Source organism: Lates calcarifer, linkage group LG2 (genome assembly GCF_001640805.2).
Source record: "Lates calcarifer isolate ASB-BC8 linkage group LG2, TLL_Latcal_v3, whole genome shotgun sequence".
In the NCBI taxonomy this organism is placed as follows: domain Eukaryota; kingdom Metazoa; phylum Chordata; class Actinopteri; family Centropomidae; genus Lates; species Lates calcarifer.
In genome coordinates this window covers 19,899,970-20,103,240 of record NC_066834.1, presented here as the reverse complement: position 1 = coordinate 20,103,240, position 203,271 = coordinate 19,899,970, and the positions used below count along the sequence as shown (strand labels likewise).

Below are 203,271 nucleotides of genomic sequence, written 5' to 3'. Positions count from 1 at the left end.
TAATCTAAGGCTTGCCCAAGAGATACTCAATGCAGGTGTTTTCAGTCTCACAGCCATTGAAATAGCAGAGAATTTACTGCATGTTGCTGTCTCATGATCTGTTATGTTTCATGCACACTTAAACACAAATAAGTAGACCTTTTCTCTCTAATAAGACTGAGTCTCTCATTTCATAATGTAAATAAGTCTTGAAATAAACAAGATAAACCTCATCCTAAAACACTTATTGAGTAAGTTGTAACTGGTTTGGAAGCAGAGGAGAAGGGCTTAGAAGAAGGAAGAAGAAATGGATTTAAAAAAAACAGCCCCTACAAAAAGGTTAGTTTTCTACAAATAATAATTATCCACTCATTAGTATGTTTTTTTAATCACACTTGCAATTACAGCCTGATTGTTCAAGCTGTTAGTTTGCCAAAGGCTTGGACTTCCACATATGGCTATCTGATTAACCCAGCGCACTGTGTACAGAATTTGCATTTTCACATTATTATGATGAACTGAAATATCCACATTAACATCTAATGAACTCATGTGAGTCCTGTACATTTTAGTTTCTTTTTTTAACTCTTGAAAAGAATACTCCTAATCTCTTTCACATTTCTTTCATATTACTGTAAAGTGCAAGCTGAGTAGATGCTGTATCTTTATTCCTCTGCTTGACATATAGTTAATATAAGTAACATTAATACAAATTAGGACCTCCCCTAGGTGAGTAATCAAATGAAATCAGAGCCACATTGTTCCATATTGCTCAATATGTCATGCTTACTGAAGCTGATTTTTTTTAAATCCTGTAAATAAATCTTAGTGGCATATTATACATACTTCACTATAAAACTGTAAATGTATTAAGTAAAGTACAGTGCACTAATAATAATGTCATGTCATATATGAGATAAAAAAATAACATTAAAAAATAGCAGTAGGAGAGGTCATCATAATTTCACACTGAGTATCACATACAACATACAGCTATCTGAATAAAAACACATCAGGGGATTTTGTTGTCCCTGAATATGATATATATGTCATTGTGAGTCTTTAATCAGGTTAACTTGATTGCCAGTTGCCTTACTTGAGTTTCTGTGGGTGGTTTCTGATGATTCTCTGGAGGAAATAAAGGGTTGTTCGATTGTTGTGACAGCAGATCTGACCAATAGTCACCTCAGTGGAAAGCTCGGCACAGTGGTCAGTAGATGGTCAGGCGATGTTAGGTAACTCTGCGCTCAGTGGTCTCTTACACCGTTTATTCCCCCCGGTGCATGGAGTTCTTGGCCACTGTTCAATAGAAACAGCTGGTTTTATTCACCACAAATGAATCATGCTAGAAATACACATGCACTCACTTATACACATACTGTATACATGCATGCACACAGTAACTTGGTCTAGCACATCAAATTAAACTCTACAGTCTCCTTTGGCTCCGTTCCCTCCAGAATCAAATAAATTCATAAAATATATAAAGCAACATTATTAAAGAACCACAGGAAAGAGCAGCTGTTGAAATGGCGGTCTCTGCTTCATTATTACGACCACACAGGCCATGGTTTCTCATGTTCCCATGAGGGGTAGTCTCCTTTCTTGGTTTACTCTGGTTGTGGTTTTTATTTGGTGTTTGTCTATCTGTATATAAGGAGGCTGGAGGAAATGTGTTTTTCATTGAGGGCTGGGTCCACATTCTGCATCGTTACCAACTTCTTGTCATTCACAGATCAAAGAGTCCAGTTGTGAAACACATAAAAGCAAACACATTATGCTTAACTTCCCACAGGAGTTAGTGGGGATTTTAAACATGTGGCACAAAATGGACATGGTTGTGTTGATCATCACCTTTTAGCCACTGTGAATATATTTCTTACATTTACCACTAACTCCTCAGTGTTACTTGAAATGAATCAACAAATGATTATAATCACATGCACACCAATAAACTAATTATGGGTACTAATTAGCTAAAGATAACATCTCAATGACATGGTTTAAATAGTGAAATTTCTCTAATCATCTAGTCTTGAGGGTCTAAAGAAATATGATTTGCTGAAACTCTGAGGAGAAAAGTATGTAGGTGTCTAATTTGAGGAACCCAGTGGAGGTTTTTGATCACTAGTGCAGTAGAGCAATGTTTTTATGAGTGAGTCCCTGTTTTGCCTGTATTTCGTTCAGGTAAGAAGACGACCACAAATTCAAAACTTGGATTTTTTTTTCCAAATTTCTCACAGTAATCTGCTTTGCAAATTGAAACAGGGAATGTATCCAACGTGTTTGTTAGTTCTAAAGGATACATGCAAGGCATTTCGGTGACTAACACTGAAAGTAAATATAACTTTCTTTTCAAAACCTTACGAGACAAACAAGTGTCGTGTCCATGAAGTTACAGAAGCAAAGATCAGTTCAGACCAGTTTCTTTTACCTACAGTATATCACAGCAATGCTCTTGTGGAAGTGTGCACTTTAATGTAATCCAGTTCTTTCAGCTGTTTAACATCAGTTTTATCTACAATTGCCATTGCTGAGAGACTGCAAAGTTATTACAGCAGTGCTGGCTCACACCATCGAGGCAATCGAAAGAGCCGACCACACAGCACTGTTGTTGCGTTTTTGTGATACAATGTCAGACTTTTGAGTACCACCATGGCAAGACCCATTAAGTTCTCATCAACAAGACACCATGCCTGGACTCAAATGACACCAGGAAAAACCTCAAGGATGCTTCTATACATTAGCCTCAGGAGCACAGTTCTTCATGGTACTATCTCTGTTTTGAATGTGGGGTCATTAGCTTTCCTGATGTCTTGTCTTTAAGGCTCTCCGTTCAGGCTCAGCATGTGAGCATGGAAGATTAAGGAGTTAATCATATTCCTCACACGAGAAACACGCTGTTGATATTGTTTCATCTGGGTGGAGAACCTGATGTTATTGTTCTGGTTCCTTCTTATCCCAGATAATTATCCGTCTGCTTAGACTCCACTTTTACTTGCAAGTCCAGTACATGGTGGAGAAGGCATCAAAGGTCTTTCATTGTCTAAGAGTATTGACCCACACAAGTAAATCGGTGGATGACCTACTGCTGGTGCTGGTGGAAGTTTAGATCATTTCTGAACATTACTCAAGGAGAACAGAGCTGCAACCTGATGAATCCATCCCACCCGCTGCTTCACCTTCACCAATATGAAACTGACAAAGTATTCTCCTAACCTGAACAAATCATGTTGAGAAATCCTTTCAGTCTTTAACCTTTGATCCTGATAAACTTTAAGTATGACACTTTTCTTTCTTTTTTTTCTTTACTTATGTACCTATGTAAAGACGACCGTATATTAGACCTGCATTTGCAGAACCCTGTCTTGAGTAAATTCTCAAACACCCTCTTCAGTTTTGTGTCATTTTAAAAACCAATGTCCCCTTTCATGAAGTAAGAACAAAAGTCTCATACTCTGAAGGCATCACACAGTATGAAGAGATATGATACTGCATATACTTTTGCTTTTTTTTTTTTTTCTTTTAACTGATATTTAATCCAGTGGAACACCTGCATATCAGACCTGAAATAAAATAAACACTCATTTGTGATCTTTTGTAAGCACAAACATTTTCAAAGTTAGAAAATTACTGTGACTAATTCCATTTCCTCATAATGCTTGTTGTCTGTACAGTCCATCATGATATCCACACCGAATAAGTAACAGTTTCCAGTCTCTGTGTTGGCAAAGAACTGAAATCTCCCTTGTCTGATAAACGTAGCACAAGTATCATGACCTCATGTCAGAGAGCTGCACAGAGATAACTTATTTTTACAAGTGCACTCAGAAGACAAATAGATCTTCATAACCTCTCTGCGTGTAGTACATGGGGCTCTTCATTTGTCCATTGGAATTATTCATAATTGCAGTCCTCCACTGCTATTAGCAATAGTCCCACTGAAGGCCGCTTGTCAAAAAATGTTGACAAGGAGATGTATGAAGTAAACCTGGCCTCAGTTTTAATGTCTTACAATTGGATGCGTTGCTGCAATTCTGTTTTTATTGTAGTTCTGTTGCTTGGAAACTGAGGGAGTTTCAGAAATATGAGTGTTGCATGCCTCTCTTATCGTAGTAAACACCTGAACTGCTCCAGCCAAGTAACACAGACACGATCCATCAGTGTCAGAACAGGTCATGTGGACAGAAAATCTCTTTTGTCATTTGACTTATGTTGCACAATGTTTTGGTGTTGGTTTGTGTTTAACAGACACAAAAGTTAATAAACTGACATTCTGGCTGACCTTCGGACAAATACTTTGGCTTGCTTTTTTTTGTTTCTTTCCTTCATCATTTTTGGCAGTTTGCTGGTTTTATGACAGCAATGGATTTAGCAGGATCTGTTCTTTAACAGTTACAGAGTACAGAGTTTTTTTCTTTTTAGCCTTCATTGATAGGACAGTGAGAGAGAAACAGGAAACAGGGGAGTGACATGCAGCAAGGGTCTGAGCGGATCAGGAGTTGAGCCGGGGTCCCGCTGCTCTGAATGCTGAGGCCCATGTGGTACGCGCCCTAACCATTTGGCTATGGGAGTGCACCAGACTACTCCTTTTAAGTGGCTCTTTACCAGGTCTCATTGTTACATTTCAACAGGAGTTGAAGTCAGGGTGTCACAGAGTGGAGTATATGCTTTATTCTGCTGGTCTCATGCTAACATGGACATGGGGCCTGAACTCCACCGGGACAAAGTATGAACTTGTAAAAACACAGTGGTATCACCTCTTATTGTTTCATGAAATTCAAACTGGAAAAAGTAGGTTACTTTCTTGCTTATAAAAGGCTCTCGAGATGTGGCATAGCCAATGGAAAATGATTTCTTGGTTTACTTTACAAGAGTTTGTCCTCCCACCTTAAAACTGCTGCTCAGCATCTGACTTTTAGCTTGAGAACCAGGGCTCTTTTGGAAAATTTTATTTTTAGTACTTCATCACTGCAGGTTTGCTGTGTCAAATAAAGGTGAAATTCATGCGTGAAGCATTTACACAAATTTCCTAGAACTGTCAAATTACTCAGATGTCTCAGTTTTCCCAGTCGTCTGCAATTTGAACATAAAAAATACTGTCGTCTTTCGTCCACATCACCCTCATGGATAAAAGTTGGGGCTTTCAAAATAAGGGTTTCCCCAGCAACAATATTGTGTGATTTACATACAGTTTCACTTGTTTTTGTGCCTTAAAAGTGCATAAATCACAAAACTGAAAATGCTCAGTAGTAAGACAGATCACCATGTTTTCATTTGGTCAGAGGCCTGGATTCTAATAAGGTGGTGGATAGCTAAAAAAATGATAAAGAAGTAATGTCTGTTTAATTTTAAGACAGTTCATACTGTTGCATGTTTATGGCTGTTCCATGATTGGTGCACGTATTTGTCAGGTGTTGTGATCAATGTTTGTTGATCAGTTTCAGTGTGCTCTCAGTGACAGCTGATAGAGGTTTCGGCTGGATGGAAAATGCATCATGTAAGGCATATGAGGTTAAAAAATAATATATATCACATTATATTAACAGTTTCTTATGAGTGAATTTTTACCTGTATAATCTGCAAGCATCTATTTACTGCATATATTCCTTGTCTGGTACATTGTGATGGAAAACACCATGGAGTTAATGCATGCTAATGTTACTGTTTTGTCATGTTAGCCACCTAGCAGCTAACAAATGTTCATCAACATGTGGTAGTTGGTGAAAATGTTTTGGAAATGTGAGGATTGTTGCATACAGCTTCATCTCTAAAAAGTAATTTTTATTGATTCTGAGAGAGTTGCTTCATTTCTAAATGCTGAAAATGCTGATATGTAAGCTATAATGACATTTGTTGTACCCCTGTATTTAGCTCACTTCCTCTGATTGTGTATTCAATGTGTAATACAATTCCAGCCAAAACAATGAAATGGAGAAATGGTACAAACCCATACTGTTATTGTCCTAACCTCTACGCAATCATCTTGTCTTTCAGAACAAATTGCAATAATCACAAGCTGGTTTCCGGCTAAACGTTTTGTTCACAGTTTAGTTTAAACTGCCATTTTGCCCCCTTTGATTTCTGCCACCCCTGCTGTACCTGCACAAGCTGTTATGATTTATATTTTTTAAAAAGCTTTGAAAGGAAGACTTTCTTTGCTCTCACAGGTGCACCCAGCAGTCAGCAGCTGAAAACACAGAGTCCCTTAAGCAAGCCTGGCTTTGTCGTGACTCAGACCTCAACACATGTCAGCCTGTGCAGCTCAGCGGCCATGTGCTGGAGCTATGTCAACTGTGATAGGTTTGGCTCAGCTTGCCGGATGATGACGTGACAAAGTAGCCTACATGAGGAGAGCAAAAACAACAAAAGAAAGGATGTAACAAAGAAGAAAATAAATAGGGATATAAGTAGAAGAGGAACATTTGGGTAAATATGCTTTTCTGCTATCTTGGCGAGCATTAGCTGAGCAAAGCAACGCCACTCTAATATCCGTCCGTTAAATATGAAGTTACAATCAGTAGCTGCTTAGTTTATCATAGCATAAAGAGAGACAGGGAAAAAGCCAAGCCAGTGGAAACAAAATACATCCATCCATCCATCCATCCATTATCTATACCGCTTATCCGTTAAGGGTCGCAGAGGTGCTGGAGCCTATCCCAGCTGTTACTGGGCGAGACAAAATACACCTGTCAGCAACTCTAAAGCTTACCAATTAACCCATTATATCATTTGTTTAATCAGTACTAAATCCAAAAAATAAAAATGTCAAGTTGTTGTTTTACAGGCTGTTCTGACTATTTCTTGGAGCATGAAACTTCCTTATCAGGGTTATCAGGGATATGATATTACTGAATTTTTGAAATACTGGAAGGCAGATTTAGTTAATTTTCAGATAGAGGGAGCGTATCAGTATTCCCCAGGTCCTATTTTTCCCAGTTCAATATTCTGTTAACACACACATTAACCCTCTGATTGTGTTCAAGTCAAATGAAAATATTTTCATTACAACTATCCAATTTTTTTTTATTAGAGCAAATCAGCTGCATAACCCCTTACCCTATGCTTTTTTGGTAAGTTCCCCTAAGTGTTTATTATACTGAGAGCCATATGGCAGTGCTGGGGAACAGAAAACCCTTTTGACAAGATCCCACATTAGCCCTGGTCCTGTTAAGTGAATACAGAGAAACATTGTCCCCAGGCTCCCATTATGTACTATATAGCTGGGGAACATAGGACAGTGGGAACATAGGAATGACTCCACAACAGACTCCCCTATGTTAAGCTAGGCTAACTAGCTGCTGGCCATAGCATCATATAGTACATAGCATACAGACATGAGAGGTATCAGTCCTCTCATTTAACTCTGGCAAGAAAATGAATAAACAGAGTTCCCTAAATGTCAAAACTGTTCTTTTAAGCATAAGCAATAGGAGCTCCTTTGCCCAAATAATCAAGTGAAAAGAGCAGTAGTTGTACAACAGGGAAACATGTTACACTGCTCTTCATGAGGTACAGTGCAGAGTCACTACAGCAATGAGATATCAGTCCAAAAAACAAGGAACTTAAAGATTACAGCTTTAATTTACTGAGAGGACATGACAGAAGGTTACCAAAGAACCTTTAAGTTGTAGATAAGACTATGAGTTATCGAGGTGAACCACCTGCAGTAAATGTTGTAATAGCACAAATACTCCCTGATTTCGAAATTCTGAGGAAATTTTTCTTTCGCTTTCTAAAAAAATCCCTGTCCCATGTGTGACCTCCATCAGTCATGACAGTGGTACTTACTGCAAGTGTCAGGGTGGATACTGGTTCAGTGGGAAGGTGTATTTAAATGAAAAACTGTGTAAACTGGTGGGTTAAGATTCAACTACACCCAAATCAGTCAGACTGGAGAGGGATCCCAGTGCAGTAGCACCGTGGCCCAGCCAGGCGGAGAGAGCTCACACTTTGTGTGTGTTCACTGATCAGTTTAATGGGGTAGAAATGGTGGCTATATCTGGAATGCCTCCAAACACGGCCACGACCTCCTCGGACGGGCGGGATTAAAAGTTGTGTGAGAAGACGGACCTCCTTTCCTCACACACTGGGCAGATCCTGTGGTCAGACCTGCTGATTAGCAACATCACAAAGCCACACAGGAAAGACGTCTGTGACTTGTGGGTGCTGCCCTCGACAACTTTTCTGCACATCCAGGCATTAGAAGGTTTACAAGGTTTACAAGACCCCCCCCCGAGTGACTCTAGTCTGACTGCCTCACTGTACAAATACTGTGGCTTATAGGAGGGAAGAAAAACACTAGCTTTTAGCTCCTTGCATCAGGATCTCCATAATGGAGTCCGTCTTCATAGGAAAGGGTAAACACTTGACCCTTAAGCACCGCAGGACTTAAAAAAAATCCATATCCTGCTGTAACAGACTGTATTGCTTTGAATTTCCAGCATGCATAATCACAGTGGGAATCAGAGCCCCATAAGCCTGGCAGTGATCTACCCCTTTAGCTAAATGGGACCACATGCAGACAATATCAGATATATGACAGTAAAAAAGTGTGCATAGTTGGAACTCAACTCCCCTGGCTGACTTTTAATTTACGCCCTGCCAGCATGAAGTGGGGAACAGAATGGGGTAAATGTGTAAATCTCCCCAGTGAAACTGCGAATTAAATAGCTCTGAAAAGATAATGTGAAACCCTCGTCGTGAATCAGGCTCAGCAGTTAGGCTGCACCATACCTAGTACAGCTGTGTGGCCTGGGACAAACATTCCTGCATGCCGTAAGTCACACACAGAGGTGGTGGTAGAACACACACAATGGAAAAGACAGGACTATACATCATTCCATTCACACACAAGGGAAATATTTTATGTCTTAACTGACTTTTGGAGGTGGCGCTGCCCCGAAAGGAACAGAGACAGGACGACAAATGGGGCATGGGGCCAATTTTTCTCTCAGTAATGGCACACCGAACCAAAGCCAAGGTCTGCTCACTGTCCAACCAGCACCAGGCTTCCCAAGCTAATCACAACGCTTTAATTAAATGGACAATGTGCTTCCTAGAAACCCAGAGCTAATCAGATCGACTGGATGAATAATGGATGACAGGCAATTCTAATTAGGGCTGTACACTAAATCTTATTCCTCGTATGTGAGGTCTTGCTACCACACAGTGTTAGCACATGTTCTCTATGTGTGTGTGTGGGTTTATTAGACAATCAAGGTGAAATACTGCAAGGGCCCTAAAACTGCAAAAAGACAAATAACTGGCACTCACAGTTATCAATTATAGACAGCTGCACATTGTACAGTGTGTATTGCCTGCAACAGTTACAGCAACAAATTCCTTTTGAAGTATTAGGTCAAGTCGCAGGCATTTGTATTACTCAGAATAACTGAGAAAAAAAGAAAGTGAAAAAAGAAGACACAAAACATTTTCAAATGCACCTAACATGATGGGAAAGGAGTACACACACAGATGAAAAAGAGGTACAACAAGAGCAAAGACAAAACACAATAAGAAAGCTGGGGGGTTATTCAGAATGAGTGATGAGACATTAACTCTGTCTCAGCTGCCACCAGATACCAGGGTGATTGAGTAAGTAAGAGAGTACATTTACAGTACTGTATGTAGCTACATTGCAGTGATACTTGTACTTTATCTGAGCATTTCCATTTAAACTTCTTTAAACTTCTATTCTGCCATATTTAAAAGGAAATATATGTACTTTTCACTCCACAGCATTAATCTGACATATATAGATTTGACATAAAAACACATTAGTCAACAATTGAACCAGTGGCTCATGTGTTTCATATGTCTGAGTTATTAGCATTTCCACCAAAGATACAGTTCCTGTCTAAACCTCTCAGGCTCTAAAGAAGCACTGTTCTGAAATATTTATGCAGAACCAGTACTTTACTTTTGATACTTTTTGACTTTTGTACACTTTGCTCCTGTCTTTCCAAAATAGCCGGTCTTGTCATGGCGACACACTTGGGATTGTCATTCTGCATTTTCCTGCCCAAATCCATGCCTACCAGTTCCAACATCTGTCAAAGGCCATTTTCACAGCTGACACATGGTAGGAAAAGTACAGGTGTGACTAATGGCAAAAACAATGGATGTTTATATTCAAATGTCCCAGTAAATCATCACAGTGTGACAGTGAAACAGCATTTCATGGTTCTGTGCAGTGAAATGGAATTGATTTCAATCATTCATTTCATTATTTACCTAAATTTACCTATTTACCTAATTACCTGCCTCTCATACTTTTTGTTTTGTTTTTGTTTTCCTGCCTGTTCCTTACTGATTGCCAGTTGTCCTGTTGTATTAATAAACATCATTTTAATCCCACCTGCCCACTTTCTCAGTCCCGCTTTTGAATCCCAAACACCCATTTCCAGAAACGTCAGACACATATTTTCCGATTTGCTACGTCAGTGGCTAAGGTTTGTTTAAGTTTTGGCAGGTTTAGACTGCTTGGTTATGGTTAGGGGAAAGATTGTACTCATGGTTTAAAAAAAAAAAACTAACCTTGACTGTTTGTAGGAAACAGGACACAAACTGCACCATGTTGATGTCAAAGTCAGACACTTTGTATTCCTAACCATATGCCCTCTTACAAGATACTACAGCGTTGTAATGATGTCACCCTTGCTTCTGAGAAAGGATAGTCATTTTTCGCACTAACTCAAGGGTTCACTTGGAACATGGACAGTCTCCACAGACCAGGAAACAGGACACACAAACTGAAATCCCAGCACAAACCTGAAGTCCTGACTAACTGCGGTAGTTTAAGTATAGTCAGGAGACGACAGTAGGAGTTAACTTTTTTTTTTTTTTATCCTTACACGTAACATTAGTTGAAACTGCCTCTTTAATCACAACAGGATGGCTGATCTAAATAGGGATTTACAATCCACATTAGAATCATAACAGTTTTCCTTGTTACTACAAGACTTTGCAAGACAGCCACTTTCTTGTTTATAAAGCAACACCAGCTCTGTTTATGAGGGATTATCAATATGACTGGAACACGTCTTTGGCCAATCAGACTGTTTGGTTGAAACTACCTGTTGTTTAACAGTTTCCTTTTACTCGCCTTGCTAACAGAATACATGTTGAAAATATAAGACAGACCTGTAGTGTTCCCATGGTCACTGACCCAAATAAAAAGCTCCCCCCCATAATTTCCTTTATGAGGACAACTAGGCACTTGTCCCTGCAGATTTACAGGTCAAAGCTTTGAGACCCGACGCAGATATGTGAGATGCAATATAAACAAATACCGGACAAATTGGACTTTGGGCAACAAATAAATTCTGCAGTCTTTAACAAGGTGGTCTTTATTCTACAGAACAGGCAGCTTGAACATGTTTAGGAAGTTCAAACTGTAAAGGTACCAGTAAGCAGGAGCAGATGGAGACAGTGGGCAAACCTCTTGTGGTAAAGCCCTCAAATTGTTCTGTAAATGTTTGGTTTTATTATTTTGTGCTCTTTACTGTTCCCTGTTAAGTTGGAGTTTATGAAAGTCGTCATCATGGTAAAATGCAGAATGCAAGTACCAATGAAGTTGTGTCATTAACAAACAGTGATTTGAACAAGCGGGAATGAATTAGAAGCATTCGATCTTAGTAATCTGAAACATCTGGAGATGCGCGACAGTCGGTCTACTGCAGACTGCTGAAGAGGTAACTATCAGCTGTTGAAAGCCAACAGTTGAGGTCTCTAACACAACATAATTGTCTTTCTAACTCATACCTTTGAAGTGAGAAAGGCAAGAAAAGCATGAATACTCCCCTGAATACACTTACACTGTAAGACATCATTTTCAATAAATCCCTGGAATAATTTTGCATTTGGAAATTCACTTTTTTCTTGTTATATGCCTCTAACGTAACCCACTTCCTCTCATATTCCACAGAACAACTGTTAACAGTTCAGATATGGGAGCAAACTTGTGTGACTTGTCTGTAAATGGGTGTTTCCATTCAAGAAAACTGAGACAAAACATCCTTGCAGATGGGATGCATTATAGCTTATTAAGGTCAAGGCCAGTGGTGAAATAATAATACAGTCCTGCAGATCCGAAGGTTAACAGTTTCATTCTTAATTGATTCCCATGAATATGTTAATTGATGAATAGAATGCATAACACAATATTTGTGTTTGGTTACATGATCATTGACTTGTAACTAACTTGAAAGAGACTTGAAAATTTGTAGGACTGAGGGAAATTTTACTTTCTACAACCTGCATAATATATAAAATAATTTTCTATTTTGAAACATATACTGTACATTTTCTTTTGTCACACAAGTGCCATTTATGTTTGTATGTTAGCATATATTATATGATGTACAGTACTGTGCCAACACCAAGGGAGAGACAGTACAATGAGACCCTTCCCATTACAATATACAAATAGTAATAGTAATTGCATATTCTTTTCTTAGTGATGCTTTCCTATGTGAAATGCAGCTAATTTGTTAATAAAGACTTTTACTCGTTCTTATTTACCAAATTCATTAAAGGATACGTGCCAATTTATGACAATTATACTGTAAGCACAGTGTCTCACCAGAGATTTAGAGAATCAATGCTCAGGGAAGACTCAGGAGCAGTTGTTGACAAAGTAGAGAAATATGTTAATTTCTGTTACCTTTAGTTAAATATCACCAGCTGTTTCACTCGTCAGGCTGTTGCTGGTTTCTTGTGTTAGTGGCTGCACACTGTCTTTGCCTTACAAGACGGCTCTCCATGCCAAATAGCAGAGAGAGAGAATAAGAGATTTTCCAGCTCTGTCAAACTAAGATAGCAATTCACACGTGTAGATTGATGTTGTGTGAAGTTAATTCTATAAACATCACAGAAAGTGGTGTTTTTGAGAGTTTTCTTATGAGAAACAGGCAGCCATGTGTATGCGTGTGAGTGGTAGAGGACTGTGAATGAATAGGCACATCTGTGTGGTCTGTACCCCTGAGGAGCCTGACGTTCACCTCCCACCATGATACACTGCAAAGGCAGAGAAGAGGAAGGGGTTAATAAGGAACAAAGGGGTTAAAAGGATCTGGGACAGGGTCTTTCAGGTCCATAAGAACAATAGTCATGACAACAGACACAAAGTCTGTCACGCTGTGTGCCTGATTTAACCAGGACAATTAAAAGCAGCTTTTAATCTTTGGTTAGCCTCTCTGTGTTATACATTATCGTGGGAGACAGAAACATTTGACACATAATCTCTGGTCTGGGTGCCATGACTTTGATGTGAGACTCAACTGAGAAGTTACTGTGATCAAAATGACTGAGACATGATGAGCTGTGATCTTCATTTAATTCAAAACAAGATCCTGTGTGTAGGCAGTGAATAATAAAGCCCTTACAGACTGGGTACTGTTTGATTTGAAGATATCAAGTAAAATACAATGTTCTTTTTCCTTTCTTTTTTCAAATCAATGTATACTGCTTTGGGAACTCTTGGAGCTGACTTTCTGTGCATCACATGTTGAGCTTGAGATGTTTCCCGTAACATCATTGTCACATAATCATCTGACTCCCATTATTGGTTTACTCCTATTTATTTATTTCCCCTGGCAGGCGAACAGAGCCGAGGTGACGCAGAGTCGACATAGTCTGCTGCCTGGGAGTGGTGTGTAAGTTCATGGAGCAGGCCTGAGGACAACAGAGGAAAACACATGGCTCATACTGAGAATACTGTATATGTGTATCAACATGTGGCACTGTCAAACCCACTGATCAGTTCTTTGTTCCATGCTATCCTTCTCCTCTGGCTTTTTTCCCCACAGTTAACTGTCTAACAGAGCTGACATCTGATGTAAGAATAAGTATAGATTTTTATGTTTTACGTTTCTCAGGAGTTTAATTTGCTGGAAAACTGCATTTCTGACTCTGAAGTTACTTTAAGAGTGGCATGTAGGTCCTGTAGCACCCCTTTGTATTTTGTATTTAGGAACTTCAGTTTTCTCTTTCCTCCACAAAGACGATTATCACAATATGAATGGGCTTGCAACCCAAAGGCCACTGGATAACATCCCTGACACCAGACAGCTGTTAATCTGAACAGATAAAGTAAGCGAGTAAAATGAACATATTCATTAAATGCTGCCATGGTACCACAGAGCAAGGCATTTAATCCCTATTTGCTGCTATGGAATTGCTCTGTGGATATTTTAAAACAGCATCTGTGTAATTTTGAGACTGTAAATTAAAGTAATACACAATATCATGTTCCATTAAAAGTTATTTACTTGCAAAACTAGAAAAATGGTAAAATAATGTGAAAGGTTGTGCAATAATGTATCTTTTCTTCACTCAGAATATATTGTATAAGAAAAGATAATCTCTGTTTTATGAACATCAAAGGAAAACCATTCATTCAGATTTTGGACTTAAACAGATTTTATAATATTCAGGTAATAATTCTAATCTGGCCTGGATGTGGGCACAGTCTCAGTTTTCATCTAGAGAACGAGGCCCCAGCCTGAGAAATATAGTCCTTGAATGCCCGGACATTCTCCAGGGTTGAAACACCACTAATAGTACCCTTTCACAGCATCCTCAAACCTTCCCAACATTTTGTGGAGTTTTTGTGGAGTGTTTCGTGCAGAAGGGGCTGTCAGCAAACACAACAATGGAGATAGTTTGAATAGAAACGAGTGTCATGTGTTTTTGCTTAACGTTGCCTGGTCCATTGTTTACACGGAGAAGAGAGAGGCACACTGAGTCCAGCTGCTCTGGAATATTTGGCTCTCGTGGTCTTTAACACATCTTCATTGTAGCTCTCACCAGCCCTCCCTGCAGCTGCAGTCATACGCCATGCTGTCCCACTAAATTCACAGCAGGGACAGTTTGGTGCAGTTTAGATCTGTGTATCCAGATATACTGTGTACAGTTACACACATGTTGTGTCTGCAGTACATTCTGAGTCTTTCTAAAGGGAGAGCAGGGAAGGATGTTTGAGCTTTTTCCAATCTCAGATTGATATTCTATTCTCACATAGGCTACAACATAGTCTGATCTCTTATTAATTATTATTTTGAGATACAAGTGGGGAGGGTGTTGCAGTTTTCCTTTAAATCAGGAGGAGTGTGAATATGATGTGATGTGTCTCGTAGCTCAGGGGCAGACTGTTCCAGGGTGCGTCATAGAGTTTTCACAGATTTTTTGGGGGTCTGGTGGACAGAGCCAAAAATACTTTCTTAAATTCTGTAATTTGCCAACTCAAAAAAAGTGGATTTAGTGTTGAGTTACTCTTAAAAAAGTGAAACATAAGTTTCAGCCCCCTCAAAAATGATTGGTGGGAACCAGTCATTTTTGTAAAGCCCCTCATTCCTTTCTGAAATTTATTTAGTTCACATTATATGGTTGACTCAGTCTTCAAAAACCCATGGCTGTAATAGTGTTGATATGTTAACATGTTTTTTTTTCCCCGCCTGTCCCCACTTACACACTCCCAGCAGTCTGAACGGCATCCCTGTCCACTTTTATCCAGCAAGCGTTTGATCCAGTGCTGATGGACTTTAGACCTCTGACCAGGCTGTGATTTCAGGGCCCAGAGCAACTTGAGATGTACGGGTTAAAGTGCTGGCACAAGGAGGCGTGAAAGCTGGTCTGACTGAGACGGGGCGTTCATTAATCATGGTCACAGAGAGTTCTAATAAAGAAAAAGAGGCAGATCTGATCTCAGCTCTGGTTCTCTGATCCTCCACCAGGTTTGTAGTGGGCTCCAGATGTGAGGGCTGACAGTCACACACACACAGCTCCATGCACACACATTGCCTTGCATGTAACATCCACCTATATGCACAATCGTGTAGAATTTTGCCCTCAATGAGCAGAGAGGCAGGGTGTGTTTGTTTTGACATAATGTAGCTCAAATGTGGCATTATTGTATTACTGTGGTGGAGACAGCAGCTTTCACCTGGAGACTCAGAGCGGCAGCCAGGCCTTTGATGCTATTTACTTCAAAGCCATCTACTCATTGTGTGAGTGTGTGTAGTTATTGGAAACCAGAAACCACTTTTCCTCTGTCTGGTGAATCATTTCATTTCATTCATTTTGTGCATAGAAGGACACAAACACACACAGACACACACCTCTACAGCTGACTTTGACTCATGCTGATGTGACCTGGTTCTGGCTGCTCCAGAAAGCATCTCGACAGTAAAATCATGCTTTATAGGTTTACTGTTAATCTTTCAGGCAGGTGCATTACCCCACAGATCCACTAGAGGGCAACAGTCAAGCAGTTTTATCATCAATCATGGTCAAAGATAGTTCTCACATTCTGGCCTAGAAATCATACGTCAGTCAGTTGCTTTGTTTTGCTTGGTGTGTGCTGTTTTATCATTAAAAACAGTGCTGTTATAAATTTTGACTGTTTGACAGTAAAACATATTTTTCTCATGGAAAGCCTTGCTCAGATGCCTTGTAACAGTTTCTATAAATATAATAATTTAGAGAAGAACAAAATTATCATTATTGCTGAAACACTGAGTTCATTGTGGTTTATGTGGTCATTTGTCTCTATATAATGTCCACTCTTCAAAACACTTAACACATTCATCATATCAGAAGACTATGTGAAATAAACTGTGTATACTTTTGCATTGCTTTGATACAAAAGGGATTTTTTCTCAGAGTGCTGAGGACACAGCCATTGCTCTGTTGGAGCAATGCAAAACACACAGTGATAGAATATTCTGTTTCAGAGACACAGAAACTATTCACACAAATCTGTCTCTAATGAAGAGGAGTAACAGTAAAGACGAAGCTTCTGTTTTCTGTATGTCTGAGGGTTTTGGGAACTTGAGGTGGAAAAATGGCCATAAATTATTTTTAAAATGACAATACTCAGTGACATTTTCTGGATTAGAAGTTTAGGGAAAACAACAGAAAACGCCTGGGGTACACCTCTGCTACTAATCTGGCTGCTGAGTGGAGGCAGAGCACCATCGATACATGTGAAGTGAATCAGCCTCCAGGTGGACAATAGCACTGAGGTCATATCCACAGCTCTGCAATTTATTTATCTATGTAAGCTCATACCTGAGACTGTGTTTTGGCACAGCTGTGCTCAAACACAATGACAATGCTAAAATGTTAAGCAGGGATCATTTTTACCATGGTCTCTGTGTTTAATATGTTAGCATGCTAACATTTTGCTAAAAAAGCACTGATGGTGATGGGAATATCATTTGTTTTGCAGTTATTTGGTGTTACGCTGAAATATTATACAAATGAAATTTGACCTGATGATGACACTGGATGAAAAGCCAAGGGCCCAACAAAGTTATTACAGTTCATCCTGATGGGAACATGAATATCTGTACTAAATGTCACAGCAAAACATCCAGTATCTGACAATATGCTTCAGTCTGGTGCAAAGCTGTGGATTGACTGACATTAAAGTTAAGTCGCTTGATTTTCACTGTAAGATTTGCTTATTTTCAAAAAAGAAGGAGGCTTTCCTCTTTCCCCTTGCTTTGTGAAACTGCTGTGGTCATTTTATCATTAAACCTCCATGACAGTCTGGAGGAACTCAGTAGTGAATGAGACAGTGTGTGGGAAGTTGTTTTCAGTCTTTTTTTTCTGTGTTCCTACAGAAAACAGAGAAAGTTTTTAATCTTTTTGTCATGGCAGTGCTGAAAAACAGTTGGTTTGAACGTGTAGGTGGCACGCCTCAGCATCCAATTTAGCTTAGTATCGTGGAGAAGGAGGACACGTCCCCTCCACCCCAGAACAGAAAGGCCCTGCTGTCTCCTCAGATGAAAGCAGGTGCCCAGTGACAGGCAGTAAATGTCAGACCGTGGGTCTAGTGAAGGCAACTGATGCAGCATCAGACTAAAGGAGTGAGTCACGGATACATCCTGCAGTGCAGTGTGGAAGATGTTAGGACTCTGTAAGGCTGGAGGTCATTATTTCCTGAATCATTAGCCACATTCAGTGGTTAACAATGATAGTTGTCTATGCTAATGTTCCACATTATATAAACTACACAAGACATTTCCCCACACAAGCCATTAGTGATGCCTGCGCCATCACACGAATGAATAAAACTGTCAATATCTTATGTGCACTATTACTGTGGGGAATTACTACTGACTGCTTCCCTGACGGCTGTCAAGACAGGTGAACACACGGGTAGACCAGCTGGCAAATGTGGATCAATAGTGCCAAAACACAGTCGACAGCCAGACAAACAGAGGGTTGTTTAGGGACTGTGAGTTGGGGACTGCTGCCTACTGGACCGGATAGAGTTAGCATTTGTTTTATTTTTCTGTCTTTGTATGGGAAAGAACATAGTGTTCTGTGCAGTCAGCATCCAGGTAGTTTTATTTTGCATAACTGATTTCTCACAAGAGTGAATCTGAAACATTTTATTATGGTTCATGGACAAGTGCACCATTTTGCAGCACAACAAAACTGAACCTGTTACACCAGTTCTCTCTGTTACCCATTCTATCGTGTTGACGCACAGTATGTGAGGAAATAATGAGCAGTTTGATGAATGTTGTAGCATAATTAATAGGATAATTATTCATTCATTTCATCATTTATTAATGCTTTAACATTAGATTGAAAACTAAGTCATTTATAAACAGTAATAAACCACCAATTCAGCTGTTGCATATGTTAATCAAGTCATTCATACAATGCTCATTAGTATTTCACATTAGAAGAAGCCACTGACTGTGGTTCAAATGCTCTGCAGTACTTTTCCAGAGTGTCAAAGGTCAAATAGTCAAAAGTCCTCCAACCTGGGCGACCTAATAGTCGAATGGTTAGGGTGCGTACCTAAGTACCTAAGTGACCATATAGGTCATTCATGGTTACAATAATAAAGACATAAGGTTGTGGACTGGTCATGGATGGACGAAACAACAGACAGCTGATTTCAAAAGCTGTCGAACAGCAATCTCTTGTGTTAAAGTCCTGTGTTTTGTTGATCCATCCATCCACTCCAACCCTCCCCCAACACGGACCTTCTCGCTCTTTACACTATGTCAGCTGACTCTCTCCTTTGCTCCTGTTATCATCACTCTGGCCACAGGAGACTATGTAACAATAAAACCTAACTATGTGTTGTAAAAAGCTGCTGCACAGACGACTTATGGGGTCGCTTTTTAGAGTACAGTCTCTCGGAGGGGTTTACCAGATGAAGTTGACTGCAGCCTGCTGGAGCACACTTTTCAAAACCAGATAATTCAAAAACTGTTCTCACTTATGGCTTAAACTGGTTGATAAATCACCACTTGTTGAATTATTAACTCCTAATAGAGTCATTAGTTAAAATTTAGAAACCCTTGATAATGAGTGGCTTGTTTTAGTTAAAGTCTCCTCTTTTTTCTCATCTTTTTCACCTTCAAACTTTGACATTTTAAGAAACAGTGTTAAATGTTCTGTTTCTCAGCAACTGATGCGGGAAACCTGTTTGTAAAAGCGGCAGAATCGCTGCAGGCCCACACAGAGAAGAGACTACACAGTGGATAGATCAGCAAAGTCTCATTTAGTTAGCCTCCCCCAGGAGTGTGGGCAGATCAGAGGAATGAAGAAAGGGAGGCGTGTCTGCATCAAATGCTTCACAGCCTCATGCCAGGATTTTTATTTCACATCCTTTACACTAAACAGGATGTGCAGTATTTTGTGCTTTCATGTTTAAAGGATTTAACACCCAAGCACGACAGAAGCGTCTTTGGAAAATATTTGCTCCCATTCAATTCAGTATTTTGAAGTCACAGGAGATTTTTTAATGTAAATGTTACTGTATTATAGATTCATTTTATTATACTGCCTTATCTTATTAAGTCTACACTTAAGTGGAAGATACAGATGGGTGAGGGAAACAAAAAACACACTTGACCACCTGCCCCTCTATAGTAAGATCAAGCACATCTAGAGCTTCTCTGGATCTCACTTTATGGACAGAGGTGATGGTTCAAGCCTGTAAACGGTACAAATTACAGAGTGAGGAAAGGAGCCATGAATTTGTACTGAAAGGAAAGAGAAAAAAGGCTGAAGAGGAAGCATGACTTGATATGATGGGTGTAATTAAGTGCAAGAATGTGTCTTCCATCCAGCTGGGCCCATGAGATACAAATTTCCACATTTTACACATTGTGATGGCTTTTTGACTCACAAGGACCAGAGGCATCACTTTTTGTGTGGGTGTGTGCATTAGTGTGTGTACTGTTAGTATGTGTGTGTGTGTGTGGTGGGAGTTACATTTATTTGGTGATCTGATATGACGTAAGATCACCCCAGGGGTTAGATTACATGGCCTTTGGATTGCACATCCTATGGATATTTATAACTATCGGGACAGGATGTCACCCACTGTGAACAGGAAATAATGCCTGAAAGATATAGTCACAAAGCATACATTTATCACATCTCTGTCAGGACCAGATGATGTGAATACAGGCAGGGTGAAAAATCCACCAGGAAGGGCAAAGGCAAAGGTTTGCCTCTGTCATGGGAATACTAATAGGAATTAAACAGAATTTCTATTGTGCTGTTCCACAAGTCCAATATCTATAGGCATGACTGTCCGTCAGAGCAGCAAGACAGTATCTTTGGATGACAGTTTTTGGAGTTGTTCCACTATCACTCAGTTTTAATGACCATCTCTGTGGGAGTTTTAATTTGAAAAATTACATCCTATTAAGTTTTATTGACTTGCCACTCCTCCAGCTGTGGAGCAGAAAATGTCACCACAAGTCCATGAAATCACCACAATGGCTGTCATATTGTCCAAGGAGACCAGTTATTCACTCTCTCTGGAGCAGCTCCAGCACCTGCCTCTCAGTGGCATCACCATCATTTCTAACATTAACATTTCTTTGTGTTTAAAGCTAATTAGCAAATGTTAGCTGGTAACACACTAAAGTAAGATGGTGAACATAGTAAACATTATACCCTAGCAGCATGTTAGCAGGTTTATTCATACTTTGAGGCCAATGTTGCTCCAAGACCATTTCTCTTTTGAAGACTGAGGAAACACAAATACGTGTAAAATTGGCTACTGTATCATTGCCCTCACCGCGTTAATTGTCTTCTAGGTTAGATGTTCCAAGTCTTCCTCAAAAAAATTACAGTATAAGCAAGTATGATGCATTGCAATTCAAAGCCAATCTGAAACAACAGACATTTTGAAAGTAGTGTGACGACACTCCGTCACTGCCTGCGGGTAACGCTCGCTCACAAACTCGTTCATCTAAACCTCTTATGTTTGCTTCGTTCCCTCTTGTTTTAGCACTTAACAAACTGTGCAGGTATCTCGTTTCCATTTCTGTTTCAGCAGAGCCACCCGGGGGGCACAATTAGTAGTTTAACGTCCATTTACGCAAATATTCAAACACATCGCTTACCTGGAGTATGTCTGTCTTGTCTGTCGGTGGGCGTGGTCGGCAAAACACGGGCACAGCGGGTATCCGCTTTTAAATATGATGTTCTCGTGGCCTTTCCGGCTCAACCACTATATATATATATATATATTTATATTTTCTCAGCAAATACATTGTTTGGGTGAAGGAACATATTTATAAAAACAGTTAATTTCTGTTTAATAGGGCTTAAAAAATGTTTTGTTGTTCTTGTTTTTTGTTTGTTTGTTTGTTTTACTTTCTTAAGCCTGGTGGGAGGGGCAATGGGTTTAAAATGGGCTGCCTTGGCCCTGGGCAGTCACTCTTGTCTTGGTTACAGAGAAGCTATGAAATCCTCAGACTGTTTTGTATTCCCATGAAATTGTTACTGTGAGTTATTGATGAACTCAGTTGATGAATTTTAATTGTTTGTCTCTTCCAAAACACTTAAATTCGTTTTTTCTCTGTAAGTATTTTTCCATTATCTGCTATTACTAAAGTAATCACGCCATATTATTTTCTGACTATGCCTTCATAATTTTTTTTCTTTTTGGAGGGATTGGAGTTGAAAACTATGACACTGTGACATAAAATATCTGAAAAAAGCCAGTATAGCTCATGAATGTGATGGGTTTGAACCTTTAATTTTCATATTTGGGCTAGCTAATGGTCCTTAAAAGTGCTGTCAAGACAGGTTTCACTGTTGTTGCAACTTTTCTGACTTCATCACAGCCAGAGTCTCTGAAGTATTACCCACATTTCTTTATATAATATATTGATTTATTTTGAATTCTCTCAAACTATTCCCTTTTAAAAGCAAAGACATTCATATACAGTTGAGACAATACATGCCACCAGCAGGCATCAACATGATCAATATACTTCACATATAAACACAACAATCCCTTTTTAGAAACAAAAAAAGTTAAGTGTGTACTGTGTAATGTGTAACACATTACATTTTCTACAACATCATTCTTACAGAAAAAGATTTTTTTAAATATTGAAAGGATTGTAAAGAATTATATTATAAAGAAGGTATTTCCTGCATCTTTAGTCTGGGCACTGTGGTACTGACCTTGCAGCTTTTAATCCTGACAATAGGAGACCAGACAAATGTCAATATAATAATCTAAATGAAAAAGTAATATAAATGTGTCTTTTGGCTAAAAAGGGGGAAAAGACATATTTCTCTTCCCTATAGTGTATCTATATACGTTTCTGGCTTTGGCATCAATTGACTTACTGAATAATGGATGGTTTAATTCATTACGTAGTTTTGACCACCTCATATTAATTATATGCAAGTATGTCTAAAATAGACCACATCTATTTCAGCTATTATCAGTTTGCATCATGCGGCCAACTGCAGAGAAATGAGCATCAGACAATATAAATAAAACTAAGCTGTAATGACTTTAAAATCACAAAGCCACTGCATATTCAGCATAAATTCCAGTGGCTAATAAGGGGGCAGAACTTCTTTTTCCTTTTCGGCAACCACACAAAACAAAACAATAATTCAGCAGGCATACCACACAAAGTGAGGCTATTCTATCGGTCTCATACTAAATGTAAGGTTTTAGTCAAGAGAGGTATTTACAGTTGGTGAACAAATACTGGCACAGTAATACACCACAGCAAACCACAGGCAGAGTGGTAACATACAGTATATGCACCACAACTTTGTTAAGTTCTATTGAACATTATGTTTGTAGCCTGTGGGCACAATACAAACAGTACTACAACATCAGCACAAATTGCATACAGTACATCCAGAATGATACAGTTTTACAGACTACAGTTTTCAGAAGTCACAGTGGAAATAATAACAAAGGCGATGCAGGGATGCAGAATACCGTTGATATGGAGAAAACTGCTGCACATCCCTTCTCCGTACAGTGGTCAGTGCTTCTTCCGCTACAGCCCTGTAGATACACATGGACCATCTGGATATTGTCTTTCCTCAAAACAGCATTACCAGTTATTTAATTCACAAACATGTTGATGAATAACAACTATCAAACTTAGCATAGTTACCAAATATTCACTACTGAACAAAAAATAAAGAGACTAAAATAAATACTTCACCTCTTGGACATTCGCTAGGCAGCAAAGGGACAGTGGGTGCAGTCTGTCCCAATCTGTCCATCAGTTCTACAGAACATCTGACTGGATGGAGTGCCAGCGAGCAGTTTCTATTTGCCCCCGACTGCACATTTCCTTCCAGTGTCCCTGCCCCGCCTCCGAAACACCGCTGCCAATCAACACACGGCCCAAAATACTGCTCTTTGTGTAGAGGCGGCCCTGTAGATCCAGATAACCAGATTAAAAATAAGAGAAATAATGAGATATTTATTTGTCAGTATCATATAAATTTGTCACATAAAACTACATGTCTCTGTTTAATATGTACTGAATATGAGGAATGTAGAACTTACCTGCATGACGATGAATTCAAGGACCAATGGCAGCTGAGTGATGTCACCAGGGGGCAGGTCAAACAGAAATGGAGCATTCCAGACAGGGTTTGGACCACTAGCTCCTTTGGTCTCCTTGGTACCAATTATTTTCCCATCCTGACGCAGGTTGATGACAACATAGTGGTCTGTGGGGAAAAAAATTACATCCACAGTCATGATTGTATTCCAATTATATAAAATTTATGTCATAATTAGATTAAATGGCCTCTTTTTGCAAGGGTTAACAAATAACAAGAAGTAGCAAAATCATTCACATGAACATTTGTGGTTGGTGTTGGTGTGTGTGCACCCATAGAAAGACTGCTGTGTATTGTGTTGTTAACTTGATATGAAATGGTCTACACATGTTGATTTACAGCCTCATAATCCTCTCTAAACTCCTCTCCGCTGTCTCTGTTCTAAATCGGCATCGTCTCTTGGGAAATATGATTTCCCTTGTAAATCCATTCTTGCATGCTAATTGGATTTACTAAAATTAAAAAGCAATGTGTCACTGTCAGATAAGAATCATGCATCTGTAAAGAATATTCATTCTCACAGACTTAGGACCCATCTGATCTTGAAACTCATAAGGAACACATAACTGACCACGTGTAGGAAACCAAAACATTAAGTTGTTTTTTTCTTTTTACACAAGCCTCTGCTTCTTCCTCTCATCACTGGCATCATCAAAGCAGAGCTTTAAATCAGATGCAGTGAGATATGATACAGACGGGAGGGGAAATGACACCAGGCTGATCGGTTCCTAATCTGATTATACTTCAAACCAGTCAGGGAACCAGTTTGTCTGACTATGACTGGAGCAATAGAGGAGAATACAGACAGAGGCAAGATGAGAAGTTAACATGTCAGCTAGTGTGTTCATGTGCATTGCAGTTAAAAACTATGCCGCACTAATGGCAATATTAAGCTTGCTGGTGGAGTTAATATTGGCAACTACAGCCATGAAAACAACCAAGGTGAGATTGAGTTTGACTGTTTGGGAAATACACATATTTACTTTTTTGGTTAAAAAAAGATGCTATGATCAAAGTGTTGTAATGTCTGTCTGTTTAACATGGAGCTGGAGTCAAGAGACAGTTAGCTTAGCCTAGCATAAAGATTGGAAACAAGGGGAGAAGCTAGCCAGGCTCTTTGTAAAGGCAACAAAATGCTGCTGTTAGTTGCACCACACCAGAAAACACTCATATGGGACATTATGTGAGGCAACAACAAACAGCTTATTTTACTGTTGTAGTAACTGCTGGTCTTCACCTGGAGCTCCTGGGATACGCGTGAGCTTGGCCAGATTCTCAGCCTTTCGGACCATCACCTTGATGCGCTGGGCCACTGTCTGGTACTGCAGCAGGATGAACAGTTGGCCCAAAGCCCTCGGCACACACACAGAGCTCTTCCTGTGACCCAGTGTTTCCTGAGAACTCACACTCTGAGAGTGGGATTGAGAAGGAAACCAATAGAGAAAGAAAAAATGTGAGAAATTCAGCAAGAGGAGGGAAAGTCCTCTTTCACCCAGCAGATGTTCCCTTCATCCTTTGGGAGGCTGGGAATGAAGTGAAACCAAGAAAAAGAAAACAAGAGAATAGAGCAGATTCAAGCTGTGAAGCACTTAAATCCCATGTTCTAATGGTTAGAATCTAACCCATGCTCGTGAATATGCTTCTATAGTTTTGTCAGTGAAAGAGTTAATCAAGGCACTGATACTGTCAGAATCAATGTTTCAATTCCCATCAGTGGGATTTTCAGTGAATCACTGCCTGTCAAAGAAAAAGAAACAAGTGAAGAGTTTCGATCTGAATCAGATTTTCTTTATCTGAGGGATATTTCCATAATATAATCAGTTTTTATTCATGAGGCATCTTGGAATTACCTGCGTAAGGAGCTCAGCTGGGTTTAATCTGTATCACATTTTCAGTCACTTAAAGTTAATCTGTAATATTCGTGATCATTCTTTGTAGCTATCAGGATGGAGGATTTTGTTGACTATCTGTCCTAAAATAATGGACGTTCATGCACTGAGGCGTTTTGGTTAAAGGTAATAGCTAATGTTTAAGTATGATGGTAATTTCCATCTGATTTCATATCAGATCTCATTAGCTTGCAGCATTGTTTGGGGTCTGGTGAGTCACAGTCTGCTCTCAACTGGCTGAGTGTTAGCCCGCCAGCGACTTGCTGAAGCCGGGCAGCAGAGTGTGAAGGCGATTTCATCCAACAAGTGAGTTTCGGTTGACTGCCTCTGTCTGTCACTAGCACTTTGCCTCAGAGACCATCACTCACACTTCAACCGCCTTTTTAAAGATGTTATTCTGCAAACACACATTGCCAAACAAACCTTTAAGCTATTGCCAGAGATTCGTTTTTCAGGAAAGTGAGGTCTTTCAACCTTCCAGCAAACAGTTTCCAGCTGGTACTGGTCACTTACAGGCTGCTTAGAGGCAGTTCCCTGATGGCAGAATCAGAGAAATTTGGGGAGGAGGTATACTACACTGACAGAAAAGAAAAAAAATGTGTTGCATCCCACTTTATCTTTGACACAGAAGGGACTATAAGATTAGAGGTTAGATCCTAAAAAAATACCTACATGAACAAATGTAAAACAAAGGGCACAGTATAGTTGGAAATAAAACTTACTAGCAATGGGACTGCATAAGTCCATTCTTCTGATAATATCTGGTAAATCTGTTCACTCCAGATATATTGGGTTATGTAACAGGACCCAACAGACTGATTATATGAGTCATCCAGTGATCTCCAAACCTTCTCCCTCTGGTTTTACTTCATTTAACCTTTATTTATGTAACAATGATCGACTGAACATTCACACTCTATGAGAAACAACTTCACATACACACTCAATTATACTAGCTGCTCAGTACAACAGCCCAGTCTCCATCTATCAGGCACTCAGCAGCTTAGCATATTGTAGTATAATGCATCTAAATTTAGCTTTTCCCTCCAGATTTTCTCAGGTGGTATTAACCTCCAGGTTACTTACAAAAGAGTGAATCAAAAGATTGTGGTGGAATCGGTGACTGACAACTATGATAAGGCTACACTTTTCATCAGTATTGTTGCAATATAACTTCTGGCCACAAGAGGTAACAGCGGGTGTAATGTTGCTGAACAGCACTCTACAGTATGTATGCAAGGAAGAAATACTGCACCAATCTTTTTCCAATCCAATTTTTTCATATCATTAATATTCAGTAAGATGACTGTTTCCCATCAGGTGTGTTTGTATTCTTAACATTCTTTCAACTTTCTTTCAACTATTATTATAAGTAAAGCATTATTAATTTCTTAGCGCTTGTCCACATTGTCTCCAGTAGCCATCAAGGATCAGGGAAACTGTTCACCCAACCTTGTCAACTGGAAATTAATACTAAATTGTTTTCGCAATTACACTGTGGTGACAAAAATCATTTATGTTCATTTATGTTTACTGCACAGTCACACAGGGATTCCTGTGGAGGATGGTAAACATACAAAGTGCAGCATTTTGACAGCTGAGACCAGGGTTTGCATCCAGTCTCCTGTCTGTTAGGTTAGGTTTAGGCAACAAAAACACTGTGGTTTCCATCGTTCCCAAACCTTAAAAAAGTGCTGTGAGTGCCTTAACATAACCATAAAAATGTATAATAATGCTGTATTCACTACAAGTGGAAAATGACTTTATATACAAGTAGACTGTGTTGCTGCAAGAAATAAGAGCATGAGTGAGCTAGAGATTGGTGAATAAAATCAAACCTTGAGCAAGCTAAGGACCCAGATATTTTTCTGAGTTGCTAAAGAAAAAAAACAAAGCTATAGTGTGAATCAGTGGGTTGTTAATATCGCTCTCTGCCTACAGGATAAGTTAGCAGGCAACACTTTGCAAACAGGCTGGTCATAACAATTTGATACTGCAATGGTTTATCAGGGTTGAGTTTGTTTTGCAGACTCTGCACTCTGGAGGGGGCTGCTTTCTGTAAAGTGAAATGATTGTTAGTAATGTTGATTAGCAAACTCCAACTCAACAGTCTTCTGTGACTTTCAGTTCATTTCATTTTGCCAATCAAACAAAGTAAAACAGAACTGTTTTTTTTTAAACTATCAGCCCACAAGCTGAAATAAGCCAATTTAATGCTAGGACCCTGCACAAAATTGTGTGAGGCTGACAGAAAGGAGCGACCCAGGATAAAAGGTGAGCATTTAGCTACCCAAAGAATTATCTCAGTTATAGATCAGGGACCCAAAATCGATGGGATTCTCATGATGCTCTGCTTTTAAAGCTTGATGCAGCAACAGATCATAAAAAAATATTTGTTTTGGACAAAATATGGTGCCATGTATGTATCACTATTGTCACTGTACCATTTTACCATTATTACTGTCATTCTCAGTTCTGCAGTTTGCTTAAAACTGATCATTCTAACCAAAAAAAAAAAAAAAAAAAAATGCAACCAAAAAGCAATGTTGTGATCAACTCCTCTTGAGCTAAAATCTGCAGTCCTGAAATTGCTGTCATGCCCAGTTCCCATAAAAACATCAAAACAAGTAATGTAATGCAGATAAATAATCATCAATACCCTGGCTGGTCCCATTATACTGATTACAGAGCCTGGTGTTTTACTATAAATCCCAGAAGTGGCTACATTAAAAGATGGAGTCACTACTGCACAGCCTCCGTATATTCACCCACTCTTTAAACAATTATCCAGATTGCTAAGCAGCCCTGCTCTCTCTCAGCAACCTCCTGCTCCACATCTACATAGTTACTCGCATTCATGCCCAGCAGCCGAGGAGGAGGAAGGTGATGCTGTAAAGCACACTGGACTCTGATTTTCACTTATCTGTAAAATGGGAGAAATGGTTCTGGCCTACCCACCAAGCACACAGCATGTGTATTTTGCCCAAAAAAAAAAAAAAAAAAAAAATCAGCGTGACTAACTGAGTAATGTCCACTGAAACATCAGGACCCCCCTCTTTCAAAAGTCTGTTATTCATGCCCTCTGGCAGTGTTTCAACAGAGCCGCAGAGGGCACGGCGTGGGCGCACTGCCAGTTTGCCGCACTCTGCTTGTTTGCTCTGCAGTCACTAACAACAATGTCACGATGACTAACAACAGTGGAAAACTGGCTAATGGGTGAGCTGATTAGATGCTACATTCCTTCATGGATAAAACATGATATGTGCTATTTATAAGCCTGCGTGTGTAGTTTCTCTAACTGTTACGTCAACTGGCAATGCAGGATTTTTGAAAGAAATTACATGGAACATACATTAAGAACAGGGAGAGCCCAAAAAGGAGTTATAATCCACCCCTCTACTAAAAACCACCCACCCTCAGACACACATGCAACACATAGTCCAACCTGCTTTAGTTTGTACTTAAGGTCATCGGGTGGGCATGGCTGCCTGAAAAACTCAAGGACCTGACCCAACACATACTAGGTCCCTGGTCCACACACCCTCACCCACTTTGTTTCCTGTTTGGGTCAGGCTTAAATAGCCATGGGTCTAAGGCCCGTGCAAAATTTTGATTGGATCTGACAGCACCCATAACGACCAGAAAAAGAGCCTCATTGCCTGAGCACCCCAGGCTGCATATTAAGCCAGCGAATCAAAATGAAAGAATGTGTCTTATTGTGTGAGAGACCACTTCTTTTAATTTAAAGCAACTGTGGTCAACTGTTCCACATTTTGGGAAATTCTCATTCCTGCCAAGAATTAGATGGGCAGATCAATGCCATTGATTAGCAGCCTGTTTTGTTTAGCATAAAGACTGGAGACAGGGGAAAACAGCTAGCCTCAAAACCTCACAACCACTTCTAAAATGTACTAATTAACATGTTACATCTCATCTATTTAATCCATAGGCTTAAGTCCATTAGCGAGTTCTAGGGATGCTGGTCATCAGTTTTTGTGTGAGTCAGGATAGCTGTTTCCTCCTGTGTGCTAAACTGAGCTAACCAGCTACTGCCTGTAGGTGCAGGTGGTGCAGTGGTTACTGCTGTTGCCTCATAGCAATGAGTTTCTGGGTTAAAACATGAGTTTACACATTCACTGCCACCTGAAAAACTCCAGCCAGAGTTTGTATGTTCACCCTATGCCTGCGTGTGTTTCCTCCAGGTACTCTGTCTTCCTCCCACAGTCCACAGACATGAGGTTAGTTGGCAACTTTAAACTGCCCGTAGTTACCACTGCGAGTGTGAATGGTTGTCTGAGTGTCAGCCCTGCGATAGACTGGCAGCCTGTCCAGGGTGTACCCCACCTCTCACCCAATGTCAGCTGGGATTGGCTCCGGCCATCCTGTGACCGTCAGACGATAAGTGTTATGTCTAATGGATGTCTGGATATCAGATTATTCCCTTGAAGCATGTTGCATGTTGATCAGGAGAGACCGCTGGCAGGAGTTTTACCCCAACTTTGCCAACTCTTTGTGTGTATTACAGTTCTGAATTCAAGTAGTGACTACGAACTTCCAGTTAAATTCAGTCAGATTACATTAAATCAATTAGGTTTTGGTGTGGTGATGGTTAAAACAACAATTGACTCTAATCTGCTGTCTACAGTGTTTTTCACTACACTTTTGTTGGTCTTCTTATTCTACACACTCTTGAAAGTTTAACTGTAATTCACACATCAATACAATAAATGAAATCACCATATACCTTTTTCAACTTGCTTTTAGTTGGACTGAGCTGCCTGGTGTAGGTGGTGGTGATGTCGGGCTCCCACTCCATCTGCTCACAGGGGAGCTCCACCACCCCCAGCCCGGCCTCTCTTAGGCCTGAGAAGTCCCTGCTGTAGACAGCCAGTCTCAAGGTGCAGGTGCGCAGCTCTTCCACAGAGCCCACCTGCAGCACAAAGCTCTGATTGTGGAGGTCTGGGCTGAGGCTACGGCGGCGAGAGGCGACCTGCTGAGGGGAGGGGCAGAGTGGAGGGAGGCTGGCTCGGACAAACACCCCACTGCGCTTTCGACTGGCCCCCGACAGCCCCAGGATGTTGACCATCAGGGTGCCACAAGCAGAGGAGAAGAGCAGGGAGAAGTGCAGGAGAGGGGCAGGCTTTGAGGGGATGGAGAGAGAGTTTGAGCCATACTGTGATAGACAGGGCTCCCCCTGCTGGACGGGAGCTTTAGCAGCACCAGCAGTCAGGCGACTGCTCTCACTGTAAAGAAAACTTTCACCGCTCACGGTGCTTCGCCGACCCATCGCCCGACGAGATTTGGACACCAGATTCAGCTTGGTGAGGGAGGGCAAAGAGGCTCTGCTTTGACTTTGAGGTTTACTGGGTGAGCAAGGAACGACCGGGGTGCTGAGGCGTCGCATTGGGAAAGAAGACCCGGGAGACTGCACCAGTTCAGCTGATCTGGTAGGGCTGGGGTCAAAGGGCAGAGCAGTGAGGTCATCCTCAGAGGGAGAAGAGCTGCTTTTAGAGGAGGGAAACTCCAACACATCTCCATCCAGCTCCTCATACTGCTGCTTAACAGGCTGCGTACACGGAGACTGAGTCAATGTCACAGTCACACTCTCAGCAGGATGAGGAGTCAAGAAAACTGCTTCCTTGTCCTCAGATGAAACACTCTTCCTTCTGCGACAGCAAAGGATGCAGCCGAGGACCAAGCAGTAGCAGAACACTGCCAGACCCACAGCCAGCAGAATCTGCAGGTGAACTAGACAGACAGAGGAAAGCAAAGAGGTCAGGGTTTAATATTGTGTTAGTGGGATTAGTAAGGAGCATGATAAAGTGAGATGGGGTGAATCTGTGAGTGATCAGGGAATAGAAAGCAACTGGGAAAGAGAAATAGAGAGAAAATAGAGGAAAGAGAGAGATTAAGACAGTATAATTATCACAAACTGACAAATCAGTTCTGTACCTCTCAGACCTGTCAGTCAAAAGAAAAAAAAATCTGAAAGCTTTTCAATGAAGCCAATTTCATTACAAGACAGCTTACAACATCTGACTCTAAATATCATCTTGTTGTGTCTGCTCTCTGCATCCTTGATGAGATTAAAGAGGAAATGTCTCGGGGTTATAATCATAACCCTATAAATGATATTGTTGCAGTTGCTGCTTTGATCCAAAGCAGGAGCAGAGCACATGCAATGCGTTGGTGTCAATTTTCCTGGCAATTCAATTTTATGTGTGTGCGTGTGTGTTTGTATTCGTCAGTTGAGCTGATTACACATTCATGGTGCGTATTAGGATTTTAATCACTTAAATTATAATGTTGTCTGTATTCCCACAAAACATTACAATCAAAAGTAAGATAAGTCATTTCATCTCACACTACCAACATCAGATACTTATTAAAAATATCCTTCATGCATTTTGGATCATTTTCCTGTATTTAAAAAAATGAAATCATGAATAGAATTTCAAAATAAAGCTCTGGTTTGATAATCTGTCTGCATAAATCATCATGGAGCTGCCACAGTTACTGAGATTGAAGCTGTTAAAGCTGGACCCTGATGCTCATTTAACGTCAGATAATGAGGGTGTATTGGGATGACTCATGCATCAGACACACTGGAGGACAGTGGTGAAAAAAAAAAGGAAAAAGATTGGAGACCTGTGAGCTTCAGCCAGTGACCATAACGAGGTAAACAACCAGTGATGAGAATGAAAATAAATGACAGTGAAAACCTTTACGTTTTAATTACTATCTAAAATCAATCACTTATTAGGGAGGAATGCTGGTTGTGATTATAAATCAGCCTAAAATAGTTAAGGATCTTTTCAGTTCAGGTGCATCATATCTTTGATAAAAACTGATTTGTTTAATCAGGGGCCAGAAAGTGAAAAAACACAAATCTCATCTGACAATCTGAGGGTGTGTCTTAACAAAGTAATATACATGAATCCTCACATCATCACAAAAGACAGTAAAAGCACTGTTCAGGAGGTGCATTCTCTAAAGATTAGATCACTATCAAGCAGTGTTTGCTAAATGTCAGCGTAGATCCATCTCAGCCTGTTAAAGAATCCAGCTCCATCACCTCCAATAAGATATGAAAGTAGAGTCGGCTGAATGCTGCAGTGATGTGAGAATATAAAGGCTGAGGGCATCACTTTATGTTATGACTCAGACTGACCAGGCAGTGGACACTACACCAAATGAGGTAATGGTGAAACATGAGCCGAGCCAAATCAGCATTTAGTGCTGAATTCTTAGTCCTGAATGATGTGTCTGCAGTTTGCTGCAGTTTGTGATGTGACAGGCTGCTGGTAAACTTTATTTAACCATGAATGCAGTAATAACAACACGTGGCATGTCGTGTAATTATTGACAGAAAGGGTATGAAGCTTATTCTAACCTTTGGCTGGAATAATCTGATTTGTTTGTCGACAACATTGTTGGTCCTTATTCACACAAAGTTATCTAGAACAAACAGCAACAGGGACACCTTGCCAGTGACTTGCAACCTCTCTCCACAGTTTAAACTGAGGCTGAATGCATAACCTTCCTTTAACAGTGTTAGTTCTTTTAAATAAAATCTGTGCAAGATCCTGATATTTGCATTTTTCCCCGTCTTTAAAAAAACTGGACGTGCACAAGGAAGCTACAGTTACAACAACAACCAAAGCAACGACCGAGACTGCAGATCAAACAAAAGGAGTAAAAGTAGAGAAAAGGAGTCAAACCTACACAATGACAAGAACATTTAAGGTGTCCTACCTCCCAGAGTGTACTGCGACATGGTCCCATGCGGTTTGATGAGTGTGTTGAGTCAGTGTGAGCGCTGTGTATGAGAGCGGTCCATCGGCAGTGCGCAGGGATCTGGAACCCTCCAGCCAATAGCTTCATCGGGTGACTGAGCTTACATTTCAGACGCGGTGATTGTGCGTTGGAGGCAGAGAGGGTCCGCTGCCTTCTTCAGAACAGTTCAGCCTACCAGTGCTGCCGCTCACAGTCACTTTATGACGGTAATTAGGCCTATAGGTCCCATATGTGTCCAAAGCCCAAACGATAGATAAACAGCTGCCACAGGCTGATTGTAGCACACACATATGCACACATGTACATAATCGTTTTTCTTAACAGATTTACTGCCAAAAAGATTTATATTTATTAAAATATGATAAGATAATCCAGCATCACAGATTGAAAAAAGTTAGAAAAAAGGCATAAATACGAGTAAATGATAAGGTATAAGCAAGATAATATTGTAAAAAATATACAACATAAGAAGAGTACAAACAGGACAATGTAATAAAAATAGGAACAAAGAAGCAATATACACAGGACTATATACATAGAGACAGAGTGAACTAAATACAGATATTGCACATTTTGAAAATGGTATTGCACACAGTGAATGACTAATAGCAGCTGTTTTATTGGGATGGATTAAAGTGCAGAACCTAGTGAAATGGTCCAGGTGACTATGTGGTCTACTGGGAGCAGTGCTGGTTGTCGAGTCTGACAGCAGCAGGAAGGATTATAGTAATGTTGAAAAAATGCCTCCTACTGAATGTATGTCAACAATATGTGGACTGTAAAGGTGCATCTGCCATATGCAGAGGACAAGTGGATGAGGATCTTTAGAGATTTCATCATTATCCAGTGCATTGTTTTTCACTCCTCATCAGACACCTTTGCTTTATTCTGCATCATTACAGAACTGTGGCAAAATTGAATTTATTAAAAAGTTGACCTATAATCATGAAAAAATAGTCATTATGGTGAAAATGTGTGTATCTCCTGTAAGAGTGCAGGTCACATACAGGTCACTGTGTTGGATCTCCCACCTACACATCCACCACAAGGTCATGCAAACAAAACAGTGTGTGAGTCACTCCTCACCACATACAAAGAACTATACATTGTGAGGATGCACTGGCTCTTTTCCCCCTCCTCCAGTTTTCTTTTCATTTGGACTGAAATAACCTTTTATTTTTAAGAGCCAATCTGAGCGAGTGATTCATCAGAGGAGGGTTCAGAGCAACGACAATTCACTACTTTTTAAGTTTGTTCATTCTGCAGCAGCATACTGAAAACACCTCATATGATCACTAACATTTGTGCGTTTCTCTCATACTGCTACCATTGTATGTTTTGCAGTTGAATTCAGTATATCAAATCGTAGTGTGTGTGCAGGACCTTATCTGATCATCTAAACAGTTGTCATGGGACTCACAATCATGGGTCTAGTTTTATAGAGGCTTGTAGTCTCTGTAGGTCCTAACCATAACCCAATTGAACAATATCTTCAACGACCTTAAATAATAATATTATTATGGGGAAAATGCTTATTTGCTTTACAAAGACTTGCAGTTTCTGTAAAACATGCATATTCTCTGTAAGTTTAGTTGTGCCTTTAAACAATGAATAATGTACATGATTGTATTTCCCCTGCAACACACTGTATCAGATAAACTAGGAGTAGTACAGACTTTGTCCTGGGTGCAGACAAGCTTTTGGCATTTGCAAATCTGGTATGACCAATGACTCACAAGATATTCTTTAATGAATGTATTTGTAAAATGTTTCAAATGTACACCCTGAATGTGTTTGCACTGACAACACACTGTATGTCTAGGTGCTCACATGTCACTCTTGGTTTAATTTTGAAAAGGTCAACAGTGATTTGAAGCATTACACACTGTGTGTTTATTTATTAACTTTAAACCAGAACCACAGTATTTCCCTAACCTTAATCAAAGTGCAGTTGTTGCTTGATGTCAGCCACACACAGGGAAAACACATCGCCAGTGAAGCTAATCCAGGCAGCAATTACGCTACTCATAAAAACATAACCAGTGGAAACAAGTAAGCTGTATATTGACATCATTTCTAGGAGAGAAAGTTGTTTGTAAGACAGAGTAAAAAGTAAGTAAGTCAGCATTTAGGTCTGAAGTTCACCCTCTGTGTATTTTTGCAGCACTATTCTTCTCTTAGACATGATAGGTTTTGAGCTTCATGTTTGCTTTATAGAGAAAGAGATATGTAAATGACCACCAGACACCTTCCATGGGTTAGCGTGTGTGTGTGCTGATGTTGTTGGCCTGTGTAAAAGAGAGATTTGATTGATGAGGAAGTCTTGTTAAGATCAACAGTGTTTTCCTAGTCTGTAAACTATGGTGCCCCAACCTGCGGGGAATCCAAACAGGAAACTTGATGCTGGAATCGACATCAAGAAGAACAGAAAGACAGATGAGGTGACCACTTTTCTTTGTATGGCTAATAGGTGAGGCCTTATACCTCTCTCACTAGATTAATGTGTGCACTTGTGTATATCTGGTGAATAGTTGAGAAAAAAACTCAGTGTATTTGCAGGACAAAACCAGATTCAACAGAGGATCAAGCTGCAAACCTCCTCCATTCATCACTTACATATATGTTTAACAAATATATGAGTGATACTGCATGAAAAGGAGCCCCTGTACTTATAAAATAAGAAAATGCTCTGATGGTCTTCCTTCTAGAGATCATCATTTCTCATACTGGAAGTATATTATCCTGGGTACTATATGCCACACGGCCATGTACCTGCAAACCAGCTGCGCCTAGAAACACTCGCTCCAGGAGCATTTCTTTCATCGGCTCAATTAGCTTGACTTCTTTCGAAAAGCTCTATCACTCAGTGGCAGATTAAAATGACTCCCTACACTGATTCTGTTGTGGAGGTGTTGAGCAGAGCCAGAGCTGATCACCTTTCTCACATCCCCAACCTGTGTCTATGCACAGGTTGGGGATGTGATTTGTCTGCATGTGAATGGTAAGAAAATGAGCTACTTGTGTTGTTGACATACGAGCACAAAATGGCCTTTTCATCATGTTTTTGTGACTACTTAAAAAAAGAATGAAAGAAAGGTGGAATGAATTGCAGCATGTCTGTAATCTATTCAGAAATGCTAGTTACTTCAAGTGTCAGAGCTTTTACCTCCTCTCCAGGTGCTGATCACTTCAAGACTTTGGGCACTGGTTGATTTTTACTTTGATTCCACCAAATTATGGGCTTTCTGTGATCCTCTCCAGCTGTTATGACACCAGCGATATATTTAGCTCAATATTCAGGTAATATTTTAGATTCTAGGAAAAATTCCAATTACTCTGGAATACATAATTTTATTATTAAGCAATCAATATACTTAATTTGATTGATCTGATCAATCAATTGATCGTGAATCCACATACCTAACTCTGAACTGTGTGTGGAAGTGTGTTTCTTGTGAGTTGACAGGCAACAGATTAGAGCTTGATGAAGTCTGTTGATGCCTCTCAAAATGAACTCACAGCAGATTATTTTACTTGTCAGTTGAGACAGAATCAGCTGAGCTGAAAGAGAATAAGCAATGGCTCCTTTATTTTTCGCTCACTTAAACTTTCGAGCTGATGAAGTCTTAATGCAACAAAAATAAAACAGAATTGCATCAATTTTTTTTATGTCTACCATGTGTTGAGTCACTTGTCCAGTTTGAGGTCAGTGGGCCTAAGTGCAGCAGGAAAAACAGCGCGGAACATGGAGTGCAGTTTGAGGGAATGTGTTGGGCCTCGTACTTTTTAAATGACACACTAAAGAAACTGAGATGCTGCATTACTGTAAGGACAGTTTTGAATTTAAAAAAATATCTTTTTCACAGCACAATATAAGAGAACTTTTTATTTGCTAAAAATCATTAAAAAGTTAAAAGATGAACTTGTACTTGCGTTGCCTTCACTGAACTCCCGTATAGTTGTTTTCCTCTCCTCCTCCCTGCTTCTCCTGCCTGCAGTCATGCTGTGTCCACTACACAGTAACTGTAACATGGGCCAGATATTCAACATGAATACAACAATTCTTCTGTTTTTTACACACACACATACATGAAAAAACCACACTACTTGTGGTTACAGTAGTGCCACTCAGGACAGCAGATTTTCTTTTCTATTTGTGTGACATTAAACCACTCGGTATTGCTGCTGCCTGGCCTCTGAACAATACAGTGGTCTCTTTACACACAGATATTATTGTTTCAAAAATACATTTTGCAGTATCATTTAAATATGTGTGACATTAACAACAGTGACATTTAAGTACACAGCTAGACTATGTTTATAAACATGAATAAAACTGATATGATTTAATGTCTGATTTCTAACTTCTGACTACTTATTTATGTATTTATTTGTAATTATGTATTGTTTATTGAGATGCAGTATATGTAGAAAATTTTCTAATGCAATTCATTGCATTATAGCATTTATAGCTACTGCTAATCTCCCTAGAAGGGCCTTTAAAATAAGACCTAACCTTGTTTACACAGTTAAACTATGAGGCTGACCATACTGGCACATACATATGCATATATGTGCATATATACACACCTAATATTATACAATCTCTCACAACTTTCAGTTTAGGATCCAGAATAGACAGAGAATATATTTGACGACAACAAAGTGTAAAATGAACAGGGACACGGCAGGGTGGTGGAAGGAAACCCCTTTCTCGAAGCTACACATTCATTACTCTTGTTTGGATGGATTATATAGGCAAGAATTTGATTAGGGGGCAACAACCACCAAGCCAAACAGCATGGCCTATTATGGTACAATTTGAGGATGGTGCCATCTTCTGGCAAAATAGCAGTATAGCATCATTATAACTGCCAGTTCAATAAATGCACACAATAGAAAGGGTTTTGGATAAAAATCTTCCACCAACTGACATGTATTATGCGAGGTGGATTATTTCGATGCATTATCTACACCCTTTTTCTTAAAGTTCATTGCATCTATTTCAGCTGCTGTTTGTCTCTGTAGTATATGAATGTTTTATATAAGCTCTTGTGTAATGCTTAATCTACTGTATCTTGTTTTGAAGTCTCAGTGTGTTTGCTTCAGTTGTAACTGTAGATTTCTTAATTTCTCATTTAGGTGGACCTTTTTTAAAGTAATTTCTTTGAGCATTTTCCACCTTTAATTGGACAGCTATAGTGGAAAGAGAAAGGGGGTGACATGCAGGATATAGAAACGTATTTAAGAATTAACAAATTTTAGATTAAGATAAGCATAAACATCACCAGCTTCAGGTAAAGGACAGGAGAAGATACATTAACTAGTAAAATACAATCAACTCCAGAGCATAGGGATGATTTTTAAAAAAATCTAATTGTTCTTGAGCTGCCATATTGTGGCAAATTCAAAAGAAGTTTATTTTTTCTGTATTCTACTTTATCATGACTCAGCAGACTGAACCAAGTTAACAGATAATAAACAGCAGTGAAGACAAGAAAGGTTAGCGAGAATGAGTAGTGTAAGAAAAATCTGTACGGTGGAAACTCCTACACAAGACAAAAGTACTTGAACAATAATAAGTTGAAACATCTGTGTGATAAATATTTTTGTGTCTGTCTGTTCCTCCCAGGACCAATTAGTCAGTTTGGTCATGACAGGTTTAAGCAAGACTGTTGTCTTCTAGGGAGAACAGCCTGGTATGAGGAGAAAAACAGCTCACATCTCTCTTGAGGGCAGATGAGAATGTACAGTGGCATTGTGGCTGGATTCCCCTGGGTCAGCCTGACAGACATGTTTGTCATGGAAGAAAGTAAAGTTACAGCAACACTATAATCCACAATGATCATTTTAGGCCCTCTTTACTTTTGAAAGTATTCATGCAACCTAGGTCTGGAGATGGCGTTTGAATTTCCAGGAAATGTAATGTGCAAACAACATCTAATACCACTACTACTTCTACTCTTATGTCTACTGTTAATACTATGATATATTATATTATATTATATTATATTATATTATATTATAACCATGACTGCTGCTATTACTGCTACTAATGTTAACACTGCTTTGACAACTGACAACTATTAGTACTGCAACTGCAGCTACTACTACTGATGACAACAGATATTATTGCAAGTATAAAAATAATACTGCTGCAACTTCAGTTACTATTGATAACATGTATACTGCATCTCATACTACTACACTTACACTGTGACAATGAATATGAGTAATGCTAATGTATATTTGACATGAATCCATAATGATTTGTTGATTAACTGGTTGAAGAAACAGAAGATCAGAAAATTAATCAACAGCAATTTTAATGACTTAATAATTGTTTAAATAGTTAATAATTTAAAAAAAAAAATTCTCTCCGAATTGTACTTTCCTTTATGTGATTATGAAATTAATCACCTTTCTGACATTGTGTAAAAGAAACAATCACTTGATTCATTGAACTTATTAACTGCAGCCCTGCTGTGTATGTTAGAAACACAGTGTTGTTCACCTTTAACATTATAGAAAACATCATAATGTTGACAAATTAAAGGTGGTTGATTCCCTCAAGAGGCTCATTTGTAAGCTTTTTTTTTTCTTTTTCAGAATACAGAGTAATTGTAATGAACTGTTCCCTCCAGGCCTGAGGCAGTTCATTCAGTTCATTCCTGTCATTTTGTCCTCTTTGTTATTTATTTTTAGAGAGGATATTGCTCTGTGGGAGACACTTAATACCTGTAATATACCCAGGGAGCTAATTTCATTAATTTGGTCACAATACCTTAATAGTAAATCCCTACAGACAATATTGTGTGTAATAGTTTCAAAGTATTGTGGCCCTTGGTGCTTTAATAGTCTCTTGAGTAGGTTCTGACATTGTTCAGTCACAGCAAACGAAATTAATAAATATGGATGTGAACACAGAGTGCAGTTTTATAGCATCTAAAAATATTATGTAGGCATACACAGTGGCACTTAGAAACAACAGTGCTTCTTCTTTTGGAGTTGAAATAAAATACAACTAAGAAATCTATTTATTTTTGCCACTTAATTTATTGATTTACTTATCCACTGAAATAAATATACAGGTTCAAATATATATATTTGAAGAATACCAAAGTTAATGTAGAATTCAGTAAAAATAAATAAAGACAATAAAAACACCAGTTAAAACAAATAAGTCTACCCACTCATTTGAAATGCTCTGCCAGTTAATTAGGTCTCTAATGAGACCTGTTGAAGGTGGAAACAAAGTCCAAGAAATGATGCAGTCCTGAAGTTGTATGACAACTAAGTAAGGCCACACAGTAAGACAAAAAATCTGTCCATCCGTCCCATTCTCTTCTTAAACGCCTTGAAACGATTTCATTTGGTACAAACATTCACATAAACTCAAGAATAAAGGGATTAGATTTTGATGGTCAAACACGTGAACATGCTAATTAACAGCAACTGGACTGGATGCTGTCCTCTTATGATTCTGATTATTTTCACAAACAAGTAGTACATTATCTCAATTAACATGAGAAGTGAATTATTGTATGCTTGCTGTTCCTATAAAACAAAAATCCAGTTTATGGAAAGTTTCTAACTTCATGAGGTAACATAATTCTTGCTGTCTACCAAGTTACCTAACAACACCCCTGCTCTCTCCTGACTATTCTCTGCAGTTTGGGTCAAAGTGTTTGCCTAACTGTTTTGGATGTGTCATCATCCTGTAAGAGCAGTGTCAACAAACATCTCATTAACAGCCTCATTAAGCAGAGTTGTTCCAGCTTTCAGCAAGGGAGTAAAGTACAATTCAGCTGTGAGCTTCTTTCTCATGAGGACTAACCCTGACCTTAACAATCAGAGAGAAGCAGGCAGAAGAAGTTTAGAAGTCTGAGGTAAAAAACAAAAAACAAAAACAAAAAAAGTTTGAGTTTATGGACATGCCGTATTTTTTATGTCAAAAGTACAATTGGAGTCATTAATAGTCCATGCTACTTTTACAAGTAATATTATTTACCTGGACGTCAACATTGTCAACAAACCCCATGAAAATACTAAAAGCAACAATGAATTTATCAAATGTCAAGTATTGCTTGTATATGGCATGGCCACTGAAATTTATGTAATTTAGGGTGCATTGTAAATGCATGCCTTGGCCTTGCATGACATAATGCTGCTAATTCATGAAAGTTATTGCTGGCATCAGCTGCACGCACATAACTGTGTTGCACTCCATCTGTTCGTAACAGGAACAGTCTCAGAACCCTTTGAACCTTTTGATTGAATTGAGTACGTATGTTATCAAATCGATGAAGCTGTTTTCTTAATTTGACTATTTACATGTGTTTTCTTAAGTCGACAAGGTGGTACCACAAGATGGTGATCCTAGTTGAGATTGTTCTAACTTTACAACTAACTTTATTTCAGCAGTGGTTGAGGTATAGGATATTTAGAGAATGAGAATTGTGCCACTGTAAACTGTCCACAATGTTAAGACAAGACTGAGGAATAAAGACTTGATTTGACCAGGCTAGTCTAATAGTTTTTTTCAGACTGACTGTCTTACATCCAATAGACACAGGGGATCAGACATTGACCTTACTAACATTAACTCAGAGGAGGACTCATCTTATTGGCCACTCCTGTTAAAACACTTAAAGTCTGGCAGAGCTTCATCATCACAACACAGGAGGGTGTCTACATTAATCCCTGAACTGATGACAGGAAAGTTTGACAATGGAGTTTTTCAACTCTGCGCTCGGGAGAAACATCACCTTTGTGCGTCCTGCATATTTCATAATAAGTGGATTTACTGGCATACCTAACATCAAGTTTTACTATGTCTTTCTCTTTTTTGTTTACATTGTTTCAGTGGTGGGAAACATAGCAGTGATGACTGTAATATGCTTGGATCATAATCTGAGAACTCCTAAATATATTGCAATTTTTAACCTTGCCTTTACAGACCTGTTTGGTAGCTCTGCTCTGGTGCCAAAGGTTATTGACACCTTTCTGTTTAACCATCACTACATCCCCTACAACGACTGCTTGACATACATGTTTTTCTGCTACAGCTGTCTTTCAATGCAGGCTCTTAATCTGGTTGCACTCTCCTATGACAGACTAATAGCTATCATCTTTCCACTGCACTATCAAGTGAAAGTGACTCACAGGTTCATGTTTTCTTTGATTGCTTCTTTCTGGGTCTTTGTCATTATTGCTACACTGATAGCAGCCGGCCTTCTCACAAGACTCTCCTACTGTCAGTCTGTGGTTATTAACAGCTATTTCTGTGACCATGGACAGATAAAAGAACTTGCCTGTAATGACAACACTCCCAACAATGTTATTACTCGTTTGTCACCACTTGTTATTCTTTGGATTCCACTGGCATTTATCCTGTGTACTTACCTTTATATTGGCTATGCACTGTCTAAAGTAGCTACAGTTCAGGAAAGAGTGAAGGCCTTCAAAACCTGCACAGCTCATCTTTCCTTAGTGACAATCTATTTCATTCCAATATTAGTCACATTTACTCTGAGTGCAAAAATACATCCAAATGCCAGGATCATAAACCTGTCTCTGACCTCTGTCATTCCTCCCATGTTGAACCCAGTCATCTATGTTCTGCAGACACAAGAAATCAAAGTATCAGTGAAAAAATTATTAAGAATCAGAAAGCAATCCAAAATTACAGTGAAGAGAGTAAAAATGACCATTTCTGTTTAGGACATTGTGTACATTACAGGAAAATCATTGAAGTACCAGCTATGGTAATTACTAGATACTTTCATAACATCCCACAAATGTTTTAACATGAATTTGTTGAGCAAAAATGAGACTGTAAATATTTATTAGAATGAATTTTGAAATCAAGTCATATTTTTAAAAGATAACTAAAGGTAACAGTCTACGCTATGATGATACATCTACAGTGAGACTAGTATTCTGCGTATTGTATTAATTTGTTATTATGTGTGATAACTGCAAGTATAATATCTACTTCAAACAATTTCTTGTAATCAAACAGTTTGTGCCTCTGCATATGTTGTCTTGATGGAGTCTACTATTGAATTTTTTATATTATTTTCATCTTTTGGTGTGAAATTCTAGCTCACAGGGCACGTGGAGACTGCAGGTATAATATAACTGCTACTTTTTAATTTTATTCACAAATATTCCTGTCTGCTACCTAGCACTTAATTGTGCATTATTGTTCTGACTATTGTTTCATTTGCTTCACTGTATGCCTCGACATCAACATCAAAATTGCCTTTTTATCTCTTGCCCAACCAAGTTCTCAGGAAACCTGAGTGTGGTGTTTCATGAGCAGCTTTCCTCCTCTGACCATATTGCATCTGCCTCCCAGTCATGCTGCTTTGTATTATACAACATAATAAAAGCTTTACCCAACTCAGTACACCACTCAGCTTTTGGAATAGGCCATGGTTTTCCCTGACCTTGACGACTGCGATGTCATTCTAGTGTGTCTCCCTTCATGCACAGTGGAATCCTTACAAATGGTCAAGAATGCAGTAGTGCGTCCGGTCACTAATGCTTGCCTACAGAGTGATCAGGTTGTTCTTGTTTGTGGTTTCCCGATGGTGGAAGAAGTAACCAAATACTATCAGAGCAGGTGCATCTCTTTCTATCTTCAAGAGTATGTTGAAGACTCATCTCTTACAAGAGCACTTCCTCTCCTGACCTAGAACACCCTAACATGCTTAACTCACTCTTACTGTGCACTTCTTTACCTGATCTCTTTACAGTTTTAGTACTTAGTGTTTACTCCAAGATCTCCTACTATACTGAAGCTTGAGTGTTATCCGTTAAGTCTAGGTGGTTTTGGATAAAAGTGCCAAATGAGTAAATGTAAATGTAAATGTATGTAAATGTTCCTTAGCTGAGATCAACTAATGTCAGCATTTCCAGATTCACAAAAATTAGTCAGGTGATTGTTGTCTATAGAAATAAACAAGTGTGCAACATCATATTTTGAGAAAACAATTTCTGAGCTGTTTTGCCAACATGTGCTTTCAGGAGAAATATTCAGTGTTGACCTGAACTGTGCTTTGTGGATAATTAGATTGTAAACGCAACAAAGATGCATATAGCAATGTCTTTGCAATTGGTCAGATAATCTAAAAAATTAAATTGATACCTCTTATTTTGTTTCTTCTTAACTATATTTTTGAACCCTGTTACACTTCTGCTCTTTAATTTACATGCTGTGATTCAAAGTTTTACTAAAATCACTCCAGGAATAAAGCTCACGATTTGACCAGGCAACTCAGTTGTATTTCATTTCTTGTCATGGTCTGAGAATCTTTACACTTTATCTCCTTTTAGAATAACTATAGTATAGAGAAAGTAGTCAACGCACTGAAATCAGATTAAACCTATACAAAACTATGTTATACCCTAGATACTCCATACACTGTCAGTGGAAATCTGTAGAAGTTGATAAGTAGTTTGGATGAGTACAGTGAGTTTATTCACCTGAAAAAGGGTTAATTTGATGTTGAGAGGGTTACATGCAATAGACACAGGGGATCAGACATTGACCTTACTAACATTAACTCAGAGTAGGACTCATCTTATTGGCCACTCCTGTCAAAACATTTCAAGCTTGGCAGAACACAAAAGAACAATGGTACACAGTACTGCCACGAGGAAGGGGGACGTCTGTCTATATTAATCACTGCATTGTGGAGAAGAAAAGCTTGAGGAGCTTTACAATGGAGTTTTTCAACTCTGCGCTCGGGAGAAACATCACCTTTGTGCGTCCTGCATATTTCATAATAAGTGGCTTTACTGGCATACCTAATGTCAAGTTTTACTATGTCTTTGTCTTTTTTGTTTACATTGTTTCAGTGGTGGGAAACATAGCAGTGATGACTGTAATATCCTTGGATCATGATCTGAGAACTCCTAAATATATTGCAGTTTTTAACCTTGCCTTTACAGACCTGTTTGGTAGCTCTGCTCTGGTGCCAAAGGTTCTTGACACCTTTCTGTTTAACCATCACTACATCCCCTACAACGACTGCTTGACATACATGTTTTTCTGCTACAGCTGTCTTTCAATGCAGGCTCTTAATCTGGTTGCACTCTCCTATGACAGACTAATAGCTATTATCTTTCCACTGCACTATCAAGTGAAAGTGACTCACAGGTTTATGTTTTCTTTGATTGCTTCTTTCTGGGTCTTTGTCATTATTGCTACACTGATAGCAGCCGGCCTTCTCACAAGACTCTCCTACTGTCAGTCTGTGGTTATTAACAGCTATTTCTGTGACCATGGACAGATAAAAGAACTTGCCTGCAATGACAAAACTCCCAACATTGTTATTGCTCATTTGTTGCCACTTGTTATTCTTTGGATTCCACTGGCATTTATCCTGTGTACTTACCTTTATATTGGCTATGCACTGTCTAAAGTAGCTACAGTTCAGGAAAGAGTGAAGGCCTTCAAAACCTGCACAGCTCATCTTTCCTTAGTGACAATCTATTTCATTCCAATATTAGTCACATTTACTCTGAGTGCAAAAATACATCCAAATGCCAGGATCATAAACCTGTCTCTGACCTCTGTCATTCCTCCCATGTTGAACCCAGTCATCTATGTTCTGCAGACACAAGAAATCAAAGTATCAGTGAAAAAATTATTAAGAATCAGAAAGCAATCCAAAATTACAGTGAAGAGAGTAAAAATGACCATTTCTGTTTAGGACATTGTGTACATTACAGGAAAATCATTGAAGTACCAGCTATGGTAATTACTAGATACTTTCATAACATCCCACAAATGTTTTAACATGAATTTGTTGAGCAAAAATGAGACTGTAAATATTTATTAGAATGAATTTTGAAATCAAGTCATATTTTTAAAAGATAACTAAAGGTAACAGTCTACGCTATGATGATACATCTACAGTGAGACTAGTATTCTGCGTATTGTATTAATTTGTTATTATGTGTGATAACTGCAAGTATAATATCTACTTCAAACAATTTCTTGTAATCAAACAGTTTGTGCCTCTGCATATGTTGTCTTGATGGAGTCTACTATTGAATTTTTTATATTATTTTCTTCTTTTGGTGTGAAATTCTAGCTCACAGGGCACGTGGAGACTGCAGGTATAATATAACTGCTACTTTTTAATTTAATTCACAAATATTCCTGTCTGCTACCTAGCACTTAATTGTGCATTATTGTTCTGACCATTGTTTCATTTGCTTCACTGTATGCCTCGACATCAACATCAAAATTGCCTTTTTATCTCTTGCCCAACCAAGTTCTCAGGAAACCTGAGTGTGGTGTTTCATGAGCAGCTTTCCTCCTCTGACCATATTGCATCTGCCTCCCAGTCATGCTGCTTTGTATTATACAACATAATAAAAGCTTTACCCAACTCAGTACACCACTCAGCTTTTGGAATAGGCCATGGTTTTCCCTGACCTTGACGACTGCGATGTCATTCTAGTGTGTCTCCCTTCATGCACAGTGGAATCCTTACAAATGGTCAAGAATGCAGTAGTGCGTCCGGTCACTAATGCTTGCCTACAGAGTGATCAGGTTGTTCTTGTTTGTGGTTTCCCGATGGTGGAAGAAGTAACCAAATACTATCAGAGCAGGTGCATCTCTTTCTATCTTCAAGAGTATGTTGAAGACTCATCTCTTACAAGAGCACTTCCTCTCCTGACCTAGAACACCCTAACATGCTTAACTCACTCTTACTGTGCACTTCTTTACCTGATCTCTTTACAGTTTTAGTACTTAGTGTTTACTCCAAGATCTCCTACTATACTGAAGCTTGAGTGTTATCCGTTAAGTCTAGGTGGTTTTGGATAAAAGTGCCAAATGAGTAAATGTAAATGTAAATGTATGTAAATGTTCCTTAGCTGAGATCAACTAATGTCAGCATTTCCAGATTCACAAAAATTAGTCAGGTGATTGTTGTCTATAGAAATAAACAAGTGTGCAACATCATATTTTGAGAAAACAATTTCTGAGCTGTTTTGCCAACATGTGCTTTCAGGAGAAATATTCAGTGTTGACCTGAACTGTGCTTTGTGGATAATTAGATTGTAAACGCAACAAAGATGCATATAGCAATGTCTTTGCAATTGGTCAGATAATCTAAAAAATTAAATTGATACCTCTTATTTTGTTTCTTCTTAACTATATTTTTGAACCCTGTTACACTTCTGCTCTTTAATTTACATGCTGTGATTCAAAGTTTTACTAAAATCACTCCAGGAATAAAGCTCACGATTTGACCAGGCAACTCAGTTGTATTTCATTTCTTGTCATGGTCTGAGAATCTTTACACTTTATCTCCTTTTAGAATAACTATAGTATAGAGAAAGTAGTCAACGCACTGAAATCAGATTAAACCTATACAAAACTATGTTATACCCTAGATACTCCATACACTGTCAGTGGAAATCTGTAGAAGTTGATAAGTAGTTTGGATGAGTACAGTGAGTTTATTCACCTGAAAAAGGGTTAATTTGATGTTGAGAGGGTTACATGCAATAGACACAGGGGATCAGACATTGACCTTACTAACATTAACTCAGAGTAGGACTCATCTTATTGGCCACTCCTGTCAAAACATTTCAAGCTTGGCAGAACACAAAAGAACAATGGTACACAGTACTGCCACGAGGAAGGGGGACGTCTGTCTATATTAATCACTGCATTGTGGAGAAGAAAAGCTTGAGGAGCTTTACAATGGAGTTTTTCAACTCTGCGCTCGGGAGAAACATCACCTTTGTGCGTCCTGCATATTTCATAATAAGTGGCTTTACTGGCATACCTAATGTCAAGTTTTACTATGTCTTTCTCTTTTTTGTTTACATTGTTTCAGTGGTGGGAAACATAGCAGTGATGACTGTAATATCCTTGGATCATGATCTGAGAACTCCTAAATATATTGCAGTTTTTAACCTTGCCTTTACAGACCTGTTTGGTAGCTCTGCTCTGGTGCCAAAGGTTCTTGACACCTTTCTGTTTAACCATCACTACATCCCCTACAACGACTGCTTGACATACATGTTTTTCTGCTACAGCTGTCTTTCAATGCAGGCTCTTAATCTGGTTGCACTCTCCTATGACAGACTAATAGCTATTATCTTTCCACTGCACTATCAAGTGAAAGTGACTCACAGGTTTATGTTTTCTTTGATTGCTTCTTTCTGGGTCTTTGTCATTATTGCTACACTGATAGCAGCCGGCCTTCTCACAAGACTCTCCTACTGTCAGTCTGTGGTTATTAACAGCTATTTCTGTGACCATGGACAGATAAAAGAACTTGCCTGCAATGACAAAACTCCCAACATTGTTATTGCTCATTTGTTGCCACTTGTTATTCTTTGGATTCCACTGGCATTTATCCTGTGTACTTACCTTTATATTGGCTATGCACTGTCTAAAGTAGCTACAGTTCAGGAAAGAGTGAAGGCCTTCAAAACCTGCACAGCTCATCTTTCCTTAGTGACAATCTATTTCATTCCAATATTAGTCACATTTACTCTGAGTGCAAAAATACATCCAAATGCCAGGATCATAAACCTGTCTCTGACCTCTGTCATTCCTCCCATGTTGAACCCAGTCATCTATGTTCTGCAGACACAAGAAATCAAAGTATCAGTGAAAAAATTATTAAGAATCAGAAAGCAATCCAAAATTACAGTGAAGAGAGTAAAAATGACCATTTCTGTTTAGGACATTGTGTACATTACAGGAAAAATCATTGAAGTACCAGCTATGGTAATTACTAGATACTTTCATAACATCCCACAAATGTTTTAACATGAATTTGTTGAGCAAAAATGAGACTGTAAATATTTATTAGAATGAATTTTGAAATCAAGTCATATTTTTAAAAGATAACTAAAGGTAACAGTCTACGCTATGATGATACATCTACAGTGAGACTAGTATTCTGCGTATTGTATTAATTTGTTATTATGTGTGATAACTGCAAGTATAATATCTACTTCAAACAATTTCTTGTAATCAAACAGTTTGTGCCTCTGCATATGTTGTCTTGATGGAGTCTACTATTGAATTTTTTATATTATTTTCATCTTTTGGTGTGAAATTCTAGCTCACAGGGCACGTGGAGACTGCAGGTATAATATAACTGCTACTTTTTAATTTAATTCACAAATATTCCTGTCTGCTACCTAGCACTTAATTGTGCATTATTGTTCTGACCATTGTTTCATTTGCTTCACTGTATGCCTCGACATCAACATCAAAATTGCCTTTTTATCTCTTGCCCAACCAAGTTCTCAGGAAACCTGAGTGTGGTGTTTCATGAGCAGCTTTCCTCCTCTGACCATATTGCATCTGCCTCCCAGTCATGCTGCTTTGTATTATACAACATAATAAAAGCTTTACCCAACTCAGTACACCACTCAGCTTTTGGAATAGGCCATGGTTTTCCCTGACCTTGACGACTGCGATGTCATTCTAGTGTGTCTCCCTTCATGCACAGTGGAATCCTTACAAATGGTCAAGAATGCAGTAGTGCGTCCGGTCACTAATGCTTGCCTACAGAGTGATCAGGTTGTTCTTGTTTGTGGTTTCCCGATGGTGGAAGAAGTAACCAAATACTATCAGAGCAGGTGCATCTCTTTCTATCTTCAAGAGTATGTTGAAGACTCATCTCTTACAAGAGCACTTCCTCTCCTGACCTAGGACACCCTAACATGCTTAACTCACTCTTACTGTGCACTTCTTTACCTGATCTCTTTACAGTTTTAGTACTTAGTGTTTACTCCAAGATCTCCTACTATACTGAAGCTTGAGTGTTATCCATTAAGTCTAGGTGGTTTTGGATAAAAGTGCCAAATGAGTAAATGTAAATGTAAATGTTCCTTAGCTGAGATCAACTAATGTCAGCATTTCCAGATTCACAAAAATTAGTCAGGTGATTGTTGTCTATAGAAATAAAAAAGTGTGCAACATCACATTTTGAGAAAACAACTTCTGAGTTGTTTTGCCAACATGTGCTTTCAGGAGAAATATTCAGTGTTGACCTGAACTGTGCTTTGCGGATAATTAGATTGTAAACGCAACAAAGATGCATATAGCAATGTCTTTGCAATTGGTCAGATAATCTAAAAAATTAAATTGATACCTCTTATTTTGTTTCTTCATAACTATATTTTTGAACCCTGTTACACTTCTGCTCTTTAATTTACATGCTGTGATTCAAAGTTTTACTAAAATCACTCCAGGAATAAAGCTCACGATTTGACCAGGCAACTCAGTTGTATTTCATTTCTTGTCATGGTCTGAGAATCTTTACACTTTATCTCCTTTTAGAATAACTATAGTATAGAGAAAGTAGTCAACGCACTGAAATCAGATTAAACCTATACAAAACTATGTTATACCCTAGATACTCCATACACTGTCAGTGGAAATCTGTAGAAGTTGATAAGTAGTTTGGATGAGTACAGTGAGTTTATTCACCTGAAAAAGGGTTAATTTGATGTTGAGAGGGTTACATGCAATAGACACAGGGGATCAGACATTGACCTTACTAACACTAATTCAGAGTATGACTCATCTTATTGGCCACTCCTGTCAAAACATTTCAAGCTTGGCAGAACACAAAAGAACAATGGTACACAGTACTGCCACGAGGAAGGGGGACGTCTGTCTATATTAATCACTGCATTGTGGAGAAGAAAAGCTTGAGGAGCTTTACAATGGAGTTTTTCAACTCTGCGCTCGGGAGAAACATCACCTTTGTGCGTCCTGCATATTTCATAATAAGTGGATTTACTGGCATACCTAACATCAAGTTTTACTATGTCTTTCTCTTTTTTGTTTACATTGTTTCAGTGGTGGGAAACATAGCAGTGATGACTGTAATATCCTTGGATCATGATCTGAGAACTCCTAAATATATTGCAGTTTTTAACCTTGCCTTTACAGACCTGTTTGGTAGCTCTGCTCTGGTGCCAAAGGTTCTTGACACCTTTCTGTTTAACCATCACTACATCCCCTACAACGACTGCTTGACATACATGTTTTTCTGCTACAGCTGTCTTTCAATGCAGGCTCTTAATCTGGTTGCACTCTCTTATGACAGACTAATAGCTATCATCTTTCCACTGCACTATCAAGTGAAAGTGACTCACAGGTTCATGTTTTCTTTGATTGCTTCTTTCTGGGTCTTTGTCATTACTGTTACACTGATAGCAGCCGGCCTTCTCACAAGACTCTCCTACTGTCAGTCTGTGATTATTAACAGCTATTTCTGTGACCATGGACAGATATACAAACTTGCCTGCAATGACAAAACTCCCAACATTGTTATAGGTCGTTTGTTGCCACTTGTTATTCTTTGGATTCCACTGGCATTTATCCTGTGTACTTACCTTTACATTGGCTATGCACTGTCTAAAGTAGCTACAGTTCAGGAAAGAGTGAAGGCCTTCAAAACCTGCACAGCTCATCTTTCCTTAGTGACAATCTATTTCATTCCAATATTAGTCACATTTACTCTGAGTGCAAAAATACATCCAAATGCCAGGATCATAAACCTGTCTCTGACCTCTGTCATTCCTCCCATGTTGAACCCAGTCATCTATGTTCTGCAGACACAAGAAATCAAAGTATCAGTGAAAAAATTATTAAGAATCAGAAAGCAATCCAAAATTACAGTGAAGAGAGTAAAAATGACCATTTCTGTTTAGGACATTGTGTACATTACAGGAAAATCATTGAAGTACCAGCTATGGTAATTACTAGATACTTTCATAACATCCCACAAATGTTTTGACATGAATTTGTTGCAATAATAATAATAATTAATGTAAATATTAGATATTACACTTACTTATACTTGAAATCAATTTTTAAATGAACTATTATAAATATGGCAAAACATGGTAACCACCCTCTAGACTATGACATGTATGACATCTAGTCATGTTAGCACAAGAGTCGTATTGTGCTAATTGCATTCATTTGGACTAATTTTCTTGTGTGCTAACTGCAACTATACTGTGTATACTGCTGATGTTGTCTTGATGGGGTCTACTGCATATCAGAATAGTTATATTATTTTCATGTTTTGGTGCAAAATTCTAGCTCAGAGGGTGTGTGAAGACTACAGTAGTAACTTAACTGCTATCTATTTTTTTCCATTCACAGATATTCCAGTCTCCTACTTAGCACCTCAAGCACAGTAATTGTGCATTATTGCTGTGAGGTTTGACTAGTTTTTACTCCACAAATTCACATTCCAAAAACAAAGCTTTTTCTGTTACTAATCCAACAGTACTACTTTGGGTGAGAACAGTGAGTTTGTTGACCTGAAAAAGAGTTTGTCTGATGATGAGTCACTTACATACAATAGACAGAAGGAATTCTGTTGTTTCAAATCAACAGTGATGCAAACAAGTTATTGTGATTGAACAATTTGTCTCTCTGCATGTTACCTACATGGAGTATCCAGTCTATTGTGTATCTGTTTTTTTTAATTGTCATTAAATGGTTTGTGCCTCTCAATATAAAGTCTATTCACTGGAGTTTGTATGCCTGAAGTCAATGATGAAACAAATCTTTCATTGCGATAACATTTTCAAGACGGAGCATCCTCTCTATATCTATGTAGAGAGGATGCTGATGCTGTTAACCCTCTAACCTGCTGCTGATATGTGGGTTAACGTTCAGGTCAGAGGAGTTAGGGTAAGTTTACTAGAAAATAGGACAGGTTCGGGCGGGTCGTGTAAAAAAAAGTGACAAATCAGCATTCCTACTAAGTAATAAATAGCTTAGAGACACGCTGCGTGCAGTGGGCTTTGTGTTATGGGCTCTCCATATTGTGTGCAATAGGCTAGGCTGTGATTAGTAGTCCACCTTCCATCTTCTCTTCCCTTCTCTCTCTCTCTCTCTCTCTCTCTCTCTCTATATATATATATATATATATATATATATATATATATATATATAGTTTGTCAGTCAATATAAGATTAAAAATCATAACTGATTCATCAATGCTAATTTTGCAGATACTTTACTATAGTAGTAAAGTATTATCAGTAGCAACCGTTGGCCCCATGTGGGGGACTGACCCAAGAGAAAATGTACAAAAGACATCAAAAAACAGACAGTGTGCTATAACTGACAGAAACACCAAAGAGCACCGCTTGTCTTACCAGCCACTCGTCACTAGACCACTGAAGCTTGACACAGCTCTGTCAGAGAGTGAGAGAGAGAGAGTGAGAGAGAGGGTGAGGAGCTTGAGAAGCCTCTGTCTACTTTACAGAGTGGAACAAATCTCTACATGAATCACTGTGCTGAAAACAGCAGATTGAGAGAAAGTCTTCAAATGGAGTTTTTCAACTCTGGGCTCGGAAGAAACATCACCTTTGTGCGTCCTGCATATTTCATAATAAGTGGATTTACTGGCATACCTAACATCAAGTTTTACTATGTCTTTCTCTTTTTTATTTACATTGTTTCAGTGGTGGGAAACACAGCAGTGATGACTCTTATAATTTTGGATCATAATCTGAGAACTCCTAAATATATTGCAATTTTTAACCTTGCCTTTACAGACCTGTTTGGTAGCTCTGCTCTGGTGCCAAAGGTTATTGACACCTTTCTGTTTAACCATCACTACATCCCCTACAACGACTGCTTGACATACATGTTTTTCTGCTACAGCTGTCTTTCAATGCAGGCTCTTAATCTGGTTGCACTCTCCTATGACAGACTAATAGCTATTATCTTTCCACTGCACTATCAAGTGAAAGTGACTCACAGGTTCATGTTTTCTTTGATTGCTTCTTTCTGGGTCTTTGTCATTACTGTTACACTTATTTCAGTCGGCCTACTGACAAGACTTTCTTTCTGTAATTCTGTGGTTATTAACAGCTATTTCTGCGACCATGGCCCAATATACCGACTTGGCTGCAATGATGTCACCCCCAGCCGTGCAATGGGTGGTTTGTCACCAATTCTTATTCTTTGGCTTCCTCTAGCATTTATCTTGGCAACTTACTGCTGTATTGCCTATGCTTTGTCGAAAAGTTTCCACAATTCAGGAAAGAGTTAGGGCCTTTAAAACCTGTACAGGTCACCTGTCATTAGTGGCAATCTATTTCATTCCAATATTAGTCACATATACTCTGAGTGCAAAAATACATCCAAATGCCAGGATCATAAACCTGTCTCTGACCTCTGTCATTCCTCCCATGTTGAACCCAGTCATCTATGTTCTGCAGACACAAGAAATCAAAGAATCTTTGAAAAAGTTGTTTAAAGTCAAAAGCCAATCCAAAATCGCAACAAAACATATTTAGCTTTCACCTTTTGTTCTGTACAGCAGATTTAGTTATTGACAGTAATTTCAAATTTTGCATCACCACCATTCAAACAAAAAGAATGAATGTTTTTCTTGTTTTTGTCATTTGTTAATATGTTCAAAGTGTATTAATTGCATTGTTTTTGCTCTTACAGAATGAATACAGTTGAAACTAATCAGATAAAATATAAACAACAAACCATGGGTAGATACATGATTTTCATATAATGTATGTGCACAGTAATTTATTGTGATCAAGGTGTAATTTGTTATGATGATGAGACTATCTCCAATAGTATGTTTCTTTCTTTTCCATAGTAGTTTGTTTGCTCATACATATCACTGTGATGGTACTACAATGGAATATTAAATAATCTATGAAGATATTACATGTGTTTTTATTGTTTGATAACTGGTTAAAGTTGTTAACAGGTTAAGACTGGATAAAAATATGTTGTCTAGAGTTTATCAAATCTGATTTAAAAATGTTTTTTGTTCCAAAATCTGTACAAAAGACCTTTTATCTGTAATCTATCTACCTACCAACAATTTCAAATTATAAATCAAAATGTTCTTTATCAGAAGAAAGTAAGACAGAACAACTTGAACATGATAAGGTCACTAAGGCAGGGAGATCAAAACATAGTGACCTGAAAATATTTCTCTCTATCAAAATAGGCCAAACCTTTCATTTAACAGCATTTAATTCTCTAAAATCTTAGGTAAACTTACTGTTATTTCTGTATGTAGTTACCCTCTCAAGTAGGGGTAACTAAATGCAGAGCTTTTTTGTAGAAGGTAGTGTAAATCCTTATCACAACTTAATTTAACACTGGTAAGCACACACAGCATACATACACTTAGATGGGGCAGCATGTTGAAACCTGAACTGAATTATACTTGGAAGCCTCTTCCTGCTCCTATAACCCCGCTCAGTGTCTGCTGTTATTATAATTGTAATTATTAATACTGCTTCTAGTATTACTGCTACTATTGTAACTACTACTTTACTCGTCATTACCATTATTACTTATTGTATTATTGATATCATTTTTCATATTTACATGGAATCTGCATTATGCTATGTACAGTCTAGACCTGGACTATATGAAGAGTGCCTTGAGATAACTTCTGTTGTGACTTGGCGCTATATAAATAAAACTGAATTGAATTGAATTGAAATATTAAATTTACATTCAGTCTTTCAGTGCTCATGTGAGAACTTGGGTTTTTAACACTAGTGGTACTAGGAGCCTCTCTATAGATGTCTGCATGTGGCTAATGAAGGAATGAGGAGCTTGCTAACCTGTGAGTCAGCCATAGCAATGTCTTCCTGCAGTTTACATTTTCGTAGGCTAGCAGCTTCTCATTTTTAGCCGGCACTAGCCCTGGCTTTCACCAATTAAAATGACGAAAAGGTAATATAATCTGCCACTAATCAATATTAATTCCATAAGCAACTTTGGAGTGTCAATTTAAGTGTGAAATTGGACCACTGGTAGGTCAAAGTGGCAGATTGGCGCACTCTCTTTAGGGAACTAACTATATAGGGATCCCTTATTATGAGTTTTTTTCTCTTTTAATTTTGCCTTTTTAATTTTAGGGAAACAGATAGATAGATTGATAGTGGGCCCAGGGGAGACTATATTACACATATTACTTTTTTCACACTTCAAATTTCTATCTCAGTGGGTCTTCCAATGTCCCTCAAAGAGACTTCAGAGATTTTAATGGTGTAATTTTTTTATAATCCTATTTTAAAAGTAACCAGTTCTGGTTGATAATTTCTGGTGGGTATTGTGATTTTGTCCTGTTTGTCTACACTGTGCCCTTAACAGGTTATTCAGTGTCCTGAAGTCAGTATCAATTGCACCAGCATATTGATGACATAAACTATGAGACGGTTACACACTGGAATAAATCAATATTTAATTCATGAGAATGTGACACAGTCACCTGCACTTCTACAGGGATAGAATATAAATGACTGCTCTGTCACAGACAGCTCACTTTGGTGCACTGCATGCTTGATGTTGTCTGAGGTGAGTTTGGTTTTGAGAGTTCCTATTAAGTAACTGTGTCATCCCTTATTATATATTCTGTTATTTTCTCTTATAGGGAAACAGATATTTATAATGGGACCAGAAAAGAAAGCTGCCGCCGTATTTAATGTCACATTTGTTCGTCCAGCAAAATTCTATCTCAGCGGGTTTTCCAACATCCCTCATGTTAAGTATTACTATGTCTTTCTGTGTTTTGTCTATATTGTGACTGTTGTTGGGAATGGCCTCCTTCTCTCAGTTATCTACCTGGTCAAGACTCTTCATACGCCCAAATACATGATTGTGTTCAACCTGGCTGTGATAGATTTGTGTGGGAGCACCGCTCTCATCCCAAAACTCTTGGACACATTTTTGTTTGACAGGAGATACATTGTCTATGAGGTTTGCTTAAGTTATATGTTCTTTGTTTTGTTCTTTGCAAGTATGCAGTCATGGACACTTGTCACTATGGCATATGACAGATTCATAGCAATTTGCTTTCCTTTACGGTACCATAGTATTGTGACTAAACCAGCTATTGCTGCAATGCTGTTGTTTTCGTGGGTTTTTTTATCGAGTCTAGTAGGATTTAGTGTTGGACTCATTACTCGCCTCTCCTTCTGTGGATCTGTGGTGATAAAAAGCTTTTACTGTGATCATTCACCTGTATATCTTCTTGCCTGTAATGACACATCTTTAAATAACATAATGGCATGGATTGCTTTCATTACACTACTCTGTATTCCTCTTATATTGATAGCTTTGACGTACGTTTGCATTTCCATAGCACTGAGCAGGATTGCTTCAGCAGAGGAACGACTCAGAGCAATGAAAACTTGTACTTCTCACCTGATCCTCGTGGCTATTTTCTTTCTACCACTTGTGGGCACCAACATTGCTGCAGTGGTCTCCTACATCCATCCTAATGCCAGAATCATAAACTCCTCTTTGACACACACCATACCAGCTTTGCTCAATCCTATTATATATTCTTTAAAGACAGAGGAAGTGTTGAACTCTATCAAGAAACTTTGCAAAAGAAAGAAGCTCACCAACACAACCTTGTCCAAAAAGGTGAACTCTTTATCACAGCTGCATTGAAACATTAAGGAGTGTTATTTCATGTGTTTTTCTAAATCTGAATACCAAGGCAAATGAGATGATTATAATCAAAACTGTGAGCTCCTGGTGATATGAAATTGGGTATTATCATATATTGCTTATGTACACTGCATAAGATTGCAAGAGTTTAGGAAGAATCAAACCAATCATAGCTCTTTTCTGAAAAGACTTTTTCATCATCGCTTTCAGTGAGTGTCTTCAACAGCAGTGACTATTTGGTTTTTTTATTTTACATTACTTCACTATATCTATGGCTATTTATATGTGTGTGTGTGTGTGTGTGTTTTAGTTTTAATGTAAAAAATACCAACAATCCAAAACATCATCTTCCCTCCATCAGTTTTCAGATCCTGGAAATCGTATCATAATTCATACGGTGTCATGAGATTATACACACATATATTGTATCTGATTTTAAGCATGTAAAAGTCAGAGACACAAATGCTGTCCTCACCAAACATTCTCTTCATTCATCCAATAAAATAAACGCCATCTTAGAATGTAAAACACCTGGATCAAACTACATCATTTTAATCACTGTTCTGTATCATCTCAGTGTGACATATTTAATCATCTGAGGTGGCATGAATTATATTTATTTCACCAAAACGAGATGCTTGGAAGGCAGGCAGTACATTAACAGTTTGAAATGAAAATACTGTACATATTTTTGTTTACATCTGTTTGGCTGAATCAACTTAAATGAGAATAAATGGATTAATGAACCATCCAGTTTTCTTTACAATATGTAACAATGTGAACTCACTGCTAGCTACTGCTGCCGATCACTGCTTGTAGCTGCAAGCTGTTACTAATGATTTAAAGTGCAAGCAATCAAGTTTCACATTTGTCAAAGGTAAAGTGTGTGTTATTGTCTGCAGGCCAGAACAGATGAATGGTAAATACACTGCACTTAGAGTCACAAGCTTATAGTTATAGGACAAGAACAAGAAGTGCCATGGCAGCAATCATTCAATAATAAAGATTTGAAGAACAATAGTGCTCAGTAATCACACCAACCAACAGTGCTTGTTTGAACGCTTAGCAGCTAGTGTATTTTCAGCTTGTTACACTGCCCCCAAGTGTAAAAAAATAAGTAATGCAGCTTCAAACGAGAGGCTAGATTTTTGTTTAAAAGAACTGATTCAGTTGCTTATCTCAATACCCTGTCACTTTTTTTAACCTCTAAGCAGCAAATACACCATGTCCTCAAAGCCCCTGAGCCTGTAGTGAAACTACATGCTTGTTGGCAAACAGAGTGACTATACATAAAGCATGGGCTTTGTGGTGCTATAAATATGACTGCCCTCAGGGCTCTTAACAGAAGTCTTAAGTCGCTCTAGATTAAAATCTAATACCATCCAGAGTCACTTCTTTTTTGCTTTTTTCCCATTCAAACATCCACTCATTTGAATAAAGATTTAAATAAAGGTTACACTAGACTTCTTGCTGAAATTATGGTGAGAGCCAGTTTTGCAGTAATCACATTAAAAGTATTAATATCTCAGAACACCCACAGTACTGACACAATAACCGGTCACACATGCAATAATTTTTTGGCTTGTCTTAATTATATGTTCACTTGATATCAAAACCACTTAGAATACAGAACATAAATTGATAACCCCATTCGCTCTAATGTAAGGCCTATGTCAACCTTGTCAACCTGTCTGTTCTATATGATTTAGTTCTCTCTTTGTTTTATGTTACCTTGTTTGTCCTTCATTGTTGAAAAAAAGAACTGAAAAATTAATAAAAAGAAAGTTAAAAAAAAAAAAAGAATACAGAACATAAATGCTGACGTGGCTGATTTTGAGCAGATTACATTGACTTCTTGCTCTTGCAATGATTACATTATCCTACATTCCCTGTATAATGTCTTCCTTCCCAGGAGGAAGCATTCTCTCTGCAGTTTGATCAATGTTAGTGTTCATTCTCATTTACACTGTTAGCACAACCACAGTTTGTTTGCTAATTGACTACTTTATTTGTTTGAAACTAAATGAACTAGACTTTCAGTTCCAATGTGCTGATTATTTTTATAAAGCAATTTTAGTTTGGTCAGCTTTACAAGTTGGTCTGAAGAATCTGGAACTTGTAGACTGGAAACTATGTTTATACTTTTTTACATCTTTTTTAGATTATTTGTTAATTTTGCACAGTAGCTGTGTAAATAGTAGAACTAGTAGTTGTTAATAGCACTTTTACAGTAAAAATTTGTGTATTTATCCAGTAGATTTATAGTTATATAATATCAGCTCACCTTTCCCCTTAGGAATCACACTTTCCTCACCTCCCCTCCCTCCAACACACTGACACAGTACCTTACAAATTCTTGACGAAAGGAACATGATTGAGGATTCAGGGAAAGAGCGGCAAGATGATGCCTTCGATCATTCCCTTACAGCAGAAAGAGGAAACAAGTTGCCACACAGAGGCTGGTTGGGGTCGTCCTCCTCGGCTGGATGAGGCATCATCTATTTTAGGGAAGAGTAGTGAAACATAGGCTAAAAAACAACAGTATAATTGTGTAATGATAATAAAATTCCATATTAATATCAAGTTTGGCAATATTGTTGGAAAACATTTATTATTAGAAAATTGTCATTGTAAAGATCCCTTTCAATGAATGTCTGGAACCATGATTTAAGCCCCTGGACTTTGTAACATGTGATGAGCCCAGTCTAAAGCCTGTCCAGTCTTGAATAAGCAGACTGTTTCTTGAGTGATTATCAGTGAAACACTTCACACCACAGCAGAGTAGACGAAAAAACATTTTCCAGAGCAGCTGATCTGCAGGAATACATCAGAGGAAATCTAATACTGGCAGACCCATGTGTTGACTATATGCACTCCTCATCAGAGCCAGTATCCATCTATTGGGGAACTGAATTCTTTCAGTATGAATAATACTAACACTCTCTAATACACTCCTTTTGTTCTTTTCCATAGTGTCATCCTTCACTGAGTGCCATTAGAGCCTGTAGACTCAGATCAGCCTTGTTTTGTGTGTATCTGGCCAACTTCTGGTCTAGTTTTAGCTGTTGACTAACTCAATCCAGTACTGCACAAACACAATACAACTACAGTGCCAATATGGCAGTGGAACCTCTCCAGGATGGAGAAAACAGAAAAATCCATTTACAGATTCAACAAAAAGTCTCTATACAGCTAAGCTAATCAGAAAAATAAAAACACAACATGGCAAATCATCAGTTTCCTAAACTGATAACGAGGCCAACGTGTTAAGTTTTCACTCCATGAGCAATCCCAAACCCAACAATTATTTTTAATTAGCCATTCATACAGCAAGGAAGCAACATGTAGCTGTGTTGTGGTAAATAATTCGACAAAACATAGAGTTATTAATATATATTCTCACCGTCAATAGCAGCAGCAAGCATTCCCAGCCAAACAGCGCGCAGTGTTTTCTTCCTGTATTGTCCCAGCGCCCCCTGACCTCTCAGCTGGTACCTCAACAAACGATGAAATTATGCCCCCTGCTGTCCACATGTCAGCAGTACTGCTGCAGGCGAAAACGGTGCATACAGATTTTTTTTTTTTTTTTTTTTTTACGACCTGGATATATATGTATGATTTCATCTATATGTTAAAGCGGCGACATCCATGAAATTGTAGGTAAATCGGTCTAACAGAATGAAGTCGGAATACTCTCAGGAGAGCCACGCTCACACACAGAGAACTAAACCCCCTCACATACCTAAAGTTAAAGTGCAGAGCAGAGAGATACATCAGTTCAGTGACACCTCAGCGGAAGATGGTGCTCTTACTTTCAGCGGTGTGTTTCGTATTATCATGCCTCGGTAGTTTAACTGAGGCGAACTCGACGCATTTACCGAGGATGACGTTAACAGCCAAAGGTATGAAATATTATTATTATTATTTTTTTAAACATTGAGAGAGGTTTTACGCCGAGATGAATGTAGGAAAGATGAAGAAAAAGTTTAACAGTGTTTTACTATGTCTGAAGGATGAGGTTTATGTTATATAACAACGTTGACTTTTTACTTTAAAATATTGAAGTTTAAAATCCTGGATTGTAATAATGTCACTGAACTGGGGCAGGAAGCAGAAGTAAATGGTAGGAGGTAGAAACGGATACAATGATCACAGTAGCACAGTAAAAATGTTACAGTAAAAAAGAATAAAGTTGTTAGACGAGACTGTAATAGTCTGTGATGTATCCCACCGTGTCACTGTATTGACTCCTTGAGACAGCAGATTAACACAACACTCTGGTTAATGGAATAGTGGGCTAAGCATTTATCTGTTCACTGCACCATGTTAAGAGGGAAATAACTAAAAATACAACAGTGACTTTTCATAATATTCAGACTTTTTAATACTGTGCTATGGTAAAACCATAGCAAATTACCACAAATAGCAGTGACTCTGTTATTCTCTACTTGTCAGTCTACCATGTTCAGAGGATGATAAGAAAAAATATAAATACACTCTAAAGTAAAGTCAAAGTTGCGGTTCATTTAATATATTTCCTCTTGTCAGACTGCATCTGGACATACAGAACAGTCCTCTGCACTGCATCTCAGTTTAATCTTTGGCAGACTAAAGCCCATGGACGAACAGAACTTGGGAGGAAATTTAATAGTGATAGAAAACTGTAGGACATATATAACAGAAGAAGAACATGAATACCTACTGACTAACTATGTAGTTTCTCTCTGTGTGTGTGTCTCTCACAAACACACGCACATTGACTAAAGTCATGAATATCAATAGAATATAGCTTTATCCTCTTGATGTAATCAGAAGACAAGACATACCATTGCACAGCAACCATGAATTAAGACAATCTAGTGCATCATGCCATGATGCTTTACATCTGCTGGCCTCTTTGTTTAGTATAATTATAAATAAATATATATATAAATATATTTTGGTTTGTGTCTGTTGGTTAGAAAAACATGCAATTTAAAGACACAAACACAGTTGACTGGGAAATTCCACCCATCCATTGGCAATACTGCTTATCCTTTAAAGGTCCTGGGGGGTGCTGACATCACAGCTGACATTAGGCAATGGATGGGTTACAATCAACCTGGACAGGTTGACTGGGAAATTCTGATGATCAAAATAATCAGAAATAAACTACAGATGAATAAAAATTGAAAGTAACTGCCGGCGCAGCAGATGCGTGAGGCTGTACTGTATGCGCAGCAGTGCTTTGAGCTAAATGCTAACATCAGCGTATTAACATACAAAACCAAACGCTATCACGACTGTCTCTACAAATCCAGTCCCCAGAGCGGACTCCTGGTGCACATGCACAGCCTTGTTTATCATTTGCTATATTTTGTTCAATTGTAGAAATTGGGGCTAAAAGGTCACCTTTACCTGGACAACATGTACCTGTATGGATTCTCCTGAAAGAACAGCCGGACACTGTCACAGTTGCTGGACCAACACACCTGTATTCATACAACTTTCAATACCCTCAGGAAGTAGTGAGTAGCTGTATTATTACAGGAAGATGATTCAATGAATTAGTGCACTGAACGTATTGAAGTGAGCCTCACCAAACAGTAACATGAAGCAAAGTAAGTAATAGCTCTATATTGTTTCTCTTCACAGACTCTTGTAAAAAGGAAGTTGTTGTGGCAGGGATGCACTGACAGTGCTCCACATAAGGTGAGCAGCGCAACATGATTGTATATAGCAAACAGAGCGGAGCAGACAGACTGTAGGTTAGATCTGATAGTGAATGATCATTGACTACCTCTGATAAACTAGAATTCTTCCTGTTGTCATTCAGGACTGTAACTACAGAATCACTGTGGCCCACGAGAGGGAGGAGGCAGACAAGGTGTTTGTGTGTGGAACCAATAGTTGGAAAACGTCATGCTGTGATATGGTGAGACGCTGTAAAGATGTCCTGGGTGTGTTACCCAGAATGGTAATCTGTTCTGCTCATGGTGACAAACCACTTTTTTTTTTTTTTTTTTGGGGGGGGGGGTTATTTGACACATCCCACTAATGCTGTTACAAGAAAAGTAAATACAGCTCCTACTTTTCAAGATGTTTTTTCTTTAAGAACTGAAACTGAATCCTTAAATCACATTTGAGCCATCAGTGATGGAGAATAGGAGACATATTTTTAAAGACTTACTGTGTTTTGTAGAATTTATCAGAGATGTCAGCCACATGCAATTCCTCTAAGAAAGTGGAGAACATACATGGAAGCGTAAAGGAATTTAACATAAAGGAGGGTGAATCATCTGCTTTTGTGGGTGAGTTTTTTTTTTTTACACATAGGAGCTTTTTAAATCTGCTGATGAGTCTCTGCTTTTTTCCATAGTGGCGCTAGACTTTTTTTTTTTTTTTTCAATCCTCAGGAGCTGATCTGTCTTCCCTATCCATCCAGACAAGGTGTCTGCTTTTTTCATTCTACTAACCTGCTTTACTAAACTCAACACTCTCTAATGGTGTCTTCTTCTATTCCGCTGCCATTGCCCGTAATGAGATTGCTGCCTGCTCGCACTTACTAGACAGTTCCTGTGACTGGCGTCAAAGCCAGTCTAGACACTTTACATCTCCCTCAACACGTTTTGCTTATCAGTGAGCAGTTATTTACACAGACGTTAGATACTGGTGTCTGGCTTACGAAATGTGAACGGTGCTTCCTGCTTTCCCACCAGAATCAGCAGAAAGTGCCCAGCTCTACATTACAAACTCTGGATCTCGAGAGAATGTTGGCATCCACAAGTTTGGAAAAGACAGAGTTGGACCAGCAAACCATAATAAAGGTACTTTTATGGAGATGTTTTTTTTTTATTATTTAAATGATACTACCATAAATGTTCATTCTGCCCCAAAGCTATAAAGACAAATAATGACATTGTAATAATGACTCTGTCTTTAGAGCAGTACTATGTAGGTTTGATGCTCAGCAGACAGAGAGACAATCCCTCACAGGACAAAGTTTATGCTTTCTATAAGGAGAAAAACAGAGACACGGGCTTCCACAGCGACATGTGGCTCCCATTTGTGACCCGGGTTTGTATGGTAAGGCCTGACATTACGTTTAAATAACACTCACAGACATCTTACTGTAACCATAACCGATGAATTGACTAATATTTACATGTGCATTACAAAGGAGTGGTTGATCCTCTGTGTGTCATTTTTAGTCAGATACTGGTGGTCCCAAGAACAACCTGCAGTTTAGCTGGACGTCCCAGATGAATGCAAGGCTCTTCTGCGGAGACTCTAGCAGCAGACAGCATTTCTCTGAACTGGTAGATGTAGCCACTGTGCATGCAGACCGGTGGCAGGATACCAGGGTTTATGCACTCTTCAGAAATGAATGGTAGGTCTCCATCATTTGTGTATTTGAAGTATTTGAAGGGTTGAAGTAGAGACAGTACTACTCTTAATCAAATTTCAGAGTTTGGGTCAAAGTGGCAGGAGAAGAATGACCTCAAATGTTACATGAAGTTCAGTAGAAGCATTAAGAAGAGGTAGAAGTATTAAGTGTAGTCATAACTTCAGAATTTGCAGAATCAAATGTTCCTTTTTCCAGTTTTTTGATGTGGACACTTTATAGCATCAAAACATCACAGTCAGGTCAAAACCAGAATGACTTGCTGTGTTGTTTAGGTCATAGACACTAACCACCATGATATGGGAAAAAAAAAAATACTGCTCATTTGCGTGATCAGATGACAGTTTGAGGTTGAGTTTGTTTTCTAACTAAGCATGTCTGCTCAGCAGTTTTTTTGTTTTGTTTTGTTTTGTTTTGTTGGCTTTAGCTTCACCATTCTTGACCAGCGTGGGTAAAATATGCACTGACCCTCACAGCAGTATTTTGTTGCTGCAGATGTTTCTGTGTAGACCCCCCTGATTTCTCTGTCTCTCTGCAGGGGTATGAGTGCTGTGTGTGTCTATACTATAGAGGATATAGACAACATCTTCAGGAACTCTCTATTTAAAGACTTCAGCTCAACCAACCAAAAGTCCAGGCCCAGGGAGGTATGTGTCATTCAAAATGATCAGAGGTGAAAAATGTAACTACTGGTCTTGTCCTGGCATTATGGCTGCTGTGTTTAAAATAATGAGCTTAAATACACTTATATGGCACTGGTGATTATTCCAGACTGCTCCAATGAAGTCAGTTTATTAGATACATTTATAGATAAATGCCAATTTCATCATATTTTGAAACTTAACTTTTTCATTTTGCCAAATTTGACTTGGCCTTTTGTATGTTTTCCACTGACCTTACGGTCAACACTCGCGTCATTAAAATACAGAGTAACTGCATAATGTTCTTTTTGTGCGTTTTTTTAAAGTGACTATGTTTAAAAATTCCCCACCTTTGCATCCCCTGTGGTAGCATCAAAAATGAGTCAATTGTTAGAGTTTTAAAGTCAACATTTTATGTCAAAAGACCACTTTTTGAGCGTTCTTGTTTTAAAGAAAGTCAGTTGGAAACTTTAAAAAGTAAGCCAGAGACATGTCTTTCCACCAACTGACAAAGCTAATGTTAGCGTCATTAGCCAGTTAGCTACAGCTGGGAAAATCTCCTAACAAGTGTTTGTCAGTTCTGCTGAGAAAACAAACTGACAAACTGAACGGCCATCTGGTGTGCAGCCAAAACCAATACACATGCTTTTTTTTTTTTGTTGTTTGTGGTTGTTCAGTGTGTTTCAGACAGCACAAAGATTCCCGTAGACGTCATGAGGGTGATCGAGAAGACTTCAGAGATGGAGGATTGTGTCCAACCTGTGAACAAGTCGGCCCCAATTCTTTTTAATCACCACAATTACACTCACATCTACGCCGACAGTTCCCGGCAGAAGAGGAGCGATCATGACACAGTTCTGTTTCTGTCACTAAGTAAGTAATATAATGATGCGAATAAGGGAAGTTGATACTAAGAATAGCTTGTGTCTATTTGAGAATAATCACATCCGTAGGTTCCCTTAAATGGTTTGCTGTAATTGGAAAAAAAAAAAACATTTAACCAACACTAAAAGTTCAAGTTAATGTACAGTAGTTGCTGAGACAGAACCCAGTACAGGTTCAGCACAACCTTTTAACCTTTTACACTGAATGCCAAGCAGAAATGCAGTACAATTGTGAGGGACAAGTTGGCTTGAATTTAGCACCAAACCTGCCAGATTTGAATCCCTTCCTGGAAAAGTTGCCTTTGTCCTGTGTTCTAGATTCAGCTTGCCCTGGCCACTTCAAGAATATTTGTATAGAGATAGGGAAAGCCCTGAAACCAGGACCTTGGTTTTTCAGATTTCAGATTCTTTGTCCTTTCCCAAAAACAGAACAGTTTCTTATTTTGCTTGTTAGGTGCTACATAATGTGTCACTGTGTTTTTTTTTTTTTTTTTTATTTGGCCTTGATGGCCGTGCTTAAAATTTGAGGATTAAAGATTTGTCATGGCTAAGATGTGGTACGGATGTGGTGATGACAAATGACCAGACTGTCTTAAGTCAAAGCAAAAAATAGTCCCGTAACCTCTGTATTTTACTCATATTGGGTCATGGAGCAGTGAAGATGGTGACCCATTGGTTTCTGTGACCTTAGCAAAATGTGTCAAAGCCAAAAATGCCTTTTTTTTTAGCCTTCTGTGGGCTTCAGCATTTTATAGATAGAGCATGTGCTTGAGAGTCCCTCTCTGGCCAAGCTGACTTTGAGCCTGTGTTTTTGAGATTTCCACTGGCTGAGCTGGCTGACATTTTGTTGTTGGTCTACACACATGAATAACATAAAATAATCCAATGACTCTTCTAAACTTTTAATTTATTGGACCAAATAAGTCAAATTCTGAAGATTCAGTTTGGGTGTTTGTTATGTTCAGAAAAATGACTGTGTCACTGCCATTCCCTTGGTAATGACTGTGTATGCGAAAAATGCTTATTGGATCAGTGTGTGTGCCATGTGATACAGCAATGCCAACTGTGGACACCATGCCCAAAGTCGCCTCACAACTAAACACACAAACACACCAGTGCTATCCCCACTGGCTCCCTGTTGTTGGAAAAAATATATAGTGCCAGTCAAGTCAGTTACCTAGGCAGTAACATTTGGGAAGCTGAAACTGATATACATATACATATATACATAGGCTGTAAAACAGGATGTGAAGGTTCGAGCTAAATCGACACTTCTCTTTAATTAAAAGGTGTGAACCAAATATGGTGAACCAACCCATCATCACTTTCCTGTGAGGTCCTATCTTTCACTTGCAGAAGACTGAAGAGTGTTTAGCCAACCAGACAGTTTCCTATGTCAAAGAGGAAGACACATGACACATGATTTGTGTATAAAGGTGATAAATGTTGTAGTTAGCATTAAAAGCACATCATGAATGCAAATTCACCCCACCTGCACTTAAGGCCAGTGTATGGTGACACATTAAGAGCTAAAGTCTATGCAGGTTTTGGCCAAAGAAGGACACGAAAGTTCCAACACAGTCCAACATGAGCAAGGCAGCTTTGCAGACTGTTGGCTTTATGTTTGTTCAGCTGTGTTAGTATTTACTGGACATAAAAGGAATGGTTTCTGCAAAAATTATCTCCCAACAGACTTTTTTTTAAAATCAAAACATTTGATAAGTTTTTCTGAAAGAGTCATACAAGGTAATTAAACATGAAACGTGTGTGGGATTGCTTAGGGCGGGTTGGTGTGTTTAGACAGGTTTAAGCATTTAGTAATCCCACTTCCTCTCTCCTGCGTATTTTAACAGATAATGGAGGAATTCATAAAGTGATGCAGACTAAAAGTCAGGCCTTTGTCATCGCTGAGTATCGCCCTTTTGACAGCCCAACACACATCCAGAACATCATCCTTCATGCCTCATCTGTGAGTAACACAGCTCTGCCTACACAACTACCCCCCCCCAACTGAAACACAAATGTATTTATTTAGTTTTTTTTTTTTTTTTTTTTTTTTGGATGAAAAATATTTTATACTAAATTGATTATTGGTCAGTAATGGTCAAGTACAATTAGAAAGCCTGTGTACTATCTGTGTATCGTTGCAGAGTAAGCTGTATGTGCGCTCCAGAAGTGAACTGGTCCAAGTGGACGTGGCAAACTGTGCAAACTATGGAGACAGCTGTCAGGACTGTGTCTTAGCCAGAGACCCTTACTGCGGCTGGAACGGCACCCACTGTACCCCTGAGACACAGTAAGACTCTGTTTTGTTACAGCTGCACTGGGAAGTATTGCGTCACCTATCTGTACTCTGCCTTTAAATCATACACAACCTTGATACCACAGTACTGGTTTATTCAGACCCACCTCAGTGTGAGTCTCATCAGCAGTCAGTTGTGGAATGTTATTAGTGTTGTGTCATATTAGTTATGGTGTAATGTGGCATTGCTCATTACAGCTGAGTCACTACAGTGCACCTGCTATAGAGGAGCCATTCCCAAAATGGAGCAACTTTCATGATGATGGTGTAAATCATGTTACCAAAATATTTCAACACTCACCCGATACTGACCTGATACTAGTTACCTAGTCAATAGGCCTTCTTTAGTACAGCTCGAACACAAACAACAACACCATTGTTTCCACAGCTGTCAGTTGTTCAGGGTATCATCCAACCATAAAAAAACAAAGGCTACATTTTGCACACATATTTGGCCTGAGTAAGTGACCACATTGTGATTATCTTGTAGGAGTAGTATGAGTTTCGTGGGAATATAACTTAGTTATAGGTGGGTCTTTTCAAACCTCATTGTAATGACATGCAGTTGAAATACAAAAACATTTCAATTTCATTTCAGTTTCATCATAACTGCTGCTTAATAACAGCCCCCCCCCCCCCCAAAAAAAAAAAAAAAAAAAAAAAACCCACAAAAAAAACAAGGGCTCTAGAGAATAAAGAAAAAACAACCAAACACAAGTATAACAGTACAAGTAGGAAACTAAAGCAATAAACCAGTTGCTGATTAAATATCACCTCATATGACACCAGGCAGTTGAGAGTCATGAGTTTTGGCAGCCACACTGCAGTCACTTGACCAAACTGGTAAACTGGTTTGTGTGAATGTGACATTGTTACTGTAAATTAGACACTGGTGGACACAAGATTTACTAGAGTAAAGTATCTTATTATGACCAGAGATGATTTACAGTGAGAAAGGTTTGTCTTTCTAATGACAAAACAATGTGCAACATAACATTTGTTACCATTGTAACAACTTTTCTTTTTCAAACATGAGTAAAAATGTACTCTGTTTTTGTCTCTTGGGGAAATTGAGATACTTGCAGTTGCGAACAAAAGTCTCATCATGTCAGATGACAATAGGGTGTTTTCACAGAAAACTTTCTGACTCCAATGAGAACTTTGTTATGATGAATTTATACTTAAAACACAACAACTTTCCCTAATGTAATGATACTGCAACAGTTTGGTTTTCACATGACAGCTCTGTGTTTCGCGGTAAAGCACTTTGCCTGTGACGCCTTGAAAGAAGAACTGCACTGATAACGCAACTTCTCTGTAAACAGGAAGAAACATCTTACTGATTTATTATTTATTTATTCATTTACTTCTAAAAGAGGACACAGAAACTAGACTTCCGTTTTTCAACATGTGACAGTGGTGTGCACGTGGCTGAACTTTGTTGCTACCAACACCACCTACATACAGAAACACAACCGCCGCCCCCATCCTGCCACCCCTCTCGCAGTCATGCACATACTCATACGCTTGTAATGCAGAGCTGCACCTCTGCAGACATGCTCTCTGTGATGTGGTTGGTGACTGTGAAGGGGAGGCTTATAATGCAACATCACACCTATCAAAGGCTGATTCAAAGTTTGCCTGCTACCTTGGCAAGGGAGAGAATGATGGTGATATGAGTCACCGCTCAGCTTCATCCACACATGGAAAGGAAACTTAAAATGGTAACTAGAGATGGGGAAGTCTATTCTCGCCTATGGGCAGTGGTGTGAAAAGCAGGGCCTCGGAAATGACGCTCAATGACTGTCACAGCCCCCATGAGCATAGGCTGTGAACCACAAAGTGATGAAAGTGAAGAGTGGTAGTTGTGGATTTATGTGGAATCTGTTGAATCCCCCACCCCACCCCCTCCAACTCAAAATTTCCCAAATGTGGGGCTTTACCTTAAAACTACTGAGAAATGTACTGTATACCTGACAGCGATTACTGAATGATTTCATTGGAATAGCTTCAGTTTATTTGTTTGGATTGCCCTTTGCCTCATAAAATAACCAGGCACAGTCATATATAAGGAATTTAATAACGGTATAATATTTGTAATGATGTTACATGTGTATTAATCACAATACCTATAACAATACAGTGTTATTTAAGATACTTGAAGTTATTTCTACAAATCATTTTCTTTATTAGATTCTGTGGGTTCCAATAGAGTAATAGTTAAATGAATCCATTGTAAGAGAGTACTGTGATTGTTGTGTAAAGCATAAAGCCAAATACTCAGATGAACTAACGTACTGATGTGTGATTCTGTCTGGTGTGTGTGTGTGCACGTGAATTTCTGTGGTACTTGTTATGTGGCCTCCAGGTTTGCTAACACTCACTATATCGTCAATGTAACTGGCAGATTTTTCTAACTGAGACATCCTTTCCTTTGGACAGGGACACACTGCAGGATTTGGCCGCAGGGAACTACACCATCTGCAATGTTCAACCTGAAAAAGGTATGATATGATATGTATTTATACAAAGCTAAGCCAACTGGCTGCTGGATTTATGTTTAACAGACACACATGAGAATGATATTGAGCTGCCTATCTAACTGAGCAGAGAAGTGTGTAATTGTCAAATCTCGTATCTTTCATATCTTTACAGTCCACTTAACATCAGCTAATGGTTTGTGCAATATTTGTAAAAAATATTACTTGAAACTGAACTGCCTTAGTCTATACAGTCTGAGATCCTAGCATGTTTCAGCCTTCTGCATAACATTGATACAATGCAGTGTGCTTGGAGAGCAATATTTCCTTTGTTGTTAAGGTGTTAATTTCTGCCCATGATGTAAGAAAAAGTGATCTGTTTGTGGCCTCTATGACCTGAGACGGTCTCACATCCTCATCGACATGACAAAATGGTGTTACATCTGCTGTGCTCTACAGTCAGCGTTGCTTCCTTCCTTAAACTGGTGTTGGTGCTGCGCTCTCCTTATCAGCAGCCACAACATTTTAACAAAAGCACGGTTGATTGAATCTACACACCAGTGTGAGACCAGCTTGTGTTCATTCACGCTTCCTCCAAAGAAGTTTTGTGAACTGTTGTTTTACCTCAGACAGCTTTAAACAGCCATCTTACAACCACTGGTATAGCGCTGATCCAGATAAATAAAGACATACCATGTCATAATAGGCAAACACTATGTGAGATAGACTGAACTTTACATATTATACTGCTTGAATGGCTCAGTAGGCACCAAAAGGCAGAATAAGTCAGGTCTGGGAGAAGTGTGTGTGTATACTCACATAGTATCATAAGACTTTCCGAATATAAGTGTACATTTGAATTTAGGACACCATAAGGTAGGCCCCAGCCCCCCACGACCCGAACGGATAAGTGGTATAGCACACCCACTTTTATGGGTAGATAAGCTCTTAAAACACAACCGTGCTAACTGCGGTTCATCTACACATCTCAGTAGCATATGTGTCTCATGCTCTCAGAATCTTGCAAAGTTGTGGCCACTTCTCACAAGTGTGCGGTATCTTTAGTGCAATGACTTTTTGCCTTCACTGTGTTACTTCCACAGTGACTATCACCCTTGACATCTGATGCAAGGGGTTTTGCTGCAGTTTGCATTTACTTCACAATAGTTTCGACCCGTCTCTCAACCTCTAGCACTGCCGCCTTCTTTCCTCCACCATTTTCCAACTCTATTATTAAACTCTTAGGGGTGTACCACGATGCTCAGTTTTAGGTAAACTAAATAACATCAGAGAACAGTCAGCCTGTGTTCTCTGACGAGACAGTTCTTTATTTGTACCTCACCACATGCAAAAGACCATGTAAAGAACAACTCCAAATACATAGCCACATCCACTCAGTTCTCTTTACCATTATCACTCATCTGTCATTATTTTACTTGCCTGTTGGCCATTGTACAAATGACCACCCTACCTCTGTCTCTTCAACCCTGGCTTTAGATTTGGTCCTAAAACATCTTAGAAAAACTTGCCTTCATTACACATTGTCCACTGTTTCATTATTAGGTGCACAGGCCTGTCTTGACTTAGTTCCACTGTGACTTAGTAATTGCATCCTGGAGGAGGATCCCTGCACTTTGCCAAGAGGCTTGTCATGTTGTCATGCAACTGCACTATGATACCAAACAAAACCAACATCCGTGTTGAAGCTAAATAGACTTGTGACCTGTCTGTTTTCTCAGCTTTCAGATATTCGGGTGTAGCACGTAGAGCCGAGAACAGCATCACTCTTCCCTCTCAGTCCAAGTATTTCCTCCAGTGTCCGGTGTCGTCCCATCATGCCCAGTACACCTGGCATCACAACAAACACTCCACATCCTGCAGGTCGAAGGATCAGGAATGCCTGTTTCTGATCGACAGCATGAGTCCCAAAGATGTGGGGACTTACCGCTGTGTGTCAGAGGAGTTGGGATACAGTAAGGAGCTGGTTAAGTTGAATCTAGAGTTGGAGAGCAGGGCGATGGGCCGATTATCAAGCCCACTGGTCTGGGTTTGTCTCATGGCTGCTCTCATTAAGAATTTGTCCTGATATGATTCCAATGAAAAATGATGAATAATAACATGAATTAAAGTCAAACCCTTTTTATGATAGGTATATTATAACTAGGGCTGCAACGTTGTGACCAAAAATGAAAAGCTTTTATTTTGTAGTAATTTAACTTAAAAAAAAAAATTGCTGTACTTTTATGTAAACAATCAGTATCAGTGTCGTTTTAAATTAAAAATTTATACGTTTTAATGCTTATAGATTGCTGGCAAGACTGAATCATCTGTTGCCTCTGTACTTGAAAGAATAGGCTTTATATCAGCCTGTTCAATAAAAAAAATTAGAAAATGTTTGTAAAAGCTCAAATGTCCCTCTTTTTGGCATAACTGAGTCCTGAAAATGCCACTGCACTTGGTGTCTCAGTATTTATGTGTACATAAACGGCAGAATGTACATGCGCAATAATTCCTAAAATTTCAAGACACATCCACCCTTCCATTAGCTATGCCACTTATTTCTGCCTTTGAGGGTCAAAGATGGCTGGAGCCAGTCCCAGCTGACATTGGGCGAGAGAGGCAGGGTACACCCTGGACAGGTTGTCAGTCTGTCACAGGGCTGACATAGAGACAACCAACCATTCACACTCACATTCACACCCACCTGGGCTAATTTATAGTCACCAATTAACTTGCATGAGTTCAGACTGTGGGAGGAAACCCACACAGGCACAGGGAGAATATGCAAAAGCCCCCAGCGACAGTGCTAATCACTGTACCACTATGTCGCCCCAGTATTATTACATTATTTATTATTATTACATTCATTATTACGAAAAGGACCTACAGTATCTGTTTGTTTGTTTGCTATGACACCAGAAAAAAATGTAGTTAAAAAAATTAAATGTTGTCATAGAGATTGAGCAAGAAGACATATAGAGTTACAACTTTGAAATTGGGTTAAACTGAACTGTGTGTAAACAGCTGTTAAATGACCTTCAGTAGTTTTAGAAAAGTTTCCAGAGATTCTCTTTCAGAAAACCAGATGCTTTGCCACAAAGTAATGATACTCTACATGAGTCCAGGTACAAAGGGGGCAAAGGTGCAGCATGCAGGAAACCTGTGTTGGGTAACCTGAAATATACTGAAACTAGATTCATACATGTAGAACAACAACTCAAGAAATGAAATATGATAGCAGCATGATATTCAATGATTTCATTTTAGCTTTTGGTAAACCTGTAAGTGTTTTGCACCCGGTTCCTTTAAATGTGAAATTCTGTCGCACTTTTCTATTCGCAGATTCTCTATCTATCTACCTCAGACTTGCTTCGCAGGTTTTGTGTTACAAGAGTTTCTGTTTGTCAAGACTTCTGCTAATGGAGTAGAAGGTAACATGCTCACATTCTGAAATACTGCTGTGATGTTGAAAGCGTAAAGTTGATACATCCTCTTTGTAGCTGTGCTTATTTTTAGTGAAAGAAAAGTTAAGATGCAGATGGATGCAAATGTGAACCTGAGGGTGTCTGCGACGTGTTATATTGTGAATTCTCTGAGTTTATGAAGCCTTTGCTCTTTTCAGTGGTTGTCCAAGCAGGAAGTGAGCACTTTACATGTTTTTGGTGTTGTGGTGTGTTGATATAATATATGATGGTGACTGTTAACATGTTCCTTCTTTAATGTCATTTTTTTGTGTAAATCTGTGAATAAATTGGTACTTACTGATCATTTTAGGTAGTTTATAGATTATACAACATAAGTCCTTGTGCTTGAGCTTTGTGATGCTGAATATATTGTTGTAAACTAAGAAAACGGAAATTGAAAATATCTTTGCAGAATTTTGCTTTTCATATAAAAGCAAATCAGTTTTCATCCTGCAGCGTAGTAACAGTTTGTAATATTGTAGGAGTTCAGTCCTTATAGCTGACTAGATCTGCAGCTGTAATATTATATGTGACTTCTGCATGCATCACTTTTAACAGAAACTGCACCTCTTACAGTAATTAAAAAGAAAAAGAAAAAAAAGACGCCTGTGGTTTCAAAGTTAATTTGACTGACACTATCAAAAATACCTTCAGACTATCTCCTGTGCTCTGATGCAAATCCATCACGAGTAAAAATACAGAGGGCTGATTGGGTGACAAATTTTCACAACAACTTGTGTGGTGAAATTTCCTCTGCATGGGACAAGTGTGTGATGAGAAAGGTTATTTATCATAATTAACTACTGACACTTCCTAAAGTGACTCATAAAAAGCCCAGGGTGGCGAGCTTTGTGGGATAAACCCATAACCGAGCCTTGTGGCTGTATTTCTTGTTAGGGAACTTACTGAACCTGTTGCACAGATGTGTACCTACCGGCTGCGTGAAAAAGTGGAAATAACGTTTTCGCTTTATACTGGAAGTACACTTTTAAAAGATGTGAAAATGCTTGTGGGCAATTCAACACAATTCTAAACTTTGTGCTGCAGCAAAGCAGGGAAGCAGGGTGATCTCAGGAGGCACAATGACATTTTAAAGATGAAATAAAACCATCACACAGACATAAGATATAAAGTAAAACTTTATCATGACATACAAGTTTAAAGCCCTGAGAACCATATCTTTATATTACTAATATGAACAAAACTGAATGTGTGAAAACCACTTTGGAAAAGTGCTCCTCTTAAATACAATCAGCACAAACCAGTTTTTACAAGCATTCATGTGTTTTGTCCTATTTTTGTTTACTTTAATCAAAGAGAAAACTATAATATCAGTAATATCATTATTATCATGTCCATAATAATAATAACAGTACAAAAATATGCACAAACCCCACAGTTGAATTAATATACGGAGCATTGTACAAGCCAAAAACAACAACATAAAATTGATAAATGAGGTATTCGATAACCACTTGCATATGCGCCTGTTTTTACACAGATCAGGTTAGTTTTTCAACAATTTAAAACTGAATTAACTCCAAAAATCATCTGAGAGACAAAAGGTTCTGCAGACGTCCAACTTCACAGCTTCCTGAGTGACGAGACTTTGCCTGCAGTTACTGACGAAGAAAAAAAAAAAAATCCTAAAATGCAACACCAAAAACCAAAGTAGCATTCAGCGAAGTGACTGCAGCTTGCATCAGTACTCGTCCCCAATGCAGCTTCAACATAGAACGCAACAGTGAATACAGCCCACTGCCCTGAGGTAATGTGGTATGACAAGGTTGGGGGGAAAGGGATCTCTGATACACACACACACGCAAGTTTACATGCTTGCTGCATTACTACTCCACACAACAAGTCAGGTGGCAGGAGCCTGGGGGTTGGTGAAGTGACCGGAGGGGTTTCTAGTTTGAATCCAAGAGATTAGAGAAGGGAAGTGAATGACCAACCCTCAACGCTTCCCACTCTCTAAACAGCAAAACACAAAGTGCCCTTCAACAGCTGAAAATGACTGTGACTGTACTGGGCAGTTCCCAATGAACAAACTAGGAACTGCACAGATGTAAATGGAGAAAACTTCCCCCATTGAAGCAAAGACTGTAGAAAACAAAAACAAAATCATGTTTGAGAAAGCGCCTCCTCCCCACCGATACCATAATGATCATGGCAGTGGCGCCACCTTCAGTATAACTGTAGGCATATGTGTACTGAACAACCTGCTTGCATGCACATGAAACACACACAACCACGCACACACATACAAACATACAAAGGCAGTGAAGCTAGATTATCAAACAGCCATTGCTTAGACCAAGCAGATGAAACAGAAAGTTTGGACTTAGAAATAAGAAGGTGTTTTAGTAACTCAGCCTAAAATCATTAAGCTTGACCATTACTAAAAACAAGGTCCACCAGGAAAAAAAAAACAAAATAAAAACAAATAAATAGCAAAACTCTCCTTTGACAACTGGTGTCTAACGTTTGATTGAATGGTTTCCCCCCAAAAAAGTGATTACTCTCCAAAGGATTAAGCTCGAAGAGAAAGACATTTACCCCCAGCCAGCAGAGTAGTGAACCCTCCGCTGGCCGGATCTCACCAGCAACTACTTTTTAAGGCAGCATCTACAATTCTCACCTTTATAAAATACAGTTATGTGTCATACAAGGTTGTGAAGGGGTACACCAAAAGGATTAATAGCACCATCCTCAAACCCCCTCAAACCCTCAACTGTGATCTGCACTGCAAAACGTCTGCAAAACCTGACACGTAATGGCTAAAATACAGTCTAATAAAAGCAACAAGGCTGCCCGCCTCAGATCACACTGGGCTTAAAGAGGTTTCTAAACAGTTAAAATGCCTCACATTCAACACAGATAAAGCTAGAAAGTTCTTTTTCATCCTTTATGGTATTTCAAAATGCTAAGAATTTATTTTAAAGGGAGAAAAATACCTTACAATTGAAGAGATAATCCAGCTGCCTCTGGATTATCAGGAAGTGGGTCTTAATCATTAGACTCATGGGCCTCTGACCAGCCATTGGCTGAGAAGGCCTGCGTCCACAGTGGGTGGGGTTAAGTTAGGGAGACAGCTTGGAGCATCTGGGCTACTCTTTTGGGTAATGACACTTAAATAGCTGTTAATAGCTGACAAAATGTCTATCTGTGCATGTCACAAAATCTGATTTTGAGATTTTCAATCCAATTTTAAATGTACTTATTCTCACTATAGCGTTCCAACAATCAAGCCATGCCATAAAATGTGAAACAAAGAAATTTACATAATGTCACCTTTAAGATATTTTTACTTGCTTTAGGAAAAAAAAAACTCAAAATCAGTTAAAGTGAGATTAGATTCAACATTTTTGCCCGACTAAAACAGACCTTGACCTGCCTTGCTGTGCACCACAGCAGGCCTGAGCAGGCTTGTATGAGGGATCATTCTAGAGGAGTGACTGGGCTAGTCTTTGGTATCTAGCTGTGCAATAACCAGAGGATTAGGGTGTTAAAACACTGGTCACATGATTGTACACATGCATATAATTTCGCCGCTGTCATGAAAGAAGAAGTTAAACCGTGATTTCAAAGTTCGCAGTCACATTAGAGGTTAACACGTTCATTTTTATGTTTCTTGACCCCATGTGACCTGGAAACCTGTTAGCAATCCTACAAAGTGTCAGTGAGGAATTAACTTTTTCTTTTCCTCTTCCCTGAAAAAGATGCAGATATATCACTCTTCTCAGACAACAACTTGAAAAACCCCCTCCAAAAAAAAAAGAAAAAAAAAGTAAAAAGAAAAAAAAGAAAGAAAACAGAAGCAAACATAAAACAAGTTTTACAAGTAAATACAGGAGGAGAGAGATAGCAAGCCCATCCCAGTTCTGTTTGTCCCCAAAACCACCAGCAGTGTGTCAGTATGTTTACATCAGTTTCAGTTCAGGTACAATTTCCATCATAGGTTGGTGCGTCAAGTCTCGATGGCTTTGCAGCCGTTTGAGGTATGTAGTGTAACTCTCCTTTGGGGAGAGTCTGATGAGGTATTCTTAAAACAGTCATGTAGACTTGTGCATTCTTCAGGTATGAATCCTTTTTTTTTTCTCTTTAAATTATCGGAGACTTCCTTGCAGTTGTCACATTGCTTCCTGAGAGAGGTGCCCTCCAGAGCAGAGAGGCCAGTAAGAGGTCTGAAAACTATGCGTTGATGATGCCGCCGTCAGACTGACGTGCAGCTCTGTGGCTGCAGCTGGAGGAAGGATGCACAAACAAAATGAGGGTCAACAAACTCAAACCTGTTTCTGTAGCAGGGCTAAGAATGCCGCAGTCCTACCACAGTCCTATTGCTCTGCAACACAGATAGGAGCCGGGGGGAAGAACTGAGCTCAGGGTCTGCTAGGGCTTGTTGTAGGTTTCCCCAACTTTGTGCGCTATTTGTTTAAAGACAGCTTGTGCAGACCTGTGCGAGGTTTAGGTTTGTACTTCCAGCCTTTTTATAGTGGACTTCATGTGATCTGACCTGGGGGGCGGAGTTATGTAATGAGGTATTTATATATTATGTGCTGATCTACAGCATCCGGTCATTCACCAGTTTGAGTTCAGCAAGGGGCTACAGCATGTTAAAGAAACCTGAGCGGCCCGGGTTGGAGGCCTATCACTGTGAGGTGGGTGCTCTGTACATGAGGTTCCACTGCTGAGAGTTACCCAACTTCCCCTGATTGCAACTAGGTCAAAAGGAATACAAAAATAAAGTTGATTCAGGTTAAATATACTACACCTCCTGAGGTAAAGACACCACTGCAGGTTACTTGATTTGAGGTATGTAAAAAGAGAAAAACTAAAAACAAAATCATTCTAAAACACAAAATCAAAAAGACGACAAAATGGCAACAAACAAACAAAATGTCCTAAGATAAATCTTTTCAAGTTCAGTTGTGACTACACCTGTCAGTGGGTTTTGGCTGAGCTGATTGTGTTTAGCATGTACATTACAATTAACAAATGTGTGTAGATTGTGTGTCTGTGTGAGTATGATTGTGTGTTTGTAGTGTAGTAAAGCGTGTATGTGTGTGTGTGTTGAATAAAATGCATAGCTGTGCGTTTGGGCACGTGTTGTCATATAATATTCTCGGGCTCTGTGTTCATGATTGGACAGCCAAGAGGTTGACAGGGTTGATGAGGTATTTGTTGTGCAACAGTTTGTTAATCTTATCGGTTTCTCATTGTACTGTATATTCATGCGGGGTCTCCCGGTGGAAGAGAGGCCTGGGGGAGAGCAGGTGCAAAATGGCAACCTGAGTTAGGGTGACCCGCTGGGGGCTGGCTCGGCCGAGCCAGGGCCCTTGGTGGAGGAGGAGGAGGACGTGGGGCTGAGGGTCTGAGCCAGGGGTGCAGAGAAGCCAAAGCTAGTGCTGGTTCCAGCGGGGGAGGCTGAAGCAGTGGCAGCCGACACAGCAGGCCCCGGGGCCCCACCAGACTTGTGGGCGAACAGGGTTCCTGTGAGAAAGTAAGAAACATCATTACATAAAGGCCAACATGGTGCTTTTATCACAACAAGGATAAAAGTTAAATTCTTAGGTACTGAAATTACCTAAAACCCTGAAAAAAGAAATTACAGATGGTGCAGGTCAGAAATGTTAATGACAAACTTCGGAACTTGGGAAAAGGTGGAAGAAAAGGATTTAGCACGTTATTACTATTTATCAGTGATATGTAACAGCACACATACCTGAGTAGATTGTGCCATTAACCTCCACTGAGACAGTGATGCTGGCATTTCCATTAGTCGAGATGCTCAGAGACATGTCCTGCTGCTTCTCATCTGGAGAAACAGAAATCTCAACATTAACACATTGAATGTTCTTATCTGGGTTCAGAAACACTCTGCTGCCAAGTTGCTACCAACCTGAGCTGAACTATATACTGATTTCAAAGAGCTGAACACTTATGTGATCAATGATTTAGTATGTATATAATTTAGACAGATTTGTGAAGGTCTGTTTTACTTTGACCCTGAAGTCACTATCACAGTATAAGGATTGTTTAATATCCATGGGATGTTACTTAGACAGTTGCAATGTTCATTCAGTCTTCTGGTAAAATGTTGCTAAACATCAGAAGTGCCTGTTGTTAGTACATAAACAAAGCAATTCAGATGTTGTTTCAACAGAATATTGTAAGGTTACTTGTTTTTGCTGACATGAAATGTAGCAATCCTTGTAAAGTACAACTTGCCTAATTCTAAGTTCTTCTTTGACTCAATTTTCATTATTGCTTGGTTCTTTAAAGAGTATCTCGACAAACTTGGCAACACTGACCTCTGGTGGTGATGGCGGGGGTTCCCAGGCGCAGGTTCATGGGCATTTGGGAAGCCATGGCCAGCAGGTTGTGTTGGAAAGCCTGCTGCATCAGGCGCTGCTGCTCTTCTGCCAGACGGGCCATCTTCCTCTCTGGCCCCTCTCCTCCGGTCTCCAGCTTTTCTCTCAACTGCTCCAGCGTGGCGGCTCTTGCCAAACCAGCAACCTGCTGCTGACCCAGGGCCAGTGCCATAGAGGGCCTTGCTGCCATAATGGAGGGGGTCAGGTCATCTAGAGGAGAGAGAAATGGAGGGTTCATTTTAAGTATTCCATTGGGTCCTCTAGTCCATCTGCACAGCCTGGAAATGTAAATTAGGGATCTGATTGTGTCAGCTCTGCCTCTTGCTCATTATGAGCCAAGAAAGTCTGTATAATGCTGGATAAGATTAGTGGGTATAAAAAAAATAAAAGGATTTATTATCCAACACATATTACTGTCACAAAATCTGTAGGTTTCTATTTTTTCCATCACAATTCTTTCCTATCACAATTTCCACTCAAAACAAATGAAGCTCTTAAAAAAATCTATCTGGATTACAGATAGAAAAGTCATGTAAGAATCCTTAAACACTGAGTTAAGACTCCATATGTTTAGAAAGTTAAATACAACATTAAAGTGATTTTAGTGGTAATAGACTATAAACACCACCAGCAAAGATTCAACATCCTAAATAGTGATGTCATGTACTTTCAAGCACTCTCTGTATCTATCAGAATTACTCTATTCTTTACTCAGCTGATGGACACTCTCCTGCAAGTATGATTCAAGACAAACAGTGCTGATTTTGAGCATCTGAAGCAGTTACACAGCTACAATGACCGGGGACAGAAAAACCATGTGCCGCCCTACATGACTACATAAAGTAAATGAGAGCTAAAGTTGAACCGTGGATATTGTCAGGGTCCACGGCAGAGTCACATTCCAGCCAAGTCAAAGTGACATCAGATAAGACAGCAGTGTAATGACAGTTATCAACAGCATCCTACTGATGTGGACAGAAGGCTTCAAAGTTCATAAAGCGTCCCCCCGGCGTGGGAACCATGTTATTAATCAGTAGTAAAGGTAAGGGCTCTCAGCAGCCTGAGGCAAAACTGGTTAACACATGGTCTCTTAAAACACCTGGATGGACTGCATACACATGCAGGCATGCACACACTCACAGTCATATAAACACACACACACTGACAGCGGGATGTAGTGGAGGAAAGGAGGCTGAGTCATTGCGAGAACGTAATATGCAAATGTAACAGCGTTCCTGCACATTCCTGCATGCACACACAAACACATGCTCTCATACCAAAAACCCTGCATGTATGCACATTTACACACACAGCAAGATACTCTTATTGGTTAACTGTCTGGCCCTATATGTGTCTTTCAAATGTTTAGTAGTCACGTTGACAGTAAAACAAAACAAATTCCTTCAATCATTTAAACCATAACCTTGTCTATAAGTACTTTGATTCTTTCATGTGTTTATCTGCCGCTATAATATAGTGGAAACTATATTGTAACTACAAGATGTAGTTTTTCTGAATTGCGACAGAGGGCAGTATTTCTCTATAAATACTCAGTGTCAGCACATCTGTTACTGGAAAAGTCAGATATATACCTACCACTATAAGGAGGTTACTGTGTTTAAAGTAAACACTAGTCCAGTTTAATACAACCTTCATCAAACCTGCACAACTTTAAGATGCCTACCTTTCTTCAGAGAGGGTCCTGGCGAGGCCTGCAGGCCGTTGAGGGCCGCTGAGGTCCCAGCCCCCAGAGCTGAAAGGTGCATTTTGGGAGGTGAGAGGATGTGGGGGGCTGTGCTGGGAGAGGGAGAGAAGCGGAAGAGGCTGCTGCTGTAGCTCGGGCGGCGACCCTCACGGCGGTTACTGTCGATGGCAGCCTGGAGCTCACCTGGTGAGCTGAGGCCCTTCCTCTCGCACTCATACGGGTACAGGTATTTCATGTACCTGGAAAGCAAAGCACACACAGGGCAACACATCAGGACTCGTCACATCAGGACTTCTTTTGAGGTACAAAATTTTTTTTTAGATAGTCTACCGTTCACAAGTAGAAACTGGTTTGAGTAGTCTGGATTACTACTATATCTTATTTTATGTCAGTTTCAGTAGTGTCAGTGGTGTTTGGATTTAATTAGCACTCTCAAGCATGTACACCTAGCCAGAGGGGGGAAAAAAAGAAAGAAATCTAGCTGCATTAACTGTGTTTCTCTAATCCCCAACCCTAATTATTGAAACTGGGTCTCTTGTTTACATGACATCTACAAATCTGGTTATTCTAGAAACCAGCTTACTAACCTTTTTACTTAATTGCATGTATTTCTGTGGATTTAATGAGGTACCTGGTATGAAAACTGTGCAAACATGTTTTGTATGCTGAGTATACTTGTATGATTCACAGCGGCTCTGCAAGTATGCACAGTCACAGCTCTGGTATGTTTTCCATCCCATAAGAACATACGGTAAAATGAACATCCAGTATTATGCATGCTGACTGCATAATGGTGGAACAGTAACAGAGAGGATCAATAGGTAGCTAAGAGCAGCAGCGTCCATTAGATAGAGCTGGCAAAACAATGCTGCTCAACAGCCCACCAACATTAAAAATACATAAAGGTTCATTAGGGCACCCCGCTAGTGGACAGGATAGAGAGGTGTTACATCTACTGTAGGGTTTCCATCAAGGGAGCGAGTGAGTTTTAGTCGAGGATCGGTGCACAAGCTGTCAATCAAACCCCACCTTAGTCATTGTGAACTCTGACCCAAATCACATCAATAAATCTATGGGAATCAATGGGCTCTATGTGTGATGTAATGGACAGAGGGATTGAATGGGAAGAGGGAAGGCGGCCTGGTGGAGGAAACAAACTAGCATGTGTATAAACACACAGGCACTCTTATTATTGACATCCGTAGTCATACCAACACACGCAAATCCACATACTTTAATAGCACACACACACACACACACTCACACACACACTCATGGCATAAGGGAGGTGCTTGTTTCCAGATGAGAAGTCACACACTTGAGATTAATTATTTAGTTCCATTAAATCAAATTAGAGTTTATATAAGATTAACATTAGACAGACTGGCTATCTGAGTGTAAACAGTCAATTTATAGTTGCTACAGGCAATGAAATGAATTTTGCTGGTTGTTTTGTGACACAGACACAAAGACTTACTGTGTGCGCAGGGTGAAAGCTGCACTGGTGATAGAGGTAGGCAGGTTGAGTCCCTTTGTGATTTCTCTCCAGATCTTCTTGTTGATGACCTCCACCAAGCCTCCTTTTTCTGTCACCAGCTTGTACAGCATGTACAGATCCAGAACCTGCTTGGCCATGATGGGGATACGATTGACAGGGGTTCCTGTGGAGGAGAGGAAAACCAGAGAATAAATCAACACCGTACAAATCATACATCTGATCTGTAACATCTCAGTGGCACACAGGAAACTCTTTATGGTGGATGATTTCATTTCAAAATGCCTTTTTTGTATAATTACGTGCAAGCATTTTTAATATGGTCAGTCTCAATGGGTATGGAACCCATAATGCTAACCCTTTCTCTCATGTGTATCCCTGCTCAGACATATTGGCCCCTGACACAGAAAATACATTTAAAGCTGCTATGAAAATGAAAAATAGGATGAATTCTACATTAATTCATCCACCAATCAATGTTGAAGTGTCGTCAGGATGCTGGTAATACGAGGGTGGCAGGCCTGTGGCCTGCATGCCTGTTAAATTTGGCTTGAAAACATATTAGCCCAGTTAAGGCAATCTGGCTTGACCTGGAAAAGGGGATTCGCAAACAACACAAAGCAAAGCGGCTCTAGACTTTTGATACAGATGCATTAATCTTGTCAACAGCTTATCTGCAGTGAAGCTTGCAGGGAGCGTGCGGGGTGGGGGGGTGGTTGGGGGGTGCGAGGACGAGGAGGGGGTGGTTAGCCGTATGCAACAGAATCAAAAAGTGCAATGTGCAACAGTGTAAGCATGGAGCGGGAGGAGGGGACTGGGGATTGTGACGGCCTGCTAATCCATAGGCAGCGATGGGTGGGGGGCTCCTGGATAGGCCAGTATAATGAAGCTCATTTAGAGGATTGTACTGAGTAAATCCACACCCCTCTGCTGTTAGTGCTGCTAGGCCCAGCACAGGGGAGTCGTACAGATTTGCCCTCACAGTTAATGCCAGCCAATCCTTCAGCCCCTCACAGGCTGCTCTTAACCTGGAAATGGACTCATTAATGACTGTAAAATAGCAGTGTGATCAGGCCATGAAGATTAGCCCTGATTCATTTTCTTAAGTTAGCAACATGTCTTTCAGCCATGTGCAAGGGGTGAACACATGGACCTGCTATAAGAGGGAAGATCAGGAGGGTGTGGCATCACTGTCCAGGACTATGGATCTGACCTGTTTAGTGCAGCACTTCATATCTAATGTGATGTTGGTGATTAAGGAATTAAGTATTTCTCAACTGTTCTGTTCACTAAAAAAACTCATACAAATACAGACACAGTACAATTCTAGAGGACAAAAGCTGGCTCTGTGTTTGGGTAAGGTGGGTGAAGGCAAATAAACTGGGAATAAAGGTTTATAATCTTTTACCATGTGGACTTTTAACTAAGGACCAGTGGATCTGAGGCTTTCCCATACATAGACTCTACGTGTGTGGCCCACACAGGTAAATTAAGACCCACCCAGGTAGATAAAATCACTTGGTTTCAGCTTGGGTAAATCTTACGCTAGAATGCCTTATTTCAAACAAACTAATTTTTGACCAAGTTTTGATAGTCTGCATATGAGGTATTTAGGGAACATCTGTAAATTGCAGCTATAGAAAATTAGCTCCCCCCCTCTAAACTGCATGAAACCCTAGCTTTGCCAAGTTCATAATGTTCACTTCCACTCACATAAATAAATATCACAAGATTGTAGTAGATTGAAGTAGATGGTACTGGTGTACCTAATGAGATAGTAAACGTAGAAAACTGATGTCATTTGAAAATTCAAAATGCTCATTTTGAGCAAAAATTCAACCCTCTCAACAGACCAACAAAGCCTCCTCTCACCCTGTAAAACAAATGTAACCACAGCACCACAGTACACAGTTAATGTTGTCCAGCTTGTTAAAGCTGCAGAAAATGCTGTTCTGGGAAATCAGCCATCTTATCTCCAGAGCCAATTAACAATTAGCAAAACAAGAGGCCCTTTGCCAAGATGCCAGCTTCTTTTACAGATCATTTGGATTGGCTATGTACACAGCGAGAGGAGAGGAACAGTGATATATAATCTAAACTCTGTTACAGGTCAGGAATATATTCCCAGTTTGTTATCCAAATTAAATTAGCCACAATCCTTCCAAATGCATAATAATTGTTTTTACTTTTAGCAGTAGGGGGTGCCTATATACAAACTGGAGTTATCAAATTTTATCAAATCCAAACCATGTATTGATACACCTTTTCAAAATCAGTTGCAACCAGGAGAACAGCATATAGTAATATATACTGTGATTTTTAATAAAACTGGCAATGTAATGGTATAATTGAATTTAATTGTAATTAATACATTCATACAGTTTTAAAAAGGTCCTGTCCCATAGGTTTTTGGTTTACACATTACTGTCAGACTGAGAAGAGGACTGCATTTTTAGGTGGGTAAACTGTATGTAGATGGCAGACCTTCCACCACATCTCTGGACAGCAGCACCATTTCCAGAACACGCAGTGCAGCAGAGCAGTAGGAATGCTTTGCTGCCAGCGTCTCGTCTGTTATTTAATGCAGCATTGGACATCAATCCTGCATCAAACAATTAGTACAACTAGAGGGGTCAGAGATCAGCCAGGGGTTATTGATGTGTGAATTAAACTGCAGGTCAGCAGGAAGCCATGTTTTCATACTGGCCTAGCCATGAACAATGAGAGTACAACAAATGAGACACAACAGCACTGGCCCCATAGTGACAGGCCAGCAGTTAGTTCGGCTTTAATTCATGCCTATGCTTTTATTCACCTCTTCATCAGCATCTGCTGTCAAATCAACATCAGATTTAACACAATTACAATGAGCTATATTTTCAGAGCACACAGCCACACAGAGAAAGCCAAAAATCACAGATTTCAGAGGAGGGCAGCGAGTGTGTTGTGTATGTTTGTGTTTGAGGGGGAAACCAAATAGCTATCTTTATATCTTATGTGGACCAGAGGTGGTTTTGAAACCTAAAACAGCATTAATTAGTCAACATGTGACATCAGCCAGGTTTCAAATTTCAACACCGCCTGACCACATATGAAAGCACTGGGAAAACACCTTTGATAATGCCGTAATTGACCAAAAATCACATTAGCAACACTTGTGCAGTTACCCAGAGAGTTCCCTAATTTGAGAGAATCAACGTGCTGCCTGCCTTTGGTGTTCAACATCTGCTCCATTTCCAGCCCTGGAGACGTTTAGCTCTAACAGGCTTAATTAGACCAGTCCAAAACATCTCTTTTGATCACAGCAGCATAACTTCTCTGTCTCACAGTACCATTTTATGAACTCTGAATTCTGCCGTTATTGCAGTTTCCATCTCAGCCCTATTGCTTACTTTTCTTTGGGGAAGACTAGAGACAACATGATTGCCAGTGACATGAGACCGCGTCGTGGCATTGGGGCACGCAGGCCTCTAGTAGGCAACTATTGGTTATTTCATCTCTCTGTAAAGCCGTGATTTGTCCCCTCGGCTGCTCTGAGCCAATCTGTAATTGGCTGCAGGCTTCACCTCCCATCATCCTTTGCCCCGGACTGATTTTCCCCCAGGGACAGGGCCATCAGGAGCCTAGTGATTAATGGCACCAAGGGTCAGAGGTCGCTCTGGTGGGAAGTGCCGCGGCTGAGGGCCCCTGAACCACTCCCTAAGTCTTTCCTTCAACTTCCACTGTGAACACAAGGGGCACACGGCTAGACTTCAAATGATAAGGGATACAGATACAGAATCTGACAGAGGAGAAAAAGGGCAATGAGTACGACTGAAAAATATGCAGCTCAAAAAAACTAAAACACAGACTTCCAGTCTAGTGTTTGACAAATACAGACTTTCTGGGGTTAATACTTTTGGAGAGAGTTTGAAGCTGATATTTTCTGCAGATAAATCAATTAATTATCTTTATATTTCACAAATTTTATGTCTGTGCCGATTTCCCAAGGGGTTAGAAATCATTTACAGCATTTACACTATGGGGAAATAATCTCTTAACTGACACGCAGCAAACTGATAATAAAACACATTCATGCAAACTCAATTATAAGGTAAAATATGCAATCAAGTAAAAAACCTTTTATTAATCATCTGAGAGGCTGGAAACATAATTAGACTTACACAATTTGCAATAATCACTAAAACTGTCCCCATACATTGCAAACCAAACTGTGACAGACTGGATCAAAAAATAACATTTCCCACCTAACATTACAGTCCTGTCTTTCGATCTCAATGTAAGGACAAAAGGGGGAAAAAAAACGGGGGAACAAGGTCATTTTATCTGACCTCTGACCTATTTTTAGCAGGAAACAGCTGTTCACATTAAAGGGTCCCTATAATAAATCAATTGGGTGCCCCTGACGCCAGTAGTGGTAAATTAAATATCGCTGACTTCACATGATGGGCATTTTTTAAATAATTAAGTGACAGAGTGACAGAGCGACAGCCTTCCAGCGGACAACACACAGGAAATGAATTTTTTACTGAATGAGCTTTGGCTGGTGTGAGGTTTCACTACCATCTACAGTGAAGAAAGACGGAAAAGAGAGAGAGAGAGGCAGAGAAGGAAACGCCACATCATCTCATTGTCTTTGGTTGTTTTAATTGTGGTGATCAATTTGAGGATTATTCGGTTGGACTATTCTGCTTTTTTGGACTCTTTAGTGAGGGAGAGAAAAACGGAGAGGGAGAAGAACAGGGAGGAGAGAAGAAAAGGGAGATGAGCAGAGAATAAAAAAAGGAAATGATAAGGAAAAAAGAAGGCATGAAGAGAGAGGTACTTTTGGCTGCCTCTAGGAGGGAGGAAAGGAAGGATAGAAAAAAAGGAAGGGGGAGGTGTAGTAGTAGCTAGCCAGCTGGAGAAAGACTGGATTACTGCTGTAAGGAAGGTGTCAGCCAACACAAACAGCCCCTGGCCTCATGGCAGTGTCTGAGTCCTTTCAGAGCACCCACAGCCCAGCCACCCATACCTTCCTCTTCCTCCTCCTCCTCCTCCTCCTCCTCCTCCTCCTCCTCCTCCCTACCCACCCCAACAACCACATCTACACACCAGATCAGACCAAACCAGGAAAAGACTGCACTTCAGACCATTTCCTCAGTTCAATTTCATTACTTTTGGTAAGAAAACATTAATCCCAAAGTAGTATAGAAATTATCCACTGTCAACACTTTCTGTATTAAAATATGTCACAAAGATTAATTATTTGGTGGCATAAACAGCACCAGTGAGTATTGCTGCTGGTATTACAAACTGCCTGAAGGGCTGAAAGTCCGAATTTCTAAATTCCTACTATTGCTAAATTCCTCAATAATATCATATTTGTTAGAACAGTCTCCTCATAGAAAAACAGATACATATAGCAGGTGACACATCTAAATATTTTGTTCATATCCACTCTTAAGTATCTTTAGCTTCCCATTGTCTCAAATCCATAGTTTGAACAAAATAAGCTGAATCTTAAGAGAATATTGCTACAGAACAGACCAAACCCTTCATTAACACGGGACAGAGAGACACTGACAGGAGAGACGAGAGTCTGGGCTCCACATGCTGGAAGTTTACTTTATGTCGGGCAGCCCCTGGCTGTTTAGTTTATATGTTCGTACGTTGGGGTAGCATATTGTCAGGACCCTGCTATATGCTAGGCCATGTTTGTTTTATTTTTAATGCACAGCCAGGGACATAAAAGGTAAAAAAGCCTTGAGTGTATGGAATTTGCTATCTTTAGTCCAGGCAGAGCCACCACTTGCCTGACAGACCAATTCATATCAAGTGTTAAGATATGTACCCTCCTCAAACGGGAAGTTAAATGTAACGTTACACTATAGATACATCGCTATTCCAAGCATGAAGTTAAAGCCACAGCTGGTAGAGGCAGAGACAGAGATAGGAAGACAGGAACAGTCGTCTAATAAAGTCTATAATATGTCGGTCGATGTTGGCCGTGGTGTTGGCTGCATAGGTTTCATTCCTGTCATGTCAATAAAGTGCAATTAATGTGAACTGACAGAAGGAGAGGCAGAAATACAAAGGGAGACAGGCAAGACAGGGCAGAGAAAGAAATAATGACTTTGCTTCTGTCAACTATACTTAACTATTGTGCTATAAGCTAAGAAAACAAGAGTCTTTCCCTTGATCTTTGAGTTTCAACTCAAAAATAAAAGACATCCAAGAACATAACAATGGTCCAGTAAAGCTTCATTCCATCTACAGAGACATAACACAATGTGCTACAACATTACCGAGTCACACCAGAGCACGGTGCGACTATACCATCAACAGTTCAATAAAGGGATTAACTACAAAAAAAGGAAACAAAGAAATGACAAAGCAATTAACACTGAAGGCTTTTTCATCCCATTATTGATTAAGTAAGAACAAAATTTATGATTTTCAAGTAATTATCTTGATGAGAAAAAACAGCTCCTAGTTTAGAGCAACACCTTCACTAGAATTTTAATGTGGTCTGACAAATTTCATTGACACATTTCAGATTCAGGTTGTTATTTTAGGAGGATCGATTATCTGTGGATCCTTCTCTCTTGTTTCTTCCTTCCAGTTTTCCTTCCATCGCAATAAAAGAACAAATACTACAGGGAGAAAAAGCAAACATTCAATGATGGATAAGTCACTTGAAGTGATATTTACTCAGGAAACAGTGAGAGTAGATTCTTAGTAAGAATTATTACAGCGAGCAGACAGCCAGTATATGTAGGGAGCTGTCTTCTGTGCACTGTCAACTGCTTCAGCCTGTGGTGTAAAACATTGCAAAACTGGCAAGGCTCCAAACAACAGCCAAGAGCTGTAAATCTCATCGGGTGCTGCTCACACACTGGGGACGTTGTCAAACTACAAATAATGACACTATTATAACTTCAGTCACACGATTAGAAGTTTGTCAAGTGCAATAAATCTCTGCACCGACAAGTCCGATACAGTTTAATATGATGTTTAAAGGACTGTTAACTGTTTGCTCCTGCCTTAATTTTTTGACAGTCACACCCATGGAGCACCGTGGAAATGAAGAAGAGAGACGAATGGAAAGAAAGAGAGAAAGAAAAAGAGAGAGAAACATGACTCCTTTTCCATGGGTCATGAAGATGGGTCACCTGGTAAAATAGAGGGGGAGGGGGATTGAAAAGGTTGGATGGCGCGAAAAGTGAGATGGCCACTGCAACTGTAACCCAAGTCCCCTCCATCCCCAGAGACCCGGCAGATCAACTGACCAGACCCCAATCAACACGGGCTGATATAGAGCCGACAGAGAGATGGATGAATGAATGGATGGATGGATGGAAAGATGGTTGATGTCTCTTATGCTACGTGGTTATTCAGGGCCACTGAGCTTTCAATTCCTGAAAGATTTCAGAAAGACAGAGACAATGTGTGACGTCTAAATGATGTATACCAGACAGGGACTTTGCTGGTGTTTGACATGTTTTCCAAGCATACCTGTTCACTTCACTTTACATTAATATTCCACAATATAATTTAAATATAATCTACAATTTCATTAGACAGTGGTTCACAGCAGTTTTTCTTCCACAGCAAGCCCAGACTAGTGGAGGAAAGACTCTTCAGCCAATTAGAATACTACATGCAATACAAGCAATGAAATGCTGCAATTTAGTGATGGAAATTCATAGAAAAATGACACATATAATCAAAGTAATGCGTGAACATCTGATGGTTGAATGGGAGTGGATGTGTGCAAACCAGGTGAAATTTACTCCCCTTTGTTCTGTTTTGTGCTGAGAAAGAAAGGGAAACAATATTGACTCAGTTTGGGTGTTAGATACAGTGTGTATCTGTTTATGTATCCATCCATTAGTTTCAGGATATTTCTCCTCGTCATAGATATGATAAGTTACTCCACCCAGTAACCATATTTGAAGGTAACCAACCAGTATCTGGGAATGTTTGTCTTTCACAAACATCTAGTTGATGAACGATTATTGTGAGGCCAGCATTCTGCAAACTAACTTTATTACAAATGAATCACATAATAAAATCTCTATTGCACTGCATTGACCTTCTGTGAGGCGTTGATTTGAATGCTCAGTCTTAGGGTGCGTGTTCCTCTAATAATTTCACGTTGCCAGCACCACAGGGTATACACCTTTGCTTTAACTACAGCAGCTAAAGCCTGTTTGCATTGCTCAGGTATTAGCCATGCATTCAGTATGTGAACATTTCCCCACCCTCACAATATCTGAGTTGCCCTTACTTATCCTGCTGAGTACAAACATGTTCTTGTAGAGAGCTTTTTTTTTAAAGATCGAAGCTGTAAATGTAACTAGACTGAAAATACATTTTGAAAAGATGAAATTTCTACAAGATACAAGGACAAACAGCAGATGACAGCTAGAGTAGGTTTACAGAGTGTAGTTGTTGAAGAGGGTGAGGTAAAATCTTTGCTGACATATGGCGCATTTATAAACACTGATGATAGAAGCCTGTATTGTGAGTTAGTCACTTAGGAAAAGGTCAATGACAACTGTTTTCTATTCACAAAAAATTCAACATGCAACCTCTGTGGTTTTTAGGTTTGTTGCATCAGATAGTAAACACTGAATATTAAAACCTCAGGAAGAAAACACGCTCTGACTCAACTGAAAACTTAACAGCATGGTCAAATATAGTGGATGACCTATGCTCTATATTTACATCTGACTGGAAGATCAAGTGAGAGAAAAGTAATCCAGCAGTTTGCCCTTGTAAACAGCCATCTCTGATCTTTGCAGAAATGTCAAGAATGTATATGTCACAGCAACATGACAATGGTATGTTGTGTGCATAATAGAGGGAGGGGCTTTGGCATCAACTGCAGATTCCTGTTATTAAGTTGCAGCTGTGGCTTAATGTTTTCCACTAGAGTAGTTTGAAATTCAGGGAAAACAAATTAAAAACAGTCACGGGAAAGAGTAATACTTAGAACAAATAAAAAGAACAACAAAGAGTTAGAAGACCATGCACACAAAAAAAACCAATGCAAGTAAGAGGGAGATTATGGGAGGTATGTAAGTAAAAAGAAAAAAATTAAAATGAGAAACTACACTATCTCCTCTGTGAGAATCAGCTCATCTGTAGCCAACACTGGTGTCAGTTCACTGACCAGCCTGCTGGTTTAAAGTGTAAATAGGTGACAGTGATGTCTTCAGTGGCAGGTGCAGCATTGCGGGGGGCTCCCTATCACTTCTAGCAAGCCTTATAACACAGCTAACTGCTTCAATCAATGGACACCCAGACTGACAGATAAAGCCATCAGCTGACGAGCCCCATTTGGGGCTCAGCACCACTGATCAATATGGAAGACATCAGCTGCTATAAGCCGCGGAGAAAGAGGGATATGTCGAAACAAGGGAAGAGATTGTTTGGAGCGGGCGGGGGTGCACTCATCTTGGAAATTTTAACTCCCATCAATGCTAATTACTTTTAGCATTTGGAATCCATGACAGTGGGTCATACATTTACCTTTCAGGGATTTAGCTGATGCTCTTAATGCAAAGTGACTTAAATTGAGGTCAACAGCAGAATGTGCTTTAATTCCTAAGTTACAAATGATAGATTGCATTTAAAAAAAGCACGCTATTAGTGATAAAAGAGGACTGCAAATTACTATATTTGCAACATCTGAGGTTTTAATCACTTACTAATTTATGCCACAGAGAGAAATGTCAAGGATGGGAGCATGACATACTGTATATTACAGCATGGAAAGTCAGGTTTTAGGCCTAGTTGCAGAAGATCATCTTTACACATTCAGTCATCACTTGTTTACTGTCCATTATCTTTATCTAATCATGTATCCCAAACAACAAATCATGTCAACTAAAATGCCACTGGCAAAGTGGCTGTAGCATCTGTGTGTTTCATGTCCATTTCTTCCCTCAAATCAAGTGTCTTGTTTTCCATTAGGCCCCTTTGCACTCAGATCTCTGTTACTGTGTGGCTTATGCAATGCTCTTGCAGTGCGGCACTGGAAGTGAGCTCAGGGCTATTGTACTGGTGTAGGGCTCCTCTGGGGGCTGTAATGTATTTCATACCATCCATCACAGGGATGTGGGGGCCAGGAAGCATTGCTTTAAGAGCACACACAGGACACAGATGGAGAAGCAAGGCACGCAGATATGCAGAGATAGCAGAAGTTTGGGAAATTTGTTAATCACAGGAGAGCTTCATGTGGGAACAGCTTAACAAAAAATATGTTACATGACAGGTTAAAAATGGATCTGTATGTGGCTTTTCTTGATTTCTAAAAATGTTTAGAACTAGCTTAACTTGTATGTCTCACCTAAATCTAGGTTGAGTATGTACATCACAACTTTATACTATTTCTATAGTTAATTATTTGAATTATTTGCTATTATTTTTCCTCAAAGCTAAATATCTTTCTGCTTCATTAGGTCATTTTCACATTCTGCCTTCTAATAAAAGTTCCCTCATCATTATGGCATTGTTTGTTTGCTGCTTGAATTTCAGCCATATTTTACATTTCTGATGTTATGTGCAAAGCCCTCTTTTTAAAACAGCTTGCGTTTTAACCGTTCAGTCCCTTCACACTGTTTTTGATAGATCTTTTTCCCTATTCCTCTCTTCATATGTCAGTCTTGTCTTGTACTGTGTACATTTCCCAATAACTAGATTGCCCCATTTGTTTTGCACAGTATTTGCAAATGTATTCCACTGAAGACTAAATAAGATGCGTGGATGAACTGAGCAGCCAGTGTTATTTTTACCCTGACCGATGACCTCGCTGGGAAGCATGAATCTGCTCAGTTACTTATGAGCATGGTGATTAAGAATCTCCCAGCTCTGCAGCTTAGAGACTCAAATCCCTGTACAGTATGGTCGTAATTAAAGATGGACAGCACAGTGGCAATCCAGGGCTGAGGAACAGGCTAAATGACAGAGGAAGTAACAGGGAAGCGATGAAAACTGGGGGTTGGGATGGAAAGACAGAGAGAGGAAGACACACAAAGAGTAGTCTTGGTTGGTAAGAAACAAACAAAAACAGAAAAAGTCTCACAAGATTTTAATCTGAAGTTCCATAACACACCCAAACACATACAAAACATCAGGAAAACTACTATTTCCTTTTGTTTTGAAGGAAGAGAAGAGCATTGTAGATGTGCTCGCTCTCCAGAGGCTGGGCTGTAATTTGCCAGCCTACGGGTGGAGTTTACCAAAGGCAAAGATAATCTCAGCCCTCAAACATATCAACGGTGACCATAAAATCTTTGATCATGAATGCAGGGGAGGATGTGTCCAATAAGACTAGATGGAGTCTGCCTTGTGGCCATGATTAAAAAGCAGTGGTAAGAATCTCTGTATCATTTGGGTTCCCACCCTTTCCTGAGAGTAGGGGCCCTTTGCTACTAGTTCTAGCCGTCTTATATGTTTGCCTGATTATCAGTCAGTCTGGTTGGTGAGCTTGGTCAGCTTCAGGCCACTGACAAAGTGCTTTCAAAGGGAAATGAAAGAGCATGGTCTTGTCTGTACGCAAGCTGGCAGCCGCCTCCCTTAACCTCCCCTCAGTCACCCTGGCACCCTGTCTGCCCTTGTCTCCTACTGTGGTTTCCATGTCTGCCCTCTTCATCCTTCATCCTCTCTTTTCTCCCTCTTCACACATACAGACACGCGACTGTCACTCCCTTGTCTGCTGTCCGTCAGTGCTGCCCTATCAAAAAAGGTTGGCCCCCACTTATTTGGAGATCATTAATCATCCCGTGTAGGACAGGAGGCCCCTTAATCCAGCCCCTCCCCCTGGCCTCACCAAGCAGGCCACGGCATGGTCCTCCGCCCCTATCCCCCATGGTGTTATCAAGTTTCAGTGGTTGTAACTGTAGCACAATAAACAGAGGGGGAAGGAGAATGGGTTGGGGGCAAAGGAGGAGGAAAGGGATGAAGACAGAAATAAAGAAAGACATGGGAGGACAAAATGCAATTTCCAAACTACACTTTATTGGTGTATCTATGTAAAACATGCTCCTACCTCCAGAGGAATTTGAGTCTTGAATCTGATTACATAAACTAGTTGAAATAAGTTTATCATCTAATCGCAGATAAACCTATTACATTAATTGTGTAATAGTTGTCAAGCAAAGCAGAAGGTCAAAAGGTTGATCTAAAATGAAAATCATTTCACCCGCAATCCAACACTATTTGAGAATGAACAAATGTTGCTCACAATACCCAGTGTTTTTGTTGTTAAACCAACCAGGTGCTGCCACTTTCCAGAAGTTGTGGGGTGTTAACTAAAGGAAAATGAGGCCATATCAAAGAGCCAGAGAATGTTCCTATTGTAGTGTGGTGTTTGTACAGAGGGCCCGCCTGTTACGAGGACCAGTGTGAGGCTGACCGAGGGAGTAATATAATGCATACATGGATCCCCCAGAGCCCATTCATGGTGTAATTGGTGTGGACAGAGCTCTTGGTCTCAGGGTTACAGTTAGGGAACTTCCTCTAATGTCCTGCTGGGAGGCCACTCTTCCCACACCACATATACAGCAAAAAATATCCAGTTTAACCTGGACGAAAAATATTTTCTTTGAATGTGAGGAAGAAAATGGCAGAGGCATCAGCTTTCTTAATTTGCCTTTACTGGAAATCCTGTTGTCTGCCCCTCTCATCTCATCTGCAGTGTTGATTTCTTTAATTCAATAAAGGAAAATATGCTTTTAAAGGCCAATATCACTGTTAATTATTGACTGTAAACTAAACCAACACCACAAATGCCCATTTGCGACAGCACCCCTGAAAACATTACTAGCAGCCTCAGTGAACCTTCACTGGAACAAACAGAGCAGAGCCACTAACAGTAAGTTTGACTGTGAAGATAGAGAGAAATAATCCAACTTCATTACAGTCATTACCAGCTCCCCATCCTCTCCCCCCACTTCTCCCACTAATTCTACACATCAACTTCTAGCCCCATCAAGACCACTACAACTTAATGATACAGACAAGTCCGGCTTACCACATATTGTATTAACAGACCTAAATCTAGTACGCAAGGATTTTCCCCTAAAATAACTCTAGAGCACCAATAGCACACCATGTGGTCTCTCTTAAGCTGAATTTACACTTCCCATTAAGGGTGTCACACTGAGATGGATCCAGCCTCTGCTGACCACGACGTGTGAGGTTTCCTGGCTGGAGCACGAGGAGCTAAAACACTTGTCTTTACCCCCCTGTTACTCCCTCCTTTCTCGACTGGTGATTTCGTTGAACAGGAGTCTGTCTCTTTCTCTCTCTCTCTCTGCCTCTGTCCGTCACAGCCTGTGGCCATTAATCATCTCAAGTGGACAGCGCTGACAGGCAGTTGGCTGCATCACTCTTTTATTTTCTTCCTCTTTTTTGTCTTTTATTGCACACCCGTAGATCCCGCAGTCTCACTTGCCACTCCCCCCCTCGATTACCTCTTCACAACCCCACCTCCCACCCTCAACCCCCCCCCCCCCTCACAATCCCAACTGAGAAAGTGGCCTAGGTGGCAAACCAAAACAAACAATCACCCATCTGCTTAATCGAAATCTTTGAGGTGGTTAATGGTGTCAAGCCAGCAGCAAAGCTTTTTTCTGTGCTCCCAGCGGGGGTGAAACAGCAAAACCTGTAATGGATATGATGAGCAGTAATGTTGGCGTAACTCATGAAGGCTAATATTCTCTACCCACAGTCTTTCAACATAAGCAGCCCAAGAGCATTTACATAATATTTACATGTCAGGTCATTAGTTGATGTTTTTATCTGCAGCAAATGACAGGACGTTCTTTGGTTGAATAAGTATGAGCTCCTCCTCTAAACTTACAAGCAACAAATAGTATGGAGGTCAGCGGTGAAAGCTTACGGGGCCCAGCAATTGATCTAGTAAAAATTACTGTGACCCTCTGATGATCTTATATGACAGAGGAGTAGCCAGCGAAGAAATAAGAGCCAAGGAGGTAAAGACAGAGAGGATTTCTATGTGAGTCTTCTGCCATTTCTGTGATGCAGAGCCCATCAATGGGCCCCTTTACGCACAGAAAGGATTTAGGACAGCTGCTAAAATTCCTCAACCATTAACGCGCGCACACACACACACATACATGTGCCTGTTTTGAAGAGCAGGGGCAGGAAATGGGAATCCCTCGTAAGTTTTCCTTCCGCTGTTGCTTTCCTCTCAAGGCCTGGAGGCCCCACGACGAGGTGGGAAAAGCACTTCACCATTTGTCTCTCTCTGTCCAGAGATTCCACTGGATTTCACTTAACCTTACAATCCTGTTTGTAAGGTCGGTCAAATCAAGAGGGTGTTATCTCCCACATCAACACCCCCACCCTCCCACCCCACACACACACACACACACACACACACACACACACACACACACACACAAATCCCGCATAATAATGACATAAAATTTAAAAGGCTTTGTAGATGCTACTTCATTAGAAAAGACTGCAATAATCTTGTCCTCACATCCATAAAGTGAAACGGAAGGAGGAGTAAACGCACAGTAATTAGGGGGTGCCACCGAGAAGAGCTTAGCAAGGCTCGCTCTTCGTCTCATATAGCCTACTCTGGGCACTAAAAGCAAAAAGGGAATCCAGCCAAGCAATTTGTTCCCTGTGATTAAGACTACGGCTTGAGATGAGAGCAGAGGTCAGCCAAGTGCCTCTCGTCTTAAAGGAAGGGTGAAGAACTCACTCTAGAGTAGCTGAAATTATATCCTACCCACCTGTATAATGGTTGCATCAGCTCTCTGATGTCAATAGCAACATCGCTGTCATATCCTGCATCCATATTTGAAGCACCGTGGGTGTTTATTTTTCACCTTTCCAGTTATACCGGTGAGAATGTGTTTTTTTTCTGGTGCCCTTTCTTTTTCCCCAAATGAAAAAAAAACTCAAATAAAACCTACTAGTATTACTACTTCAGTTTCTCACCATATTCTTTTCCTTTGCCTCAAACATTTCTATTATAGATGAGCACGCTGGAGACGCAGTTCTTTTTGTTACAACTGTTGTCAGGCACTGACCCTTGCACTCCTTCCCTACTGGTCACTTGTACAGATGATGATGATACAGGAACTTGATCCATGCAAGTCGATTCCTGTTGCACTCCCTGTAACTCACTCTGAAATGTAATTCAGCTAAACAAGCACAATATAAATGACAGTTCTTCTCAAATTCAAACTGATACCAGTGAATCAGTGTTTTGTTTTCTTGGCTTTAAGCTGGGACACTTTTACCAACTACTTTTTCTTTTTTGATTTTTGAATTTTAAAAAGCAATGTTAATTCAATTTCAAAAAGCAACAATGACACAAGAAAGGCAGAGACAGGCTAGTTTGTAATATTCACTGAAAATAATATTCACTTAAAAGTCACCATTTTTTCCTGTTTTAGGTCCATGCAAATTTTGAAAAAAATCATATGACGTCGTGCAGACTAATCAACTAGTTATCTCCTGTCAGGTGGCATTTTAGTCAGCTTGATGGATTTCTCTATCTGACCAGCGTGAGTAAGGGGTCAGCCAACCACTCCCAGCGTCTGCCACTGGACAGAGATGCTAACAGGGCCCTGACAGATCCCGTCCCTCCCTCTCTCTCTCTCTCTCTCTGTCTGGGCTTAATTCATCACCAGCCAAACAAGACCTCCAGGCGATGCGATCAGACCAGACGCTCTGAAGCTGCTGCTCTCATAAGCATACAAGCACACACACACACACACGTCTATGCACATAGACCCATGGACACAAATGTATGCACCACACCATCATCATCCGTCACAATCTGACAAAACAAACTATGCATCACATACACTTTTACATACATACTATATCACCTATCATAGCCTGTGACAAAACATAATGAAGTATGAACCACACGCACACTCACAGACCATCATCACCCATCATAGCCTGCCAAAACATAATGTAAAGTATGCGCCACTGTAATAACACTGTGATTCACCTTGGGAGGTATTGCTCAAGTCATGTAACTTGCTTGGCAACGGATTGTCTGATAAAAGCCTAAGTGCATTAGCTGCCCTGGTCAGAGAGCGCCTTGTAGGCAGTGTCAAAGTAGCACACGGTCAGATGAGCCTCCCCAGCTGTTAGCCAACTAAATAAGTTAGGTCACTGCCAGATCCTCTTGGCTCTGATACTGCAGAACCACAGGATCAACCGAGGCAGATCTCACCTGCTGACCCCTTAAGGCCTTTACTCTGGGGAGGGGAATTAGTAAAGGATTTCTTAGCCAGTGAGAGTTACAACATGTTTTTGGAGTTGATCAGTGACATGACAAGCATTGAATAGACAGAGACTTTTGGAAAACCAGAGCCTCAAATGAATTTATACTTTCATCCTTGCTTAGTTTGCGTGGCTTTTAACAATCACAGGACCAAATAAACCATTTGTGCGGTAGGCCTTACACCAATCAATCAATCTATAGTGAAATTCCAGATGCCTTGTAAAAAACAGCAACCCCTCCTCACACTGAGACAGGAAATGACTCTGAAGAAATGGAAGTCATGTGGTATTTGCTTTTTCCACATAGGCAGAGGGTGAGAAATTAACTCTAACTAATGTCACATCTGTGGCAACTGTTATAGACTCACAGTGCAATTCATACTGCAAACGTTTTCCTATAGGATGTAAAACACCCTACATGCTCAATCTCAAACCATAGAGCAAAACCAGAAAATTCAGAAACCCACTGACAAACTATTGCCACTAAATTCTAACATGTAGGAGTTATTCAGGAAAATCCTTATTGAACCTATAATTATATGTGAATAATTATATGTGAATGCCAACCCACTGGATGTGACATAAGTAAAAGAAAGTCTCTACAGAGAGCACTAGTGAAGGTGGCATGAAAATAGTAAGGAAGCAACTGCTGCTTAATATGATGTGATTTCTTTAGAGCACTCTTACCTCTTTTCTGCATGAAGGTGAAGAGGTCATCCAAAAACTCCTTCCTTTTGGGGTCACTGTCCAGCTCATACAACTGAAGGAGAAAACAGAAGTTTATTACTGCCATGATGCACCATTCAGCCCATTCCACATGGTAAACTGTCCCTGGAAGTGGAGCCATCTGGCTGTTCAGCCTAGAGAATTGTGCTGTTTCTCTTTATTTTTCACTTTCCCCACTTCCTAGCATGGTACAGGCTGACAATTCCAGTGCAAAGCAAAGAAAAATATTTCAACTGCAAAATTTATATCATATTCTCTATTTTTACAATTCAATCAGATTCACATATTTTTACTATTCAATCAGATTCACAGTTTGCTTGTTTGTTTTGTTTTCTTTGCTATAGAAATACTGACTAGTTCTTCACTCTCACACAGGCACAGAACATACGTGCATGTCAATGTCCAGCAGACCGTTGGCTGTTACCACGCTGATGTGCTCAAGTGCAACTTCTAACAGGAGAGCTGGGGCAACATGAGGCAATGCATTCGTCAGTCTTTGTCAGTGCTAGTTCTTTGAAGTTGGCTTGGAGTTTCAGGGCCACAGAGATATATTTAGACCTCTGCGTGTTGAGAATGTTTGAAGGTGCTATCCTATTTACAACTTCCACCCATTTGACTTTCATAAAAATGAGTGTTATTATGTAATTGGTGCAAAGGTGTCTTTATTGGATTGTTTCATCACTGAAGCCATTCTGGGATCAAATTTTCCAAGTGCTCACCTTTGCAAAATCTCTGGAGGCCTCTCCTCTCCCTCTGCTACTGTCGGCCTCATCCGCCCAGCTTGCACTTCCATTCTACAAAACACAAGAGACACAAAAGAGATAAAGTCGGTTAACAATCAAGAAGTGGTTACAAACACATTCAGAGAGGATCCATATATATATATATACTTTATTTTTTTTGGGGGGGGGGTTATTTTACTTTATTTGATTGTGACAGTAGAGATAAAAACAGAAAGCATGGAGAGAGAGAGAGAGAGAGAGAGAGAGAGAGAGAAGAGCATTACATGCAACAAGTAGTAATGTAGTTGCACATTTATTTTTCTTAAGACTGAATTCTGAATTTTGACCCCCTGCATTTTTTTCTAAATGTGTTACTCTGATTTTCATCTGTAAAGATCACATCAGGTTGACACTGACTGTAGGTCAAAAAGTTCATGTTGGGTTAAAAAATGACTAAACTCTGAACTCCATGCTTGTTACCACAACTGCAACACAAACACATGAAAACTAATATATACTCAAACTGCAAGAATGCATTTTTCCAGGGCTTGGAGGAGTAACCTCTGGAGTTATTGTGCCCCTGAGCTCCTGTGTCCCCATCCCCCTTCATCCTCAAACATCTCCATTTGACCTAAACCATCTGCATCTGGGCCTGCCCTGCCCCCACCCATGTCTTCCGACCCAGCTGGATGCAAGGGCCCCCCATCCTTCAATCTTAACGCAGCTGTGATGGGTGGCCAAGTTCATGGAGTGTAGCTGGCTGTCAGGAGGGGCCAGGGGAGGGTGGGCTGGTCAGTAGCCCGAGTGCACACACACATAAGCCAAAGCTGATCGTGGCTGTGTGTATGTTTGTGAGTGCGGGGGGGGGGGCACAATGGCCCCACAAGACGGGAAGGAAGGAAAATAGGGGCAGAAAGGGGTGCACGGTATGTGCCGACCAGGAATGTCTCCTAAAGACAAAACCTATAAAAGCATCAGGAATCAAAACAAGATCCGTTTGGCGGGGGACGTTAATGGCTGCAGCCCGGGGTCTAGTTTCAACCAGGAGCCCATTGGTCAGTGGCAATTACATGGCCTGAAACGAGAGCCTGGAGGGCAAAGGTTGTCAAGGCCCTTGAGAGCAAGTCATTTTGACCCTCTCACTCTCTGTACGTGTAACACTTGTCAACATTCATACTCCCTAAACAAATACTCATCAGCTATCAACTTGCCAAACCACTGCAAATAGTGTGTTTCTAGGTAAAGATTTACATGCATGAAAACTACTGTTACAGAATGAGATATCTGCTATTTAGAACAGCCAAGACACACTTTCATGAATAAAAACTGAAACGTACAGGAGTGGAAATTTATTTGCATTTTCTTGCACTTGCAGTATTAAAAGTGTGGTTACAAAATGCTACATTTCCACTATGGAACAAGTAATATTTGAAGTCCAATGTTCACATTTTTACATACCAGCAGACTGCTATCCTTTAGAAAAGCGAGAGTTATATCTTTCGCAATTAAATTATTACTTAATCACATTAGCATCACAGCTGATATCTTGTGTTGACAACTGATCTGCAAGCACAGCTCATTCCTTATCAAAAATACAAATCCCTGTCGACTTCCATTACCTATAGTATGTCACAGAGATTACAACAGGATCACCAAGTGAATGTAAATATACAGTATGGTACATTTGGAGGCCTTACAGACCTTTGCACACAATTTGACCAACTCTGTTAACCTTTAACCATTATAAATGATTATAGCAGAAGATAATTCAGATTGCAGCTATGTATAATCTCACATGCTTGCTCTTGCATGAAGAAAACTTTGCATTCTGTGTTATTTATAAGTGCTGGCTGTTCCCTATTCAATGGCCCAGAGGTCAACACTGTGTAATCTTACTAACAGTAACCAAACAAGAAGCCATAGAACTAAATGGGAAATACCATCATTCTGTTTGTTAGCAAGTTAATGTGCTTTATTAATCTTCCACCGAAGTGTGATTCCACTGCCGTGCACAAAATGTCAATACCAGTTTTTAAAAGTTTGCTAAACCTTTGTGTGAATGTCTCAACTGATAAAACCCCCAAATCAAACCCTCATATCCATTTCATGGAAATATTATTCATAGAGAATATTTTCAACAAGAGGATGACCTGTGTGTGTCCACACACCCAATTATCTGTGAACTCTGTTTAGGGATTTATAATGTTGAATACATTCTCTTCTCCAAAGTTAGTGACTATGAATCTTCTAACACTAGTGTCAACTCCCGGCTCACTAGAATCAGATGTTATTTCAAAAGACCAGGCAGTAGGTGCTGGGTTTCTGGCCTTGGATTTGTTAGGGGAATACAAATATGTTTATACACAAACCACACGCACACCTACACACACACACACACACACACACGCGCCTCCCAGAGGGACACTCTGGATTATGGGAGCGCAGGGGTCAAGGTGTTCCTGACATCAACAGAGAACAAAGGTCTAAAGTGACAGAACACTGTCCAGTCAGTGCCAGACTTTGGCTTCCTGCTCCATCCCCTGCTCTGCTTTAAATACATTTTCTCAGGCGCCTGTAATAGATAAGATTTGTATCTCATTGTTAATTGAATGAAATAACCACAGATTTTACACAGATTTAGAGAGACTGAATCCAGAATTTTTTATTCTCACTGATCATATGGAGCATGTGTAGAGTTCAGAGTTCATGCTTTTCTTCATGGTGCGGTCAATGTCATGAGAGGAGCCAAATCTTTGATGGTTGTTCAGTGTAAAAAGTACTCCTTTAAAATTCAGTGGTTGAAGACAGAAGTGGGAGATGAAGACAAACTGAATTTAAGTGCTCTGTGTTTTTTTAATTTTATTCTATTTTTTGCTTCATGTATTTTTTATGTTAAACTTTTGATCTCTAAACCAACAGGGCTGTTGGGGCAACTGCCAACGATTCCCTGTCATTGGACCTGGGAGTGTAAATTTTGCTGTCACTAGTCATAAGGCAAATAAGTTCAAATGCCTCTATAAGAAACCTGTTTGTTTCTCTGGCTGGTTCAAAAAAAGCACAGTAATTGGAACATGGAAGCCGTTAACCATGAATAGACATGTTGGCTCTTGAACTAGGACCTTGGTCAGCTGAGGAATGTTAACACTATGTTGCTTTTTGTCAAGTTAAGAGTGGATACTGATGTTTTGGGACCACTCCTTATGATCAGTCACCTCAGCCCCTTCATCACATCCAGCACTCCACCCAGAAATGACTTCTTTAAAAAAAGAAATTCCCACACCCTACTTACATTCATGACAGAGACATACAAGGCTTGACTTACCAGATGAAAGACATAATTGAATTACATAAAACGACTAACATATGTATGTTTGTGTACTAAGTGCCTTAGTTACAAGAGTTTAGATTTTAGATTTTTTTTTACATTATAAGCAGTCTTAAAGCTGGACATCCAAGAGTATACAAACTATAATTTTATTTAGGAAAAATAAAATTTGAATATTCAAATAAAGCATTGCCCGCACATGCTAATGTGTATGCACGCATCTGAGATGGAGGATGAACAGAAGTCTTCATATATCTAAGCAGCCCGTGTTTCCTCTCCGTCTCTCTCTCATGCTGTTAGCAGGTTTACTGGCCAGGCGGTGGGTGGCCTAATCACATTATGGCCATACGTGACTGACTGGCTCAGTGCCAAATCAGGGATAAGAATAAGGTTGATGACCAGGAGTGAGCTGAATCTGGTCAATGCCCGGGGTGGGGTGGGATGGGGTTCCACAAACTGACATACATACCCTCTAAGGAAATGGTTGTTTGAGATGGGCTCCAAAGGTGCCCTGAGGTTCATGTGAGTTGCCCAGCTTGCCACCACCTAACTGATGCACATGTGGTATCATTCTGTAGAGTTTGTAAAAATGGCCAACATTCTAATTCTAGGGCTGACATTATATGGTTTTGTGCAATTCCTTGATAGATGGGCAGCACCTGGCAACATCATCTCTCTCTGTTGGTCCTTGCACTGACACACAAAATTCTGCGTGTACCAGTTTTGAAAATAACAACCTTTCATCTGCAACAAGTCGACATTCTTTGCATAACCCTGTATTCGGACAAACCTCGCAACACACTCCCACTTAAATGTTGATACACACCCTGGGGGTAATTCTACGCAGCCATTATAGAAAGATGTCTGGAGTAGAGCCACCATTTTAGTGAGGCCAGGCATGCCGGAACAAGAAGGGTTAATGGCTGCTGCTTGGGGAGTGGGGGATGGATGGCATTGATTGTTCAGGATGTTGACAGCACTTCTCCAATTTGATAGTGGAGCTGTTATTAGATGAAGAGGCTTGTTCTTAATAAAAGCATCATGTGATTTGCCTTCAGTCTTCCAAGTAGGAGGTTGGATGGGCTCAGATAGCAGCCAGGGGGCTAAGGAAATATTCATTGTGTTAGACTCCCTTTGGCAATCATCTCAAGATAATAAAAGGAAGAGGAAAAACTGGATCAACATGTGCTTTGAAACCGGTCAGAAGCCAGTTGCATACTTTGTAGGTAGAGCTGAACTCATGTGAAGTAGGTCATTTTCATACTATATGTAGTAGGCTGATGACTGGCTAATGGGATGGGAGAAAAATAACTGACCCCCCCATAGGTCATCTGAAACATGCAGTTGCTTTGCAGCCTTTCAGTGTAATCCTGCAGACTAAACAAGGCCTCAAGAGAAGATCGGCACATGTCTCTGCCATAATAGAGCCCTGTTAGCCCTCAGCCTTACCCCTAACCCCTGTGTTCCCAGTTTGAGCTACTGTCACGGCTCTCTGTGTCCCACCCTACACAGCTCCACACTGCAGACCAAGTCCCCTGGGCCACAGCCATTGAACAGGAGGCCCAAATCAATAGCCCTTCATGTGCAAACACAGGGAAGTCCCCAGCCCCCTCCGGACGCAATCTCACAGCACACGTCAATACTCATCATCCTCAGTCATCTACAGCAACACCAGGGAAACTGAGATGAGGGCAGGATCACAGCTCCCAGGGTGACCTAACCCCTTCACCTCCGACAAGACATCCTAACTTTGACTAACACAGTGAAGGTTTCCATGGGAAACCCTCATCAAACTGCACTCTACAAAAAAAAAAAACAGTGTAAACAGCCACACCTATCCTTAATAAAAACAAAATACACGCACATACCATACGCACCTATAGCAACCACAGGCAGTAAATTACTGACAAAATGTCACAGCGCTCTCAATGCGAGCTCTGCCAGTACAGACGCAGGAGGGAGGGTGACTTTAGTGAAATTCACCAACATTCCAGTACACCAGTAACAGGACCTCACAATAACAGGAGAGCCCCTCTCATCCCACAGGTACTCTTAACATCTCATTCCCGCACTAATCTTTTTTAGCCAAATTGCTACCTGTCAAAACAGTTCAGCGAGGGAAATCTTTTAAACAGACACAGCGGCAGTAATTTAATCACAATCAAGGCCTCCGGCGGAAATCTGGATTGTAGCCAACAACAGTGATAAATGGTGAATAGTCAGAAAAGAGGCTACATTAGTAGTTAAACTGGTGCTTATTTTGTACATTTGACTAAAAAGGCCACACAAACTACTCAGGTTCAGGCTCCTCTTTTTCTATAATATAATTAAAATGTACTGTGGCACCCTTTGATAGATGTAAATAACTGATTTATAGGCATTTGCTTTGCACACCTGTTTGCTAAGAGAAATGGATCTGTGTTTTAGGCAGACTACATATACAGTAGTAAAGCCTGTTTTTTCATCTACTAGAGAACAAGAGCCCTGATGCCTTTAGTTTAAGTCCATCTGCAATGTTGGCTTCGTGCTCTCAAAGAAAGCGAATCTGCTTCCTCTCAGCATGCCTGTAAAAACGAGCATTGTGGGGGGCAGCAATCTCTAATCCAAATCAAATAATTGGGGCCTTGATCCCTCTGCGGGACTCCGGGGAATCATTTATAGTGCCTCTCTCAACGGGGAGGGGTGATGGGGGAGGGGAGGGGTGAGGGGTCGGTGTGCTGGGATCTGGGGCTGAGCGGATGGCGTTCTTTATCTGCTAACTACTGTAAAGGATCTCATGGTGAGCTGGCCATACGCTACCGCCAACAAAGGCTCTGGCTAATCGTGATTCCATGTGCGACGAGAGGGAAATAAATCTCACTGCCTCTCGGGAACATACGGTAGAGTTCGTACTTGCGAACAGATCCACTGGTGATTCTTTGGTCTCATTTAGCATAAAGCATTTAGCATAAAAAAGGTTGCATATCGCAAGAGAGCAGGCCGGCAGCAGAAAACAGGACCCAGGGGCATGCCTGCCTCTTAGTGTCCGGTCATGTTAGTAGCTGGAAGAGATTTCTGGCTTTTGGGGGAACAGACAAAGTGGCGAGGACAAGGGGCTAAACGTCCAGGGGCAGAACATGTTGCTACCTGCCCTAGCCTCAGCAGTGCTGCACTTCTAAACAGGCCACTGAAAACAGGCCTCCAGGCATGACCACCCCTCCCTCCATTAATCACTCCAATTACAAAGCTGAAAAAGAAAAACCAAGGAAAAAGGGGGGTGGGGGGCGGTCACAGGTAAAAAGACAGAATGAAAATGGGCAGGCAGACAAACAGTCAGAGGACCAACTAACTTGTACAATGATCAACACACTTTTTCTTTTTTTCTCATTCAATTCCACATCCAGAGGGAGAAAGAGGGGGACAGAGACACCACACTGTAACCAACGAGAAAGGCTTATGTCTGAAAGACAGGGATGGATTTGCATATTTAGTTCCTGAGTAAACACGTCTGCTGGTGACCAGCAAGTCTGGTTTGCCAAATAAACTGACTGCATTTGTTCAGCTCCAGCCCTTTCACCAAGACACCACATTCCACAGGCAGAGGCCCCATCCCCCATTACACTAGCTGGCCCCTTTCGCTCACACAAATGCAACGTTTATAGGCTGGTGTGGCCAGAAGTTCACACTCATTGGTTCAAAGACCCTTTCACAGGCAGAGCAAACATTTTAGTGAATCACATCTGTGCCACCACATACAGTACTCCATACGTTAACCCTTTCCCGTAGTGGTTCAGGCCCATAAGTTTTCAACTAAACTACGCACAGACTTGCAGGGGGGGCCCTTGGTCCCCCCTCACAGATAATTTGATTTGAAGCTATTAGTTTTGCTCTATGAAGTGTATAGTGACAGATATCAAGTTGTCTCTAATATGCAAAGCACTACAAAGACACTATATCAGATTCTCACAGCGTATTAAGGCTATAAGAATTGCAGTGACCAAAAAAGAAATTCAATACATTTTGGGGTCCCTTGTAATAAATGCCACTTTGAGCAAGAAGCTATACTGCTGCATTCAGGTCAAAGCAGCTATTAGCTTTTTCTTCTAGGTTAAAAGCTTTGGCTAAAAATACCTTGCATATCTCACATCTTTCAAAGAGCAAGCATCCACTTCACCCCCATGCTAATGGCAGCTGAAGACATCACACAGACCTGATAGGCCTTTATATACATTCTCATTATACTGACAGCGCCAGGAACCTGATACATTCACAATCAACAAAAAACCTTCACTACTATTAGGCCACATCACATCTAATTACATATGAAATGATAGAGGTCACAACGCCTGCAGTCAGATGAGTAAAGAACCTCTTTGTCTGGCAAATGGCAGAGGGGCAGAGAGGCACAGGGAGGGCTAGAAACCAGTCCCGTTATTCTGGGGGTTTCCTCCATCAGAGAAGTTAGTGTTATGGCTATCCCTCTGAATCTGCAGTATCAAATGTTCAAACCATAAGCGCAATTCACAGCTTTCTGCAGAGTCTAATCGATAAGGAGCGATTTCTCCGTTCAGCACCAGAGGTATCTGTTTCCTCTCAGCTAGCGTTAAGTGTACAGGGGCATTCCACCTCTGACAGGCCAGTACCCCTCAGGGACCCAAGCTAGGATGGTGCAGCCCGTCACGCATCTGGAGCTCATCTCCAGGGGCCGACAAGCTACTACATCTCTACTGGACAATCGAAAAACAGCAGAGATCCCCCAAAAACTTGAAGAGAACAACCTAACCAAACCAAAGTCATGATTAATGTGGAAATCAAAGAACCAAAATATAAGAGCTTTCAGAGTCATTTCACTGTCAAAGTGCAATCATCATACAACCATTATTAACCAGCAACCATCAAGTTCAAAATGTTAGCCATGGTGTGCAATAGCTTTGTTCAGTTGCGACAGACTAACTCCGCAAAATGTAGGCATTCAGTATTTGCAAACCAGCCTTGAATAGTGTGTTAAGCATTCATATGCTCTGGTACTAGGTGTCACCATTAGTGATTGTCTTCTACCCATATTAACTTAGCCTAGCAAGCAGGTTAAAACAAACATTAAATAAAGAGATGAAAAAAGAAGCTAGCTTTGTAATTATTTATATCATTTATCAACCCCCTTTCATGAATTTTGTGTTTGTCTGTAACCACGCGCAGCAAAAGTTACACAGTGTTGCTTTAAATTGCTGATAGCGTCAAGAGACAGAACACTATTATATGTTTGCTTTTTACTACTCTATGTTGCAGTTGACGATGATCAGATTAGATAAAACTGTGGTGATTCTCATGGGGAAATTAGGTTGTCGTAGCAGTAGAGAATATGGTATAGATAACTGAGCAAACAGGCTGTACTGTATGTAATACAAAAAGTACATACTGAGAGTAGTTAAACCAAAGATACACAACGTTTGCAATGACAGATTTACAGGTAAGCAGATGTTTGCAGAGCGAATGGTTCACATTCACCCATGCTAATATAATTTAATTCCGCTCCTATGGTGTGTAGTGAACCTATGTTCCACTATGTATTTCAACCATGGTATACAATAAACTCTATTTGATGATCTAATTTTCCTTAAAGAATTTAAGGGATGTGTTAGATTCTGATCCAATTTTTGTGTTTGTCAATCATTTAATAATTGTTGCTACCAGTTTTGAACCAAATGATCTGATCCTACATCCTCCCTGTGCTAAAAGCGTGGAGCTTCCTCAGGTTTTCTAATCACATTTATTTGGGGCAGGAAAACCTGAGAAGTCTTTGTTTGACCAGATGGCTGGCTAATCAAGGCTGGCTCCGCTGGGGGTTGGGGCATCCCAAATCTGCCACAAACATTATTGAACCGTGTTCCACATTAATATGCTGATGTTTGTCCAAACAGAGTGACGCTGTGATCTGATACACATTATGTGAATTTCAGGTAAGGATCACACTCAGTGCCTGTTTACAACTGACACTTGAAAATAGACAATGGCTTATTCTGCAAGATTATATTTCTGTTGTTAAATAATTAAGTGTATAGGAAAAATTATAAACCCTCATCAAACTGAAGAACACCAAACAACAGAGTAACAGCTGTGATAACCATAAGAAGCTACAATGTATAGTTTGTATAATAACCTACATTCAGTGTAGTCCCTGCTGTTAATAATTCAATTTTCTGTGCCACTCTTTAATCATTTACTAACATGGCTTTTGAAATTATCGACTGCAGTTGACATGGTCCATAGTACTATTCACAGTGTGATTGTCTATTAACCAGATCAGCTACAAGTCAGAGCGTGATGCGTTTTCTTTCTTTTTTTTTTTTGCCCTCTGAGAAAATTCAATGATTCAATACAAGGCTTTCACACCAATAGATTTGGTGAATCCAGCAATATGCCTGCTGCTGACACCCATGCAAATTTAAATCAAAGAAGGGTTGGACGTCATTCTTTACTTCTATAAAGCTCAATTCATGTACTGATAATGAAAATGACGCACAGATTCTGATGTATTTCTTCGTAAGAACATGACACAGCATGCTGGAAAAAAATCAAGGCCCGATTCTTAATTTTTTAAACCTATGCAAATAAATCATCATGAATGATTTTATTCAGGTTAATGAGAATTAGTGCTTTTTTCCCTATATGAGCTATGTGAGCAAACTACCAAAACATTTAAGATTATGAGCCCCTGGCTGTAACAGACACACAACTTACTGTTGGGTTCTTGTGACGATTGTGATTCAGGAAGTGAGCAGCTTTGGGGGATGTACAGCCCTGAACACAGAATGTAAATGTTGGAAGCTGAGCTTTGAACACATTGCTTTTAGTGTAATGTGACGTTTCCTGGGCAGCAGCCAGGTTTTTTTTCTTTTCTTCCTCCTCTGCTGGGAGCTCCCTCTTACGAGCACATGATTACGCTCAGCTTCTGTTTGAAGACTTGGCAGACAAACAACCTGGCCACATGCTACTATAAACTACATGAGATTTTTGGCAGGCAGCGCAATGAGTGTGCAGACTGAAAAGCAGGCAGGCCATAATGAAAGGAAAGCCTCCCACACCTCTTTCACCTCCTTCTACTCTGCAGGGCTTTGTGCCAGGTCCCAGTCAGCTGCTGTGTTTACCCGAGGGTCCTGACACAGTGGCCCAGTTAGCACCTACGGACTCCTGACACCAGCCTGGAGCTCAGCCAAAGCAGTTGCAGCAGACAGCCAAGAAAGTGACTAACAATAGGCAACTCTCACTCTTCACCTTCACACCTCCTCACTGCCTGGCCCTTTCTAAAAGGAGTAAAGCAGACCCAAAAGACAATATCTTTTCTCTACAACTGCATTGTGCTAGCTGGATATGGTTGTGGCTGAAACAAAGATACTCTCACAGTTCTGACTTTGTTTTAGGCCCCTGATATAGACACAGACGCAGTCTACGTGTTAACTGTGAACTATTTTTGAAACACCTGCTTTCGAATAGGTCTTTAGATTGGGCAGATGAGGGCATTTTCAATTTAGCTCTATAAAGGACCATAAAGCCCTAGAGCCTCTGCTTAAAATATGTCCACAAAATGTTATGATATCCATCTATAATGAACTTCTAAAAACCAGCTAAATCTCCTCTGTCTTCCTCATAAAAGTATGCATTACAGGCATTATTAGGTAATGAAGGTCAGACACCTCCCTGCTAAGTGTCAGCAGGTCAACCTCCTACTCCACTATACCATGCAGCTAAAACTTTATAACGTCTTCCAAAGGCATCATTAAAGTTATTTTAACAAAAATATGTACAGGTTAAAGCAATTTACCTCTAATTTAACCAATGCCTTTTTCTCCTGGGTGCTGAAAAAATATACTATTTAGAAAAAGAACTGTAGTATGACTCAATCTACACTGAGCAAAGTGACTTTACATGGAATCAGTGTTTTGAAACTCAATACTTATTTTCAGATGATTTTCAAATTATCACTTTTTTAAAATTTTTTAAATATTAAACAATTTTATTTGGAAAAGTTCTTGCACAGCTGCTTAGTTTTAGACAATGTTTTACATTTGGGAAGTCTGGCTTCTTTTGCAAAATAAAAAAATGGTTTTGTTTAAAGTCCTAAAAGTAAAATATTGAAAAGAGTAGAGTATACTTTAGTTTCATTGTTAAAATGAAGGCATTGTACTGGCACTAGGAGCAAAAGACATAAAATAATACCAGACTCAAATCAGCTGTGACAGCATCAGGCCTTTAATGATTATACTGTAAAATATATGTGTGATAAATAATGTAAGAGGGTGGTTACACATCACTTTATACATGTGCTGTGATAATGAGCATAAGTGTGTTTTTTCCATTCGAAATGGATCATCAAAAACCCTTTTAAATACCGAGTACAATATGTGTAGAGAATTAATCATGTGAGCAGTGGTTCAAAGATGGACCAACAAGTTAAATACACAGTATATAAGAGACCATATAAGGTACAAGGACAACAAGACCTCACATACCGTACCAAGGGTCAGTGCAACACACAATGTGAACAGTAGTCACAGTACAGTAGTACATACATGTGTAAGGTATATATGACTGTATGCAGTCAGCCTATATAAAACCCAAGGAGACTTTGCTCAACAGTGTCATATGACCTTGGCTCTATTTCCCTGCAGCTGCCAAAGGCGTTGGTGGATGTCTTTGTTTCATTTGGCTATTGCCCTTTCTCTGTTTGCCTTCATTAAAGAGCAGGTGTTGAAATATGCTGAGTGGAAGTGGTTGTAAAGGAGGAATGGAACCAGCAATGGGGGGGGGGGGCTTGTGGTTTCACTACCAACTGATCAAATTACAGCAGGCATCAGTAGCTCAGTTTCCATTAGAAGCAAGGAAGTCAATCCTCCGGGGTCGATTTGGTAAAAAAAAGTGTGACAACTCTAATGGACGTGCACCATTTGCATTTAAATGTGAGAACTTTTGCCTTTCAATTCAATTAAATGGCGAGGAGCACCGTGGCCCTCGCTGACAATGCGCATGAGGGGTCATCCAACAAGTCATTTGCATGTTGTTGCATGAGCGACTACTTCAGCTGTAAGGCAGACACCTCTCCCACAAAGGCAAGAAGACCTTGGGCTTGTGCTTTTGTGACTTGGCAAAGCAAAATGAAATGGGTTTGTCTAAAGGAGCACAACAAACTTTTTGCTTTCGTGAGGATATTTATATTGATCTGAGGACTGGTGCTTGTAAAGTGGCATGTGCACAGGAGTACGGAACAGTCAGACTTAAAGAGATGCAACGTTGCACAAATACGTCCTACGTCCACAATGCAAATTACTAGGGCATAGATAATAAAACCAAATGGGAAATTAGCATTTCAACTTCTCTACAGCAGTACTTCTAGGTCTTCCTCTCTGAAGGAGGTGCAGACATGTTGAATGGTGAAAGCCTCAGACATCTTGGATAAGTAACATCCGCTTTAACAGACATGATCCCTTTAACTGTGTTTAATTGAAAATACATAGCTCTTATGAAATATGGTACAAAATACTTAGAAAAACAAGTTGCTAAATGTTTTCAAACCACAGAACCACAGAGCTCCATTTGAAAAAGTCTGGTCTGAGTGCTCTCCATCTAGGATGTCTTTGCGGTTTATATTTCATCCACATTACCAGTGTGGAGTGAAAATGTAACTATTAGTGTAAACCATTCCTCAATTTGATGGAGGACGCAAGACCATGAATCCATGCATGAATAACGTGGCAATCTAAAACCAGAGGTCTCATGTGTGTGGATGGCAGAATCATCACAACAGACTAGACACCGCCAATTAGCACACCAGGCCATGATGTGGCAGAGGTGAAGGGACTGGGGCCACCACGAGAAGCCTCCTCCCGTCTGCCAGCAGCAGATGTGCCCTTTGGGACTCAGACAAATAAAAAAAAAAAAAAAGAAAAAGAGTGTCTCTGCCTGCACCAATGGGCCCTCCCATCCAGCTCCTCCCATTCAGGCCCTTTGGCTTTTTTCTTTTACAGCCCCTGCGACACTGAGTGAAATGAATTGAAAGATCACCAATCAGGGTCCCGACTACAACATGGACAAGCACCCACCCACCCCCATCAAACCCCCTGTCTCTTGCTGGGAGCCCCCGGTGGGAATGTTCACTGTTTGAAGAGTTAACTCTTTAATTCCGTCTGGAATGTTTCCTCTGGGTGGGGCAGTGTAGTGTGTGGAGCCAGACCACTAACCCCTCTTCCACAGCATCTCCTCCTCCCTCTCTCTCTCCCCCTTCATCTCCCTACTAAATTCAATACCTCTATTTCTGGGCTGGGGAAATCTTCCACACTTGGCTGTTAAGAGCCAGTCAGCACAAAATGAAGTTTGTTCAATACCAGGATCATTACACCTTAGATAAACCTAAAACTTCCATTTGCATGTGAAAATTTTCTCACACATACTGATATTTTAGGGTTGCTTGACAGATGTTAATATACCAAAAAACATAGAAAACTGAGCAAATGCAGGTCACTTGATCCAGAAAAACACATGACAAAGCAGCATTAAAAATAATGAGCACTGCCACACAACAATGTGACAAGATCTGAAAAGATTAATATTTGGTGGCTGCCACAATTGTACTGTAATATGGTAATCATCATCAATAGCCCACAGCTGAGGCTATTTGCATAAATACCATAATAATGAATATTATGGTTTGAAAAACAAAATTGTATTACTTCACTTCAGACTCACTATTTTTAAATGTAATGGACAATTTTAATTGAGTTAAATGTTCCCATATTGCCTATACACCAACTCTACTGGAAACTGGAAGTGCAAAATAGAATTACAGAGCACTAATTGTACCGTTGTAAGCCCTTATTTGTTTCCATCCTGACACAAATTCAACCCTAGCCATAACAGCCAGGCTACATTAAGCACAGAGAGACATCAATCAGAAAAATGCCATTAAAAAAGGGCAATCCAGAGCTAAAAGCCCTGTCGCCTCCATCCAACCAAACCAGTGGAGGTCTGCTCTTAATGAGGCAAAGCGAAGTTCACACAGTGCTGAACTACAAACATAAACTGAGAAATCCCAAAGGCTTGCACCATATAAATGAATGGGTAAACACTATACCTCATGTTAAAAACCGGACTACCAAAACACATCTTGGAAAAGATAGTTTTGAGATTTTAAGTCTGAATTTACCAGGGGGAATGACTTAAAAACACTTTAAATCTTTACTTTACAGTAACATGAAGAACTATAGGCACAAACCTGAATGTATTATATAAAACAGTGCAAGAACATGTCACATTCATTCACAAGATGACATGAAACCAAGAACAGAGAAAGAGATGGCAGGTCAGTCAAAATGTTTAAGGGAATTACAGCTAAGTGAGCTAAGAACACAACTGGAATCAGACACCTTAACCAGCCTAATCTGAACTAAGATCAGTGTGGTAGCTAAGGGAGCAAATTTAGAAATAAGGTTAACCAGTTAGTATCCTGGCCATTCATCACAAACGCCATTAGTAATATAATTTTGTAGTCACTAAGTCAACCAGATGACAAAGAACCTGGTGAGGAATTAAAGAGATCCAGGAGAAAAAAATTAAAAGAGCTTTAATAAATGTAAGCCAGTGTACACCAGGGCTATGTGACAAGAAAATCAAGTTATTTATTTGTGCTTCATTTCAATTAAAATTGTACATTTCTTTACACGAGATAAAGAAACACTATTTTTTAATGATGTCTAATTCGTCTACTTTTTTTTAAATCACTTGATCTGTTAAATCGTTCTCTGAACCTCTGAACTGCTACACAAAAATAGCTTGAATAAAGGAATCAAACAACTCATCAGCACTTACTCTATGCTAAACAATGACTGATGTACTGATTTACTGCACAGATATTTGTGTGGGGCCTTTACTGTAACACTGTTCAGTTCTTGGACAGTTTAACAGGTGAAACATTGTATTCATTGTCATGTGAATGCATTGTTGTCTGTGTTGACAGAAGTGAACAGTCAGGGTTGAGGTTTTCAATTCCCTGTTTAGCTCAACAGTTTAAGCATGGCAGTAACAATACAGGTCTCACACATTATCGTCACACGTCTTTGTTCTGAGCAAGCACTGCAGCATGTTTTAATGCACTTTAGCCTTCCTCATTACTCCTCATCTGAATGACCTCCATTTGCGAGTGGTTTGTACAAACAGGGGTCAGATGGTAATTCCAGCCTTATTACATCAGCATAACAGGAAGTCCAGTAATCATAATAAGACTAAGTACACCATTTAAAACCCACTGACAGTTACAGGCATGTGAGACACCAACATAACACTCAGAAAGCAGAAACCAGGTCAGGTTGGCGTATACAGGATGCACACCAGGCAAACAGGCCCCCTGACTCCCACCGTGATTCTACCAAGAGACATGGTGATACTGTTGTATGTTTCTCACACATCCAGCAGCTTTTCCAACAACACTGTAGTAGTGGGGCTGACGCGCCAAGCTAGATTTGTTTCACATTCCACTGTCAAAATGATAACTTGAATCTGCTAAATACAATGTCTTCCTCATTTATCATAAATGAACCATAAATGAGGCCAAACATTCCTGCCTCTAAAAGCTCACACACAATCCTTATCGATCTCTGCACTGCAGCCGTGCAGCTCCCCACTTCCTGGCTGGTGTGTTGCTGGGGCGACAGCTAAATTATGCAACAGCGCTGGCTCAACAGACAGGCTTCAGTTCCTGAGCGGTAGAACTGGGTTCAAGGATGGCAAGTGATGGTGGAGCTCAAAAGTAGCAGTCACCCAGCTACCCCAAGAAACCAGATTTGGACCACTATGGTCTGGACGGCCACCTCTTTTCCTGCATTGCATGTGTCCTCACTGAAGACCAGTCCTGCCACTTTCCGTCTTGCCTTGGCAAGTAAGCTCTCCTGTGGCACTGATTTACTTCTTCTGAAGTGATCAAACAATAAAGTTTCCCAGCTTTTCCTGGTTTGCGGAATCTCCACATCAAAAACGTCTCTGATCTGACCCAAATGACAAACTACAAATTTAATCAGCCTGCACACGGTACTTATTCAGCCTCTTGTAATTGAGCCTGCTAAATGCATTACCTTGCAATTGTATATCTACATTTACTAGGCTAACATTTTTGGCTCTTAGTCAATGACACACAATGAAAGAGAGAACCATACTGTGTATTGTTGCGTATTCTTAATATAATTTCTTCCTTGAATCATGCAATATCATTACACAATGACATCAGTGCCCCGGTTAGAAGCAATTCAAAAGTGGCCACCAATCTGTCAAACCGACACCTGGCTGTATGCTTGGCAAGTATTCCTACTATTCAGTCTTGTGATGTGATAAGAGAAGTACTCATATTAGTTTCCATGTCTTGTACCTTTGTCATCACTCTCCCTTTGTGATCACAGCAATGCAAATGTAGACATGCTCTGCTCACTGCCTCCATTTTGTCTCATTTGTCTAAAGGCAGAGCTGCACAGCTTGTGAACATAAAACTTGTCAACAAGAGCCACTGTGTTCACACACCACCTGTAGCATACCGCAGAACGTCCCTCAGTAACAACATCCAGCCCAATCCAACTGAAGCGATGGGCTGCAGTATATTAAGACATAAGACACAATCTGTGTTCTGTGGGCATGATTAAAACTCTATTAATCACAGAGGGATTATCACAAGTAGTGTGGGGGTCTTTGGACATGTGTGTGTATGTAAGCATGAGGGGTGGGGTGGATTACAGGGGTCATACAGCCTCTGTCCCACTGCGGCAGAGGCCAGAGTGCTGAGGCCGGCCAGTTGCCCGCCCCAGCTCTCTCTCCACGCGACGGCTTTGTCCGTCCCCTTGTTTGACAATTATTTACTCTGCTGTTTAGGACAGGGCTGAGGTCACCACACATACATCACTGACACAAAAACACTGGCTACCCGTGTCTGACCACCCCCATCTGACCCGTATAGGCCCTCACCACTCATATACACTCAAAACACTAAGGAGTATGGGACGACAAGACGGACTAATCAAACGGTTGTCAGTCAAGCGCTGGCACTCGCTGAGGCAAATTGCATACAACTATGTGTTACATTGTTAATACAGAGGCATACTGCTCATTGTCATATGGGCAACACGTTACACGTGTTCCACACATTGTCTAAAAACTATGAATCATCACAGTCATCACTTTTTTTGTTGGTGAACCAGTCAAATGCATCAGCTGCTCTTGATGAAACCAGGAGCCAAAGTCTTTAAATATGGTCAGCTATGACTCAACAACAGGGCAGTATGTAAGTCAGAGTGGTCACAACTTACACACACACACACACACGCACACACACACAAGGTGCTCTGGATAAAAGCCTCCTCCCAATGTGACTGGCTACATGAAATGTAAATGCTAATGTAAATGTTCTTCCGTATATTTGTTTCTTTAGCTAGTCTAGCTTTAGCATCTTCCCTTTGTTGCTGCTTTTAGAACGCAATAAATGTGCTTCCCCCATTATTATAGGGGGTCAGTATTTGCGGCATCTGCTAGGCTTGTCTCTGGCCCCTCGAAGACAATGACATCAAAAAAGGAAAAAAAAAAAAAAAAACAGTACTTCTACCTCCACTGTCCCCCTCCCCCTACAGCGGTGCAACCTGAAACTGCCTGAAGAGATGAGCAGTCATTAAATACTGCAGAGCTGACATAATGACAGGAAAGATAAAAGAGAGGAAACAAAAAAAAGGCCAGACCAATTCTCATCCCATAATGCCTCCCCCAACCCCCCAGGCTCATCCCTCCTCTCCTAATAAAAGACGCCAGGCCACAGATAGGGCACTGGCCAGCTACAACTTTGCTGCTGTGATCTTCTGTTCTGACAACATTTACACAAAGCCTGACTGTCTTGCAGAATAATACCACTCCACTCTTTCTGACACCCCGGGAAACAATAAGCACTCCATACAATGCAGTGAAACTCCATTTCATACAATGTTCATAACCAACAGAATGGGGCTGGGCGACCAAAAATGGTCAAAATTTTCAGATCAGTCAATATTAATAGTTATCACAATAAATGTTAAATCATTGTTTCTTTCAAATTCAAAGGTAGACTTTTTGCTCCTGAATGAAAGCTAAAGAAACCAGACAGTTAACTTGGTTTATAACTGTTGTTCATGGTCAGAGTACGCTTTTCAAACAGTGAAAACTTTCACAAGTCTGACAATTACAATGAAAAAAAAAAATATATATATAACCTAACTAATCCACCTCTATCGTACTGTAAGGTGACTGGCCATTTTTGATTTATTTCTGTGCATGCTATCTAAGCACTGAAATAAATTGTACTGAACGCCTGACAATCATTTTTTATATCTCTATCGAGAAAAATTATATAATCACTGCATACTGTGATTATTTTATGTTGCGATATAAAATGATATTGCTATAACTGTAGTTATTGTTTTAATGCCCAGCCCTACTACACTGATGTTTCTAATAACCTCCAACAGGCCCACATGAGGGCAGTGGCTCTAGTTGATTTAGAATAATAAAAATAAAACTACAACTGCTCCTTCTCCCACCACCCTCATACTACTGCCTTCCCTCGGTATCTCTGTCCAGCATGTCACTACCAAATGTCCATGCTCCAAAACTAAATTTGGAAATGTGGTCTAGAGAAGCACCATTCAAAGACATTTGCCTTTAAATAGACAGTAATAAAATCCAGACACATGATAGTCCTGCACCCTCAGCCCACTGATCAAGCGCAGATATGTCCTCTGACACTGCCCACTCTTGTGCAACTAAGGCTTTTTATATCATCCACAGGCTGCTGAGCTCCCTTTAACATGTTATGTTCCAAGCTATGATGCTAAACCACACGTAGCTCGGCTTGGCTCCCAGTTGGCATTCCAGTGTTCTGTAATACTGTGCTGAGGCAATATTTACCTTCGAGAGAAAGTGCACTTGGCACACAGCCGAAACTCTTAGGGTGGGGCGGGGGTGTGTGTGTGCGTATTTGTGTGTGTGTGACGGGTTGCTACTGTGTACTACATCCTACCTTCCCACCCACCCAAAATCCGCGTGCTGACCCGGCCAACCACCCACAGCCTCTCAGCGGCAGCCCTGCCCTGCCTGACTCCACTACCTGGATCAGAGCCAAACCAGAGCTTGAGCAAAGCGCCAGAGAGGGACAGAGAATGAGAGAGAGACACACACACACACACAGAACGTGAGCGCAGAGGGAGAGAGCTAGTGAGCGTGAACACATCGCGCCTCAGCCTGGCCCTCTGCCAGGACTCACTTAGGAGGATTTTTAGCCACAAAAGCCAATCAGCGGTCAACCCTCCGTTGAGATTTGAAGTGTACAGATACTGCTGGAGAGGTTTGTCCCACAGTCAAGATTAAGCAGTTGCTCACAGCAGGAGGCTCATCTGACAAATCTAACTAAACACTCAAAGGGAGAGTGGTGAACAGTGAAAGGTCTTTCTCCTTTGGGTCAATTAACAATACCATTTTGATATAGCTAATATATATTTTTGATATAGTCAATTTTTTAGATAGGGTCGGAGTCATCCTGGTTTAATACACATGAAAAGAAGCCAGCTTTGGTTTGAAAGGCAGTGGAGCTGAAGTGTAAGGTAGAAATGGTGTGACAAGGAGCCATGGCTGGGTACTAACCTGTCTGAAGTGATCTTCAAAGCCCCAGTCTGCCTGTCCATTAGGAGAGGTAGCAGAGTGAGGCCCCGCAGGAGACAGGCCCTCGTCGGGTTCCTGCTTTACTCTGACAGGTGGCGATGCAGACCTCTGGGGGGCTGAAGCAGAGTAACTGCCAAATGGACGGACTGGGATGCGGGAGGCGCTCTGCTGCAAAGCAAGGGTCTGCTTGCGGAGGAACTCCAGACCACTGGCACTTCCCTCATCCTCATCACTGCCCTCATCTCCCTCCATCATCTCATTGTCGTCATCCTCATCCCCAGAATCCCGGCCTCTATCCTCGTCATCCTCTCTTTCCGAGTCCACACTGCTCTGATTGGAAACCCGGGGGGGCAGCCCACCACCAGGGACGCCGGCCAGGGTTTTGCCCATGAAGCTGGCCCCGGAAGCACGGGCAGCCGCCAAGATGGCCTGCTGGGCAGCAACCTGCTGAGCATACATGATGTGGGCCTCTCGCAGCTTCCTCTCCTTGCGCTCCATTTCCAGTCGGGCCTGCTGTTGGCGCTGGAGCTGCTCCATCACTGCCTCCAGCTTCATCCCCCCTGTAGAGGTGCTCTGAGGAAAGGCCACACCAGGCTCCTGAGACATGCTGGGCTGTGGGAGGAAGAGAAGGGGTCACTGATAACCTACCATATCCTGAAATCTAATTACATGTTTATTTCATTATACAGGATGAAATGAGACATGTGTAAGGCACATGCACCAACCCCACCATCAACAAAACAAATCAAAGCAACTACATAAACAAATGAGCCCAATTTAAACATAAATCCACACACACACAAATATGGATAATTCAAGTTCAGGTAGTAAAAAATTGCTATATTGTGACTTTTTACAGTCTTTCACTTGAGTCCACATTTGAACCAGGGGTTTTTAGCTGAATGCTAATGACTGATACTTTGAAAAATCTGCAGCTTTACAGAAATAAATCTAAACTGTATTTGCTAAGATAAACACGGAACATACTGTGCATAGCTCGGGCTTTCAACATGGCATCTAAAATCAAAGGCCTGAGCATGTGTAAAAGCAGAGACAATGTCACATTAAAATGAATTAACACTGTTTGTAATTATTATAAACAGGCTCATTACAAAGCAGCCATGCCAAACCTTTAAAAAGGTACAATCCCAAAGAACACCTTTAAGGTTTGATAAAGAGAGAGATGAAGAGCTAGACCTTAAAACAGACACGGACAACTGTAATAGGAGCCCACCATAAAAAATGTTTGATAAGAGAGAAAAATAAAAATCTCTGTGATTCACTTTAAGTATTATTGTAAGTTCTCATATCAGGAGTACAGTGATTTCTCATAACGAAATCCTGTTACACCTTTAAACGCCTTAGTCAAAGCACGGGTTGAGTAACTGGCTCCAACTGTTGTAACTATTATAAAACAGTCATTTATATTTCTTGTGTCCAGCTACTTAACCCGACAGGGAGATAAACTGCTTCTAAATAGCTTCCAGCAGAAACTGCAGTGTTAGCTTAATGTAAAAGAGAGTAAACTGACCTCTAGACAATTTAATAAAAGCAAACAGCCACACGAGTGCAAAAACTAAGCAACAACTGCAAATATATATATATATATATATATATATACACCTTTTCCGCATTTGGCTGCCTGCCACATCCTCAAATTACGTGGATAACGTATGCCTAATAGTATTCAGCTAGGTTTCCTTACAAACAAGCAAAACTAGCTTGTTGATGTTATGCATTTTTAGAAATTTCCATAACAGTGTTGTTGTTAGAATGTAAAATAAGCTTAAAAGTAACCTACCATAAGGTCAAATTAGCTCTGAAAGTTTTTTTCTCCTTTTTTCTTTTAGAAAATGTAGCGATAAAATGGCTAACTCTTTTCCGTGAATTAAAGTCGGTCGGAGGGTTTTTAGGTCGTTAAAGGTCAGAGAAATGTAAAAAAAAAAAAAAAAAAAGGAAAAAAAAAGACGCCAAGCAGGAACGCGACTCACCATTTGTGCCTTACTACTGCTTGAATTGTCCACCATCCCTCCTTCCTTGGCTTTATCCTCCTTCTTCCCTCGTTTCTGGCACTCGTTCAAACACTTGTAAACACACACACGCGCGCGCGCACGGGGGGAGAAATACTGTGCATGCACCGCAGATTCCGACTGATCCGCGAGCAGAAAGGCGCTATAAGCTGTCTTCCGAGCGACCTCTCCAAATGTTGCTGTTTTCTTTCCTCCTTCTCCCCTGTGACTTTCGTGATTTTCTTGTTTAATAGAAAATGGGACCGACAGGAAAATGGCCCGATCTCATATCTCGGAAAGCGCTGAGGTAACTCCCTTCAGTCGTTTTTTTTCCTCCCCTTCAATTGACACCCCCCGCATGGCGCACAACAGCGTTAGGCCCGCCCAGCGACAGCAACAAGTCCCTTTTCAGTTTCATGATATTCATATTACATAGTTTTGCCCTTTATTTATCGTTTTCTTCATCCATATATTTGACTTCATTTGTACAATATGGCATTTAGTAAAGGTATCCATGTGGAGTCTTCTGAGCCACATAATCTCAATAAAAAGCTAAAAGCAAAAGTCTATACAACTTTAAAAGCGTTCTAATTGCGAACTGTATATCGCCAAATAAGGTTACCAGTGCAATCTATTGAGCCATATAAATATACATTAATATTTCATATGGATTCTATCAAAGTGTTTATATTTTTAAGGGCAAAATGCATGGTTGGATAGTTATCTACCATCTGAGACTGGTTCCTCACTAAGTATTCCAGACACTCTCAGTGTCTTCCTCTGATGTGACAATGATTATGATGCTATGTTTAAATGAAATACTACAAAACCCTCATGGGAAGGTGCCTAACAGTGAAGTGCAATAGGTATCAGTGGCACCATAGCTCCAGGCTGCCCCCTTGAGGCACCAAAAACTACAATGTTCCAATTTGTTACTGTGGCTTTTTATCAACCATGTGTACACAACTCATTTACAATGATGGAAAAGCCTCATTCACATCCAAACCGCTGTACACAGGCATTGTAGAAAATGATTCTTAATAATTATAACAATCATGCACATGAAAGTATACATAACTGAGCTTTATTTAATAATGTAAACCAATACACAATACAATCAAATAAAAAAGATTAGTGTTTACCATCATAAAATAACATTTTATGTTATTGCATTTAGCACTCAATAACACTATATCGTCACAATGTTGTATAACAAGCAGATTGTCCCAATAGTTGCATAGTACAGGTGAGTCAAGTGTACTTGCTACTGACCACTGGTGTTAAGTGCAATATTTCTGTACATAAAAACATCGTGCAGATCCAGGGCCGGGGGTCGATACACTTTAAATTCAGCTGTTACATTTAAAGCATTTAACTCACACTTGTATCAAGTGACTCACACTTACTGTAAGAGTAGAATCAGCTTTTATTCCTAAATCTCCCACATTACAACTATGGAGTTGCTGGGGGGAGATAGTGTACACTGCTCATGTCGATAATGTGACATGTTCAACACCTGGTGTTTGAATTTGTGAACTGATCAAAAGTCAAAGTTCCTTCTCTTTCTAGCACAAAATGTCTTTCCAGTCTTCAACTTCTTTATGGTGGTCAAGTGGTTTGCTGCACCATTTACTTAACCAACATCACAGCATGAGAAATAACAGTGTGGTCTACAGGTTAAGTAAAACAGAGGCCACACGTTTATCCTGACTTAAAGCCTCTATGCACTTTAAGAGTTGTGCAATTTTAAAACTTTTATTATCTTACAAATCGATGTGAAAGGCAAATTACTTTCTAGTTGTACACAAACAAAAAAAATCTCCTGATATTGAACATTTTTTGTTAATGCACTGTTTCAAATAAACACCAATAATTAACAGTAAAATATAATGCGGACTAGAACATGAGCAAAGAGATTTTTTTTTTAAGTGGAGAAACAAATAATAAAAAAAACATTTTTCCTACATTAAAGATAGCCATTTCAGCACATATGTGTGTCTGTTGTGTAAGAAACAAGAACAGACACACAATAACACAAACAGAAAAGAATATGAACTGATGTGTGTAAATTGTAATTTTACATGTCATAAGCCTAACAGGTAAGAGGGGTGGCCATTCACCTCAGTTCTAATGTAAATCTGGTTTATTGTTTTTAACCTGTAACAACTATATTTAATGTCCCCAATAAATACATTACAAAAATAAATAAACAAAACAATGTAACTCTGGCCTGCCGTCCACGCACAGATGTGTTAAAGCATCCTTTTGAAGAGTTACATCTGATCCTGAATAGCATTTTAAACTGAAATGCTACATATAATTTTTGGCAAGAAAAAAAGGAATCTTTAAAAAAAATCTTTCTAATTGTTCCAAATTGTTTTATAAATCATATAAAACAAAACTGAAATAATTTAAACATGGAGGATACATATCTAACCACATAAACAAATGCCTTAAGGTGGCAAGATGACTATACAGGAATCTGTAATGTATTTTGTTTTGATGCTTACAATTCTCTAAGAGTGGCAGATACTGGTTTCTGGAAACCTATTTCTACAGTTGACTGTGAAGTCCAATCTAATCAAATATCAGTGGTTCTATCAAAGCTCTTCAGTAACTCATCTGCTTACATTTTGTGCCATATCGCACAGTTGTGTAACATTTTGATAAGAGTAGGTATTACTCTTTCTAACAGTGCTAACTTGGCAAGACAACTTCTCTGTAGGCATGGGTGAATCCTTCTTTGTATGTAGTGGTTTGCTTGTAAAATATAATGAGTTCTTTGCATTCTTAGACACAAAGCACATGTGGAACCAGTAGAAAATAATCCTGGATTATCTTCTATACTTCTTTTAAGGTTTTTGAGATAGCAGCACTTGCTGAAAAAACGATTATCATTGTACATGAGCCACACAGAAATGAAGCGCTTTCACGCAGAACACTACTTATTTTTGTTCTAATAATAATATTAATAAAGTCATACTTTTCCTAAGTGATGACCATCTCATTTTGGACAGCTACACTAAAAAAACAAAAACAAAAGACAGCCAGCTGATGCAACAGTAGTCAGGGAATGTAAAATGGTCAAGTGAGGTGCGTTCATAAAACAGTTAGTTGTTAAGTAAAGAAAAAAAAAACTTTGGCAAATTTGCCAAAGGACTGGAACATTGAAACACAATACACCATATTTGTATGCGTGTCATGCTTACAGGCCTGCAGACCTGTTCACCAGAGAGCAAAAGACAGGAACCAGCTCTCCACTATGACAAGGACATATCCCAAATGATGAATGACTCTCCCACTCAATTTGAAGCAGTGGCATGGTTAGTATTTCCTGTAGTTTTATAAAAAGAAAAATAAAAAAAATAGGTCAAGCTTTGGGGTCACAGTGGATAAGGCTTGTTCTCACGTCCATCCGCGTTTTCTTGCGGGTTGAGTGATCTCGGTGCACACAGTCCTGCATTAACAGGAGTTTGGCTTCGGGGCTGGAAGTCCTCAGGCAGCGCAGCGATGGAGCTGAGTTAGAAAGAAGACTTCAGGCACCAGTGGCTAAAGTCAGCGACTGGAACTGGAGTCAAGCCTTTTTTTTTTCTTCTTTTCTTTTTTTTAAAGGTTTGAGTCACTACACCAGCATCACTGCATGGAGCAAGACGGGCCCTCGGAGCAGCAGCACACAGAGGAGCCCATGGCTTTGGGTGGAATCAGGTCCAGGTCCTCATCATCTGGGATCTCGTCCAGACGGTAGCCGTCCTGAAGCAGCTGCCTGCTTAAATCAGGATGGACCTGGAGAGCAAAGAGAAGGACCTCAGTAACACACATTCATCACAGAGTAATGTGGCTAAATCTGAGGTTCATCACAGTGATCTTTTCAAACTCCATGATTAAGTATCTCTGTTGTTATAAACCAAACTCAGTTAGAAAGCAACTTAAGTAGCCAGACAAAGAGTTTCTTTGTGAATGGAAATGAATTAATCCAGCTCTCTTTTGGGTTTGAGTCTGAGGTTGCCGTGCCACCAGTCCTCTGTTAGTTACTGTTTGCATGCTCCTATCATTTTTAAATTTACTTTATTATATGCCAAAACTCTATCTCCTGCAGATTTATAAATACATGGGGATGTGGGATCTATAACTCTGTGTCTCCCCATGAGCTATGTGGCTATATTTTGTGTATGTCTCTCAGGTATTACGAAATTTCTGCAGTTAGTCAGAAGCAATGTGAGAAAACAGGTAAGACTGAATTTAAAGCTCTGCTAAAAGTTGGTGTAAACAACTCAGGCTACATATCTGAGATCAAGAAATAGCCAGAGGCTGAGTTTGTGTGACTGAAAAAGAGTAATGTCGAGGTAAAAAATAAAACACATCCTTTGCTCTCACATTTATTAGTAGACAGGCACAGAGTATATACTGTTGCTACAATATATAAAAATGAATGCAAGCACAAACGAGATCTGGCCCTGGTCCTAACTTAAAACAGATGCACTCATGATCATTTCTGTCATCTGAGTTGTTTTTTATTACAGAGGTTGAGACAAACTGGTTCCTTTTGACCTCTTACCTATTTACTGTTTGGCAAATATATATTTTAGTGGTACGACTATCCTACAAAAAGCCCTCAAATAACGTGCCTGTTTTTTTAAGGTTTTCTCCTTGTTTACTAAATATTTGTACTGAGGGTTTTGCTGGATGAAGGGCAAGGGTTTCAAGGTTACGCGTCCAACTGTGTGTGCTGACCTGACCAAAGCGATGTGAAAGACTGCACAGAGGTCATAAAGATGAAAGGACGAAATAGACAAACAAAGCCCGGGTTGATAATAACACAAATGATCTTTCAACATCTATGGATGGCAAAAAAAAAACCAAACATTTGCACACCCACACAGCTTTAGACTTACAGCCAGTTTCAATGTGTGATAAGTGAGATTGTGAGAGCACCTGAAAAATGTCCCACGGGGCTAACTCACCTCAGCTGAAGAGTATCCCGAGGAATACTGCTCAAAATCAATCTCCTCATCACTGTAAAGACAAGTAGGACAGGTTCTGTCATGACGTAAACAATTCAAATGTATCAAGGGGAAATGTGTTAAAGAAAAACTGGAACTACTAAATGCCAAGATAACATGATTTTAAATGGTGTGTTAAACTTAGAAATTACATGTGACTCGGTTCTGACCATAAAGAGCAGTTTAAAACCATAATTAACCATATGGTTAACTTGTGGTCTTCAACTTTCACTCAGGAGCGAAAATCAGCCTTTACACTTAAAAGAAATAATGATTTGGCATTTATTTTTATAATTTTCAATATTGACTGATCAAAGTTTTAACCATGATGACATTTTGGTCATATCACCCAGCCCTACTATTCATACAGACCAAATGATTATTTTAGAAGATGATTTTATGGTAAAATACAATAACTCTTGAGGCCTTAAGGGCTTATATAAGGGTTTATGAACACTAACAAGACCACTGGTTCTAAAAACAGAGCAAAGAAAAAAGTGCTGATACCACTACCCAATGGTAAAAACAGATGATGAGTAAGTGTTCAATTTAATGAGTATACTCCCTGTATATATGCTGTAACCTTACCTGTCTGAGTCCAAAGCAACCAAAGTGTCCTCAGCATGCTGACTCAAAGCAGCGTAGCCCTTGTTATACTTCACCATCCTGAAAGGAGAACCAGAAACTGTCATAATTAGCTCAAAACAAACCTCTGCACTCCCGCATTATGCTGACGCCACAAAAAGCAGCTTCCTCTCTCCTCACCATGCCTCCTTTCCTCACCTCTTGGCTCCTTGTCTTGGCTGATGCATCACTGGAGGTCCTGGTGAGAGGGCTTTCTTCTTCAGCGCTTTCCTTGCCATTTCTCTGTGTTTCTCTATGAATAATCAGAGTAAGAGACATTTTTTTGGTGTTGACTAGAGCTGACTGTGTAATGGTTAAAGCAAAGGTCACATAAGAAGTTTACTGTACTGTTCTAATGGCCCAACATACCTGAGCATCATGTAATCACATTATGGGTGATTCCATCTCAGACAAAAGTTAGTTACTAGTTTTAATCCAGTCAATACTTTGGAAGAAGCTTGCTGGTATTTTAAAACAAGACTTTAGCATTGTATATTTAAAGTATACTGTCCAATCATTTTCCACTGGGTAGAGACTTTAAAGGGTTACAGCAGCTATAACACATTTCATAAACACAGGAGGAGGTGGGATTATTGCCCCCCTATAGAGAGTTGATCAAAATATGCCATTCATCTGCCTCCATAAGACAAAATATACATCATTCAAGGATTTTCTGTAACCTTTAAAAAAAAAATAAAATAAATAAAAAATAGAGATGATGATGATAAATACGGCCAGGATAAATACAGTGTTGTGATGTGTGTGGATCACAGATTCAACCAACCGGTGACCACCACAGTCTCAGCTGAGCTTTGCTGTCATTTACAGTTGCATTTCTGTCCTCCTGTTTCATGTGCGTGTGTGTGTGTGTGTGTGTGTGTGTGTGTGTGTGTGTGTGTAGCCCTTCTGCACACACACACACACACACACACACACACACACAGAAACACACACACACACAGAGCTGGGAAGCAGGGGAGACAGGTTGACAACTAGTTGTTAACACAATAAAAGCTCCTACAAGCGTTATAAATCTGAAAAAATGACAACCCCAAATGTCTGAAAGTCAGGCCAGAATATCAGCATAATGCCTACATTTTTCTAAAAGAGATCTTGACAGCTTCCAGTTATGGCACAGCACATGCTGATCCAAATAACACAAAAATATCAGGGGCCTTGGATACAATGGAAGGAGGGAGCAGGGAAGTTGACAACCGAGACTGCTTTTCTGCAGACACGGGATAAGCGAAACTAAAGGCGTCTGAGCCCTTCAGTGTCATATGACTCAGGCTCTGCTGTCCTGATAGCTGCACATTCAATACTCTTGAGCTGTCCCTTTCTGTGCTGCCGACAGCACACAGCTGAACTCATAAAAAACCAGCAATAACGAAAGGACTTTTGACCAACAGAGCAGCATTATAACAACCTGTTCACATCACTGGTTATGATGAGTCAAGAAAATGCTCACGTAGTTTGAGGTGGATGGCTGGAGCTCTGGACATGATGTAAGGTCCTCTTTTCTCCACAGGCCTGATGCCTCCATCAGCAGTCTTAGGTCTTGTGCCGCTGCTGGGCCCCTACGGTTGCAGAAATGAAAGAGAAATCTGTAGCTCACATTCATGTGTGGCAGCCAAAGTAATGACAAGACAATTATGAGACAACTAAATGAAATCACGTGATACATAAGTTACAAGAGGATAAAGTTTATACGGGGTGTTTTAAACTCAACTCCAATGTGTTTTAACCACGAGCTTCATGAAAGAAATTATTTTTTCTTATATATTATATATATATATTGTTTTTGTGTCTATTTTACCGTTGCGGTTTTTCCTTTATTTTTAAATCAGCTTAATCTAGCGGTAAACTAACAGGCTGTATACCTATTGACTGTATATACAGTCTATAGACAAACTTGAAATTTCACGTAAAATTTTGAAAACCGAAAACTCACTTTTCCCAACAATCCATTCGGTTTAGAGGAAGAGAAAATCGCTTGTGCTTTTAAGCTTACTAAGCATGTCACTCGATATCATTTACACCCAAACTTAGCAATGACTGAAAGTTTACTGTGAAAAAATCATTTTGTGAGCATGTCTCATCTAAACAATTGTCAAAAACACAGGCTAGGCTAGTTAGCTAGCTAGCCTCCCGGTTTCTATTTACAAGCTAGCATTAGCCGGACTAGCTTTAACGTTAACTGGCATTACCGACGAAACTTGTGACTCCGGCTGCGTCTCCAGCAGTGTGTCCTTCTCCGGCTCCTCTATAATGTCGTTCATCATCTTGGCGTTAGTTGTCACAATTTACACCACAACACAGCCATGACGACAGGTGTCCCACCGGCGAGGGACTTTATTGTTTTCCTCGGGAGCAGGTAGGCTTTCACTTCTTCCGTCGTCCTCCTTCTTCTTCTTTAGGGTTTTACGGCACTAAGCATCCACTAAGTTGCGTTGCTGCCTCCACCTGGCTGTACTTAAATCGTCCAATCCTATTACAGTTCAGTAATGAAGGAAGTATTTTATTTGGAAACACATCCTCCGCCCACTAATGCTAACACAACTGCAATAAATCGACTGCATGATATACACCATAGATACTCTTACTGACCAGTCTGATTAATATTTCACAAATTCTTAAAGTTTGAACTGTATAATAAATCAGTCATTACACATATTTTGAACTCTGTAAGCATTGTTGATCTGCTAGAAAATCTTATTTCTTTTTTCAAAGTAATTTAAACAAACACAGTCACCAGAAACATCCAAGGAACATACACACGCGTCTCTGTATATACTACTAATATACTATTAATATTACTAATATTTTATCTCTCAGATGTATTACAGTAATATGATATGGTAATGATAATTAAAACTATTCTGTTATGGCGCAACTCTCTGAATTTCATTGGCCAGGCTCGTATACCACCACTTAGTCGTTAAACCTTACGAGTCACCGCTAATATCCAAAAAAATATATTTTTTAAGCATATAAAGTCCATGGCTTTTATTTAGATGGCGCCGATGTGGCGGAACTACAGGTTAGGATCGAGTTTCGACTCGGACGTATATTCCTACTTCACCTCCAGTACTGTGGTTTGTTTTATAGAGGTGTGTTGTGTGAAGTTTGTTCAGCGGTGGATTGATTGAGTCTTTTCATTCACAACAGCATTAACCTGTGCTGCGGCTCGCTTATCTGACGTGGTAAAGCAAATACCACACTCTTCACTCTTCTTCATAATACCAGAATATAATCGTATCGTTTCTGTTTGTTACTCATTGTGTAACTTGCACGATCCGTTTTCTAGTATTATCATTTGCAGATTTGTTACTTAATACACCTTAGATAAGCTATTTGTTTTCGCTGCTGTGTGTTTTTATGCTTATTGGTATTTATTTATTTATTCGTATTTGTGCACTTTTGTCGATTTTGTGACTCATGTTTTTCGACTGAGAACTCTGTATGCATACTCACGTTTATATGAATAGCTTATGCATCTTCTCTGATTTAATCATGTGTGCATTTTCAGTCAGAGACACTCAAACACACGTTTTCTGTCACTCCATTAGAGGTCTTCAAAATTAAATCTGTCTCCACTAGGTTATAAACAGTAATTGTCACCGTCTGATTACTAAAATAAATTGATCTCTCACTTAAAACTGTCTTTCCTCCAAGTTTTATCAACGTGCATGTTTAATATAACTTAATATACATTTTCAGCTATATGAAAATGTTCTTAGCCTTTCAAATGCTTAGATATATTTATTCTCTAAATGCAGGCCTGTGTAGCATCACTAACCAGTGGCTTTACCACAGGCTCACTCATGCTGTTGATCAGCTGATGATTGAACTCTCTGTGTTTCTGGTCAGGCATGTCTCAGGACAGTCAACACGGCAAGTGGACCATCTCCAGCAGCGATGACGATGATGAGGGTCTTCCTCCCTCCGGGACTGCAACATCTAAGCCCCACAGACCTGCCGTATCCAGTCACAGCCCACGCCAGTCTGTCTCTCCCCCTGGCCCCAAACTGGAACCAGCGTCAGCCGCTGTGGAGGTGAAACCTGAACCAGCTAAGACCCCTGTATCCTCACTTGTCATTGGCTCTGAAGCCAGACAGTCAGCTGCAATGAACCAGCTGAATCCAGTAAAGTATGAAACTAGTCCTTCGTTAGCTGGAAAGCGGAAGAAAGAGGCATCGGATGGTTCAGGCTGGGCTCTCTCGGATAGTGATGATGATGATGGAGATGTGAAGGGGAAGAGTGGCAGTAACGTGCCAAAAAGGGCACTAAGCCCCAAAACAAAGAAACCCAAGGTGGAGAATGAGCGCCCCCCCAGTCCCCACGGCAGACTCTACTATATCGAGGAGCCAGAGGACTTCTTTGAGTCCAGTGTTCCTTGTCTGAATGACACCTACAGGTTTTACCTCAACAAGGTCACAGGCCTGGACAGAAAATACAACAATGGGGCGCTGCACATCAGAGGTGAGAAAGGTTTCACTTGATTAAGTCTGGTGTGATTTGGTTTGACTTTTCAAGATAAAAACAAAACATGACCATTTTGAGGCAGCGGTAAAGAGGACTGTTACCAGTTTGAGTGTCAGATCTTTGATTTTATCAAAGGGACACAGTTGATGTAAAATCAACCCTCTGGGCAAAATGAAGGTCCTAGTTTTAATCCCCTGTGACCACAGCACCTGGTTGTGCCTCCTGATTCCTGTGCGGATCTCCCCTCCGTAGATTTCCCACATTTGAAATCAGTGGAACACAACTTACCCCCATTTGTCATCATCAGTCTTCTCTAAAGTTGTTCTATCAAGTAATCTTAACTGTTTTCTGTTATCTAGACATTCTGTCCCCATTATTTGGAACTTTGAAAGAATCTGTTCAGGTGAGTAACTACCATAAAAACTGTTTCATGTCCTGTGTATTCAGCCGTGCTATGGCTCTAGGGCTGTCAGTGGGTCAGTCATCCCCACTACTTTGTTACAGACATTCATGGTCCCCTGGCTTTTCCTCTAGTGCCACCATGCCACTAAATTATGAGCAAAACTAATGACATTCACATCAGCCTCAGCTGTACTTTGTGTTCAGTGCTAATTAGTAAATGTTAGCATGCTAACACACTAGTTTAAGATGGAAAACATGGTTTAACACTAAAGCTGCTAAACATCATTGCCAGGTCTCGAGTGGATTTAGTCCATTAATAATCTTTCTTTCTTCATAGTTTAACTACTGCTTTGATATTGCCTGGATGGTTAAGCAGTACCCATCAGAGTTTAGGTAAGGTCTGCCTCTTTTCTACCATCGTATTATCACAAACACATCCCTGTTTTTCAGATTAGTGGGAATCTGGTGTAGTCTCAAGTGTAGCAGGGTTTGCATAATATGGTTGCAAATGCATTAATCTCTATGAGATGCATTCTCATGATATTGAATTGAATACATAGAAAACATATGTTAATGTGATGTGCACTTTGGGCGCTGGCCATTAGTTAGTTTATACCTTTTATTTAACAGTGACTCAAGAAGAGAGAGCACAATAAATGTGTGAAACTATCTGGGAAGCCATTAGGAGATGTTTGTATGGCTAGGTTTAGAGTCATGACTTCATCATGACTCAAATTTGGATGACAGTCCTTTTTTTTTTTCTTTGCATTGAATGGAGGTGATTTACTACAATAAGCTGTGTTGTGTCTTCAGGGATCGTCCAGTTCTGATCGTCCATGGAGATAAGAGGGAGGCCAAAGCCCGGCTGATCCAGCAGGCCCAGCCCTTTCCTCATGTTCGGTTCTGCCAGGTACAGTCTCACTGCCACAGAGAACAGTTAGTGAACAGTTTTGTTTATGAAGTGCAGTTGATAATATATACACTTTTATCTGTAATGTACAGTAGACATACAAGAAAATTCCTGATGATGACATTGTTCTTTAAATGGGACTGATGTGTGTCATTTTCCACAACAGGCCAAGCTGGATATTGCTTTTGGAACTCACCACACGTAAGCCAAAACATCTGCTTTGAAATAGAAAGACTGTTATCACCCTGTTATCAATTTTTTAAATTTTAAAACTCCCTGTACATTTTGCACATTTTGTACAATTATTGATATTTTATGTGTGTTTGTGTAGCAAGATGATGTTGCTGTGGTATGAGGAAGGCTTCAGAGTCATTATACTGACTTCTAACCTCATCAGAGCTGACTGGTACCAGAAAACACAAGGGTGAGTGTGTGCTGTGGTGGTTGTTTCTTTTTTGTAACCATTATTTAACCAAGGGCAGCCTCATGAAAAGAAAACACAGTCCAGTTTGTGAAAGGCAGTTGTTTCATTTTTGTTGTTTTGGTTACTGCCAAACCAGGATGTGGATGAGCCCTCTGTTTCCACGGTTACCAAAGGGCAGCAGTGTGAGCGAAGGCGAGTCGCCCACCTTCTTTAAGAGAGACCTGCTGGAATACCTGGCGTCGTACCGCGCACCGGAACTCGAGGAGTGGATCCAGCGAATCAAAGAGCACGACCTGTCCGAGACCAGGTAAACACGAGGCACCTGAAGATACACGTGTGCATGCATACAGGTGTGATGCAGACTCTGTGTTATGTTAAAATTTCTTGAGATTTAATGAAATATAACAACAGCTCTCCCAACCCAACAAGGGAATATTTATATTAGTTTGTTAATACATGATAATCTCGCAGTTGTGATTGAGTTCAGTGCAGTTATTCGTGAATGAAACATCTGGATTACAGCTTACACTAATATTATTCTTCTCTCATTAGGGTGTATTTGGTTGGCTCAACTCCAGGCAGGTATGTTGGTTCAGACATGGAGCGCTGGGGCCACCTGAGGCTGAGGAGGGTAAACATTTCCTTTTTTTCCCTCTAATTCTCTCAAATCCCACGATTCTCTCGCTAACTTGTACACTAATACAGTTCTACAAGACAGAAAAGTCAGTAGCTGCCAGGAGTTTCATTTATCCTTAGCTTTTATATAGATTATGTATAGTTACTGTACTGTGTTACTTAAATGACACTGAGAGCAAAAAAGTGCTGCTGAATGCTGAATGTTTGCATGGAAGATGAAACTTGTATGGTATACTTGGGAAAAGGTCAGAAGTTCTTTCATACTGACTGCTGCCTGGCGTACAGTTTGCACTGGGAACAGTTTTAAGACTGTCAGCTTTTAAAGATGTTGTGAAATGTAACATATATGTTCTCTCTGTGTTTTTTTTTCTTACATTCCCTCTCTTCTTACTCTTGTAGCTGTTGTATGAGCACACAGAGCCAATTCCCGGTGAGGAACGGTGGCCTGTGATTGGCCAGTTCTCCAGCATCGGCTCCATGGGACTGGATAAAACCAAATGGTTGGCGGGGGAATTTCAGCGCACCTTGACCACGCTGGGGAAATCCTCTCTTCGCTCGGACCCCCCCGTGCACCTGGTACGTTCCTCTAGCACAAACAGCAGCATTCAAAAGCTATGACAGAAAATAATAAAAAACTTCAGGTACCACGTTTGTTTAGCATTTACCTCAGCATTCAACTGGTAAATAACAATTTTGTGTGATCTCAGTAATGTTCTGACTTTTTAGTCTCATAAATTTTTACCTCAACTTGTCATGTTGGCACTGCTGATTAATCTCTTAGGGTTTTTGGTCAAATGTAGAAATTTAACCATGAACTGATATCAGATACTTAGATTATTGATTACTGAATTTCTAGTAGCTAATTTATTGACATTTTGCAGCTGTATCCATCAGTAGAAGATGTGAGGACTAGTTTAGAGGGCTATCCAGGTGAGTAATGTTTTTTTACATTTGAAATAGTAATTTACTAACACATACCATGTGTCCTGGAGGTCATGTACACATAGAAATGACCTTTACCAAATGCAGGTTCATTTTGGCCACAGAGACCATGATCATATTGGAGAAGAACTTAGTAAATGTGCTTGGCTGTTCATTCATCTGATTGTTTTTTGATTAATCTGTCTTTATTATTTGGTGACTGTTGTGTATTTGGCTGTGATACACATCTTTTTTTCCTCCTCCAGCGGGAGGTTCTCTTCCCTACAGCATCCAGACGGCTCAGAAACAGCTCTGGCTTCACTCCTACTTTCAGTAAGTTCATAACGACTACTCATCAAAATTGAGTCCTAGTGTAAGAGTTTACTGGCTACTATAATTGCATCGCTTTTTTCTTATCTTGTCACCCTGAAATTAGCGGTCACTTTTTTCTCCACTGCAACACCAAGGAGTTTATTGAGGCTGTGCTTTACTACTCACTAAATGCATTACGTGTTTGAGAAATACATGAGCAATATCTGAACATTGCTGTAATGTGGATTTAGGTCCACTGGTAGGGAAGCGAGATGTCAACCTGATTCTGAATAAAAACCTTTGTGTATTTGCAGAGAGTCAGATACACTGATTTTAATGAGCACTGTGTTTGGCTTGGGTAAATACCTAATTTAGTTGATGAGCAAATTTGGTATGGCAACTAATATTAGTGTAGACATGTCTATTTAACACTACAGAGATAACAAAGCCACCATATATCAGAGAGCTGCTTTCAGCCAGTGTCCCACTACGATTTTCAGACTGTGTTACTACTGTTACTAAATACTGGAGCTGGTTACTGATTTGTTTATGTGGCTCTATTCATAGAACTGCAGTCTCCAGGTTTAGTGAGTGAATGTTATGTTTGTATGTGTGTGTAGCCGCTGGAAGGCAAATACAACAGGAAGAAGTCATGCCATGCCACACATCAAGACGTATATGAGGACGTCACCAGATTTCACTCAGCTTGCCTGGTTCCTTGTCACAAGGTGAGTGTGTTAGCTTCATATTTGTTCACTTTCATTATGTGAAATTACTTATGTGCCTTTATTTGACGTGATTTTTAGTGCTCTCCTACTTCAGAGACACACAAACACTGTTCTGTTCATTTTGGAATGACCCTCTCCTTATCACACAGATGTACAGAAACATTAAACTTTTTTTAAATGTGTGTTTCAGTGCCAACCTGTCCAAAGCAGCATGGGGTGCTCTGGAGAAGAACAACACTCAGGTGATGGTTCGTTCGTACGAGCTGGGAGTCCTCTTCGTGCCCTCTGCCTTTGTAAGAACAAGCAACACACATGAAGAAACAGTAGCTCTATGCTGATATGTCTGACTGCTGGAGAGACAGGACCAGCAGTGAATGTGATTTTAATCCTGTGTTATTCAAGTTAATCAAGTGTATTATTATGTTTATTTGGTGTGACTCTTTCCTTGCAGGACTTGAAGACCTTCCCTGTTCACAGAAATCCATTTCCTGTCTCCTCATCCTCCTCGGGTTTCCCTGTGCCCTTTGACCTCCCCCCTACATGCTACTCTCCTAAAGGTACAGGAAGATGTGTGTATGTACTTATATACAGACCAGATTGTTCAGTGAGTCTGTCGCTCTTTCACTCTGCAGTCCAGAACAAGTTCTTTCAGAGGTGTAACCCTGGTTAAAACACCACTTGATCTGTAATAATGCCATTCATATGAATGTGTCTTTGTAATACAATGGAAGTTTTTCAACTTCAGAGTTAGACTGAGGAGCCTGGTCAGTTAAAGTGTGCAGTAGCTTGAGCTTAAATTGCAGTTACAGTGTCATCTAGTGGCACTGAGGTGAACTCAACAACATAGACCAGCTCAGTCAATACTAAAACCATAACTTTGCTTTAATCTGCAGCTTCCAAAGACACAGGGAAGAAGTTTAAGAGATCACATCATTTATTCTATGCAACACAGACTGAAATTCATTTTAAACACAAATCTGTTAGCCAACAGAGACAATTCCTCAGTGTTGTGTGTCTTGCCATGTTTAATGAAACAGTTTCTTGGGAGTCAGCGGGGTCACCCTAAATCTTTTGAATATCAAAAGGTTTTCTAATTGATGATGGATGTCCATGGTGTGAGGTGTCATTATCACTTAGTGTTATTTAAGATTCACAGGTTTGACTTGTGTATGGAAACAAAAGGTTTGATTGTCATTCAGCCTTATTTTAGTTAAATATTAGTAAAGTGATAGTAAAATAGTCCTAACTTCTGATCTCATATGATATTCTGACCATTCAATTCAGTTTCTTTTAGCAAACCAATGCATCTGAATGGGCATAATTTAAAATCATGCGGAGGTACAAATACTGCCATTTTGTTCAATGTAAAGTCCCTTTTATCTCTTAAAAGTGGTATCCTTCTAATTTTACTGACCTCTTTTCTTTGTCTGTTTTCAGATCAGCCTTGGATCTGGAACATTCCATACAACCAGGCTCCCGACACACACGGCAACATCTGGGTTCCCTCCTGACCACACACACACACACACACACATACACACACACTCACCACACATACCTCTCTTACTTTAAAACTGCTGTGTTTGTAACTGTTAGTACTATGTCTAGATGTTAGTTGTGAGTAACATTTATTTTTATATTTTATACTGTACTGTAGACTCACATGTTTTGTATCAACAAATAAAATAACATTAGTGTTACCTGCTTGTGTGGTTATCTGTTTTATAAATGCTGCAACAGGATTTAAATTTGAAAGGACATACCTCATTAGTTTGGGTTATACACATCTGACAAGCAAAGCATCATAAAATAGTCAAACATAGAATAACACATGAACAACCAGAACATCCAAGTGAGAGAACAAATGTCTCCTTAAACACATCCTGAGGTCAGGTGGGATCACATTTCAGAGTAATGCAGCAGATTAAGCATCTTGTTGTTCACCTGAGATCCAGCAAGAGTTAATTTAAAGTGACAGCTCAGCGTAGACCACCTATTCAAGATTATCACACAACAAGTTACGAGGATGACGTGCTTGCTAGCTGATTATCCCGAAATTAGTTTTCATCATGGATTAAAAACTGATTTTAACAGCTGGAGGACACAGCTTTGTAAATGGTATGCAGAACTTGGAACAATGTTTTTTTTAACAATACTTTCACCTGCACACAGCAATGATTCTCAGTCAATGGTTGTCAGGACCTACTACATTGCTGGTTTAAAAAATTAGTCACTGATTAGGCAGCGAGAATGCAAATCAGCAGGACTTTGTGTAATGAGAAGAGTACCGCTGACCACAGTTTTGTTTCTTCTGCTCAGCAGTAAAAGAGTTGAATGGCCCACTTTTTGTTCTGAGTGCTAAAGTTCCTTCCTACGTCTTTTGAAACCAGCAGTTTACCTGGATAAAATGTGGCCTAATGAGACATTTTTAGCCTAATGTCACACTGAAGCAGCTCTTCAGCAGTCCAAGTGAACCAATGGTTAGGCCAAATACCCTCAAATGATCTGCTAGCAGCTCACCCATACTTAGCTCAGGTTAACCCCAAACTGCTGTTACATTAGATTAAACAGAACCCTAAACCTAAACATGGTTCAGGCCCATGCACAGCCCATTGACTGTATATAAAGAGGTACAGCCAGGTTATGCCCAGGTGATGTAGGTTTAACCTCTTAACCTTGATTTTGTGTGTTGTTTCATATCAGTATAGAACAAGAAAAATATTTTGCTGTGTAGTTTTTTGCTTTTCCTTTTGCTTTTTTTTGCATGTGTGTAAGAAGAATCAACTGAATGTTTACACTGTGACTAAAATGTAACACTTAAAAAATGAAAGGGAATTAGTTTAATGATTATGAAAAATGTAGGAACAAAATAGTTGGAAAATGGTCCCATAGCTGCACTGTTTTAGATGTAAACAAAATATTACAAACATGTCCACATGGTTGAATCTATGCCTTCCTGGCACTGTTAACACAAGCTGAACACTATAACCTTCACAAAGGTAGGCAGCCTAATACTGCAGGGATTTTGTACTAAATTCCTTGAGCTGTATCCAGGTGTTCCCAATAAAGTGGCACCTCTGTGTGTACATTAAGTTCTGTAAACTGCGACTCCCGTCGTTCCTTGCGTCATTATGTCAACATGGCGCCTGTCTGCCGGACAAAAGGCGAATCTGTCTGACGGTGGATTGAAACCCAATTAGAAACAGAGGAGACATTTTGGGAAAACTGTCAGTGTCCGTGTGTCCCGGCGCCCCGAGGCAATAGATATATGGTGGAATAAACGTCCGTGGAGGCTCTTAGACTGGAATATTAAGGTAACTTAAGTCCTGCAGCTCCAAACGGTCTTCAAACGGTTCTGCTAGCCAGATACATTTCCTTTTCTCTGTATGGTGATAACTGAAAACTCCTTAAAAATTTCGCCAGTGCTGCGGCATTTTACTTGGCGGTGAAGGTTCACACCACCTAAACTGATATAAACGATGTTATCCGAAAAATAAAAAGTCAGTCTCTAATTCGGCATGCACGTAGTTCACCAAATACAATCTGATCAAACACAATGTCAACTTTTCCAGTGGGTCGCCAATGCGCGCTGCCGCGATACATACTGTATTCTTTTATCGCGTGTGACAATTACGGCGAACAACAGACGAACCAGTAATAAAACGAACTATTGCTTTGTGCTTGGAGTGGGTTAGTTTATAAAACATATGCCGAATTGAGGAGTTGTTCTTCATTATCAAAAAACCGTCTTAAGACACCCTCTATCGGGAATGCCAATTTTCCTAGAAGAAGGGGGAAATTAAAATCCATTTGATCTCAATGTCATTCGACGTGAAAGTCGATAATCTCAGGAGAACGATCTGCATCGGGGCTACCTTGACGTTGTGGGGGCTACAACAGCGTATTCTCCGACCACATGATCCAGATGTTCTTTTCTTGGTTGAATTTCGACTTCCAAGGGCAGTTTAAAAAGTTGCCTACTATAATTAAATGACTTTTGTCTGTGTGGTCAGCTGGCATGTCTGCAGCCAGGATACAGTTTGTGCCACGTCTGGTTAGGATCTTAGGCAGGTCACTGGGTTCATTAATAGTAATAATACTGCTTATGTTTAACATGCATGAGTCACAAGTAAGCTTTCAAGGACAGCCAACATGAAATCGAGGAAGTCTGAAGAGTAAACCGAGTGGTGGTACAAAGTCTCAGCCTGGACACAGTCAGACAGTTTCTTGATATATTACAGAATAATCCTGTGGGGATTCTGTTGGGAAGCTCTCTGCTCCATAGGGAGGTCAGAGGTCAAGTTCAGCTACAGAATAGCACCACCAGGGCTGGTGGGGCTTTACTGTCCTGCACAGTTCAGGATTGTGTGAGTTGGAAGGACACATTACTGTTTGAGTCAACCTGTCAAGTATTACACTGGTTGTGACTTAAGTGTTTGGTGCATGCGTGTGTCTGTGTATTTTCACGTGTGCCCATACTCCTGTACTTTGTCTTTGTGCTGTTGTTGCTTGGCACAGATCTCTGAAGGAGTTCAGCAGTGCCAGTCAGCACTATTTGATTACTAGTCCCTCTATCCACACGACACGTACTCTGTTCCAGCCTCACATAATTACACATACTCCTAGTTTGCTGTCAGTCCACTAAATCCTAAAGTCTCTTCAGCTCATGTCATTACCACTTTCAATGCTGCTGACATCCATTTAAAAACTAGACCACATCATATATTTTTGTTAGTTTTTTTTGATGCTGTCTCTCCTTTATAATGACAATAACTATAGGAGAAAATTGTAACTGTTTTAATAATGTACACTAGGCTATGATAAAACATTTGCCTGATACTTTTTTCAGGACAGGAAGGAAAAAGTTTTGTTTGTCTCCTGGTCACATGGTGTCATTGTGCATCCAAAAGCTGCTGTCTTTTCTCACAATAGTTACACCTTTTAAAAGGAAGGTTGGTTTCCTGCTGGTGTGACTAGTAGAGACTAACTTTGCAGATAAATGAGGCCAAATATCATTGTTTCTGCCTTGTGGCTGGTTGTACTGAAACTACCCACCGCGCCCTTGTTGCAGTGGGATGTGTGCTGATGCTGCTGCGTACTACAGCACGCATGAAAAAAAAAAAAAATCAGATCAGAAAGATTATTAGCAAGTTAGCCTGTGTTAACCCCACCTTGTGACAGTGAAGACTCTTTAAGTCAGGCAGTACTGTACGTAGCTGTCAGAGTCAGATAATCTTTCCTAGTCTTCTGACAACTGTAAAGGCTGAAATTGAACCATACTTTTTTTTATTAAAAAAAACAAAAACATTTTTCACGCAGAATGGACAGTGTTAATGAAAAGTTATTTTGGTGGGGTTCAAAAGTCATGAATTTCAGAATGTCTTAGTATATGATATGTCCTACTTTTGCTGTGATGGTAGCGCAGCACGTAGCACAAGCTGCATCAAGCTGGCATGGACTCCACAAGTTTAAAACCTGATGATCCACATTGTCCCAGCGTGATTTGACAATGCTCCAAAGAGCCTGGTTTAGAAACTGCCGCTCGTTGTCTTAGAACCACACAAGACAGCCTTCTTTTGACAGTACTGTTGCTGTTTGGAGTCTGTGATGAAATTGCTTTTCTATCTCTCAGAGATTTAAGTTTGATGTATTGATCTATTGATGGCATGGACACTTTTGGTCTGTGTTTTAGAGTTCCATGCACTGCCCCTTTAGTCTAGCTGTGATTTGAGGCTAAGAAAGCCTGTCTTTACTTACAGTAACAACCTCTGACTTCTGACACTGTCACATAGTCATTGTTGTCACTACCACAATGCTACTTAATGAACAATCATCTGCTGGAAACTTGAGGAACAGTCTTAATATCAGGTGAACAATGGCTGCAAGTTGAGTTACTTGAATGAACCTCACATGAGTAAATCAAAACTGAGTGTGATCTGAGAGCATGCTTCAGCAGAAGGAATACAACTCAAGGAAACTGATCTGAGGAGTTAAGTCGGCCAATGCCCCAAAAATTTGCTAAAATTTGAATGCTGTCCTAGAGTCTTAAATATTTCTTCATTTCACATAACACAACTTCTTGAGTATTTGCCAACTCACCCAGAATTCGTGTCTTATTGGACTGATATCTGATAGCAGTACCAGAACCGGTGCATCACTATTTCTGATCAGTTCTTTTGCAGTGAAAGCAGAATAGCTAAGCTAATCATTTTGCCATAATTTTGCTGTGCTATATCAATTCTGTGTATCAGTCTAACTCAGTCTACAGTATGACTCATCCTCTGCAGCAGAGAGAGAAAGTATGGAGCTTGGCTGCCTGAGATGTAAATTTTTCTTGGCATTTTTCCCAAGACGCTTGCACATACACACACACACTCGACCTCACCCTCCCTCTCTATATAAGTGTTGACATGTCTGCTGACTTTGATTCTCTGCTGTGGCCTGTTTTTCTTCTCTGCATCAGAAAGAAAAGCACCAAGACAGATGTGCTATCTCATTTGTCGGTTTATCTTCCTCCTTCCTTTTCTTCAGTCCTTCCTTTTGCTCTTGTCCTTTCTCACTTCAGTTCAGTGACTATTGTTATGACAGTTTTTTAGAGGTGAAAAATTAGTGCACATTTAAAGAACACACGACAAATCAAAACACAAATATAGGTAAAATGTCACATTACTTGAGCCATATTGCAGTGAGCATGTACTTGGTTTGAAAACATACTATACAATAATAGAACAGGGGCCAGGTCCATAACATTATTTGGGTAACATTATGTGATTATTTGGGTTGAAAACATATCGCCTGTAATGAAAGTGATATTTAATCTGTAGGAATGCACTTCAGATCTGGATAGCAGCTGCTGAGCTCTGATGTCTTCTCTGGGTGTGTACGTGTGTGTGTGTGTGTGTGTGTGTGTGTGTATGTATGTGACTGTGTGTGTGCGTGTGTGTGTGTTGGGTGGGGTGGGTGGGTTGTAAATCTGCAGGCAGGAAGCTAACAGACGTGACTGTACTTCTATTTTGCTCTGTGATTGTCCCCATTGTGGTGTTTTTTGGGGATGTAAAGCCCTTAACGGATAAAGGAAGGTCATAAATCAGAAGTGCAAATGTTACTAAATCCTTCAAGTGTAATCCTTAACATTTTCATGACATCAGACCATATCTTTGATACTGTTCGTGGCCAGCAATAATCATTCAATGTATTTTTATTCTTTAATTTCCTCTACCATGTATTGTAGCTTTCATGTTTACTGGTAGCTGGTTGTTTTGTGCACCCACCCATCAACACATAAGGAATTCACAGAAAACATGCACGTACTGGATGTGATGTGGAAGATGACAGCCAGTGCATACCTGAATTTCACACTTTGCAGAAGACAACTTTTATGCTGTACAAACATTGTTGACTGTCCCCAGTGGTCGATTAGCTGTTATTTCAAACAGAACTCAACATTTTAACCAGTAACCAACCACAGGCGTCACAAAATCAGCTAGGACTGAATCTCTCCTAAAGGTGCTACATACAAGTTTTCGCTGTCACAACATAGCCAACGTTAGCATTAACAGGTGTTTACTCACTAAGAGCTGCAACCATTGTTGTGTCTTCAAGCCAGGAGAATAGAGTACACCATATGGGCAGCGCTACTACTTCTTCCTTTCATGTTGGACTGAGGGCAGACTGGACACTGCAGTAATTCACTTTTGTAAAGTGATATTAAGAGATGGGATAGGATGGGGCTAGCTGTTTGGCATGCTAACTTCAGTAGAAGATAAGGAGTGATAAAAATAAAAGCAGACAGCTCTTGGCAAGTAAAGGAATGAAGTTTGATGCTAAACAGGTAATGTTACTTCTAGACTGATAAGTAAACAGCTGATAATGCTAATGTTGGCTATGTAGCGTTAGCAAAAACGTACATATAGTACCTTTTTAAAAGGGCCCTGTGGAATTTTGTTGCAAACAAACAAATGTTATATTAACATTTACTGTTTCTTATTACAATATATCATCCATATCCTTAAGAGCTAAGAAACATGCTAAATGCTGATTACAAAAATATTTTAAACTGTACATTTTCTTACTAGCAGTGTTCTTCTTCACTGTCATGGTTTGAGTATGCATTTCTTTTTTTTGCGTTAGCGCTACCAATGAACAGCGGGATGTAATTTGTGCCACCTGTTTGCACACTGTAAACAAAAGAGGGACCCACTCTGAAAACATTGCTCCATAATGCTACTAGTGGTGAAAAACTTCATGGGGTACCTTAAGAACTGTGTATCAGTGCTACTTTGCAACAGTGCTCCATTAAATTTACCCTTGTGTTTATTTACTTTTAAGACATTTTCCTTTAAAACGTGGGGGTCTAATAGCGAAGTGTGGCGTACTTAAGTGAACACCTGTCCTTAATTACAGCACTTGAGTAAATTTGCTGAGTTCTGTTTTGGTGTTAATGTTGTTGTTATGATATCCTCCAGGATGTTCCAGCAGTGTGAGGAGCCTCGTTTCACCATCGAGCAGATTGACCTGCTCCAGAGGCTAAGGAGGACGGGGATCACCCAGGCGGAGGTCCTCCACGCCTTGGACACTCTGGACCACTTGGACCGCCAACATGGACACAAGTTGACCCATAAACCGTCGTACATGCCTCCCTCATCTTCCTTATCATCTTCCAGTGCCGTCGCTGCCTCTTCCTCCATGACTTCCACCGCCACCCAGACAAGTTTCCCGGACAACCAGCTCTCAATGTCGCCCAGTAACAACTTTGACACCACCTCCCTGCCTCTGCCAGTTCCAGTAGCCTCACCTGTCGTCATGGCAGCGGTAGGTCAAAATGGTCTAGTTGCTGTCAGTAATGGGAAGCTCTCACCACCCCGGTTTCCTCTTGGTGTGGTTAGCGGCAGTGTAGCAGCACCGGGCTACGGGTTTGAGGCCAGTGAAGAGGACATAGATGTTGATGACAAGGTGGAGGACTTGATGAGGTAAGACCAGACTTGTCTTAACTCCCAGTTATGATTATTCTAATTATGACAAGCTTTTGCTATGAAAATAGTGTATGCACTTTTTTAACCTCATGTCAACATATAGATCACTACGCCAGAGAGCAGGTGTTGAGAGAAGTGTAAATACAAAAAGCTCCATGGTCGACAAGCCTGCTTACAGCTTATACTGAGTCTGAATATGATGCAAAGATATCTGCCTGCATGCTCACACATACTGTACAGACACACACACACACACACAAACACACCCTGCAATACCTCTCATCTGTAGTCTGCAACCAGACAGCAGCAATCAGAGTGGTATTGATTTAAGGGCGTGTGAAGATGAAATCAAACCAGAGGAGCAGAGAATATTACAGCAGAATTGGGTCTCCAATTCCTTCACATATTCAGCTGCAACAGCAATTGCCATTCAAGTACTGTATATGTGAGTTGCAGGGTTAACAGCTGGTTCAAGAAAAGTGACTGTTTTGTGCAGTGTATGTTCATAATGTCTGACTGTTGGAGATCTGGATATTTATTATACTTGGTGTAAACGGTGTGTTCTCTCTCCCTGTAGAAGGGACAGTGCTTTGATCAAAGAGGAGATTAAGTCTTTCCTGGCAAACAGGCGGATTTCCCAGGCTGTGGTCGCTCAGGTAACGGGTGAGTATCAGCTTCATCTGTACTTCGACCAGGCTCACTAAATCACTACCAGAAAGAGTTGGCGTGTCAGCGAGCATCCAGCCAATTGAGGATTCAGATCTCACTCTGTTCCTCTTCCTCCCAGGGATCAGTCAGAGTCGGATCTCCCACTGGCTCCTGCAACAGGGATCAGACCTCAGTGAGCAGAAGAAACGAGCCTTCTTTCGCTGGTACCAGCTGGAGAAGACCAACCCAGGTAAAAACACCACTTACCATCAGACCAACATCTCAGACATAAACTTCAGCTTCTTCTGCTCATGGAAATACACTGTAAAAACAGTTTTTCAATAACCAGCCAGTAACACTGACTTACGAAGTCAGCTGACGAACACTGACTTAACAAAAAACAGAGCATTTAGACTTCCACTAAAAGAGTACAGTCACTATTGTAACATACTGAGACAAAGAGATTATCTGTAATGGTTTATAATGGACAGCGTATGTCCACTGCATATTGTCAAAGTGTCCTTGAGCAGGACCCTGGATTCCTAGCTCTGACACAGCTCTAATTCATCAGTGCAGAGAAGTAGTTTTGTACATCAGCTCATTGGTATTGAAAGCTGTGACTACAACATAAGCTAAAAGGAGGTTATTTATGTTTTTTAAGCTTTAATCTAGCAGCAGATGACACGTTTCTGTTGTCTGGAGAACTGCAGATGTAACATAAATTGTATTTAAGAGCCTTTTGAAAGAAGAGAAAGCCATGGCACATGTTTGCCTTTTTATGAGCTTCTTGAGATGTTCTTCATTAAAAATAGACTGTAAATTGTTTTCCTGTGATTGAACAGTGACTGTATTGTGTCAAGTTGAGACCAACATATTGGAATGTACATTATGAAAAAAAACAAGTACAATTATTCCTGTGTTTTCACTTATGAAAGAAACACTGGCTTGAAGCTCTAAAATAAAAGAACACGAGGATGTCTTGCCCTCACAATAACACACAATTACAGAAATGAATGTAAACTTTGTTATTAATGCAGTGTGGTGATTTGTGACTTCAGGTGCCACTCTGGCCATGCGAGCTGCCCCATTGGCCCTGGAGGACATGATGGACTGGCAACAAGCCCCTCCCCCCTTTGGCGCCTCCCCTGGGGGCTTCCGTCTGCGGCGAGGGAGCAGATTCACCTGGAGGAAGGAGTGTCTGGCTGTTATGGAGAGGTGAGGAGGAGGAGGAGGAGGAGGTGTGGATTGGCTGAAATGGAGCAGTACTGGCTTTGTAATTATAACAACAAATGGTGTGTGTGTTTGTCTACACAGCTACTTCAGTGATAACCAGTACCCTGATGAAGCGAAGAGAGAGGAGATTGCTACTGCCTGCAACGCCGTCATTCAGAAACCAGGTAGGTAAAAGCAGAGCTGAACTGACTTAGACTTGACTTTATTTTACTTTTACTTGTTGCAGCTCCCCTCACAGTTACAAAGTAGCCATTTAGCTCTTTGTATCAGCTTTGTGTTGAGTGAAAGGATACAACTTGACTCTTTAAAACAGCCAAATTCCTCAAGAAACATTTTCTGAATGTGATAATTGAATGTTTGATCAGGGGGCAGTGTTTCCAGATAAAGTTTATCTTGTACATTTTTCCAAGCCCAGGGTGCCTCAACAATATCTGACTTCAAAAACCACCACAGGGAGAGACTGAAGGAGTAGATGACAGAGAAGCAGCAGCCCTGTAGCTCTGATCTACTGCAGATGTCTGATGTGTATGTGTATGTGTGTGTGTGTGTGTGTGTGTCACAGGAAAGAAGCTGTCTGATTTGGAAAGGGTCACATCTTTGAAGGTCTACAACTGGTTTGCCAACCGCCGCAAAGACATCAAGAGGCGCGCCAACATTGGTAATGTCTACCTCCGTGTGGGTGTGTGTGTGTTTGTGTGTTAACAGTGGATGTTAGTACATAGTATGTCTTGGTGTGATTAAAGAAGTCAACATGTGTGTGATCCCTTGCGCTGTGCTGGGTTCTCAATGAACACACAAAAGTGCTTTTACTCTTCAGCACACATCCTTGTTTACCAGCTACGTGCTGCCTGCACTCAACAGTTAGATGGCATCCTACTCCTCACAAACACTGCTGTAGAATTTCACACACATCCCAGCATCAGTAAGGAATACATATCCCCATCTTGACACTTAGTCTTCCCTTCGCAGCCATTCGATTTTTACCTGCAATAGCAGGATGTTGTACCTGCTCTAGAAGAGCAGTTTCTGAACTCCCTCATTCTTTGCATCACTGTTTGCTTGCATCTGAGTGTGTGAGTGTGTATGATTGAGGTCGATATGCTATGATCAGGTTTGTGTTTTTGAAGAAGCAGCCATCTTGGAGAGTCACGGCATCGAGGTTCAGAGTCCAGGAGGTCAGTCCAACAGTGACGAGGTGGATGGAAACGACTTCCCTGACCAGGTATCCCAAAACTTTGTCTTGGTCATTAAGGTTAAACATACAACTTCCATGTCTCTCACATGATAAAGAAATAGTTTTTAAGTTAAAGGTCAGATGTCACAGCATCAGGATTCTTCTGCCAGTAGCATGGTTAGACAGCATGATTATTGTGCCTGTATGCTGCTCTGTTACAGGGTTGTGAGGTGTCCTTATTTGACAAGAGAGCTTCAACCAGGCAGTTTGGTTTCAGTCGAGCTGACCTCTCCTCTCCAACCCAGGTATAGCTTGACTGCACACACTGCCTCCACACTGCACCTGCATTCATCAGGGAGTTTTGGTCTCAGATTCAGAGATGAGAGACTATGAATTCCAAGATAGGAAATCCAGATTAAGCCACGAATTTGCTAATCATTTCCCACTCTTCTACTTGCTCAGGTTCCCACGCTGCTTCCCAGCTGGTTTTCTGCCCTGGGTAGAGGTGGTTTGTCTGGACAGAGAGGCGCCTCTCTGATTGGCCGCTCCCTAGTGACAGGGACGGGTCCTCAGGCAGAAGGTTCCAGATTGACAGGTGTGTCCTGGTCTCCGCCCTCCCCTTCCCTCCAGGATGAACCCACCATTCACAGCGTGCTGTCCGAGTCCCAGGATCCGATTGGATTAGAGAAGGCAGCTGCCAATAACAGCAACCAAGCCCTAGCCAATCAGGAGGATGGGCCAGGGTGCAGTATTGGGAATGACATCAAGACGGAAACGCTGGAGGATGACTGAAGAGGGTGGTGAATATTGGAGTTGTCAGAGTCATGAATAGAACAGGTGTGTTAATATGCAAGCAGATTTTATAGGAATGTAAGAAGTGAAAAAAAAAAAGACCAAAAGTCGTGTAAACGCCAACCCTGAGATACCTCCCAACCCTACCTCCAACCACCAACCTGCTCTGCTACGCTCTTATAGGCATTACTATTATAATATAACAATGATGATAATAATTATGATAAACTTATCGGTTAAAGTCCTCCCCAGCAGATTGTGGAATGTTTAAAATGCCTAAATAATGACAAATCAAACAAAGAAAGTGAAATAAACTATGAATAACTTACTTATGACACAGTAAATGCTTACTTAAAAGGAAATACAAATAGCAATGTGAATTGTTTTTCACATTATTTCTTTATCAATTTGTTGTTGGTAAGGCATTTTAAATCCTCCATAGGAGACTGAGTAACAGGACTTAATGCATTGTGCAGATTTCCTTGAAAAACTGCATTTTCACAGCAGGACAACACTGTATTTGATATGGGGTTCAAATAATTTCAGGGTCTTGCACTGTGATCACAACACAACTGAACAGCCTCAAAAACTAAATACATGAATTTGAAAGTTAATTTTAACTGATTGTTTTCAAATGATGTAGCGCATGTCATCACAGTTGATTATATTTTTAAATTTTCGCTGTTGATTCCTTCCAGTGAGAAGAACAGCAGAATAAGCTTAGTTTTCTTAACAAAAAAAAAAAGTCAAGGTCACATCATGATGGTAATACTACTATGAGCCTAAGATGATTTAGAAACGTAAAAAAAACAAAACAAAACAAAACAAAAAAAACCAGAATGACCCATTCTTTTACCCCTTGTCCTGATATAAGCTCAACATGTGGAAGCAAAGAAAGGCCAAGATAATTTGAATTCTGCATCATTTATACACCAACATCTTCTGCGATTTCAAAACCTTTTGTTGTTTGTTTTTCAGGGTCACAACTTCAGATAAAAAAAATCTACTGTCCATGGTTTTCAGTCACTTATCTGTGCTTCTCTGTCTTGGATCATATGACTTACTGAACCTAACCTGACAGGACAGAGGTCTGATCAATTCCATTTAGGCTTCATTGTGTATTGTCCGTAACCCGAATGTTTGAAATTTGAATTTTTCTTATTTTTTACTTGAATTGAATTTTTAGTTCAGCTTTGAACAACTTGAGTATTGTCATTTGAAAAATGTTTTTATGAATTTAGTTAGGATTCACAAATTTCAGTTTTGAATTTCTTCTCAAATTGCACAACTTAAAATGGCCTACTAGAAATTTAAACCCCACAAACAGGTGGTTTTCAAGACGAAATACTTCAATGCTATAAATATGGTGGTATTTAAATTTCTATATGAAGTATTCAGTAGAGATACAATTTCACAATTAGGTCTTCAGTTTAAAAAAAAAAAAAATTAAAATGCATATGGCCTCTCTTTGCTTCCATATTCCATAACAAGTATTTTTAAAAAGTTACTCAATACATAGATGTTGAAGGTAGCTAAAAGTGTTGACAGATTTGTACAAATACTAGAAATCTGGACATCCAAGTAACTGGGCGTTCTCTATTCATTTGTGCCCTGTTACCTGATGGGTGCTCAGGCAGAATGAATGATCACAGTGAGATCATCAGTAATCAATACAAGTCAGTCAGCTGGGAGGGATTCAACAGTGTAACAAAACTGTTTAGATACTACAGATTAAAGTGTAAAGTGAATACATACATATACTAAATGTGTATGTATGCATACATACACACATATACGTATATACAGTATATTATATAAACTGTGAGGGTATATGTATATGTACCCTAATCCATTTCTATTTACAGTATATAGACATATTAGCTTCAAATGAGAGAAACTATCAGTATGAATCTTTCTTGTTGGTGAAAGGTGAGTGAAGCATTAGCCAAAGTATTAAGTTTAAATTTTATGTATTTTCTGAGTGTATGATAGTCACGGATGGAACTATGTATTAGAGATATGCTAATCAAAGACACATCAAATGTGTCAAAATATTGCAAGCTAAATACATAATTTTGCTTTTTGGGTATATCTGTGTTTGTGCCCGAAATGCCATGTGTTCTAAACACATACGGTCATGTTTAAATTCAGTTTTCATTCTAAATGACACTTTGTTGGATCAATATTATGGTGCTTAGAGTCCCTGCTGTTTAAACATTTCATTGATCAGTGTGAGTGACAGATCACAGACGCAGTTAGAAAAATTATTTGGGAAACTGATGTTTTCCTCAGAAAGCTAATAGCTCACATTTTGTGAGCGAGTTGGATTCTCTTGAAACAACCACAAGAAGAAGTTTGCTCTACCTGAGACGCAAATTTTTGATCAAAATCAAGAAATGTTTATCCTCGTACAGCCATCGTAGAAGCCCATCTGTTTTCTGCATTACGTTTATCTCCACAAGGAATTATTAGTAGTCAGGCTTTGCCCTTTTTGGTCACTTGGGAGCAGCACAACCGCCTTTTAAAGTTGTTATGTTAACAAACAGTTGCCTAATTATGCATCCAGCCTCAGATGATAAGTTGATATTCATTTGGAGACAACTTTAAGTATTTACTCTTTATAGCTCTGTTTTGAGGAAAATATCTGGCTGCTCAGCTGCTAAATGTTCCACTATGTTCACTAGCTACTGCTAACTTTGTCTGCTATGTAGTGCTGGACAAGTAGCATACATTAAGTTTTTGTGGGCTTTTTCACTAAGACATTAGCTGGCTACAGCTTGAAGGTCAATGAGGGTGGAGTTTGTGGGCCAGAAAACCAAAACAATGAGCTAAAAGAGGCTAAAAAGCTGAGGGTAACTCTAGAGTTGGGTAATAATTCTCTATGGGTTGGCCACTACAAGCAACCCCTGTCACATTACACATACATATTTGTTCCTTTGTCAATATAAAAAAAAAAAAACTGATTAATGACTAATACAGATCTAATTGAATGCATTTTTAATAATGCAGAAAATTAGTATTCAACTTCAGTGGCTGATGACAGCTAAATTGAAAGTAGTCCACCTCTTGTGTTGGTATTAGTGTAGTCGGCTGCTTACATTTTACTATAGTGCAACCTTTTTGTGACGCATTAACAACTGACACTAAAAACTTTCTCACTGGTTAAAAATAATTCCAGGGTGCAGTATAGAAATTAATAGAAATCTTTGATCCAGCCATTTCCCTAATATTGCATTCGTTGTTCAGCACATAAAATGTACTGTATGATTTTAAGTTGAAGTGCCTTATTTTTTGCAGTGTGCTGACACAGGATCAGTGCACGGAGAAGGACTTCTACGATGGCTGTCCATACATCACTGTATCAGTACTAATGCAAGAAAGCTAAACACATGATGTTCGTCATACAAACCGGTTCATCATTGTTCACCACCAGGTGCTTTACAGGCTAAGCTACTAGTTCAGAGTTAAAACCTCGACACAAATACCTCACTTCATCCCCCATAGCTACAGTATAAGCTACACACACCGCAGGTTCCTCCACAGCTGCTTCAATGTGAATCAAAGTTTAGGGAGTAAAAATAACTGTAGAGCTGATCTATTCAGAGGAGACTGGCAGCAAACTGTGATGAGGCTGTAAAGATGGCTCATGCTTTCTGACAGAAATGTCAGTGACTTGTTAAAAGGGAAATTCCCTCTCCCTCTCAAACTCTAGAGCCAATACATATTAAGTTGGAAAGTAAAGGGAAATTCCACTCCAAAAAAAGAATCCATTCTTTCATCAGCTCCTGCTTCTACTAGAGTCCATGGAATAATTGTAAAATAGTTTTCTCCCCTCATCCCGGTGGATTGCTAACAAATGTTCAATGTTGGTTTCAGACTAAGTGTCTGAGAAATTGTACGTTTTGTGGTGGAATGTCTCTTTAATTTTACGGCAGCAGAGCTGTCCCGGGTGTCATTGCTTTAAGTGTTTATAAAACTCTGAGGCATCATTAGTCAGTTATGTAGTTTTCTATATGTTTGAATTATTTACACCAAAATATCAAAATATACTATCCCACTAAGGGTTAGAAAATGTTTTTTTTTTTTCTTTTTAATCTGCTAAGCAGAAGCCTTTCTGAAGTGAATCTATGGATTCATTTAAGACAAAGTGCTGTTCTGAGATTATTTCAGGATTTTAAATCATTTAAGTTGCTGCCTTCATAGTCTTCTCATGAAGTTGTACTTTAGAGCGCTGAAGCAAGGCAAATTGACATTAGTTTGTTAGTGTTATTATAGAGCCAAAAAAATCTGAAAGCAAAAAGAAAACAGGAAAAAGAAATGAAAACAACGAATTAAATTAAAAACAACAAATGTGAGTAAAACGCACATGTAATGAGAAACCAAAAATGATAAACAGAAACAAAACTGTAAAGTTAAACTGGGGCCAAAAACAGATTGAAGATACAAGAAATAAATCAAAAAGACTATCTCACATAATAAAACCAAAACAAGTAATTTCATGACAGCTATCTCATGATCTGTTATTGATTGGTCTTGGTCTTTGTATCTTGTCTAAATTTCATTTTGCTTTCAGTTTTTGAACCCAAACTGGCTCCATACGTTTTGTGCCAGAAAGTGTGTATTCTATATTTTAATCGACTTAAAATAACTCAGAGTTATGTTGAGATAGAAACACAGTAATACCATATTTTCCGGTAAACGGCTCAGAAAGCCTTTGCTCTTCCAGTTTTACACAGCACTGTGTCAGGCTGCTCACGTGCACTTTGTTTCTGACAGCGCTGACGGCAGCATGTTGTGTCTTCTCATTGGTTAAAATGCAGTTTTACCATCTGCCTTCAGTCCTCTGTTGCCTTGGTTAACTGTTTTGAGATGGTGAGCTTCCTTTTCCTGGTTCTTCACAGGAACAAAGCAGCCGATGATTCAGATCAGATCCTATTTTACACCTGGAACATCTGCACATGCATCCAGCCATCAACTCTCTCTCGATCACATTTGTCTTTCACATTAGAGAAGTAGAGTAAACATTTGTCTTAATACTGGGTCTGAGATGCTTCCACTGGCACAGAATTAAGGTGCATGTTGATGAAGATGATGTTACCTGGGCTGTAGAGGATTGATCTGATCTGAGATCTGCTGTCTGAACAAAGCGTGAGTGCAGGCCATCTAGTGTCAGTTCATGCCTCAGGACTGAATGCTGCTGTTGTCCTTCTCCTCCCTCTGTCAACATGTGATGCAGCATGACATTTGAAAAATGCTGTATTTATTAGGGTGGGGGAAAAAAGGACATTTATTATTCATGCATTCAGCGTAAAAAGTAGATGTTCCAGTCTTAAAGTTCTCATTTAATCAGCCAGTGACTGGAAAGACTACTTTAAAAATCTGGTTCAAACATTTTAAATGTAAAAAGAAGTTTTTTTCTTAGGAAAAAAAAAAACAAAACAACATGGTTGCCATTTCATTTTGGCAATAAACTCTTCAATAATTCTCTGTAAGCTGAAAAATATCAAACCTCAGCAGGATGTTTGTTGTAGCAGTTTGAATTGATATTTTTTTTAATCCCCACTTGTTCTCTTCTATTTCAAGATTTAGTGCCTTTTTTGGACGGTAGACTGTTCTGTAATCGCTATGTAGAAAATCTACATATGCCTTTTGTTACTTTTTCATCTGTTGGATAAACCTTATTTGTTATTTTTAAGGTGTGTTTTTATTGATATTCTATTTACAAGGGAATAAAAACTGATCAGAGTCCATGCTGCGTGCCTTGGTTTGTTCTGTTTATATGGCAGCATGTACAGTTCAACTGGGATCACATATTGTACAGTAACTGGTCTATTCCAGCACACTGGTCTCTTAGTGTAGAATATTTAAAGTATTGACTGCAAATTAGATTTCAATCCAGAAGTTTTTTCTCCTTTTTTGGAACATTAAATATGCAAAATGAGCAACAATCCCAATTAAATTTTTAAGCAACTTTCACACCGTCAACACTCAAAAACTAAGCTAATCCGCTTCATTGGAACCATATGGTAGTTGTAGTTTGATCAGATATGAACGACCAACTGACATTAGATTTTGAGGTGAAGATTGTTAAATTCTGATTAGTGCATCAACATGTGTGACACCACGTCTTCCCAGCTCAGCTCCGCCCACTCCAAACCTGTGGAAAAAAACCTAGACAAAAAACACAAATGCATTTTAAATCAACCTGAGTTCATTTAAAACTCCTACTAATACTACTCCAGCACATTTAAGGCTGTACTTCATATACAGCCTTAAATGAGTAGTATGACTAATCTAACTTTTATTTAGTTATATTAAAAGTTTACACTAATTGAGTAGAGCTGGACAAAACAATCCCAACTCAAGGTCCACTCGTTAACTTTTTCCGAGCTTTCCTCAGAGTCTTCATCAGAGGATGGAGTTTGCGAGATCAGAAATGGAGAAGCAAGAAGCTTGCATGTCAACAAATCCATCTCCATGACAACCAGGCAAACTTCATCCACCGATGATGATCTGTGTGATATGGTTGAAAACTTTGGTAGTGATTTTTAAGTCAATATTCTTTGAGAATCATCTCACTTCTTCAAAGTAATGTATATAATAACAGCTACTTTTAGTCACCACTTAACCTCAGAGCTGCAATGCGTATGTAATTTGTCACTTCTTGCTTTAGACTCACGATACATCACTACATGCTGCATCAGTTTCCCACAGCTCGGCACGTCCTTACACATCAAATCAGATTGGTACAAATGAAGAACAAATACTCTCATTAATCTTCCTTTTTTATTTTTTTTTCTTACCAGATTACTGTTCAGATGATAAAAAATGAAAATTATAAATGTATTATAATACATGTTTATTCTTTGGATTGCAGCATAGAATTCCATAAAACAATTAAATTAATCAAAACCCAAACTTGTGCTCAGAATTTTCTTTATAAGTCTTATATGCGCATATATACACATACATACACAGAACAACCACTCTGATGGTGCACTCACACATACAAATGACACGTCAAGACAAACCCGCTCCACAGAATCAACAGTAGCAATGATTGATAATGATTAGTCAGGATGATGGAGATATAGTAATACTGTTGACCAGGCCGAGGCCACATTAAACCCATGTTCAATGATTCTTTCTTTAGATGAACGTGTGAAAGGTTACAGAGACTGGAGGGGCCTGTTTTTTTTTTTTTTTTTGTTTTGTTTTTTGCAGGAACGTGGTTCTACTAAAACTCCCTGACTTAGCAAGCACCAAACCCTCTCATTATTACACAGCTCAGTTTATTATGGCTGCAGGTACCTCAGAGGAATATATTGATATCAACTGCCTTTAAAATGCACCAAGGGCAGCAGCTGTATCTGAATTTTCCTGGAAAGCAGACCCAGCTGTCATTGCCAAAAACTGCAGGGAAAAAAAAAAAAGGCTGTGCACCTGCAAAAAGGCTGCGTTGTATCACCCTAACAGCCACGTATTGCTTGCGTGTGTGTGGTATACTCTTAATATTGAAGAACACACAGGAAGTGAACTGGATGCAGCCAGTCAAGTAGTAGAAGCAGGTACAACTCTTTGTCAGCTAGAAGGCCTCAGGGGGGAAGAAGTTGGCAGAACACTCTGGACGACCTGAGACCAGGGACAGAGGTAGTAACAAGGTGAAAACTCAACTACCAAGGCAGGAACCAACACAAATCCAAAACTGCTACTTTGAAGATTTTAAAGGGCTGATCTGATACTATGTTGTTGGATGCTGTCAGGCACGCTGCTGCAGGGAAGCGGTGGCTTGAAGTTCCACCGGCTTTTCTGGTTGTATACAAAATTTCCATGTGTGGAATGACTGAGGTTTGACAGCAGCCACTAGGGGGCGACACAACGGCCTTCCTCCCAGTCGAAGAGAGTAATAAAACCTGACAGCTCCTGTGACCAAATGACTCACAACTAGCTGATATACTATTGTCAGAATGTGAGTCTTTTTATGTCTTTTTTTCCATATGGTTTTGGAGTGACCCTCTCAAACAGCACAGCACACTGAAGGTTTAAGAGTACAGCACGTTTAGTTAGAGAGCTGGGATCATTCCTGCTAAAGCCAGTCTGGCTCCAGTTTTAAAGGCCACGTTAAGGCAGGGACAAGATGTGTTGCTCCAGACCAGTGGTCCCATAGTTTAGCAGAGAGCTGCAGGAAATGCAACAGGAGGCAAATGCAACAAAGATATGGGACCAATTCTCCGCAAAGCAGAAGCACTTAAGACAAAAAATAAAATAAAATAAAATAAAATAAAAGAGTTAAAAAAAGGGGGGGGCTGAAGACTCACACAGATCAATTTCCAGTGTGAATATGTTTGGACAAATCACATCAATAAAATTAGAACTAAATGTGGTTCTGATGGTTGATACAGTCACATAAATAATACTGCTGATGGCTTTGCTCTAATCTCTACAGTGGCAGAGACAGACCACTGAAATGAAGTCACAACACTAAGTCCATTCAAAACAGTCATTACGAATGCTAGTTTTCTTCTTCCTCTTTTTTTTTTTTTTTTTAACAGTTCCTTATTGCAATGGCTCTTGTTGCTCTGTGGATCATGTGCGTCATGCAGCCCACAAGCCACACTTTTTTCTATCTATAATGTCAGCGTCACACTTAACCTGATAAACTAATGCATACAGTATATGATGCTGCAAACTGTGCAGAGAGTAATTAGAGGAGATGTGCATGAAGGAAAGACGCGTTTCCGTTATATCTTACCACTACATTTGAGCTTAGCTCTGCTGTCATGTAAAACACTGCCTAACAATATCACCCCCCTTTTTTTTTCATCTTTTTACTTGAAAGGCAGTTGAGCAGTGACTGAAGGAATATTGCTCCAAAAACAATGTTTAGTACAGTTTAACAACAGGTAGCTTGAGAACACTGAATCATTAAAAAAAATCTGGTTGTATTTTCTTCCTACATATACAAGTGTTCCAGAAATGAACTCCTCTATTCCTTCTGGAGACTTTTGTGCAAATGAATTGAAGCATTGATATGAGAACAGTGTGTGGAAGATACATGGTCACATGGTTTCTGAGGCACAATAACATAAAGGAACATCCAGAAGCCTGAAGTGATCTCAAACCCCTAAAACAGTGTCTGAGCGGAGACCAGGAAGGGAAGAGTCCACCAGCACACAGAGACTGGAATTTTTACAGTTTGATCAGGAGAATCCAGGGTGACGGTTTGTCACTCGAAAGGTAGTATCAGTAAGAAGTAAAGTGGCAACTGGTGGTCATTTCCCATCTTGGTAAAGACTCGCTGACACAGCTCAATCAAAACCAGGTCCACCCTACATTCACACACACACACACACACACACACACACACACACACACACACACACACACACACAATACATGAGAAAACTTAACTCCCTTCCTTCATTACCACATAACAAATATGAACCACAATTTTATAAAAATAACCAACAAGAGTCCAACTGATGTACCACTTCACAACCCACTGACCAATAACATGCCAGACATCCACCTATAGTAACCAACCAACCAATCAGAGAACTCCAGGGTCCTGGGCTTTAAGGCCGGTAATAAATACACAGATAATAACTCAACTATGGTTGTCTCCTCATCTCGTACTTCAGCTTTAATGCACTTCCAATGTTAGAGTTTCGTCATTCCTCTCATTCCTCCAAAAAAAAAAAAAAAAAAAAAAATCAATGCAGGGGTGATGTTTCACCCAGAAAATGTTCCCACCGTTTCTTTTTCAAGGCTCACATAACAAAGTGCCTCATCTTCAAATTTTTTACTGCTCCATAAAAAACATATTGGCCACCAAACCAAAGCGCTGACATTAGTATCTCCATCTGGGATTTTTAAAAAAAGAAGAAATATATTGAACTCCAATCTAGTATACAGTAAGAGAGTATTAGATAAATCAATTGATCCATTTACAGGTAAATTTACAATGCTAATAGCAGCAATTTCCAAGGAATCATTTGTGCAAGATTTATTAAAATAAAAAGGATTTATCAATTTTCATGCGATAAAGGCATGTGTACAAGCATTTAAATATAAATAGTAAAGTCACGCTTCTTGAATTAAGAAACACATGATATATAGGAATGAAAAGAAAACTGATCCATAAAGATGATAGTGTTGGGACACACTGAGTGCTTTTACATGCACGTACAGTATTTCCAGATAATGTCTTCATATGAATCGTTATATCATCAACATCAGAAATCATTACAGATTCTTTTCTATACAATAACCAACTGTTACCATAGAAACAGCCTACAACAACAAAACCCGACTCAGTGGACATCAATAACATGTCAACGAATATGTACAGGTTTGTCATCATTAGGATATGAACCCAGCCTGGCTGCTGTAAAAGGGAGAAGTATCCCACATAATGCTGAAATAGTTCTTCACCATTCATCAGCACACGCCTACTGCTCACTTGGTGAGACTCGGGACGACTCAAACCCAACATTTTACACTGACCTTAGTCTAGAGCTATTTAGTTTAGTATAGTAATTCCACAAAGTTAGGAGACTTGTGAGAGACAGATTAATAAAAGAAACATCAAAATCAGAACAGCAGAGGTCGAGATATCCCAAATTTTAGTTTCTATGGAGTCGAGCTCCAATAACACTAGATACTACATCTCCCACAATGCAACTCTTTCATTTGACCCTTTCCACGTGGTAAATACACGTCTATCAAAGCCCGCTCTCCTCGTGTGTAACACAGGGATCATGTTATAAATCTTCATGCAGTAACCCTGATGCATTCATCAGGGTTATTTTCTCAGACTAGACAAATAAACAACAGTTCTCACAGGCTGACTACGACACCTAATGACAAGTAAAACTGCCTTAGTGTAAAACTGGTGGAGTGCCCCTTTAACTAATGGAAAAGTATTAGAAGCAGATGTGTACTCTCTCTACATTCTTCATGAATTTATGGTACACGTAAAGTATGAAACAGTGCTGTGGTGTACTGCCAGTGCTTTTCCATAAATTAATACACAAGAATAAGGTCAGCGTAAAGAGTCCCTCTGGAATGTTCTATAAAAAATTTACTTTAAAATCTGTCCCATTGTCTCCATTTTCCTCAACAGATGTGTCAGGAATTTTCATAAGTCTGAACTGCTTCTGTGTTAAATACCATCCCAAAAACATACTTGTAGCTCATTCTCCCAGTTGTGTCAGTCGTTTAGAAATAAAACATAAAAACTAAAATCCTTTTAAAAACAGATCAAATGCATAGAAGCAAATCGATTCTCTTCTCAAATGTGAAATTCCCAGCAGAGTTTCTGCATGTCCGTCTCACTTACTTTTCCTCAACACATACTCATGCCTATTTCCACCAACACAACACCAAAGTACTACTCTACAGACAGCGCCTCCTGGTGCCAGAGCAAGAGGACGACCAGGAAACTTGCTGTCAAAAACAAGACATCCAGAGAGCCCAGTCAGACAGAGGCAATTCTCTGGTGTTATGCTTTCTCCACATTACAACAACTGGGTCCAAGTGTCTGTTAACATGTCGTCTACCTCTCTGTTTCCCTGCATCATGACCACAGACACGTTCTGCTCACATACAGAAGCTTCTTTTCCAACATATCCAGTGCAAATTTGACTTTTAAAGCCTCCCAGTACAAACAACTCGCTCCCATAGTGGCTTTGTCTGACCAGGACACACTTTTCCTGCTGCTCTACACATCTTTAACACCAACACGACTACAACAATATCAACTTGTGCACACAGGTCAACACTATACAACATTTACAAATACACACAAACAAACACACACACACACACCCCTCTTTTGCTTTCCCCCCTCTGCAATCCCTGAGATCACCTCACACTTAGCACAAGGCATTCTCTTCAACACCAACACGGCTAACAGAAATTAAATACACAGAGAAAACAAATGCAAACCAAGCCATGGTGAAGGCACATTCTGGGAGAATCTAGCTTCAAGAGAAAAAGAAAAGGAGTCCAGGAGGGAGAGACGAGTCTCAAACGATGAGTTGAAGTGTCACTCTGCAGACTAGACCAAGAGAGCTCGGGGGAACGGCGGTCACAGCGGGCCATTTTGGGACGCAGAGTCTCAGTACTACCAGGGACAGACGTCATATCCAGGGATGCAAACACATCACAGGTGAAGCTACAGCAAAAGCCTGCTGTCACAGTAAGACTGGCCATGGTTTGACTAAAACTTTTCTCTACTCTAAAATGCCCCTTCTCCTCAAATGATCATTTCATCAAATTTTTAATATATTTGCAGATGTGACCTGGGATCATAAACTTGACTCACGCCTACAACGTGACAAGTTTGCATCCCTGCATATCAGCTCAGAGAGCGTCTCTGTGGCAAATCATCCCGTCTGCAGCGTCCAATCTACACACCCCCCCCTCCGAGAGCTCTGACACTCCAAATATGATAAGGTCTGCTTCCGTTCACTCTCAGCAGTCTTCCCACTGACTGCTGTTAATTTAGCATTATCTTCTCACATGATAAATAGTCCTTCAATGGACTTCTATATACTCTGCATAGTCTTTCATTGACTTACTTGCATTCATTCTCAATTGTCTCTTCACTGTCTTTATTCTGTTTCCATCCAACTGTGAATGGACGTTGTGAGTGTAGCTTCCTACAAAGGGAGGGCAGGCAGTAAGTTAGTTCTCATGTGTGAGCCTGTTGCATAGCTGGGAGGAGAAGAAGGGAGGAAGAGGGGGAGTAGAAGGAGGAGGGCTGTGGGGAGTTCATCTCTCCCATCCAGCTCCAACTTTCCCTGTCTCAACTGCTCCAGGATTTGCGGTTCTCTCCCCTCCGCGCAACAATGGCCTCTCCTCGCAGGACGGGGACGTGGGCGGGAGGGGCGAACTCTCCCGTCCGCCGACTGGTCCGATCACGACAGGACAGCCGGTCTGGGCGAACCAGCACCCCGTAACCCGGTTTGCAGTGGAAATACCGATGGCCTCCGACTGAACCGTCATTCTTGCCTGTGGGAAGAAAATCATCACCACCAATCAGTGCTAATGTTAGTTTTTTACGTACATTCATTTGCACTCCTAAAATCTGACGCTTGAGGAAGCAGGTTTATTCATTTATTTGTGTAATTTGGTTGAACTGACCCTTTTAACTGAATACCCACCTACAGGGGTGTCCAGCTCCACCCCCACCCACACTCCCTCAGCAAACTGCGTCATTCCCACGAAGCGCACCGTCCCCGCCTTATTGCCTCCTACTGTAACATATGCCCCCTCTGTCAGCCAGTCAGGCAGAATGTCATCATGGCTACGCTCTTCATCGTCCACAAAGATCTCCAGCCGCTCAAACCCTTCACCTCCTCCTCCTCCTCCTCCTCCTGAGTTTACCAGCCTCTGTTTAGAGAGGGAGTTTTCTGCTGTGATGTTGTTGTGATTGGCTGAGCTGTTTGAAGAGGGCGGAGCGACGGTGGCCATCTTGGCACCACACTGAGAAGGAGAGGTCACAACATCGTTCCTGTCAGCACCCTGCTGCTGAGGGTTTGCGGGTAACGTGGTCTCAGCGGCCAGGAGGGAGGAAGACGAGGAGGAGGGTTGGAGAACGTCAGACAGGGTAACTGTAGAAACACTAGTGGAGAAGTAGCCGCTCGACGACTGGCTGAGAGGGCTGAGGGGGGTGGTGTCATGCGGGTCATGCACAGGAAGAGGAGGGACTTCTGGGAACTCTGCCCGCCTTTCTTTGGTTGGGGGCTGCAGAACAGCAGTCTACAGGAAACCCACAGTTGCCGCAGGAACAGAGTGGACAGACGAGAGCATGCAGACAAGGCAAAACAAAACAATAATAATCAGTACTAATAATCAAATTCCCCAAAAATGCTACAATCATCTTTTGGGCCAACAGGAAACAAAGCCTGTGGTCTGTTATGTGGACAGAGTCCCTCCCCTCCATACTGGATATGGATACTGGATACTGGAGAGGAGGGACATATTTCATATTTCAGTGTAAATGATGGGGGACAAAATCCACACCCTTCATTCTGTGTAAAAATACACTGTGCTCAAGTGAAGACAGTGTGAGACTTCTGCAGTCTGCATTAGTGAAAATATAAAATGGTTTCAGAAATTTGGTAATGAAAACTCTGGAGGATTCCCACTGGATTTGTCTCACTCAGACTGCTGAAGCCTCATTTTAGTTTTAGCTGAATTTCGGAGAACAAGGACTGCAGATCATTTTCACTGAAATCCACCAATTTTACACATGAAGTTCAATTTAGTCATCACAGGGAGTACCACTCAGCCTGTGAACATAGTTGTAGATAAGCAGTCTTCTGTGGCTCTGGAGGAGCTTTGCAAATTTGCAAAAACAGCCCATCTAAGCTTAGGTTTGACATTCATATTTTTAACAGAAAGTCTGCATTCCAAACTGGAGGTGTGGGGGTTGAACAAAGAGGGAATTTAGGGAGGCTAGGGGGTCTAATGAAAGACCCTGTTGATTTGAATTGTGGAAAATGTAGGCTTGAGGGCTTTTCCATAATACAGACTGTTAGCATATCTGTCTCTGCTGCTGGGATTTTGACCACTCGCTCTTTTTAAAGCTTTAGAAAAGTGCAGAACTAAACTGAACAGACAGACAGAACTAATGGGATGCTTTCAATATTATATTTCATATAAGTATTGTATTGATTGTATATTGGATTGATTCATCCTGCATATGGCTACTTAAATACAGAAATGTTTATCCAGAAAAATTATTTGATCAACTGTGTGTATGTACTGCTCTGGCATGAAAGAAAACAATATTTTGGTGAAGTTCTCAATCAAATCTTAGATAAAGGTTACGCATCTACCAACAGGAGCAATAAAACAAACAGAGGTCAGCATGTAAAGGGAGGGAGGACGGGGCTCAGTCTCACCGTCTCAGTTTTGACTCGGCTTTCGTCTCCTCCTGATGATGTCATGATGCGAGGCACATGCTGCTGAGTAACAACAAACAAGGTCAGGACAAGGAGATAGGGCACATGTATGTGCGCATGTATTCTCACTTCACCGGAAATGTACTGGTTGAAGTATAATTAAATACTAATTATGTATTTAGCATTTGGACATGTATTCCTTCAGCAAAGTTACCTGGACTATTACTACTATTCACATTTAAATACAATTAAATAATCCACAAAGTTCAAGTTCCTCTGAAGAGAAAGAAATTCAAGTGCCTTGCTCAAGGGCACCTTGACTATAACTGTTAAAGGAAGAGAGATGGTTTGTGCTCTACGTCACTGAGCTCTAGTGCCCCATCTCTGCTGACCTGCTGGTTGTGCGGAGATGGTCTCAGCTCCTTCTTGTCATCTCGCACTGGAAACAGAGACTTGAGCAGTTTGGGCATCTGAGGAACCAGCGCCTTAACTGAAAGATAAGAGGCAGCAAGTCCTGAACGACCTGGGGGGGGAGGGCGGGGGTGAGGAAGCCAGAGAGGAGGAGGAGGAGGAGGAGGAAGTAGAAGAGAGGCAGGAGGCAAGGAAACAAGAGGAGGTGTGGGAGGTAGAGGAGGTGTGAAAGATTAAGACAGGAAGTTGAAAGCGAGTCTAAGAAATGGCAACAACCCAAACACAGTGATAGACTGACAGGAGAAGACATCAGCTGGCACAGATGGTTGATTTAGCCATTACAATGAGAATATTCTAAAAACATTCTAATTACTGGAGTATCAAACAGATATGAATCAAAAAGCAATTAATTCTGTTTATTAGCAAAACAGAATTAATCTAAGTAGATCACAGTAACATGAATTCTGACTGACATGGCAAAGAAATCACGATGAGTCAGCTAGATGACAGAAAAAGAATGAGAGTGATCAGGGCAAGCTGAAGCTTTCAGGCTTTAGTAATGAATATGAGGAGAGAGAATAAACGAGTTCACACTGTCTTAGAAAAAGCAGAGAGGGACTGAAATGATGCCAGAAAGACAACAGTAGGAGAAGAGCTATTACACATCACATTTGCTGGGAATGGATGAGAACAGGGTGGAGAGCATTTTATAAAGGAAACAATGAAACATGAGCTGGTGTAGTGCAATGTGGTGTTATGTTAACATTGGATAGAAGAGGAGATTGAAGGGAAGAAAAGGCAAGACCGGGAGGAAATGGTCTCAAAATTGTATTGGGATCTGTGTAAGAATGAATAAACCCAGATGGAGAGGAGAGTACAATGGGGGAGTACAGAGAGGAGTCAAAAGGCCTTTAAAGGAGAGAGATGAGGAAGAAGTAGAGGGAGGAGGAGGTTTACCTGGCTCGGGTTCCTGGTTCTGTGGGGGGGTCGTGGCGAAGGGAGTGGGGGATGAAGAAGGGGAGGTGGAGTAGGTGGAAGGGGAGGAGGCTGGGCGGGGGAGGGTGCGCTGAAACTGTGATGGCATGAAGATGTCCTGCTGACTTTCCCATCGACCCTGAGAAGTACAGGCAGAAAGACGACAGGGCATTAGTTTGAAAATAATCAAATAGAGCATCAGAGCTGAAATATGTGTACTGTACTGAACTGTACTGTATGTGCACTAGTTTTGTGTTGTTGAAAAGTGAACATATAGCAAAAAGTGTGTTACCTTATCATCCAGCAGGCAGGTTGTGGACAAGTCTTGTCTACTTCCAGACAGCTGAGGATGGACAGACAGAGTATAGTGAGAAAAATAATATTATACTTCAGTAAACTTTACCCTAGCCTTTACCATAGCCTTTACCCTGTGGACAGAGGGAGAACTTAGGCTCCGTCTGTTGCTCCTCCCTCTGCCAGCCAGCTGCTCCTTCACTGCCACCTCCTACAACACACACACACACACACACACACAGGATTTTCAAGATGTCAAAAAAAATAACTGTCAAAAATAATCTGTGCCTTGATTTACTTTCATATTCTGACAAACTTGACACACTTCAAATATGCAACAACATTATATGGTTGACTGTTGTGCCTGTGACTGTCTGTATGTGTTTCCACCAGTTTCTCCATCTACCTGTCTGAGTCTATCCAGAGTCAGGATGTTCTCCAGACTCAGGACGCTTCGGAGGTATTTCTCAATAGCAGCCTCGTCATCGGCTGACTGGCTGTTGTGTGCGCTGGCGGCGAGCCGGGCGAGCATCTCCCTGTCCTCTGATCCAGGGGCGTCCTGATGGTACAAAACATCGTAAAGATTTAGTAATCCACCCTGCTCGATGCAGACTTTCTGCCATCTTTTTATGTCCTTACCCCGGGGATGTTGGAGACCACCTCAAATGTGACCCCACAGCCTGGTATGGTGCTGCGGGTGGACATCCTTCTGAGAAAGTTGTGGGCAAATCCCTGACGGCCTGGGTTGACATTGACGCAGATTCTCTTCCTCAGAACCAGCTGCATGTCGGCAGGATGGCTAAGCTGTACCACTACTCTTACTGTCAGGTACACCCGCTGCTCAGGCCACGCCCCCCCGCGACTGAGCTGGGGGCATTCATGGACGGTGGAGTCCCACGACGCCTCTGCTTTCACCTGCGGGGTCAACAAACACGACTGGTTAATGAAACTGCTCCCATAAAGGACTCGAGGAATTCCTCAGAAAATGACTTAATGCAGGTCCACCCTCACCTCTCCGTCGTAGTGTTTGACAATCTGCAGGTCAAAGAAGTCATCCTCATCTTCCCCAGTCAAGGTGGCATCCCAGCCTCCAGCCTCAGGAACCTCAAACTGGTCTTGAGAGCTGAGGTCATCGGCTGGAGAAAGAAAAAAAACAATTTAAAGCACCCTGAGCATTGAAAAATCCAAAGCCTAACTCTAAACAATGAAAATGACTTGATTTATTCTTTCAAAATTCAATATACATCACAATACAGTGGTAAAGTCATGCTGAAATCAGTGCATGGATCAGAAGAACTGGCATACGTTTGAGGTTCAGGAAGAGGACAGGGATATGAGTCTCCATGCCTGGCAGAGGAACCCTGTAAACAGATATGCAAAACACACTGTGATCGACATGTATTTTTGTTTGTGCTCAGTTTGAACAATCACGAGGAAACATTAAACAAATGAAATCAGGGATACAAGCACTTCCTGCTATGTGTCGTACCATTCAGCAGGTGCTCCAGGAATGCCGCTGCCAGCAGAGGGCACCATAACCGCATTTCTCTCCTCTGTCAGAGTCAAGCGCCACTCCAGCAGCTGAGCCTCCCTCTCCATGTCATCCTCTGTCTTTTCTGTGCACACAACAACACTCAAACATTAAAAGACCTCCTACACTAAGAGCCACCAAAGTTAAACTGGACATGTTTACAAGCACCAGACCACTACAAACCTCAGAGTTACAGGGACAGAGGGCAGTGTTACTGATTTTTGAAAGTGCAAGTGTAATTTTTTGCACGTTGGGGTGTGGTGAGAGTCTCTGAATGTACCGTCCGTGCATTTTGATGTGTGTTTGTGTGTTACCTGCTTTGGTGACCAGGCTCTGCAGGTGTTGGTCGAGGTATTCTTGTCTCTTGGTGAGGGCAGCTAACCACTGCCGCCGCAAACGCTCCAGATCTCTTTCCTGTCCAACAAACCAGTCAATTAATCATCTTCGGCTTCAATTCAGCTCAAGTCAATTTAAGACTTACTCAAAGAGGAAAGCGGACTGTAGACAGAGTTGTATTCAACTGGCTTACCTGATAACTGTCCATCTCGTCTCCCTCCTGGTTTGCTGTAGTGTTTCTGATCTCCACACAGCCCACTGACACAGCAAGCACTATCTCTGCTATCAGAGGCATGGTGCCCGAGTCTTGAACTGAACGCACATCGACCTGGATTCGCCTCGACTGACCCTTGAGATGAGAAGGGAGAAAGGACGGAGGTGTGAAGCACAGGTCTTTATTTATTCTTTCGAATATTTAGATGTTTTCAGCTGAAGTTTGCTAGTTACCCACGCCGTGACCTCATTCACTGCATGTGCGTTGGGGCTTATCCCTACCTGCCGAAGCTGGAAGATTCCACCTGTCCGCACATCCCTAGCGGGAACCACTTCCACTGGGACAAAGTCTCCGTTCTCATTTATCTCCAGGATTTGAATCCACAGCTCCAGGCGACGCGTTACCTCACTCCATCTGCAAACACCAACATTGTAAACACATCTGGGAAACAACAGAGCACTGGTGTTTCTTCAGTTACAGTGACGTTGTCTGTCTACCTGTCTCGTAGCGTGCGTGTCTTGGCCTGGATGATGCTGAGGTCCCACAGGGCGGGGTTCCTGCCTGCATCTGCCTGCCTGTGTCCATACACCTCAATGGCAACCGCTCCCTCCGTGAGGTACTCGATGAAATCCTCAGTCACCGACACTGCCAGCTCCTACAGTACCCATAAAGATCAGTGTCATGCCAACAACAATGTGGCCACTCCCAATGGTTAGCCCAAGAACCTGTACATAATTCACAAAAGCTTTTAGATTTGTTGTTATAAGCTGCTTCACCTTGCAGCTGTCAAACACCACCATGCAGTGTGGGTCCTTGGAGCTGGGCGACGAGGACGATGGGTCGACTTCAGGAGCCACAATGATTGGCTCAGGCTGGTCCCAAAACGAGTATTGACAGAAGACAAAGTTGGACAGGTATTGGGGAAGACCAGTGGCCTGCAGGATCTTAATCTGTCGAGGATACACAGATCAGTGGTCATTTAAACTTAGAGTTTATGCTGAAAATTAAAAAGCAAAATCAGATTCCTGATCGGAGAGTAACGCACTCTGAGGATTGGTCCGTCTTACCATGCAAACAAGTTTGCGATCCTGGATTTCAGTGTCTTGGTTGTTGTCTGGTTCATCTCCTCCAGCCATGTTGTCCTCTAAGCCCCCTCCAACTCTCACCACCTCCACATGGAGACGCCCTGCAACCTGGCCACAAGAAGAAGGAAACAGAACACAGATTAAGCTTGGAAGACAGCAACATGTGCATGGTAGATTTACAATTTACTCACCCTTTTGTCTTTTATCTGTCCCCAGAATATTGGTATCATGCAAAATCATTCTTGTAACAAGAATATGGCCTTAATGTGACTTTTGGCTGACATGTTTCACTCTATTTGGTGATAGAGAATTTAACCCTCTGCTGTTGATCTGAAAGTCAATCTGGCCAGGTGACACAGAGATCACTAAAAATGGATGCAACATCTCAATGGAAGTAGCTGGTGGGTTTTTTAAAGTCATGACAAAAAAGCACTTGTCAAATTCACAATAAATTCTAGTCTAGCTAATCCAATGAAAAGTTTAAATTCCTAACTGATTTCAATGTTAAACCTACTTCAGTTATGACAGGAATGACAGGAAGATTGAAAGGGTTTAATGGGATATAGGATTTTTTTTTTTTTAAATCTGTGTAACCGCAGTGTATGTGGCTCCCTACCTCTCCTTTCTGGTTGATGATGGGAATGGCGTACTGCAGCTTGACATCATAAAAGAGACAGGAAAGGAAGACATTGGCAACACCAATCAGACTGTGGTTTTCCTGCTCGTCAAAGAATGGGTCAGCTCGACGGAAATATGAGCGCATTACCTAGACAAGGAAAAGAGAACATTTTTATGACAATGCAAATTTTAATATGTCTTAATCAGTCAATATCAATGGTGCTCGCTATTTGTGGTTCTAAGTGTGTCCTCATTACACAATTAATACAGTCATATGCAGTATTTGTGCACTCGTGCTTACTGACTGTGCTGTCATAGTGACCAGGCAGGGTTATTATGACACTTGACATGGCAAAGTTGCCAAGTGAACTCACTGGGTTGTCATGGTGATGGAGGTGATAGTCCTGCCACTCCTGATACAGCTCTCTCATGTCCACCAGTCGGTTCTCCATCTTCTCCAAGCTCCAGATCTGTTTCCCTCGACAACGACGTCGAACCTGAATTGCTGGTTCACTGAGCACAGCATCCCTCTACACACATACACACACACACACGGATGTAATTAGGTTAGGGACTACGATTAACAGGAGACAGGAGACCCGCACATGAGTGTGTTTGTCTTTGTAAGTGTGAGACCTTGCGGTTTGCGTTGAGGTTGTCCGATGGGATCTGCAGAGTGACTCTGTACTCAGTGTGTCGCTCCAGCTCCTCAGCAATGAAACAGGCTTCTTGCACCAGGAGGTTTGCCCTCACTATCTGCTCCCTCAGCCTTCTCAGACTCCTCACCAACACCACCTCCCTGCAGGAGGCATCAGGGAAGAGAAGCAGAAAGAAGAGAAAAGGGAAAATGAAATGTTAAATTTGCAATGGCTAATCAACACAACAAGCCTACACATAGCTACACAGTCACAGAGCCTCTCACCTGTCCTCACTCCACTGCCTCAGTCTGCTCTGAGCGCTGGTTGAATGGCTCATGCCTCCCATACTGAGTCTCTCCAGGCTGCGGTAGTGAGACTGCTGTCCCGGACCTTGCTGACCAGACGCCGGCGTTCCAGAGTGGCCTGTGGACAGACGGTCCGGGTTGAGCTTCTTGCGCAACTGCTGGAGTTCCTGCTCGTACATCTGCCTCTGACGTTCCAGGGCAGATCGCTTCTCCTCTTCATGCTGCCTCTCCAGCGACTGGAGGACTGCCTGCATGGGGTCTGACAGGACGTGACAGAGACAAGTCAGAAAACAGATACAGGAAAATAAACTCACTGATGTCCTGTCTTTACAGGTACAGATATTTAATTTTCCTAACACCTCCTTACCATTGTTGCCCAGGGCTTTCATCATGACCTCTGTCTGTGCAAACTCATAGGAGAAGCTGACTTCACTGGACACTTCACTGGCTGTGTCACCATCTGCATCCAGCTGCTCACTGCTGCCGCTGTTCTTCATTACGCCACCCTCCCCCTCCTCATCCTCTGCTCCCCGTGAGCGTCGCTTAGGCAGGTTGATCCTGCAGGTAGGATGTCCAGTCTATTAAATCTGATCTTCGATATCATCTGTTTAATTTGCTATAAACTAACTGTCTATTAACTATTAGATATGATTTGCAAAATTTTTAAGAATTCTTGCAAAGAAATTGTACAGAACAATCTGATCAGATGTAAGGAAAATTTGGAATACATAAGAAGAACTGAGTGTGTTTAATAAAACTAAAATAAATAGAAAAGCATGCATATGCCACTTATCTGTATTGACTAAATGGGATATTGAGCAATATCAAACTATGAAAAACATTAGAATATTTAAAATTCCAAACAACATACAAATGTTTAGGGTTTGTCTAAAATTACCTAAAAAAGTGGTTGTTTCCCCAGAAGATTCGGTCGCCATGGTGAAGTTGCAGAGCGCTGGTCACTGGAGAACCATTAACACATGTCCTATAACACAATAAAAACATTAGGATGTACCTTTAAAAACTGATGTAACTATGTCTCTGTTGGGAAAAAGCTGCTCCACACTCCGCCTGGGGCCTGGCTCTGGTGTGTTTGCGTAACTAACCGAGCGTTGCGGTAGGGGGTGAGGATAACGGCAGCATCTGCTGTAATGTCGATGACACAGTGTTCTGCCTGGATTCCCATCCCACACAGCTGGATGTCCTGAGAGTCTGCTGAGCCCACCTTTGTGTGTTCCTGAGACACAATATTCAAGATATTACAAGACGTTATCAGCTGAGAATTAGACAAATAAATAAATGTGACCAAGTAATACTTAGTGGAGTAAAACCTTCACACTTGTTCTGCTCTAGCCCAAACACCAATTTGATTACCTCTTCTTGAAAGCTGTTTCATGCTTTCAAATGTATTATAATTAATTTAACTCTCCTTGAGGCTTCCCAACACACAAAACACTGTTTTCCATAAGTACCAACTGTCAGTCAGATGACAACTGACTTCCACTCAGCTTAGTTATTAAAATGAAACTTCCGTTTCTGTGACCCAAACAGTGTGTGTTTGTTAAGATCTTATATTACAGCTGAGTTGAGATGTAATGTTTAGAGGGCAGAGGGACTGGAAACTGCATCAAACACAGATGGTAAAATAAATGATAGTGATACTACGGTTTGGTGATCTGTGTAAACAAGAGAATAAATTGAAAAAGGAATTAAGTTAAGCATGAGAAACGTGTGTATGTGTGTGTACCTTCAGGTAGTACACTAGCAGTTCATTGAGTGCAGGATCAGCGTTAAGGTTGACAAGAAAGCTCTTGTCATCTCCAACTTTAATCCCTGAAGACTGGAGAGAAATACCCAGACTCTCTAACTGCTTCTGACGCTCCTACAAACACACAAAAGGACAGACATCATACTTGCACTTATTCACTCTATTTGATGGGGAAAAATGCAGTAAATCAACTTGATTATGAGATTTTCTTGCTTTTTGCTGTGTCTTACCTGTGCAATCTCCTCAGTTTTGCGGAGTTTCTCCTCCCAGGTGATGGTCATCTCTTGAATCAACTTCTCAGACTCTTCCAGACGCTCCTTCAGTTCTGGAGCTTTCATAGACTGGCAAAGAAACACACGGCAGATGAGAGTAAGGGAAAGAGGAGATATTGACATGCTGATTTCTGAGACTTCAAAAATGCCTCACCTCTGCCTGGGTAAGCTGTACTCGTAGTTTCTCTACTTCCTCTCGGAGCTCCCTGATGATGCGAGCGTTAGGGTCTTCATTAACGACGGCGTGGTTGACTATGTTCTTTGCGCGGTCGGCGTAACGCAGCGTTGACAGCGTCTCCTCATAGTTGTCTGCTGCTGGACTTACAGTTGCAACCATTGCTGTGCGACTGTTGCCGCCCAGACAGTCCTGGAGACAGGCAGAGAAAATAAAGGAGGAGAGAAACAGTGGTATTGTTTTATAAGCAAATAAATAAGACACACAAGAGAAAGATCTTCCTTTGTCTCTGGCAGGCATATATGTTTATTGTGTATGTACCTTCAGCAGCCATGTCAGAACGGAGTCTCTGTAAGGGACAAACTTAGTCTTGTTCTTTGCAGTTCCCTGTTCAGCCAGCGCCGAGATCACGAGGCCCAGCGTAGTCAGAGACCTGAAAAACACACACATACACACAAATACACTGAGGACAAGTGCTATCCATCTTATTTCATGTACCTTTTCGTGTGTTGGTATCACCTGGTCCCTGCTTTACAGTGTTCATCGCTGTCTGTGTGTCAAGGTTGTTTCAATGGTTCAAACTGAAAACAAAGTTGATGCATTGGGACCATATGTACAAGCAAATGGCACCAAATTCACAAAAATCACATCAAAATTGTACATACTGTAAGGTAATTCAATTGCAAATTACTTTAATTGCAAATGACAAAAAATGTAGTCTTAGTGAGAGAGAGCAATGCTCTGTGGTTAGAAAAATTCTTGAGAAGCAAATGTAATACTGCCAGGGTAAAGTATCTGTAAGACAATCTGGCGTTCAGATACAAATCAACAACGTGGTTGGGAAAACACCCAATAATGTGTTTGTGTATGTGTGTTGAACTGTTTTTGCGTACTTGTTGATGTTGCTTCCCTCCTTCAGTCGCTCTCCTGCTGCTCCAGTTTTTGCCGCTCGCTCACTTCCAGCCAAGTCCACCAGACTCAACCGACTCACCTTTTCTCCACTTGTCTACAGCGAGAGAGAGGGAGAGAACAGAAAGGAAGTCAGATCATTAGCTCATTTGCTACAGAGAACTGACAACTTGCACCCAACTGTTTATTAGCAAAACTTTGTCTCCAAGGTCAGAAGATGATATTTGATGATGTTTGATTTTCTGTTCACATTTTTGTTAAAAAAAAAAAGACTGCTTTCTGTTCACCTTGGTGGAAAAGTCTACACCCAAGGTAAACTCAGCTCAGACTTTGCCCCTTTTAGTACTCACTTGTTACAACAGGCAAAGGTAAACATTAAATAATACTGTCCATGAAGAATTACACTGGCAAACTTGAAATTGACATATGGCAAGCATGTTACTCAAAGCAATAATGTGTGTCATAAATGCCATTGTCATCAGAGAATGCTGTGTTTGTTTTGTGGCTAACAGCTTTGTGCAGTTTCAGAGGGGTGGATGGATATGTACACCATATGGCAAAGAGCACTGCAATGTTCAGCCTGGTCTAAGGACATAAACATGTCCTGGAGCTGCACTGTAGGACATTTATGCAGATCTGGATCTGTTGACACTCCTGAGTGCAGTACCACACATCCACAGGAGGTCTGACAAATCTCTGATTGCACATTAATCACCAAGGAGGCTGCACATCAAGGCAAACACCTGCTGGGTTTTCGACAGTTTCAACTGAGCACTGCCCTGATTTAAAGGCATCAGAGCAACAGACAAGCCAGAGGTAAACAACAAGGTGTTTGGCTTTATCAGGAACCTTCCCTCATCAGTTTGCTGTTCAGTGCATTCAGGCTGAATGCTTTGGTCCATGCTTGCTGAGTAGACCTACTCGATGCCTTTCACACAAAAGCAACCATGTGATTCCACAATGCTCTGAAAGACTTTGGTTTCCCATCTCCTGTCTTCTGTTGACAGCTTGTCTCTGTGCCTCTTCAAGAGCTGTTGAGGATGTGGATATCACATCGCCATCTGTACTAGGATAGATCCACTCCAGGCCAAGCCTGACAGGCCAGTAGCTGACAAGGCTGAACGTTAACACCTGATCTACACCTGCACCCAAATTAGAGCGTCAGCAGATGCCGTCCTCTCTCTGTGTCTATAGTCGACCTGTTCAGCCGCAGTAGTTCTCCAGGTAGCACATTGCCAACTGCCCCCCAGTTTCTGCTCTGTCCTGATAGGTCTAAGGTCACAGTGGGAAAAAACAAACATAAAACCACACATAGATATTTACGCCTCTGTACCTGATGAAGAGCCACTTCGGGTTTGCGAGTTGTGACACAAAAAGTATCAAGCATAACAACCCTATGACCTCTGACACTTAACCTCATTACACTCATAACAATATACATAACAATTCTGAGTTCATAGGAAAAAATAATCAAGTCTCATAAGTAGTAAGTGTAAAGCCCTAAAACGTTCCAGGAACTGGGGAACCACAGGAACTAAAGTAGGAAGTACAAGTCTCTTTTGTGCATTCCCACTGCTTCTGAACGACTGTGAAGGTTTGGCAGATTAGATCTATGGCAGATTAAAAAACAACAGCAATGTGTGAAATGTGGTTTTCACACATGAGAAAACTCATGGCCATCCTGTTGTTTGACTTTACTGTTGCATGACTCTGTTTGTGTTGGATACAATGAGTGGATGAGTGAGTAGAATGAGACTCCAGACTGTTATTTATTTCTGCTTTAGAACACAACTACCATGAAACAAATCAGTACATTAAGTTGCATTTCTCTCCTTCACTCTCTTTGTTCACTCTCCAGCTCTCTCAACCACCCCCTCTCCCTCTCTCTCATTTGTTAGCTCGTGTTATCAGCTCATTTGCACTCTCTCTCTCTCTTTCTCTGTCTTCTTGAAAAATGAAGAACAACAGCAAAGCCTAACTTTCTTTTTAACATTAATAAACAACAAGAAATGTCTGACATTGTCCTAATGTCAAAACTAGAGTACTTCACTGCTTTATGTATGAAGCAGTATAGGAGCTGAAGAAGCAGTGGCATCTGTGTTTGACCAATCAGCAGTGGACAAATCCTGCCCTTAAAATTCCTAAATCTTTGGAAAGTACTACCCACGGGACAGGGACTTTTTTAGCACCTGAAACTAATAATGGAACTAAATTTAGTTCCTGAGTTCCTCAAAAGATTCTTGGTCCCCTGGCTAAGTTCCTGCAGCGGGACACCAGTCACACAGTTACACAAACCTCGTTCTGCTGCGTACAGAAACCTATTGTTTGTTTTTTTTTAAATATCAAATCTTGCAAGATGAAAGGAGAGCAGTGTAAAACGAGTGTGTGTGTATATGTGTGTAAGGGGGTTTCCATTGTGCAGTGAAAACAAAGGCAACCTTGTCTTGAGAAACGGATAGTTTTAATCTTAAACATTTGTATAGACCTCTCAAATGTTTCATCTCACAACACATTAAAATCGCAGGTAAAGCAAGTAAAGCCCAAGATCTGATTCCTAAAAAGACCCAGTCATGACACTCTTACTGATGGAGAACAACCTCAGGGAGCACTGATACCAATCAGTCTCTAGCCAGTTTCAAATCTCCTGGAGTAAAGCAAATTATTAAACAAACATGAGATGTGTATCTGGAACACTGAGGAAATAAGATCCAAAAATAGACCAAACCTTTTTTGGTGAATGTGAACACCAGCACATATAGCAGGAAGTGTAATTCAATAATTACAGCTCCTTATTGCAGTGACCAGTGACCGGATTGTACACGCAGTGCAGTCCTTTACCTGGTGTGTCAGACTTAGAAAGAAACACCAGTAAACCAACTCTACCTCTCTCTTTCAAAGTTGTATGTCTGTGTGTTTTTATCAGTTGTTTGGAGTATGCAGACATTCTTTGGTCCTATTAATTTCTTAACATCGGGCTGGCTTGTGAAATGGTGAAAAGGACAAAATGCCAGCTCCTGTGGCATCTTCTTGCTTAATAAGAGATTCTGTAACCAGGGGAGTTGATATCTGAGTCAGTAAACTGATCAGCAGGAAGGACCTGCAGCTTGTCAGCTATAAGGTAGCAGCACAGAACAAGTGTCAGGACATCAACACATCACCACACATGGTGAACAATATAGAAGATGTCATTGTGAGAAAATAAAAACATGTAAAAACAGCTGTAGGACTTTTTAAACAATGTCCCTAACTACACATTGTTACCAAAGCTTGACTGGAGTTAACAAGGCCGAGATCAAAATAGTAAATAACTATTCACGGCCAAAGTGCAAACTGACTGAACTTTGAGTGGAGTGTCTGAGCAGGGCATGCTACTGAAAGGAAATCCTGTGATGAGCTGTTGAGCTTCAGAATGACTCATCCAGCACTGAGTGATTTTGCTTTTTTTAATAGGTGGCGTCTTTTTTTTTTTTTTATCTGTCCTTTATCTGGCTGAGTCATTAGAGGGTGCAGATATGCCCAAATACTATGATTTACAGTCAGTAGCTAAGGATGATGGGAAGTTACTTAAGTAGAGGAAGCATTAATGTAATTTTTGACAGAGCCATGGTGACATGAATATTTAAATTCTATGATACCATATATTCTTCTCGACAATAGTTTTTTTTTTACAGATTAAGAAAAATACAGTATTTGGTTGTTTACATACTCACTCTGTTCATGTATTTAGCAAATACTGGGGTTTACATACCGGTTGGACGATACTGTAACTGCTGTTACTCACTGCCTAAGGGAGAACACTGTTTCATTGTTCAGCAGTCTACTTATCAGCTGTTGATTTAAAAGGCATTTTGCATACTGCACAGCAAAATGCACACAGCATTTTCCTTTGGCTTCCTCTGCGCTTTCGAAAACAAGTCCAACATAACACGATATAACTGCTGATCAGCACCAAGCAACAAAAAGTGAAATATAAAAACAGGTAATCAAAATAAATACTAAACAACTGGCAGAGCACAAAGGGTGGCAAGGTCAGTTCTGGGCATCATTCAAATTGTAATCAAATGACGCTGTTATCTGGTCTAGTGTTGGTCTGAAGTGGTCAAAAAGGAGTTCCCTATGACCGTGCAACATGAAAAGAAGAGATTATAAAAAAAGAAAAATATAGAACCGACTCATGCAATTGCAGGACATATCAGCCAAGTGATTCACTCACTGACTACACAGTCTGTGTTAGCTCTTTGCTTGACGAACCTACTGACTGACTGACCAACTTAGTGACTGACTCTGGGTGTGCCTTGAAAACAGAGCAGCCTGTATCAGCTGACAAACGCGCAGTCACGGCCTGTGAATTATTAACAGGATGCTCTGGTGGCAAGTTTGTCTGGAAATAAGAGCAAGGAGCAGGAGAGGCTAAGTGGGTCAGTGGGAATGGAGAATTAGTCATTTAGGTCTTTTCTTGGAGTGCCTGGTCAGACAGCTGAGCTGACATCACCCGCCGGCAGCAGCAGCTGATTGATCAAAAATTTGCCAGTCACTGTTTGCCCAGTCAAAGTGCACAAAGTTACTCACACAAATGGACAACAGAGAGCAAGGGAAGGATGGGGTTTAATACCTGATGATGCACAAAGTTGCAGTATGGGTGGATGTTAACGTGTGGGACATGGAGAAAAAAAAGCTTGACTTCAGAAGCAGCCATTGTTGCCTTTCTACAGTTTAATCTATGTTTGCTGACCAACCTTGAAGAGTAAGAACTGGGCTTTTCTAAAAACAAACAAAATATTTGGAACCAGAGAAGGCAGAAGCATCACATTTATATTAAGTCCCACTAACAACGTCCAGTCAGGGCTCCGCCCCACATGGACATGCCATAGACCATTGTGCTCTGCCACCTGTGGCTGCAGAGGCAGAGAATATACAATTCTTTTGCTGCCTACACCCATGCAGCACCATGATCCTCACAACACCAACTGTGACAGCAACAAGCTACACCCCCAGTGACTGTCCCAGACCTACCCCCTATGCAGAAGAAGGCTCCGCCCCCCGTGGAGGCCTTTAAGCAAGCACACTAATTATCTAGAGGACTACTATTGCCAGAGTACAATTACAGATGATTGATGGCTAAATTGAATCCACCACACATCCAGAACAATTTAGAGCTAGCTCAAACAGCATCTCTTCTTTTGCCTCTTTTAACACCAATCACATCTACAGCTCTGATTTAGTGTCTCTGCACTCAGCCCACAGCATCTTAAATACGGATTTGTGATCATATTTTTAGAGTTATTGTAAACAATGTTAAACTGCGTGTTTGAGTGAAGTGTCTTAACCCAGATGAGTGTGTGTATTTGTGTAGTTATATCTTACCCCAGACTGCAAGTCCTTGAGTGTGTGTGTGAGGATGATGTTGAAGACGGCGTGCGATCGACTGCTCTCCTCATTCATGTTGGTAGCAGCGACAGTCCGAGACTTATTCCCTTCTGACATTAGAGACTCAATGTCCTGTCAGAACAACAGAAATCATACAATTGATATGGAAATAATAATAATCTCTTCCCACTTTTATTCTACGTGCAGACTGGTTTGATGTATTCTGGGCTTGTGTATATATATGGCAACTTTAAAGTGTATTTGAATCTCCTGGAAAGCCTGATGTAAATTACAAAATGTTTTGAATTCTGATATTTTAAGAACTAACCTCCTTTCGCTGTGATTGGTGGAACCACTAAACAGACTGTGTGTGACTCATGTGAGCAACTCTGTTAAAAATCCTCAAAATTTAAAGATCATAGTGAGAGGGAACGCAAGCAAGATACAGCATTTGACCAGTGGATGTTAGCAGTATGAGTGGGGGAGTGTCAATAAAACTGGCATAAAAGCATGGTAAAAACTTAAAACCACTATTTAAGATAAACAAGTTTACCTTGTAGCTGGCCACAGCTAGTCGAGACAGGCCATCCACGTAGGGGCCCAAAACTTTATGCTCCCTCACCCTCAAAGTTTGTCTACCCCTGGACAGAAAATGAAAACAGGTTTGAAACACAGACAAACAACAATGTCACTCTAGCTATAATACTAGCCATGTATTTAGCAGGGACCGCAGAATAGACTCAGCTGGTCCTGGCGACCACTACAACTTTCCCCAGTTCTTTGTTAGCACTTGGCTCTCTGACTCTGATTCAAACTTGCTCCAGGCCTGAGAACTTCATCATTTTCTGCTCCATAGCAAAGCCCATATGGCTGTCAGATGGTCTTCTCCTCTTTGGCCTGTTTTACTGAGGTTAAAGGTCATTTAGTGAGTGAAGGTCAAAGGTTATGTTGTCTGGGGCAGCAGACACAGGCCTGTGCCCCTGATTTACTGCTGACCTGCTGGACATGAACTGGCCTCCACCAGTGAGTGCCGGGCAGAATGATAATCCTTTTATCCACTGACCACAGCAGCTGGCGATACCAGAATCAACCTCTGATTTCTCTGCTCTACCAAATAACTTGAGGTTTAGAACTAAAAATGACTCCAGATACCTAAAACACAGGCTTACAAAGACAAACAACATATGGGCAATGTATGTATTTTTAAGGGTAATGCCCCAGTGTTTGTGTCTGCAACGTGCCACATTCCAATTCATGGCCATGTAGCCCATGTCCAAATGGTCTGCATTTGGAAATCAACCAAACGTGACTGTAAGTTAACTCTTCAATGTTATCTCTTTGGTAGAGGGATATTAATGAGAATCAGGTGCAATAAGTAGAATTTGCATTAACTGGATACTAACATTACAAAGAGACAAACTGCGTTTAAACAATATCACTAACAAATTTGGGGCAAGAAAAAGTAAATACAAATGTAGCAGTGTAAATGGTTCGTTTTTGAGTTTTAGAATTTTCCAGAGTCACTATGGCCTACAGTGTGAAATATCATCCTTTCATTTATAAGGGTAGTGGAAGATTAGGTTGAGGTCATACCCTTTGGGATCAAGCAGATCCCGGACCTTCTCGTTGTAGATCTCCATGTAGGAAACTTCAACAGTAAAGCTCTCCTCCTCCCGCTGTTCCTTCTGGGTTCGTTCAAACAAAGCACTGCACAGGCGGGGAATCAAACCTGGCTGGTCCCCTGAACCCATCATAGTGTACGACTTTCCCGAACCTGAATACAACACAGACGCACACTTGAAGGTGAACAGTGGTACTTGAGATTTCTCGTCAATTCAGTATCTAACAGGTGTGAAAGTATTATATTATGACAGAATGTGAGAGACCTCATTTATCAACTCTAACTCGTTTATAACATGTAGCTTAGTCTTTTATATTCAGGCATCAGCCTTGTACCTTTTTGACGAAGCAGAAGCTTGTATTTTAACCAGTGCACATATCTACACTGTCTGGGTGACGCTGGTAGGGTATGTTTGGCTTTCTGCAACATTGTGCACATTTATCATGCCTCTGAAGCTCTGCTTTTGGTTTTCAACTGTTTTGGTATTTTGCTCATGCTGGAGAGAGGAGAGGCTGCCCAAGCCTTCTGCTCCAACACATCCACGCTGACACTCCTCTTAATCATTTTACAAAATGCTTACAGGCACTTTGCTATAAAAGGTACAGGGTAATTGTTCAATTATTGTGTCAAGCTCCTGTAGTTATGTAGCTGGCTCTATTATAAAATACACTCAGTTTCCCATTTCTTCATGAAGGTTATAATGTCATGCTATGTACTGTAACCTCACTGATATAAACTAGGGAAACAAAATAGAAATACCAAGACCAAAGCCAAAACTTCATCATCAAAAATGATCATACAGTTAAATCAACACCTTTGTGTCAACAGAAACGGAACATTATAGCCTTAATCAAAGTAGGATCATGTGCTTAATAATATAGCATATTCATATCATACTGACCACAGAACAGTGAGTTGCAACATAATAATTTACCAGTCTGTCCATAGGCAAAGATACAGGCATTGTAGCCCTGGAAGGCGTTACAGAGAAGACTTTCCCCAAGGCACTGGAACACCACTTCCTGACCTGGAGACAGACACATACACAAACACACACAGAGCATATCATTCTGTGCAACTGTGTACATTCTCAATTGAATGACTCAAATGCCAAAGTAGTTTGGCGTCTTAAGACAATGCAGTGATAAAATGTTAACAATATGAATTCACTAACCTGCAAATTTCTCCTTATCTGTCTCGTCCATGGACCAGAAACAGTAATCATAGGCAAAGACCTGGAAAGTACATGGAGACACAGCCAAAATAACAGCATGAGAGACACAGAAAGAGGGCGTTTATGGCCGGTTGTGACACAGCAATGCTAACGTTAAATCAAGTATCACACATTGTTTACACATGTAAATAATGGATGTTGTTTTTAAATGACAGTAAACCAAGAAATAAAATCTACCTGTTACCAGTATTGGATTCATGTTGGATAATGCTGAGTTTTTCGCAATCAACATACTATAGTATAAGCATAGTGTATTATAAGTGTCATGTGTTTTGTGTGGCACTATGGTAATTTTCAGATGACCTTCTTGGGAAATGTCAATGTACAGTAAATTGGCAAAAAAACAAACCAAAAAAAACTGAGCCACGCAGCCAAAAGCATGCTCTAATGTTTCCTAGCAACAAGTATTCCTTGACGGTTTAAAGTTAGTTAATCAGTCAAGACTCATTCGGCAAAAATAGTTTTACAAATCATTACTTTGTATCAGTGCCTGAACGGCTCCACACAGTTCAAAAAGTGAGTGGAAGAAATACAGCGGCTTCTTTGTTTAACACAGAGATGATTCACAACCATGGAATTAGCTCCGTGTTGAAAATGTCTGTGTATGTTTGTGTGAGCGCCGTTACCTTGGACTGACTCCTGATGATGTTGGGAGGGTCAAAGTCCGCAGGAACGTGTGGAAAAAGAGATAAATGACAGTTAGTGCACGTGTCAGAGAGGATGCAGTGTGTTGGCCATTCAGAGTCAACACACTCTGAATGTTGGCTCATGTTGTTCCAGACTGAGAATGGAAGTTATTTATGTAGCTATCTGTCTATCACTGTTTTTGTCCTCATATCAAGTAGAAACTAAGTGAACAGAGACAGACATGGAGATGAAGACAGAGCCACTGGCCTCAAGCTTTCCTTGTTTTCACTTTAGTCCACATTTAACTGAATATCAACCTTGTGTGTGTGTGTGTGTTGCTTGTTTACATCTTGTTTGTCACATGTCAAAACCAATTTCTCAGGGGATCTGGTGAGGGTGTGTGTCTGTGGATGTCAGGCTGAGCATTCATCTTTGATGGCTTGGGGAGACAAAAAAAAAAATCTTGGGTGAATTGTTGTGGGAATGTTGGTGTGTGGGCATGGGTGTGTGGGGAGAGTGTGTGTGTGGGGGGGGGGAGCTGGGTGGTAGAGGGGGTTGGTATTGGAGTCGGCAGAGGGTTGAGTTAGTGTGTGGTGGAATCAGATGGTGCAGTAGAGGGGTTACTGGGTCGAGGTCACGCACAGAAATTAGCAGGCATGTGAGAAAAATGCCTTTGAATGTTAAAAATGAATACTTGACATTTAAAAGAGGGAATCGCCCTCAATATCCGCATGATCTTCTACAGAGAAACCCTGGAAACAACATGCGCATGCAATCACACACACACTACACACATGAACCCACACACCAACATGTCTGTGTTATGAGCATTTAGCCAACAGCCATGTCCTTTAAAACTGATCTCCTCAGCACACAGGCGGTCACTCCATCTGGCCATCTCTGCATACATGGAAATGTCAGGGACCTGAATAAACTCATCTAATTCTCATAATCTTGTAATACAATTTTAAAAAGCTACTGAAATGATCAATGATAAACTACAAAAACATACATCACCTCTATATATATTAATGGCTGTGCATAAACCCACAATGTACAGTATATTTCTCTGTGTGTAAGAATATGTCACAATGCTCAAATATACTGTTTTCTAGCAGTTTCATTTTTCAACACTGCAGGTGTCTGGGCAGCTATCTTTTAACATATTAAGATATAAGATGGACTGGCACAAAGCCTGATATTAGATATCATGCAGATCAGACGTAAAACATCTCAATTACTGTATGGTGTATTTAAAGGGCATAGGTTTGGCCCCTGCATTAACATTTATTACCATTAATTCATTTCTACCTGGCACCCGCTCATTCAGTAGTCATAAACTTATTCTATTACCAACCTCAGCATCAGCCTACCTTTAAACACAGCTTTTATTTTAATCTACTGGACATACATGATACCTATACGAGGACAATAAATAGAGTAACATCAACACAACAACGCTGACACATTTGAACTGTGTGTGGAAATCTAAAAGGGAAACTGACACTATGCTCCTGAGTGGAAAATCCACACCATCCACATAACAACCGCTGATCAGTTGTCTCTACTTTGACATGTCAGCGTTTTAAGTTAACAACATGATTTCTATTAGAAGCATTACAACATGTACTATGTCTAATTGTCCAATACTTTTAAATCTAGGCTTTTAAAAAAGTAATCTGCCACTGTGAAATCATTGAAATGTTCTTCAAGCATGTGGTCAGTGGGAAAAAACAGTGACACTGACTGGAGATCATTTTGTTATTTCCAAGCCACTGTGTCTACTAAGCTCACAGTTTACTTCTGCTAATGTCTTGTAAATTGCCAGTAATAAGAGAATGAAACTCACTGACACACTTTCTTGTTATTGTGAACTGACAACTGTCATTAGTGCATTAACATCAGCCATTTGGTAGCACTTTAATCAAACAGCTTACTGTGGTATGACACTGTTGGGACTGGCAGTCCCAGAGGGAGCAGGGATTGTTCTTCTCACAAAACCTGTAGTGCCCTAATGAATTTCTATGAATTATAAAATCACTCCATCAGGCTTCTCTATCCAAAGGCTAAAAAGTTATGCCCTTCTCTGCTCCCTTCCTTCTCTTCTTCTTCCCTACTGGAAACCCCTTGTCATCTTCCTCCTCCATCTGTGCATTGCTGGCTCTGCCCACGGGGTGAGGGCAGCTGTCAGTCATAGAGAGAGCTGCATAAAGTAAGATGATGGAGCCAGAGGTAAGAGACTGCTAGTGGTTTATGCACACACGCATATGCACATACACACACACACACACACACACACACACAATAACTTCTATTCTAAACCCTCCACCCTCCAGTTCTCAGTAATCTAAATGTCTAAAACACTCTCACACCTGTTTCCTTTTACCCATACGCATTCTTTATAAACTGCCAAAGCTGCAGCTCTTGTGCAAAGCAGCCAGCACCCAGTCCAATCTGTAACACTTCATATTTCACTGACGTTCCACTGCTGACGTGCTGCACACAGCAGAGCGAATATATGCAGAGTAATCCCTATCTGCAGCCTAATTGATTCCAGTAGCTCCTCAAACAAGGATACAATTAGGACCTCGTCTATACAGCACTGACATTCCTCCATAGCAATGCTCTGGAGTCCACAAGACCCAGGGGTATTCTAAATGTGTTAGAGAGGGCTTTTACCACTGGAAAAATGTGTTAAAGGCATGTTGGTCTCTAAATATACAAAGAAAAGATCATTGCATTGTCTTGAGTAAAATCTTGTCAAACTGGAGTCACTGATTTCTAAATATTTTTGTTTCTCTGAATGCTCCTCCCAGGGCCTTTAGAGCATCCTACATGCCTACTATCTCCCCACAGTCATATCTCCAAACAGTTTAGGGGTGAAATCAGCATGGCAGGTTTTGACGTACGTAGTGATGACAGCTGTCATGGTTGCTTCAAAGACTGCAGGGGAGAAGGGTCATCCATGTCTTGTGCTCAAAACGCCCATTAACGAAGCTAGGGGCCCCCCTGACCAATGAGGAGGGAGAGCGAGGTGGTCAGGAGAGCCGTGAACCCGCCTCCCTCGGTCCTCGCACACTTCTATTCGTCCCTCCTCCCTTTGGCCTGCTCCTCCGCTCTGATCACCATCATTTAAAAAATAACTTAATGCATGGCTGCTCCCCCCCCCCCCCCCTCGCTTTCTCTACTGTTCTTGCATTCTTTTTTTCCTCTCTGGGATTGTACCACTCACGGTTGTGTAGGGAGGAATGAGGATTGGAGGATAGAAAGGAGGCTGAAGGTAGCCAGGGGGTTAGGGAGGAGAGAGGCTGGGCCTGAGACTGGAATGTTAAGCTGAAACATACTGATGGCACAGGACAAGAGGACATGTAACAGGCTCATGCTTGAATTCAGCACATACTGACTAACACGGTATAGGAAAATAGATCTTTACATGCAGTGACAATGACAGATATGGGGTAGATGGCCTATGCATATCCTCGTACAGATACAAACATCATTTTAGCTGGACAGGAAGGGGAAAAAAGTCCACTGATATGCCACATACATACCATGTAAAGGAGGTCAAGTTACACTACCCAGTCTGAGGCTGGTTTTATTCATACTGCAGAAATTTGAGATGGCAGGCACTTGCATGTACAGAAGTTGTCAAAAGGTTTGGTACCTTTACACCTCACTGAAACAATGTTCTGTTTTCTGGTCAAGTGTTGAAGTTAAAAGCTCTTAAGGCATGCATACCTGAGCATAAATCAAACCAGCTACAAGATAAGCAGTGCTCCACTTCAAAACTGAAAGGCTAGCATAATTATATAAACAATTATATAAACACTTGATAGTAAAACCTCAAAATTACCAAGCTTGAAATAATCCTTCTTGAAAAGTAAAACATACATTTATGAATTATTCCTTCACTAATGGATTTTGACCATGCCAAGCTGATGGCAAATGGAGCAGGCAAGAGCCATTTAAATCAGTGCATGCGTCTTAAACATCGAGCTGTTGATCAAACTGAAACCTCAATATTTACAGTTCTGTTTCCATGTGATTAACATTAACTGGACCTCTGGATAGTCATGCTCTCTCATGCTCGCTTTGAAGCTCCTCACAGACATTTAACAGAAATCGTGACCCAGAAAACATAAATAGTTTGCATGGTTAATGTTTATCCTCTTTCCGTTGCCAACAGTGAACCAGTTCATATGTAATATATAATATGTTTCTAGCTATGCTGAGAGAACTGAGCCAAAGTAATGTTGGGCATTTCTGACTGTGGCTATGAAGTGTACAGTGAACACTCTTCAACCTGAGGACGGTTGGTTAACTCACTTCCTGATAAAGTGTTTTTTAAGATGGGCACTAAATTAGTCTACAATGAGCTAAAATTTATACTTAGCCTGGTCCTGATATTCAGGCCAGAGTCATAAAGTGCACAGTTTCCTGCACCTTGCCAAACTTGAGCTTAGTGCTAATTTCATACACTCATACCATCTCACAGTGTCTGACTATGATGGACCACTATCCATGGTTAGAAATGCACATTACATGGGTAGCGGTGACTATGGTAACCTATTCACTATATTTGTGAGATGGAGCAGTGCCCTGTGTCTGTTCTCCTCCTTCCCTTTGGAGCTCTTAAGCAGCTACAGAATGGTGAATTTATTGTTTCCTCGTCACTCTTCTCAGTCTTTGACTGTTCAGCCTTAATGCTTACCCTAATGCTCTTCACATTTACTCTGGTTTATGGCCAGGGACTATATTGATGTGTTTACATTTTAACTCAGCATCTCCTCACTACAGACAGCACAGTTTATGACCATGATGATGTATTTATGGGATAGTCCCATATCCAATCGGCTGCTGAAGAGCAACTGTTTTAATGCGACAGCCATTTTGCTTGTGCAACCTTTCTTCATTAACAAATATACTACAGATCCTTCACTTACAAAAACAGATCTTAGCAAAGCACAATTACACCACACATAAACCCTCTCACACATGCTGATACTGCACACAGAAAAAGAATATTCAACATCATTCCAAGACTCAGGGCCACACAGCCTCTTTTGTGTGTTGTCTTGGAAACCAAGCCGCTTGTGTTTGCCCCACTGACATCTGACAGGAGACAGATCGTTGTCGGAGTGTGTCAACATCCAGCTTCACCAGTCCAATGCAAACACCCTCAGGTCATCATGCAAAATGTAGTGTCTGACCACATGGCTGCAGGGAGGTTAGTTGTCTGCTTATCAGACAGACTGGTACACAGTGCCCTAGCCCTGCACTTCAAACTCTGGAGGTTAGGACATCTCTAGAGGTTACAAAGTGAACCAGGCAGGGCAGGTGAAAAAGCAGACAGAGCACCAAATAAAATGTTTTTAAGATGTAAGATTTCCAGTACCAGGCGGCAAAGAAAACTCTGTCTGTCAGAGCATGGAGAGCCAGTATATCTTAGCATTAATGATCCTCTATAACCAGTGCTTAAAGAAATCATAATACTCAGACTTCATAAAACAAGAATTACATCACCAATGCAGTGAGTCACTGAGGGTGGCAGCATGAGGAACTTAAATCTGGCCTGCCCAGTGTGCACTGCTGGCGGAAAATCTGAATCAGACCCACAAGCAGAACACACAACTGACAACTGAGGAACGAAAAAAATAAAAAAAGGAAATGACCTTAATATGAGGTCCTTTCAAAATAGTTATGGTGGAGAATCCAACTACAAAAATAGTTTGTGGATACTTAGATCAGGTAAAGCACAGAGTATCACTTCAATTAAAAACATGCCGTCATCTTTTTTTTTTTTTTGGCTTGTAGAGGGAACTTTGTGTTTTAATGGATCCTATATCGATGGACAAGCGTCACTGTGTGTGAGGCTCAATGTTTAACCAGATTTTAAATGGCCTTGTCTGTGATAGGTGGCATTTTCTCTCCCATGCCTGAGTGGACAAGTCGGTCATTTCTAAGTACAAGAAGAGAATGTGAAGTTCAACAGGCAAGAGAACCACAACAGGTCTAAAGCATGTACACTCAATATACAGGACAACAGGATATTTTAGTTATACTTTTAAAGCATGACCATGATACACTAGGCAACACTGGCGTATCCATTAGGCTATGTTTGTAAAGTTAGTCTTCAACAGGTGATTAATCGTCATTTTCCTTCTGTAGACAATTCCTCAGGTTTCCTTGTAAGAATGCAAAAAGAGGCATGTGCACAGCTTCAATTTGAAAAAAACATCGACTATATATTGAAACTGAAAAAACAGGTTGGTGTCAATGCATTAGCTGTAGGGCAATGAGCCAGAGTCATAATCTAGCAATAACTCAGTTTGTCTAAAAGCACTTACTAACCAGGAATAAGCTGGAAGTGCCACTTCCCAGCTGCTGTGAACCATTTAGTGAATAGATATCAGATCAACACCAATGGCTATTATCATTTACTTGGCTATTATCATCATACTTGGATGGAGAGCTGTTTTTGACAGCATATGAGAAGGAGAAAATTTATTTCTTTTCTTCTGCCACCTCTATACATGTCCGAGAATATTTGCTCCATCTATTCAGTAGGGTCACGTGACGTCTGACCCCAGACATCCATCGTAGAGCTCATCTGACTAGACTGTTCGGCACTGTCAAAAACTCAGCTGCAGTGAAGCACTGTCGTGGTTTAATGCTGACAAGATAATTGCTGTTGTTTCTTTGTTTAAATTAAAAGATGTTCAGATTTTTCTGGCAAAGGCAGAATTGCAGCATGGAATGGAGGTTAGTAGGTCAGATAGTACATGACGCAGCTCTCTGTTATTGGTAATCTAGGAAATTAAGATAATTTAAAGATGTAGAGGAGTCCAATGAAAACAATTGTAAGTTCATTTAAACAGAGGAGAGTACTGGGAAAAGGCATTTAATGGACTGAGTACCTGTCTGGGACTTAAATCTAAATCTAACAACAGACTTCTCTCCTATTCTTATTATTCCTGTGAAGTGTTATTGAATATGAACAACTTGTTTTCATTTAGTGTCGAGGCTGTACTCTCTTTTTTTTTTTTACATTATCTTCTGTAGATATGTCTTCCCAGTTTTAAACAAAGGGCATTCTGGTTATTCAGTTAGCTTAAGCAAACAACTTGCACCTGCAACATCATAATTTTCCTGCATACTTCCTCTATGAGCCCACTTAAATCTTTCTCAACTATTAACAACCAAGTGAAATGCTGAGTAAAAGATAATCCTCCCCTGTACGCTATGTAAATGTAAACAAAATGAAAATAGCATCTGCACGTTGAGGGCAGCAGTCAGTCAGCCCATCCTCCTGCTGCTGCTTCCTCGCTCTTTTGTCACGGAGACACAGGGAGAGAAACTACAGCTCTGCTCTTGTTCACTGCTCCATAAAAGTCACCAGGAGAAGTTTATGGTCGACAGATGCTCAAGTAAATGAGGGTTTTTCCCCCTCTTCTATCGTCTCCTCACTCAAGGAAGGGGCTTCACGGTCACCAACAGCGACCCAGAGTTAACCTCCCCCCGTGTTGCCACGGAAACGGAAGAGCTGAGAAAAAGGGAGGAAGCCAGGCGGTGGGGAGTTACGACCAGACTGAGTGAGGGAATAGAAGAGCAGAGTGGAGTGGAGTCTGTCTTTTTCATGTATAATTGTCTCTGTCTGTCTGTGTCTCACTGCTGCTGTCTTTCTTCCAGGCACAGGCACCTCTGACACAAACACACACACACACACACAGAAACACATGCTGCTGCTGTTGTCTGCTCCTGAACCTCAGCCTGAAGCCAACATTATTCACCACTTCTGATCTGGCAGTGTGCGGTCAGCTCCACTAGTCACAAGGAGATCTTTCTTCCGACACAGCTGGCTTCCTCCAAGATGGTGGGTCAGCAGCTGAACATGGCCTACTGGCTGAGTTTAACCAAAACAATGAGAGCTTTTTCATTACAGATGAGATGATTAACTTCACAGTCTGTCATCCTTAGGTTATATTTGTAGAAGTTTGCTGGTTGTTCTAACTACTGAAACATTCCCTCATTCACAGATCACACAGATCTGACAACACACACACACTGAATACATGCTCACGCGCATTCCTGTTCTGCCATTTGCAACCACGGTTAACACGTTCTAATGACTCCTTTAGTGCAACCAGCGAGAGACTCAAGACTACATGCACAATTCAGTGTTACCCACAAACAGAGTAAAAGCCAAGAAAGGGAAAGTGACAAGTGATTAGAGTTGAAATACACCTGTCTCTGGGAGGCCCGACAGCTGGTTAGTCAGCTTCCTGCCAAAAATTACATAGGAACATTCCACACAAATCACTTTTGAGAAGTAGTCAGGGAAAAGAAACAAGAAAATTTCTGAGGCACTTATCGCTCAGTGTATAGCTTTGAAAGAAAGAGGAAAACAGGACGCCACAGCTGTCTGTGTGAGGGCAGAAAGTGGCCTGTGGCAGCTCATAAGAAGCCACAGAGTCCCATGGCTGAGAGTAGTTACAGCAGTTTAAATAGTAGTGGTTCTTGTTTACAGTGCACCCATGGATGTACAGAAAACTGACTCTATTACTTTGGTACTGAAGAAAGCTTAAAAACATGATGATTCTAAGCCAACTTCTGTGATTAGGCGTGTCATTTTTCTGTGAATGAGGGATTTATGGATGTGTATTCACAATGGTACATCATCATGTTCAGATATGACTGATTAATGACTCCAGGAGGGAGTATGATTGTTGACACAAATTTAGGAAATTCAGCGAGAAGGGTTTTAATGAATCTTTGCTGCCTCCGTGAGCTGTGAGTGTTGACAGACTTAAATATCTAACTTCCCATTGCGTGCCTGTCACCTGTCACTTTCACTTTATGCAGTGTCCTTGCCTAACAAACTGGCAAATGGAGGCAAATCGATCTAAACTTGGCCAGTGTAAAAAAGTAAGTAAATGTGAATACACTGTGACTGATTAGATGTACATGAAGAGAATAAAACATTGTTGTGGATACAAAATGTAGTCAAGCTACAAACATACCTCGAGTCTGTTTTGCCAAGGTTAGCGCCCGCAGGATGGAGGATAGTCTGGTTCTTCACCATCTCCACAACACATTTAGTGTTCAGTTCCTTTTCTGTGGATCAGACAATACATACTTTTACAATCATAGCACTAAACCTCACAAACCAAACACATTTATTGTTAGTATTCTTGATTATACACAATGTTATGTTGGTTATTTTTATGTCATCTTCAGCTCTATTTTGCAAAACAGGGCAGAATGTGTCATGTAACCACAGATATAGTGTCATCACTGCTACTACACTACACTACATCTTTTCCCTACATCCTTCCCATGGTGGGAATAAAAGTGCCAAAATTTACTAAGCCACTCTGACCCCTTTACAAGCCAACTCAAAATGTTTAGTGTCCTGTAGAACGAGTTAATTTATTGGAACAGAAACTTTTACAACCATCGGTCTGATGGTTATTTGGCCTGCACTGCATTAGGGACAGAGGACCAGTTAAATAGCACAATAGCACAATCATTTCCGGTGGAACATCAAGGTCAAACAATTGTGTGAGCAGACTGGGAAACACTGACTCTAAAAATGACCTTTTACCTTGAGAGTGAGCTTTAGGCCAACCAGGCAATCAGTCTCTATCACACACACAAACACACACAACCTCCTATACTGACCCTGGCTAGTTTGTGTCATGATGCAACACTACTACGTCCAGGTATTTATGTTGATAGTGTGTACAGTCACCATGTAATGTTACTCATTGATGAGGGATACAGCTTGCCTCCTACTATTCCACAGGAAATGCCACTTTTCCTATAAATGCAGGGTATGCATTACCATAAAAATGCAAAAAAGACACATGCAGAGTAACTATCACTATCACCAACTTTTAACAACTTTAAAAAAAGATATCTCACGGTGTTCCTATGTATTAAGTGTTGCAGGTTATGTTTGTTTTCGTGGCAGAATCAGCTTTTTAACCTAATAAAAAAGTAACCAGCAGAAGCATTGGAAAATATCAACATGGACCGCACAGGAAATTCATGAGGCTGGTGAGTCTCTCCATTCATCAGTCTTGCCAGTGAGACCTAATGATGGTTGTCGACACACAGGCTAGGCGCTGCCAGCACATCCTGGGTATCCAGTGTCTTGCAGAGCTGGTCACACATTTACAAAAAGCATTCAACAATTGGTTACATGCGGAGACTAATTTACCAGCTGCAGACTACCAGTATTTTACTGGTAGCTGCTTCGGTAACAACCACTGAAATGCTCCATGTTTATTTAATGGCCAATTGCTGGAATTTATTGCACTGCACCATTATACTTCATTACTGTATTAAAGAGCCTATATAAAAATGTGTTGTTAAGGGCCACAAAATATTGAACAAACATAATTACGATCATACAGTTTGCTTTTAATGAAAATGGTCTCTACCTAGGTGTGAACATTAGGCTCATCAATAACACAGAAAAAGGTCTCGTCACCAACATCATTTTCTTCATCATTAGGAAGCTTGTTTGTAAAAGCAGGAAACACAACTCAGTGACAAACTCTTGCCATTTAACCTAGCGGATAAGATAAGGATGGAACTCAGGAATCTTTGCCCCCTGTGTTGCCCCTGGTAGGGATATCCTCTTCCATTATGACCCCTTTTTAAAGGGAGGTCAGAGGTCAGTGCTAGAACAACACTCCTTTAGCTGCAAATCAGTGTTTGCTCAAGGACACTACAGCAGTGATGAAACCTACTGATAATAAATACTGGCCCTCAAGAGCCTCTGTAAGGCTTGGTTCAGGGTTCCCATGTAAATAAGCATCTATTCTGCTAATTTTCCTTCAAAAGGAATCACTGTTACTTCGGCACAGGTTTGCTGAGTATCTTAACACCATGTTTACCACCGTTTGGCCCAGTATTAACATGTAGACAGCTAGACTTTGAACAGATAATCATTCCCCAGATTTCTGTCAATTCATCATTTTCCCCATTATGCAGCGGGCATGCAAGAGCATGTGTGAAGACAGGAAAAACATTCTGTGGTTTCAATTCCTTTCTTCTACAAGAACTGACTAAAGCGGTATTACTCTGTATCGTTTTGTGATATTTGGGGATGTGCAAATACAGCGTAATGGACTAGTTATAGTAAGTCAGGTCAGCAGTTGAACATGTGCCCTTTTTTCTTGATGAAGAAACAGTACAGGATACCACCAAGGCTTGACTGCAGTGTAGAGAAGACAGGGCTGTTTCAAAATAAACCTTTCCTAATTTCACCAGACAACTTATTGATTTGATGATTAAGTATGCATGCATGCTGTTGCAAGACGTACCTGGCCATACCTGCCCTTTGTGTTTCTGCCAAGAGTGCTGTGTGTGTGGTCAGCAGGGTGTGTGCTTTTACGCAGCTAATTATTAGCAAAGTCTTCCTAACAACTACACATGCAAATGGCCATTTATCTGTACATAACGGCTTCACAAGTTTGTTACCTCTCTGAATGGCTAGAACAGACTAGTGCAACTTACCAGCCACAGTCAAAATCAACAACATCTACAACTATTTGCCTGACTGTGACTGATCATTCCCTGGGATTACAAAAGCAATTCGCAACCTGAGCAGTTCTACATCTGACGAGAGGCTAACTGTGCCTGTTCAAATCAGGAACACTGGGGATTTTGAGGCTAGAGTGTCTGTTTAGAGAGCCTCCACACTGCTGCGGTTCCTGGCAGGAACACAGGGGTAGAGCCATGGAAACTTGGTGTCAAAGGTCACAGGACCTGAATCACCCTCCAATTCTTCAGCTGTCAGGGAGACTACAAAGCATAAAAAGCAGGGTGAACCAGTGGAGACTGAGTGACAAAAAGACAGTGAGGGAGAAAGAAAAAGATAAAGTTAAACAGGGGGGACTGACACAGACATGAGAGGCTGAGTGAGGAAAGTTTCTGTTTTGTTCTGCACTCTCCTCTGCTGCTGCCTACATTACCCACGTGCCCACAGTGCTGCAGCTGTACTTCCTCCTCAGCAGAAGGGAAAGTGTGATGCGGTGTGGTTGAGGGGATAAATGTGCCCATTGTTATCTGCCTCTCCTTGCTCCGTAAGTAGCTCCCACTTTCCACTGGCCTTCTCTCCGGTCCTTCCCTGGGCTACCGGTGCTGAGGTTTTGGCACAACAGATCTGACATCAGCCAGGAAGCCGATTGGCCATGGTGCTGCCGTTGCTACGCCTGAGGTTGCTCTGTTCTTCGAAGGCCACAGCCATGGGAACATGGAGCATTACGCAACGTTAGCAAATATTCATTCAGACTCACTCCCTTCCTGCCTTTGTCCAACGAGGCAGCTACACCACCTCTCCTCCTCAACCTGGGATACATAGGGACAGTGGCCTCCAGGTTAAAGAAGCCCGCTCATTATTTCAGTGTCACAGGCCTGAATCACTGCGGGAGGAAAGTGAGTGAGCACTCCTCAGTCTTGCCTCAACTACGGCTACCGTGTCCTGAAGCAACTGTCTGACAGCAGCACACAGAAAGACACCAGTGTCTGGACTGAGCAGCTCAAAGGTGTGAACATGTACAGGCCTGAATGCCAAATAATGTGGAGCTGGAAAAGAGCATGGAGAGCAGTAATGGCTAATAAGATTTGATTTTTGAGTGTCACCTCTTCAGAACTGACATGTGATGGAAAAATGCTTTGATTCTCAGAGCTGATGTGGCTTTTGGGTGGTTATCTGAAACCACAGAAGCCCTACATCAACACTGGCAGATGTGGACAGAAGCCCTGTTGGGTCAGGGAAACCAGTAAAAAAAGGAAATCAGAAAGACACGACTGGAAACGTGGCACTGCTGGTTCCAAACCCATTCCCACTGCCTTCCGCAAGCCATCAATTTGCCTGCTTGTTCCCTTTTACCAAAATCATAATTGCATTTTTTTTTTTTTTTTTTGCTGAGCAATGGAAGACACATGCAGGCATTTGATTACAATGTTGACAGAGGAAGTCTTGCATGTTTGAAATCTTGCAACAGTGAAGCCAGGCCTACACTACAGGTGCTAATGACACAGACTACTTTTCTTAAAAACTTGACTGTTGCCAGGAGAAGAAAATAACAAGAATGACTGTTTGGTACCTACAGGAACAGGCTGTTAACTAAGCACACACTCCTGTGAGCAAACGCAATGGAGCGCCTGATTATCTTTATGATTCAACAAAAATGACAACATGATATGTAAGATGTATGTTTGTTTTAACCAATCATTTCACTCAGCAGCAACAGTTGGCTTTGAACTAGTGGTTTGGAAACCAAACAGTTTACACACAGGATTCAAGGCTGCCATTAGGGTCAAATCTCATGTGTGTAGAAAGGGTTTTAATAACACTGTAATTTGACTTATTTAGATTTTTTTTAAAGACAGATTTTTGTTTTACACTGTTCAACACTGGAATTAGATGAAACCAAAAAAGGAGATGATGGTTTCAGAAAAATAATTCTGGCTGACAGTTTGCCATCACCTGAACCTGTCAAGAGCAGAAAAGAAACTGTTTGAACAGAAAGAGATTTGGCCGATACAAATGCATTTACAGTCAAATTCCTACCTTTATAAATCCAAATGTACCTGATCTGAGATGGAATTCCGACAGAGCTTATCTGCAGTCTTTACTTCTCTGTGTCACCATATACATAACAACAAAGCTGACAATCAAAAATACCCAGTCTCAACTGACTCATAGTTGTTGTTCACACATACACATGGGTTTTTTGTGTGTCCAAAACAAACGTCTAACCTTGCAAAGAGCCATCACTGAAAAATGTCAACCCTGACTGCAGAGTTTCTCTACATTAACAGGTCATGGTAAATCCTTGCCTATGGGAACAGTGTGGCGATCCACTGCCTTGGTCTTGTGACTGACTTCTCCAGCTCAGAGGGGGGAAAGAGAGTGAGAGAGAGAGAGAGAGTGGGACACACGTGATTTATTCTGCCGGTTGTTGGTCAACCACTCTGCCTCAGCAGCTTTCCTCCTCCTCCTCCTTCTCCTTTCATGGGACATATGTTCTCCCATGGCAAAAACACAACTTGGCGATCAACCAGGAAATGTCATCCGTGCCTTCCTGTGTGCGGCACTGAAAATTTGCAATATAATTGACTGGAGCAGTTGAGCGTGCATACATATTTGTCTAACACTGCTGCCTTTGTTACCCTGGCCTTTCTAAAATTAGAGATGAGGATGTATGTGGACATGTAGCTCCCCAGGGAAGATAGTGAAGATACTTGCATGCTGGCCTAATGTTAGTGAGGCAGTGAGGACAGTGGTAAGGAAAGACAAAATCACTGTGTGACTTCATTTCTAACAAGTGAGTTGCCTTCACTGTTGCAGCAAGTGACAGATGAAGTCAAGACGCTATTGGCATCTGTATCAGCCAGCAAAAGAGACAAAGAGTCTGAGACTCATACACAGCAACTCGACTTTAAATCTCGCTGAATTGCAGGCAGCCATGAGGGAAGCCCTATAGCAGCACTGTACAACCATGTGCCAGCCAGACTACAGCCTTTTTTAATCTGCAGCAGCTCATTTCACTAATGGGTGGTGATTTCTGACTGGCATCCCATTCCCAGGAAATTAAACAGGCAGTACTTAAGGCAAGCTGGTCTTCTGTGTATAATGTTACTGTGAGATGCAGCTTGTTTGTAGTTAACCAAAGGCAGACTATGTATCATAATAAATCTGAGACAGTGTATCACCAATAATGTGTATATCTATCATATTAACCAGAGTTTTAGGATTATGTGGACAGATGCAGTCTATGTGCACAGGATTGAATTTAGGGTCAGTGCTATCAATAACAATCCAAATCTGGGCAGACAGGAGCACTCTCACCTCTCCTGTTCATGGGCCGTACACGGACAGCCACCTTGACGTTGGAGTCGTCCAGGCTGGGCTCCCCCATGCTGACTCCTTACCCAGGGAGGGGAGGTTTCGCTGATCCAAAATAAATCAGCTCTCGAGCTAAACAGTCATCCAAAAACCCTGGTAATGTTGCGCTAGCCGGACTGTCGGCCAGCTAGCTTCGCTCAGCTTTCCTCCATAGACAAGGCATGTCCACGAAAAAACAAAAAGCCTGTACAAAATCCCGCAGGAAGCCAGCCGCCGTCACTTATCTTCTTCTTCTTGTGCTCATTTTCCTGGCTAATTTACATCTGTGGAGGCTGGAAGGGAGAGGAGAAATGTAAATTGTGGGAGATATTCCAGCAGCTGGTGGATGTGACTGAGCAAACATATGCTATCTGCAAGGCAAAAAAAGGCTAGCCAGCTAATTTGCCAAGCAAACTGAAGGGGAGTAGCGGCAGGAAAGAAGCAAGTTTGGGCTATTTCCTACTATTTGACTACATAACACCCCCGAACACCACCAAACCTTCGAGCTACATACCTTGGTGGATTCATCCCAGAGGTGACAACATTAACCTATACGTACAACGGAGAGAGATCTCCAGAGAACCGCCTGGCGATGATGTACAGCTTCCCAACGGAATCCACTATGTCCTCCCTCTGTGTCGAGGTACAAGCAACTAGCAGCGTCCGCCCTTCCGCCTGTAATTCCCCTTCAAATTAAAAGCATGGCGGTTAAACTCTCGACTGTCAAACTCAGAAGTCGAACTAGAAGATACAAGAAACAGTTGATTTCCAAGTTAAATAACGACTTAGCTGGATAATTACTGAAATCAGACAAAGCTTTATAGCTAGCTTAAAACATTGCTACATTTAGTTTTGTCGCTTTTATTGTTCCATGCCGCTTATTGTCGACTAAAAAAGCAGGGGACTGCTGTCAAACGCAAATAGTAAACGTTCACTTCTGGCTTCACATATTTCACAGTTACATTTGCTTTTAAAACTAATGTCCGCTGAGAGTGAAGGTCAGAAACCCTGAAAGTGAAATTAGCTAAAACCCAGTTACGTCACCTAACTCCTGCTCCCATCGCAATCTGTGGACCAAATACAAAGTACAGATTCGTTTTCTGTACACATTAAGTATTACGTTAAATTTTGTGTAAATTATCTGTTGAATATGTTTATATCACTCTTCTCTTAATTTTATGGTTTAAAGTTTAACCTTCACCTTGTGGTCATGCGGTTTAAGTACTGCAACTAGTTTCTACAGGGGGACCTGATTTCACCAGCCCAGCCGAGAACCGTTACCGAAAAGTTAGCAAATTAAAGTACCGGTCAGGCTCGGTCAGTCAGAAGTCCGTTTATATTATTACACGCTACCCGGGGTACGTTGAACAAAAAATAACCAACACTACCCTTCTTCTAGAAGATAAATCATAAGGAAAAAATGTGCTTGTTACCAGATGTGTTCAAGACCCCCGACAGTCACGCGACACTTCCGGTGTCCATTGTCAAACTAAACACAATGAACTTAATATTTCCTAGTATACATTTCAAAATAAACTGTGATTGGTCAATCCAATTCAGTCACACCACATCACTTTACTTTCCAGTCTAATTACATCTGTCCGTTCCGTTTAGTTCCACTGTATCCCACCCAATTCAGTGCACAGAAAACTACCTTTAACACTGTAGGAGAAGAAAAACAAAAATACTTATCAATACACTGCACTGAAATAAAGGTATTCATTATATAAATGTCATCATATATATATATATATATATATATATATATATATATATATATATATTGCTATTTATTGGTTTTTAGCTGAAAAGATCCTTTATTCTATTAAAGTTTGATGAGACCTTTTCTGCCATGACTGTAATGATAGAAATACGAAAAAAGCAGTATTATCTTTTTTGAAAACTCTTATTTTGAAAAACATATACCGGAAGTAGAGAAACATCCTTTCAATGAAACAAAGGATTGTTGTCAATTTCGATTTCGCCTGTGCTGTGGGCGTTAGACTGGAAGGTTTCTGACACCTGCTGAACACTGGTGGAAGTGCAGGCAAATAGTAAACTAGTACTATAGTGATGCAGCAGTGTAGTCCTGTAGTCCTATAGTTTGAGGCATTATCTTGAGGGAGTGATCCCATTTTTGGGAGAAACTGAGAGAAACTGAAAGAACAAGTGTCCAAACATTTAAATATTGGGCTGGGGGACAAAGGTTGAAACATGAAAATGTCACATAGACCCCACATGCTCAGGCTGAGCTGCTCCTACTATGAATGTGAGGAAGTGTCTGGATGTGAAGCCAGGTGGAGCTGGTTAGAAGTTGAAAACGTGGAGAAGGATGATGAGGGAATCCATGAGCTACAGTGAGGCGCTGGACTGTCCAATACGCTTGTGGATTTAAGCCACCTGAGAAGCACTGAACCATAGCCAAAAAAAAGTAATTTACAATAAAGATTGTGGACCAATTTATTAGTGTGATTACGTTCACACACACACACACACACACACACACACACACACACACACAGGTACACATGCATGCTATCACAGGTTAAATGCCTGAGTGTATTAAAATTAATTTTTTCAACCCTCTTATTCCTAGTTGATGCTGAGAGTCTTATCTCTGCATAAGCTTGAAAGCTGCATACCATGTAACAGCTAAGACAAATTTTAATCAGTCTCTGCAGGCTGCAGAGAGGAACTAGTCTCTTCAATTGTCCTTTTAGAAAAGAGAACGTCCAAATGTTCTTGTATCAACCAAAATGTCTTAAAACAGCGTAGTTCAACAATTAGTCATGTATGATGAGGGATCTCTCATTCTTTTTTCATTTCCCTCTCTGTTTTCCTTACAGGAAGCAAAGCCTGACTGCAGTTAACAGTTCTTCTAAGAGCAGGAAAGAGCAATTCTTTGATGCTTTGAAACATAGAGTAAATATCTGTTTAAACCAGTCTGCTCCTTTTGAAAACACAGTGATAATCTGCGCCTTTTTCTATCTTTAGAGAGTCCTTCATATTTGTATCTCAGCTGCAGGGTCAGAGGTTAGAAGAGCCAACAGTTGTGGATGTTGTGTCTTGTCTGTGGGCTCTTGAGCAAGAAGCAGTGGTTGCTGCTGGAATATAGTCAGCTGAGACCACTAGAGGACACTCTTCAGCAACATGTAGCAATACTGAAATGTGATGTGGATCCTCCATGGAGATCACCTGCCTAATAAAAGATATCACTTACAGCACAGGAGAATCTGTCACTTGCTTTAACCTTTAAAAGGATTTTTTTTTTATGGCAAACATTTAGGGGATATTTTACTCCAAATC

The 203,271-nt window shown here is 40.5% G+C and overlaps 11 protein-coding genes and 1 long non-coding RNA gene across 22 annotated transcripts; 7 read left to right on the top strand and 5 right to left on the bottom strand.

Moving 5' to 3' along the window:
• Nucleotides 1-22,005: 22,005 nt before the first annotated feature.
• Nucleotides 22,006-36,919, bottom strand: LOC108897642 (synaptotagmin-5). Its single transcript, XM_018697366.2, has 6 exons — nt 33,513-36,919; nt 30,502-31,505; nt 25,106-25,277; nt 23,810-23,976; nt 23,460-23,675; nt 22,006-23,296 (listed from the first exon to the last, which is right to left on the bottom strand). The coding sequence occupies exons 1-5, from the start codon at nt 33,532-33,534 to the stop codon at nt 23,526-23,528; spliced, it is 1,515 nt and encodes a 504-aa protein (XP_018552882.1). The 5' UTR covers nt 33,535-36,919; the 3' UTR covers nt 22,006-23,296; nt 23,460-23,525.
• Nucleotides 36,920-36,980: 61 nt separating this feature from the next.
• Nucleotides 36,981-61,574, bottom strand: LOC127143417 (uncharacterized). 2 transcript variants are annotated; one of them, XR_007814796.1, is made up of 7 exons: nt 61,439-61,574; nt 60,381-60,533; nt 54,767-54,806; nt 52,133-52,172; nt 49,140-49,179; nt 46,138-46,177; nt 36,981-37,577 (listed from the first exon to the last, which is right to left on the bottom strand). It is a non-coding gene; the product is annotated as an uncharacterized LOC127143417 (long non-coding RNA). The 2 variants fall into 2 exon arrangements; XR_007814795.1 differs by lacking the exon at nt 36,981-37,577 and having other exon boundaries at nt 46,056-46,177.
• On the top strand, nt 40,628-44,466 carry LOC108897706 (olfactory receptor 1). The gene has a single exon (XM_018697455.2). It carries the CDS (start codon nt 42,285-42,287, stop codon nt 43,275-43,277), a length of 993 nt encoding a protein of 330 aa, XP_018552971.1. The 5' UTR covers nt 40,628-42,284; the 3' UTR covers nt 43,278-44,466.
• On the top strand, nt 45,253-52,702 carry LOC108897652 (olfactory receptor 1-like). Of its 2 annotated transcripts, none has more exons than XM_051076688.1 (2): nt 45,253-45,723; nt 51,719-52,702. In XM_051076688.1, the coding sequence occupies exons 1-2, from the start codon at nt 45,287-45,289 to the stop codon at nt 52,272-52,274; spliced, it is 993 nt and encodes a 330-aa protein (XP_050932645.1). In that variant the 5' UTR covers nt 45,253-45,286; the 3' UTR covers nt 52,275-52,702. The 2 variants fall into 2 exon arrangements, with proteins under 2 accessions (XP_050932645.1, XP_050932643.1); XM_051076686.1 differs by lacking the exon at nt 45,253-45,723 and adding an exon at nt 46,285-48,725.
• Nucleotides 53,807-54,736, top strand: LOC108897709 (olfactory receptor 6C2-like). The gene has a single exon (XM_018697457.2). The coding sequence runs from the start codon at nt 53,870-53,872 to the stop codon at nt 54,641-54,643; it is 774 nt and encodes a 257-aa protein (XP_018552973.1). The 5' UTR covers nt 53,807-53,869; the 3' UTR covers nt 54,644-54,736.
• LOC108897651 (olfactory receptor 1-like) lies at nt 55,755-58,192 on the top strand. Its single transcript, XM_018697376.2, has one exon. The coding sequence runs from the start codon at nt 57,028-57,030 to the stop codon at nt 58,033-58,035; it is 1,008 nt and encodes a 335-aa protein (XP_018552892.1). The 5' UTR covers nt 55,755-57,027; the 3' UTR covers nt 58,036-58,192.
• Nucleotides 61,575-61,663: 89 nt separating the features above from the next.
• LOC108897704 (semaphorin-7A) lies at nt 61,664-75,793 on the top strand. The gene is made up of 14 exons (XM_018697452.2): nt 61,664-61,937; nt 63,406-63,542; nt 63,670-63,726; nt 63,851-63,949; nt 64,217-64,325; nt 64,734-64,841; nt 64,958-65,100; nt 65,226-65,404; nt 65,958-66,066; nt 66,738-66,933; nt 68,798-68,913; nt 69,095-69,240; nt 71,689-71,750; nt 73,466-75,793. The coding sequence occupies exons 1-14, from the start codon at nt 61,835-61,837 to the stop codon at nt 73,810-73,812; spliced, it is 1,911 nt and encodes a 636-aa protein (XP_018552968.1). The 5' UTR covers nt 61,664-61,834; the 3' UTR covers nt 73,813-75,793.
• Nucleotides 75,794-76,311: 518 nt separating this feature from the next.
• Nucleotides 76,312-124,829, bottom strand: LOC108897744 (AT-rich interactive domain-containing protein 3B). Its single transcript, XM_018697506.2, has 9 exons — nt 124,487-124,829; nt 122,478-123,107; nt 102,485-102,559; nt 101,727-101,799; nt 84,747-84,930; nt 83,249-83,508; nt 81,505-81,774; nt 80,916-81,008; nt 76,312-80,683 (listed from the first exon to the last, which is right to left on the bottom strand). Exons 1-9 carry the CDS (start codon nt 124,520-124,522, stop codon nt 80,487-80,489), a joined length of 1,818 nt encoding a protein of 605 aa, XP_018553022.1. The 5' UTR covers nt 124,523-124,829; the 3' UTR covers nt 76,312-80,486.
• Nucleotides 124,830-125,572: 743 nt separating this feature from the next.
• On the bottom strand, nt 125,573-132,572 carry fam219b (family with sequence similarity 219 member B). The gene is made up of 6 exons (XM_018697501.2): nt 132,336-132,572; nt 131,597-131,705; nt 130,288-130,381; nt 130,093-130,170; nt 129,466-129,517; nt 125,573-128,287 (listed from the first exon to the last, which is right to left on the bottom strand). The coding sequence occupies exons 1-6, from the start codon at nt 132,408-132,410 to the stop codon at nt 128,138-128,140; spliced, it is 558 nt and encodes a 185-aa protein (XP_018553017.1). The 5' UTR covers nt 132,411-132,572; the 3' UTR covers nt 125,573-128,137.
• Nucleotides 132,573-133,211: 639 nt separating this feature from the next.
• On the top strand, nt 133,212-140,650 carry tdp1 (tyrosyl-DNA phosphodiesterase 1). The gene is made up of 16 exons (XM_018697407.2): nt 133,212-133,331; nt 133,999-134,610; nt 134,973-135,016; nt 135,353-135,408; nt 135,829-135,925; nt 136,092-136,126; nt 136,257-136,349; nt 136,486-136,656; nt 136,902-136,980; nt 137,385-137,561; nt 137,867-137,915; nt 138,173-138,239; nt 138,839-138,946; nt 139,137-139,239; nt 139,398-139,503; nt 140,384-140,650. The coding sequence occupies exons 2-16, from the start codon at nt 134,001-134,003 to the stop codon at nt 140,455-140,457; spliced, it is 1,869 nt and encodes a 622-aa protein (XP_018552923.1). The 5' UTR covers nt 133,212-133,331; nt 133,999-134,000; the 3' UTR covers nt 140,458-140,650.
• Nucleotides 140,651-142,084: 1,434 nt separating this feature from the next.
• On the top strand, nt 142,085-161,170 carry LOC108897679 (homeobox-containing protein 1). Of its 3 annotated transcripts, none has more exons than XM_018697410.2 (10): nt 142,085-142,260; nt 147,412-147,915; nt 148,496-148,581; nt 148,706-148,816; nt 149,625-149,781; nt 149,881-149,963; nt 150,362-150,457; nt 150,933-151,021; nt 151,195-151,278; nt 151,436-161,170. In XM_018697410.2, exons 2-10 carry the CDS (start codon nt 147,413-147,415, stop codon nt 151,763-151,765), a joined length of 1,539 nt encoding a protein of 512 aa, XP_018552926.1. In that variant the 5' UTR covers nt 142,085-142,260; nt 147,412; the 3' UTR covers nt 151,766-161,170. The 3 variants fall into 3 exon arrangements, with proteins under 3 accessions (XP_018552926.1, XP_018552925.1, XP_018552924.1); XM_018697409.2 differs by having other exon boundaries at nt 150,930-151,021; XM_018697408.2 differs by having other exon boundaries at nt 150,927-151,021.
• kif13ba (kinesin family member 13Ba) lies at nt 158,533-201,450 on the bottom strand. 7 transcript variants are annotated; one of them, XM_018697400.2, is made up of 40 exons: nt 201,399-201,449; nt 200,480-200,651; nt 199,930-200,258; nt 194,081-194,174; nt 185,060-185,072; nt 184,374-184,434; nt 184,134-184,226; nt 183,172-183,352; nt 182,132-182,219; nt 181,576-181,710; nt 176,196-176,308; nt 175,624-175,735; nt 175,282-175,494; nt 175,086-175,196; nt 174,835-174,969; nt 174,194-174,324; nt 173,986-174,072; nt 173,455-173,645; nt 173,067-173,346; nt 172,781-172,943; nt 172,519-172,674; nt 172,143-172,292; nt 171,509-171,634; nt 171,218-171,391; nt 170,939-171,096; nt 170,723-170,855; nt 170,421-170,576; nt 170,206-170,305; nt 169,850-169,976; nt 169,666-169,721; nt 169,372-169,496; nt 169,000-169,275; nt 168,767-168,919; nt 168,494-168,571; nt 168,359-168,409; nt 168,049-168,205; nt 167,073-167,203; nt 166,681-166,743; nt 164,935-165,532; nt 158,533-164,782 (listed from the first exon to the last, which is right to left on the bottom strand). In XM_018697400.2, exons 3-40 carry the CDS (start codon nt 199,997-199,999, stop codon nt 164,577-164,579), a joined length of 5,445 nt encoding a protein of 1,814 aa, XP_018552916.1. In that variant the 5' UTR covers nt 200,000-200,258; nt 200,480-200,651; nt 201,399-201,449; the 3' UTR covers nt 158,533-164,576. The 7 variants fall into 7 exon arrangements, with proteins under 7 accessions (XP_018552916.1, XP_018552920.1, XP_018552921.1 ...); XM_018697404.2 differs by having other exon boundaries at nt 166,681-166,740; XM_018697405.2 differs by having other exon boundaries at nt 167,073-167,170.
• Nucleotides 201,451-203,271: the final 1,821 nt, after the last annotated feature.

Excerpts from the sequence above, each read along its gene's own strand:
- LOC108897744 (XM_018697506.2), bottom strand. The coding sequence starts at position 124,522 with ATGGTGGACAATTCAAGCAGTAGTAAGGCACAAATG. Across the intron at positions 101,800-102,484 it reads CCTCCAGAGATTTTGCAAAG|TTGTATGAGCTGGACAGTGA; the intron begins GTGAGCACTTGG and ends TTTCTCCTTCAG. Across the intron at positions 84,931-101,726 it reads CACCTTCATGCAGAAAAGAG|GAACCCCTGTCAATCGTATC; the intron begins GTAAGAGTGCTC and ends TCTCCTCCACAG.
- fam219b (XM_018697501.2), bottom strand. The coding sequence starts at position 132,410 with ATGATGAACGACATTATAGAGGAGCCGGAGAAGGACACACTGCTGGAG. Across the intron at positions 131,706-132,335 it reads CGGAGTCACAAGTTTCGTCG|GGGCCCAGCAGCGGCACAAG; the intron begins GTAATGCCAGTT and ends CTGCAACCGTAG. Across the intron at positions 130,382-131,596 it reads AGCCATCCACCTCAAACTAC|AGAAACACAGAGAAATGGCA; the intron begins GTGAGCATTTTC and ends GATTATTCATAG.
- LOC108897652 (XM_051076688.1), top strand. The coding sequence starts at position 45,287 with ATGGAGTTTTTCAACTCTGCGCTCGGGAGAAACATCACCTTTGTGCGT. Across the intron at positions 45,724-51,718 it reads CAAGTGAAAGTGACTCACAG|GTTCATGTTTTCTTTGATTG; the intron begins GTTTATGTTTTC and ends AGTGACTCACAG.
- LOC108897704 (XM_018697452.2), top strand. The coding sequence starts at position 61,835 with ATGGTGCTCTTACTTTCAGCGGTGTGTTTCGTATTATCATGCCTCGGT. Across the intron at positions 69,241-71,688 it reads CACTGTACCCCTGAGACACA|GGACACACTGCAGGATTTGG; the intron begins GTAAGACTCTGT and ends TCCTTTGGACAG. Across the intron at positions 71,751-73,465 it reads CAATGTTCAACCTGAAAAAG|CTTTCAGATATTCGGGTGTA; the intron begins GTATGATATGAT and ends CTGTTTTCTCAG.
- LOC108897642 (XM_018697366.2), bottom strand. The coding sequence starts at position 33,534 with ATGTCGCAGTACACTCTGGGAG. Across the intron at positions 31,506-33,512 it reads GTCGCAGTACACTCTGGGAG|TTCACCTGCAGATTCTGCTG; the intron begins GTAGGACACCTT and ends CTGTCTGTCTAG. Across the intron at positions 25,278-30,501 it reads CTAAAAGCAAGTTGAAAAAG|AGTGTGAGTTCTCAGGAAAC; the intron begins GTATATGGTGAT and ends TCCCACTCTCAG.
- LOC108897709 (XM_018697457.2), top strand. The coding sequence starts at position 53,870 with ATGAATCACTGTGCTGAAAACAGCAGATTGAGAGAAAGTCTTCAAATG.
- LOC108897679 (XM_018697408.2), top strand. The coding sequence starts at position 147,413 with ATGTTCCAGCAGTGTGAGGAGCCTCGTTTCACCATCGAGCAGATTGAC. Across the intron at positions 147,916-148,495 it reads AAGGTGGAGGACTTGATGAG|AAGGGACAGTGCTTTGATCA; the intron begins GTAAGACCAGAC and ends CTCTCCCTGTAG. Across the intron at positions 148,582-148,705 it reads TGTGGTCGCTCAGGTAACGG|GGATCAGTCAGAGTCGGATC; the intron begins GTGAGTATCAGC and ends TCTTCCTCCCAG.
- tdp1 (XM_018697407.2), top strand. The coding sequence starts at position 134,001 with ATGTCTCAGGACAGTCAACACGGCAAGTGGACCATCTCCAGCAGCGAT. Across the intron at positions 136,981-137,384 it reads GCCACCTGAGGCTGAGGAGG|CTGTTGTATGAGCACACAGA; the intron begins GTAAACATTTCC and ends TTACTCTTGTAG. Across the intron at positions 137,562-137,866 it reads CGGACCCCCCCGTGCACCTG|CTGTATCCATCAGTAGAAGA; the intron begins GTACGTTCCTCT and ends GACATTTTGCAG.
- LOC108897651 (XM_018697376.2), top strand. The coding sequence starts at position 57,028 with ATGGGACCAGAAAAGAAAGCTGCCGCCGTATTTAATGTCACATTTGTT.
- LOC108897706 (XM_018697455.2), top strand. The coding sequence starts at position 42,285 with ATGGAGTTTTTCAACTCTGCGCTCGGGAGAAACATCACCTTTGTGCGT.
- kif13ba (XM_018697403.2), bottom strand. The coding sequence starts at position 199,999 with ATGGGGGAGCCCAGCCTGGACGACTCCAACGTCAAGGTGGCTGTCCGT. Across the intron at positions 170,577-170,722 it reads GAATCTTCCAGCTTCGGCAG|GGTCAGTCGAGGCGAATCCA; the intron begins GTAGGGATAAGC and ends TCTCATCTCAAG. Across the intron at positions 168,410-168,493 it reads GTTCTCCCTCTGTCCACAGG|CTGTCTGGAAGTAGACAAGA; the intron begins GTAAAGGCTATG and ends GTCCATCCTCAG.